This window comes from Ambystoma mexicanum, chromosome 1q, assembly GCF_040938575.1.
Source record: "Ambystoma mexicanum isolate Mex_15411 chromosome 1q, UKY_AmexF1_1, whole genome shotgun sequence".
Lineage (NCBI taxonomy): Eukaryota > Metazoa > Chordata > Amphibia > Caudata > Ambystomatidae > Ambystoma > Ambystoma mexicanum.
In genome coordinates this window covers 346,368,964-346,657,321 of record NC_090922.1, presented here as the reverse complement: position 1 = coordinate 346,657,321, position 288,358 = coordinate 346,368,964, and the positions used below count along the sequence as shown (strand labels likewise).

At 47.0% G+C, this 288,358-nt stretch overlaps 1 protein-coding gene across 2 annotated transcripts; it reads right to left on the bottom strand.

The window, feature by feature from the left end:
• Nucleotides 1-59,416: 59,416 nt before the first annotated feature.
• On the bottom strand, nucleotides 59,417-224,938 carry LOC138527990 (SS18-like protein 2). Of its 2 annotated transcripts, XM_069639409.1 has the most exons (4): nucleotides 224,675-224,884; nucleotides 201,325-201,401; nucleotides 143,643-143,756; nucleotides 59,417-59,552 (listed from the first exon to the last, which is right to left on the bottom strand). In XM_069639409.1, the coding sequence occupies exons 1-3, from the start codon at nucleotides 224,741-224,743 to the stop codon at nucleotides 143,663-143,665; spliced, it is 240 nt and encodes a 79-aa protein (XP_069495510.1). In that variant the 5' UTR covers nucleotides 224,744-224,884; the 3' UTR covers nucleotides 59,417-59,552; nucleotides 143,643-143,662. The 2 variants fall into 2 exon arrangements, with proteins under 2 accessions (XP_069495510.1, XP_069495519.1); XM_069639418.1 differs by lacking the exon at nucleotides 201,325-201,401 and having other exon boundaries at nucleotides 224,675-224,938.
• Between the last annotated feature and the right edge of the window lie 63,420 nt (nucleotides 224,939-288,358).

Genomic DNA, 288,358 nt, shown 5'->3' with positions numbered 1-288,358 from the left:
TTGCGTGTCAAAAAACATTGCTATCACAAATTATTTGTCCATGGTCCTCCCAGTACATGCACAACCGAAGAAAATTAAGAGAGATTATTAGAATGTTTAAAATACCAATTAAAAATAACTGCTTTTTTGTTTGTTTTGGTTTTTCAATTAAAGATGATGTGAACGCTAAGTAAATATGTGTGTGTTTGCCTATTCAGGCGCTTTAAAATGACTTTCAGATAGCGCTATAAAATAGCCTGAATAAATAAATAATTGTGGGCTATGAGGGGCAAGAGCGCGCATTACAATAAATTCGAGTGTGCATCACTATTGGAGCTAGGGCTGGAGGAAAGCATATTTTTGTGTAAAGCGAAAGTCAGGTTAACATTCTGAAAGTTCTGCCATTTTGCCACACAGCAAACTAGTGCATTTACCTCACCCCTAAATCAGCAAAAAGCCAACTGGTCCTTTTTTTTAAACAAACAAATGCTATTTGTAGAAAGACAATGTTTTTCAATAAATCGTTTCGTTTCCACAACAGGTTCACTCGTTTTAGTTCTTCTCCCTGCCCTGACCCCCGCCTTCCAAAGTGGTGTGGCCCCCCTCAAAGGATCCCAGGATGGGGGCCCGAGGCACGAGCCCCGTTTGCCCTCCCATAAAGATGCCACTCGGCTAGCTGCTGACCTCCCGAAGAGAATCTCCCATGTGGCCGGTTGGGTCTCCAAGTTGCGGCGCATCCGGGAGACAGAGCCTCCCCCTCCGCAGGGGGAGAGAGTGGGCATCCCCCACTGTGCCCAATTACAAAGGTTGACGTGGCTGCCTACTGAGCCCCCATGTGAAGGAGGATAGGCCTAAAATGAACAGGACAAAGGACGCATCACTGAGGTGCGCCACTGGCTAAAAAGGAAGGGCCTGGCACTGCTGGGGGGAGAAGGGACTGGGCAGAATCTTGGGACCAACGGTTGATCTTGGAGCACACCCACCCCAGAGTAGGGACAGTGCTTGGGCGGTAGAGCAGAAGACTCCGCTCACAGGTGGGACTGGGGGAGACAGCCAACAAAGGAGTTGAAGGACTACTACTGGAAAAAGTGTGGGGCAGAGTGGTGCAGTTGCAGGAGGCGGGAGGCACCTGATGGAGGTATACAAGTTAACTCATGATGGCCAAACCATCTAAGCACCACAAGGGGGGCTGAAGAGTCTTCACAATGATGCAAGGCCAAGATATCAACCTTCAAAGCACAAGAATCAGCGTTAATGGGGTCCTGACTGACTGAATAGCCATCTCTAAAAGGCACGACATGGGGAGTTGCACTATCTCTTTAATCTGTGCACTGGCAATGGAGCCATTCGCCAATATGGTCAGAGTGAATGACTATTCATGGAGTTAAATTTGGGAAAACCTTGCATAAGGTGGCCCTGTACACTGATGATCTGTTGGTATACCTGCCCAACATGCCTTCCTCACTCCCTGCATTCCTGGGGGAATTAGAAACATTTAGCAAAGTCTCAGGATTCACAATGAACTGCAACAAGTCGAAGGGACTGATTGTGTCGGAGAACCTGTAGGACATTGTGGTGATGTCGGGGGATTCACATGCGAAACCCATAATATATCTTGCGGTGTTGATACCTTCCAACCCCAAGAGAATATACCAAGTAAACTATCCAAAACGAATCAATGAATTATCCTCAGATCTAAAATACTGGTCCCAGTAAGAGATAACATGGGTTGTGTAAGGAAGGCATGGTATCAAGCATAGGCAGACACAAGTGATGACAGTTCAAGGGTGTTCATTAAACTATATAGGTAGGGTGGAAAAACGCCTAATCTAAACCTAAATCTAAGATGGGAGCCAGCTATGACCATCAAATCAAAATAAGGCAGTCCTAGTGGCGTCTTGTCAAATAAAAAAGGGCCTATACTAAGAAAATCCTATTGCCAATCCTTAGGCAAAAATACAAAAGAGTGTGGGATAGGGCTCAGAAGAAATGAAGTGTTCACAAACAATATGTCAGGATGCGGTAGTTGTGGTCCCCCTTACCCACGGGACAAGGCAGGGGACTCTGGAGCACAGCACATGCTCAAGCTTTCCCAGCATGAGACAACAATTTTGTTTTCAGCTATCAGGATCTTCTATGGCCATGTCCCTTGCTCTATAAAGAGTTTCTTGCCTTTGAGGGTCTGATGTGTTCAGAATAACAACAAAGGTTTCTTTCTGCTTGCTCGTTGGGTGTTGCTTTCATCCCAGGGTCCCCATCTTCCGGACGCAGACCCCTCAAACAGTTCCTATCAATATCTGGATCTTCAGAGGTTGTCTATCCTGCGTCTGAGGATCTGATAGTTCAAGTAATCAAACACAAAGTTCTTTCAGATTGCACTTGGGGTGACGATTCTTCACCCTTGGGCCCCCCTCTTCCGTACACAGACCCCTCTCGAATATCACCCTCCCTCCCATCGGGTTCCCTCTGGCTTTCTTTCCTCACTCTTCCGTTTGCTGAGTGCCAAGGGGAACAATCTACTTCCTCTGGTCTTTCTGACCTCCCTTGATCAGGCTCAAGCCTTTCTTTCGGGACCTTCCTGTGCTGGGCTCGGACCCGAATGTCAAGGGGGACAATCCACTTCCCCTAGTCTTTCACAAACACCTTCACATGTTGTACTTCACATGTCTTAATGTCTTTTTAAACAACACACTGTTGGACGCCCCTCCGTCGGGTTCACTCTTCTACCACAGTGCTTTCCTTCATTTTTATTAAGCAGGATATTTTCCCGTCAGTGTTCTACATTGAATTGATACTAGTGGATCATACTCTGCTGGGTTCACTCTAGGCAACACACTGTTCCCCTTTTGAGACTTTAGATTTTGCCCCTTTTTATCGGCATCCCTCCTTCGGGTTCACTCTTGCCAATTTTCCAGTTTCCAGATGTGGGATTCAGTTCCCTTATTCACGATCATTTGCCGGTCAAAGACTTTCGACTGTACAGAGGATTTTACTAGACCGTCATATGACCACTTAGACCATCTTCTTGCCTTTCCCAAGGCCTTCTGGTAATAGTAGTATCAACAATCGGGTAATCACCCAGAGTTTCTCGAGTGAGCACACACATGGTGCCTGGCTCATCTGCAGCTGGCTTTCCCCTTTTACATCAACAGTTCTTTGTACATTCTGCAATCAGCCGTTTGCTATTTTTGTTCAATATAGTTTGGTTTCTTTATCGGTCCTCCCCTCGACTCACCGGCTGTGATGAACCGCTTTGCTTTCTTCGACCAGAATCACACACACGTGATGGCCATTTCCCTTCCCCACAGACATAAAAGATGGAGAGCACAATACAAGCTAGGCAGACCGCACGACGAGAGAGCTAACTAAGCATGGCAGTTCAAGAGGAGAAGAAAGACGGCGCAAATCGAGAGGGTGACAAGGAGAGAAGCAACCTTGCCCTTTCCAAGCCAGGCCTGTGAAACCTCCACGGAAGGAATCGTAAAACCGCGAACAATAGCCAGCATGTGTTGCAGCAGATGTCAACGGTACACAGGACCCTCATGCGCTGTTAACCAAGTTGGAGAGAGATGCTTGCCACCGTGGTACTGTTCATCATAGCCAGTGAGTCGAGGGGAGAGCCGATAAGAAACCAAACTGTGTTGAACAAAAGTAGCAAATGGCTAATTGTAGAAAGTACAAAGAACCTGGGGTGGTACCCACAAAAGCTCCACCGCATCCAACCTGACTACTCTCCACTGTGTTGGCACAGATCCGGCCACAGTGGGACCCCTGGACACTTATTTTATTTTCAAAATTAAATCTTTATTATTTTTCAGTGGTGAAAAGAAGCAGGAGATTCACAGGCTATACAATGAAACACAGTGAACCAATAACTTCTCGGAGATCTCTGCCTCTTTCCCTCTGGCCTACTCGCACCCTCCCTCTGCCTTCTGTCCCCCCCGCTCCCTCTCTAGGTACAGTGTCTTACAAAAGCATTTGTTTGCTGCGTAGCATCAATACTCAAAGCCTGAATAGTGTCAGATATCCAGAAGTCTTTCGGTATTTGTTAAAAAAAGGAAGCCACCCCATCTCTGTATTGCATCTGGATTCATCAAGCAAGTACGTTAGATACTCCATGGAATATACATCCCTTGCCCTCTGAAGCCACTCTCTCTTTGTGGGGATCACAACCCTTTCCCATTGCTGCACAACACAACTCCTGGCAGCTATTAATATGGTATGAGACATATGATTCCAATTTAACTCTTTCTCTGTGTCCTCGCTCACCCCCAGCAATATCAGTAAGGGGGAGAAAGTCATCTGAATTCCATCTAGTTCTCTCACCCCAGAGCACAACCCTAGTCTGGAACTCCTGCATCTTCATACACTTTCACCACATGTGCCAGAAATCCACCCCTTTAAAATTACACTTCAAACCATTTGGGTTTACTCGGGGGTACATCTTTGCTAACTCATTAAGAGGGCAATGCCACCTATGTAAACGTTTTGTTGCCTGCCATCTATACGCCATGGAAACAGTGACCAGAGAAACCTTCTGGCACATGTTAAACCATAGCAGATCTGAGAATTTCCTTAACCAGGTCTCTTCCCTATTTGGTCTATCCTTTGCATGCCACGGAGTCTCAACCAAGAGGAGCTCTCTATAAATACTGGACAGCAGGCCCTTTGTTTCCCCCCTTCGCAGATAGATTTTTTTCAAAGTCTGTCAACTCCTCACGAAGGTTGTAACGAAATACCGAAATATCCCCAATCTGTAGGTGTTCCCCCAAGAGCGCAATGGAAAGAAACTGTCCCCCATCCCACAACTGTCCCCCTTTATCCAGACCAGCCTTAAACCACCTTTGGAAACCCAGCGGTTCATTGATCAGATATTGCAGTGGAGGGGCCCATATGCAACTCAGCGGGGTGGGCTATATGTGAGTCAACGTTTAGGACTCCCCTCCTTCCATGCACTCCAAAGTACTGGAAGTACCGGATGTTCCAGAACTCTTTTAGGGATTCTATTCTGCAGGACCCACAACCATTCCCCCAAGGAAACAGGGTGCCAGAACCGCATTTTCCAGGACCACCCACTGCTTAGACGTGAGGGGGTTGGGAAGGTCTACCATCACGAGAAGCTGCACTGCCCTGTAATACAGATACAGGTTGTGGAGACTCATACCACCTCTGTCTCTAGGGAGGATGAGTGTATGATAGGTTTTGCTAGGATGGACCCCATTCCAGAGGAAGTGCAAAAAAGCCTGCTTAGCCGTTTGGCGAAAGGTATCCGGCACCACTCTGGGCACCAACTGAAACAGGAATAAAAACCTGGGAAGAGTCATCATAATACAGTTGAGCCTAGCCATCCCAAGATAGTTGCATCTTACCCCACCTTTCCAGATCCTGTCTAAGTTTGGCCCAGAGAGGTATATAATTCACATCGAACAACTCGACCACATCCATGGAAATCTGCACTCCCAAGTATCTGAATCCCTCCTTGTCGATCACAAAGGGTAGAGTCTGAAAGTATTCCAACACAGCGCCCTCCACCGATCCTGCTGGGAAGACCACAACCTGGCAAGATTTATCCTAAATACCAAAAGCTGCCATATTCCTGTAAACCCTTCAGGAAGTGCGCAATAGACTCCCTCAGTCCGGCCACATATAACAAGGCATTGTATGCAAACAAGGCCAACTTGTAAGTCTGTCCCTGGATCAAAATACCCTGAATATTCTGGTCCTCTCGTACACTCGGGGCCCATGGTTGCATCACTAGTGCCCCTGTCTAGTACCTCTATAAAGGGGAAAGTAACGCAACTCTATTCCATCAACAAGCACTTTGGCAGAGAGCACAGAATATATCACTCCAATCCAACCCATCTGCACTCCTCCCACGCCCACCTTCCACAGTGCCGCTCTCATAAAAGACCAGCTAACCCAGTCAAATGACTTTTCGGCATCTAGCGAGGGTATCAGTACTCATCCACTCTTAGCATCCAGGGAAGTGAGGAGATCCAGTATCTTTCTAAGATTATCCACCCCTTGCCAATTCCATACAATGCCAACCGGGTGGACCAATTTCAGGAGAACCACCTCAAGCCTCGACGCCAGAACCTGTGTGAAAATCTTGGCATCTATATTCAAGAGGGATATTCGTCTATAATCTATGCATAGGGTCAACACTTTTCCCTCTTTCAGGATTACTGTTATCATGGCCTCAGGGAAGGTGGGAGGCATGTCACCACCTGTTTTAATACTATTGCATTCCTTGACCAAAAGGAGAGCTAGGAGGTCCGTACACAGTTTAAAAAAAGCTGATGTGAAGGCATCTTCCACTGGGGCCTCCACCGTCTTCATATGTTGAATGGCCTTCTTCATCTCGCCCAAGGTGATCTCAGCCTCCAGGGTCTCCACTTCTTTAGATGACAGAGAAGGAAAAGGGATATCCCTCAGGTATCCCTTGGCCTCAGATTCTGAGGGAGTCTCTTCACTACTGTACAGGGCAATACATTCTAAGAATCTCTGGAGAATACCCTCAGGATCCCAAACATCATTTCCCCACTCATCCCTTATCAACTGTACCCTTCTCTCATTCCTGGCAGCTCGAAGACTATGGGCCAGAACAGACCCCACCCTATTTCTCCCCCTAGTAGCTTTGTGTTGTGAAATTTATAGTTCTGCTGACCTCTCCCAGAAGCAAGGAATGCAACTCCGGCTTCTTCTCCCTGACAGATTGCAACGTTGCCTTCACCACTCCCTGATCCCCCTTGAGATTGGACATCAGGTGGACAATGTCTTCCATTGACCTCCTCTCCACCAAGCCTTTCTGGTTTGTTCCTTGCCCCTTAAGCAATAATGAGACCCCTGAAAGTAACCTTCACTGTCCCCCAAATAGGTGGCTTTGAGATCTCTCTCGTGAAGGGGAAAAAAAACAAAGCCCAATGTCCAGTAATATGACAAAGCTGCTGACTCAACTTCCTGATGGCAGTGAGATTGGCCATTTCACAGCAAAGAAAAAGCACAGAGGGCCCTCAGATTCAATATGGTGGTGCAAAATATGGGAGGCCTGGGTCATGTAAAAATGGACCTCAATGATCTCAGGATCCACAGAATCATTTAACGCAATTTGAAACAATTTGTTGATTTTGTGGAGCGAGGGGGACATAGGCCATTCATAACAAGGGGAGTTAAGCAAACCTGAGGCTCAGACGGACAATGGACTAGTATTCACAGGCTGCAACACTTGCTGTGTGTTCAAGCTTTTTTTGAGACACTTTGGCTATTAATGACATTAATGTGTGTGAAATGTATGAGTTTACAAGGCAAACTTGTGGGGGGGATTGTTTGAAACATTCAGTATGTTGATACGCCATCGGTTCAATACACAGTGAAAGCAATACATGCACCCCAACCTGGGAGCCTTGCGCTGAGGACATATACTTGGCTAAGAGATCAGGGTCGAAGTCTGCAGTGCTATCAGTAACGATTGTATTAATGGCTGGGATATCGGCAAATCTTATTTTTTTCTCAACACTTCTTTTTATTGGTTTTTGAATATACAGCCTCCAACGTATCGTCGGATATTAGGGTTACATTTGAAGCTTCATTTCAGTAAACGAGCAAAACAACTGAACCAAAACAACAGACTCGCAGTGATGGGGAGGTCGACTAGAAGACCTTTCAGCAATAGGTACTGACCTTCTGGGTCTCTTTTAATTGTGATCTGGGTCAGTGGTAGGTCATGGCTAAGGAGCATGGCCACCCCTCTCTTTTCTTGGCCCGAGGAGGCGAAGAAGCGTTTTGGGTAGCGGAGGAAAGATATCAGTTTTTCATCGGCCGCTAACAGGTGCGGTCCAGCCTTCGACCAACGGGGCCTACAGCCGGGCCATCGCAACCAACTCTGTTGGAGGCGAACTCGCATCTTGTGTTTCCAGTGTAGCAGGTGGCTTGCCCCCCCCATCGGATGGGGCTTGAGTTTGTTCCAAGTGGCAGGTATGCATTGAGGATCTTGTTTCTGCGGATAGCTAGGGTTGGATTTGTGGGGGGAGCCCGTTTGCTTAGTAACCCAGGGAGGCCCCAGTGCCGGGTGGCCTGGCCCAAACAGGGGCCTCCATGGTGGCTCCCCCTGGAGAGCTCATGAGAGCGGGTGTAAGGTCGACATCAGGCTTTGATCTGTTCAGTGACCCTCCTCATCGGTTGTTGGCCTTCTTGTTCTTGTGGGCTGGCCCACGCATTCTGCGGCGGCTCTCAAATCGGGATCCTGTGTTCAAGGGATCCCGCTTGGAGCCCTCGGAGCCAGGCTCCGCTCCACTGGACTCTTCCCCGCCGGCCTCTGGGTTCATAACATTTTCCGCCTCTCTAGGGGAGATCTGCTGGGGTTTTCCCTCCCAGGTGAAGGTCACGGCTGTGGGAAAGCTCCACCGGTAAGTTATTTTCTTTTCACGGAGGCATTCCGTCATTGGCTTTAGGGCTTTCCGTTTTGCCAATTTCATTGTGGCCAGGTCCTGGTATAGGGATATTGCAGTGTCTCTGAAATGGATTCGGGCTGAGCTCCTGGCTTCCCGCATTATCTCCTCTTTGACTCTGTAGAAATGCACGCGGGCCAGGACGTCCGGGGGAGAGGCAGCGTTTTGCTTTGCCCGGGTTCCAGGGGAGCCTCATCTGGGAGAGTTATAATTAAGCGGAACAGGTCTTTCACGTAGGGACTCAGCTCATCATCAGAGATTGATGCGGGGATTCCCCTCAGGTGGATGTTGTTGCGTCTTGATCTGTTTTCTGCATCCTCCTGTTTGGCTTCAAGGGCGTCACATCTGGCCTCTAGTGCTGCGATCCTGTCCGTCCCTGTCCCAATTTTGAAGTTTTGTACGTAAATGTTGGTTTCTATTTCTTCAGTTCTGGCCTCGATTTCTCCCACTCTTTCGTTTAACTTCATCCGTCCCCCTTTGGTATTCCTTGGTGATTGCTGTGAGGAGGTCCTGTAGGTCGGCTTTCGTGACTGTTTGCGTCATCGGTTCCGGGGCCGCTTCTGAGTGGGAACCAGACGTCGTGCCTTCGCTGCGCTCCCCCTTTTTTGACTTCTCAGCCATCGGTGTTGATAGTAAGGCTGCAATATCTGTCTGTTTCGCGGGCTTGGAGTTCCTGGACACTTGCTGTGCTTGCTCTGTCCCCACCGAACCCAGAGGCTTATTTCAATGTTTCAGGTTGCTTTGTTTGCTCTGTGGGTGCAGATTGCAGGATGGTTTGGCGGCTAGAGTTTGGGGGCCCACTATGTGCCACGGGGGTGCTTATTGTTTAGTGTGTCCCTGAGCCCCTGGCTCCAATGACTCACTTTTTGGGGTGGTTTTCGTAGCCTATATGCTGCGTATTTCGCAGAGCATCGCCTCCTGAAGTGTTAGTCAATCTGCTCTACTTTTGTATGGAAGGGAGCGCTTCGGCAGGGGTAACCCCAGGCCTTTTCTCAGTTGGGCGAGTCCGAATCCCCTGTGTTGTATCTTTCGGGGTGTGGCAGTCCCACTCTCTGCCCTGTTGCTCACCACTCTTTGCAGCAAGTAGTATGGAGGACCTAGGCTGGGCCCAGTTATGGCACCCCAATGGGCTCTTGGTTGGGTCCACTGGCAATCTGTGTTGCCTGCTTTTCGTATCCCGGGAGAGGGGCTTTTAGTTTTGGAATCCCCAGCCATAGGTTGGTTGAATGCCTCCACCCCCTCGCACTGCAGGTGCCGCCTTACCTTCTGCCTGTTTACCGGCACTGAGCTCTGGCTGTTATGAGGGCGGATTATTGGCGAGTCAGTCCCCCCCCATGTGTCACGTGCCGGATTGCTGAGATGGGAGGCGGAGGTACTCCCCGGGTCCGGCTCTGCCGATCATTCTGCTGGGCATGGGGGGGTTCCCCGCTAGAGGAAAGGAGTTGACATCCACCCCGGGAGGGAGATTGAGGTTCCTTATCGCGTTGCCCTCAGGGCTTCCAGCAGTGCTCCGGCAGCCGACAACGCTGGCAGACTCAAACCGTTGGAGCATCTGCCATCTTGCTGCTGGGACCCTTCTGCGTCTCGTCCCACTTCGGATCGAGAAAACTCTGCGTTCCAGGTGCCACCAGGGGTCGGAAAACGGTCAAAGACTGCTGCAGTACTTTAGCTTCAGGACACACCACATATCAATGTTGGAACTTCGGTTTCACCTGGGCATTGTGGTTGTCAGCGTGGCACCAGCTGGGAGCTCTCATTGAGCTGAACCGACTGCCATGGCTCCAAGCCACACCCCTATCGGCAAATCTTAAAGCAGTGGACTCAGGTGAACCTTGACCAGCACCAACTACTTCCAGGCAGGCTGCAATGCCAGGATGGAAACTAGCAACACTGTTCCCCTTAAGGTAACTCTGAGCTAATAGGCTCACCTAGGGTTCCAGACATCATACCTCCTTCAGATGCAGCATCACCCACAGGACGACGCAGGCAATTATCGTCATACAGCTGATCTATGGAGCTCTCCAGGGATTTATCCGAGGGGACGGCTGAAGGACAAACTTCAGTTGTCCCTTCAGATGAGTAGAAAGCTCAGCCAAAGGTCATACCCACACCTGCCATACCTTTATGACTTGAGTCCACTTCGGAAATAAATGTTGGTATTGGGCTCACCAATAACGATGCAGGAAGAAGGAACCACCTGTAGCGCTCACCTGTCTGGGTTATTTCGGGGACGCAGTGAAGAACTTCCGTTGAGTGCCCTCATCACCTCTGACCCAATCACGAATGGGACTTGAAAGGTGCACTGACGGGATTGGGGAGAAGGGAGTGGATAGTAATGTAAAGGTGTCCTCCTGTAGTTTTTTTTTGATGGTGAGTAATTCTAAGGAAAGAGAAGCGGCTCGTTTAGTATCCTGAGTAAGTGCAATCCCACCTCCTGTGTACCACAACCTAGGGCAGTAAGGCTCACCTTGGTGCATAGAGCAGGGCACTACAAGCGATCTTGGTCCGTTCCTTCACTGGCCAACAACTCAGTCCCGCTGTAGTTGGCGTCTATTCTTCACTAGGGTTTGATGTAGTTTGTTTTTGCAAAGTTCAATGTCTCTTGCCTTGCTTTTCCAATGTCTCTTGTCTGACTTCTCTAATGTCTTTTGCCTTGCTCGTGATTTAATCTTCGGCAAAACTATGCCAGTGATTGAAGTGTTATAACGTTCTTTCTTTTTCTTTCTTGCAGGCGACAGTGATGTGAAACAAGCAGCAACACTCAAATGGCAATGCGGTTCTCAGGAGTGTAAGGAAAGTAATCCGGTACCAGAACAGATTTGATTTGTTGTTCTGAAATGTCTGTTTCCTCGAGTGGCCTACTGCTCTTGTTGTTCTTCCTTGCAGGTAATAATGGTATCTGTGGTGATCCAGCCTCCAGATATGTTCTTAGGGAGCTCGGGAACAGGCAGGTGTACCGTTGAATGCAGAATGCTAAACATGTGCTGCCAGATGGACATGGCTTAAATAGCCAGCTCATCCAAGATGGCCCCCGAGTCTTTGGTGATCCCACGTGATCTTGTAGTCTCACGGGATCTTGTGGGAATTGTTTCATGTTGCCATAGTCATGGGGGGTGAACACCTTGGGTGCTCCTCCATCTCTGCCAAGGCTACCCAATTGGATTTGTGTCCCCCTGAGAATGTGTGCGTGCGTGTGTGTGCGTGTGTGTGTGTGGGGCGGGGGGCTGGGGAGAAGGTGTGTTTCTGCGTGTGTATTTGTATGTGAGGTGGGGTTTGGGTGGGGGCACAGGTTAAGGGGGGGATTCAGGAGTGAAACCTCAGAATAACAAAGAGCAGGAATGTGGGGTAGAGGAGGAGTGCATTTAGAATATTAAAGGCTGCATCAAATTGGCCCAAAAACAATCTGTCTTTTATGTGCAGCCTTTAATATTCGAGATTATCACATAGAACCTCATTGCTTTTGGGCAGAGAGGGAAAAGGCTGAGGATCCACAAGACAGCAACCTAAGGCAAAGACCTCAGCATGCAGTGGCCTATTTACAGTATTACGCAGGCATGCACTGCTGGATAACATCCTTTGACTTCTCAGAGCCCACTTAATGGTTGATTGGGTAAATGTACCCAGAGACGGAACATTAGCATGCTGGGTCAAGGGTTTGCCTTTTCAGCCATTTAAGACAACTGCTCTCTAGGTTTTACTTTTCAAGCCATACTTGGAGCCAGCACTTAGCCAACAAGAGTGATGACTATGTACAGCAAAGGCCAGTCTTTTGTTATGGCCATGTAACAACCTTGTTCCAACCTCACTATGGCCTTACTGTACTGCTGGACTATTTTTTATGTTTTTTAACAAATCCATCAAGTAAATAAGTAGAAGGTGAGAAGTTTGATGCAAAGGAAAAAAAAGGTATAAAGCTGCCAGATCCACCCTGCAATGGCAAGGGCAAACAGTATGTCAATAGATTTAAAGAGACATGAACTTACTTATGGTTGTGTTATCAGAGCTCTAACTGTAAGCCAGTGCTCCCTGGAGATTCTTGAAAGTGCCCTGGCAATCTGGGGAATAGTAGGGGCAAAGGTAGGAGAAACACAAGCGGCACAGGATGACAGAATCGGACCTAAACCACAGACTTTGCTTCCCTCCCAACTTGAGGAAGCACTGAGGAAAGAACCTAGCAAAGTCAGCAGCATCAAGTCGTGCACCAATCAAGATCCCGCTTCCAAAACGGAAAAAGAGACAAAAATACTAAAAATACTGAACAAGGATACAGTGGTGCTTACCACACAATCCAGCACCTGCAGGGTGAGCCATGATTACCCTCATGATCGTTCGCCCTCGCTATGGACACACAAGCTACACCAAGCTTCAGGCAAAGCCCACAAGAGAGGAATTGGTGAGGCAAGAAACAAACCAGAAAAGGGCTCTCCAATGCACATTGTCCAGCTATACCAGCAAAACCAGTTGCTTACAATGGTAATGAGGGTAAAGGTTTTTTACACCTGAAATAGATATGCCCCCGCCCCCAGCAATTCTCTCATAAGCGTATCTCGAGCTCGTGGACACCTTGCTCACTGTCTTAGAGAGGCTCAGCTTCACCTCAATGATGAGGCCCAACAAGGCCGAAACACATGTCTGGGGTTGCTGATGGTACTCTTGTTCAGAGGAGATTTGCCTAGCATTTCAGTGCTGGACTGCCCTTGTGCGTGGGACAAGGATTGATATGCAAATGGATATTTGTCCTCTGTAAAGGGTGCAATAAGCTAAAACGTGGTTGTAGACCCACCTGAGCAGAAGAAATTTCATAGAACAGGGTATTTGACCCATGGTCATTAACTCTTGTGTGAGGGTGTGATGGGTCAGAAGAAAGACTCTGACTCATATCTTCCATTTTGACTCAATCCTTATTTAAAGAAAAGATGAAAAGACCTGACTTTCCCTAAGCTGTGGTGGTTCCCTGCCTAACCAAACTAACTAGGGTGCTTGTCAGTAAATCCCAAAAGGAAAGATGTGTCCAGACCAAAACTAACCTATACTGACCCTAACACCATAAGAATAACTAAGGCACAGGAGAATGGAATGACTCCCTTCCCCTGTATATTGGTTTCCGTAACAGTTCACTTTAATAAAGTAGTCAAAGGTACTCCAAGAGATGACTTTTCAGATCATATAGTTCATCAATGGGGGGGGGATGGTTCACTTTTCTCTTATACTTCGTTCTCTTGTGGTTTTATTCCCTTTGTTGGTTACTGTCTCTTGGTTCTCTTATCAAACACACTTGAGACACTCTTGACTCAATGTCCAATCTCTTCCTGGTTTAGGATAACCAATAATGTTCCAATTATCTTAGTCTTATGTGTTTCCAACACCAATCCTTTACTGGCAAAGAACTGATTACTCCTGTAATGATTCTCACACTGCTTCCATACTACTTCTTCACTGGGACGAGTACGAGTATTGACCTAATGATTCTCAGTCTTCATATATACTTGTTCCTTACTGGGATGAGTACGAGTAAACCAGTAATGATTATTGTTCTTCTTATTTACTTGTTCCCCCCCCCCCACTGGGATGAAGGATTCTCTCCTGTCTTATGGTCGGTATGCCTCCTGGGTCCCCCGCCTTTCCAGTCACCTCTTGCTCTTGGGGTTGGCGTCACTGTACCTGGTGTCAGCACAGCACTTTCTTCTCCTTTGGTCAAGTTGGCCTCTCGGCTTCCTTCTCTCCTTCACTATGTATGCCTCGTATTGCAATTCGGTAAGTGGTCTCGGCATCCTTCTCGTACTAGACAATCCACCAACTCTCTGTCACGCCACAACTTCCAACTTCTCTGGCCTCTGTTTCCATCCAGGTTCAGGTCACACAGCAGTTTTTTATGTAGCCTTGGAAACTGTGCGTCCCTCTCTCTATCAGCTTAACACGCAGAGCCGATTTAAAATAAATCCTGGGCTTCTCTCTCTCTTAGGACTCCTGCTGCTTGTTTTATGTGGCCTTGAGACTTCCCTTGCGCAACGTAAAAGTCCTTCATCTTTGTTTCGATTGTACTCCAATGGTTTTCTTCACCTCATTACCATTGGAGTTGTCTTTTTCAGGTTTTCTCACAGATTCTATTTGGCAATAACAATATCGACTTGTTCTGTACGTCTTCTTCTGGTATTTGTGGTTACCACTTGATAGTGAGTAAGTAACTTCGGGAGGTCCTCTATGGAACAGGAATCCTTGTCCACAAGGAGTGGGGGCTGGGGAGGGAGACAGTTTCTCCAGGTGAGATTCCCGCTTGACTCCACCTCTAGGGCAGTGCATCGTGTAGCAGGCTTACCTCCCTAGCCGCACAGGGAAATCGCCATAGGAAACAAAGTTCTAGAGGATCAATTTTGATAGAACTTGGGCCAAAGCTAAATGAGATAAAGATGCTTATTTAGATAAGACCAATCCAAGCTATCAAACGCCTTCTTAGCGTGTAAGATTAGAATAAGGTTTTTCTGTTTTGTGCGATTGTGCCATTCAATTAAATGTATAGTTCATCCGAGGTTATCAAAAGTTGAGCGGCCCACAATAAAGCCTGTTTGATCTAGGTCTATCATGTGGTTGGATAGAATATTGGTAAATATTTCCACATCACTATTAAGGGGAGTGATGGGTCTAGATGAATTACATTCTTGTAGGTCTTCCTCATGTTTCAAAAGAAGAGTTATTCTAGTTTCTGCCCTTGATTCTGATATTTTTCCCTAAAGTATAAAGCAGTGAAAAACTTTAATCAAATTAGGAACCAGGATAGTGCAGAATCCTTTATAAAATGAGTTCGGAAATCCATCTGGCCCTAGGGCCTTATTTCTGGGCAGAGAATGGATAATTGTTTTCTATTTCTTTTTTTTTAATATCACATTTTATTGGTTTTATAACATACAACAACTGGTCCTATTCGGACCAGATCTTAATAACAACAACAATAACGTTAGATGGAATACGAACTAAAATAGATCACATATGCCATATCCTATAACAGGTTTTCTACTGCAATGTCCACATCCTATGGTGTTATGGTATCAGAAGTTCACACCGTGTCTTCCCATCGTTGCCAAATCTTGCACGCTGTTTCGGGGCAACCTATGGCCCTGTATACCCTCTTTTCTATGGCAATGCAAATTTGTACATCCGTAATCCACTGGCCTACTTGCTGTGACTCAGCTGCTCCCCACAGCTGCAATATGTTTCTTTTACTGCTGTTGCAGTCATGAAGCAGAGCTTTTCGTACCTTGACATGTCTATCTCACTGTCTACTCCCAATAGCAGCAATTTGGGGTCTCTGGGAATTGTCTGGTTCAGGACCCATGACAAGATATCACAACATTGTTGCCAATAGTGACTTATATCCGGGCATTCACATAGTATGTGAAAAAAGGTTCCCTTCTCTCCTCGACAGCGTAGACAGTTAGGTTCTGCTATTTTACCCCAGCGGTACAGGGCTACCCTCGGCTAGTAGACTCTATGCAATATCTTTAGTTGCACCAGGAGTAGCCTAGCCGATATGGCGACTTCACAGGGGTACATTAGGATCTCGAACCAATCTTCCGACATGATCTCCCCTACTTCACTCTCCCATTTTGTCTTCAAACGTACCAATTCTGGAGTGGCAAAGGAGGTGCTAACACTGTACATGACTGTGGTAACTTTAGCCTGAATGTGCTCTGTAATTATGTTTCGTTCCAATGGGGTACAATCTGACATGTCAGAGAGGGTAGGGAGATGCTGTTGTAGTGCATGCCGGAGCTGTGCGTAGTGGTACCTTTCTGTTTCCGGGAGGTCAAAGGTTAGATCATCAAAGGGTCTAATAGTTCCTTCTACTATCATATCCTTTACTTTTTCTATGCCATGTCTCACCCACATTGGCCATTTCGGCAATTTGGTCACCTCAGGGAGGTTCCTATTGTTCCATAGCGGTTGTAGTGGTGTGAATGTGTCCCCCCAGCCTATGAAAGCGTGTGACTCTGCCCAGATACGAGGCGTCTGCGATATCATTGATCTGGGTGTCGCAGCATATAGCTCCATGGGAGGTGATGCTTTCACATGTGGTAGTGTAGCTTCAGCGTGTAGTGCATCATTTATCACCGACATCTGGCTGGCCCAGTAGTATGTCTGTTGCCTTGGCAGACCAATGCCTCCTTCCCATATTGACCTCTGCAGTGTTTGAAGAGCTATTCTCGGATGCCCACCACCCCCATAGGAGTTTCCTGAGTATACAGTCTATTTTTGGGAACGTCCTCATAGGTATGTGTAGTGGGGCATTCTGTAATATGTACAGGTAGCAGGGGAGTGCTAAAATTTTAAACAGTGCAGCCCGTCCCAATAGGGTCAAGGGCAGAGACATCCAGTGCTGCACATCCCTTGCGAATCGTTCTGTGATGGGTTGTAAATTATTGAATGTATAGTCATTGAGATCTCTTGTGATCCGGATGCCCAGATATTGAAAATGGTCAGAGGCGACCCTATATGGGCAAGACTCAGGAGTTTCATTGCCTAATTGGTTTAATGCAAATAGCGTGGATTTAGACCAGTTTACCTTTAGGCCGCTAAAGGCTCCATATTTTTCTAACAGCTGGGTCACCACTGGGCATGTCGTCCTGGGGTCTCACAGGTATATCAATAGGTTGTCTGCATACAATGAGACTCTATCCGCCCACCCTGGCCCGTCCGGAATACATTCAAAGGTACATGTGGCCCTCAGCAACTGGGCCAATGGCTCCATGGCCAATGCAAAGAGGAGGACTGATAGGGGGCAACCTTGTCTTGTCCCTTTTCCCAGGGCAAAAGATTGTGACGTCCAGCCATTTACTCTGACTTCGGCCATCAGTGAGTTATACAACAGTTGAACCCTGGATAGGAACCGTTCGCCAAACCCCATCCTACGCATGATCTCCCAGAGTGTCCCCCAGTAAATGGAATTGAACGCCTTCTCGAAGTCTGTTGCAAGTACTCCCAAGGGGACGCTTAAGGTCTGGGTGCGTTCAATGGCTAGGCGTATTCTCCATATTTTCATCCTTGTGGACCTACCAGGCATGAAGCCACATTGGTCTGGGTGAATTAAGGATGTGACCTGCTGTAGGCGTGTTGCTAGCAGTATGGCCAGGATCTTCGCCTCGCTGTTGATGAGGGATATTGGTCTATATGACCTACATTTATCTGGGGATTATCTGCTTTAGGTATTACAGTTATTGTTGCTTTCCTTAGGTCCGCTGGTAAGCTCCCCGAGCTTTGGGCCTGTCGGTACATATTAAGTAGGTGGGGTGCTGGTTCATTACCACCTATTTCTTTCCAGGTTTCTATAGGAAAGCCATTCGGTCCGGGTGTCTTCTAAATCTACCTGCCTCTACTCTCCGCCCTCTGCAACTAATCCAGAACAGGACTGTGAGACTTGTCCTTGGCCTCAAACCCCGGGATTGTATCTCTCCAGCTCTGAAATCTCTCCACTGGCTCCCAGTGGATGCAAGGATTAAATTCAAGACCCTCTGCATTGTCCACAAGGCTTTCTGGGCCCTGGGTCCAAAATACCTTCAGCTATCCCTCCGCAAATACCTCCCCTCTCAAGCTCTTTGCTCCTCTACCTCCAACTCCCTCAGGGTCAGTCGTTTTTCAAAGAAACGAGCTGGGGGTAGATCTCTGTCTTCGGCTGGGGCCTCCCTCTGGAACAGCCTCCCTGCCACTCTAAAACTTGAGGAAAACCATCTCAGGTTCCGTAAGCACCTCAAGACCTTCCTCTTTGCTTCTGCCTCCCCCCCTCTCCCCTGCTGATCAGCTCTGTTGGCACCTTGCACTGTGACACCCTCTGTCTCTGGTCCCAAGTTCCGGCTCATCCTGCCACCGTATCGCACTGCCTCCGAGCCACCCCTTGCACTGGGGTTTGTATATGTACCAATACAGCCCCCCACCCTTTTTTCCCCCTCCTGCACTTATCAGACCCACCTGATCTGCTGCCTCAAACCTAGCACTTGCCACTTGGCTGCACTATCACTTTGTGCTGATTTTTTATTTATTTATTTTTGTTATGATCATTTATCCTGTTTCTCCTTTGCTCTGCACTTTCCACTTTCTCCCTCCCCTCCATGCACTTTTCCCCTCCCCCTCTCCCATGCACTTGCACGTTCTCAATGTCACTGGGCCTAGTAAGATCGTTGTTTCATTCTCCCCTGTTCCCCTCCCTTGCCTTGCCGCACTCTGAAACACCTGTGTATGAGCGCGATATAAATAAAATATCATATAATATCATTGGAGCTGCATCATGGCTGCTATTATCTCCTCTTCCGTGATTTCTATTTCTAGGCTGGCAACTTGTTCGGCGTTTAGGGAGGGAAGGGTGATCTCGTCCAGTATGGAGGCCTGGGGGGGGGGGGGCTTTGGGTGCCTTATATGGCCCTTCATAGTATCTTGCAAACTCTTCTGCGCGTCCGTCAGGCGCGGTTCCGCGTTTTGGGGTGTGATTGCTCTTACTTGGTTGTGCCCCTCATCTCTACGTTCAAGCCACGCAAGCATCTTCCCCGCTTTGTCTCCTGTTTCGTAAATTCTGGTTCTCATTGCCCCATGTGCCTATTTAGCATTATCTAATGCAACAGTTTGTAGCTTTTTATGGGCCAGGACTAAGGCTCTGTTTGTGTCAGGCCAACCTGGACCAGGCGTGTCTCCTCTGCCTGCTTAACGTTTGCCTCTGCCTCCTTTAATGATTTCAGGTGTGCTTTCCTTTGTGCTGCAGTCCAGGGGATGATCTCTCCTCGGATCACAGGTTTGAAGGCTTCCCATAGTGTAATAGCACAGTCTACCGACCCTTCCTTTAACTCAAAATATGTTTTGCTGGCATTTTGTAGACGTTCTATCAGCTCCAGGGGAACCTAGATGGTAACTATTCAGTCTCCATACCGGTGGCGGGAATGGTTTACAAGTCGTGATCATCATGAGTAGGGGGGAGTGATCCGAAATGCCTCCTGGGAGATACTCTGCTTGTGTCGCCGTGTGTATTATTGGTGCTGGTACGAAAAGTAATCTAATCGCAACAGTGATGCATGTACCCCAGAGTGATAGGAGTATTCCTTTTTCCCAGGGTGTAGATCGCACAACACATCTCTGATACCAAATGCTTCCACAAATGTAGCTGGTTTAGTTTGGGTGTTGGGATCCCTACTGCGTAGGTGTGTGCAATCTTATGTATTATCAATAACATCATTGAAGTCTCCCCCCAGGATTAGGATATCTGAAGTGTCATTGACCAGCAAGGGCGTGATGTCATCTATTAGTGTGGCTAGTAGTGTGGGCAGAGCATAGACCGCTATCAGGGAGATTGTTTTATTCCACAGCGTACCTGTGACATATGTGTATCTGCCTCCGGTGTCTTGTGCTACTTTCGTAAGGGTGAAGGGAAGTTTTTTGTGTATTAATATTATTACTCCTCTGGCTCCCATCGTGAAGCCTGCCTGTATTGCTGTGTGATAATTGGAGCATTTGAAAAGCGCATTGGTTGTTCCTGCAAGGTGGGTTTCGGTTAGGAAGGCTATGTCTGGACCATGTCTATTCAGGAACTGTCGTACTAGTCGTCTCTTCAGACTGTTTCCTAGGCCATTCACATTCCAGGTAAGGAGCTTTACGGCTCGAGTCTTAGTGTCTTGCATGGCCATTTGGGCTCTCATGGATGTGGGTGACAGCGGCGCCATCCAGGGTGGAGGCATTGCTTCCATTTGCCTTGTGGCAAGGAGCGATGGTCAGTGTGTGTCTAACACCTGTTTCTCGAGGGCTTCAGTGTTCAGTTTCTACAGCTTTTGAACATATACCCAACTCCCCCCACCCCATACTTCGTCCCCAACTGAAGCATCTGTCGCCCCATCATAACTCAAACAAAAGCTAAACAAGGACTAATCCCTCAACACTCATGCAATAAATTCCTGTCAACTCTACTTCTCCAATCTGTGGTTGGGACAGTGTATACTGACAGGGTCTGTGATTGGGGGGGGCGTACGATGCGACTTGTCACAGGCCGCCAGCCGTCTTATTAGTTAGGTATTTCAGCCTTCGGTTGGTGTGTCCGCGAGGTGAGCTCGCCATGAATATTCTTGTCTGCTTGTCCAGCGCCTGTTCTTATTCATCGCCCACTGGCGGCATTACTTGTTGTGGTGGTTCGTCTGGTGGCCTATTTGGGCGAGGTCTATTCCTTCGGTTTTCTTGCCTTCTCCATGGGCCCCATTCTCCTCCCAGGTTGCGTTCCGCCCAGTTCCATGCCTCCCTTGGATCCGTGAAATGCACTGTCGTACCGTTGTGGTAGATTTTCATCTGTGCCGGGAATAATAGGCCATATTTCACATTCAACGCCTGGAGGCGTTTCTTAAGGGGGTCAAACGATTGTCTCGCTTTTTGTACTTCTTTAGTGAAGTCGGGGAAGAAGGCTATTCTGGAGCCATTGTATGTTATAACACCTTTCGTTCTGGCCATTTGAAGCACTGCATCACAGTCCCTATAATTCAGGATTTTGGCAATCACTGTTCGTGGTGGTGCCCTGGGGATCGGTCTGCCAGTCGGTATTCTATGAGCGTGTTCAACAGAAAAAAAATTTGGTAAGGATTTTGGAGCAAATAGATCAGCGAGCCACTGCTCCAGAAAAAGCTCCATGCTTGCCCCCTCCGTTTTTCCCGGCAGGCCGACGATCCGGATGTTGTTTCTTCTCGATCAAACTTCTCCCTCTTCCAACCGCTCTTCCAATGCTTTGATGCGTTCCGTTACACTGTTCATTTGTTGACTCATACCTCGTAACTCATCCTCTGCCACTGATATGCGAGTCTCAGCCTCTCCTGTGCGGGATGATAGTTTCTGGAGGTCATGCCGTAGCAGGGACACCTCTGTGCTGATGCTGTCCATTTTCACCTCCATAGATGCTCGTGAGCTGGAGATGGCATTCATCACATCCTTACGAGAAATGTTTTCTGCAGAGTCTTGTGGGTCACCAGCTTTATTTTAATCTGCTGGGGGAGTCAGGGCTGGTGTCGTGTATTGCTCGATTGTGCTGTGGGTACCTGCTTTTTTGGTCCTCTCCTTGCCCATTTCGGAAACTGCCTTCTTGCACACCGCAATCTTCTTATGTGTGCCAGTTACTGGAGTAGATTTCACCTCACAGCTGGATCTCACTTTGTCCTATATTGCCCGCCACCCAGGTGGTAGCATCACGGTTCCTTTATGCCATATGTCCGTACTGTAGCATGGTCACCTATTTTTGGTGTTTTGGCCACTCCTGCCGCATATATGTGCTTTTCGCGTGTGGGCTGTTCGCTATTAGGCTGTCTTTGCCACTCTAGTGTTGCTTCGCAGGCATTCAGCACAGTCCACACACTTCTTTATGGACACACTCGGTCACGGGTTGTGGATTTATAGTTATGCGTATCACAGCAGCTCCAGTTATTCACAGTGGTTGGTCTATATCAGTTTCCCGCATGGTAGTATTGCAAGTGTGTGCCTTCTTCCCCCCTCTCTCCACGGTTTTCTCCCGCTGGGAGCACTACATGTGGCCCTAGGGATCTTACTGGGCACCAGGATAGCCTTGCACGTTGCAGTTCGTGGCGTGCTTCGCAACACTGAGATGAGTTGGGGAAGCGCGTAGGCCGTGTCCCTCGGGGGGGGGCTAGATCAGCAGGGTCTGGTCAACAGGGGTCATGCCTGCCTCGCAGGCCTCTCTCAGTATGGGATGCGCCGTCTACTTTCAGCCTCCCCCTCTCCTTACCGCCGTTATGAGTCGTGGGTGTGCAGGGTAGGGCCGCGGATCACCCGCCAGCACAGTGGGGGACCTAGGCGATACAGCGGGCGCTCTACATGGCTCGGAGTGCCCGCAACCGCCCCACAGTCCACCTTTACCAGACTTGCCGGGCGGCACAACGCAGGCTCCGTCAGGGCAGGCCTCCCTTTTGGGGATGTCGTCTTTCACCTCACTCGATGTGTGGTGGCAGGGGGAGCTGGAGGACACTTCTTTTAATGTCTTTGGGAAGTTTATGTCTTCCCATCTGTCCGTGCCCCAGGTGTGTGCGGTCGGATTGCTTCTTCCCAGTGCTATGACGCCGGTTTGGGGCAGGATATGCTGGGGTTGCAGGCACATACCATTTCTGTGCTTTTTTCCCGGCCGTCTCGCCACCCTCCCACCACCGCTTCTTCTACTGAGAGCACAGGCAGGAAGCGCTGTGTGCGCTCCAGTTCAGGGCCCAAACTAGATCAAAAACTTTGGCTTTCCAGGGACGGTGGGACACTGGTGCAAGCGGGTGGGCAGCCCCACACTCACTGGAGAAGTCTTTGCAGATGTCTACTTCACCTCTTTGCTTTGTTTTACTCTCTGTGGCCCGTTAGGCTCCGGCGTCTGACTGTCAGTATCCCAGTTCGTCGAGGGGATGCCGATCGGGCCGTGGAGAGCAGCAGGGGACCACCTCCCCACCCCCAGGCCGCCGCAAGCCGGGTTCCTGTAGTATGCGTGTCGTCCTCGGGGCTCCGTGGGGGCGCGGTTGCCACAGTCAGCCCGCAGTCGGCCGCAGCAGAGTCAACGTCCGCCGCGAGTACTTCCTCACAACACCATGTCTATGAGCGGTGCCGAAGCAGCCCCACACCTCGCCCCAGCGCCTTTAAAGTTCACAATGTACCGCTGCTGTCTGTCCAGATGGGCGGGTTTCTCCACGCCGCTTTCGCATGGAGCCCTTTTGCCAAGTTCTATTCACTGGATGGCTCCTCGCATCAGACGATCCGTCTCCACTCCGCACTCATGTCCGGCGGCCATTTTGCATCACCGCCGAGCGTCGGTGGGCCTGCCGCTTCGTAGCAGATATCTACGGTTTGGTCCCACAATTCTGTGTCAAACCACCGCTGCAGGCGCTGTATGTTGTCACAGGTAGATAGGTTGCTTTATAAGATCATTTTGTCGCACATTTCCGGATGTTTCAACAGGATTATGCTGGCGGCCCTGGGAGCTCCACGGGACTACGTCCTCATTGCTCGCCAGTTGGCTACGCCCCCGTTTTCTATTTCTTGATTTCTGATGGGGTTCCAAATGTTCTTTGTCCATATCAGAAATGTTTGGACTAGACCTTACAATGAAGAGGTTTTTGTGGGCTTTTGCATCTGCCAATTTCTCTTCTAGCAGCTTTGTATAGAAAGCTTCTAGGATTTGCATCTTTTATTCTCTATAATGGATTGTGCCCTTTGGGTCTTTAAGCAACATGTTGATTACGCATCTTTATTTGTCTTAATATTGTCACTAAGGTTTATTAGCTTTCTCTTATTTGGTGTAGGAGAAGTGTTTGGTATGCAATATAGCTTGTCATCCTGGAGAATGTCAGAGGCGGCCATCTAATCTGCAAAACCCATTCAATGCGCACTGTCTTGCGGTGCAGCCTGACGGTCGTTGGTGCTTTTCTCTAGCGTACTCGGTCTGGCAGTCAGCGTGAGTGCGAGGAGAAGACCGGTGTGGCCTGGCCTGACTGTTGGAATGCTCCAGGTGCCGCCTGCAGCTTGACTAAGAACCTCAGTTGTACAGTTTTGCTCTCCTACTGCTATGGTTGGAGCCGGCTCACCAGACACGTGTGTTACATAGTGTGTAGCAAAGTATATAAGCTATGGCTGTGCCCAGCAAGGTGCGCTATAGGCTCCAGGGCTCCTAGCACCCAGGCCCCCAAAGGCTTTGCTTTTGCTGCCACCATCTTGCCATGCGTTTCTGTATTGGAACCAGGATCAGTGACATTAGCGGTGGGATTTGCTCGCCTACGCTCAGTGCACTGTGCTGAACCGTGCTGAGCCGCAAGGGATAGCAGGTGATGTTTAAGTCCTCCCCCATAGCTCTCGCTTTTTATGTTCTTTCCTTATTGTTTATTTTTATATTGCTGTACTGCCTAGATATCGCAGGTGCCCCCAATAAAGTCTGGTAGCTGATAATAGCTATCCATCTCTGGGCTATCACTAGCTCTGATAATAACAATCTGAAGTTCTGATGAGTGTAACCTCAAAATCATCCCAAAAGTGCAGGAATAGGACTAACAAGTATGGGAGATCGAAAGCCTCCAAAGCAGTGCCTGTTATGGTTACGAGAGGGCTTAGCCAGTCTTCCATTAAGTGGGCCCTCAGAAGCCAAGCTGCTTGCACAGAGTCCATTGTTGGGGGCCCAGCTTTAGGTTCAGGACAGTGCCCCCCTCCCCTGCGAGTGCTCTTCAGGACGGAGTAGCTGAAGAGCCTGTGGACATGAATGCTAGGGGCCCCCAGTCTCAGGAGGGCCCCTCAAACGTCTTGCTTCTATCACTCACACCAATTTCAGTCCGATGGGCCTGTTAAACATTCCCTGCCACTTTGGCAGCTCCGATATTACCATCTTCGTCGGCTTCATCATTGGCTTCAAACATAGTTGCCAGGGACTTGAGCAGCACTTACACCATCCCCCATCATGGCTCGCTTAAGGATGCAGTCACATTTGGTGGTTTGGACAAAGGACTTTTGAACACTTATGACCACAGACACGGATCCATCCTCGAAAGCTATTGGCCCAGCTAACGTGGACACTGGGGCACTTCTTGCTCCCAGTCTTCAGCCTCTAGTTCCTTCTGCTCCCTCCGATAGATCTCTCCATTGCCTCCAGAATCGATCTATCGACTGCATGTATAATGAGATGTCTGGGTGCCCAGAGTGGTTCATCGGGACTAGATGAATTTGCAGAAGTAGATATAAAAACTGCACAATCTTCTAGCTTGCCCAGCACGGCCTTCCCCTCGCATATGCCCAGTTTGGCCCATACACCCAGTTTGTCTGACCCAAGAATGAATAGTCCGAATAACCAGACCAGTCCAAAGGCGAGACCTTGGATTAATTTACAAAATGGCTTTGTCCATATTCCTGAAAAAGCGTTGGCGATTACGGAGACTGTAGCAGCCCCCAAGGTGTTAGAGGGCTCAAACCATGGGAGGGCAGGTAGCTTTCTGCCGACACAAGCATCAAACACAGTACATGACCCACTGGAGAATAACCCACAGCAACAATTGGGGATGATTCAGAGCCTATTAGACCAGAATCACTTGTCAGAAGATGCTCCAAGTCTCTTTCCTCAGCTGCATCTTTTCTGCCTGTCTTGACAGTGGATATTCATTTTGCTGATGTTATCTTGGTGCATATTGCCCTTTAGGAAGTAAAACTGGCTGAAATGTTGACTTTGATAGTGACATTAACCCCTGCTGATTAAAGATCAAAATATATGACCAGTCCGTATTGGATTGGACCTTCAGAATTGTGGCAAAGGCACTGAATATCTCACCAAATGGCACAGGTATTATTCCACCACTCCCCCCTGATCCTCGGCAAATGCAAGCTGCATGCAAGACCTCTACTGTAAGACCCGAGGAGCCAGGAATCTAGGGCCTCGAAGTAAGGTTGGGCACTGGCGATTTAATGCACGGTGAATCCTCTTTAAGAAGATCAGGTGATGAAAGGCTGGTTAATGAATCTGGCCTGGTTGCTACTGCTGGCAATGTGGACAGAAGGCCTGCAGGCAGGGTGGTCCCACTTGCCTGAACTGTGGGCACTTGACAGAGGGCTGCGCGGGTGATACTGTGGCACTACTCAATTCTGCAATTCCGGAAGCCCTGCCATTGGGGGCTTTGGCACCATTGGTTGGCGATACAGTGAGTCTGCACATGCATGGCTTGTCTCTGGCAAAAGGGGGAGCACTGAACCCCCAGTCATCAGTTCCAAAGCCTCCCGACGAGAGGGTTCAGGACCTCATTGCCCTTAACCTACCAACAGTGGCCCCCAAAATGTCTTCTGTACAGACTGGTCCGATGATTACTTCAAAGGGAAGCGCACAAGGGTTAAGCAAATTCTGCTATTCCGCTTCTCTGGATCCGCTTGAAGAATGGAGATTGCACAATTTGATTTGAACCTTAATGGTGAAAAACCATGACAAGTGCTGCGATCCTGTCCGTCCCTGTCCCAATTTTGAAGTTTTGTACGTAAATGTTGGTTTCTATTTCTTCAGTTCTGGCCTCGATTTCTCCCACTCTTTCGTTTAACTTCATCCGTCCCCCTTTGGTATTCCTTGGTGATTGCTGTGAGGAGGTCCTGTAGGTCGGCTTTCGTGACTGTTTGCGTCATCGGTTCCGGGGCCGCTTCTGAGTGGGAACCAGACGTCGTGCCTTCGCTGCGCTCCCCCTTTTTTGACTTCTCAGCCATCGGTGTTGATAGTAAGGCTGCAATATCTGTCTGTTTCGCGGGCTTGGAGTTCCTGGACACTTGCTGTGCTTGCTCTGTCCCCACCGAACCCAGAGGCTTATTTCAATGTTTCAGGTTGCTTTGTTTGCTCTGTGGGTGCAGATTGCAGGATGGTTTGGCGGCTAGAGATCGGGGGCCCACTATGTGCCACGGGGGTGCTTATTGTTTAGTGTGTCCCTGAGCCCCTGGCTCCAATGACTCACTTTTTGGGGTGGTTTTGGTAGCCTATATGCTGCGTATTTCGCAGAGCATCGCCTCCTGAAGTGTTAGTCAATCTGCTCTACTTTTGTATGGAAGGGAGCGCTTCGGCAGGGGTAACCCCAGGCCTTTTCTCAGGTGGGCGAGTCCGAATCCGTTGTGTTGTATCTTTCGGGGTGTGGCAGTCCCACTCTCTGCCGTGTTGCTCACCACTCTTTGCAGCAAGAAGTATGGAGGACCTAGGCTGGGCCCAGTTATGGCACCCCAATGTGCTCTTGGTTGGGTCCACTGGGGATCTGTGTTGCCTGCTTTTCATATCCCGGGAGAGGGGCTTTTAGTTCAGGAATCCCCAGCCATAGGTTGGTTGGCTGCCTCCACCCCCTCGCACTGCAGGTGCCGCCTTACCTTCTGCCTGTTTACCGGCACTGAGCTCTGGCTGTTATGAGGGCGGATTATTGGCGAGTCAGTCCCCCCCCCATGTGTCACGTGCCGGATTGCTGAGATGGGGTGCGGAGGTACCCCCCGGGTCCGGCTCTGCCGATCATTCTGCTGGGCATGGGGGGGTTCCCCGCTAGAGGAAAGGAGTTGACATCCACCCCGGGAGGGAGATTGAGGTTCCTTATCGCGTTGCCCTCAGGGCTTCCAGCAGTGCTCCGGCAGCCGACAACGCTGGCAGACTCAACCCGTTGGAGCATCTGCCATCTTGCTGCTGGGACCCTTCTGCGTCCCGTCCCACTTCGGATCGAGAAAACTCTGCGTTCCAGGTGCCACCAGGGGTCGGAAAACGGTCAAAGACTGCTGCAGCACTTTAGCTTCAGGACACACCACATATCAATGTTGGAACTTTGGTTTCACCTGGGCATTGTGGTTGGCAGCGTGGCACCAGCTGGGAGCTCTCATTGAGCTGAACCGACTGCCATGGCTCCAAGCCACACCCCTATCGGCAAATCTTAAAGCAGTGGACTCAGGTGAACCTTGACCAGCACCAACTACTTCCAGTCAGGCTGTAATGCCAGGATGGAAACTAGCACCACTGTTCCCCTTAAGGTAACTCTGAGCTAATAGGCTCACCTAGGGTTCCAGACATCATACCTCCTTCAGATGCAGCATCACCCACAGGACGACGCAGGCAATTATCGTCATACAGCTGATCTATGGAGCTCTCCAGGGATTTATCCGAGGGGACGGCTGAAGGACAAACTTCAGTTGTCCCTTCAGATGAGTAGAAAGCTCAGCCAAAGGTCATACCCACACCTGCCATACCTTTATGACTTGAGTCCACTTCGGAAATAAATGTTGGTATTGGGCTCACCAATAACGATGCAGGAAGAAGGAACCACCTGTAGCGCTCACCTGTCTGGGTTATTTCGGGGACGCAGTGAAGAACTTCCGTTGAGTGCCCTCATCACCTCTGACCCAATCACGAATGGCACTTGAAAGGTGCACTGACGGGATTGGGGAGAAGGGAGTGTATAGTAGTGTAAAGGTGTCCTCCTGTAGTTTTTTTTTGATGGTGAGTAATTCTAAGGAAAGAGAAGCGGCTCGTTTAGTATCCTGAGTAAGTGCAATCCCACCTCCTGTGTACCACAACCTAGGGCGGTAAGGCTCACCTTGGTGCATAGAGCAGGGCACTACAAGCGATCTTGGTCCGTTCCTTCACTGGCCAACAACTCAGTCCCGCTGTAGTTGGCGTCTATTCTTCACTAGGGTTTGATGTAGTTTGTTTTTGCAAAGTTCAATGTCTCTTGCCTTGCTTTTCCAATGTCTCTTGTCTGGCTTCTCTAATGTCTTTTGCCTTGCTCGTGATTTAATCTTTGACAAACCTATGCCAGTGATTGAAGTGTTATAACGTTCTTTCTTTTTCTTTCTTGCAGGCGACAGTGATGTGAAACAAGCAGCAACATTCAAATGGCAATGCGGTTCTCAGGAGTGTAAGGAAAGTAATCCGGTACCAGAACAGATTTGATTTGTTGTTCTGAAATGTCTGTTTCCTCGAGTGGCCTACTGCTCTTGTTGTTCTTCCTTGCAGGTAATAATGGCATTTGTGGGGATCCAGCCTCCAGATATGTTCTTAGGGAGCTCGGGAACAGGCAGGTGTACCGTTGAATGCAGAATGCTAAACATGTGCTGCCAGATGGACATGGCTTAAATAGCCAGCTCATCCAAGATGGCCCCCGAGTCTTTGGTGATCCCACGTGATCTTGTAGTCTCACGGGATCTTGTGGGAATTGTTTCATGTTGCCATAGTCATGGGGGGTGAACACCTTGGGTGCTCCTCCATCTCTGCCAAGGCTACCCAATTGGATTTGTGTCCCCCTGAGAATGTGTGCGTGTGTGGGGCGGGGGGCTGGGGAGAAGGTGTGTTTCTGCGTGTGTATTTGTATGTGAGGTGGGGTTTGGGTGGGGGCACAGGTTAAGGGGGGGATTCAGGAGTGAAACCTCAGAATATCAAAGAGCAGGAATGTGGGGGAGAGGAGGAGTGCATTTAGAATATTAAAGGCTGCATCAAATTGGCCCAAAAACAATCTGTCTTTTATATGCAGCCTTTAATATTCGAGATTATCACATAGAACCTCATTGCTTTTGGACAGAGAGGGAAAAGGCTGAGGATCCACAAGACAGCAACCTAAGGCAAAGACCTCAGCATGCAGTGGCCTATTTACAGTATTACGCAGGCATGCACTGCTGGATAACATCCTTTGACTTCTCAGAGCCCACTTAATGGTTGATTGGGTAAATGTACCCAGAGACGGAACATTAGCATGCTGGGTCAAGGGTTTGCCTTTTCAGCCATTTAAGACAACTGCTCTCTAGGTTTTACTTTTCAAGCCATACTTGGAGCCAGCACTTAGCCAACAAGAGTGATGACTACGTACAGCAAAGGCCAGTCTTTTGTTATGGCCATGTAACAACCTTGTTCCAACCTCACTATGGCCTTACTGTACTGCTGGACTATTTTTTATGTTTTTTAACAAATCCATCAAGTAAATAAGTAGAAGGTGAGAAGTTTGATGCAAAGGAAAAAAAGGTATAAAGCTGCCAGATCCACCCTGAAATTGCAAGGGCAAACAGTATGTCAATAGATTTAAAGAGACATGAACTTACTTATGGTTGTGTTATCAGAGCTCTTACTGTAAGCCAGTGCTCCCTGGAGATTCTTGAAAGTGCCCTGGCAATCTGGGGAATAGTAGGGGCAAAGGTAGGAGAAACACAAGCGGCACAGGATGACAGAATCGGACCTAAACCACAGACTTTGCTTCCCTCCCAACTTGAGGAAGCACTGAGGAAAGAACCTAGCAAAGTCAGCAGCATCAAGTCGTGCACCAATCAAGATCCCGCTTCCAAAATGAAAAAGAGACAAAAATACTAGAAATACTGAACAAGGATACAGTGGTGCTTACCACACAATCCAGCACCTGCAAGGTGAGCCATGATTACCCTCATGATCTTTCGCCCTCGCTATGGACACACAAGCTACACCAAGCTTCAGGCAAAGCCCACAAGAGAGGAATTGGTGAGGCAAGAAACAAACCAGGAAAGGGCTCTCCAATGCACATTGTCCAGCTGTACCAGCAAAAACAGTTGCTTACAATGGTAATGAGGGTAAAGGTTTTTTACACCTGAAATAGATATGCCCCCGCCCCCAGCAATTCTCTCATAAGCGTATCTCAAGCTCGTGGACCCCTTGCTCACTGTTTTAGAGAGGCTCAGCTTCACCTCAATGATGAGGCCCAACAAAGCCGAAACACATGTCTGGGGTTGCTGATGGTACTCTTGTTCAGAGGAGATTTGCCTAGCATTTCAGTGCTGGACTGCCCTTGTGCGTGGGACAAGGATTGATATGCAAATGGATATTTGTCCTCTGTAAAGGGTGCAATAAGCTAAAACGTGGTTGTAGACCCACCTGAGCAGAAGAAATTTCATAGAACAGGGTATTTGACCCATGGTCATTAACTCTTGTGTGAGGGTGTGATGGGTCAGAAGAAAGACTCTGACTCATATCTTCCATTTTGACTCAATCCTTATTTAAAGAAAAGATGAAAAGACCTGACTTTCCCTAAGCTGTGGTGGTTCCCTGCCTAACCAAACTAACTAGGGTGCTTGTCAGTAAATCCCAAAAGGAAAGATGTGTCCAGACCAAAACTAACCTATACTGACCCTAACACCATAAGAATAACTAAGGCACAGGAGAATGGAATGACTCCCTTCCCCTGTATATTGGTTTCCGTAACAGTTCACTTTAATAAAGTAGTCAAAGGTACTCCAAGAGATGACTTTTCAGATCATATAGTTCATCAATGTGGGGGGGGGGTTCACTTTTCTCTTATACTTCGTTCTCTTGTGGTTTTATTCCCTTTGTTGGTTACTGTCTCTTGGTTCTCTTATCAAACACTCTTGACTCAATGTCCAATCTCTTCCTGGTTTAGGATAACCAATAATGTTCCAATTAACTTAGTCTTATGTGTTTCCAACACCAATCCTTTACTGGCAAAGAACTGATTACTCCTGTAATGATTCTCACACTGCTTCCATACTACTTCTTCACTGGGACGAGTACGAGTATTCACCTAATGATTCTCAGTCTTCATATATACTTGTTCCTTACTGGGATGAGTACGAGTAAACCAGTAATGATTATTGTATTTCTTATTTACTTGTTCCCCCCACCCCCACTGGGATGAAGGATTCTCTCCTGTCTTATGGTCGGTATGCCTCCTGGGTCCCCCGCCTTTCCAGTCACCTCTTGCTCTTAGGGTTGGCGTCACTGTACCTGGTGTCAGCACAGCACTTTCTTCTCCTTTGGTCAAGTTGGCCTCTCGGCTTCCTTCTCTCCTTCACTATGTACGCCTCGTATTGCAATTCGGTAAGTGGTCTCGGCATCCTTCTCGTACTAGACAATCCACCAACTCTCTGTCACGCCACCACTTCCAATTTCTCTGGCCTCTGTTTCCATCCAGGTTCAGGTCACACAGCAGTTTTTTATGTAGCCTTGGAAACTGTGCGTCCCTCTCTCTATCAGCTTAACACGCAGAGCCGATTTAAAATAAATCCTGGGCTTCTCTCTCTCTTAGGACTCCTGCTGCTTGTTTTATGTGGCCTTGAGACTTCCCTTGCGCAACGTCAAAGTCCTTCATCTTTGTTTCGATTGTACTCCAATGGTTTTCTTCACCTCATTACCATTGGAGTGGTCTTTTTCAGGTTTTCTCACAGATTCTATTTGGCAATAACAATATCGACTTGTTCTGTACGTCTTCTTCTGGTATTTGTGGTTACCACTTGATAGTGAGTAAGTAACTTCGGGAGGTCCTCTATGGAACAGGAATCCTTGTCCACAAGGAGTGGGGGCTGGGGAGGGAGACGGTTTCTCCAGGTGAGATTCCCGCTTGACTCCACCTCTAGGGCAGTGCATCGTGTAGCAGGCTTACCTCCCTAGCCGCACAGGGAAATCGCCATAGGAAACAAAGTTCTAGAGGATCAATTTTGATAGAACTTGGGCCAAAGCTAAATGAGATAAAGATGCTTATTTAGATAAGACCAATTCAAGCTATCAAACGCCTTCTTAGCGTGTAAGATTAGAATAAGGTTTTTCTGTTTTGTGCGATTGTGCCATTCAATTAAATGTATAGTTCATCCGAGGTTATCAAAAGTTGAGCGGCCCACAATAAAGCCTGTTTGATCTAGGTCTATCATGTGGTTGGATAGAATATTGGTAAATATTTCCACATCACTATTAAGGGGAGTGATGGGTCTAGATGAATTACATTCTTGTAGGTCTTCCTCATGTTTCAAAAGAAGAGTTATTCTAGTTTCTGCCCTTGATTCTGATATTTTTCCCTAAAGTATAAAGCAGTGAAAAACTTTAATCAAATTAGGAACCAGGATAGTGCAGAATCTTTTATAAAATGAGTTCGGAAATCCATCTGGCCCTAGGGCCTTATTTCTGGGCAGAGAATGGATAATTGTTTTCTATTTCTTTTTTTTTAATATCACATTTTATTGGTTTTATAACATACAACAACTGGTCCTATTCGGACCAGATCTTAATAACAACAACAATAACGTTAGATGGAATACCAACTAAAATAGATCACATATGACATATCCTATAACAGGTTTTCTACTGCAATGTCCACATCCTATGGTGTTATGGTATCAGAAGTTCACACCGTGTCTTCCCATCGTTGCCAAATCTTGCACGCTTTTTCGGGGCATCCTCTGGCCCTGTATACCCTCTTTTCTATGGCAATGCAAATTTGTACATCCGTAATCCACTGGCCTACTTGCTGTGACTCAGCTGCTCCCCACAGCTGCAATATGTTTCTTTTACTGCTGTTGCAGTCATGAAGCAGAGCTTTTCGTACCTTGACATGTCTAGCTCACTGTCTACTCCCAATAGCAGCAATTTGGGGTCTCTGGGAATTGTCTGGTTCAGGACCCATGACAAGATATCACAACATTGTTGCCAATAGTGACTTATATCCGGGCATTCACATAGTATGTGAAAAAAGGTTCCCTTCTCTCCTCGACAGCGTAGACAGTTAGGTTCTGCTATTTTACCCCAGCGGTACAGGGCTACCCTCGGCTAGTAGACTCTATGCAATATCTTTAGTTGCACCAGGAGTAGCCTAGCCGATATGGCGACTTCACAGGGGTACATTAGGATCTCGAACCAATCTTCCGACATGATCTCCCCTACTTCACTCTCCCATTTTGTCTTCAAACGTACCAATTCAGGAGTGGCAAAGGAGGTGCTAACACTGTACATGACTGTGGTAACTTTAGCCTGAATGTGCTCTGTAATTATGTTTCGTTCCAATGGGGTACAATCTGACATGTCAGAGAGGGTAGGGAGATGCTGTTGTAGTGCATGCCGGAGCTGTGCGTAGTGGTACCTTTCTGCTTCCGGGAGGTCAAAGGTTAGATCATCAAAGGGTCTAATAGTTCCTTCTACTATCATATCCTTTACTTTTTCTATGCCATGTCTCACCCACATTGGCCATTTCGGCAATTTGGTCACCTCAGGGAGGTTCCTATTGTTCCATAGCGGTTGTAGTGGTGTGAATGTGTCCCCCCAGCCTATGAAAGCGTGTGACTCTGCCCAGATACGAGGCGTCTACGATATCATTGATCTGGGTGTCGCAGCATATAGCTCCATGGGAGGTGATGCTCTCACATGTGGTAGTGTAGCTTCAGCGTGTAGTGCATCATTTATCACCGACATCTGGCTGGCCCAGTAGTATGTCTGTAGCCTTGGCAGACCAATGCCTCCTTCCCATATTGACCTCTGCAGTGTTTGAAGAGCTATTCTCGGATGCCCACCACCCCCATAGGAGTTTCCTGAGTATACAGTCTATTTTTGGGAACGTCCTCATAGGTATGTGTAGTGGGGCATTCTGTAATATGTACAGGTAGCAGGGGAGTGCTAACATTTTAAACAGTGCAGCCCGTCCCAATAGGGTCAAGGGCAGAGACATCCAGTGCTGCACATCCCTTGCGAATCGTTCTGTGATGGGTTGTAAATTATTGAATGTATAGTCATTGAGATCTCTTGTGATCCGGATGCCCAGATATTGAAAATGGCCAGAGGCGACCCTATATGGGCAAGACTCAGGAGTTTCATTGCCTAATTGGTTTAATGCAAATAGCGTGGATTTAGACCAGTTTACCTTTAGGCCGCTAAAGGCTCCATATTTTTCTAACAGCTGGGTCACCACTGGGCATGTCGTCCTGGGGTCTCACAGGTATATCAATAGGTTGTCTGCATACAATGAGACTCTATCCGCCCACCCTGGCCCGTCCGGAATACTTTCCCAGGTACATGTGGCCCTCAGCAACTGGGCCAATGGCTCCATGGCCAATGCAAAGAGGAGGACTGATAGGGGGCAACCTTGTCTTGTCCCTTTTCCCAGGGCAAAAGATTGTGACGTCCAGCCATTTACTCTGACTTCGTCCATCAGTGAGTTATACAACAGTTGAACCCTGGATAGGAACCGTTCGCCAAACCCCATCCTACGCATGATCTCCCAGAGTGTCCCCCAGTAAATGGAATTGAACGCCTTCTCGAAGTCTGTTGCAAGTACTCCCAAGGGGACGCTTAAGGTCTGGGTGCGTTCAATGGCTAGGCGTATTCTCCATATTTTCATCCTTGTGGACCTACCGGGCATGAAGCCACATTCGTCTGGATGAATTAAGGATGTGACCTGCTGTAGGCGTGTTGCTAGCAGTATGGCCAGGATCTTCGCCTCGCTGTTGATGAAGGATATTGGTCTATATGACCTACATTTATCTGGGGATTATCTGCTTTAGGTATTACAGTTATTGTTGCTTTCCTTAGGTCCGCTGGTAAGCTCCCCGAGCTTTGGGCCTGTCGGTACATATTAAGTAGGTGGGGGGCCGGATCATTACCACCTATTTTTTTCCAGGTTTCTATAGGAAAGCCATTCGGTCCGGGTGTCTTCTAAATCTACCTGCCTCTACTCTCCGCCCTCTGCAACTAATCCAGAACAGGACTGTGAGACTTGTCCTTGGCCTCAAACCCCGGGATTGTATCTCTCCAGCTCTGAAATCTCTCCACTGGCTCCCAGTGGATGCAAGGATTAAATTCAAGACCCTCTGCATTGTCCACAAGGCTTTCTGGGCCCTGGGTCCAAAATACCTTCAGCTATCCCTCCGCAAATACCTCCCCTCTCGAGCTCTTTGCTCCTCTACCTCCAACTCCCTCAGGGTCAGTCGTTTTTCAAAGAAACGAGCTGGGGTAGATCTCTGTCTTCGGCTGGGGCCTCCCTCTGGAACAGCCTCCCTGCCACTCTAAAACTTGAGGAAAACCATCTCAGGTTCCGGAAGCACCTCAAGACCTTCCTCTTTGCTTCTGCCTCCCCCCCTCCCCCCTGCTGATCTGCTCTGTTGGCACCTTGCACTGGGACACCCTCTGTCTCTGGTCCCAGGTTCCGGCTCATCCTGCCACCGTATCGCACTGCCTCCGAGCCACCCCTTGCACTGGGGTTTGTATATGTACCAATACAGCCCCCCACCCTTTTTTCCCCCTCCTGCACTTATCAGACCCACCTGATCTGCTGCCTCAAACCTAGCACTTGCCACTTGGCTGCACTATCACTTTGTGCTGATTTTTTATTTATTTATTTTTGTTATGATCATTTATCCTGTTTCTCCTTTGCTCTGCACTTTCCACTTTCTCCCTCCCCTCCATGCACTTTTCCCCTCCCCCTCTTCCATGCACTTGCACGTTCTCAATGTCACTGGGCCTAGTAAGATCGTTGTTTCATTCTCCCCTGTTCCCCTCCCTTGCCTTGCCGCACTCTGAAACACCTGTGTATGAGCGCGATATAAATAAAATATCATATAATATCATTGGAGCTGCATCATGGCTGCTATTATCTCCTCTTCCGTGATTTCTATTTCTAGGCTGGCAACTTGTTCGGCGTTTAGGGAGGGAAGGGTGATCTCGTCCAGTATGGAGGCCTGGGGGGGGGGCTTTGGGTGCCTTGTATGGCCCTTCATAGTATCTTGCAAACTCTTCTGCGCGTCCGTCAGGCGCGGTTCCGCGTTTTGGGGTGTGATTGCTCTTACTTGGTTGTGCCCCTCATCTCTACGTTCAAGCCACGCAAGCATCTTCCCCGCTTTGTCTCCTGTTTCGTAAATTCTGGTTCTCATTGCCCCATGTGCCTATTTAGCATTATCTAATGCAACAGTTTGTAGCTTTTTATGGGCCAGGACTAAGGCTCTGTTTGTGTCAGGCCAACCTGGACCAGGCGTGTCTCCTCTGCCTGCTTAACGTTTGCCTCTGCCTCCTTTAATGATTTCAGGTGTGCTTTCCTTTGTGCTGCAGTCCAGGAGATGATCTCTCCTCGGATCACAGGTTTGAAGGCTTCCCATAGTGTAATAGCACAGTCTACCGACCCTTCCTTTAACTCAAAATATGTTTTGCTGGCATTTTATAGACGTTCTATCAGCTCCAGGGGAACCTAGATGGTAACTATTCAGTCTCCATACCGGTGGCGGGAATGGTTTACAAGTCGTGATCATCATGAGTAAGGGGGAGTGATCCGAAATGCCTCCTGGGAGATACTCTGCTTGTGTCGCCGTGTGTATTATTGGTGCTGGTACAAAAAGTAATCTAATCGCAACAGTGATGCATGTACCCCAGAGTGATAGGAGTATTCCTTTTTCCCAGGGTGTAGATCGCACAACACATCTCTGATACCAAATGCTTCCACGAATGTAGCTGGTTTAGTTTGGGTGTTGGGATCCCTACTGCGTAGGTGTGTGCAATCTTATGTATTATCAATAACATCATTGAAGTCTCCCCCCAGGATTAGGATATCTGAAGTGTCATTGACCAGCAAGGGCGTGATGTCATCTATTAGTGTGGCTAGTAGTGTGGGCAGAGCATAGACCGCTATCAGGGAGATTGTTTTATTCCACAGCGTACCTGTGACATATGTGAATCTGCCTCCGGTGTCTTGTGCTACTTTCGTAAGGGTGAAGGGAAGTTTTTTGTGTATTAATATTATTACTCCTCTGGCTCCCATCGTGAAGCCTGCCTGTATTGCTGTGTGATAATTGGAGCTTTTGAAAAGCGCATTGGTTGTTCCTGCAAGGTGGGTTTCGGTTAGGAAGGCTATGTCTGGACCATGTCTATTCAGGAACTGTCGTACTAGTCGTCTCTTCAGACTGTTTCCTAGGCCATTCACATTCCAGGTAAGGAGCTTTACGGCTCGAGTCTTAGTGTCTTGCATGGCCATTTGGGCTCTCATGGATGTGGGTGACAGCGGCGCCATCCAGGGTGGAGGCATTGCTTCCATTTGCCTTGTGGCAAGGAGCGATGGTCAGTGTGTGTCTAACACCTGTTTCTCGAGGGCTTCAGTGTTCAGTTTCTACAGCTTTTGAACATATACCCAACTCCCCCCACCCCATACTTCGTCCCCAACTGAAGCATCTGTCGCCCCATCATAACTCAAACAAAAGCTAAACAAGGACTAATCCCTCAACACTCATGCAATAAATTCCTGTCAACTCTACTTCTCCAATCTGTGGTTGGGACAGTGTATACTGACAGGGTCTGTGATTGGGGGGGGCGTACGAAGCGACTTGTCACAGGCCGCCAGCCGTCTTATTAGTTAGGTATTTCAGCCTTCGGTTTGTGTGTCCGCGAGGTGAGCTCGCCATGAATATTCTTGTCTGCTTGTCCAGCGCCTGTTCTTATTCATCGCCCACTGGCGGCATTACTTGTTGTGGTGGTTTGTCTGGTGGCCTATTTGGGCGAGGTCTATTTCTTTGGTTTTCTTGCCTTCTCCATGGGCCCCATTCTCCTCCCAGGTTACGTTCCGCCCAGTTCCATGCCTCCCTTGGATCCGTGAAATGCACTGTCGTACCGTTGTGGTAGATTTTCATCTGTGCCGGGAATAATAGGCCATATTTCACATTCAACGCCTGGAGGCGTTTAAGGGGGTCAAACGATTATCTCGCTTTTTGTACTTCTTTAGTGAAGTCGGGGAAGAAGGCTATTCTGGAGCCATTGTATGTTATAACACCTTTCGTTCTGGCCATTTGAAGCACTGCATCACAGTCCCTATAATTCAGGATTTTGGCAATCACTGTTCGTGGTGGTGCCCTGGGGATCGGTCTGCCTGTCGGTATTCTATGAGCGCGTTCAACAGAAAAAAAATTTGATAAGGATTTTGGAGCAAATAGATCAGCGAGCCACTGCTCCAGAAAAAGCTCCATGCTTGCCCCCTCCGTTTTTCCCGGCAGGCCGACAATCCGGATGTTGTTTCTTCTCGATCAACCTTCTCCCTCTTCCAACCGCTCTTCCAATGCTTTGATGCGTTCCGTTACACTGTTCATTTGTTGACTCATACCTCGTAACTCATCCTCTGCCACTGATATGCGAGTCTCAGCCTCTCCTGTGCGGGATGATAGTTTCTGGAGGTCATGCCGTAGCAGGGACACCTCTGTGCTGATGCTGTCCATTTTCACCTCCATTGATGCTCGTGAGCTGGAGATGGCATTCATCACATCCTTACGAGAAATGTTTTCTGCAGAGTCTTGTGGGTCACCAGCTTTATTTTGATCTGCTGGGGGAGTCAGGGCTGGTGTCGTGTATTGCTCGATTGTGCTGTGGGTACCTGCTTTTTTGGTCCTCTCCTTGCCCATTTCGGAAACTGCCTTCTTGCACACCGCAATCTTCTTATGTGTGCCAGTTACTGGAGTAGATTTCACCTCACAGCTGGATCTCACTTTGTCCTATATTGCCCGCCACCCAGGTGGTAGCATCATGGTTCCTTTATGCCATATGTCCGTACTGTAGCATGGTCACCTATTTTTGGTGTTTTGGCCACTCCTGCCGCATATATGTGCTTTTCGCGTGTGGGCTGTTCGCTATTAGGCTGTCTTTGCCACTCTAGTGTTGCTTCGCAGGCATTCAGCTCAGTCCACACACTTCTTTATGGACACACTGGGTCACGGGTTGTGGATTTATAGTTATGCGTATCACAGCAGCTCCAGTTATTCACAGTGGTTGGTCTATATCAGTTTTCCGCATGGTAGTATTGCAAGTGTGTGCCTTCTTCCCCCCCTCTCTCCACGGTTTTCTCCCACTGGGAGCACTACATGTGGCCCTAGGGATCTTACTGGGCACCAGGATAGCCTTGCACGTTGCAGTTCGTGGCGTGCTTCGCAACACTGAGATGAGTTGGGGAAGCGCGTAGGCCGTGTTCCTCGGGGGGGCTAGATCAGCAGGGTCTGGTCAACAGGGGTCATGCCTGCCTCGCGGGCCTCTCTCAGTATGGGATGCGCCGTCTACTTTCCGCCTCTCCCTCTCCTTACCGCCGTTATGAGTCCTGGGCGTGCAGGGTAGGGCCGCGGATCACCCGCCAGCACAGTGGGGGACCTAGGCGATACAGCGGGCGCTCTACATGGCTCGGAGTGCCCGCAACCGCTCCACAGTCCACCTTTACCAGACTTGCCGGGCGGCACAACGCAGGCTCCGTCAGGGCAGGCCTCCCTTTTGGGGATGTCGTCTTTCACCTCACTCGATGTGTGGTGGCAGGGGGAGCTGGAGGACACTTCTTTTAATGTCTTTGGGAAGTTTATGTCTTCCCATCTGTCCGTGCCCCAGGTGTGTGCGGTCGGATTGCTTCTTCCCAGTGCTATGACGCCGGTTTGGGGCAGGATATGCTGGGGTTGCAGGCACATACCATTTCTGTGCTTTTTTCCCGGCCGTCTCGCCACCCTCCCAGCACTGCTTCTTCTACTGAGAGCACAGGCAGGAAGCGCTGTGTGCGCTCCAGTTCAGGGCCCAAACTAGATCAAAAACGTTGGCTTTCCAGGGACGGTGGGACACTGGTGCAAGCGGGTGGGCAGGCCCACACTCACTGGAGATGTCTTCGCAGATGTCTACTTCACCTCTTTGCTTTGTTTTACTCTCTGTGGCCCGTTAGGCTCCGGCGTCTGACTGTCAGTATCCCAGTTCGTCGAGGGGATGCCGATCGGGCCGTGGAGAGCAGCAGGGGACCACCTCCCCACCACCAGGCCGCCGCAAGCCGGGTTCCTGTAGTATGCGTGTCGTCCTCGGGGCTCCATGGGGGCGCGGTTGCCACAGTCAGCCTGCAGTCGGCCGCAGCAGAGTCAACGTCCGCTGCGAGTACTTCCTCACAACACCATGTCTATGAGCTGTGCCGAAGCAGCCCCACACCTCGCCCCAGCGCCTTTAAAGTTCACAATGTACCGCTGCTGTCTGTCCAGACGGGCGGGTTTCTCCACGCCGCTTTCGCATGGAGCCCTTTTGCCAAGTTCTATTCACTGGATGGCTCCTCGCATCAGACGATCCGTCTCCACTCCGCACTCATGTCCGGCGGCCATTTTGCATCACCGCCGAGCGTCGGTGGGCCTGCCGCTTCGTAGCAGATATCTACAGTTTGGTCCCACAATTCTGTGTCAAACCACCGCTGCAGGCGCTGTATGTTGTCACAGGTAGATAGGTTGCTTTATAAGATCTTTTTGTCGCACATTTCCGGATGTTTCAACAGGATTATGCTGGCGGCCCTGGGAGCTCTACGGGACTACGTCCTCATTGCTCGCCAGTTGGCTACGCCCCCGTTTTCTATTTCTTGATTTCTGATGGTGGTGGGGTTCCAAATGTTCTTTGTCCATATCAGAAATGTTTGGACTAGACCTTACAATGAAGAGGTTTTTGTGGGCTTTTGCATCTGCCAATTTCTCTTCTAGCAGCTTTGTATAGAAAGCTTCTAGGATTTGCATCTTTTATTCTCTATAATGGATTGTGCCCTTTGGGTCTTTAAGCAACATGTTGATTACGCATCTTTATTTGTCTTAATATTGTCACTAAGGTTTATTAGCTTTCTCTTATTTGGTGTAGGAGAAGTGTTTGGTATGCAATATAGCTTGTCATCCTGGAGAATGTCAGAGGCGGCCATCTAATCTGCAAAACCCATTCAATGCGCACTGTCTTGCGGTGCAGCCTGACGGTCGTTGGTGCTTTTCTCTAGCGTACTCGGTCTGGCAGTCAGCGTGAGTGCGAGGAGAAGACCGGTGTGGCCTGGCCTGACTGTTGGAATGCTCCAGGTGCCGCCTGCAGCTTGACTAAGAACCTCAGTTGTACAGTTTTGCTCTCCTACTGCTATGGTTGGAGCCGGCTTACCAGACACGTGTGTTACATAGTGTGTAGCAAAGTATATAAGCTATGGCGGTGCCCAGCAAGGTGCGCTATAGGCTCCAGGGCTCCTAGCACCCAGGCCCCCAAAGGCTTTGCTTTTGCTGCCACCATCTTGCCATGCGTTTCTGTATTGGAACCAGGATCAGTGACATTAGCGGTGGGATTTGCTCGCCTACGCTCAGTGCACTGTGCTGAACCGTGCTGAGCCGCAAGGGATAGCAGGTGATGTTTAAGTCCTCCCCCATAGCTCTCGCTTTTTATGTTCTTGCCTTATTGTTTATTTTTATATTGCTGTACCGCCTAGATATCGCAGGTGCCCCCAATAAAGTCTGGTAGCTGATAATAGCTATCCATCTCTGGGCTATCACTAGCTCTGATAATAACAATCTGAAGTTCTGATGAGTGTAACCTCAAAATCATCCCAAAAGTGCAGGAATAGGACTAACAAGTATGGGAGATCGAAAGCCTCCAAAGCAGTGCCTGTTATGGTTACGAGAGGGCTTAGCCAGTCTTCCATTAAGTGGGCCCTCAGAAGCCAAGCTGCTTGCACAGAGTCCATTGTTGGGGGCCCAGCTTTAGGTTCAGGACAGTGCCCCCCTCCCCTGCGAGTGCTCTTCAGGACGGAGTAGCTGAAGAGCCTGTGGACATGAATGCTAGGGGCCCCCAGTCTCAGGAGGGCCCCTCAAACGTCTTGCTTCTATCACTCACACCAATTTCAGTCCGAGGGGCCTGTTAAACATTCCCTGCCACTTTGGCAGCTCCGATATTACCATCTTCGTCGGCTTCATCATTGGCTTCAAACATAGTTGCCAGGGACTTGAGCAGCACTTACACCATCCCCCATCATGGCTCGCTTAAGGATGCAGTCACATTTGGTGGTTTGGACAAAGGACTTTTGAACACTTATGACCACAGACACGGATCCATCCTCGAAAGCTATTGGCCCAGCTAACGTGGACACTGGGGCACTTCTTGCTCCCAGTCTTCAGCCTCTAGTTCCTTCTGCTCCCTCCGATAGATCTCTCCATTGCCTCCAGAATCGATCTATCGACTGCATGTATAATGAGATGTCTGGGTGCCCAGAGTGGTTCATCGGGACTAGATGAATTTGCAGAAGTAGATATAAAAACTGCACAATCTTCTAGCTTGCCCAGCACGGCCTTCCCCTCGCATATGCCCAGTTTGGCCCATACATCCAGTTTGTCTGACCCAAGAATGAATAGTCCGAATAACCAGACCAGTCCAAAGGCGAGACCTTGGATTAATTTACAAAATGGCTTTGTCCATATTCCTGAAAAAGCGTTGGCGATTACGGAGACTGTAGCAGCCCCCAAGGTGTTAGAGGGCTCAAACCATGGGAGGGCAGGTAGCTTTCTGCCGACACAAGCATCAAACACAGTACATGACCCACTGGAGAATAACCCACAGCAACAATTGGGGATGATTCAGAGCCTATTAGACCAGAATCACTTGTCAGAAGATGCTCCAAGTCTCTTTCCTCAGCTGCATCTTTTCTGCCTGTCTTGACAGTGGATATTCATTTTGCTGATGTTATCTTGGTGCATATTGCCCTTTAGGAAGTAAAACTGGCTGAAATGTTGACTTTGATAGTGACATTAACCCCTGCTGATTAAAGATCAAAATATATGACCAGTCCGTATTGGATTGCACCTTCAGAATTGTGGCAAAGGCACTGAATATCTCACCAAATGGCACAGGTATTATTCCACCACTCCCCCCTGATCCTCGGCAAATGTAAGCTGCATGCAAGACCTCTACTGTAAGACCCGAGGAGCAAGGAATCTAGGGCCTCGAAGTAAGGTTGGGCACTGGCGATTTAATGCACGGTGAATCCTCTTTAAGAAGATCAGGTGATCAAAGGCTGGTTAATGAATCTGGCCTGGTTGCTACTGCTGGCAATGTGGACAGAAGGCCTGCAGGCAGGGTGGTCCCACTTGCCTGAACTGTGGGCACTTGACAGAGGGCTGCGCGGGTGATACTGTGGCACTACTCAATTCTGCAATTCCGGAAGCCCTGCCATTGGGGGCTTTGGCACCATTGGTTGGCGATACAGTGAGTCTGCACATGCACGGCTTGTCTCTGGCAAAAGGGGGAGCACTGAACCCCCAGTCATCAGTTCCAAAGCCTCCCGACGAGAGGGTTCAGGACCTCATTGCCCTTAAACTACCAACAGTGGCCCCCAAAATGTCTTCTGTACAGACTGGTCCGATGATTACTTCAAAGGAAGCGCACAAGGGTTAAGCAAATTCTGCTATTCCGCTTCTCTGGATCCGCTTGAAGAATGGAGATTGCACAATTTGATTTGAACCTTAATGGTGAAAAACCATGACAAGAACTCTTATAATCACACTCTAATCAGTGCAATGCACTCAATTTGGGGGGTGTCTGACATTTCCTTTAAGGTTTTTTCTTCTGTGCATGTTCTGATTGCATGTTTTGTGGGGGGTGCTGCGTGTGATTTGGATTCAATAGCCCTTATTTAAGTCTGTGTTTAATACAATGTAGGGAGGCACTACTGGATAGTGGTACTAAGGTGTTTTTGGATGTTAGGGCCAGGCAGTGCCATCAGCACGATGCCTGGTTTGACAACTTGATCGGTATAAACCAGTCCGCTTTCAGGTGGATAAATAGTATGACAATTCCCTCTCTAACCCCGTTGATTACCGATCTGCTACCAGCCTTGTTAGATCCATTTCTTCAATCCCATAGAAATATTATGAGTCTCTCCAAACGAGCTTCTGATTCAATTCTTAGTTGCATAAACCATGCTCCTTCTACCCAGCGGTAACCCCGGGCGAGCTGCCTGCTCTCAATCGGAGTATCCTATTGTGGAATATTGCTGACTTAAATGATAAATTGCTAGATGATGACTGGTTAACTTTCATCTGACAATATGATATTGTCTGCCTTCAGGAAACTTGGCTGCTGGTGCCCCCAATATTACCTGCCTACATTTGGTTCTCAATACTGGCTAAGAAAAGTGTTTTGTTCACTCAAGGGGGGCTTTGCCCACATGGTTTTGCATAGTCATTTTTTTTTTTACTTTTATTTTTATAGGGAGTTACATCAGAGCAGAACCGCAGCACAGACACCACATTAGTACATCAGATACAATTGTAATACACATTTGCATATTTCACAATAGACAACAGGTTAGGGTGATGTTGGAGGTGTAGTATCATCGTCTGATAGCATATTACATAGATAGTGTCGGAATGGGGTCCAAATGCCTTTAGGTCAACAGGTTGGCGATACGGTTAATACAAATTGTTACTCACATTCATTCACCATCGAGAGGTCCTTAAGGAAGTCTTCGCTACTGAGTACACCAACATACTTCCAGCATTTTAAGATACAATGTTTTGCAATAACACGTGCAATATTAAACAATTGCCTGGTGGTCTACGCCACCTTACCAATGTCCCAAACAGGTATTTCAACAAAGAGGGGGATGCAGGAATTGTTGTGATTTCCTCAAGGATTTCTGCAACCTCACCCCAAAATTCCGCCACTGGGTGGCATGCCAGTACATGTGGTATGCATCCGTATTCAGTGAATTACATATTGGGCATTTTCCCGTGCAGCCGCCCACAAATTTGGCCAACTTCACTGGGGTATAATGGAGTTAGTTGAGTATCTTAAATTGAATCAGTCACAGTCCTGAGTTCATAGATACAGTTCTAGTGAGCTGACAACATCAAAGCCATAGACTCATTTAATTCAACGCCCAAGTCCCGTTCCCAGACCTCCTTAATGGTGTTACATGAACCCGAATGCGACTGAACCAGGGTATACAACATCGAGACCCCTTTCTTTCGTCCTCCGGCTGTTGTCATGGCTCTTATACATTCGTGGGTAGGGAGCTCCAGAGGGAATATTGGCCATTTAGAAATAAATGCGGCCTTCAGTCGGTGGAATTGAAAACGTTTAAGTTGCCCATCTCCCACCATTTCGCTAAAGTCCCCCTGTTCACAGTATGTACCCCACGGGAACATATCACGCATTTTTAATTGTTTATTCGGGTCCCACGACATCTGTAGGGCCTTGTCATACGTGGGTGCAATGTTGGGGAAGTTCCATAGCGGGATTTCCGGGTCATATGGGGTCGTCAATCCACTACTCTTGTATATTTTGGACCATGCATGTGTAGTGGTGCTTACATGGTCAAATTCACAAGAGTCTTTATGTTTAGGACCAAAGATGACCGATCGTACATCGACGGGGGAAGCAGCATATTTCTCTAGATGGATATGTGTGGCTGTGTCGTTGGGGTCAAAGCAATGTTTAGCGAATTGTGCCTGGGACACCAAGTAATATAATTCAAAGAAGGGAGCTGAAATGCCGCCTTTCGAGAATGGTTCCACCAGTTAGGTCCATTTCAGTCTGGCAGTCTTTCCACCCCATACAAATTAGGTGGCAAGTGTCTGAAGTTTTGCAAAAAAGGTTTTTCCAGGCCAAACTGGAATGTTACCAAAACAGTGCAATAGTTTGGGGAGGACTACCATTTTAAGAAGGGCTACTCGGCCATATTGGGAAATAGGGAGCTTAGACCACAGTTGTAGTTTAGTGGTCAGATTCTGCAACAGTTCCCCATGGATTTATGTGTATAGCATATGCTCATCTCCGGATATCACTATTCCCAGGTAGCGGACATGTGCAGGGGACCATTTGAACCCGCTTATAACAGATAGATTTCCGGTACTGGGGGTTAATGGGAACAGTTCAGATTTCGGAACATTCATCTTATACCCAGAATATTCAGAGAATACATGGATGTCAGCCATGATAGGTTCTAAATTTTCTTTCGGGTTACGGAAATTTAACAGGGTGTAACCGGCGTAGAGAGATATTATCTGCAGGGGTCCCGTCATCCTGAGCCCTCTATGCGCATGGTTCTTCCGCACGAATTCGGCAATGGGTTCTATAGTAAGTGCAAACAGAATAGGAGAAAAGGGACATCCCTGTCGGGTACCCTTACCCAGTATAGATGACATGCTGCTTTTAGAGAGAACTCTCGCTCCAGGGTTCGTATAAAGCAAACGGACACACTTAAGAAAGTATTGGCCCAGACCAAACCGCTCCAGCGCCAAGAATAGGTACGACCAGGAGACCGAATCGAAAGCCTTTTTGGCATCTATCGCCGCAATGGCCGCATTTGCCTTCGGGTCAATTTGCGCCATCACACCAAAAAGCAGTCGTAAATTTAAAGCCGTGGACCGAATAGGGATGAAGCCAGCTTGGTCAGGGTGGACCAAGATGGACATGTACGGTAAAAGTCTGGTCGCAAGTATTTTGGCAAACGTTTTTGAGTCCGTATTGATCAGGGAGAGGGGCCTATATGAGGCCATGTCTTGTGCGGGGAGTCGGGGCTTAAGGCGAACAGTAATAACCGCCTTGTGCATAGATTCATGGAGTGTGCTCCGATACATTGCTCCCTCCCAAACCCTCAGCTGCACAGGGGCCAGTTTGTCACGGAACTCCTTGTATAGCTCGGCCCCCAGGCCATCCGAGCCAGGAGCTCTGCCGGACGTTAATGATTTTATCGCAGTGATTTCCTCAAGCGTGATGGGTATATCTGGTGCACTACATGTGTCAGGGGTTAGGGTTGGGAGGTGAAGCTCATGCAAATAATTAGTTATCTCCTCCTTGGATTTAATATTGTGGTTGGAATATAGGGATTTATAAAAGTCGGAAAATGTGGCGTTGATATCTTGCTCCCGGTTCACTATCATCCCATGTGCCGTCTGGATGCTGGCAATGGGGCTATGGCAACTCTCTGCTTTAAGCATACTAGCCAAGAACTTAACAGCTTCATTGCTTTCCCTGTATCTGCAGCACCAGGCTGGGGCGGTCATATACAGGATTTCTCTGTCCGCAAGTTTGTTGAACTTGTGCAATGTTACATGGATATTGGAAAGGGTCTCCTTACTGTGTGTAGTGCTATATTCAATTCCAGGCATATCTAACTTTGCTTCCGCTATACTCCGTTCCCTCCTGACAGTTTTCAGCAGTCCAGTGGACTTTGCCATAATGACACGCCGCACCCACACCTTGAATGTCTCCCATAGGGTGGTGGGATTGTTTACCGACCCCTCATTTAATTAAAAAAACTATTTCAATGAGGAGTGATTCACATACATGGGGATCCCCAAGTATGGTGGGGGCATCCTCCAGCGTTTGGCACGTGGCGCAGTGTCTCGCAGGGTGAGGGATATTGGGGAGTGGTCTGAAAGGGTGCAGGGATGAATCTCACGGCTGGACGTTGCATCTGAGAGGGACAAGCTAATAAGCCAGTAGTCTGTACGCGACTCTTGAGTAAAGTACAGACGAGTAGTAGTAAGTAAACCACTTTTCTTGCGGGTGTAATTCACGCCATATGTCGATTATGGAAGTTTGTTGCATTATCTGTCTTAGGGCAAATGCGGCCTTTGTGGGCACCCGGGGACAACCGAAGAGCAGTCCAAGGGCACATCCAGGATTGTGTTGAAATCCCCCCCCCCCACACCACTAGCGCATCATCGGATGTGACCAGCATGTCCAGTATTGTGCTTTAAAATTCTGGATAATCAATATTGGGTCCGTAGGTATTGACTATCACTATTTGTCGACCCGCCACTTCCCCCCCAGACCAACACATATCTGCCTTGGGTGTCTATTTTACTGTCAAGGTATCGGAAACCCACTTCTGGGTGAATCAATGTGAGCCCTCCTTTAGACTAGGCAGAGTATTTCGTATAGTACCCAAGAGGTCCCCAACGTGAGTGAAAGCTAGTGCTGACATTTCTGATTGCATGCGTCTCCTGTAAAAGAAGGATCTGAGGACTATGCCTAGTCACATAAGCTGCAATTTTCCTGGCTTTGACTGGGTTGTGGAGCACCCAGATATTCCAAGAGAGTAACTTAATCATCAACCCCCTGTCAACCTGCGTCACGATTGTCTTTTATCTTAGTTCTGCTCCCTGTGCACCGATGCGTGCCCGCCCAGTAGGCGGTGTCCGCTGCAACACAACTCTCTGATTTTCAACTTTTAACATCCCCAAAAAATCTTGGCTTAGTGCCAACTGTAACATACCCCACCCCCACCCGCACCATCAACCCCAACATGATGATAAAACCATCTCATTAACTTGTGGAACTTTCCGGAGGTGCGTGCGTTGCGGCCCACAACCATCACAACCGAGCAAGGCTCATCCAGCTGAACAAATATAGGTAGGTGCCACCCAGACACCCACATTCCTTACTGCAAACGTTAAAAGGATATTGTGTTACATTCAATCAGTCGTCAGGGCCTCTCCTGTCAATGACTGACTGTAGGAGATCATTTTGATCTGGGCATCTTCCTTGTGGCGGAAGTGGAATCGTGGCTTCTATATAATCCATGACCGCCGTTGGATGTTCAAAAAAATGTGCACGGCCTCCATGCTGTATCCGTAATTTCGCCGGAAATATCAGTGCATACGCAACCTGCCTCAATTAGAGTTGTTTCTTGACTGGGTCATATGATCTCCTTTGCGCCTGTACTCCTACCGCAAAGTCTGGGTATATGTGTATATTGTCGCCTTCATGGCAGAGAAATCCCATCTCCCTCACCAAACAAGAGAGCTGCAACTATCTCTGTAGTTTAGTAGTTTAATGAAAATGGTGTGAGGGAGCCCCTGGTTTGGGCACCGGGGTCCGTGTACAATGGGCTCTCTCTACCAAAAAGTGTTCCGAAAAGGCGTTGTCACCTAACAAGGTCTTTAGCAGTATCTCCACATGGGACTCCATGGGCCCTTTACAGAAGGATTCCGCTACGCGGATATTGTTGCAGCGTGACCTGGATTCAAAGTCGTCACATTTGCCACATAGTTTGGTAATTTCGCCCTTCAAGAGTGTAATATCACAAGTATTTTGGCCAATCGAGTCCTTGTTGGTGCTGATCCTACTCTCCGCCTTTGCGACCCTTGACTGACATGAAACCGTTTTGTACAGTAGTAAGGAGTTGGTCGTATCTGGTGTTTATCGGTTGATGTCATGGTGGGGACCGCCACAGGCGGCAGCACCTTGACCGGGGTCTGGGTGCTTGTGAAGGAATCCATCGGGCCAGTTTCTTCTTCTTGGCGCCGGCTCCTCTTGTCATCGCCCAGAGAGGAGTTATAGGAGATGCGTTATATGCAGCTAGCGGCCGCCCGAGTGGCCGATATTGTCTGGCAAACATAGTAGGGCTCGGCAGTCCCAGATGGCATGCACCCCTGTAAGGCGGGAGTCTGTGCGTGATCCCGATATAGCTTCGGATAGACTGAAGAGATCTGTATGTTGGGGCACACCGAAGGAGTTTTTGTGTACGTGGCTACACCCTCCACAGGGTCAGTACCTGCGCGTATTCAGTTAGGGGTATTGGGTCAGTGTTTGCTAATCAGCATCGAAAATCGGGGGCTGCGGTGCATTTCACGTGTCCAGGCAACTTCTCGTGCAGGTGTGTACACAGGTCTCAATTGTTCATGGTTTCACTGATTGCACTGTTCTTCATGCAGTTCATAGTATAGAGGGGCTACCAGCCCCTAAGCACCGCTTATTTCTCGCGGGAAAGCAATGCAGTTGGGCGCTGGCGTCTGACACTCGGGCAAGATCTGTCTCCCCCCCCACTTCCCCGTGCTGTGTATCTTAGAGGGGTGTTCTTGGTTCACAGTAGGCCTGGGGTGCATAAGTTGTGTGAAGCTAATACCTTGGGTAATGTCTCAGGTGCCTCATTAGTATAAACAGTAGTATGGTGGCAATCGGAGAGGAGGCACTCGGATAACACTGGCAACAATTGTCACCAAAGAACACTGCAAGGCTGAGCAGGCCCTACACCCAGGGGCAGAGGCCACACGCATAGCAGCCCGTCCTCCGATGAGCACCTCCATGGCTCCAACACACCATATCCACTCGTCCAACACCTTCACATCAAAACCGCACTGTCAGCAGACACATGCGAGGCCAGGGCCATGAAGCAGCCACCATAAGTCAGTACGTGGTGCAGGTCGTGCTTTGCAGAGAGGGGTTGCCAGCTCACTGTATGAAAGGATCCAGGTGATCTTGTACTGATCCGGACAGGCACCAGGTCAGTTGTATCTGGCTCACACCTAGCTCAGAATGCACAGCGCAAGGTTTTACATGACAAAAAAAAAATGACAGTTCAGGGGGCCGTGGGTAAATGGCACTAGTACATCAACTTGCGCATGTCTCCAAGACCGTGAGATATTAGAATAACTAAATGGGTTGTGGTCTCTCACGTAGCCAAAAATGAGAAGAATGCAGGGTATGTTGTTCTGCTTCAGCAAGCAGCCGTTTGTGTGTTATTTCAATTGTGACTTGAGTGTACGTTATGGCCACATTATTGGTAGATAGCAACCGCTTTTCTGTCTAGGCATAGTTATGTGGGTAAACGTCTTGATGCAAGAAGGATTAAATGTTGTGAGCAGTTCGAATTAGGTAGCGTTCTCCCACATAGTTCAGGCAAACAAGGATATGCAATTATAAGATCTATGCCCTCTGTGGAGGTGTCAGCCCAATCGGCTGTTTAATATCAGGTGATACGAATGCACTGTGTTCCCCTATGTATCTTCAGTGGGGATCTAGTAGGCCCCTTATAGTATCACGTGCAAATTGTCCACCGGTTCAATCACTCATCAGAGTGCCACCGTGCGGGCCCGCTGCACCTTCCGAGGTACAGTTCCGCCGCAATACAGACATCCGTGTGAGAGTGCAACTAAATAATGCACAATACAGCCAACAGTTGCCACAGCCTCCGCAACCGTAGGGCCCCTGGGTTGCGGCAATCTAAAGTACCTTATACGGATGTGCCACGGTCAGGGAAAGCAGCTTCGTGCTACGCGATCCATCGAAGGGATGATTGAGCATGCAGCTTCTTTGGGAGGAGCCTCTTCGTTAACCGACGGGCGGATGTCACATCACGGTACGCAGGTTCACCGAGCGTATCCCAGTGTTGGATGTTGTCTCGCTGAGTCAGGTAACCCGCTCCACACCAGGTGAAGGCGGGTTGTCCTCTCGCCCAGCCCCAGCGTGACCGCAGCTAGATCGCCTACGTAGTATAAAATAATCAAGGCCCTCTCAAACAATCAATTGGCTCCAGCACAGCAGCCTCATGCAAAGCAGGAAAGCATGCGCGGCTCCTCCAGGCGTTCACACAGTCTCCGCCCACTTGATGGCCCTTATGCGTTTTACAGCTGGCGGGGTCGAATCATCTCAGCATGGTGCTCCCACCCAGCGCCACGTCTCCGCACTCGCTGAAAACGGCAGATCGAATGCTTGCCCAAGGATTAACCGTTTTCACTCAGGATTTTCACCAGTGGTGCATCCAGACAAATGAGGTCAGATGCACGTTGTGTGGGTACCTCGGGTGGCTCTCAAACAGGATTCATTTTGAAACAGGATCTTCATCAGAGAGGAGCTCATGCTCCAGGTGGCCATCTTGTGTGCGCGCCCGCATAGTCATCTTTTGATAGTGTGAAGCTCACAATTGTCCAGGATTTTTTCATGGCTTTTTCACTTAAAGATTTAGATTTGAGGGTAATACATATTTACCTCCCGCCAAAAATAAGCTCAGCGATGGATAGAGACTTCTTAGACTCTCTTGAACAAGACTTACTGCTAAACTCCAGGGAGCACGTTATTATAGGCGATTTTAACACCAAATTAGGGGGCTCACCAAAGTCAGATGAGGACAGTGGCATCCTGGAGAAAGTATGCGAGACCCTGAGCTGCTTACTTTCTATTCTCAAACCTGATGATCGGGGACGTGCCTTGCAATCTATTTGCAGGGAACACACCCTTATTGAATTAAAGGGAAGGTTTGCGGGTGACCACCTTTCGGGACCCACGTTTGTCAGGGGAGGATGTGCTTCAACCATTGATTACTGTATTGCGGATTGCCATGTGTTTTCTTGGGTAGCTAGTTTTAGGATATTAAATAGGGTACAAAGTGGGCACCTGCCAATTACCAGGCTGATACAGTATGCACACCTTAAATTCTGCCCCTAATCCTCCAGCATCGGGAAATACTACAAGGCGACTGAGACGGCTTAATATGGTAGAATTCAGCAATACTATCCATTCTGTCCTGGCCAGTAGTATTAGAGATCTTATTGGAGCCAAAGTGCCCCATGGTGCTGGAGGAGTACATATGCATGATAAATTCATTAATACTATACACCGTATGCACAGTCTTTTTAACCATCAAACAAGCCTGAACAAAAATAGAGTTAAAGATGCAGAACGGTACGACAGAGTGTAGGTTGATGAAGAGTAAAATCTATACCCTAAATAGGGAAATGACAAAGCAAACATTTTTTGAGTGACTTCAAAAGGGATTACAGGAAATCATTAAAAAAAAAGAAGAAACTAGAACATACCATAAAACAGTGGGATCAATTAGAGCTGGCAGTCAAGACGAATAATATCAAACAGTTCTGGAAGCCGTTGGGCTTTCAAGGACTCCTGTGGAATTGGGACGGAGCTTATACATTTTCTTGCATGCCGACATGGCATCCTCGAGAACGAGTTCTGTTTGGAGCCTGAAAGTAGTAAAGTACAGCGCTTGGGAGATTGCCCTGATCATGGCATCTCTACCCTCGGGTAAAGCAGCAGGACCTGATGGAATCCACTCTGATGTCATTAAGGGCTTTGCAGATTGGTGGGCCCAAACTGCTTTTCAATGCAGTAAGTTCTTCTGGGGTTCTTCCCTGTTCTTGGTCCCAGAGCATTGTAGTCCCCGTATTCAACAAGGGGGACCATGGTGATCCTAACTGTTATAGACCCATCTCACTGCTGGACATCCCGGGCAAGTTATTCACCAAGTGCCTACTATCTAGGGTTGAAGATTGGGCGGATTCCACTGTGATAAATACTGCTTGGTCAGAGTTGAGAAGCTATAGGTGGCCTTGATCGGTTTGAAAAAAGGCTTTGACTCGATCCCGAGACAAAGGCTATGGAGAATGCTAGCCGCTTTATACATTTGGGTTGGACTGCTGAACCTACTGCTACTTTGATATAGGGACAAACCCAGTGCGTGTTTCTTCTGAAGGCCAGTTGTTGAAAACATTCCAAACCAACAAGGGTGTGAAGCAGGGATGCGCCCTGGCCCCAATGTTATTTATTCTCTACCAGTCCAATTTTAATCTAGAAAACGTGGGAACCAGGCTTATTCCCCCCCTCCCCCCCTCTTTGGACTGTGCCACTTTTGGTTCTCTCTTGTATGTGGAAGACACTGCGCTAATCGATCTAACTCCCAGTGGGTTGCAGCAGTCTTCTTTACGCTAAAGAATATTTCTCTTCTCATGGCCTAAAACTGAATAAATCGAAGACCAAAGGTTTGGTCTTCGGTAAGGGTAGAAATTGCCCAATTTGGGCCCTCAACGGTGAAAGATCGAGTTAGTCAAATCATACTGCTACCTCGGATTGCTTTTCACCAAGAACGGGAAATGGTCAGGGTATGTCACAGCTATTGCTGAGATAGCTGCAGCAAGGCTGGACGGCCTGCTCAGATTTTACTATATGTGGTGGCCATATGCTAGACAAATGATTGGGGGTGTTCAAAGCTCACACTTTGATGACCTATGGGAGTGAGATTTGGGGCTATGCTGATTGCACAACTCGAGAAATGATTCAGATTAGAATCTTTAAGAAATGAGTGGGTCTCCCTCACAGCGCCACAAACAGTGCCCTGCATTTAGAACTTAAGATCTCGACAATAAAGATCCAGGCACAAATTAGATTTGTTGGTTATTTTCTAAAAGTTTGTATGTGTAAACCAATCAATCCTAACCTAAAGAAGGTGGTTGGGGAAATCGGGGGATCCCCAGCCATATTACAATACCAATGGTACGAGAGGTGTTAATTACTGACAAAGTGAAATATTCAATACATGGAATGCCCTTTTTCGTACCTATTGCCCAATATTGGGACTACAGTGAGGCAGAAAACAACACAGTGGGACCAAGATAGGATTTTAAGGATAGCACACACTCTATCCTAATTTGTACTTTTCACTGCCCCTCAAGATCCCACACATCAGGGTGGTGAAATATGGTTCATTAGATCTGGGGCTTGTAGGAGGTTGGTACTTATGACTAGGCTGAATCTCTTACCTTTGAAAGATAGGACGTGGTAGGATATAAACGCTACGTCTAGGAATTGCCATTGTAACAGGGGCAGGGTGGAAGACCTGGGTCATTTCTTACTTCATTGTCCGTGTTATTTAGATCTTCACAAACTCTTATTTTAAGGCTAAGAACATTAGATTTTATTGTGATGCAATTTGTCTGATAATGGCCTGTAATGATGAAGAATTTGTGTACCATCTATATAATTATGTTTTCAGAGCGCTCATTAGGAGGCTTCTATTTTACATAGAGTATAATTTATTCTGTTATTTCAATTTCTTGCTTTCAGTATATTTATTGTTTGTTATTAATGGAGAAATCTGATTTTATTAAAATACTTAACTGATATGGCTTGGGCTTCTAGAAACACATCTAGCGGATCAATCTTGTTTCTAGTCTCAGTGCTCTTAATGATTTTAAATGTTTCTTTTTAAGTTCTTTTACTTGGTTCTCACTTTCTAAGTTGCTGCATATTCTTTCTTTTACCTTCCAAAAGGTAAGGCCCACTGTTCTTCCAATCAATTCTCTAATAACAGCTTTACTTGCATGCCAATCAATCCCCAGAACTATGGATCCCAGAAAAGTTTAGCAAAAGTAGTTGGTGAGTACCTCATCAATGTGTTGCTTAATAGTTAGGTCCCTCAAAGATAAGTGATTTAATTGCCATTGTGAGCACTTCGGTGATGGAGGGGACAATTCTAGAAGTGCTAGAGCTACCGGTGTATGAAACAGATTTCTCTTCAATCTCTATTGCGGACCTTTTCTGCACTAGAGAGGATGATGTCAGAAACATATGTAACCTCGAATAACTTGTGAGCTGCAGAGCTGTGTGTATAGTCCTTTCCTCCCAGATGACAGAACCACCATGCTTCTAGACCTAGCTCCCTCAATTATTTTGCTATTAGTGTAAAAGATCTATGGTTTGCTGATGTGACCAGCAAGGGTTAGTCCATGCGTGGTTACAAAACACAATTAAAATCTCCCCCAATGATCAACTCTCCCTCTGCGAAGGAGCTTATTACCAGAATGAGTTGCAGGAAATATTTATCTTCATTTAGTTTGGACCATATAGATTATCTGAGTCACTAAGAATTCAGATAATAACCCCTAAATACCTAAATATCATCCCGCTGGGTCCATTAAAGCGACTTTTAATTTGATCATGTTCCGCAGGAATTTGAAAAGGCAACCCCTTTCGTTTTACTACCTGACTTGGAAAAATACTTGTGAAAGTAGAATTTCATTAGCAACAGATCTTCACTCTGCGATAGTGTTTCCTGAAGGAATCCAATTTCCCATTTCAAGTCCATCATTCTCAGAAGAAACGTCTGCCATTGTTTGGGTGAATTCCATTGTATGGGCAAATTAAAACCTATGGGTGAATTAAGACCTTGGACAATCTTAATCCCAACTCGTACCTCGGCTATCAAGCCAATGATCTAACCCTTCTCCAAGGGGAATTTCTGGTTGGACCAGAGATTTGTGTCAGCTAGTGATTGCAATGACCTCAAACTTTCAGTTAGGAGTAGAGTCCCTGGATTGACTCAGATTTCTAAGGCAAGCTTAGCTATTTAGGCCCCTTCCCTCGGTTCCTCAGGCAGTTGGGTCTAACCCTCTGTTAGTTCATCCTTCTTGTATGTTGCACTCCATTTTCTGGTATTAGGGTATCTTCTGCCGACATTAGGTAGCTGCTTCTTCCTCTTTCGCTATGCTATATTTCTTGCCTTGGATTTCAAATAGAATCCTACAGGGGAACTCCTGCTTGTAAGTGATCTTTATATCCTTATGCTATGCTGCGCCTATATTCAAACATTTCCTTTTTAAACCAGAGGGATTTGTGCCAAGTCTTGATATATTGTTAGTTTCACATCCCTGGAGAGGATTTCCTTCTGTATTCTGGACAATTATTACTTGTTCTTTTTCATGGACATTAATTAACCCTTGTCAAAAGACATCTGGAAGCATTTTATTTTCTGTTGAAAAGATGCACATACTCTGTGTGTTCGGTCTAATATTAGGTTGGCGCTCTCGGGTTCCTGCAAAAAAAATCTTGATCAGCCACATGCATTGGAATTCCACTGATTCTAATATTAAAGTGGCAAGCACGAATGTGTGCATTTTCCTGTCTTTCCAAAAGATGTCCAGTTGCCGTTGTATGCCATCCATTCTTTCCGAAAAGGACTGCTTGCTCATGTACTTGCTTGCATAAAGTGATTTCTACTTCCTCTAAATGATTCTCTGCTTTGTGTTCAATCCCGATGTGGACGCTACTTATTTTCCTGCACTGCCTTGAACTTCCTGCTAAGAGTTGAAGATCAGCGTTAGTTGCTCCGGTGTCTGATGCTTCCTGTTAATTTTGTAGCAAAGTTAGTGAGTGAACCTGAGCACACTTTTTCTGAGTGCCGTCTGTCCTTGCGTTTTCAAGATAGTTTTGATATACGCTAAGCCTGCACCCTTCATTTTTAGTAGATACTGCGGCCATGTGTATTTTGCAGAATGTGATTTTTCGCCATTTTACTTTTATCACCAGGGGTCTGATATAGAAGTTTTACCACACCTTTGATTTATTACCAATGAGTAAACTGGACAATTGTATTCTTTAAGTGAATAAACCAAACCTGTTCTTACTATTGTGGTGCAGTAAGAACTGAGATTAAATTCCCCGGTATAAGTAAACCAGTAGATTTATAGTAGCAATCTGCACTTCGGTGACTTCCCACCCCAAACCACTGAGAAATGTTTAAATCTTTTCCCTTTGTGTTAGATCCGCACTATTCATGTGCCTTCATAACATGCTTCTCCGAAGGGTATTCCGGACAGTTGTTCTTAACAGTTCGACTCCCACAGCAGCTGGTTTTGTGCTCTGTCCAGAAGCTTGATTTGTCAATTGTGTTGAGATATTTCAACATGGGCAGTTTATGGGATGCTTTTTATAGCACCAGAGAGGCATCTGGGGACATTGAGTGGTAGAACTATGGGGCAGGGTGGGTTTCGCTTAATCGTTAAATATGGAGTTTCTGTAAATACATGTATGTTGATAGGTAACCACATTATGCCTTGTTGTTTCTTCCCTCCTACCTCCTTTACTGGTGGTTTGATATGGGAATGAACAGTGCTGTGCTGTTTTGCCTAGTTCTGGGGTGGCTGGAAGAATTGCTGCATGGGTGTTTGGGTATGCTGCAGGATGTTTAAAGGATATTTACTTTAACACTGCCATGTGCCACAAATTAAATATCAACATCCATGCTTTTGGGTTGGGGTGCAGAAAGGTTGTGTGGGGCATCATGCAAGAGTGATGCTGCAAATAAAATAAGTTTATTTTGCACGCTGCCTTTTGAGGGGTGCACACATACTATGCCCGAGTGGTGTAAGGTTTCAAATAATTTGTCTCAGACTAGCACTAGCAACGTGCTAGTCTTGGAAGCAAGACGACGTGGAGCAACACAGGTTTGATTCCTGGGTCCGCACTTAGAAACCTCTGGGTATTAAGCGCATTATAAATTACAATTGACTGGTGCAGTTTAGGCATGTGACATGCAGACTTGTGGGCCTATTGTGTTATGTTTTGGTATGCATCACAAACAAAATATTATTACACATGCTCTTTGGGGGGGCATGCGTGGTAACATGCATTAGTGACATGGCAGATGAAGGTTTATTCCACATGCTTTCTCTAGAGGCAAATTGGTGGTTTGGGACGTTTGTGTGTTCTTTGATTTGCTTTGTAACCCTGACATGGTTTTCAAATTGCACACTTGAAAACCCAACTTAGTTACATGATGTGTCTTTAGAGGGGGTATGACTAGAACTGGCATTGAGGATTCCCTTGCGCTAGCTTACAAGTGCTTCTGTGTTTTTTATGAATTTTTTTATGTGCATTAAAATAACTCTACTCATTCGATTTGATTATTAAATGGTACAAGCATGAATCACAGTGAAGAGCAATACACAGAAGAAATAGTCCGATATACCGGTTTGCTTTATTTTATAGTTTAATGAGCAGGCCTAGCATGAGAGCAGCAGAGCACTGTACAGGCTGTGTGGGTGGCTAGCATTTGGGCTAGCATCTTTTAACAGTAGCGCGCTACTGTGAGTTGCAGTCTTTGCGTCCATTGGGATTAGTCCTTGGTGGGGCGTTCTTGAAAAGGCCACGTTTTGAGAGATTTGCAAAATTGGAGAATTGTAGCATTCAATAGATTCAGAAACACCTCGTGGTCTGATGTAAACCAGATTTAGATCAAAGCATTAATTACGAAATAACCCCTGGCATGGCTACTCATCACCTTCTATGGTGCGGCTTGTCATATCAAAGTGGGCACTGGGAGTTAAGTAAAACTTCAGCCTTCATGGAATAAATTCCGCAGCCTTTCTCACAGAGTTAGGAAAGCAGGTAAGGGCTTCTTAAACTGGAAGGAGATAAATTGTGTGTTGCAACATCTTCAACTGAGAAAAAAGTACAGCACTTGGACAGTTTGCATTACCGCTTTAATGTACATTCCAATAGCAAATCTAGGCCATTGATGTGCCTTTCAATTGTATACCTTCCGATGTAGATGTTTGATTGAATAATACAGCTTACGTTCGCGGAAACTGCTTTGGGATTAAAAGATGTGTTGCTATTTAGGCGTGTAATCGACCCAACCTACATAAAAATAAAAAAGTACAATAATGAACACAGGAAACCTCAGTGTGAGAAAGAAAACATTTTAATGTCATTTAAAAATATCTGGCAGCAATGTTTCCCAAGCAACTTTAAGGATGCTTCGAGGCAAAGTATTTTCATGTGAGCTCTGTTCTTAGACATCCAGAGAGAATTTCAAGAATCTGCAAGAGAAGACAAACAATTTATAAATCAGGGCAACCACCCACTTCCAAGACCTATAAAGTCAACGATTTTGTTATAGTACAGGCAATGGTAAAATGTGCTGTGGTCGCTGGTTTTCTTTTATAACCATTTAACTTTAATGTTGCCATAAAAAAGAAAGCACAACAAATGAAATACAAATGACAATACACACTTAATAGATTTTCAAATCACAAATCAAGGGCCACATAGGACGAGAAGTTGAATTAGGACAATAGGAGTAAAGGGCATATTTACGAGAAGGAAAGAATTACAATGTTACTTAAAGGTGCATTGGCTAGGTGCTCGAATTGGAGATTGTCATTCCCAACAAAGCTGCCGTGCATCTCGGTTGTATTACTTCTCCCACGATTGCGATTGTCGTGTCTAACACTCGGTTCCAGAATGGGGCTACTTCAGGGCATTCCCATGCCAAGTGTATGAAGCTCGCTGATAGAGTTCCACATCTCTTGCATTCGGCCTGGGTGTCGGGATGGTGTTTATTAGCTTTTTCAGGTGTATAATAGGTTTGATGGAGGAAATTAAAATGGATAAGTTTGAGCCGGGAGTTAAGTGCAATTTTCTGGGTCTGATTCAGAAATGTAGCCCCAATCAACCTCTGATATACTTGCATTTAGCGCTTGTTCCCATCTTGTTTTCACTCCAATGTTGACGGGGGGTGTTCCGGTGGTCAGTGCTTTGTAAATTTGCGACACTATCCTGCCTTCCCCCTGTGCTTGAATGACATCATGCAGTAACTGCCAGGTCGGTGGCTGGCTCGGGAAACCAGGCAGGTGGGTCTGCATAGTGTATCGAGTTCGGAAGTAGAGGAACACGTCCAGTGCTGTGTTGCCCCCTTTCTGTTTGGCTTGGTCAGGGGTCAGGAAGCCCTTCTCTGTGAATAGGTCTCCTAGGGATTGTATGTGTAGCTTGTCGACCCACTGGTGAAACACTTTCTCTGATGTTAGGGGGATTCCAGGAATAAACTTGACCGGCAAGAGGGGAGAGTACCTTATCTGCACCCCCAGTTTATTTGCTAGCGACTTCCAGACCTTGTATGTTGTGAGCATCACGTTCATTGTGCGGTTGGTAACGGGAAGTTGGCTGAAAACCACAGCAGTCAGGAAGTTGGGAGTTGCCAAGGCCCTCTCGACCTGTACATGAGGGCGAATCGTTTGCGTTGCATACCAGTGGCTGAGGTACTGTGCTTGAGCTGCCCAGAAATATTTTTCCATGTCGGGGAGGGCTAGACCACCGTTGGACACTGGAAGCGTCAGTATTGTGTACGCCACTCTGGCTGGTCTGCCAGCCCAGAGTAGATCCAGAACCAAGCTTTTCAGCCTTTTCAAGAAGGATTGTGGTAGTAGCAGCGGGATATTGTTGAAGAGATACAGTAATTTTGGCAACATTACCATTTTGACTAAGGAGGTTCTGCCCCAGAGTGTCAGTGGGAGCGTCTTCCAGCGCGTGACCTTGTCCTGTAGGGACTTAAACACCTCCTCATAGTTTTCCCGGAATACCTCTTGTGGGTCCAGTGAGAGCTGGATTCCAAGATAGCGGACCCCAGAGGTTCTCCACTTGAGTCCGAAGCCGTCGGCGAATTGTTTCGTGTCTCGGGTCAATGGGAAGACGACTGATTTTGAGCGATTGGTTTTCAATCCGGAGGCTGCCCCGAATCTGATGACTTCCCGCATGACCGGGTTCAGATTGACTTCTGGGTCCCTTATGAATAGTGCCACGTCGCCGGCGTATAAGGATACGATGAGTTTGTGTGGGCCGATGGTGAGTCCCATGTGTTGGCGTAGTTCCCGCAGGTTGGAGGCCAGTGGCTCCATTACTAGAGCGATTATTAGTGCTGACAGGGGGCATCCTTGTCTCGTACCACGCTGCAGGTTTATTGATGCTGATTTTGCCTTGCCCACTATGATATTAGCTTGTGGATTGGTGTACAGGAGAGAGACAAGTTAGATAAAACGGGCCCCCAGCCCCATTCTGGTGAGAACCATGAACATGAACGGCCACTCCACTGAGTCAAATGCTTTTTCTGCATCAAGCAGGACCGCGATTGCCTGGTCTGTAGGGTCTAAAGCCTCGATGATTCCAAACATTCTCCGGATGCCGAAGGTCGTATTGCGGCCAGGTATGAAACCTGCCTGGTCTGCTAGCACCAGGGCAGGCATCAGGGGCATCAATCTATTCGCCAGGATCTTAGCAAGAATTTTATTGTCCAGATTGAGCAGGGAGATCGGGCGATACGAGGCGCATTCGTCTGGTGGTTTTCCTGATTTGTGTAAAAGAATGACATTGGCCTCGCGAGAGGAGTGAGGGAGGGTCCCAAGTTCTAGAGCTTCGTCGTACACCGCTGCCAGCAACGGAGCCAGAGGTTCTGCAAAGGCCTTATAAAATTCTCCCGTTAGGCCGTCAGGGCCTGGTGCTTTGGAGGGTGGTAGGGTCTTTATGGCTGCTTTAATCTCTTCCTGTGAGATTAGTTCGTTCAGAGGTTCATGCAGTTGATGTTTGACCCAGTAGAGTTCTGTGTCTTCCAAATATTCCAGGGAGAGGTGCGAGTCTTTCGGTAGCTTGGCACTGTAAAGATCTTGGTAGAATAGACTGAATTCCTCCGCTATCTTTTCGTCAGTGTGGACCTCTTCCCCCTTGCCTAGTTCTGATCCTTTCGATTAGGGACTGTTTATTGTCGGCTTTAATTAGATTTGCCAGCAAGGCTCCTGGTTTCTGGCCCTCGCCGTATGGGCGGATTTGGCTGGTACGGTGTACAAATTTAACACCACGTTCCGCTACGTCGTTGAATTTCTGCAATTCCGTCTTCAACGCCGCTGCAGATTCTGGGTTGTCTTTGTTCGCGTTCTGAGTTTTGAGCTGTTTTAATTTTATTTTCACTGTTTGCAAGCTCGCCCCTAATGAGCTTGAGAATGCCATTTTCTTTGGCGAGGCAGACTCCTCTGATAAAACATTTAAAGGATTCCCAAATTATGCTTGCAGAGGGGACCGAACCCAGGTTGGCTTCTAAGAACACGTCAATCTCCTCTCTTAATTCGGAGGCAAAGACTTTGTCCCGCAGTGATCCCTGTTTGAAGCGCCAACGTTGTAGCGGCGGAGTGAGGTTAGCTGGCTTGAGCTGAAGGAAGATTGGCGAGTGGTCCGAGAGTGTTCTCAGATGGATGTGGCACCGGCCACACGCCAGGGGGCCGTTTGTTGAGGTAAAAAAGTAGTCGATTCGGGAGCTTGTGTTATGGACTGTAGAATGAAAGGTGTACTCGCGCCTTTCCCCATTGGAGACTCTCCAAGTGTCCTGTAAATCAAACGCTTTGCAGACTTATTTTATGTGGAGACCAGCTTTGGAGGTTGGTTGTTGTACGGCCGATGATCTCTCTCTCGTAGGGTCCATAACCGTGTTCATGTCGCCGCCCCAGACAACCGTAGCCGGGCCGAGCCGGAGAGCTGCGTCAACACTCAGCCGAAGTTGTCAGGGCCATCCACATTCGGAGCATATGAATTGACAAAAGTCACTTTCTGACCTGCGACGATGCCACTCACCAGTAATGCTCTGCCTTCCTCGTCTTTAGCTGTGTGCAGTAGCCGGAAACTGGGACGCCCGTGTATGAGGATCGCGACTCCTCTCGAGTACGTGGAGTAGGATGAAAAGTATCTGTGGCAGCCCCAGCTTTTGGCCCACTGGTGGTCTCTCCCCGGAGTAAAGTGCGTCTCTTGAATTAGGGCCACGTCTACATCGTGACGTCTGAGATAGTGCAGAATTTTTCTGGATTTAGCCGGGGTGTTACCGCCTCTTATATTCCATGTTAAAACATTGAACGGGGCAACTTTGCTTTTATTTCGGACCACATTTCTGATTCAGCGGGCGGCCGTGGTCTGGATGAACCAGAGCTGCTGACTGGGTCTGTATGTGGGGGATGGGAGTCTCGATGCGATGTGTATGGTGGCGAGTAGGGAGCAGGCGGCGAGCGGGACATTCGGGATCTGGTGGCGTTGAACTTTCCCATTAACTTTGTAATATTCAAACTTCGGGCAATCCCAAACAGGCCCAAGACGTAACACTCCCGAGGGTGGGCAACCCTGAACATGCTCACCGGGAGGTTCCGACTTTCCCAACCCCAAACCAAAAAGGCCCTTGGAGTCGCCATGCCGAGACGTGAGGTCCACCCCTCGTCGGACAGACTCAACTCAGGCTAACAGTAACTTAACCGTAGCTGTGCTGGGGGCACCTGGGGTCTCCCAAGTGTCCCAGCCCCGACTTGTGCTGCTGTAAATGATCTGGCTCACTCCGTGCTGCTGTGCCAGGGTCTTGTGTCCAGCCATGTTAAACCGTTTAAGGAGGGTTCCTGGGGATTCTGTCTCTTTGCGGTCTGGGGCGAGCCTGATTCTGATCCGGGAGACCAAGACGGTCCAAGAACAAATTTGCTTCATCTGGGGTTTGGAAAAATTGGACCTTTCCCTCGTGTTGGACTCTTCGTGCTGGATAAAGTATGGAATACGGCAGTTGGTTGTTGCGGAGTCTCTGTTTGACGCTAGCAAAAGTTTCCTTTGTGACTGTACTGCAGGGGAGAAATCAGGATAAAAATGGATTGTGTCTCAGTCGTGGCTCAGTTCGCCTTTTTCTCTGGCGAGGCGGAGCAAGGAGTCGCGGTCTCTGTAGTTCAGCAGTCTCGCTATTATGGGCCTAGGGGGAGCTCCTGGAGCAGGTCTTGTCGCAGGAATCCTGTGGGCTCTCTCGATTATGAATAGGTGGGATAGGGCCTCACGGCCGAATAGAGTGGTGCATAAGGCTTCTACGAAGTCTTCCATTTTCTCCTGCGTTTGATGTTCTCTCACACCGACTATCCGTAGATTATTCCTCCTCGACCGACCTTCGAGGTCCTCGCACTTGGCGACGGTTAGTTTCATTTGCGATTCCAGCTGCGAAACTCTATTAGTTAGAGTAGCCGAACTGTCATCGAGATTTGACACCCTCTGCTCCATCTCGTTTAGGCGTTTGGCCTGGGAGTCCATACGGTGCTGCATGAGATCAACTTTGGACGCGAGACCGTCCATTTTGTTACTCAGGCTGCCAATGCCTGCTTTTAAGTCAAGAAGGATTTCTTTGATTTCAAAGGGGTTCTCAGCCACTTCGTCCTGGTGAGAGCGTTCGGACGATGAAGCTTGGTCTTCTGGGTGGTGAGGGGCTCTGGGGGTCGGGCCACTCTCAAAGTTTGGCTTCCTCTGAGATTTATCGTTTTTCCCCATCGTGGCTGTGAGAATTGAAGCGTCGAAAATGGGTTGCAGGTGGTCTAGTTGTGCTTCAAACCCCCTCGGGACCCACCCCCGGACTGGGGTGGCCGCGGCCGGTTGTATAGGGTGCTTGATCCGAAACGCGGGGCGGGGGCGGTTTTCGTCGTGCGCCGTGCTCCCCACTGTTAGCGCAGCCCCCTTGGTGGGTTTCAGTGGAAGACCGGCGTAGGAAGGATGTTACCCGCTATGTGAGCTTCTTAGTGGCAGGGGTTGACTGTTGAGGAGCTTCGTTGGCACGTGTCAAAGATGTATACAGAGGGTTTCTGCCAGCTATTACTAATTCAGGAGGTGAAGTGTTAGTCAATTCCTTGTGCCCCTGTTTTGTAGTACAGGGCCGGGTGTTGGTCTGCGGCAGGGAGGATGCTCTTCCCAATGTGGCGGGGTTCAGGACGTCCAAGTGGACGGGGCCCCCTGGTGCTCCGCGTGTGCGGCTACTGCACCAGTCCTGGCCTAGCGGGTTGCAGGAGTGAGTGGTTTGCCGGGGGGCGCTGTGCTGCTCACTTGCTCCTGCCACTGCGGGTAAGGCCGCCGCCGAGTCCCGAAGGCAGAGGGGGGGGGGTGGGAGGGAGGGAGAACCAACACCGCCTGGGGAACAGCGCCGTCTCCCCACCACTCCTTACCTCCCGGCACCCCCGGAACGACCCCTTCGGATGCCTTCAGGGGAGCCTCCCGCTCACCTGCTGCGTTGCTGCAGCTCCGCGATCGCTCGCCGCCTCCGAGTGGGTGTGGGGATTCTTGCTGGGCCGCTGGCTGTCGTCCGGGGTCTGTCGCTCCACGGCCCTCGGCTAGGAAGCCGGATGCCGGAGCCGCAGGAGCAGATTCAGGGAGTGGGGGAGGCCTTGGCTTCTTACGGCCATCTCCTCCACTCTGGCGATGGCTCCAGGCGGGGGGAGGGAGGTGGTCAGGATCTCCCGCCGGCCCTCTGCTGTTCGGCGAGCACTCCCCAGACCGCTGCCGTCTCTTTGCCAGGATACTGGGTCCCCGTCTCGTGGGTGGCACGGGGGGCGTGTCGGGCTCCGCAGTGATGGAGCCCAGCTCTTGATGCGCAGGGCTGAGTGGCCGACACCGCGAGTCTCGGCAGCCGGGCCTCCCGGGCTGAATCTCGGGCTGGGAGCTCCGATTTTACACAAAACTACGGGATGGCATAGCTTGGGACATCAGCAGTTCATGCACAGGCAGACTGGGGCACAGTAACGCCAGGATCTGCAGGATTTTCCAGGATTGATGCAGGGCTACGAGGGAGCGCTGACCTAAGCGGCCATCTTGGATGGCCCTTTAGCGCCCTCTCTGAATACCTTTGTTATTAAAGTGTGCAATGAACTTTCTATGGAACTAAAATAGCGAAAACAAAAAGGTAATGGTGTTTGGTCGCAAACATAGCAAGAAAATAAAAGTAAGGATTTTAAACGATGACCATATTTTAGAGCAGGTGTGTTTTTACGATAATTTAGGGGTTAGGTTTGCAGAAGATCTATCATGGTCTGGTCATTGCACTAAGGCTGGGACGACCTTAGAAAAGTACAGTAGTGAAATACGCCGTTTTTTCAGTACACATGGGAGAGGGCCAATTTCCCCCGCATTAAAACTGTATAAAGCCGAGGGGTGGGCATGAACACTAGATGGAGAGGCGTTGTGGGGTCATTGCACGTGCACTGAAATCAAGGTGGTCGATAACCAGTTCCTGAGGTCTTTACTCATGTTACCAAAAGGGAGCCCCAATGGCCTGTTTGTGCTTGGAATGCAATCTTAGGTCCTTGTGTGAAGTAGCAGTTAGCAAGCCAGTTAGCAAGCCACTGCTATTTTGGACCAGATTGTGGTGTATGCCTGAACGGCAAACGATTATTAATTTACGGAATGTGCCTGGGTCGAGTTCACTCCCATGGCTCAAACACATCCATATAGGGCTAGCGGATTTGTCAACGTCAACCTTTTGGTCCAGTTTAGAGGGGCTACCAGTTGGCTCAGAAAATGCACTTTATTTATTGTTAAAGCAGACCGATGACCTTGAGTCCTATCTAGACTGTGCGACCGTTGTGTATGCACAAGCTTTGTTTTTCCAACTCCGCACTAACACTTTTAAGGTGGCTACCTTTACTGAAAAATGGACCAGTTCCCTAGATATGCAATGTAAAGTTTGTGGTAACCCAGAGGAAACGCTAAAACATTTCTTACTTATCTGAAGTGGTTACAAGGGTCTAAGGAGGCACTATTTGGCCCCCTCTTTAGACTAGAGTATTGTGCATATGGAAGAGGCCTTAGTATATTGTAAAAGTACCACCGGCGTGAATGAAGTTTATTATGTTGCAAAATGTCTCTCTAAGGCCTGGCTAAGAAGAGCGAAATTGGCATATTAAGGGCGTGTAGCTAATTTTTGACGGCTTGTTTTTATCCATCCACTGATATTAATATTCTATTTTTATTTTCATGTTTTATCTTTGAATCAAAGGTATGTAGTGATGATTGGTATCCGTTATTCAAGAATTGTATTTTAAGATGCTATATATGTATTGATGCCTTTATGGTACTTACTGCCGAATAAAGCTTGTTTGAACACAATCATTTTGAAGCAAGGGGATTATTTTCTCATATGGGCATCCCGTTAATTCATTTTGGGGTTTATGCTAGTTATGTAGATTTTTAAAGAAAGTCACTTTGTATTATCAACAAAAATCCTATTCCTGTAATACAGTCTAAAAACCGGATGGCAGTTAGCGACTTCAGCACACAGTTTGGCTTTCAGAAGAAGCACACGGGTTTTTCTAGCAGCCCAGCTAGCAGTGCACAGACAATTCTAGGGCGTATTAGACAATGGGCCTCATTACAAGTATGGCAGAGCGGGGATAAAATTAGTGGTAACGGAATTACCGCCAATGTACCCACTCCGCCATACTACGAGTATGGCCCTGCAGTGGAGAATTTACCTCCAGCATCGTGCTGGAGAGGAATCCTCTCATAAGAAAAATAGGCAACATTGGCAGAATTACTGCTACAGTAATTCTGTCAAAAAAGCCCCGTAGAGAGATGTGGACTCAAAAATAGTGATTTATACAGCCACTTGTAATAAGTGGCAGGAAAGGTAATTCAGTTTGGCAGTATTCTGGCGGATTTACTGCCAGAATACCACCCAACTCGTAACGAGGCCCAATATTTCTAAAATAAGATCTGGGTCAATGCTAAGTTTGTGTAGTTGAAACTGGGACAGTTTTACAATTTGGCTTGGTCTTCCTTTGCACTTTAGAGCTTACTCACCACTTCTCTGAACATAGACCGCTCACTGTTGAGGCTCTCTGTTTTTAACTTCAAACCCTGTGGCAATAATGTTCTACAATCAAAATTGATGTACACTTTATAAGGAATGTGCTTTATAGAAAGCCCTTGGTGAAAGTCACCTTGCATACATCTTACATTTACTATTGAAAAATAAAACAAGCCCATACTTTTTAGGGAATAGTGGGTCTCTGGCAGATTTTGGTAGAATACTTATCATTGGCTCCAGAAAGGTTTCTTCAACCCTACCTGGGTTGATTGATTATACAGTCAAGTGATCTGGGATCCTGACTGGTATGTCAGCTTTGCTCTGATGTCAATTGGGGTGCATGGCATCCAAACAAGAGGATATTTACCTGAGAAAAGACGTTTGATAGCGGTAGTAATTTCATTTGGGATTATGCGGTTATACATATTGGGAGAAGGTGTAACAGAGTGACATAATTAGTATCATTCAATTACCTTATTTCACTTTCTACTGAATTAATGTTCTGGAGTGTAGAGTACATTTTTATGAAGCTGAGAAAACATTTGTTGATCATCACCTTACATTTAAAATAGCACCATTAAGTAAAAATACAGTTGCAAGAAGCCATAGGTCAATAATTATTACTGAACAATCGATTGAGACTGGACTAAAGTGCATAGTTTAAAGTGCAAGTGTGAACAAACTAGTAATTCATGTCCGGACACAAATATAGAAAGCAACATATATAAAAGGAAGTGGCATCATCACTTTTAACCATTTCAAAACAGCAGATACAATCGGAGGTAAAAAGAGGGACAGCTGCAAAAAAAAGAGTTCAGAGTTTAGTAAACTAGTATAACTGCTACAAGTAAGCCAACCCCCCGTTGGAAAGTATGCATTGTTAAATAAAATGCAAATATACAAGTTGATAATATCAACCTTTTACTGAAGGCGGAATTCGGTCTATACAGCATTGTACAATGTGCAAACATACAAGTTGGCCATTCTGACTTCAATATTTACCAAACGGTAAACTATGCAAGCCAGGTTCCATCTTCTGGTTAAACTAGTATAATCTGCTAACACCCAACATATTGCCAGTTCTCCGCCTGTCCCAAAGGTAAAAATCTACATGCAACAAATCTGCCTTAGGCTCCTTGCATCTAGGGTAGCTGTAACAGAGATAGGGACAAAGAGAAGCCAATTGAAGGGGTGTATAATAATAATAATATGAAATGGGGAGTGTATAATAATTTACCTGGGAGATAATCTTGAGGACACACCTCAGGCGATCCACCCCATCTCTTACTACAATTACCTGAAAAAGCATCTTTACTGCGAGAATCATGGGTATGGATCCAAGTGATATTTAAAGTCTACAGTATAAGGATATCTGGCTTTTCTGAAGAACAAAATTCTCAAATCCATATCTGGAATTAGGATGTGTGTGCAAAGGTTGCACGCATTTCACAAAAATCACTAATCTGCAATATTTGTAGAGGCTGGATTGGGGAAGACCAAATTCCTCTTCGCTTCTCGCATGTTTTTAAAGTCTTTCCTACAAATAGCTGCCACATCTGCATGAAGGTCAATTAAGACCAAGAACTATCCATTTCACCATCGAATACCATAGGTAGTCCATTATTTATCGAGCGTAGATTAGTACACTGATAATACGAAGCTTCTTTCTAATTTCAACCTATTACGGAGTATGTCGACATATGGTCATCAGACCAACTTTTTTAAAAAATGCGGTATCCAAATGAGATGTCACTTCTCATGTGGAGCCACAGGGGTAATTGTTAAGCAAATTAAAGAACAACCATATACAAGTAATCCGGCCAGCCCAGGAATCTGCCTGAAATCTGATGTAATCGGCAAGCTATTCGCCTCCTTTTTACAGCTGAAGATATCAAAATGGGCTGAAGACGCTCGTATTCTCGATTGTAGACAAACAGGCTTCACTAAAGGTGTAGTGGTGGAAGTGAACCTAATGATTCTAAATCTGTTAAAGTTTGAAGCCATTAAAGGAGGCAAAAATCTGTTTCTTGCTTTTACTGACCTGTGTCAGGTGTTTGACAGCGTGAACAGAGCTATTCTGTGGAAGAAACTTGTGGAATGGAAATGCCCGGCAGAGCTTCTGCAGCCAATTACAGCTTAGTACTCCGATACGTCCATAAGAATCAGGTTAAATACAGAAGGTGATCTTACTGAAAGAATACCAACAGAAAAAGGAGTAAAGCAAGGACTGCCCTCTCACTGCTCTACTCTTTAAACTATACATGGCAGACCTACCAACAGCCTTCAAAAATTGTAACTCTTTTCCACCAAAACTAAATGGTCAGTAGCTAACCTGGGCACTTTATGCGGATGACCTGGTGTTGTTGGATACCACGCAAATAGGTCTTCAGCGTCTCTTGAATCATCTGGCCTTGTACTTGGAAAACAATGATCTTCAGTTAAACGCAAGAAAGTAAAAAAATCATGGCCTTTGGCACTAACCTTGGGAGAAGAAGGAACAACTTCAAATGGTTTGCGCTTAGAAAAAAAAATCGAGTCCATTCGATACCTAGGGATAATGTTCAATAAAACCAGAACACAAAATTGGACTCTTGATTTAAAAACAGAATGAAAGTCTTGACGCTTCAAGGCATGAAATTACATGCCTATTACGGGAAATTCACCATGAAACCGGTTATAATGTTGCTAGCCACAATGACGTTCGGGAGCAAAGCAGGTTTAAATATCAGCCGAACAGCGTGGGACGCACTAGAAGAACAAGTTACTTCTTACCTTGTAACGTTCTTTCGACGGGATGTTCCTCCGACGTATTCCTCATCTTAGATATCTCCTTCCAGCTCTGCTGGCCTCGGAAAATTTTTTCTCTAGATGGCGCTGCGCGTCGACGTCCTTCGAGTCGATGTCCCTCGACAGCCGCCGTATCGACGTTCGACGTCATCCTGCCTATAAAGGCCGCGCGCAGCGTCCGTTGCTCAGTTCCGTTTTGTAGCCCACAGTATTACTGTCTGGACCAGACTAATCACCCTGAAGGAGCGTAAACTGTAACAACAAGGGAAGTAGAACTGCGGGGATGGATGGGAGGGTCGATGAGGAATACATCGGAGGAACATCCCGTCGAAAGAACGTTACAAGGTAAGAAGTAACTTGTTCTTCGAAGGGATTGTGTCCTCCGACGTATTCCTCATCTTAGATAGGCTCCCATAGCAGTATTCTATATTCGGAGGAGGGAGTACTGACTTCACGCTGTCTTCTATTGATGAATAGAATGCAGTACAGCTCTTCCAAACCTAGTCTCTTGACTGGAGGAGGAATCCAGATTGTAAAAACGTGTAAAGGTATGGACAGACGACCATGTAGCGGCCGCACATAGGTCTTTAACCGGCACGCCTCTTTTGAGGGCCGATGAAGCTGCAATACCTCTGGTCGAATGAGCCCTAAGGTTTTGAGGGGGCTCTTTCCCTGCCAGTTTATAACATTCCAGAATGGCTAGAATGATCCATCTGGAAATGGTATGCTTAGTTATTGGTAACCCCAGCTTGTGACCTGTGTAACCTACAAACAGCTGGTCTGCCTGTCTTATCCTGGCTAGTCTACTAATGTAAAAACTTAAAGCCCTCCTAGGGTCTAGTCTGTGTAACCTCTCTTCCACTTTCCCCGGGTGAGGAGGAGGATAGAAAGATGGTAGGGTAATCTTCTGAGTGATATGGAATTCAGAAACCACCTTTGGGAGGAAATTAGGCTTCACTTGCAGGACAACTTTGTCTTTGTGAAAGATTGTATGAGGGGGTTTACAAGAAAGAGCTTGTAATTCGCTCACCCTTCTAGCAGATGTAAGTGCTATTAATAAAACAGTTTTAAGGGTAAGGAATCTTAACGAACAAGAATGGAGAGGTTCGAAAGGTGTGCCCATCAGGAAAGTTAGTACTAAGTTTAAATCCCATAGGGGAACTTGGAATGGTCTTGGGGGATAAACATTGGTTAACCCCTTTAGAAACTGTATTACCAAGGGTAATCTGAAATAGGATGGTTCTTCCGCAGTACGCTTAAAGATGGATAGCGCTGCAAGATAGCCCTTAATGGTGCCAACTTGAAGGCCTGAATTTGCCAAATATAGTAGGAAGGACAAAACCATTGGTGTACCACATGAAAATGGGTCGATATTCTGTTCTCTACACCAGCTGCAAAATCTGTTCCAACGGCAGCGGTATAAAGACTTTGTTGCTGGCCTCCTTGCCGAAAGCAACACCTCCATAACATCATCAGGGAGGTCCCAATCCTTGTACCTCAGCCATTCAGAAGCCAAGCGTGAAGGTTGAGGGTTTTGATGTCTGGATGGAGAACCTGACCTCCCTTCTGTGAGAGAAGGTTCTCTCTGAGTGGAAGTCGAATTGGAGGGCAGATGGACAAGTCTAGAAGGTCCGGGTACCACGTTCTCCTGGCCCAATCCGGGGCAATTAGGATCATGGTTCGCCGGAATCTTCTCAACCTCCTGATCATTTGAGGAATGACAGGGACCGGTGGGAACGCGTACAGAAGCGGAAACTCCCAGTCCACTACGTCTCCCAGAGCTCCTCTCCGAGGAAATTGTCTTGAGCAGAACAGGTCGCATTTCCTGTTTAGGCTGGTGGCGAACAGATCTACCTGAGGGGTTCCCCAAAGGGCGAAGATCTCTTGAAGGACTTCCTGAGCTAGCTCCCACTCGTGGGAGACTGTGTTCTGCCTGCTCAGAGCGTCCGCTGTCAAGTTCTTCTCTCCGGCTAGGTGAACTGCCGATAGAGAGATTCCTTCTTGGATTGCCCAAAACCAGAGCTGCATCGCCTCTCTGCACAGGGGTAGTGATCCTACGCCTCCTCTTTTGTTGAGGTAATGCATGGCCACCGTGTTGTCCGTCATTATCAGGACGTTCTTCCCTTGTACAGCTGGCAGGAAAGCCTTCAACGCAAGTCTGATGGCTCTCAGCTGTAACAGGTTGATGTGTAGTCTGGACTCCGATGGAGACCAACGACCGCTGATGGTCAAGTCGTTGGCATGGGCTCCCCACCCCGTGAGTGAGGCATCCGTGACTACTGTTCTCTCCGGCCAGGGTTGCCAAAACTGTTCTCCTTTCAGAATGTTCTCCTGACAGGCCCACCACTGAAGGTCTCGAGCCACCCTGCCGGGAACCTGAAGAAGATCTGTCATTCTCCCTGAGAATTGTGACCACTGAGTCCTCAGTGCCCACTGGAGGGATCTCATTCTCAGGCGAGCCTCTGGCACAAGGAAAATGCAGGATGCCATGAGGCCTAGCAACCTCAAAAAGTCGAAGGCTGGGAGACGTTGGGCATGCTGGAACTTGGTAGCCATCTGTAGAATATCTTGAGCCCTCACCTCTGGTGGCGAGGCTTTTCCCAGGGAAGTATCCAGGATTGCTCCTATGAACTGGAGTCTCTGCGATGGTATCATTTGTGACTTCTTTAAATTGAGGGAGAAGCCCAGTCTGTGAAGGAAGTGGCACACGTGATTTAGCTGGATCTGAGCTTGCTCCGGAGAAACAGCCCTGATCAGCCAATCGTCCAGGTAGGGGTAGACGTGAATCCCTTCCCTCCTTAGACTTGCAGCCACTACCGACATTAACTTGGTGAAGACCCTCGGGGCGGAGGTCAGCCCAAATGGCAGCACTCGAAATTGATAGTGAGAGTTGCCAATTGCGAACCTCAGGTATTTCCTGTGTTTGAGATGGATAGGCACATGGAAATAAGCGTCCTGAAGTTCCAGAGATACCAACCAGTCCTGGAACTGAAGGGCCTGGAGGATCTGAGAAAGAGTGACCATCTTGAATTTGTCTTTTCTGAGGAATTTGTTCAATTCTCGCAAGTCCAAGATGGGTCTCAGTCCTCCGTCTTTCTTCAGAATGAGAAAGTAAGGGGAGTACCAGCCCTTGTTCCTCTCCGCTACAGGTACCGGTTCTATGGCACCTTTCTCTAGCAGGTCCAAAATTTCCTGCAAGAGGAGCGGATCTGGAGCTTTCTGAGAGCTGATCCCCGGTGGATGACTCTGAGGTATACGTAGGAAAGGCAGGCAGTAACCTTGGGCGACTGTTTCCAATGCCCAAGCATCTGACGTGATAGCCTGCCATACTGTCAGATGTTGAGTCAACCTGCCTCCTACAGGTGTCCTGTGAGGGGAGTCCTCAGAGTGGTTTTGGGGCGGCTGATGCAGATGCCGATGGTAAAGAGGCACCTGCTGTTGCTGCGGCTTTAGAATATCTACCCCGTCCACCTCGGGTAGTTCTTCTTTGACCCCTTTGAGCCGGTCGTCCTCTACCTCTTCCGAATGCGGAGTAGAAGCGAAAGGACTTGCCCCTCGCAGAGGTTCCTGTGGGACGAAAAGGAGTCTGACGGATTGCAGCTCCTAGGGATTTTGCTGCAGCTTTTGAAGTTTGCAGTTTCTCTAAACTGTCATCCGCCTTTTTCCCGAACAAAGAAGAGCCATCGAATGGCATGTTCAAGAGCCTGGCTTGCACATCTGGGGCAAAACCCGACCTTCTCAACCAAGCGAATCTCCTGGTTGATGTACTTGCCGCCATTGCTCTGCTGATACTGTCAGCCGAATCAATGCCCGTCTGGAGGGATTCGCACATAGCGTCTTTACCGTCCTGTATAATATTCAGGAACGCATCCCTTTCTTCTCCCTCCGGGATGCAGTCAGCCGCTGTAGAAGCACACTCCCAAAGTGTATGGCTGAACCTAGCAAGGGTGCAAGTAGCATTAACAGACTTTAACGCCATGCTACATGCTGAAAAGACTTTATTTGCCATAGCATCATATTTTTTATCGTCCCTGTCCTGTGGGACTGTAGGATAAGCCGTCTTGACATCGGTAGAGGATGCTGCTTGTACCACCAGACTTTCTGGGGATGGGTGTTTAGACAAAAACTCTGGGTCTGTGGAAGATACCCTGTACTTTGTAGACAGTTTTTTATTTACTGCTGGTATTACATCTGGGGTTTCCCAGTTTGTCATGGTCTTTCTCTGAAGAGCTTTATGAAAGGGCACCACAGGATCCTCTTGTGGGCCTTTGTCAAGAATATCCGTGAGGTCATCTTGTTGGAAAGATTGTGAAGGTGCAGACCACCCCATGAACTCTGTAATCCTGGCCATTAAGGCTCTGTAGGGGGTTTCAGCATGCTCCCCCGGGTCTGGTTTAGCAAACTCCACCTCAGGGGAAGTGTCTAACCCACTTGCCTCATGTAAGGAATCATGAAGATCCTTTAACCTGCGTTCTTCAGAGGAAAATTCCTCTCTAACTGGGGTTACAGGTCCCTGTAACTCAAATGTGTCTTGTTCAGACAAATCACCCTCTTCTAAAATTGAGGATATAGTTCTCAATTGTTCTGAAATCATAAAGGGAGTAAATCCCATTTCCAAGGCAGAGGGTGCCGAACTTGTCATTATTGGCCTCGAAAGCGTCGATGTCGTCGACGCCGAAGGCTTCGAGCGTGGCGTCGAAAACAGAGGTGGAGGCCTCGAGGACTTCGACAGAATTGGAATTCTACTCGACAATATCGAAGCCATCGACGTCGAGGGCCTGGGGATAGTCACTGGATGTGTGGTAACCGTGACTTTTCTTGGCGTCGACGCCGGTGTCGAGTCGACAGACCCGTGTGTCGAAGGTCCCCTCGACAACGGCGTCGAAGACATCGACCTCGACGTCGACGGGACCCTCGACGTCGACGGGACCTTCGTCGACGGCGTCGACGGAACCTTCGAGGAAGGTTTGGAGGTCATAGTCCTGCTCGAGGGTTCGAAACGCGCTCGAGAGGTTTCTTTCGCCGGGTACTGCGACTCGCGGCGTTTTTGACCTTCGGGTCTTTCGACCAGAGCATCGCTCTCGGCAGTCTTCGAGGGGGTCGAGGCCGCTTTCTCGAAGACGCTCATCATATTCTTTCGGAATTCCTCCCATTCAGCCCGGGAACTATGTTTCGTGGGGCAAGGGATTCTTTTTGGCGAAACAGAGGAAGACGAAGACAGAGAAGGGGATCTTCGACGTCTCCTCTTCGAGTGCTTCGATCTCGAGGAGTGATGAGACCCACTCCGAGACCTGGAGCGCGAATGGTGACGAGGAGACGAATGTCTCGACTTCGTCGACGAAGAAGAAGCTTTAAAAGTCTTACCTTTCTCCAGCTTCCCCCTACGCTCCTTCAGGGCCTTAGCTGTCATGGACATACAGTCCTCGCATTCCGAACAATGGTGTTCAGCTCCCAAGCACCACAGACAAATTCTGTGAGGATCGGTCAACGACATCTTTTTCCCACAATCTCGACATTTTTTGAAGCCGGATCGAGGAGTTGTCGGTTCCGACGAGGAAGCCATCGAGTACGGATCGAATAACTCGAGGTAAATAGGATTAATCTGACTAAGAACTGAGCAACGGTATTCCGAGGCACCGAGTAAGCGCGGAAAAACGGAACTGAGCAACGGACGCTGCGCGCGGCCTTTATAGGCAGGATGACGTTGAACGTCGATACGGCGGCTGTCGAGGGACATCGACTCGAAGGACGTCGACGCGCAGCGCCCTCTAGAGAAAAAAATTTCCGAGGCCAGCAGAGGTGGAAGGAGATATCTAAGATGAGGAATACGTCGGAGGACACAATCCCTTCGAAGGACAATTTTGGGGTTTGTGTGCCAATTGAAGCGGTTCGCTATGAACCTGGGCTACAGTCCATGTTCGCAACTGTTCTGTGGAGATCAATTTCAATGAGGAAAATGGTATCGACACCAGCCCCCACGTACAAAATCTTCACTGCTGCAGTTGGAATTCCATCTTATGCCTTGTTTAAGAGTGGAGCTCGAAGATACTGTCTCTTGACTAATGACAACATAGAATTGGAAACATTACTAAACAACCCTTGTTCTGTTAAGACAAAACTGTCATATAGTGACTGTATCGAAATTCTAAATAAAAGAGCGCACTATATTACTTCACCAAACCTGGGGTGCGAGGCCAGAGGGGTGAACATGACAGCAAAATAACTGGAAAGGTTTCCTAGCAGGTATCATTGTGGCCAATTCCTTCGTCTGCGTCTAAATCTTTATCCAATGAAAGAGAGGCTATTTATGAGACATCACCCTGAGACTCAAAACAAGCAACAATCGATTGTGGAAACGCTGTCGAGTCAGTTAAACATCTAGTCATTGAATGTCCAATGCTGAGATGCCAGTGTAGTCCGTTTTTGAAGAAATTTGCACTGCAAAATGCTGATCTGGAAATGAGGTGGATAGTAATTCTGTCTGGTAAAAAGGTTACGTTTGTCTGTGTGATAATAGACTATATTGACAAGATTCTGCTAAAGTAGAGCAATTTGTTAAATTCTGAGGTAAAGGACATGAAGTCTGGCAGAGATGCATAAAAAGTGATGGTAGCTGTAAATTGAAGTTTGAAATAAACTAAGAATTTTACAGTAACAGTAGCCGAATCTGCTTTCGATCCACTGGATACGCAGGTAAAGAATTGTTGACTCTGTAGCCTCCAATCCCATAGCATGGCTCAAATTAGGGGAGAAAAATTATGTGGCAAGAGTTGCATAATTGGTCAAAATTATCAGTAAATGGGGATCGGTAGGGGGAGTAGTGCAAGATGGCTGCCTAGATGAGAAGCTCTGCCATCGGCGCACATATAATTGGAATAGCAGCTCAAGCTTTGGTGCCCAGTGTAGCAAAATAATTGGTGAAACAAAGCAGAATACAGGGGCACCCAAAGAGCTGTCCACGAGTCAGCAGCGTCCCCCGGGGTGACTGCGTTGTCGATGAGGCCCAGCAGCTGGGGAAGAGGCACCCAGGCACACATGATGTTCTTAAGTCAGAGGCCTGCCCAGGTGGCGCTCTGCAGAGGGGGCTAGTGTGGCAGACTACTGTCGTAAGGAACAGACCAGGCCACCCACGAAGAGGTAGCGAAGGCCCACTGGTGAAGGAGTGGTGGATGCACCACAGAGGCGCTGGTGCAGCAACAGTCGGTAGAGGTGACCCTCGGTGAGTGTGCAGAGGTCTGAGCATACAGGTGATAGCCACCGCTGAGAAGACCTGCATGAGGTGGATCACCGGGCGCGGTGCCATTGACTGCTGAAAGGAGAGGAGCAGCTCGGGTCATGCTGTGGAACACAAATTTGTAGAGGCCCCTGTCCCACAGGCGGCAACCGTGATCGGTGGCACCCCAAGCCGGATAGACAAGACATTCTCTGTTGAGACCGGGGGTGGGAGGGACTGGGCAGTATGCAATAGGACATCCAGCCATTAGGGAGAGACTGGTTAAGGTAGAGGATCGGGCAGAGACTCTGGAAAACAACAAGCTCTCTGCCCAAGTGTTGGAATTAAGACTTGATGAGAGAATCTAGGAGTTTGCAAATAGAGATCGTGAGGCCAGAAGCAAGCTCGATGTCGTCTAAAACAGAGAGCAACAGAATAATTTATTAATCTGGGGGATCCCGCATAAGGACAGTGAGTCCCCCAAGGCCTGGAGATCTGGCTGGAGAAAATGCAGAAGCTCTTAGGGTCCAAAGCACATGCAAGAAATATGCTTCGACAGGGTGCATAGGGGAGCTGGCTCAGAAGCGGGCCCATGCTCGGTGGTGGCCAAATTTCACTATTATAGCGACAAAGGATATCCTTCAGAAGGCGCAGGAAGTCAACACAAAAGATTGGGAAGGGGCCTCCATTAAGATATACCAAGACCTTTCCGCATACACCCTTGACCAGTGGAGGCCCCTGAATGTGTGGCTCCAGGCGGAAGAAGTACGCTATTGCTCGAGGTTCCCCTTTGCCCTCGGCTTTGAATACAAGGTGGAGAAATACAAGAGAAAGCAGGGGGAAGAGGCAAAGCAATTGCTTCAGGATTTGCAGGGGGAAGGTGCATCCATCTCAAGACCAAGAGGGGCAGCGTCAGTTGAGAGAAAGAATCAGGAGTGCTTTCACCCAAACCAGAGGACGCAAAAAGGATACTGGCCCAAGAATATATAAGAAAACCACTGGTTCCTATTTGAAAATTATCAGAGGATGTCTGTGCATTATGAAAGAGCTTGAACATGCTACAGGGCTGCTGACAATGGGTGTTAATAAATTGACATGCGCCGATTGCCAACAGGGTGTCTGTAAAGACTGGAGGGGCGTATCTGTACTGCTGCTCTCTATGTGGTAGAGAAGAAGCACAGAGCACCCCAGCCAAGATTCTCTATTTGGTAACGTTGGACGAGGATTAAGCTCTCAGGAGGTGATGCAGGCTGGTTCTTAAGTACAGTGTAGTCCCCAAGCACCCACAAAGGAATGTCCATACACTATGTCAGCGATAACACATCTCTTTATATAAATAAGGTTCAAGTTATATACACACACAATAACACACTTTGTGCTCAGACAATTCTATAATGATAAATGTACGATTTCTATGTGGTACCACAATTACTCTTTGCATCAACTACTGACAGTTTCAAATGGCATACAAATCAATAGCAAAAGGTATCAATCATAGACTTGGGAGGAAAACAAATGGTTAAACAATTGGCAGAATACTGGGCCCCTACCACCAGGCACAGTTTTGTGTGTAGATCCCCCCCCCACCCCCACCTGGGCAACTGTAAATAATATTATAAACAAATCTAGTCCATCTATTGTTCAGCACAGTCTTATTTCCTTCTATAAATGTTCTACTACCCCGATGTACCTGGTTTAGTATTGTTCGACGTTGGGTCGTCGACAGATCCTTCTTGAGTTAACTCCCTTTAAGGCAGGAGCCACGGATCGTCGAGATCCCTCGAAGAAAAGAGTGCACAATGGCGTCGAGGCAGCAGCTTCGGTCCTGGCGGTGCTGGTCGATGATCGGTCGTGGACGTCCTGTGAAGATGAGGCGTGCAGTGCATCTCGACGATGATAGTTTGTTGCCGCAAAGAGCAAATGAAGAACGTAGGCCCAGCAAGGGTGTTGGGTCGTCACCGTCTTTGTGGACTTCGGGTGGCGGGAAAGCACCCGGCAGATTCTCCTCGATTCGTCAGCGACCTTGACTTTCTCCGGCCGGATAAAGTGGTCGACAGTGAGGAGCAAAGGAGTCCTTGATTCAAAGTGTTCTTAGGAAATGGAGCATTGCTGCTCCGGTCGTCGGTGACACAGCATCAAACTGTCCCCGCTTCTGGGCAACACGGCTTCAAAGTGCCTCCAGTGGTTACCCCGATCCTCCGAACCCTAGTCGACAATGTACTTCGATGGCCTCGGGGTCCGGGTGCTGCGCTTCTAGATTCTTCAGCGGTCCCAGTCTCCGGTCAGAAGCCTTTCGAGGACTGACTTCCAGGGAGCCTTGGCAAAGGTTAGCTGGTGCATGATGGTCCCTCGCAGCTCGGGAAGAGGTCTCCTAGCCAGGTCCTCTCTTGGATCAGTTTCTTGAAGGCCCAGCAGCTTTCAGACTGCATCAAAGGAACAGCAGTTAACCTTCTTCCGGCTTGGCTTCGAGATCAAGCATCAAGTTTCGACATCAGCTTCTGAACAATTTCCAACAGTGAGATGTCCCCAGATATACTGTTTGGTCTCTCATTTACTCTGCTGGTCACACTCAGGCAACCAATCAATCATTCAGAAGGGCATTCAGGCAGGCAGGCAGGCAGGCAGGCAGCCAGCCAGCCAGCCAGCCAATCAGGCTCACAGTGCATTCAAGCCATTCTTCTCCATCCAGACGCTCACAGCCAGGAATGTGGATTGGGACAAGTAACCAGCCATTCAGCACTCCACACTACATTCATGCCAGTTTCAGGCAGGGCTGTCTCTGTCTGTGTGACATACCAGAAACCAGACACCCATAACATGAAATGCATATTGGTCACATACTCCATTCCCATTCACCCAGGTCCCACCAAAAGGGTGTACCCACAACATACAGTCATTGGGAAGGCTCCAGCCAGTCTGGCCTGGACATCCCCACAGTACCATATATGGAACTTCCACCCAACAGCCAGTCAGGGGAAGGAACAGAGTCAGGGCTTCCCAGGCATTTGGGAAAACAAGGTAACAGACAATAGAAAGCAAGAGGCCACATGGGCCATCTTGTCTTCCATCAGGAATCAACTGATTCCAATGGCAGGGCCAGGGTATCCCAAAATGGAGGATACTCAGAACACCTGTCAAATTTAGCATGGAGCTGCCACCAGCCCATACCCTGCTCTGTGGGCCACACACACAGGTGCCCAAAAACATACACTAGGCGTACAGGGTTGTACCCCCACCCCTGGGTGCCATAAGGGTATCCAAAGGGTCTGTACACCACAACCAAAAAGAGGAAGAGCTGCACTGCTAGGAGTCCCATATATACTCCTGTGCAGAAAATAACACAGAACACATGATAAAAGGACTACAGGACAAGGACAGGGAGGCCCTGTTCCTCCAATGCATTTCCAGCATCACAGTGTCATTGTCGACCTACTAGCCTAGGCTATCCTAGGTGTCTCAATATGGTTAGGTTTGCTGGGTTGATGTTTATTCGGGTATGAGATTTGAGAGAAACAGAGCGGAAGGGTTGGAGGGCAAGGGGCGGCTCACACGTGTCTTTACATGCACTAGTAACTATAATCCCTGTGCTTGTGTAGAGGGGCTACCTGGAGGTCACATTCATATAGAAAATGGTTGAGATCAACGTGTCGACTCTTAATGCTAAAGGCCTGAATTCCCTGTGTAAGAGGTCCCTGCTATGCAAATGTTTCATATGTCTGGTGTGTTGGTTCTTTTGCTTCAGGAGACCCACTATAGGCGGGGTGAGGAGCAAAGGTTGAAAAGTAAGAGTGGGGCATGTGTTCTCGGCCTCACACAAGAAGTCCAAAAAAGGAGGGATGGGTGTATCGCTCACGCAGCATTACTGCATGACGGATGTGCAGGTGAAAAGAGGATTTAAGGGGCAGATTCATGGCGCTAAAGGGAAAGGTTGATTGGGCAAATGATTACCCTGGCAATGCTATATGCCCCTAATGAAAAGCAGGTGAGGTTTGCTAGAAAGGTGTTTGAAGTAGTGGAGCAGTGGGGAGCAGCCCAAACACTATTGGGTGGGGACTTCAACATGACTGCGGACCCTGTAGTGGATTGGTGGTCTATGAGAGGGGGCATGAGCAAAGACTCTACGGCGGAGAACAAAGCATTTGCACGTCTACTGAAGGATTATTGGGCATGAGACAAATGTATGGGGTGTATTGCAGCGCTCTATTCCAAACCCGGAGCGAGGGTAGTGGTTAATTGGGAAGAGTCCAAAAGATACCCCCTGCAAAGGGGCACGAGGCAGGGCTGTGCCCCCTCGCCCCTCCTTTATGCACTGATTATGGAACCTTGGGTGGCAGAGGTCCGGAGAGATAACAAATTACTTACCCCTGGTAATGTTATTTCAACTGGATGTTCCACCCACAAATTCCTCATATTTGATATATGCGGAGGTCTGCTTGCAGCTTTGGAAACGTTTTTCATAGTATCGGGCACCACATGTCGTTGAGTCATGGCCCTTGACAGCCTCCATCCTGTCCTTGCCCGTGACGTTGATTTAAGTAGCTTGCACCGTGTCCATTGCCTCAGATCTAGTTTTTTCCTCCCTATGCTCAGCAGTCTTAAAGGAATGACCCAGATGTTGAGAGGAAGGTGTATCAATGCAGACATTCTCTGCAAGATATAGAGGAAGGATGGGAGGGCGATGAGGAAAACGTGGGAGAAAAATCCAGTCGAAAGAACATTACCAAGGGTAAGTAATTTATTCTTCAAATTGATTGTGTCCTTCCACGTTTTCCTCATCTTTGATAGACTCCCATAGCAGTATGTAGAAGGGGGTGGGAACAGAGAATGCATTGCTGATTAATATTGTCAAATCTTGACTCTTGACTGAACATAGAATCCAGGCAATAGTATTTGCTTAAAGTTTCCAAAGAGGGCCAAGTTGCTGCGCTACAAAAGGTCTTGTACGGGCACCCCTCTCTTCAACAATCAGGTAGACCTTTGCCAGCAAATATATAGCATTCCGAAATGCATAAAATTATCCAGCGAGAGATGGTTTGTTTGGTGACAGTTTGACCCAATTTGTGACCCGAATAGCCCACAAAGAGCTAGTCATCTTGCCCGATTTTGGACACTCTGGAAATACAGACGCTCAAGGCCTTCTTAGGGTCTAAGTGATGTAATCTTTCTTTCTCAGAGGGATGAGGAGGTGGATAAAAAGCAGGCAACACAATCTTGAGCTAAATGGAACCCAGATACCACCTACGGTAAGAAAGAAGGACGTACCTTCAAAACAACCTTATCCTTAAAAAAGGTATTAAAGAGCGGTTTGGTATAAAGAACGTGAAGCTAACTCACTCTGCGGGGTGATGTAATCACTGTCGGAAAAATTGTCTTAAGGGTGAACATTCTGAGTGGACTAGAATGGAAGGGTTCAAAAGGCGCCCCAGTACAATAAATGGAACTGGGGGAAAGATGTTCGTTAATCCCTTTAAGATCTGAACTACTATATGGACTTTGAAATAGAATCCTCATACACCGCCAAATAACGCTAGACTGTGGAAACCTGAAGCCCCTGATGGGCCGGATATAGCAAAAATGATAATACAGTAGAGGTTTTGCATGTAAAAGGATCAATACTCTTACCTCTGAACCAGTTGCAAAATGTATTTCAAGAGCAGTGGTACAGTGATTTTGTTGCTGGCCTTCTGGACGAAAGCAACACCTCCATTACATCTTCCGGAAGGCCCCAATCTTTGTATCTTATCCCCTCAGATACCAGGCGTGAAGGTTCAGAGTACTGATTTCTGGATGAAGGAGACCCTCCCTTTTGTAGGATTAAGTCCTCTCTTTGGGGAAGACGAATTAGAGGATAGATGGCCATCTCCAGAAGTTCCGGGTACCATGTTCTCCTCGCCCAATCCATAGCAATCAGGATAATGGATTTCCTGAACGTCCTCAACCTGCTGATGCGACATGTGGAATGACTGGGACTGGTAGAAACGCATACAGAAGTGGAAATTCCCAGTCCATCACAAATGTGTCTGCTAAAGCTCCTGTCTGAGGAAACTCCCTGGAGCAGAATAGGTCGCACTTCCTGTTGACAGCGGATGTAAACAGATCCTCCTGAGGGGTTCCCCAAAGGGCGGATATCTCTAGAAGGACTTCCTGATCCAACTTCCACTCATGGTAGACAGTGCTCCGCCTGCTCAGAGCATCCTCTGCTATATTTTCTTCTCTGGTGACTTGTAGGTAGAGAGATTCCTTCTCTTAGTGTCCAAAACCAGAGCTGCATTGCTTCTCTTTGTTAGTGACCCTAGACACCCTATCTTGTTGTCAGAGTGTGTAAAAGTTCCGTCCCCCTGAGACTCCTCACCTGGTACTTCAGCAGGGTTTGATGACTTTGGTCTCCTTCTTCTTTCTGTCTGGGAACTCCCTCTTTCGTCGTTTGACTGGTTAGTCCTTCTTCCCTTCTTCCGTTCGAAGAGATAGGGACGGTCTCCCCCCGAGGCCACCTTGCCCGCCGATGGATCTGGCAGTCAGGTGAACCCAGGGGAGTCTGCTCCTCAAACAGGGAAAAAGCCTGTTAAGGCAGAAAAAACCCTGTGTGTCAATTGATGGTATTGGCAAATCCGATGTGAAGACTGGAGACTGGAGACTGGAGATTGGAGATAGGAGACTGGAGATAGGAGACTGGAGAGGCTGGCGTTGTCCTGTATCGGCTGAAACTGTAAGTTAGCAGAAGGTCTGATTTCCCCGGAAAGGGGTTTGTTCCAAGCGAAGCTCTGGGAGAGAATGGGGTTCGCCCTATCACTGGAAGCGAGGAACTGTTCCAGACGGGAGGCTTTAAAGAGGAAGGATTGCCACAATAGAACTCTGGAGGAAGGTAAGAGAGGAGTGAACGATGAAAGAGGAAGAGATCGTGAGAGAGAGAGAGAGAGAGTGCGAGCGCGAGAGAGAGAGAGAAAAGAGAGAGTGCGAGTGCGAGAGAGAGAGGGAGAGCGAGAGAGAAAGAGAGAGAGAGAGAAAAGAGAGAGAGTGAGAGAGCGAGCGGGAGCGAGAGAGAAAGCGAGCGGGAGAGAGAGAGAGAGCGAGCGGGAGAGAGAGAGAAAGCGAGCGGGAGAGAGAGAGAAAGCGAGCGGGAGAGAGAGAAAGAGTGAAAGACACGAACGTAGTAAGGAGTCGCGGACACAGAACACACCGCAACCGGGTGACAGGGAATACGAGCATAAGAAATACTCAGTCGGAGCGGTCAGGATAGCAAAGGACCAGAGGGAGCAAGAGAAATAATGCACCCTGGACAGGGCACTGCTGTGCGGGCGAAAGTCAAGAGACTAACGAAAGCGAGTTGCAACGCGAGTTGCAGGGGGCGTGGTCTCTTGTTATACCTGCCGGTCCAAGACGACTAGCGCGTCAAGCGGACCGGCACAGAGGCTCGATACCGCCTCCATCTTGCCCAGAGTTTCCACGGCCGCGGTGTGACAGTATGCCCTCTCTTCATCGACTCTCCCCCAGGTTTCCCCGGATGTAGGCGATGGAACTGTCTTAGAAGTCGTGGGGCGTGGATGTGACTTCTAGGCTCCCAGGACTGTTCAGCGACAGAATATCCCTTCCATTGAACCAGATATTGTATAGTTCCATGCCTGTAGCGTGAATCCACCAGCCTCTCCACCTCATATTCTTCCGGTTCAGGATCTTGGAGTATAGAAAAGGGTACACGACGGCCCCTGGGATCTGGGAGATAAGCCTTCAAGAGAGAGGTATGAAAAACAGGGTGTATCCTTTTCAGACTGGATGGCAGACGTAGTCGAAAGGCCACTGGGTTCACTTGAGATAAAATGGGAAAAGGGCCTATAAAGCGGGCTGAGAATTTACCAGGATGAACCCAACGTGGGAGATATTTGGTAGATAACCAGACCTTAGTTCCCACCTCCCATTCGGGGTTTGGAGATCTCTTCTTATCAGCATACTTCTTGTATCGAGTTCTACTTGCCTCCAGCTTCTGAGTCGCTTCCTTCTGGATGGATCGAAGATCAAACAGGCGCTGGTCTACCGAAGGGACTGAAGTTGGAGGAACCCCAAAGAGAGGTATATGCCTCGGATGATAACCGTAGGTGAAGTAGAAGGGGCTGCAGCCCGTTGCCGAATGTTTGGTGTTGTTGTAGGTGAATTCTGCTAATGTTAGAAAAGATTTCCACTTCTCTTGTTCCTGATGACAAAAACAACGGAGATATTGTTCGAGGGTGGAATTGAGGCGTTCTGTTTGTCCGTTGCTTTGGGGATGATAACCAGAGGATAAGGCTCTCCTTATACCCAAAGTGCTACATAAGGCTGACCAGAATCGGGATGTGAATTGGGAACCCCTATCGGAAACTATGGTCCGAGGTAGACCATGCAACCTGACTATTTCACTCAGGAACACTTCGGCGGTTTCGGATGCAGAAGGCAAACCAGGCAAGGGAGAGAAGTGAGCCATCTTGCTCAATGTATCCACCGTAACCATAATTGCGGTGGATCCCATAGAGAGAGGGAGAACCACGATGAAATCAGTGGAAATGTGTTCCCAGGGTTGTGATGGTAGAGGTTCTTGCTGGAGCAACCCCATGGGTCGATGAGTAATGGGTTTATTAGCCGCACATATCGGGCATGCCTTCACATAAGTTCTGACGTCCTGATCCATAGTTGGCCACCAGAAGTATCTGGATATCAGATGGAGTGTTGCCTCTTGGCCCTTATGTCCAGCCGAGGGAAGGTCATGGCACCAGAACAAGGCTTGCGTCTGGAGTTTCTCAGATGGTAAATACAGTGATCCTTGATGAAAGAATAGCTTCCCTCTCCTTTCCATGAGGGTCATGTGGTCGGGAGAGACTTCAGAGGGTCTGGTCGAGCACTCTACTTCTTGTAGGAAGGAGTTGATCATTCCTAGGATTCTCTTACCCGAGAGTATCTCACCCAGGCCCTGTTCTTCCTTGGGCTCCAGACTGCGGGACAGAGCGTCAGCTAGGGTGTTCTCCTTTCCTGGAAGGTAGGTTATTTCAAAGTCGAACTGGGAAAAAAAATACGCCCAGCGGGCGTGGCGAGAATTGCGGCATTCCATCTGTTGTAATACCTTCAGATTCCGGTGGTCTGTGCGAACCAGGAATGGATGAGCCGCCCCCTGCAGTAAATGCCTCCACTCAATGCATGCCTGACGAATCGCTAGTAATTCTCGTTCCAACACGGAGTAGTTCCGCTCACTAGGTGTAAGAGTTCTGGAATAGTATGCTACCGGATGTTCTGCTCCATCTTTGCCTGATTGTAGGAGAGCCGCTCCTATGGCACCTCCTGAAGCATCCGTCTCTACCACAAAAGGAAGAGACTGATTTGGTTGCACTAGGATAGGAGCGGTGGTGAAAGTCCTCTTAAGTAAAAGAAAAGCCTGATCCGCCTCCTTATCCCATTCGAACTTCTGACCCTTCTTAAGCAAACGGGTGATTGGTAGAACGATATCCGAGAAGCTAGGAATAAATCTTCTGTAAAAGTTAGATAATCCCAGAAATCTCTGTATATCCTTGGGATTCTTGGGAGTAGGCCATAGAAGAACTGCTGTAACCTTCTCCGAATCCATCTGTACCCCCTCCTTAGAAAGAATGAATCCTAAATATGATACTGAGGAGGCTTCAAAAACACATTTCTCGGGTTTAACCAGTAGTTGGTGTTCACTCAACCTTTGAAGGACTTGCGTGACGTGTCTTCGATGTTCAGAGAGGGAGGAAGAGAAGATCAAAATGTCATCTAAATAGACCACCACTGAGATGTATAGCATATCTGAGAAGATTTTATCTACAAAACGTTGGAACACGGCAGGAGCATTCACAAGTCCGAAGGGCATTACCCTATACTCAAAATGTCCCAAGGGAGTTCTAAAAGCCGTTTTCCACTCGTCTCCCTCCTTTATTCTCAACAAATGATAGGCTCCTCGCAGGTCTAACTTTGTAAAGATTGAGGCTCCTTCCACTGCTTCCAGTACCTCCTTAATGAGGGGCATAGGGTACCTGTCTCTGATGGTGAGGCTGTTAAGCCCACGGTAGTCTATACACGGTCTTAATTCCGTAGTCCCCTTCTTGGGAATGAAGAACATTGAGGCTCCGGCCGGAGAACGGGATTCTTGTATTAAGCCGTTTTGCAGATTGGCATCCAAGTACTCCTTCAAGGCTCTTCTTTCCGGGAGAGACATAGGGTACATACGACCAAAAGGTACCGATGCCTCGGGTTTTAGCTCGATACCGCAGTCCTCGGCGCGGTGTGGGGGTAGAGTACGAGGTAGCCTATCTTCGAAGATTTCAGCATACTCCTGATAATGCGGTGGAATCGTTTGGATAACTGTGGTGGATGTCGAGAGTGTGATCCCCTTCTACAGGCAAAGGGCAGGCCTTCCGGCGTAGGGGTATACCTTGTTCTTTAGCCCACTGGATATCAATAAAGTTTCCGGCCGCACCACAGTCCAGCATTGCTAGGACTTCTACAGAAGGAGAGGATTCAAATGTAAGGTGCACAGAAAACACCATAAGGCTGTTATTGTCCGCAGAAGGATTCTGGTGGGTGGAATTGCAGGGATTCTTCGACTCTGCCCGGTTCTTTTCCCTGCTCAAGACCGGGGAGGCGCGTTTCCCGGACGTCTCGGGGGTACTTCTGGACAATTCCGGAGCAAATGTTTCGAGGATCCGCAGTACATGCAAAGACCTAGGTCTCTGCGTCTCTTGCGTTCGTCGGGGGTCAACGGGCCTCGGGTTGTTCCTATTTGCATAGGCTCCTCCTGTTGTGGTCGGTTAGGAGAACCTGCAGTGGGAATCCCTCCTGGAGGATGGTGTTTGAATCTCCTTCTTTCTGACCTTCGTTCCTGCAATCTGTACTCCAATTGCAGGGATAAAGTAACTAACTCTTGAAAGGAGGTGGGACGCGCCCTCCTGGCTAGCTCGTCCTTGAGCTCATCCTGTAAGCCTCGGCGAAATAGAGTCTGCTGGGCCGTATCTGGCCATCCAGAGTCTGTGGCCAATCTGGTAAAAGTAGAAGCATAAGTCTGTACATCATGATAGCCTTGACGGAGATCTAGAAGGGTTTCATAAGAAGAATATTGGACCTCTGGTCTCTCAAATCTGGTACGCAGCAGTTGAGTAAACTGAGAGTAATCCGCTAAGGCTGGATCTGCGAGGGCTATCAGTGGAGTTGCCCAAGCCAGTGCGTTACCAGCAAGGTTGGAAACAAGAAATCCTACCTTAGTTCTATCTAATTCATATGCCCTTGGTCGAAACGTGAAATAAACCATACAGGCGTTCAGGAATTCCTTTAGGAGTTTCGGATTGCCGTCATACTTCCCAAAAGAAAAAGCCAGGGGAGGTAAGTCGCCTCGGGATTCTTCTCGTGTTCCTACTTGTTGGCGTAGGTTAGTGTTCTCGGTTCGGAGATTCAGAACCTCGGCTTGAAGGCCCTGAATTGCTGTCACCATCTCTTGGTATTGTTCCAGTGAGGCCATGCCGGTAGTTAGGCGTTGCAATCTGTCAGAGTGTGTAAAAGTTCCGTCCCCCTGAGACTCCTCACCTGGTACTTCAGCAGGGTTTGATGACTTTGGTCTCCTTCTTCTTTCTGTCTGGGAACTCCCTCTTTCGTCGTTTGACTGGTTAGTCCTTCTTCCCTTCTTCCGTTCGAAGAGATAGGGACGGTCTCCCCCCGAGGCCACCTTGCCCGCCGATGGATCTGGCAGTCAGGTGAACCCAGGGGAGTCCGCTCCTCAAACAGGGAAAAAGCCTGTTAAGGCAGAAAAAACCCTGTGTGTCAATTGATGGTATTGGCAAATCCGATGTGAAGACTGGAGATTGGAGATAGGAGACTGGAGATAGGAGACTGGAGATAGGAGACTGGAGAGGCTGGCGTTGTCCTGTATCGGCTGAAACTGTAAGTTAGCAGAAGGTCTGATTTCCCCGGAAAGGGGTTTGTTCCAAGCGAAGCTCTGGGAGAGAATGGGGTTCGCCCTATCACTGGAAGCGAGGAACTGTTCCAGACGGGAGGCTTTAAAGAGGAAGGATTGCCACAATAGAACTCTGGAGGAAGGTAAGAGAGGAGTGAACGATGAAAGAGGAAGAGATCGTGAGAGAGAGAGAGAGAGTGCGAGCGCGAGAGAGAGAGAGAAAAGAGAGTGCGAGTGCGAGAGGGAGAGGGAGAGCGAGAGAGAAAGAGAGAGAGAGAAAAGAGAGAGAGTGAGAGAGCGAGCGGGAGCGAGAGAGAAAGCGAGCGGGAGCGAGAGAGAAAGCGAGCGGGAGAGAGACAGAGAGCGAGCGGGAGAGAGAGAGAAAGCGAGCGGGAGAGAGAGAGAAAGCGAGCGGGAGAGAGAGAGAAAGCGAGCGGGAGAGAGAGAAAGAGTGAAAGACACGAACGTAGTAAGGAGTCGCGGACACAGAACACACCGCAACCGGGTGACAGGGAATACGAGCATAAGAAATACTCAGTCGGAGCGGTCAGGATAGCAAAGGACCAGAGGGAGCAAGAGAAATAATGCACCCTGGACAGGGCACTGCTGCGCGGGCGAAAGTCAAGAGACTAACGAAAGCGAGTTGCAACGCGAGTTGCAGGGGGCGTGGTCTCTTGTTATACCTGCCGGTCCAAGACGACTAGCGCGTCAAGCGGACCGGCACAGAGGCTCGATACCGCCTCCATCTTGCCCAGAGTTTCCACGGCCGCGGTGTGACACTTGTTGAGGTAGTACATGGCCACTGTATTGTCCGTCATTATCACAACAGTCTTCACCCGCACAGAAGGCAGAAAAGCCATCAGCGCTACTCTTAGCTCTAAAAGGTTCGCGTGAAGTTTGGACTCAGACGGAGACCAATGACTGCTGATTGAAAGGTCGTTCCTGTGGGGAGGCATCTGTCACAATTGTCATCTCCGGCCATGGTTGCCAAAAAGATTCTCCTTTCATCACGTTCTCCCAACAGGCCCACCTGTGCGACCTTGTTCGGGACCTGAAGGTGGTCAGTCATTCTGCTGGATAATTGTGACCACTGGGATCTGAGGGCCCACTGAAGGGACCTCATTCTCAAACAGGCTTATGGCACCAGGAAAATGCAGGATGACATGAGGCCGAGCTACCTTAGAAAGTCGAAGCCCGGAAGAGACTGGGCACTGTGAAGGTGAGGTCCCCCAGAGGACGAATCCAGGACCACTCCAATAAACTGAAGCTTCTGAGTGGTGTCAAGTGGGACTTCTTGAAATTCAGGGAGAAGCCCAGTCTGTTGAGGAAGTGGCAAGTATGACTGAAATGATCCAAAGACTGTTCAGGAGAACAAGCTCTGATCAGCCAATCGTCCAGGTAGAGGTAGATTCGAATCCCATCCCTCCTTAGACGTGCTGCCACCATCGCCATGAGCTTGGCAAAGACTCTCAGGCAGAGGTGAGCCTGAATGTCAGGAGCCGAAGCGGATAGGGAGAACCGCCAACTGCGAACCTCGGGTACTCTGTGTTTGTTATTAATTCTAACATGCAAGTAAGCATCCTGAAGATCCAATGACACCAACCCATCCTAAAGTCGAAGGGCCTGAAGGATTTGCAAAATGGTTACCATCTTGAAATTGTCCTTCCTGAGGAACTTGTTCAAGCGCAAGCTCAAGATGCGTTGCAGTCCTCTATCCTTCTTGGGGATTGGAAAATAGAGAGAGATCCAACCTCGATTCCTCTCCGCTGCAGGTACCGACTATCACACCTTTCTCCAACTGGGTGAAGATCTCCTGTAGGAAAATCCTCCTACAGATCTGGATCGCTCGAGGCATGGCCCCCTGGAGGACAATCTGGGGATAGACTGGGGGGGGGTCTTAAGAAGAGGAGACAGTGTTTTCCAAGATGGCCGCGATGCTGTGAACACCGTGGCCACTGAGCTCCCGGTCCCGAGGCCCTGCAATCACACATCTGGGCCGTTGTAGCCCTCCCCAGGCGTCAGAAATCGAAGGCGGGAGGCCCCGCGCTGATAAGGAAGCAGGGACTGATTACTTTCACCCGAGAAGCAGGAGGTGGGGATCGTCGGTCCCGAGGTACTGCGAGTGGGGCCTGCCTTACCTGCAGGGCGCCGGTCTGTAATCACCCTCGGCAGCCAACGAACGACAGCGGAGGTGGGTTCTCCGCCGCTGGGAAAACTCTTCGAGGATCTGTGACGAGGCGCAAGCCGGGTCCCCCATAGCTTCCTTCCTCCACCTTTTCGGGACTGCAGTCGGTGCTGGCCAGCTCGCAGCGCTGCCCACCCCAGCAGCGAGAGAGAGGAGCAGTCAGTGAGGATTGGAGCCGGTGCTGGCCAGCTCACAGCGCCAACCACACCTGCAGCAGGGACAGAGAAGCAGCCTGCGCTGGAGGGAGTGCCCGTGGGGGCCTCGGCCATCTGAGGTGTGTGGCTAGGCCGAGGAGGATTGCGGAGCTCAGTGGGGGAGCAGAGGACACTACACTGCATCCCCAGGCAACCTCTGTAAGGTATGACCTCCCCGAAGTGCCCGGCATTGGGTATTGCGCCCAGCCCCCCCCGGCCCCCCTGACTACCCTCTCTTGGGGCTGGTTCTCTTGGGAACCCGAACAGAGTCACAAGAGCAATTTAGAAGTGGATGAGGAGGCGCATAGGAGAGATGGTGACCCCCCCCCCTCTCTTCCGTGCCTGCCCTGGTTCTGCAAGGGAGATTCCACTCACCTCCCTCTTTGGTCACCTCACGGCACCACATATCGTCTTGGCCCTGCAGCATTCGGATCGGACAACCACTGCGCCAGGGCCCAGCTTTACCCTCTCCCGGGCGTTCTGGGAGGCCCCATCTACAGCTGAGAAGCCAGTCTGCTCTTGGGGAGTGTAGTGGCGTTCAGAGGATCCTCCAGCATCCACGAGGCGACTCCCATATCGGTGCTCATCCATACTCGCCCAGTGCTGTGGGCTGCAGCAGAGGTGCCTCCTCTACCGGACGCCGGTTGGGCCCATGGTCTCGCCCTCCCCCCCTTGGGGAGCGCCCATCGCCGGGCGAACCTGGAAACCCAAATACTGACCTCAGCTCCTGAGTCACAGGAACCATGTCCAAGAATAAAGCCAAGGACACGCAATCCCTCCAAAGACCTCTGAGGAGACTGCAGGAGAATGCTTTGATCAAGATATGGACCAAGGACACAGAGGACACCCGCGCAACATCCCCTAATGAGTGGCCCACAGGGGATACCACGGCAGAACAGGAGCCTCCAGAACAACCCGTCACTCGGGCAGCGCTGAAGCTCCTTCTGGCAGACGTAGTTGAAAAGATTACCACGGCTGGCCAAAAAGCAAATGGACGCCCTCAGGGAGGACCTGGCAGAGGGCCTCCAGGAGATCAAACGGGACATCAGCAAGATAGAGGAAAGGGTGGACACAAATGAGAGGGCGATTCAGGATATAGCTGAGGACGCAAGGAAGACTGACTCCCTCCTGGACACGTTGGCGACAGCTACAGATAACCTGGAGCTCCAGGTGGAAGATTTAGAAAACAGGTCTAGGCGTTCGAACATTCGTATTAAGGCCCTTCCGGAGGACACCCAGGACCAAGACCTCCCCCAAACTGTGAAAGGCATCTTTGCGGACCTCCTGGAAGCGCCTGGGACGGAGGACATCACCTTCGAAAGGATACACAGAGTGGGTCCCGAGTGAGCAGAGCCGGGCGCTAGACCCAGAGATGTCTCGTGGCACTGCACAGCTACTCAGTGAAGGAGCAGATCCTCTCAGCAGCACGGAAGGCTGGCCAACTCGCCTATAATGGGGCAGAGATCGCGCTGTATCAGGATCTGGCGCAAGTTACTTTAAACAAACGAAGAATGCGACCGGTACTTTCCCACTTAAGAGCCCAAGGCATTCGCTATAGATGGCTACATCCCTTCGGCCTGGCTTTTGAGTGGAGAGGGAAACCTCAGAAGATACTACCTGTGAACAGGGTCTCGCCTTGCAAGGGGTGGAAGAGGATACTCTGCCATCGTCTACTCTGCCATCGTCTACTCTGCCTCCAACCCAGAGACCCACCCGTAGAGAGTGGGAATAGTCCACGGCCCAGTGCAAGAAGTGGAGGAAAAAATACAACCAATCGCTCCCGAGGGGTCCGACCCCACGGGACAGACAGCAATCGCAGAATTGATGGGGCTTTCACAGGGAGCTAGGTTACGCACAGGACCTGGCTGACTGAGCAGGACAAAAATGCAAGTAGGATACATTGATTGGCAAGGTCAAGTTTATCAGCAACACACGCAAGGGGCTGACGGGGAGGTGGGGGGGAGTAGGGGGTTCCCATCCTGGAATGAGACTGGGAGGTCCCGCATTGGAACAGTTGGGGGGAAATCGATGGGGCGACTCTCGAGGTTCAGATTCGAGAGGGGCTGCGGCCAGTTGTCCCACACTGCCAGGAGGGAGGTGGGTTTGGGAGAGCCAGTGCCCTAGAAGCAAATCTAAGGGGACTACAGTGCATTCAGAAAGGGAAACCCCAAGAGAGGAGGGCGGGATACTAAGCAGCGCGCCTTGGGAGTTTGGTTACTATTACCTGAATCACTATGCCTGGTCAGCGCGTGTTGAGGATCTACGGCCTCAATTCACTGATCAAAGGCAAGAAAGTAGAGCGCTTTATCAGGCGCGAACAGCCAGATATCAGCACCCTCCAAGAGACCCATTTTTTTTAAAAACTTTATTTTTGCATTTTTTCAACTTGTTACATTAACTTTCAAACCCCAATGGGGGTGTGTTCCCCATGCGCCGACAATCCCACCCTCCCCCCGTCCCCCGTCCACCCGCCTGCCACTCTCCAAGAGACCCATATTCGTACAGCGGACCGGGGAAGGGTTAAGATTTGGGGCTACTCCAGGTCATTGCAAGCGACTCAATCTGAAAAGAAAGCAGGGGTCCTACTTGCCCTTAAGAGACGGGCTGGACCTACATATCACCGGGGAGGCGACAGACGACCAGGGGAGGTTTCTGGCGGTATCCCTGGTGGGCAATGAGCATCCGCTCACGGTGGCAATGATATACGCCCCAAATACGGCGCAAGATTCTCCAAAGTTCTTCGGGTAAGGTTGAGAAGTTCGCCAGGTTCCCTATCATTCTTACTGGCGATTTCAGAAAATCAGTAACCTGGCCCTAGTTGATGCATGGCGAGATACGGGGAGAAGCAGGAGGGGGGGTATACCTTTTATTCGCATGGCCACTGGTCCCATTCAAGAATAGATTACATCTGGCTATCAGAGAATCTTCTGGGGAGGGCTCTAGATATCTCTATGGGCGTCAACACTTTCTGACCATGCCCCCCTGACATTATCCCTTAATGGGAAGGGCAGACCCTCGGGTTGTGGAAATGGCGTTACCCCATTTCCCTATTTAAAGATCAAGTATTGGCCCGAGAGGTTGAGGAGGAAATAGAATGCTTCTTCGTCGAGAATTCCGCAGGGGACATCTCACTCCAAGTCCGGTGGGACGCCTTCAAGGCTACTCAGAGGGGCAATAATAGCAATTAAAGGGAGAAGGGATAGGGAACTGAGATTAGAGGAGGCGCGCCTAGAAGATGCACTTAGGGAGATCACTGCTAAAATGGGGAGAAATGAAACCCAGACTACCAAAAGGGAGTATAGGGCAGTGCGGGGCCAGCTGGACCTGATCCAGACTCGAGCTGCCGAACGGAGTTTGTTACACCTCAGGCAGAAATTTTACATTAAAGCCAACAAGGCCGACCGACTGCTCTCGAGAACGCTCAGAAAGGAGCAGAGAGAGACGACCTTAATAAAAATTAAGGTGGGGGGAGGGACCACTAGCACCAACAGCGAGGACATCTTAAGGGAATTTACCCGATTCTACTCTGCCCTGTATGCGTCCGACTCTCCGGCGCAGGCTTCCCAATTAAATGACTTAGATAGGGTTAAGTTACCCTGCAGAACGCAAGAAGAGAGGGAAACATTGGAAAGGGCCATCACAGAAGACAAGGTCAGGGATGCAATTAGAGCCCTGCCTAATCTTAAATCTCCAGGCCCTGACGGCTATGTGGCAGAATTCTATAAACTGCATAAGGGAACACTTGCCCCTATACTAACCATGGTCTTCAATCAAACGGGACGCAACAGCACAATTGCTATCTATGGAAGAGGTGAAAGTGGTCCTCATCCACAAAAAGGGCAGGGATCGAACTGAGTGCACCTCCTACTGTCCCATAGCAAATGTGGACTCTAACATACACGCCAAGATCCTAGCAAAGAGGTTAGACCATCTTGTCCCTAAGATGGTCAACCCAGATAAAATCAGGATTTGTAAGCAGACCAGCGATGTCAGGAGGCCGGCCCACTTAATAGAGAAGGCCCACAAGAGAGGAATTCCTGCTGTCCTGATCGCAATTGACGCAGACAAGGCGTTTGATCGGGTGGAGTGGGGATTCCTCTTTGCAACAATGCTTCGGATGGGATTTGGCCCCAAATTTATAGATAGGATTAGAGCTAACTACAGAAATCCAATCCTCAGGCTGGCGGTGAATGGCCAACTGTCCGACCCGGTGTATGTCGAGCGGGGCACCAAACAGGGGTGCCCACTCTCCCCGATACTGTATGCCCTCCACTTGGGAACCGTTTCTCGAAGCGGTACGATCCAATCAGCTCATAACCGGACTCCCCTTTGCAGGGGAAGCGCACAAAATCGCAGCCTTCGCTGATGACGTGATACCATCCGAGATTAGTCCAAGTACGGCCATAACGTCAGTAGTAGCTGAGCTAGCCCACTTTGGTAGCGTGGAGGGGCTGAAAATAAATGCCTCAAACTGAAACAACTGGGTTGACTATGTCTCAACCCAATAGTCCTGACACCAGTAGTTCGCTCCTTGAAGGACACCTCTCCCTATAGATGGGTAGACCACTCCACCACTTATTTTGGAATAAAACTGACTACAAGGATGGAACAACTGTACCATGTGAACTATCCACCTCTGCTGGAGAAACTAAAGAGCAAGATGATTGACTGGGGCCACCTAGCGGTTTCCTGGCTGGGACGCATCAACACTCTAAAAATGGCAGTACTCCCAAAGCTTCTGTATTGCTTTGCGGCCCTACCGGTACACTTTACCCCAGCTTTCTTCAGGTCTCTGAACAAGATTACTAGCAGGTTTGTGTGGGCCAATAAGCCTCCTAGGATAGCGGCCAAGGTGATGAGAACTCCAAAGGAGGGGGGGGATATGGGGCTACCTGATTTAAGGGTGTACTATAGGGCAGCTCAGCTGAAGATGCTCCAGGATTGGCAAAAAGACGACCTGGGGAAAGGTATGGAGGCCCATGGATAGGGCAGTACTGGGGGATGATCTCGAAGGGGTCTTGTGGAAGCCATAACAAGACAGGCCGATTTGCATGTACTGTAGCGCAATCCTAGCCCTGGTGGCCCGTACCGGGGACGAGGCGGTGCAATAGGCCCGCTTAACGACGCACCCATCCCCCTACACTCCTCTCACTAACCCGCAGTTCACACCGGGATATATCACTTCTGCTTTTCAAGCTTGGCATCGGTGGGGGGGGGGGGATGTAGAACATTACGGGATATGTTCGGGGAGGTCCAGGTAAAGCAGTCCAGGTAAAGTCTGTCTTACACTTTTAGCAGTGTAAGACAGACTTTAATCTGGGCGAAAGTGAAAGGTTCCGTTACTGCCAACTTGGGCATTGGCTTAGCCATCCTACCTTAAAGCAAGCTGAAAGCAGACAGCTGACCCCCCCCCTCCCACCATTTGAAAGGTATCTCAGTAGGGAAATCGGGGGACAAGCACTTGATCACTGCCCTATATAGGCATATGAAGGCAGGAGAGGATCCTCCACTGTGGTCCTACATGAAGCACTGGGAATTAGCTACGGGGGCCGCAATCGAGGATAACGACTGGTGTTGGCTATGGAAGCAGATACCAAAATTAACAAGATCCCTTCAAATAAGGGAGACCTGGCTGAAGCTGCTCACCCAGTGGCACTTGACTCCCTCCAAACTTCACAGAATGTACCCCCGGCGCTTCCCACCCTATGCTGGAGAAAATGTGGAGCAATGGGCACGTGGGAGCATATATGTATATGATGGGAGTGTCCGAAAAACGAGAACTACTGGGCCGGGACCTGGGTCATGCAACCAAGTTCTGGGCCTTGATCAAGGGGGTAACAAAGGTCTTGCGATGCTGGGCCTGGGGGGGTGGGGGGGGGAATCTCTGGCGGCAATCAAGACTAAGGCAGGCCGCAACCTCTACGTAATAATGATGATGGCGGCGGCAATGGTACTAGCTCGCCGATGGAAATCAAAGGAACTGCCACAGGACCATGAATGCGTGGCAAAGATATGGAACTTGTTGGCACTTGAGTGGCTCACATACTCAATTCAGGGGGAGCATCTAAGATTCAAGTCGGACTGGGCATCCCTACTGGCATATCTGGTCGATGGTCCAAGGCAGCGTTGGTGTCCCCAGAGCATGAGACTCTTGGGCATAATAACAGATGCCCCCGGCGAAGCAGACTCTTAGAGGGGCACACCCATTTACATCATTCCATCCTATGAGTTCACAAAGGGGGAGGTGGGCGGGTACTGCCCTACTGAGAAGCGCTGCAGCACTGAACTACTCTCGAACCTTGGGTTGGGGTAGGAGGGTTGAAGGGGGGGGGAGAGTTGGGGTTCTTTGTTCCTAGTTTGTTTTGGTTATGGAAATGCCAATAAAAATTACGTTGAAAAAAAAAAAAAAGAAGGGGAGGTAGTAGCCATGAGCCACTATTTGCAGTGCCCAAGCTTCAGGGGTTATGCCCTGCCAGCTCCCCAAATGTTGCATCAGCCTGCCCCCCACCACAGTCTTGTGAACCAAGGACTCAAAGGGGTTTTGGGGTTGTTGTTGAAGCCAAGGGCAAAGAAGCAGAGGCTGAGACAGGTTTTCCACCCATGTGAACCACAGGGATCTCTTCTTTGGGCCCTCTGTGCAACCTGGCCTCTACCTCTAGCAAGGCCGACCCCAGGAGGTGTGGCCAAGTGTGCCTAAAATGGCCACCTGATTTGGTCGCTATGTGCACGGAGGGGAGATTAAGCAGAGAGGGGGCGTCCCCGGTCCACTGTCGGGTCCGAAATGAGGAGCGGTTTGAGCGGATATGAGGTGGCATCTGCAGCACCAGTCCCGTCCCTCAGGAGCGCAGTGTGTGGCCGATCCAACGTGGGCCTTCAAAATCACATTGTGGTGGCAGCGTATCTCGCAGGCGGGAGCCGAAGCTCGCTACATGGATTCCACAGCCTCAGCACAGTGAACCCCAGCAGTTTATTCGGTGCAGTCGGCAGGCGCAGCGCAAGAGTCTCAGTGCAAGAAGCACATTGGGACAGCACTGGGAGAGACCCGTGCCACGGTGGCCTGCAGGGCAGAGCATGCTTGGAAGAGTGGCCTGGACTGTGCATACTGGAGCCTGCAATAACACCACTACTGCCCAGTGATGCATGGAGAAAAAGTCCAATAGGCAGGAGACAAGACCAATATCTGACAGCAGTAAGTCTTGGCCAGCCTCCCAGTAGAACGGCCCTTGTGGGGAGACAGGGGGGGGGGGGGTGAGGCGAGGACCGCTGAGAAATTGCATGTATGCTGAGCGCATGCAGGAGACCACACAGAGCACTCAGAGAGGAGCGAGCTGGTTAAAGGCACCAGGAAGGAGTGTGGCAAGGCCGGCAGAGGCTGTCTGGTGGAGTGATGTACGCCGAGTTGCTATCCACGACTAAGAGTATACTCACTGTGCAGGGCGAGGCTGGACAAGGCATGCAGGCAGGGCAGCAGCGAACAAGGATCAGTGCACTACATAAAGGATCAGCTTGACTAGAGGGTTAAGGAGGAGGCGAATCAACAGCTGGTGATTGCAGCCCAACAGTGGTGGCACGTAAAGTCTGCCCAGGCCTGAAGGGTGTATACAGAGCGCTGTGCAAGGCCAGACTGTATGTAGGTGAGCAGCGAGCAAGGAAAAGTACACTTCACACAGAGCTGCGTACGTTGGAAGACAGGGAGGAGGCGAGGACAGCAGCTGGTGGTTGTGGCCCAGGAGGGACGAAACATATGGGAGACGAGGAAAGGCAGATGTGGTGCAGATCGGTGTGCCGAGGCCGGACTCTGCACACCTACTGGCAACCCACCCAACAAGTGAGTGCGCAACAGCGCTTGCCTGCAGGCCCAGTCCATGCACAAACAGGAGCCATGGAGATGGTCACACATGGAGTGGCGGAGGGACTTAAGAGACTGTCTAAAAACTTTAACGGAGGAGTTGAAGAATGAGCCGACACAATCTGTCAGCATGGAAATGAAAAACAGCATGGAGGAGCTCAAGTAGTCGGTTGCGGACTTAGTCAAGGACACAAAACAGTTAAACGCAAGAGTTGAGGACACAAACAGCAGTACAGTCGCTGCAGGAAGATGCGCTTCCCGTAGGCGGTGAAAGGCACAGATCTGTGGTGCGTACTAGATTAAGTTCACAGTGTGGGCCCTCCTAGAAGAACTCAGAGCCCAACGAGAGACATTATTATGAAGTTCTACTCATATGGTACTAAGTAAGAGATACTACCAGCCTTCAGGAAGGTAGGAGCAATCTCCTTCCAAGAACAATCCCTAATGATTTTTCAAAACATTGTGGCGCTCACCCTACAAAACCCCCAGGCGTACCGACAGATCACGGAGTGATTGCAGAAGGACGGCATGCGTTACATATGGACTTTACCCTTCTGCCTGGTCTTCACGTGGAATGGCCAAGGAACTAGATGCACCACCCCGGAGGAAGCAGCAGATATACTGGGTCTCCAGATCCAGACTGAGCTAGGGGAGCAGCAGAACCTGGTCGAAGGTTCTGCTGTGCAGAAGGCCACGTGGGCTGGCAAGAACTGAGGCAAAGATGGACGGCGCACCGCAGGAGTCCGGAGGGGGAACCTCCTCAGCATAAGTCAAGTCAACATGGGCACGATAACTCCCTGAGGTGCATGGGAGAAGGGTGTATCGCACAACTGGTGTTTGTGTGTTGAGGGATGAGCAATACCTCAAACCTTTGCCTCAGCGCCAGGGGAAGAAGGAAATTTGGGGTATGGGGGGGGGGGGGTTTCAATGGGAAAGGTTCACATTCACAGAGTTCACTCTCGCATGAGTATGGAAGGTCGGGTTGACACAGGCGAAGTGCCCCAGCAAGCCTTAAAACACGCTATGTGATCGTATTCAGGACCCTGAACTATAATATAAGGGGTCTCAATACCCCACAGAAGAGGGGGAAACTGCTAGATGAGCTTGAGCAGCTCTGCAGGTTGATGTGGCATGTCTCCAAGAGATGCATCTCGTAAGGAAAGACTTGCAGATTGAGGTCAAAGAAGTACCGGCATCAATTTATTTCGACATCAAATACCAAGGGCAAAGGGGTGGGTAGCTTGGTGATCAGGAATGTCCAATTTACCTTAGTGAAGATTACGACAGATAAAGAAGGGAGATATCTGTTTGTAGAAGGATGGTTCAATGAGGCATCAGTATACAACCCAAGCAGTGGCCAAGCGAACTTTGCAGCACGGTCCTACGAGAGTTCGTAGGATTCGCAAGTGGGGATAGGATAGTCGCTGAGGGATCCAAACATGACATTTGACCGAAATTGCGACATGTCCAGAGGTACTTACATTGGCACGACACACCCATCGAAACATTTACTGAAGGTGCTTGAGGAGGCAAGACTAGTGGACGCACGCCAATCCTGGGGTGAGGGATTTTTCATTCTACACCCACGTGCACAAAAATATACTCCAGATCAGATTAGATTACATATTGGTGGGAAGTGGAACTCTGCCGGGGCTTAAGACAGCTACAATAGGCACAATCACTCTTTCGGATCATGCTCCCGTACATATGTCGTGAGATTTCCCCCCCAAGGAACATAGACCTAACTACTGGAGGCTAAACCTGTCACTTTTATACGATCTTGTATGCTGGGAAGAGATTGGTGAGCGCATCGGTTCTATGTCATATTTCTGCAGTTTAAACACTGAATACAAAAACACTTTTTGTTTCGGCTTTAAAATGCCAAAATATGACAAGCCCCCCCACCCCACGACTCTCTCACAAGGTGATCCCTCCCCCACCCCCACCCTCTCCCGCTAGTTGTTTTATTAAACAGGGAGGTTTAACCCCCCCCGAACTTCCCATCCACCACCCCCTTCCCAGCACCACACACTCACAGACACTCCTGCACCAGTCAGCCCCTATGTGCACTCGTATGCAGCAGGGGCATGACAGTTCGATTTAGAAAGACCACTCTGTGCGGTCATAGAGCGGTCGTCAAATCTACTTTTTTGGTTCATTCTTTAGAAAAATGTTTGTTGACCCAATACCAGAGCATCGAGCATTACTTCACAGTGAATGCCCAGGGGATGCTGAGCAAGAGGGCACGTGGAATGCTTTCAAAAACTACACAAGAGGGGTTATAATATTGCAAGGGGTGGGGCTACTTTTTTCAAAAACATTTTTTCGAAATACAATTATGTCGAAAACATTTTGCCAAATTATTTTTACTAGCTCAGCTGAAGGAATTTGGGGGCGCAGTACTGAGCCTGCGGTTCTCGAAAAGTTTATAGGAAGCTTCAGATGAACTGAGGTCAGATTAATATAATGGAGGGGGAACAGGCTATACGCCCTGATGAAAGTAAGGAGCGTTACTACGAGCACGGACACAGGACTGTCAGGCTGTTGGTGTGGAAGCTCAAGGCGAGAGCAAATACAGGGCCATTGTAGTTGTACAAGCATCCCCAGGTAGATGGGCTAAATCAAACTAGAGAAACAGGAAGACTTTGATCAATTTTATAGAGACCTATATTCCACCGACTTCCCCCAGCAGACAGATAAGCACCTTTTGGAGGCGTGTGAAATGCCAAAGGGGTCGGAGGCTCAAAGAAAAGCGTTAGGGGAGGATTATAACGAAGGAAGAAATATTTAAAAGCCATTGTGTCCCTAAAGATGAACCAAGTCCTGAGGTTGCGTGGGTTCCCCCTGGAATTCTACAAGGTTCATGCAGGCAAGCTTCTGGGCTTGCTTCACGCATTATTCAACACAATCTGGAGGGAGGGGGCCAGTGCTGAGCATGATGGGGGAAGTGAGGATGTCAGTTATACATAAGGAAGGCAAGGACCCTGAACTCTGCTCGTCGTACTGCCCCATCGCAGTATTTAATATAGACAGAAAGCTGTATGCCAAAATCCTAGGACCTGGTAATCCCGGAATTGGTAACAGAGGATCAAATCAATGGCCAATTGTCGCAGGGCTTTCGCCTGTTCAGAGGGACAAGACAGGGCTGTCGCCTCTCGTCTCTTTTTGCGTTTCTGTAGAACCACTAGCCGAGCGTATAAGAGACACAGACATAAGGGGCATTAGCTACAGGAGTCTCTCATAAAATAGCGTACTACACGGATCATATCCTCCTGGCAATCCCAGAGCGGGAGTGCTTGTTACCCCCAACTCTTGCACTACTAGATGAATACCAGGCAGTATCGGGGTTCAAAATCTGGACAAATTTGAGGCCCTGAACAAATTGTGGCTGCCAGAATGTACAGGACCTGCATAACGTCTCTCCCTTCAGATGGGCTGCACAGAGCATTAGGTACCTGGGCATCCAGTTAATGGTGACGTTTGTGGGACTATACAAAGCTAACTACATCGAGTTATTAAAGTCGATCAGGGCGGATGTGAGTAAGTGGAACCCACAGGAACTAACACTGATGGGCAGAATAGCAGCAATAAAAATGAACACCTTGCCAAAGCTTTTGTATCGATTTCAAGTCCTCCCAGTGGTGCTCCCCAAGCAGGTGTTAGGCAGCTCCAGAAAGAACTAGGCAGTTTTGCATGGAGGTGGCGGCTAAAACATTATACAGATCCAGAGGGAAGGGGGCTCTAACCATGCCTCACCTTCCAGGCGGAGTAGCTGAGGGTTTTGCAGGACTGGATAGACCCAGGCTTGAAGAAAGTGTGGAGACAACTGAAGGAGCATGTATATGCGTTGGCTACCCCAGTCAGATCGCCCTCTGCCACTGCCACTCTGAGTGTATGGGAATAAACAGCAAGAGATTGGGGCTGACAAGATTCCCTTGCCCGGCAACCCAGATACACCATAATGTAAACTTTACGCCGGCACACAGGTGCAAGGCCTTCCAGACCTGGAAGACAGGAGAGTGAATTCATATCACATGTGTATGAGGGAGGGGAAATCAGACCACTTGAATCCTGAAAGGACACGTTTGGGGAGGGTTAAAGGGAGCGTTTCTCATACCTACATCTCAGACACTGTATTGCAAAGGGGGAACAAGGAAGGTCCAACAAGGCAATTGACGCCATTTGAAAGGCTTCCATTATCACATGGGGCAGGGGACTCAACAGGACGGATATCTCAGCTATACAGCTGTCTTAACTCTCCGGTTAATGAGGGACTACCATTTTATACTCCAAGATGGCACTAGGATTAAGGCATGGAGATGGACGAGACCCAGTAGTCTGATCTGGAAGGGGGTCTTGACAGCATGAGTGAGCACTCAGTACGCAGAACAAAACTATAAAGATGCTGTTGAGATGGTATATATGCCCGAACAGGGAGGCACACATGGGGAAGGTTGCTATGGGGGTTTGTTGGAGAGGCTGTGGCGCGGCAGGTACATACTTGCATATATGGTGGCACTTCGCAAAGCTACAACCTTACTGGGAGGAACTAGATCTCACCCCGAGGCAGATAACAGACTCCAGAATTGAATGTGTGCCAGAGGTTTGTCTGTTGTGACTGTGGTCATCACATACCGAGCAAAAGGGAAGTAGCTTGACTCCGTCGACAAAGCTACTGAGACCGACGCAGATAGTGGCCAAGAATGCCTTTGCAGCGGCCTTGAAGTCCTCTAGGCCCCCTTCCATTGATGACTGGTTAGGTGGAATGTAGAGGCTTCTCATCTGTTAGAAAGTGACATATGCCCTACTCAAAAGAACCAGCTTTTTTTTTTTTTTTTGTAAGTGTAAAGGATTTTTGCATTCCATTAAGTCAACAAAAAAGGACTGCACCTGCCCCACCGGGACTCAGAACATTGGGGCTACTCAGTCTGGCGTAGGGCACACACATTGTACAACAAACAGAATGGGATGGGGAAACATGAATCTGGAGCGGAAAGTCGGAGAGAAAGTGGTCTGCGTTGGTCGGAGTATCTCACTGCTGGCCATTAGTGGAGGCGGGGCACCCGAAGGACGCAATCTGCGGAAGCCTTTTTGTAGCCATTTGGTCAGCGGAATGCAGAGCGGAAAGTGGGAGAGAGAGTGGTCTGCAGTGGTAAACAGGAGTCGAGTGAGTTGTGGCAAGACGCGCTGCCGCACCAAGTAAGGGTTTCGGTGGGATGGTCGGTTGGTTGATTGGACTTCCTCCTACCCCACCCGCTTCCCTGCCCTCATCTCTTAACTCCTTAGGCTCGAGGCAGTGATTGTGGTGGTTCCAATCCCATCGAGTCACCGGAAAGACTATATTTTGCACAAAGGGAGGTGCTCTGTCTGCATTGCCTTTTTACCTTGAGACTTGCCCCTACCCCATTAACCAGATGAACTCCAAGAAAACTAGATCTGGAAGCCGAAGTACCTTGACTATAATAGGGAAACAGGGGCACGGCCTGCCCCCTATAAAATAGGGCTGTTTTATCCAAAGTGGGCAGGCATCTGGCAGCAGCATCTAAAGCACACAGAAGCAAAATGGTTAAAGCCAGTGGCCCCCTGGTGGGGCCATCTGGGGCGGAATCCAGCAGGTTTCTACAAGAGGTAGAAAGAGAAGAGGGTGGCCCACTCGGAGGATCATGCCCTTGAAGCACTTTATGCCGAGATACCAATGTATAAAGAGCCTGCCGGCTACAACTCGTATTAATGATCACAAGAGCCATATTTCTACCACCTGTACATGTGTTGGTATTCAGCAGGTCAAAAGCCGACACCATGACCTCATATTAGCCGAATCCTCCATCAGTCTCTGGACACTACACCATTACCAAGGAAATGGGTGAAGGTACAACAAGGCAGGTACGGTTATGTGGCACCTTAGATGGATGGGCCACTACCCAAAGGGAAGGGGAAGGAGGGCTGTTTAAAGCAGAGAGTGGCCCATAAAGAACATATCCTTGGCACTAAGGCAAACCCTGGAAATACTGGTAAATCTCAGCATAACACCATTCCCTCTACGACGCCAGCCATATCCAATAAACCGGACAGTGGTAGAAGAGGCCTGGATACGGTCAAAGGAGTGCGCAGTGAGTGAACAAGCCAGGATAGGCAAAACTATCTCTCAAGTGGAGACCTCCATCCAAAAAGGCTGCCCGTGCCAGCTATTGAGCGGACAGTTCTGACTCGCCCTCAAAACCATCATGTGCAGACTCCTCCAATGGCCTATGCCAAAAACTGTGATAACAGTCAACCTTCTTGGCTTCCATTTGTGGAACAGCTACAAGAATGTAAGGAATCATCGGGGCAACACAAAATGCCTGGTAGCCATTCACTGGGTTCGAGGTTTGTGAAAATAGTGGAGAAAGACCCTTTCAGCTCTTTTCTAAAATCGATCATGGCTCTTCCAGCTGTTTGGACTCATTCCTTCGCTATCCAAGCTGACACTCTCCAACATTTCCTCCTTGGAACTGCCACGGATAGGCATTGCTACTAATTGGGTGCTGATAACTACGTCCTTGCCTGAGATCGCAGAAATGATCTGTAAAATGGCTAATTATCTTTCTGCATTGGATTTTGAGGTGGCAATATTCAAACCATACAAAGATCTGGCCAGTGCATATGACCTGAGGCCGAAGGGCCATCAGAGAGGTTTCCAGCCCCACAACCCTAAAAAGGATAAGCCTAGCCATGAAGGCCGCGTGTTGGTCACCTGACTAAATATACCCCCTACTTTGCAATGACTTAAGCCTTCCCTATCTGCCGAGCCCGAGCCAAGTATGATTTCCTGGAACACAGAAGGCCATCGCTTCTTTTTGGTTAACCCGGAGCGGTTCGTAAGGCTGAAGTATGCATATATATTTATGCTTCAGGAGATTTGGCTGACTAGCATGGATGTTTATAGCCTGCTCTTCAGCTTTCCTAAGATCCCGACTGCAGGTTGCCCGATGGGCTTACTTTGTATGGGGGTGAATGCTGGGTATGGATTAAACGCCCTTCCCGGGTGGACAGTCCCAGCCGAATCGCCTTTGTAGGGTTATGTTGCACCCTCCGTTTGACAGACCCCTCACTCTTAATCACACTGTACGATCCCCCAGATGGTAGTTGTACTTCTAAATGAAGTAAATTGGTCAAGGACTGGCTTGCCCAAAACCCTAAGCGCAAAATCATTCTAGCTGGCGATTTTAATACAGATTGCCTGGCCAACGAGAGGGTGAGGGGAGGGAGAGCCTTTAAACACCCAAGGAGGAAAGTGATTGGTGTGAAATGTTTCTGGATTTTGATATGCATGCATTGTTACAGCAGGAGTGAGGGTCCAGACCCACGTGGTCCAATGGTGTGTATTCAAGTAGAATTGATTGCATTTTTATAAATGATGCTCTGCTGCAGTGTAATCCATAGGGAGATGTGTGTCCAAACCATTTAAGTGACTCAGCTGTTCTCTCCATGACGTTCCCTGAAGGTCATAGGACAAAGGAGATACTAATAGTAAACCCGGTGGTTAATGTGCAGGGTAATCATCTATGCTGGACGACCTCCAACATTAGGAAATGTAATCATAAGGGCGCAAAATTCGACAAACCCTGAGCCGAGACGCTGGCCACTATGACTGGCAGTTGGATGGCCTGTTGAGATGGTTTGGTCAGGACACCCCTAGACATATTTTAAGATTTAGACCTATTGATGGGGGGGGGGCTTTATGATATTCAGATTGGGAGAAGGGAGCGAAATAGAGAACTGAGATTGGGAAACGTCACCTCATTAAAAAGTGCTTCATATTGTGGTTGGCCAGCCACCAACATAACTTTGCCAGTGCTAGTTGGAATTATGCAGATTGATCCCAACAAAAAGGCAGAAAAAGGTTTTGGCATATAGTCCACATATTTTGGTGGTCGGCTTCGCCACAAACAAGATTATTGGCATCTCAGAGGAAGCATGGGCATCCCATATAAAGAATATAGGATCTGCGTAAAATTACAGAATTGAAAAGCCTGACCACCACAAGTCTGTTTTCCTTCATTATATGGGATAAATTACTCAACGTAATCGTATTTCTGATGCTTGTATCTGCTTAGATTTACATGCTGTGTGTGTGTGTATATATATATCCCCTCCACCCCCCCCCCGACACCTATACATTTTTATTAACTTTACACCCCGCCCCCACATATACATATGCGAATAAATGGGGGTCAGACTTTTGGTGGTAGGACTTTTCTACTTAGTTAATTTTGTCCTAACCCAGAATATATACTGGGACGATAGTGAGGTCTCCGACACTATCCAAACTCACTGAAAGATACGAGATACAAACAGCTTGAAATCTTCTGCAGCCATAGGGCTTGATGGGGTAAGTAATCTGGTCCCTAAGGACGAGTCCCCCCCTTCCCGGTCCTCCCTCTGGGCAGACTTAATATACCTACTTTTTTCCCACATTTGGAAGACCGTTATAATACCGGGGTGTTGGAGGTAATCAGTTTTGGTGCCGGCCCATAAATCGGGCCTGCAGGAAGTTAAGCGGCTGGGGCATAGATCAGTCACTGCTATACTTCCGCAGGATGTTTTACAGAGATAAGAATCTGTTTATCTCAGAAGAGGAAATTATCGGAAGCCTTTTCTACCGACAAAGGCTTAAAACAGGGCTGCCCATTAGCACCTTTACTATACAACCTTTATGATTCAGATTTTCCAGAGTATTTGTAAATATATGGCAATAATCACCTGCCTATTTATGGTCCAAACCCCCTGCATCGTCTTACTTATGCTGATGATACAGCAATATTCTCCAGCAATATTCTCCAGACCCCCGATTGGCCAACAGCGTTCATTAACCAGACTATAACAATATGCCAATGATAGTGGGCTGGTACTTAACCCGTAGTTTAGTTAGTTCAGTTTGTTTATTTGTATAGCGCGTCCGAACCCTGAGGTAACTGGGCGAATTATCTTAGGAGGAGCAGTGTTACAGAGTATGACATAGGAAGATACAATACAAGTGTTAATGTGAAGGACCGGGTTACAGAATGGTCTGTGACGAGGCATATATTAGATACAAGGATACATGTGGCAGAGTAGCATACCTGATGATACATCTTAAATAAGAGGAAACTTTAAATATAAAGAAATCAGGGCGCAGGATTTGTCTGAGTGCAGTGAACAATCTAAAACCAAGATCCTTATATTTGGAAAGCAAGTCCAAAAGAACAACACCTTTGTCTGGTGGGTGACTTTCGAATTGAGCGGATTGGCATGTACAAATATCTAGGAATTCAGCTATCTAATGACCGGTCTTGCAAGCCTCTATCCAGGAGTATCATATCTAAATCCTGGAAGAAGTAGATGGTATGGAGAAAGATCATCAACAAGATTGGTGGAGGTACAATAGAAGCAACAGTCAGAGTCTATAAGATTGCAATTTTTCCAGCCATCCTATATGCGCTAAAGGTGTATCCTGAAAACACCATTAAATGGCTGATGCCTCCTGAAGGTAAAATACTATGTTTGCTACTTGTTCTACCTTGTGCCACATCGGTCGAGGAGATCAGACTGAAACTTGGGCTACCATCACCAATTGCCTATTGGAAAATGGCAGCATGTAGACTTTGGGCCAATATAACGTTTTCAGAGGAAACGTGCAATCAGCTGTTGAGGGCTGCTATGTCACAACAGACAAGGCGCTCACAAAGTTCTTGGTTCACAGACTGTATGGTTGTGTGACAACCTGACAGAAGTGCCAGACACGGAAAACCCAAAGGAGGATTGGTGGGGACAAAAGACAGAAAATAAAACAGTGCTGGGTCATGAAAACGAAACACACAGGCCCTGATGTTCACGGCTGCGGCCGTACAAGTACAGACTTCATAAAAGCACCGGCTCAGGCAGCCACGGGAAAAGACATGACTCATGTAAATAGTTTACACATCAAAGGCAACACGTTCCCTCTGAAGTCAATGCCGGCTCAGGCAGCCAAGGGAAAAACTTGTTTCCAGTTTAAGGTTGGCAAGTTCCTTTCTAAGTCAAACCGCAGTTATAATGACCGGAACAAAAAACCATACGAGCGTGTGAATAAACAAAAGAGCGCGCCACAGAATACTGTAGAAAACAGCATTACTGTATCACAGAACTTACCGTGTACTTTTACAATGAAAACCAGCGTTCTCCACGAGGCACCAGTGCGGGCTCCATTATGGTGACCAGGATCCTCCAGGGAAGGGGGCGGGGCTTGGAGGGGCTTTTCAAACTTTCGGGCGGGGAAGCATCCTGATTGGGTGGAATTGTCCAAGCCCCTATATAAGGGAGGAGAAAAGGAAAAACTGACGGATTCGTTTCCTTTCTGTTGCAGAGGCCAGCAGGGAGTGAGGAAGCAGCCGAGAGGTTCCAGTGGGCATACGAAGACTGAACTAAGGTTTTTCCCTTATGCTCTTACCAAGCCTGCTGATAAACTTTGGACTCTAAACAGGAGTTCTTACCCAACTTAATTTCTTTTGTTACGATTTTGAAGTCAATAAAGACACATTTTCGTTAACTTAACTCCTGCTCCTAGTGATCCATTACAGGTTGGTAATATTTTTTTCCACTATTGGGGTACTGCAACTTCCAACCAATCTCATCGAGTTCCACCTCTCTGGTCTGGTAAAAAAAAAAAAAAAAAACAACACTATGGAACACGACCAAATCCAGTTTCTATCAAATCTCTCAGGGAAGCCTAAATACGAGAGATACACACCAGGGTGGATTCACAGATGGACCATGTAACTAATCAAGTACCATTAAACCCCCCCCCCCATACATTTTATTGTATAACTGAGACTCAAACTCCTACCTGTACTCAGCAATACGGGGGCTTGGGCCGGGATCCCAAGAGAAGATTGGATTTGTAGAGTACGTAAAAGGGATATCGAAAGGCCAGACATGTCCTCACCAACTGTTGCATACTGGTTAATCTCTACAAAAAAGGTTACATGGAATTCCGGAATTTTTCAGACCAGTTTTTGAGCGCCATATATGGTGCTTTATCACTTGTGATTACGGCGGCAGCTTTCCACATATGGAACCAGATTAAGGATAGATTGATCCAATACTGAAATTACAGTTGCCTGCACTATCCGACAAATGTTCTATGATAGCGATGCTATATGTTTTTATCAAGTTTTGCTCACAGAGGGGAAAACCCTGGTTCTTTTTAAATATTTAATGATTGTTTTTATGTTCTAAGACTATTGTCTGTTTTAACGTATGTGATATTGTGTTGAGATGTGACTATTTTTATATGTGCAAATGTTGTATAACCATAGCCACAAATAAATAAAAAATAAAAAGAAGAAGCTAGGGGTAGAGTGTAATGGACTGTGGATGTGGGGTTGGGAGAGAGAGGATGGGGGATCTGGAAGGGCAGGGAGGAGGGGACACTAGATTATGGTTTAAGGGGCATTGACAGTTAATGAAGTTACTATGATGAGCTGCAATGTTTGTGCCATTTAGAACTTCTTCGTTAAGCAAACGTCTGACATGAGACATGTTGCATTATGTTGGTTATAACCCCAATAAAAAGATTTGAACACGAAAAGAAAAGGCTGACCACTACAGCCGTGGCAAGACCCTTGAGATTCTTGAGGCTGGCGTATCGCTGCTCTAAGCGGTGTGACTGCTGCTGCCGCCTTGGATGCCTGCAACTTTTCTAGTCTCTAATCGACCTTGGAGTCAAAAAGCTGGGAGCCATCAAATGGCATATCCAAGAACCTTGACTGGACGTCCAGTGCAAAACCCGATTTCCTTAACCAAGCAAATCTTCTGGCGGACGTACTCACTGCCATAGCCTGCTAGCCAAGTCTGCAGAGTCTAGACCAGACTGGAGAGATTGGCACATCCTTGCAGTCTTGCACAAGGTTAAGAAACCCCTCTCTCTCTCCTCCTGCTCCTCTGGGATATTGTATTGTACTATATTTATACAGTTCCTTTTACCATTATTATAGCGCTGTTAGTGTGACAGTCCTCAGGGGACCGAAGTCCAGAGTGTTGGATGTTGTGGAGTAAAATTAGGATGCGTGTGTGCATTTGCCACATACGGCTTAGCAGGGCTGGCCAGGCTATGGTAGAGAGAAACCCATGTGGACAGGCATGTCATGTGAGTGGGTGCTGAGAGGAGTCAGAAGATGGCATGAGCGCTATAGACTTGTTACGTGTCCAGGATGCCCGAATTTGTCATAGGTCTGCACTGCATTCTGGTGTCAGAGGTGTTGAGGCATAGTCTGATGCGAGTAGGCAGAGAGTTATGTGAGCAGCATGACCGAAGTTTGTCATAACCCTTGCAGTATTCTGATGTGTGTGGGTATGCAGTCCCCGCAGGCAGTGTTGACCGGAGTGGTGTGTTATAAGTACCTGGTGGAATTCAGCGATGTATTGTTTGTGCGCCCGCTCAGGTAATTGACCATCTCCGTCGATTCGTGCGGCTGCGATAAAAACGTCAGCGACAGTCTATGCTCCAAGTACTTGCAACAAGAAGAGTCTGGGTTGTACATCCAGGTTCCTCTAGGCGGATAATGTGGCGAGTTTACTCAGCTATCCAGCGCTTACAGCACCTATTCAATTATCTTTCCCATGGGCGGCCCATCCTATAGTTCATATGTGTGCCATACATGCGCAATACCTGCCCATCCTCCCACCACCTCCCTTCCAGAGTAAACCTGTGCTGGTCCTCAATTGCCCTCCTCTAGTATTGCACTGGGTACCCCCACCTCACCTAGTGGTGCGGGACATGGCCATGGTACATGCCCTTCCCTGACAATTCACTGCAGTGCTTCCCAAACTGTCCGATTGCGATGATTTTATCACAACCACTTTGAGTGCAATTTGCCTGTTTTACCATATATGCCAGGTGCAGAGATTCATCAAACCTGTGACATTTCATACATGAAGGGCTGTGATTCAGCTAGTGGTGCTTGAGGGAAGCCAGGTCATGAATGTGTAAGCTGGGGTGTGTGGTCCGCAGCCGCCACGAAAGCGGCGGAGTCGCCCAGTGCTGAGAGGTCGGGGTCGCCGTGAATGCAGCCAGCACTGCCTGGTGCTCAGTGTTCGAGTTAGGATTGGGAATTTGACGTTCATAGAGAGGGGCTTCAGGATAATGCAGCAAATAGCCAGGTTTTGAGGACTTTTTTTGAAGGAAATGTTTTCGGTGCAGCGGATGTGCAGAGGTAGAGTGCTTGAGACGGTGGGAGTGAGGATAGAGAAAGCCGAGCTGCCAACTCTGGTGGACTGGTAAGGGGGAATAGCGAGGAGGAGAGCTGAGCCCCAGAAGAGGTTTCTGGGGGCTTGGTAGTGGATGATTCTGTTCTGAAGGAACTGGGGTCCAGTATTATGGAGGGCTCGGTGTGTGTGATGCACATAGCTTTGAAGGTTGTTCTTAGGCTAACAGGGAGCCAGTGCAATATTGCAAGTGCGGGGGTGGTGTGTTCTCTGGGCAAGGAGCAGTCTGGCTGCTGCTTTTTGGATTTGTTGAAGTTTCCGAAGCTGGCGTGCGGGGATGCTGAGATAGAGGGAGTTGATGACACAAATCATTGTAACTAGACGAGGAAATGATATCTCATTAGCAGTCCTGAAGGACTCACTGAAAAACAATTCAGAAGACAAACGACTTCTGGCGGAAATCACCCGACAGACCCTAACCTTACTACAGAAGGAACAAGATGGAAGGGCCAGAACTGATGCAAATCAAATTTTGAATGTGAATCAACCACTGCCATCCCAGCTGATGCAATCGGGAAAGGTCAGACAGGACACAGATTCTCCTTTCGCTTCAAGCGAGAAAGAAAAAGCTACCGTGACTGAGAAACAAACAATGCAGCCGAATATAACTAAAGAGAAAGAAGTGCCAAAATCGTGGACCGTCGAGGTGCAAGGTCTGGAAGAGAGTTCAAAAGAAAAGATAGTCCCACATGTGACGGAATCTGTGAGTGTCGAAGAGTCACACTCGACTGCCATCATAGATCTTACCAATCCACCAGCCCCAAGAACAAAGCAGGTTGAGACGCTGAGAGTGGATCCTGTATCCTCCTCGAGTGATGTGACGGAAGACGATCAAAGCTCACGTCCTAAAATCAAGCCGACGGCAGGCCCTCTATAACCGAAACAAGCCGAGTGGTTTGATATATTTGAAAAGCAGCAAGCTATAAGCAAAACACAGAAATTGGCGAAAAAGCCCAAAACTGATCTGAAACAAGGCAAATGCAAAAAAAATAAAAAAAATAATACATCTCAATGCCAAAAAAAGAAAAATGCCCTAAATTCGGCTAACTTTCAGAAATATCAAAGCACTGAATGTGACATTCAATAATCCTGCAAATGATGAAGTGCAAAAGGCGCCATCTGAAACAAAAAGGAAGGCCAGATCACGAAGAATGAATGAAATAAGCAGAAAGGTGATTAGTATAAATCATAGTGAGGAGAAGGAGGACGTGATGAATGAGGATGATGAGTTATTGAACTTGTCGACATATAGCACAGAGGAAAACGAGGGCGAAGAAGAGACCAAGTATGGCCAAAGTGGGGTCAGACAAATGTGACATGCATCTTGAGCCCAAAGCATCCGAAGATGAAAGGACCCCATCACCTTCAACGGGCTTCCTAAGCCCCAAAGAGCAGTTTCATCCGGTGAAGCGGGTCATAACATGGTTGCCGACACCTGAAAAAATTGCCAAAAATAACACAGGTGATGTGAGAAAGGAGGTCAAGAAAAAAGTCTTCCAAAGCATCGAAGAGAACGTAAGCAAAGTATTCAAAATCACTCTGCAGGTCAGGGTGCAATTGACACCGAACTTTTACAGACAAGCAACACAGAGCTTCGAGAACTGAAAAATGACAATATTCGCAAAGCATTGCTGTCTAATAAAGAAAGCGATTCACGAGTGCGAGATCAAAACAATTCTCATATAGCTGATCCAAGAAATACCAAGGTAAACCAGTGTCCAAAAAAGCAACCCAATGTGACTCCAGCTTATGGGATTTTGTTCAAACGAATGGAGCACAAGAGAGGAGATCAGCCCATAAACAGAAACCTAATACTACAGCGGTTTCAATTTATACCTGTACTAAGATCAATAAAAAGCGCAGAATTAGAGCGGGTGTACATTTTGGAAGACTCAAATTGTAAAAGTGCCCTGCTACATATGAAAGATCGGAAAATCACTGAATCAGTGATGATGTGCGAGAGACAGCGGATAGAGGCTGGCTTCCAAGTTTATGAGGTTGACAACGCCTTAATGAAAAACGAAACAATTGAAGGCCCAAAATCAAGAGTTCCAAATCAAAGTTTAAAATCACCCCTAAAAAATAGTGTCTTGGGAAAGTCTTCAACGAAGGACCAACGAAAGGCAACTGCGGAAAAAAAAAAATCTCCACACAATCATTGATGGGTCCGCCAGAAGACTTAAAATTGAAAAAAATAAAAATCACAGTAGGAAATGCGCGGAGCAGCAAGGCCGTAAGCCCTGAAGCAAAAATATCCGATTCACCAGGTGTTGAACAAAATTGCTAGGCTGGCAAAGGCCATAAATGACACCTCCAAAAGTTAATGCCAAGCCCAATCGAAGAGTATAGTGTGGGCAACCTGGAACACAAGGGGCTTCTCGCATTTAGTAAAACCCTTCCGAAAAGCCCTGACATCGGCGGACAACATTTGTCTGCAGGAGACATGGCTAGATAAAATGCCTTGTGTGGAGGGGTTTGAAGTGGCCTTAAACCCAGCAATCGGGCAACGAAAGTGAAGACCAATGTCTGGGCAGCTAATTTTGGTAAAGAGAAAAAGTGGGTTTAGCATAAAAACATCATACAACATTTTGCCACACATCCAATATGCGAGTCTAGAAGCCAAAGAAATGCCAAATGGAAGAAAAAATTCAGTCCATCTTATAAATGTATACTGGAACACCTCACTAGTGGAGTACCTAAAGTTTGAAAATAACTTTTCGATACTATTGATAGCATTATGATTGAAAACGCCAATTCACAAATTGTCTTATGTGGCGATTTTAATAAGAACTTGTTGGGACCATCTAGTCTAAAAAAAGGGCCCTAAAGAGAAGGAGACCAGAAAAAGTATACTATGGTTAGAAGAAATGACCTCCCGAAACTTGCTTATGTTGAATGGCACCACAATAGGCGACATCCCTCCTAATGTAACCTGGGAAAGAGGAGATCAAAAATCCATATTAGATCATTTTTTGTATTCGAAAGAATATCACGAGAAATGAAAGCCCTATGTGTAACCAAATCTCCACAAAGTGACCATAATGTGGTAACATGGAATGGCAGCAGAGAACCATCAGACCTTAGACCAATGGAAGACGCAGATATCGTTAGAACCAGGTTGCAATCGTCTTCGCCTGAGCTCAAAGGACATACCCGTATTGGCAGAAATTATAAAACCGAATGTGGAGGGCAAAGAGAAAGACCCAACTGAATATCAAGCCCTGTTGGAGGTGTACAGAATAAAAAAGCACTCTCGTAACAAACTGACATTCCAAAGACACAATTTCGATCCTCAAGTTGCACGTAAAAAAAGAGACTTGCGCATTGATATAAGAAGAATCTCTAAAAGTGAGGCTTGACCAGAAATCTGAGATAAGAAAAGTGAAAAACAATTATAACAACTGCATCAAAGCTCATCATGGGCTCCTAGACCAAAGAGATGCAGAAGCAATAGTAGTGGCGCTGAATAAGAACAATCCAAGAAGCTTCTGGTCGATAGTGAACGAGTTGGAGAATCCACAAAAAGCTATGTTAGCAAATATGGTGACCGAAGACCATTGGATAAATCATTTTGGCCATCTATTTTAAAAAAAGAAGAAAACTACCTGCCCAAGCCTGAGAGTAAGCCAGCCATGGGATCTAGTCTTTGAACATGAAGAGATCCTGAATACCATACAAAAGATCAGCTCCTCAAGAGCAGCTGGCCCTGATGGGCTCTCGAATGCCAACCTCAAAAATAACATCGAGGAATGGACAGACTTTTGCATGATACTTTTCCAAAACATAACAAAAGAGGGCCGTATTCCAACAACATGGAAATTGGGCATTATTGTTCCACTTTATAAAAAGGGCGACCCAACAAATCCAGCTAACTACCGGCCCACAGCCCTCTTGGATGTGATAGGGAAAGTCTTTCCAAGTCTGCTCCTAAAACAACTGTTGAGCTGGATAAAGTTAAATAAGATCTGCGACAGAAAGGCGTAGGATGCAGTCTAAACCTGCTGAAAATAGATGCCATTAAATCCGGTAACAAAATCTATCTGGCATTTATAGATTTAGCTAATGCCTTTGATGTGGTCGATCGCGAAACTCTATGGTTGAAACTAGAATCGAGAGGCTGTCCCCACAGCCTCATTCAGGCCATTAAAGAACCCTATTCTGAGACCCAAATACAGATTCGATTAGACAGCGAGGGTCACTTAACCAAACCCATCAAAACAGAACGAGGGGTGAAGCAAGGATGCCCACAGGGAGCGACACTCTTCAATTTCTATATCTCTGAGGTCGGTTCCACATTTGACGATGTAGTGTCATTCCCGCCAAAACTAAATGGGAAACACATCGGCTGGATCCTTTACGCCGATGACATGGTCCTTCTAGACTTATCACCCATTGGTCTCTAAAGAAAGCTAAACGCTCTATAGTTGTTTATCGAGTGTCTAGGTCTCGAGATCAATGTAGCGAAATCAGAGATACTCGTTCTCAAAAACAGGAAATGTGGTCAGCCAAAGACAAAGAAGCTAAGATGGACATTGGGGATCGAAGCCCTAAACAAAGTAACATGCACGCTATACCTGGGGACACTAATAATTCAAGCATAAATGATAACCCAATGATGAAGAAGATTGCAAGCAATTGCAAACAGCTAACAACTCAAGGCATGATACTTCATGAAAAATATGGAAAATTCTCCTATGTCCCTGTAATAAAGTTTTACAAGACCAAAGTAACCCCCATTCTGATTTTTGGAGCAGAAAGCATGTTTGGGTGTTCATCTGAGATATGGGCCAGGTGCGAAAGCAAGTTCTGGAAACACATTCTGCAACTACCAGTGAGTTTCCCTACCGTTTGTGCTCTATGTGAGGTGGGTTTAACCTCACTAAACGCTAGAATAATATGGAACAAACTGTCCCTATATAAAAAGGCTCTAGAGGAAGCAGAACTAGCGCCCTTTGAAGTCCTAAGGGAGCCAAAAAGAAATCAAGAACGCAAGACGGCTTTAATTATGTGGAGACAGCAATGTAAAGGCATCTTGATACAACTGCTGCAAGTGGACTGGATCGAGACTGTGGAAAAAAGATTGAGTTGACCATGTGTTTGTGCTTCGCCGTTGGAAGCCAAAAGTGTCAATACAATTCCCAAATATATGGTAATTTGGCCATGTAAACGCTTGAGAAAGCTGTACCTGAAATTCAGACTTGACCGATTTGAAACAAAGGAAATCTTGAAACAAAGAAGAATGATCCTTTCTGAAAATACGAACTGCAGATTTTGCAATCATAATGAGGAAAATCTAAAACATCTTGTCCTCTCTTGCCCGCACCTAAGAATTTTGAGAACATTCTACTTAGGGAAAGCGATGGTCAAATGCACGACCTATGGTAGTGAGGACTGGTGGTGCCAAATGCATAACAGTGATAACCATAGCACTCATGAGATACTTAGAAAAGTTACAAATCAAGCTGGAATCAGAGGAATTCAAAAATAACATTGAGTAAAGTCCCACTTAGATTGACGGAGTGCTGTCTCAGAATAAGCTAATAGCTTGCATGTACGACATACATTTTTGCTTCTTTTGTTTTCTTCTCCTCACTTGGCTTTTTAATTTGATTAACGATAATGTGAAGATTTTATGTAAGTATTAACTTTTGTAGTAAGTGATGTAAGTATTTCAAAAGTTTAAACTAAATGAAATAAAATAAAAAAAATAGAACAAAAAAAAAAAAAGAGGGAGTTGGCGTAGTCTAGGCAGGAGATGATGATGGCCAGTACTGCAGAGACTCTTTTGGGATAGGAGAGGTAGGGAAAGATTTGTTTTAGGATGCATAAGTGGAGGTGGAAGGTTCTGGATACAGAGCTGATGTGTTTGGAGAGAGATATGTCTGCATACATGGTGCCTCCAAAATTATTAACCGAGGGGGAAGACGGTAGGTGGGGCTCCCAGGGCAGTCGGCCACAGTAAAGGTTGGGGTACCATAGCAGTTTTGCCGCATATTAGGATTTCAGATTTGCCCGGGTTAAGGATAAGGTGGTTGGTTGTCATCCATAGGTCGATATCCGAGGCAAGTGGCGAGGTCAGGCAGTGGGGAGGCTGGAGTCTTGGGATTTAGAAAATGATCTGGGTGTCATCTGTTTAGTTGTAGCAGGTAAGGTTGTGTGAGCAGAACAAAGATGGCAGTGGGCTTAGGTAGAGGTTGAAGAGGGGTGAAAGGGAGTCTCCGTATGGAACCCCTTTTGTGGCAGGGAGCGGTGCAGGACAAAGGATGCAGGAGAATGATTTGCGAGTGTTTGGAAATAAAAAGGAGGTGATCCAATTAAGGGCAGTGTCTTTGGCGTCTTAGGTGAGGAGACTGTTCACGAGTATTGAGTGGGCAGTTCTTTTTAGGTCGCCTCAAATAGAGACCGGTGAGGATTCCATTCCACAGAGCGGTCGGAACACCGATTGGGCTCGAGCGAAGCTGTACGGCCAAAGCCATCACGTCCCACAAGGTATGTGTATACTTGGCCAAGGCACAAGTCACATTTATGGCCTTGAGGGCCATGTTTCCTGCAGAAAATACCCTCTTCCCTAAGGCATCAAACCTTTCATCATCTCTATCCGGGCGGGATAGTAGGATAAGCCGCAGTCTTAGAAGTTCATGTAGCTGCTTGGACCACCGGGATCTCAGGAGTGGGGTGATTTGATAGGAAATCTGGGTCTATTGAGATAACCATGTATTTTCTGGTCAGATTTCTGTTGATTGCAGGTGTGGTTTCCGGTTTCACCTCACCCTAGTGCGTTGTGGTACATATATCTCTGAAACTGTGCGTCATAGGCCCTCGATTGTGGTTTTGAACCTTTGTGTTTTGTTTGGTTTCTCGCATTGTTGTGCTTAAAATGAGCTTTGTCCGGTCCTTCTACGACCACAAAGATATTTCTCTAATTTCAGGCAAACGTCTCATGTGTGAAGGGGCTTACATCCCGGGAAAGCAGTGGTATCCCAAATGTCATGTAGCCAGTAATTTCCAGAGGGTCCTCATAAGTAACTATGCAAAACTTGGTGCAGATTGGTGGAACAGTGTGGAATTGCCTAAGGAACATACTAACAGATGTTCTGCTTTAGATAGATTCCTAGGATATTTAACCTGGTATTGGATAATTAAAGTTAATCCTTAGATCTTTTGTAGTCACTTTCCATCATCACTGCTGTTCAAAAAATGTGTGTTTGGATACTAAGTCTGCATTATCCCTTTCAGAATTGGGAAGTAAATCTGAAAGTAGACACACTGGCTGCACCTGAGGCAAAGGGGGTATCTAGCAGTACATCAGTACCAAACAATGACAACGCCAGTAGAACTTGTCTTTACATACTGAAAAGGTGTTATGTCTGTGGAGCAGAGCATGCCAATTCTGTGTACTATTTTGTAAAATGGGATGGAAACAGAGGTAGTACACATAGGTGTGGCATGTTTGGTGTTGAGACATAAGGCAGTTGATCTGCTCAGCTAAATATTGGTAACCAAAGTGGAACGAACTATTGGCAATTTGCTGGTTTCTAAGCACTTCCAGTTTCAAGTGGTTTACCAGGATAATATGTGAAGTAGGGAAGCAAACACATTTCCCACTAGCCCGGGTGGAATGTTCAGCGGGCCACCACTTTACCAAATCAAGACATTGCTCAGTTCTCTGGGATTCTCCACATTTTGATAGTGTTTATAGCAACAACAAAAAAACTCAGATTTTAGCAGCTAAGGGATCAAAGGTATTCCAAGAGATTGATTTGCCTCAATTACTTTATTTGGCCAAGTGGGGAAATAGTAAGAGTCATTTGCACACACAAAAACCCACAACATTTTGAGGAGATAGTTCGGGTTAACCATGGCCGAATCAGATCCAACAGTTCTCAGTTAAATAGATTCATGCAACAGATGCATCATGCTACCTTGCGGGCATTGGAAGCTAGAGGGTTATGTAGCAAATATCATATGAATGTACTCTACACACCCAAGAATGATAAATGGAAACCAATCATAACCACTAGAAGTTATTCTGGGCAGCAGTCCGTTCCATTAACATTTAGCCAGACTTTGCCATCACGAAAGAGGAGATCAACGATATATAAATCCATATTGGGCCTATCCCAATAGAGAGAGGTCAGATCAAAACTGCTAAGCTGCATCTCCGGTTTGAGGATTCAAGCAGCCCTTGGCCGAGCCCAGAAAGAAAGCAACTTCAAACATGTTTCCAAATGTGGGTCCCTTGCTAGCTGTGCTAAGTGAGGCACATGTCGAAGGTAATCTGTGTTCCCATGCAGAAGGGTCAGGACCATCCCTGTACACTGGCAGAGCATACAGGGTGGGTTTGTAATCAAGCCTTGAGAGACCCACACAGCTTCTCCATTGCATAAGACTCAATTTCATCCATTACCAGACATCCACACGCTTCCAGAGCTCAACCTTTGACCTTGTTCAGTACCTGAAAGTAGCAGGGAAAGAATTATATTTTTTAGAGTTTCTAATGGCAATGTAGAATTTCAGATTCAAATGAAAATTAGTGAATGAGAAGCATATTTCTGGAGCAGCCTACGGTTTCCCTCACTTAAGGCACTCTTTGAAGTGGACTAACGTCCTCACTCCAATCAGAGAGCTACTCCCATTTGCAATGCAACAGAAAGCAGCACTTTATGCTTTGTCAGTCTTCTGAACAGCAGCCAAGATGAAGCAGATTGTCTATTCATTAGGCCTGTGAGAGCAAGCTCTCTGAAAAATGTGCCGTTTTGACTACTGGAAATTTCTGGTAGGAAATTGAAGGTTTTGTGGCAGCACTCAAACATTTTCTTGGAAAACCTTTTCTTAAATTCCTAGTGAGGCTTTTCAGCTTCACTTGATGCCTTTTTATTTTTGGCTCATTTTGGTAGCACATTAGCTCCACCAATAGAAGCACCAAAATTAATGCTATTGATGTGAAGACAGGAGGGTTAGCATTTTGGCAGTAGATATAGATCCTGGATGTTTGGTGCCTTGGCCTGTAGCTCAGATAGCAGCAATTTAGTGGTCGGGCACTTTGTATTCTTCGTATTGGTGTATGCTTTTTAGGGTCAGGCAGTGGGCATGCACTCTAGCTGGCTCCACTGCCAACCATAAGTGAGCACACCAAAACCTTGGCAACAGTGATCAACCATCACCAGCATGGTCATCCTAAAACATTGCCAACCATTAGCTGACCAGCTTCCTGGTCTCTTTACCTGGGACTTGCAAGAAGGCCAGTGTGACTGAAGCTGTCCCCTTTCTCAAAGGCCAAACTATGGCTTTGAAAATGATTTTGCAATTTAGTGTGTCGTTTCATAGCTTATCAAAGTTAATAAAGGCTTAGACACTTTAAATGTATTGTATCATTAAGCAATGGTCTCAATCAATGACTATACAAACATTACAAAGACAATCACTAGGTTTGCTGCTCAGCATCCATGACCAAGTAAAGTATGGGATCTTGGTAGACCCAGCCAATAAGTGGAAAATAGGAACAGTACATTGAGTAATTCTAGGTAGGCGCTACTTTGCAGTAGTAATACCACCAACTCTGTCACTCACCCAGCAGTAATCTTTAACGACGGGCATCCCTAAATGACTATTGGGAGCCTTTGATAACCATGGGCTCTTAATAGATGCACTCATTGGATACAACACACTAGAAACTTTCTTTCAGTGATAAAGGCGGACATTACCGATATCCAGCACGGACGTGATCCATACAATAAAGAAGCTAACAACAGCAATCTGAGACTGGCACACCCTCTGCATGCTCAGGAATTGTTGGGCATCACACATACAACAATTCCACCTCTGGGTTCGGACATCCAGCTGAGAAGAACACTTAGGCATTTAACACCTTATAAGATCAGAACTTTCAAGAAATCAACAAGAACCAGAAAAGAAGCATATCTAGCAAACCTAATCTCATTAGTCTGATGAGTCAACCCCCACCAAATCTTCTTAGGTAACATGGTCTCACAAAGTAGATATCCATTTGCAAGGGCCCTGAAAATGTCTTAGAATATTGCCAACCTGGTGAACAAACTTGAGGCTATGGACTCGCAGACTTAGTACTGTGGAACTCCATCAGGAGATTTAACAGCTAGAGCCGATTTCTAAAGCTGGCTATACAACTTCCAATAAATCTGCATTGGAGTGACCTTAAGGAACCCGTAGCAGGGCGGTTATTAACACAAATAACGAAAAAGACACCATGAAGACAGCTGAAATATCTGTTGACTCATCCTATATGTTAATTGTGAAAACATGAATAAACTTGCTATTTCTTAATCTAAAGATCCAATAATTACACACATATTTGACTTCTATAGTTACCGCCCTCAGGAACTATTGTGACAATTCAAGAAAGGTAGTTGTTGCAGGCAATCTAAATGCACAATTTGATTCCTTTCCTTTGATATGCCAAATGCAGTCGAAAGAAGAGGTCTGGGGAATTTTGCCTTTGCAGTTGCGCAGAGATGCCTGCTAGAACAGGTGACCTATAAGCCCATGCGGAGATTTTTAACTCACTGGGCTTGCTGGCTTGTAACAGAATGCTCCTCTCAGTCTCAACTATAGCTTCGTGAATATCTTGGTTAAATGACCCTGCTGGCAGAAGCTACAGCATTTTCAGGTAGTCCTACAGTTTGAAATAATCGCAATCCTTTGATATTATCTGTAGGTGAATGATTTTTCAAATAAGGGTACAGCCACTGCAACAGCTCCAAATCAAAAAAGAGTGATGGTCAAAAATAAACCAGGATAAATAAATCATAATGCTGTATTATGAACTCTTACCCAACTCGGGAATCATGTTCAAGCAAGGCAAAATGAGTTTGACGAGTTCCCAGAAAGTACCCTTCTCACTGCCAATGTGGAACCATTTGTGACAAGGGAGCTATGATGATCAAAAAATAAATTCTCCCAATGTAAAACTGGTTTGATGAAGAATGTAGCTATCAGAAAGCAGCACTTTTGAGGTTAATTAAGCATCCAGTCGATGGAGGGGGTCTAGACATTTGAAAAGTCTTTAGCAGCTAGTATAAACAATAAGAAATAGAAAAACCAGAGGAGCAGGCCCTGAACTGGACAGATGATATTGTATTGTAGTTGTCATTTATATAGCGCCTTTTCCCATTTGTTCGGCCTCAACACACTTTAAGGCAGGAACGGCCTTGGGAACCAAAGTCAATATTAGGAACTAGGTGGGCTGGCTATGCTCCAGTAAAGGAGGTCAGGCATGTGGACGGGTGCTGAGGGAGGTCACGACAGAGTGATAGTCCAAGAGACTCGATGTGTGCTCAGATAGACTGAAAGTTGTCATAGGCAGTCGATGTATTCTAATGGCAGAGGTGTTGAGGCAAGTTTGGTATAAGGGTGAAATGGTTATGGTGCCTAGCTAGACCAGATTTGTTGTAGTCGTAGCTGCATTCTAAAGTGTGGGATGGATATCCGTGCCTGGGGCAGATCTCCACCGATGTGGTGCATTTATACATACCTTAAGCTCTGATGGATTTGATCTTGCTGTGTGATCCAGTTATCTGTGTGAAAAGAGAAGGTACCGTCCTATGCTCTTCTAGGCACTGTGGACCGGCTACCCTCAAAGTCTAAGCGCTCTAGACCGGCTAAATTAGTACATCTTATATTGTATTGTAATTGGTTATTTATAACGCGCTTAATAGCCAGAGGTTTTTAAGCGCGGACCCAGGGATCGAACCTGTGTTCCGTGTCGCCTTGCTTCCAAGGCGAGCACATTACCCCTGATCTATCCTCCTGAGATAGCTGTGACAGACAAGCTACCATGCTATCTAGGAATCGTGGGAATCTCTAAACGCAATGGACAGGCTACCCTTCTAGTCGTGCTATATATCTTCTAAGTTCTATAATGGGCTACCTTCAAAGCATCTTCAAAGTGCAATATCAAAGATACTTGCATATATCTTTGTGTTACGATGGCTAGCTTATAGACCTTTTAAGAGCAATGGATAGGCTATAGTCACATTTGAGTTCAATGGACAGGCTAACATTATAAAGTGCAACACAGGTGCCCACTCCCAAGTTAATCTAAGTGCAGCACCCGGCCCACCCTCACAACCATCTAACCTTCCCAGTTCTTCTGAGTGCAATGTATGTGCTAACTTCCCAGTTTTTTCTGGAGCAGTAGATGTGCTAGTCTTCAAAGTCTTCACACACAAAACAACTTCTAACCTACCCAATTTCATCTAGTTCCATACACAACTTACACTTCAGTTTCTTCTAAGCCTACCTACACAATTTCATTCTGCAAGAAATGCTTGTGCTAGCATTCACATTTCTTCACATGCCATACATCTGTAGTCTACACAATTTAATTCTAAGCACAACACATGTTAATCTACCCAATATCGTCTACCCCCGAATCCACCTGAGTGCAACATCTTCCCTGCCCCAAAATACATCTAACTGCAATACATTTCCTACCCCCAGAAATCCATCAGTGTGATGCCAGTCCTACTCCCTAAATGAATATGGCCTCATTCCTACAGCTAAATGCGACACGTTTCCTGTCCCCGAAATATAGCTAAGAGCAAAACATGTCCTGCTCCCAAATAAGCTTAATGTAATACATGTGCTATTCCCAGAAATCCATCTAAGTGCAACGCCCTTCCTACTCCTTAAATCAATCTGAGAGCAATACCTTTCCTGCCCCCAAAATACAGCCAAGATTGCATAAAGTAGTACAAAGAATCAAAAAGAATACTGACATTGCGTAAATAATGGTTAATTACAGGATTATGGAGTAAACATCCGTGCGAAGACACGTGAAGACTGATTGTTTAGTCAGTTCAGATGTGTCTATTTGGAGGAATTTGCAGAAGGCCTACATCGTGTCCAATCAGAACGTATTGTGAAGAGCCATAATTACCTTTTGGTCTTCACAACGAAAAAGGTGAAGTTGTCCAACTGCTCAGAAGTTACAAAAAACTACAGATGTTTGGGTTCTGTTCTTGTCCTGGCGCTTTAACTATATAAATTGGACCTCCAATTTACCTGGAAGGGAGCAGTAAGTGTTCCCATTTTCAAAAAGGGAGATCAAAGGATTGCCATCAACTATCGTCCTAGCTCTCCTCTTAGACTTGTGAGCGGATTCCAAGATGGCGATTGGTGGCAGGTAGTCGTGAGTGCGCAGGCTCCGTCTCTGGGCCGCCCCAGCAGTACGGCAGGCACAGCATCCAGGATCTAAACAAGCTGCACATGCCCAACCGCGGTTTCTTGCAACAGTCCACAACAAGCGGGGGTCTGGTGGTGTGCACCCATATAATTCCGGGAACATGCGGGCCACTGACAGTGCAGTGCTAATGTTAGATGCGCAGCATTGATGGAGATTGGGCCGTGACAGCTTCTTTGCAGCGTGATAATAGGAGAGCCGCTGGGGCCTCTACACGGACCAGCCCTGTGGAAATGCAGTCCCCTGTTGCTGGGGACTAGAGGGGTAGTAATCAGCTGTGTCCCCCGCCCGGTGGATGAAAGCATCGGCTGACCAGGGCTGTGGATCCCAGGTGGTGCTGACTAGGTGGCCAGCAAAGGCATCACCAGGCAGCGTCCAGTATGCTGCACAATGAGCCGCTCCGGTGGAGGGAGCACAGGATCTCCCTCGTCCTACATATGTCTCTGGGGACATGTCATTAGAGGCCTGCACCCCCAGGTGGCGACTACCCCATGCGCCATCCACACTGTTGCAGCCCAGCTTCAGCAGAGAGGGAGCCCAGGTGGGATGCATCTGGTGAGCAGCCAGTGGGCCTTGATACTCTAGGCCCCTTGAGAGCAGAAGGGGCCAGAAGGCCCTGGCCCACCGACCACCCTTTCAACATTTGCAAACGCATGCATGCCTCGAGACCGAGCACTCTCACGGAGAAGGGGGCAGCGGCCCATACAGCGACTAAGAGGGAGGCAGCTGGCTTGTGAATCGGGCCCCAAGTGTCCCAATCAGCACCAAGGCGAGAGGCTGAGCAGGGACTAATCCCCCTGTAATCCCAGCAGCGGAAGACTCCCATGAGTGCCTCGGGCAACATAGCTCAATGCCAGGGAGCAGGAGTCGGTGTACACCCGGCAAACGACACCCACCGGCCAGCCACAAGAGGGCACCATCTGACAGTGTTGGTCCAGGGATTCTGGGGCCACCCCCCACCCCAACCAGCCACAGGTCATGTGGGAAGACACCCACTCACACAGCAGCACCAACACCATGGTCATAAGGCAGACCTCAAAGCATGTTTCAACAACTTCCAAAACAAGCTTGCATCATCCTTCTAAACTCAATTCTCGATGCTCATGGCAGAAGTAAAGCAGGAAATCCAGGATTTGAATTAAGGCGTTGTGTCACTAGAAGAGCAACAGACAACGGAGAGAGTGCTACAGAAGATGGTGGAGGAGAATAGAAAAACCAAAGAAATCCTAGAGGACCTGGTCCGGATTTCCCATAACTTCAAACTACAGTGCGAGGACCTGGAAAACAGATCCTGGAAATCTAACATCCACATACAGAGCCTCCCAGAAGAAGTTGCAGACAAAGACCTCAAAGACACTGTACAAAAGATTTTTGCAGCCTCGATCTTCACCTTGAGAGGGCAGAAGCCCTCTCTATCACCCAACGACAACCTTGCTTGGGAGATTGCCATCTCGAGGAACTTTCACCATCCAGCCTGGTGAGAGCCTGCGCAGCACCCCTGCGCCCAGCATATATCCTTTTGCATATGGTTTATTCCTCCGTTGCCTGGCGCCTACACTAGGTACCTAAGCCATGCTTGCTGCTCGTGTGTGTGCCAGCATCGTTGACACCTAGATTTGAATTTCGTACGCCTTTTAAAAATGACCATCTATTTTGCCACTTCACACCCAGGAACTGTCTTCATCGCTTATTGGACGCCAGACCACCTATCTGCAGTCTGACCTCACCGGAGCCGGAAGCCGGTCTGTAGTGAGACAAGGCCTATGTGTATAAGGCTCTGTCAGAGACTGTCCGAGAAAGACCCAGGAACCTTGCCCTTTCCACTAACCAGTTTGCCCACTGGAACACCCTGGACCCTAGTACCGCACCACCATCTCTAGAATGAGTATCTGCTGTGGTAAGCGCTTTACCATACCCCTGCCCAGGGCTTATAGCCTCCGGCCAGCTGCAGTATACACACTATCCGTGCACCTCTACTTTCACATCTAACTAACATTTCGTCCCGCTTCGCTATAGGCAAGCAACTCTTCCCTATACAGCCCAAGCTATCTCAACCTGCAACGGCATACAACGCTTTAATGCCACCTACCTAAAGCTCTGCATATTACATGGCACAAAACTTCAGTGCCTAAACTCTCACGCCTGGCATCACATGCTACTCCATACCTACCTGCCATCTAACAACCTCGTACGCACCAACCCTATATGCCAGCATCAGCAGAAGGCACCCACCTACATGCCCAAACAAACCATTATGTGAACCTTGCCTGTATGGTCTGCTCGCATCTGTGCTAGTGTTAGCCCTCCCTCTTGTACTCAGCAACTGCCTTATATGCCGTACATGTTCCGCATTTGCTCTGCTTTTAGCCTAGGTCTTGTATTGAGCCACTTTTTGCATTTAGCCTACCTTTTTTTGCATTAGCATATGATCTGCATTTGGTATACGCTGTGCATTCAGCCAAGGTCTTGTACCGAGCCATTTTCTGCATTTAGCCTACCTTTTTTTGCATTTAGCATATGTTCTGCATTTAACACACGCATTGCATTCAGCCTCGGTTCTGTACCAAGCATGTCTTGCAGAAGTTAATGCCTTGCAGTACGTCCTCAACCTACGCGCATACCAGTACTGCAGTCAGCCTATGCCTTCGACAATTCCATACCCTCTTAAGGTTACGCTAGCATTGCACGGGAGTCAACTTGCCAGAACCCAGTCATTCTTCAGCATTTAGTATGCATCATGAGTATACTACTAAGCTTGACTAACTACACCTACACCATTATGGAAGCACCTACTGACAGCAACACCACATCCACCCTGTGTAAACACTTACAACCCAATGCTGCATCCCTGCAACAGAGACACTCCTAACTTACCTATGCCCAACAGACTTCCGCCATCACACAATGTCATGCCCACCAACTTCCTTCCACAGTTGGACCAAACAGTTGCCAAAACGAACACTTTGAACCTACTCCCTCCTAATCATCCCCTTACACCTGCCCAATGGATCAAACTATATGCTTCTAGACCTACACCTAACCAACCCTGCCCTACAAAAACCATAAACTCCAGACTTGGCTACAGACTCCCTAGAGCCAACTACTTGTTTTCCAAAAACACCAAGAACAACCAACCCTTCTAAAGCCACCTCCTCTCTCCCTAATCCAGTACCTTCAACTGACAAGACTGTCTCTCCCTGTAACAATGGCCCGACAACTAATTCAGTGCTAAAGTCCATAACATGCTTCAAAGGGGGGACTCATCAATGCCAGATCGCTCACTGCCCATGCACTCGCCATCTGCAACTTCATTACTTCTAACGACCTAGACTTCCTGGCCATCACAGAGACTTAGCGCCAGCCCTTCCGGTCCTCTACTCTCTTTGGTCATTCCCGACAAATACACTATCATTAGGCAGGACAGGACAGCCACTAAAGGTGGAGGTGTCGCCTTTATTGCTAAAAACAACACTAGGACTAAGACCTAGCCCTAGCCTGTCATTTCCTTCTGGAGAACTACTCACTATCAAGTTACCTATGTCGCCTACGCAAACTATAACCATTCACCTTATGTATAGACCTCCAGGTCTCTTATCATCCTTCGAGGAAGATATAACCCTACTCCTAACAGCTAACATAAAGCCAGGTTCACAAGGGATGTTTCTAGGAGACCTCAACGTAGGTCTTCACGACCCCAAAGACACTAACGCACTAACAATTGTTAATAGCCTCTCAGAACTAGGCTTCACACAATGCATCTCCTAACCCACACACGAGAAAGGCAGACTTCTAGATTGGATCACTGACATCAACTGCAATATCAACATCCTATCTAACATGTGCCTGGTGCGACCATCACACTATTCTCTACTCACTAGAGGAGGCCAACTGCGCTATTACTGTCAAGCCCATGCCACCCCCCCAAACTTTCAAGAAACACGCACAATATAACTGCAGAGAAATTACTCCCATTCCTCCTGCCTCTCTCTAATCTGGCAACTCGAATATCGACCCAACTTCTTTAGTGGATTCATACAATACTACCATTCTAAATGCCATCGACATGAGAGCTCCATTAAAAATGCGGAAAGCCAAACCACGTTCACATTTGAACACTTGGTTTACCCCACACCTTGGAACCCTGCGTAAGTCTGAAAGAGCCGCATAACCAACCTGGAAAAATCTCCCTTCAAACATCCAACAAGGAGAATTTCGTAACAGCTGCGTCCAACTACAAAACAGCAATTCTTCTAGCCAAAAGCGATTCCTACAACGATCGTATATTTCCAAAACTAAATCTAACACTACAGAATTATTCAGCATCCTCAGAGAGCTTGAAACACCTTGGGTCCCGTCCATAACCTGCACTAAAGATTTTACCTGGTGCACAAATATTCACTCAGCACTCTGAAAAGAATCAAGCTTCTACAAAGCAAAATAGAGAAAAAGAAGAAGGCCAGACTAGCCATAAATACTGCCCCTTTGTTAACTCAAACCCCCTCACCTGAAAAACAGGATCTGTTCAAGTTCACACCCCTGGCTACCAACGATGTCGAGAATATTATCATGAGTCTGAAAGCATCTAGATGTCTAGGTGATGTCTGCCCACCGTCTATTATCAAGGAATCAGCAAAAGAGCTTGCACCCTTCATCACAACCCTAATCAATGCCTCCTTTGCAACTAACACAGTACATGGAATCTGAAGGATGCCTGGGTCATGCCACTTCTAAAGAAACCCTCCCTTGACCCTAATACGCCAAAATATTACAGAGCTATTACAACTGTGTCCTTTCTCCGGAAAATACTGCATAGGGCAGCCTATCAACAGATGCAGCTTCATCTGGAAAGAAATCTTCTAGGACTCGCCAATCAGGCTTTCCGACCGATACATGGCACGGAGACAGCCCTGCTAGACGTAGTAACACAAATGGAGACCATTAAAGACAAAGGCAATCTAGCAGACCTTCTGTTACTAGAAGTATCAGCGGCCTTTAATCTGGTAGATCACAAAGTACTTTGTAAACACCTTTCCTCTGCAGCACACTTCTCTGATGAAGCCACCACCTGGATTCAGTCCTTTTTAAACAACCGAACTACCAGAGTTTTCTCACCCTCTGCATCCACCACCCCAGCCCCTGTCACTTGCGGAGTCCCTCAAGATTCATGTACTTCACCCCCACTATACAACATCTTCACAAAGCCCCTCCATGACAACTTAGACTACTTGGGTGTCTCCTACACAAACTACACAACAACACCCAAATCCGTATTCCCATGTCCGGTGACTACAACACAAACTAAGCGCCTAAATGAAGTTTACCAAATCATCCAAGCTTGGATGGCCAATCATGGTCTTTGTCTCAATGACAACAAGACAGAGCTACTCCTGGTAGGTACTCAAGCTAGAATCAACAGACTCGACAAACAATTAAATGCCTTCAATATTGATGGTTACACTATCATGGTCTCAAAAGATGTAAAAACTTTAGGTGTCCCTCTGACAAGACAAATCAACGCGACTGCCTCTACTACTGCATATACGTGCAAGCTAATCAACGCCTGCAGACCATTTCTGACCACAGGTACTGCATCACCCTAGCCACAGCCCTATCCCTATCTAAGATAGACTATTGTAATGTTCTCTAACTCGGCACTAACCAACATAACCTAAAAAAGCTTCAAATCTTCCAAACGAACGCACTCAGAGCTGCAACCAACTACCCTAGATCTCACCACATCACTGAACTAAGGCGTAGTGTTCACTGGTTATCTGTCCCGCAAAGAGTGGGACTCAAAACCCTTTGTCTCACATTCAAATGTCTACACAATTTGGCACCCAAGTACCTATGTGAAAAATGTACACGGAAATCCTCAGACCGGCCTACTAGATCTTCTTACACCGACTCCCTGATCATTCCCAGGTTTAAGCTCCAAAAAGGCAGGTGGCAATAGTTTCCCAGTCTTTGCAGCCAAAATGGGGAACTCACTACCAGCAACCCTCAGAGCCGAACTTTCCTACCACATATTTAGAAATAAGGTAAAAACCTGGCTCAAGTCGATGGATCATCCTTTCTGATTAACCTAATCTTCCATTACACCTGTTAAATTGTAACATATTCTCTCCATGTATATACTTGCTCCGTTATCCACTGTAAATGTCCTACTGTATAACGTGTAAACTAAGAAATGCGCCCAGATGCCTACAGGCTAGGTGCGCTATATAAATAAAATACAATTCAATTCTAGGGGATGGAAAGACAGAGAAGATGCACATTGACACGGCGCATAGGACTGGCCCCAAAAGGCTGGAACTGGGGGCACGACCCAGAGACATAGTGGCAGCGATAGGAACGAATCCTATGGGAGGCCAGGCAGGCTGAACCTATCGACTTTAATGGGGCTGAAATCCAACTATATCAGGACCTGGCTCAATCAGAAGTGCAGGGAGATGGGGCCGGTGGTGATGACGCTTGCGACCAAACAGGTCAGATATAAATGGACCTTCCCTTTCAGTCTCTTCTTTACTTGGGACGAGCATCAGCACAGAATCACTACCTGCGAGGAAGGTATGCTCCTTAGTGAAGAGGACACTGGGCCTAAAGTAGGTAGGGGCGAGGACGCCCCGTTGAGGTGGAAATCGTGGGAATGGACACAGGTGACAAGAGCGCGATGAAGAAATCGCTGCCCGGGCTCTGGCCCCAAGGACAAACGCCCTACGGAAGGTCTGCAGTTCACATTGACATGATGGAGCGCATAATGAGCAAACGGAGGACATTCACAACACAGAGAGCCAAAACGACGGGTCATCCGGACTCGGAGGAACGCCCCACCGGAACTCACTTGGAATCATGCTAGGGGTTTTAGCATACCCCGCTAGATGTCCCTGCAATCAATGGCGAGCCAAATCTGAGGGCAGTAGGCTCGAAGACTTGCTAGGAACTTTTGCTTGTGCCAGGGAGTTGGGGGCAGAGAGGTGAAGGTTGGAGGGAGGGGAGGGGGTGTCTGGAGTTTGGGGGTAGGCACTGGAAGCAGGTGTAACAGAACCTAGGGAACCTGGTGTGGGGTGCAGCACTAGCAAGTGGAATAGGTGCGCAAATTCAAATGCTTAACATCAGGGAATTCAACTCCCCAATCAAACGGCCAAAAGTCGATAGGTTCCTCTAAAGAGCAAAGCCCGATATTGTATGATATGATAGGGTATTTATAACGCTCTTTCTACCCAGAGGTTTCTAAGTACGGACCCGGGGATCAAACCTGTTTTGCTCTGTGTCGTCTTGCTTCCAAGGCGAGCACATTGCCCCTGAGCTATCCTCCCGAGACGTGTAGCCTACCAAGAGACCCACATTAGGAAGCAAGATCAGCACAGATCCAAAAGGAGACTCTACCTGCATATATAAAAAAAGACCTGGGGAAAGTGGTCAGGGTACTCATCTTGATTCACTCGGACCCCGCTATTCAGGTTATAGACTCACGGGCAGACAAACAGGGGAGGTACCTGTTCCTTACATTGCAAATGGGGGTAACTATGCCCACAATAGCCACCATCTCTGCTCCAAAGTCAGGACAAGATGGCTTCCTTAGGGCAACCCTTGCAGACTTAGAAGCATTTGGAAAAGATTCTGTTAATGGGGGACTTTAGCTTAGCTTGGGACCGGGGGAGGGACAAAAGCACCAGTAACTACCAAGGGCAGCCCCCTCCTTTGAAGCTCCCAGTGCTAGAATGAATCATCCAGCCCTGAAAAACTCCTGAACGTCAATCAAAGGGACGGAGAAAGGCTATACTTTCTATTCACAGGTGCATAAGTAATTTTCCCCGCATAGATTACATCTGTTCCTCGGTCTCTCTGCTGGGTAGCATTAAGGAGATGGACATTGGTACCATTCTTCTGTCTGACCATGCCCCCTTAATCACACTTGGCTTGCCATCTGAGACGAGAGGCCTGTGGAACTGGTAGTTTCCTCAAGGGCATATGGCCAACAACGTACTGCGGGAAGAAATGGAAACCAAAATTGCGGATTTATTTTGCGATTGACACTTCTTCGGATGTAACAGAGCAATGCTTGTGGGACACCTTCAAGGCGACCCTCTGGAGAGAGATGATAGCAATGCGAGCATTGATGGCGAAATAAGCTCTAGGAGGTAATGCGCAGGATGGAAACCGACCATGGGATAAGGGACCTCCCGCTCAACAAATCCCCAAGCCTGGATGGTTATCAATCCATATTTTACAAGACCTTCCAGATACAGCTGCTAGTTAAACTACTCAATACCTTTGGCAACCAATGCCTCCTAACCCCCACAATGAAGGAAGCCAAATTAGTCCTTTTCCCGAAACGAGCCACGGATCCTTCTCTTCGTGGGTCTTATAGACCCATCGCCTTGATTAACAGACGCTAAGCTCTACACAAAACTCTTGGCAAGCAGGCTGGAAGTAGTGCTCCCAACAAGAATACACCCGGACCAGTCAGGGTTTATTAAGTGGCAGCAAACATTCGACAACATACAGAGGGTGTGCCATCTAATTGATAAAACATCGGTGAAGAACATGCCAGCATTCTCCTTCTTTGGCTTGACACAGAAAAAGTGTTTGATCGAGTTGAGTGGTCCTTTTTGTTCTGTACCATGTACATTATGGGGTTTTAGTCTTCATTCCTGGAAAATATTGGTGCCAATTACAGTAACCCAACAGTTAGGCTTCTAATCAGCGGTCAGCTCTCCCGGACAATTTTGATTAGAAGAGGTACCAAACAGGGTTGCCACTTATCCCCCCCTCCTGTACGCACTACACTCATGGAGCCATTCCTCTGCAAAACCAGATCCCTGGGTACAATCAAGGGAATCCCTTTTGGGCGGTGGGTGGTCTCACAAAGTGATGGCTTTTGCAGACAATATGCTCCTCTCACTCACAGAGCCTGAGCGTTCCCTTCCAATAGTAGTATGAAAAATTGAAGCATTTGGGGTGGTCACAGGACTTAAGGTCTACACCTCTAAATCAGAAATCCTTAATTTGTCACTCGAGGTGAATCCATGGCACCGGCTAAACAAGCTACCTCTTATTCCGATGGGCACCGTGGGGTATAAAGCTATTGGGGGTGACCATCACCAGAACACTTAAGGGGCTATATGGGACAAACTACCAACCCCTTTTGGAATCCATCAAAACACAATTACGCAAGTTGGAATATCTGTCTATTTCATGGCTTGGGAGAATCCACACTATGAAGATAGTGGTCCAACCTAGAATTCTGCACTGCTTCCAAGTCCTGCCAACCTCCATTCCCCAACAGTTCTTCTGGGCGCTAAATACAATGCACTCTGTGGTTGTGTGGAGTAACAAAACCCTGTGGGTCACACTAAAAACATTGATGGGGCCTACACACAAGTGAGTGTTGGGACTGGCAAGCTGTTCTTACTACTACAAAGTGGCCCAATTGAGGATTATAAAAAATTGGTTCATAGGGAATTCAGAGGAAATGTGGGTGCGCATGGACAAGGCAGTTTCAGGTACCCACCCCCCCACCCACCCCTGGGAGATGTCCTATGGCTAAGCAAAGGGGACAGACCACAAAACGTGCATAAGAGCACCAACACAAGATTGCTGGGAGGCATGTGGGAAAAAGCAGTGCAGTCACATGGCATCACCTCCTTGCCCTCCCCCTTTACACCACTATTCCACAACTCCCAATTCACCCCTCGGCATCCCGAAGATCACCTGGGCCATACAGACAAGGGAAATGTGGTATAAGGTCATGACCCAGTGGCACCACTCTCCTGCGAAATCAGCGCAAATACATCCCAAGGCAGTTGGCGGGAATGAGGCCGGCGGGGTGACTGAGCCCACATTTGGTGGAGTTGCCCTGCGCTGTCAGAGTTCTGCAGGACCATGAATGACAATATGATGAAAATATTTGGCAACAAGAACAAGAGAAGTATTGAAGAATGTCGGTTGGGTCTCGGAGGCCTGTAATTGTAAGTCCAGGTGGAAATTCTACTTAATTCTAAACTTGGCAGCAATGCTTTTTATAGCGCAAAACTGGAGAGCTAAAGAACCCCCATGGGAACAAGACCCGATAGCGAAAGTTGGAACTTTGTGGCACTACAGCGCATAACCTTTTCACTACAAGGGGAGACCAAGTATCCTGGGAAGCAATTGAAATCCTCACACTCAAGAACCCAGCCTGTATCCCTGCATCCTAAATGTTTGGAGTGTTGTAAAGTTTTAATGTTACTAGATCTGAAAATGCCAATAAACGTATGTTAAAAAAAGACTTGCTATCAAACATCTATGGGAAAATTCTCCTGCAAATGAAGCATGGGAGCTAAGAGAACGAGATCTGTGTGCAGTAATAGGCAGAATTTCTTAAGGGTGAGTAGTCTGTGGATCAGGATTTTATGATGCATTTCATTTTGTCAAAATTTGCTACACACAAGAAAATGAACTGGCCTTCGTTGACTTAACAGCTTTCGACACAATATATCAACTAGGAAAGCTGTTTGAAAAGCTCTGTCCCAGTGACTTGTCCATGTTTTACAAAGAAAGTGAGGCATGAGTGTGTCTGATCACCCCCTTTGCTTTTCTCCATATACATCAAGGATATTGCTTCTACAGTATTGAAACTTGATGATGGCGCTCCAATGTAAGCCGAGATTGTCCCATCGCATCCTACAACCCGGCAGACACCAGGCAATACAGTTGGGTTCATTGCATTTCAACCGACTCCAAGTCAGTGGCTAAGCCCCTCGCCCCCAGGGTTCCATGATCTCCCATCTATACATGGAACCCTTGGGAAGCCCCCTAAAACACCCTAATATATCTATCCATTAGTACGTCCATGACATTCCGTCGTATCTCAAGATCAGTGCTCCCAGGAAATAGCTCGTCTGGGGAGCCTGGCCACAACAGGGCTACAAATCTCAACACTCTGCAAAATCAAATACTTGCTTAGTCATAAACAGGGTAGCCGAGAATATCACCGCCAGATTTTTTACTACCGGGCCTGGAATTGGAAGACTTCCCAAAGAGGAAGGCCAAAAGGCAGACACCCAAAGTGACCGATTAGCAGAAGTGCCCACCACCAACTCTTTTGTCTTGTCTCCGTTGAGCTTTAGCCAATTCTAGTTCATCCAAACCCCCACTGCCACCAGGCACTGACACAGGCACAACAACATCTCCACCTGGTCAAGATCTAAACGAACCAGGATTTGTGTGTCGTCGGCATATGAGTAGCACCTGAGGCGGTAGGAGCGGATGAGACCCAGAAGAGGCGGGATGTAAATATTAAAGAGTATTGGGGACAAGGCGGCCCCTGAGGAACACCACAGGAAAGTGAGGAGGAAGAAGAAGAAAACGAAGATAGAGAGATTATTTGGCCCCGATCAGCCAGGTAGGATAAAGGCCAGGCCAGGACTGTGCCCCCAGGTCAGCTGAAACTAGCCGGGACTGCAAGGTGGGATGTTCGACTGTGTCGAAGGCCGCAGACAGATCTACTTATATCAAGGCACCAACAGCACTTTTGTCAACCAGTCTGGTTATATCATCCATTACCGAGACCAAGACACTCAGTGTTTCGGCCAGGCCGGAAGCCTGACTGAAAGGAGTCAAAGAATCCAGAAGATTCCAGAAAACAGGACAGAAGAGGGGACTCCAGTGCTTCCAACAACTTCATGAAAAAGGTTAAAAGAGAGATAAGCCGAAAACTAGAGGGAAGTGAGGGGTCAAGAGATCGCTTCTTTAGCAGTGCAATGACGGTAGCTTGCTTTAACTCGGTAGGGATGAGCCCCAACTGACAAGAGACATTAACCGCTTGACAGATCCAAGGCAAAATGTCTGATGAAATATCTTTCAGGACCATTAAAGGGACAAGATCCGAGGGGGACACAAATTTAAGAAGCGCAAAATGCCTTACTAATAGCCTCTACAGAAAAAATGGGAAACTGCACCCAAGTAGGGTGGGGCTCAAATGTCGCCCCAAAAGGGGGTTGTTAGGACAGTTTTTCTGAAGCCCCACTAAGGGCTTAGTAAAACCATTCAAATGAGACAGTACAAGACTTCACTCTTAGTACAAGGCTGTACCACCCGAGTTCCGGCTAGCGTAGACAGAGCAGCCAGGCTTATTTTAGGAGGGAGAGAGGGCTGTAAAATAATTCCCAAAAAAATAGTATTATACATATGGTCCTACAAAACAGCATGCATTGTAAAAATAAAGGGTTTATATTATATACAAGCAGACCAAGGGATTCTTGGGCAAGCAAGTACTATCATAAAGCATATAAACACATTATAAAAACACAACACTATGCTTTAAATATACTTTAATTTAATTTATTAATAATGTGTGACAGTTTATATTTAAACTTTACACATAGTGATAAATTAAGTAAACATACAAAGCATACAAAAGAAAACTAAAGATAGTATACGACCAAGCAGAACTAAAACTTAAACTAAAGCTAAAACCTAGTCTAGGAACAGTCTCAAAATATATATTACTTGTCTAACTAAAAAAACAAATTTAAGTTACAGTTACAATTAAACTCAACTCAAGCATATTATACTTATTGTTCAACTCATTAGTCATTAATAAATTAATAATAAAATGTTACCTACAAAGTACCAAAATCACCAAACCTATAATAAAGTTGGTATCATAATTTCAGAAAAATTCATAAATATATACTCAGAATTCTTTCGATTACCAGCCATACTCTAAAAGTGGCGATCTGCAACTGCCGACTTTGAGTGTTCATAAGGCGTAGCCAAAATGCAGAATCCCCTATGGTTACCGTGTCATAGACAAAGTTGCTATAACTTACTAAGTATCCATCATGTTTACACATTTGGTTAGTACATGGTTAGCAGTTTCTTTGCATCCAATATCCTTACATAGTCTGCAATATCTCTCTGTGGGAGGTAAACCATTGTGTTTACTTTTGTTAGATACCAGTGGTAAATTATCAACCCTCAGTAAAAGTAAGAATCGCCTAAGTCTACTTGATGGACAGAGGGTTAGATACGGCTGCATTTGCTTAAAGGAATAGAGCATGTAATGAATGAATTTGTATTTCGGAAGCTTATCCAGATGTGCATAATTCTCCAGTCAGTCCCACAGGGCAATTTTTTTTAGATAGAGCCATTTTTTGAGGATCCGCAAACTTCTCTCCACTCTTAGTCCAGTATATAGTCCTCAAAAAGGTTTCTGTCTCCTTTTTTAGGTGGCATTTGGTGGCTTCCTTTGAGATTTCGGTGGCCAATTCTTTCAGTAGCCGATTATCTGGTTGATAGTAATCCTTAGATATAGTTCAGCTCTCCTTTTCAGGACGACGGAACCTAAAGATGAAAACCCCCACTTCCAATCTTAACAATGCCATTGGTGATTTAAATATACAGATCAAAGTATTTGAAGGTGGGGTAAAACCATAGATTACTTTCTGATTACTTTCACTAATACAAGGGTAGTAGACACTGTCAGTTATGCAGCGACACTCAACAAGGAAATCACAGTCAACCAACTTGTAAATATACTTAGTGGAACACAGATTCAAGGAACAGAATATACACGTGTACTACCTTTGTGATAACACAGTATTAGTAGGTGAGCAAGACCTTTTTGGTGTAATCTACAGTCCCAGTTGCTTTTCAGCTCAGTGGAACACAGTCTAAGATAAGCAAGAACTCTATACAATAACTATGGATGCTTCAGGCAACCCAAGGTCAGCTACACCTAAAGGAAAACTTTTCAGGAATGGTACACTGCTATTCTAGGCAAGTAAAACCTAATGTTGTAACATACCATTCCAGCGCTTTCTAAGATCAGTGTAACATAGATTGAGATAAGCAATAACTCTTGACATGTTTTAGGATGGCACACAGCTAACACAGGGCAAGTAAAACCTATATGCTTTTTAAATGGGCCATCAGCAACTTGAAGATAAGTAGAACCTAAGGCAGACTTAATCTGGACAGGCTAACGGCAAGCCAGGGGAAGCAAGACCCAATTGGAGACACTCAGTTAGTTGATGATCCAGGGACTTCAAAGAAGACACCCTAGGAGGATTCCGCAGTGGGCCTGGGTAAACTGGATGAATGGCCTCCCAATCACAGAAAACACCCCAAAGCTATACAGAAATCACAAAGGCTTAAGGTAGGTAAAATACCCCAGCCAACACAGTACCTCAGTACAGAAGAAGAGTTGCAGCAGGAAGACTTCATGATCTGCAGCCAAAAACACTGTCAATGGATTCCTTTGTCAAGAAGATGGAAGACAGGACTTTAGAAGGACTTTTGCAGCAGGGATCACAGGAGGAGGCTGCAGGCAAGAGTTTCCTCGCAGCTGGTTGTGGATCTATGATTTAGCGCCTTATTCAGGAGCACAGAAGAAGACAGAATATCGCTGGTCGGCTTCTCGTTGTTTGCAAGGTCCACCACTCTAATTAGGGGACTTTTTGGACTTTATTCACGTCTCTGGAGGTCCAGCAGGATGCCCTCAAATTTTCAGCAAGATTCGGAAGACTGCACCGCACAACCGCTCGAGATCCCAGGGTACTGCAGGCCTGCAAGGTCACAGCGCGATGTGGGATGGCACAAAATGCGGGTCTTCTTGAGTCTAGTGGGTCTCACCACACTCTCGGTTGTCGTTTTCGGAGTCCCCAGGTTCAATTGGAAGGAAGGGCTACAGCTGGCTCTGGTTACACAGCAGGGTCTGCAGTCACTGGAAATCGTCTCAGCTGCGTTTTTTTCACCTTCCTCTTCGGTTTTGGATCCAGTGGTCGACTACCTCTTCAGCTTCCAGGATCAGACTTTTATGCAGGAACCCAGCTAAACAGCCTTGCAGAATTCAAACTTGACTGACTGCCAATTTGGGGGTGGGGGGCTGGCAGTCAACCAGCCTCCCAGTTTGAAATGGATTCTCGCAGTCAGGCTGGAAGACAAACGGATGCAGAGTTTTGGACTCCTCCCTCGCTTCCTGCTTTCACAGACACTCTGGAGCCTAGTTAAAAAGGACTTTCCCACCCTGGATCTCAGGGGAAAGAACAAGAAACGTAAAAATGGCGGAAAAAAGAAGACAGGGGCCATTTTGGTAAAATGAGCACCCATGGGTGCCTATACCAGGGCTGTGGAAACAGCCCGAGATAAAGGTCCACCGAATTAATAAAAAGGTTCACTGCCACCAGCCATTAAAGGCAAGTTTGTCCTTGTAACATAAATGTTATATTTAAAATGAGAAAGGGGATACTCAGCATCTCCCCAGCACTCCACATAAGGTGTGGGGGGGTTGCTGGTCTCACCTAATAACATGTAAATGGGATCCAAAGATCCTTTCTACCCTTGGGAACTGTAGTTCTCACAAGGTTAGCCAGCGAAAGTTAAAAGGGGAGCCCCTAGGACAACCCAGCAACAAGACACTTATTGCCAAAAAGTTGTCCAAGAGGATAACTTTTAAAAGACACCATGGAGAGTCTTAAAAATGATACCCATAAAAATAGTAAAGGACTATGTGTGGAAAAATACTCCCGCTCACTGGGGTATAGGGCAAAATATCCTACCAGTCCAGCAAAATGTTCTGGGGTTGACACTGTTCAGGAAGATTTATCATTGATATGAAAATCTTACCTAACTGGGGTTGGCTGAACATTGGAATGAAAAGCCTCAATTTTAGAGGTAAACAAATCAGCTAATGCATCACAAAATTCCTGAGTTGGAATCACCGGATTGTCCAAAACAGATGCTGATGAAAGCGATTTTACGACAGCAAAAAGTTCCCTAGGTTGGTTGAGCGCTTGATAATTCTTTGGAGTAAGAAATACTTTTTTTGTTTCCCCGATTAGGATATAATAGTCTCTAGTGCACTGCCTTCCCATAAGCACTGCGCCATCTTTGCTCCGCTTGTCTCAGACCAAGTCAGGAAGTCTTAAACTCGACAGAGAACTCTGTCCCGACAGTGGAATGAAATACCACCGCCATCCTCCACTTCAGAAAAAACACAATGCTATTTGAACAATAACTGACAGATTAATAAAAATACCACACTCACTACTGTATAAAACACCAAGTCCGCTGCTGGGATCCTCCCATTTAAATGCTCTGCTGCTGTAGAGCAACACAATTGCAATTGTGTTTTCTACAATTCATTTTCAAATCACTCTTACCAAGTAACCAAGTAAATCTAATCATGAGAATTCTCTTGCTTGTGCATTCCATATCTTTATGTCCAGCTCATAACTTTGCTCATAACTTTGCTTCCATCTTGGAATCTTTCCAGCACCTATTCAGGTGTTTGCAGTGCCCCGTGGTCACTAGAAAGAAACCTTTCTCCACCAAATAGTGGGTTTCACAGTTGCTCTGCTTCTTTTTTGGCAAGTTTGGCAACTTCTTTTCTCCCTCAAAGCGAATTTTGCACATTTATTTGTATACACTTTGGCGGTCTGGCTTGCATGCCACCCTGCAGATTTCGATTCTGGGAACCTTACAACAAAAGGCTGTTCTGGATCCCTTCTGGATTTTAGATGCCCATCGAACATGTATGAGAACTTTGCACAAGAGGCTTTCTGGTATTCATTGGAGGTTTGTTACGGAATTAGTTTGTGGATGAGATCTGCAACACCCCTAGGGTAGTAATATTGTGGGATGGAGAGCCTCCAAGAGTCCACTCATTCCACCCACTCGGCAACACATCGGGTAGTTACCGGATCGTCCCAATCTTCTGGGGCTTACTCTCATCATCAAAAGTGATGAGGAGTGCCTACAACTCATCACAACAACCCCCAAAAAAACAACCTCTGTGAAGATATGCAATAACAAGTACCAAGTAACATTTATGCTGCATTCTTTTCTTGCTTTACAGATCAAAAGTAACAGTCTACGTGCAAAATGAAAGCTTACCAAACCAAGACGTTTCTGCATTAGCTCTCCGAGACACTTTTTGTCTGTGTACTTGGACTGGAATCTGCTATTGTGGCCAAATAAACAAGGTTTCTGTGTAAAATCTGCTGGTACCTAGAACAGTAAAAAAAAAAAAAATTAAAAAAATATATATATATATCACAATCCAAATAAGAGCATTTTGTACTGTTACCATAAGGGACGATGGACAGAATAAGGTAAATAAGAAGGAATCTTGTTATGAAATAAGTTGTTCATTTTAATCACGCAATCCTCCACATTTCCTTCAGGACCCTGGTGACAAGCATAGTGCCTCGACATTCAATTCCACACCCATGAAGGTGATCTTTCTTGGAGATAGCCACTCTTTGCATTTTCACTCGGTATCTGCCCTGAAAACCAGGTGCGCGAGAGTGGAGGTATTGGAAATATAGCAGTAAGCAGAGGACCAGAGAACAAATCACAACACATCCTCAGCAGCATAGGCTTTAAACATTTGGTGTAGGTCTACAAAAAGAACAACGCACTCTGCAGTCAGCAGGAAGGCATGGGGAATCTGACGGCGATTACCACATGCAACTAACCAGCATATTGTTAACCAAAAACATTATTCGACAATCTCTTCAAAGTAAAACTGGTGCAGCATTAGCGTTGTGATGGAATGAAGCCTGGCTTCAAACCCCAATTTACCAAACTCAGCAGGAGTGCTTGAACATTCTTGCAATTGAAGCACACTTCCATTAGTGACCCAACAAAGCCACAACAAAGAATTTCTTTCCCCTTTCTTGCCTTTTAATTGCAGGTTGACTTTAAATGCAGTCATGCACATTCTTTTAGCTCCATTACAGTGCAACCCACTCATCCTACATCTTACTACCCGACGCTACACACCAACCTGCAAACTCATACATAGTGGCCCGGTTGATCAAAGATTCACCACCCTCCACATTGACAATCATCCCACCACAGAATAACCACTGCAGAAAAAAGAAAACATACTCCGAGCACAACTAGTTAGTAAGCGCAGTTCAGAGCACCACCACCCCCTAGGGCTCCCCTAAAGAACACAAATCCCACATGCTCTAAATCAACTCGCCCAGAATTTCACTAGCATGCAGAGAACGATCTGTATGCACCAACACTTCAGGTTTCACATCTTGCTTCTTCCTTGCTTTCCCACCAAAGCCCCATCTCATCTTGCATGATCTTAGCATTAAGAGGTAGACAAAATGGCAGAAATCCCCACTGCACAAGACCGAGTTATATTACCAATTAAGACACAACATTCCTTAGCCAAGGCTTGTAAAGATAGCAGGGGCCTGCAGGCAGAATTTAAGAATCTACTGGTAATTAGGAGCTTGATATCGAGTGAACCTAATCAGGGTGGGGGTAAAGATAGGTGCAATCTGCTGGAAAAAAAACATAGAAGGGCTCCTGTGGTCACAATCACTTACATTAGGACCAGAGGAGGGGTACCGTAATTTAACCTGCCCCCTCAAGACCTGGTCCTTGCTCAAAGCAAACAAGCCAACCCTCAATCAGAAGGCTGTTAGGGAGGATACTCGTAATAGGGGAAAGAGTACTTGGGTGGCAATTTTCCATTCTCAGTAGAAATGGATAAGGTGTCTGTTTTTCACTCCGATATTTTGAGGGGTTGATCTGGGAAAATGACCTTGATGTTGATTCCATTTCTCTTATTTGTGCGGCCACTGTCGTTTTTTTTTTAAATTAATTTTTATTGTTTTTTTCAAGATTATAACACAAACAGTTGACCCCACCTCAGATCCCCCTTCCCAACCTTCACCTGAATGCATATGAATACAGAGTGCCATCAACTGAGAAAGAGAAAACAATACAAGAATACATTCTTCCAGCAGCTACGTTTTGCTCAACATTTCAGGCAATGACCAGCAGGTGTAATCTGTGGAGATAGTGTTGAATGTTGAAGTCTTTATCTAAAAATGTAAGAACAATGTTCCAGCCTTCTGAGAATAGTCCCCCTGTAAAGAATACACCATCCATTCAAGTGATAAAAAGTTCCACACCTTTGCAGACCAACCAGCTAATTGAGGTGGTTCTTTTCATTTCGAGTTCTGGCCAATTACAGGCAGTGCTGTTAATTGCAATATCACAAAGGCTTTTTGGACTGCTTTCGGTCGATGCCTAAAATCATCATCAATCAGAAGTAACAAGAAGGTGCGCAAGGTAAAAGGAGTTTGAACAGAAAAGATTTCATAAATGCACATCTCCCCAATATTGGACTAAACCCCGGGCAACTCCACCATACATGTACCCATTTCCCAACTTGCCCGCAATCCCTCCAACACTGGTCAGATTTAGTAGGTTTCATTAACACTAGTTGAGCTGGAGTATAATACCACTGCACCATAAGTTTGATCCAAAATTATTTTATCTGCATTGATCTAGTAAGTTTGGGGATCGTACGCCAAAGTTTCTCCCAGTCCTGATCAGTGATTGGTTCACCTAATGTAGTTTGCCAATGTGTTTTATAACATACTTTTGATTTGGGTGAACCTTCCCCCAGTATTCTATATAGATTAGATATTAAAGCCTTATGGCCAGGATTAGATGACACATAGTATTCAATTGGTGTCAATGTTCCGGTAGCTGCCGCCGCTTTTATCAGGGGTGCTATGATCCAGTGTCACACCTGGAAGTATTGGAACCTAGATTGTTCCTGAAGTCCCAATTCTTGTTTAAATTGCATGAATGGTTTCGTCATGTCACCCGTGAACATGTCTCGCAACTTCACACAACCAACCTTTTTTCCATTCCAGAAATGTGTTCGGTTCCAACCCGGGGGTAAATTGTGGGTTAAAGAAGAGAGGGGTGAGTGGTTATGGATAAGTTGTTATTGCATGTTTTTTTAATTGCCTCATCCCAGATTTTTTCTACTGTGTGCATAATTTCACTCAAATGTAGGTTCGCTGGGCGATCCGCTCTAGGCAACCATACAATCTCATTTAAACAGGGGCCACCCAGGGCCCTTTCCATTTGGGCCCACCTTTTCTCGGCTGTGTTCAGGGACCATTCTCTTATGACTAATTTGTGCCGCCCAAAAATATATCTGAAATTTTGAAAACCCCATTCCACCCATATCCACGGGTAACATCAAAGTGTTGAGAGCGATTCGGGGGGGGTCTTGTTTTGCTACACGAAGGTTGAAATGGATTTATGTATTTTGCGGAAGAAGGATAAAGGGAGTTTAATGGGCAATGCTTGAAATAAATAAAGTACCGTGGGGAGAGTTACCATTTTCACTGAATTTATACGGCCCAACCATGATGTAGTAAGCAGATCCCACTTTTTTAATTGTGATTCTATATCCCTTAACAGAGGGGGATAATTTGCTGTGTATAATCCTGCCACGGTAGGAGTGATGATAACACCCAATAAAGTAATATACTCTTGTACCCATCCGGGCTGTGTCTGTGACTGCAAAAAAAGCAACGTCACTGGGTGGTAAAGCCAAACTCAGAATCTGATTTCTGTATATTAATTTTCAACTTGCCAAATTCCATCAATTCTTGTATGGATTCGGGTATTGTTTTATACAGATATGGCAATAAGCAGCACATCATCGGCGTAAGCCAGAATTTTATGTTGGGTACCGGCAAACTTAACTCCTTCAATACTCTCCATTTGTCGGATTCTAGCTAGTAACTGTTCCAGATGAAGCACGTATAAAATTGGAGAAAGGGGGCACCCTTGTTTCGTACCACGCTGAAACATGATAGGAGGAGACAAATGACCCATTTATTAATAATCTTGCAGAACATTTTTGATAGTTTGCTCTAACGCATCTTACGTAATTGGGACAAAATCAAAATTTTCTCAAGTGTTAAAAAGAGAAAAGACCATTCCACACGATCAAAAGTTTTTTCAGCATCTATAGAAATGAAAACTGCAGGGATCTGTTTCTCTACCTTCTGCAGTATACGATATACTCTGTGTATATTGTCGTGCGTTTGGCTAGATTTAATAAAGCCTGTCTGGTCATTGTGTATTAATGATGGTAAGATGTCTACTATACGGTTGGCCAGTATTTTAGTCCAAAAAAAAAAAAAAAAGTGTTCAGATTTATTAGTGCGATGGGGCGATAAGATCCGCAATTTGTTAAGCCTTTGCTTGGTTTTGGAAATAATACAATTTTAGCTTCTTCCATGGAGGACGATGTTTGCCCTGTGTGTAAAAAAGAATTAAACAACTTGGTAAGAACGGGAGACAAAATGCTGCTAATGTGGGTAATTCATAGAATTCAGCGCACATGTGGCGCACGCGGCTGGCGCACAGTGTGCGCGTGTGAATTTCTGTGCCAGCCGCGTGCTCTAAAATCCATTTCCGCGCACAGCGTATTCATGGATTTTAGCTTCCAAAACCAGCTGTGGCGCAGCGACCCTGCAGCAGCGCCAGTTACGCCCTCAACCCCACCCCGTGCGCCATGCACAGCGCAGAAATCCCGTACATGGCACACAGGCCCCCCAACCATGAAAGCGCCTGTAATACTCCCCGCGCACCCCTCCGAATACATGTACCCCGCTGCACGGGGAGTGTCACACGTGTATAACAGGGGTGCGTGGGAAGTTTCACATGCAAAATGCCCTGTGCGAGTGGGGTACGTGTATTCCTGGGGTGCGCAGGAAGTTTCACACGCGATTGGAGAGGGGAACGTGTATTTTGGGGGTTCGCGGGAAGTTTCACACGCGATTGGCCCTGTGCGAGTGGGGTACGTGTATAACTGGGGTTCATGTGAAGTTTCACACGTGACATGCCCTGTGTGAGTGGGGTACGTGTATTCCTGGGGTGCGCGGGAAGTTTCACACGCGATTGGAGAGGGGAACGTGTATTTTGGGGGTTTGCGGGAAGTTTCACACGCGATTGGCCCTGTGCGAGTGGGGTACGTGTATTCGCGATTTTCGGGGGTGCGCGGGGAATCCTACACGTGAATTGGCAGTGTGGGTCCTTCCAGGTGTTCCCTCTACACCCTCCACGGCCCCTGCCCTCCACGGCCCCTGCAGGCAGCCCACACCACAGGGGACTACCCTGCACCCCTGGTCATGTCCCGCAGGCAGCCCATCCACCATGGGCATGCCCCCCAGCCAAGCCACATGTCACCTTGCACTAGTGATCACCAACTCATGTCCCCCAGCAGTCAGGGGCACCTGCCAGCAGGCCCCCCCTCTCATGTCCCACACATGTCCCCCAGCACCCCCATCCCCCAGAAGTCAGGGGCACCTGCCAGCAGGCCCCCACTCATGTCCCACACACGTCCCCCAGCACCCACGTCATGACGATCCTCAATCATGGGCCTCATGGCCACCCACATCACACCCCACGCCACCCCAGCCCAAAGACCCAACCAAGTATTGCATCCACCCACAGAGAAATGACCATTACATGATACAACCCGAATGGCAAGTATGTACATGAACACATGTCCGTCACACACACACACACAATGGGTGCAAGTGAATGTGAAAACCCATATCATGACATGCATGAAACCAATGAGAGAATAGCACACATCAAAGTATGAAAGAAAAATATATTGAACACAACATGAATGTAATGAAAGAAAAACACTCAATAATGGGAATAAGAAATAAAATGCAGCATGTCCAGAAAAAAATAAAAAATATAAATTCAGAATCCAAAGAAATCCAAATGAAAATGAAAAGTCTCAGTCCAACCAAGCAAATCCAAGGGAAAAAAATAAATGAAATCCATTGCGCCATGGTGAAATTAAAATAAAAACGAGAAACATCCACTGTTCAACTATATACAACTCACCAATCCAGGGTCCATGAGCCCAACAAATGGAATGAAACCTACAAAAAACACTACCTAATAAAGAACTATATACAAAAATGTGGTGCATTGTCCAAGCGGCCCAAAATAAACAAAAACAGAAAGGAAACCTAACATTACCCAACTATTTACAATGGCATCGGGCTAGTCCGACGGCTCACTTTTTGATGTCCCGGGCCAGGGCATCATCAAACTCCTGCCCAATGTCCTGGTGGCGGTCCTCTTCCATGGCCCCGAGGGTTCACAGGGACGACATGTTCACCTCCCAACTCCCTGCGAATTGCCTCGAGGCACTCGGCCCGCCTCAAGGCCCTCCGCATGGAGTTCTCTGCCCTGACCATTGTGAGCCGTGCCTCTTGAGCCCGCTGCCACTCCGCATCTATGGCGTGGCCCAACCGCTGCCACACGGAAGACACTTGAAATCCGGGGTCCTCCTGCCCTATGGCCGATGCCTGCCCCTCCGGTGTTGAAGGCCCCGAGCCATCATTGCTCCCACCATGTTGCTGCTGCTGTGCCTGTGCCTGCGCCCTGGCTCTTGCTGCCTGCACGTCCTCCTCCGGCTGGGCTGCAGTTGTGGTGGCCACCCCTGCTGGACGTCCGACTCCCGACTGTGGCAGGGATGTGTCCTCCACCAGCCTGGTCGCTGGCTCAGGGGCAGCTCCACAGGGTACCCAGGTGATACATGGGTGGGAAGATGGCATGGAGGACGACTGGCGCGTAGGGGGTTCAGGTGAGGAGGAGGGGGGGGGTCGCAAGAAGGTCCAGCACACGGAGGAATCCAGCACCGGTGACCCGTCCCAGTAGGTCAACGTGGTCAAAGAGGCATGCGAGACGACGTGCAGTCTTTCCATGAAAAGACTGCAGGTCACCTCACATGCCCCGTTGACGCAACGCTATCCCAGCCAGGACAGGCTCAACACGGTCCCGGATAGCCACGTCGCAGGGAGAGGAAGGACAGTTTTTGTGCGCTCATCCCCTCCCTGAAAACAGGTCTGGACATAGGCATCCCTGCTGGTGCCAGATGAGGATCAGGGACAGGATTACACACAGGCACCTCCGTGGCTGCCTCTGCTGCCTCCTGTCCCTGCCCCTGCACTGCACCACTAGCAACAGTGGAATCCCCACCTCCAGACCCGGTGTGTGTCCCTTCCGCGGCCTCCTCCACCAAACCCCCCCACCAACCTGGATGACTCTGTGCCATCTTCCTCCGTTGGACCCTGTGGGGTCTCAGCTGCCCCTTCTGCTGCCGAGGAGTCCACCTCCGACCTCTGCCTTTTGGACCTACCCTCGGCAGCTGCGGCGGGACGCGGCACCAGACTCCTCACTCCCGACGAGATGACAATCTGGGAGGGGAGCCGGGCCTTGCGTCTCCGTCTGATGGTGCAATCCCTGCCGCTGTGCTCCACAGCACCCTCTCCACCCTCATCAGTTGACGCTGCAGACAGGGAGAGATTAAAACACAGACATCAGGGCACTGTACAATGGACTGATACACACATGACAGTTGCACATGAGTGGCAGTGTCAAACTTCAGACATGGCATCACACTCCACGACACACATGTCATTTCAACTCACACACATGAGCATTTCCACAGCAATATTGCACCAGGCAGCAACATCCATACACATACAACAACCTGAGCAGCCGAAGGTGAGCCTGACATCACATGAAACACAGGGAGTGCACTAGACATGCACACACGCCACCACACTTACATGCATGTCTACATCTCCTCCAACTGTCGCAGTGATGCGATCACCATACATGTCACATCTGGCATTCAGCCTTCTACAAATCAGTGTCACGTGCATTCATGTTGCATCACAGTTGCACACTTGTCAAATACACGCACATGCACATGTACACAGTGCTGATACATGCAGCAGGAACCACAATCCATGTGTGACACCACAACCATGCCAACGTACATACACAGAAATTCAAACATGTGTGCTCCCACACATGTATTTGCACAGCATGCTTACCAACACATACACCATCAATGTTTTTCACACCTAAGAGGACTCACATGTGGCAGCCTCACGCCCCTGTTCATACACATCCCTACATGGCCCTACGAAAACACATGTGCAACCTGCACACTACTGGCACACCACCACACGCACAGCGTCCAATCAGTATGCATGTACACTTACCGCTCGACTCCAGATGGGTCTGCCTCTCAAGGACCTGGACGTGGAGCGCTGGGCATATGTGTTCCAGGACCCTCATCTGGTGGTCGGACAGGTGGCCCCAGCGCCCCTTGGCATGCGCTGCCTTCTAGAGGCGCCGGGCCTTGTTGAGGGTCCTGGACCTGAAGTCCTCCCAGCGCTTCTTGACATGTTGTAAGTCGCGGACTGCCACCCCCTCCGCGTTGATGGCAGTCACGATGTCTATCCAGATCCTCGTCCGTCCTTCATTGTCGGCACGCGAACTTCCACAGAGGGCATCATACTGCCCTAGGACTTGTTCCACCAGGACACCAACTTCCCTGGCACTGAAGCTGGTGGCCCTCTGCCTCTCTGGCTGGGGGTTGCCAGATGGTGTTGTGCTTGACATGGCAACCCCAGAGGCAGGAGTGGGTGGGCAACTGGGTCCTGGGGCTGGGCTGTGGAGCGATGGTATCCCAGTCAGGAGTCTTCGGTTCCAGCAGGGGTGGTCACAGCAACTGCACCCCTGAGTGACATGCACGGAGCAAATAGCAGGGCACGTGGGCGCAGGCAGTCAGGCAGCAGCAGATGGCAGGTGGGAGCGTGCTCGGGGCTCTGGGGGGGCAGTAATTCGGCCTTCTGGGCCGGAGCGTGGTCTTCCGTGTGTTGTTGCGTCGCCAGCTTGATACAGAGTGATTTGGCACGTGAAAATCTTGCAGGTCAGCGTGTAATTCGAGGAAATGCCCTTTGCGTGTAAGCGCATCAACACACGTACGTGGTTTCATTGGACCAAAGGCCCTTAGCGCGTAAGCGCATCTGTGACGTGACTCACACGGGCGTTTCCCTCGTGACGTGGGCATAGTGGTTCAGCGCACGTGAAAAAACTGCATGTCCGCATGTGGATGCGTGTAATCCGAGGAAAGGGCCTACGTGCGTAAGTGACGTGATGCGTGCAGGCGTTTCCATCAACACGGGTGCATGTACACGTCCAAAAACTGCACGTCCGAGTGTCAGCTCGTGTAATTGGAGGAAAGGGCCTTAGCGCATACAAGCGTAAGTGACGCTGTACATGTGGGCCGATTTAAAAGGTACGTGTAGGACCCCATTCCCTTGTACGTGCTTTTCGTGGAGAGCGAGTGGGTGAATTCTGTACTTCTGGTCAATTCACACGCGATTACTTCACAGCGTTTCAAGTTCGTACTCCCTGTTACCTTCGACAGCGTTCTTTATATTTTTTTGGGCCCGTTTCCTCAAACAGCGTTCACTTCTTCTTTTGTCCCGTCTCCTCAGTTCTTCTTTTGGCAGGGGTGTTGCCTACGCGCGAACACGCGTTTTTTTCACTTTCTTTTTCCAGGCAGACGGTGAGTCACGCACGCATTTACCAACTGTGCTTGCCCAGTGTGTCGCGTACCCCTTCAGAGGTCATTGTAGGCTGCGTGTAACGCTTGTTTTTGTGTTTCTGGGTGCCACAGCGTAGTGCGGGTTCATTTTTCCGTGCACGTGGTCTACAAGGGGTTGCGTGCACGTTAATTTTTGGGGTGTCTGTGCGTTGCGTGACCCGTCATCTTCCCCCAGGGGTCACAGACAGCCTTGCTAGAGCACTAGGGTACAAATTCCATCTAGAACCCTACCCCTTTCACCCCCAATTGCCCAGGACAATGGTTTACTGCAACTCCCATACGCACAACAACATCAGTGCCATGGTTGGGAGGCGACCTAGCGGTAAGGGAGGCAAAGGTGGCCGACCTCCAAAAGGTGGGCGTGGTAGGGGACATAGCCAGGATTTGCAGGGTGCCCCTAGACCCCCATGTGTGGAGGACCAATCAGGGACACCCATGCACACCCCCCCCCATGGTTGAGGGAAATGTGGCCGACACCATCCCAGCTCAGCCCTTGTTGGACCAGCCCATTGTGGCACTTGAGCCGGCTCAGGATGACTCCCAGGCTGACTTCCAGGTCAGCAAGTCTAAGCCACGTGTGTCGATGCAAGTTGGTGTCACCAGGCCACGTGGATCTGGAGCAGCAATGTCATCTGCTGCCCCAAGTGGGCAGGGTGGGGAGGCTGCAGGGGCAGCTGCCGCTCTATCCACCCCAGCTCTGAGTCTCCCAGCCGGGACAGTGTCGGTCCTGGTCCATCAAACTGACGTTGCCCCTGCCAACATTACACTTCAGCCAATGCCTGCACCAAGACCTATGGTCATTGTGCCTTCGCACACTCTCAGTACCCAGTCCACCTGGGCTTCTGCCCCTACTGACCAGAACGGCACAAGGCACAGGCTCTGCTCCATCTTTGAAGAAGAGGAAGAAGGGTGCTCTGGCACTACAGGCTGAGACCCCAGACACGGCTATACAGTCTGGCACGTCAAGGAAGCCTAGCTTTAATGACCCTAAACTTGATGCACTTGTGAGCTATGTGTCGGCACATAGCCGCAAAATGTTGGTGACTGCAGGGTGCAAGACCATCGCGGACCGCATAAGTGCCCGTGGATTTGTGAGGCGCACAGCTGATGATTGCTACAAGCGGTGGAATGACCTGAAACGCAGAGCAAAGAACAAGCTGGCCTCAATCATGCCGCTACTCTGGTGACTGGCGGTGGGTCTCCACAAGAGGACAACGAAGTCACTGAACATGAGTCTGTTGCTGGGACCTTCGTCACAGAGGAACAGATCCAAGGTGTGGGAGATCTACCTGATTATGACGCATTATCCTGTGAGTGCGTGTGCGTGTGTGTGTGTGTGTGGGGGCCATGCGTATGTTGTTTGGGTGACGGGTTCTGATTGAGTGCCAGGTGAGGGTGTGTCTGAGTGTTATGGGTCACCCATTTGCTTCCTCCCATACATTCACGTGCCTTGGATTTGGGTAGGACTGTATCCCTTCTGCCCACAGTTGCCAATTAGGCCCACATTAGTGCACTTTACCTTGAACTGTCATCTTGCAACTACATTGTTCAGATTTTGTAAGTGTTCATTCAGGCTGATTATTTCCACTCTCCCATTTTTGCTACGCATTATTCTGCCCTATTGCAACATATGTGATATGCTTCAGTCATTGTTTACAGCCCACACTGGGCCACTATTTTTACCTGGTTATGTTAATGATTACACCATTCAGGCCGATGGAGTATTGGGCTGCAGACATTTTTTATTAGGGCCTTTTTCCATGTGGAAGATGACAGATGTTTCCTGTAATGTTAAAGTGACCAACCGTTAATCAGCCCATAATGACTGTTATTGGACACTGGATGTGTTTCAGTGTTTGGCACATGCATATTTTGCAACACTATTCAGCATCAATCTTCGATCATGTCAATGTGACATGGATGTGTGACAGTACTCATTCACTGACATATTGCTGTAGTTTTGTAATTTACCGTGGCTATGCTACATGACATCTGTGTGGTGGCATGTATGTCTATTGGACATGCCACTCACAGCCTGATGTGTGATGCCAGTGCTACCCAACATGCTGCAAATGTGTTGCTTTTCCATCTTGCTCTCCCCAGTGTCTGCCTTTTTGACTCCACTTCCAACTCTGACAGTGCATGCATGGCAGCGTTATAGTCATGTGGGACATGTGTAAATCATGTACTGGATCTCTGGCTTGTCATGGCCTATGTGTGCGCTATGGTGTTCATGCCCGTTTCCATTTGTTGTCTTTCATGTTTTTGCAGGTGATGACGCACTTGGTGCTGTTGAGGTTGAGGAGATGGTGCAGACCCGGGAGGAATCTCAAGCACCAGTGGGGGACATGGTGTGGTGGTGGGTGAAAACCCAATGTTACTGCAGACCATACTGTCCAGGGGTGTCTCTGGGTGCACCTCCCCAGACCTCTATTCAGGTGCAGAGTTGGATGATGAGACTTATGTGCCGTCGCAGGTAAGTGTTTCTGGCAGGGATTCCTTTCTGTCCAACCCACCTGGACCAGGGGTAGAACCCTCTATGGGGATGTCAGTGTTGGTAGGTCCGCCTTTGGCGGTGCCAGTCGACGCGGTGGCTGTGCGCCACCAGGCAATACTGTATGGGAAATCTCCATGTACGGTATGGCAACCCAACAGGCAGCATCAGTAGAAATGATGGCTCAGGCAATGGGGAGGGTGGCCACTTCCATTATCCCCCTGAAAGGCAGATGGAGCAACAACAGCAGGAAACAGACTCCATTTGCCAATCACACAGGGAAGACATGTTTGCGTCCAACAGGGACCGACGGGCGGCACTGGAGACTCTGCGCGAATCCATATCAATAGAGTCACAGGGCAACAGGGAAGCCCTGAGGGTGGAACTCCATAACCTTAGGCAGAGTCTGCTTGAACTTGAGGCTTCCCGAAATGTTAGGGCAGAACAGCAGCTGGAGCAGCTCACACGTTCAGTCTCAGCGGAGCTGCATGCAACACGTGAGGAGATCCGGGCATCACGCAAGGCCATGCGTGCAAAAATGCAGGCAACCCGTGATGGGCTGCATGGGGATCTCCGCACTTTAATCCTCCAGAATCAGACCTTCTAGACCCGCATGCTTGCTGCCATGGAGGACCATACCAGGGCTTTGCGTGGGCTGCCTCCCATAGTGCCACCGCCTCCTGATGCAGCAGCAGAGGATGAGCAGAGCGACAGTAGTTCTCCCACAATGGCATAGCCGTTCAGGCCATGAGCCCAAGGAGATTTTTTTTTTCTGCAACATCCACGCAGGTGGGTGTTGGTGTGCATCCTGTCCTCGAACCTCCTGGATGGCCTCCCCCACCCCCCTGTCTCCCACATGGCCATTTTTTATTTTTTTACAGTGTGTTGCCTTGTGTGGCTCCCGTAGGCATCCACTGTATTCCGGCTGGGCACATGCAGGCTTGTCCTGAGTTTGGGTTAGATGCTTGGGTTCGTGAGACACACACCCCTCCTGCTTCCCGTTTCCATGGGCTTGCAAAGGGTGTGACCAAGTGACAGTGAATTACACAGGGACGTTGGGCTCCCATGAGCTGTGTGGGCGGTCTGTAGTCAACACTGTGTAGACATCCCTAGTGGATACTGTTGTTGTATTGTACACTGCATGGTGTATCGATATGTGCTTGTGCATCCATGTCTTCCTCCTAATCTGCAGGTTCCTTCCTCATGTCTTCACAAGGCCGTCTACTTTTCAGATGCAGTTCACGTTGTATGCAGTACACTGAGACATTTACGTGGCAGAAACACTCTACAGTTGGAAGGGGTCGATGTGCTGGCGTATTCAGGTTGTAAGACTACCACTACTTGAACTTAGTACTGTCATGTTTTTGTATTTTTTCATGGTGTGTTGCAGCATTGTGTTGGTGGTAAGTATTTGGTAATGTGTGCTGTTAGTTATACATTACTGGGAGCATATTGTGTTTGGGCAGTTTCCATTAGGGACAGTGTACTTTTTGACACTTGTGTCAGGTCTTGTGCATTGCTTTGTTTGCTTTCACATTGCATGACATGCCATGGTGTGTTTGGTGGTGGAGCTGGGGAGGGGTTGGGTGACATGGCACTGTTCTCATGTTGTATTTAGCAAGGGGGTAATGAATTTAGCAGCATAGATGTATGTCTTTTGATGACGCAGCATTGGTGGCGTTTGGGTAGGTAGGGATGCACACAATGTAACACTTCCAGGTGACCAATCTCAGGCTGGTATGGTTGTGACAGTTGAGTGTCCCTTATGTCATCATCATTGACTGTCAGCTGGTATGTGCCAGGGCTGTGTGCACTCCACAGGGGTGTGATTTTATGTGAAGTAATTAGCCACCAGCTGCGTATGGGCTGCCTCACCACGTGCCCTTTCCCCTCCCATGCGCAGCAGGCGTGCATGTGGTTGGGGATGTGGGGGCACCACCATGTCCACCAGCAGGCCCCAACATGTTGCAACGTTGTGCAGGACACATGCTGCCACTATGATCCTGCACACTACTGGGGGAGCATATAACAGCTGCCCATCAGAGCGGTCAAGGGAGCAAAACCGTGACTTGAGCACTCCGAATGTGCGCTCCACTATGCCCCGGGTTGCAATATGGGCTGTGTTGTATCTTACCTCGGGTCGGTTGGTGGGGTTCCGAATTGGCGTCATGTGGGTGCTCAGAGGGTAGGCACTGTCCCCTGGGGAGGTGGTGATGGGTATCATTAGTGGGGTTGTGACATTACTCAGTATCTGACATGCATGCATGTGCATTGGCATTTATACTCACCAAGCAGCCATGTATCGCCATGCCGCCCAGCTTCTAGGTCCCGGTTTAGGGTTGACATTCTATAAATGAAACTGTCGTGGGTGGACACTGGATAGTTGGCATATACTGAGGTGACGATTCCCTTGGCATCACATACTACCTGCATGTTGATGGAATGCCAGTGCTTGCGGTTTCTATAGATGTGCTCAGATGCCCTGGGGGGACATAGAGCCACAAGGGTGCAATCAATGGCACCTAGCACTTTGGGGAATTGTGCCACCCCATAGAAATCCTGGACGACAGCCTGCCTTTCTGCAGGTGTTCTGGCAGGTATATGTGCCTGCGGACTGATGGGCGTGCAGTCATGATGGCCAACACCTGGTGTAGGCGGCATGGCTGCTTGGCCTGTGACACCCCCTCCCTCCCACTATAGCACTTATCCGCTGAAATGATCCAGTGGCCAAGAAGTGCAGTACATTGAGGCCCTTCTCCAGGGGGCTTGGGAGCACAGGGTGGGTGATGTGAGGTCATCCTCCCACTCACTCACCAGGTCGAGTATTATGTGAGGTGGAAACCTGTACCTCCCATACACCTGGTCATCAGGCATCCCAAAAAGGCTGGTTCTGGGTGTAAAAATTCTGGGCCTGACTATCCTCCTCCTCCTTCTGCGGTGTCCCACGACCACTGCTGCTAAGAACGATATATTCATCTTGGCGTCTGAGCTTGTTTGTTGTTTGCGCGCACTTTTATGCTGCGTGGGTCCACGTAAACCTGCTTCCTGCTGGCGTACGTGTTTCCCGATTAGCGCGTCTTTCTTTGGCGCACACTGTTAGGGAGAATTCTCTGTTTAGGCTGAATTTCCCTACCTAGTGAGTCCCCCAGCAGCTTTGCTGGATTTCTGGGGTTTAATTTTTTTTCTCCTGCCAAGAGTGAGACTCTTTTACCCTCACTCTTGGACATGTTGAAGTGTGTTTTCTTGGTTAAACCTTGTGTTGAATGGGCTATGGGGTCTTTTACTCCATAGGGCCTCATGTATTTTTGTGATGTGGGTCACACAGCACCCTCTGTGCCGTGACCCAGGGGTGTCCTAGGGACTCCCCAACATAGACTCCATACCCTGGGACTGACTACTGTCTCCCAGGGCATGTAAAGTCACCAAAGACTTTGCTAGTCTTGAATCCTGAACAGAACCAGTACAAACCATCATATTGTGGACGTACTGGCTGGGGCAATTCGATTGCCCCAGGGTCTGTTAGTCGAGGGGGCACGTCTCCGTCCCCCCTGATCGAGTTTTGGCTGGTGGCAGTGGAAACTACTTTTTATATTCGACCGCGAATATTTCCCTATGGGATTTCCCATTGTTTTAGGCTAACACATTTAATTATTTATTTACGGTAGCCTTAAACATACCGCCGGTTTATATATTTATTTTTATAACTCCGGTTGGGACTTTTTGCCAAAACTTGATTCTAAAATGGCGTTGGTGTTCGCCTCTGTAACTCTGACCCAAAGTGGAGCCCTTTGTTCCACTTTTGGCGGGCTTCTCCACAGAAGCCCTCCAAAGTGGTGCCACTCTGTCTGGGGTACTTAGGAGGGGTGGAGGGGGATTTAGGCACCCTGGACTGAGTTACCTTGGTAACTCAAGTCGCACTCCGTCCTGATTGGCCCAAGTGGTGAGCCGCCCGGCTCACCACTTAGCATGTTTGAGTGACAGCTAGGCTGGGTGAATGGGGGTTTGCTGCATAAAAGCAGGGCTTTGGGGACTGGGACTTCAGAAGTCGCCACAGGACCAAGAATCCGACGAGGGAAGAGCTGAGCCGACCTGCTTCGACGACACCACCCGGTGGAGCCCTGCTGAACCGTCTCACCACTTTTTTTCCCGACGACCGAGGAGAACTCTTAACGGAGTGGCTCCTTCCCTTGACTGGTGGGGACAACCAGTTTTCGCCTTCTTTCCGTTCTTTGAGGTATCTCGTGGCCGCCTTGCCTGTGCCAAGCACCCCGGCAACCGGAATACCACACTTTACCCCCATACCGCGAAAGTCGGCACCAACCCTTTAACCGGAGGACTCCGCGGCTGGTTTCTTCCCGGGCAGTGCAACGACCCTCTTCTTCTGCTCTTCAGCGAGAACTTCTTCTCCCCTGACCGACGTCGAGCCCTGCTGCCACTGCCTGGAACAACCGCCACCGCTGGAGGATCCTTTCCGCTTAAGGTACTGTGTTCTGCCTGGCTTCCCTTGCTACCGACTGTACGGGGTAGATTTAGTCCCCGGCTTTCGAACCTGGGAGTGCCTGGGACACTTTGGCTAAACTTTCTGAGCCACTCTAACCTCTTTTTGACTCTTTGCAAGACTTTGAATCTCTAACTAACAGTGTGATCTTGGGCACATTTTCGCTCCGGCTACTCTAAGAGTGGGCCCTGCCTAGTGACTTTTGCTCACCTGTGACTTTATTCTTCTGTAAGCCTATTGCAAGTGCTCTGGACCTTAGAGTGGTGTGTCTAACCCATTTCTACTTTTTCTCTCCCTTTCTTGGAAACTACTAGAGTGTCATCTAACGTTAAGCACTCACCTCTGTTTTAATTAAGTGGTGTTTTACCTAGAGTTGTCTAGATAGGAGAAAGGATTGAATCTACTTTCATTATAACTGTGTTGAAGTACTTTTACTATATTTTTGCTAGAGTGTTTTTAACTTATGTGTATTTTAAATAAATAACTATATACTTTTGAAACCAAGCTCTGGTCAGTGTTTGCTTGTGCTATTGTGTTTTGGTACATATTGTGTATACTTTACATACTGCCTAACTCTTCTTGAGAGAAGTCTGACTGCTCAGCCACAGCTACCAGGTAAATCTGGGTGGTACAGACTGCTACCAAAGGGGTTTACTGCTCTACCTGTAGTCTTAAATCTTTTGCAGTGTTCCCCAAGGGAACTGCACAGGTTTCTGCCTAACACTGGTGTACAGCGGTGGGATTTGTATTGAGTATACATTTTATTGTGCTTTAGATACCTTAGTGCAACTAACCACAAAGCTTAGCACTGAAAAAGTAAAACCTCTAACATGTCAGTTATAGAAAGCTATAGTCAAGAGTCCCTTGCAGCCAAAACTGCTGATTGTTTAAGAGTACTCTGTAAACATAAGGATCTCCTGACTAAGGGCAAGAAAATGGAGCTGATTGAAAGATTGTTAGCTAACCAAAGTCTGGGTGATGGTTCAGAGGAACCTACCACTCCAGCAACTGTAGATGACAGTGTTGAAGTTAACATGGAGCAAAATGTTGATGATTCTGAGGAAGAGTCAGAAGAGGAGGGTGAGGCTGTTGTAACTGTCCCCCCTAGGCCTCTGCCTGCTCTACCTGCTGTGCCTACTGGACCTTTACCAGGTCCCACATTTAGTCCTCAGTACTTTGAACTAGAGAAAATGAAGCTAGAATTGGAGTATAAGAAACTTAATGCTCAAACTGACAAAGAACTAAGGCTAAGGGAAATGGAGCTCAAGTATGACTTAGAAATGAAGAAATTATCTGTTGAGAATGTTTCTCTCTCTGGCTCCTCTAGAAGTTCCAGTCCTAAAAGACCCCGGATGCCTAAAGAATTGGTTGGTATGTATGAGCCTAAGTTGGATGTGTTGGATTGGTTGTCTCTGTTTGAATATAATCATGGGCTCCAGAACATCACAGGAAATGACTTACTCACCTGGTTGTTCTCTAGGCTTCCCCCTGTTGCAACTGATGTGGTAATGGAGATGGGGGAGGAGGATAGGAAGGACTATGAATGTGTGAAACTAGCTTTGATAGCTAGGTTTGGGAAGACCCCTTCCCAGTATCTTAAGAGGTTTAGGAGCCTCAAAAAGCATGATGGTACCCCTTGGGCTACCTGGGTGAGTGAATGTTTGAAAAACTTAGAGGGATGGATTAAGGGTTACAAGGTGAACACTTATGAAGGTATGAAGAATTTGTTTATGTTGGAGACTATTTATGATGCCTGCTCTCCTGAGCTCAGACAACACTTGGCTGATTCCAAGGAATTAGATTCCCGGAAACTAGCTAAGGCTGCTGACTTGTGGGTTGCCAACAGGGCCACTCACAAGGATTCTGGGGTAACTCAGAAGAAGGATGGGGAGAAACAGCCTAAAAAAGACTCCAAAGAGAATTCTAATAATTCCTATCCCAAAGAGGGCCCCAAACCACAAAATAACCAGGGTAAGCCACATGGGAAACCTAGTCAGGCTACTGTACCTTCTGGCCACAAGCCAGAAGGAGGTCAGAACAAGCCACCCTTCCAGAGAGCATTTGGACAATGCTATGTCTGTCAGGGTACTGACCATATCAAAGGAGATCCCAAGTGCAAGGGTAAACCTGCAGGGATCAGCACAGTCTCCTTAGCCTTCACTCCTGAGGATGAAGTACAGATGGCTAGTGCCCACTTTGAACTCTTTGCTGAAGAACCCTTGGGTCTTCAAGCAACTGTAAACTTAGAGCCTATGGGTCTGGTTAGTCCCCAGAATAGGGTTGTGTATAACTCCCTACCTGTTAACTCTAAGGTGTATTATGTGGACAGTGTTCTTGTCAATGGCCAGGATACTCCTGCCAGGAGAGACACTGGGGCCAGCAGAACAGTAGTGGATGAAAGCTTCTTTCAACCTGAGGATGTGGCCAAAGCACCCAAAGGTCCCACTAAGATGTCTGGAGGCCCTGTCCAAATGGTTCCTATCCTACCAGCCCTCATTCAGTGTAACAACATGACAGTGAGGATCCCTGTCAGTGTTCAGACTGAGGTACCTGGGAAGGTCCTGTTAGGGAATGACCTAAGAACTCTAGGAGTAGTGTCACATACCCCCAGGCCTCCCAGTATGGAGAAGCAGAACTTAACCAAATTGGCTAGACAGGCTACCTTGAAGGACCCTTCTAAGCCTGTGGGACCCTCTACTGAGAACCCCACTACAAGCCCTGGTGTTAGTAAGTTGACCTCTAACCCAGGCACATTTCAGGATAGTATGCTAGGAACATGGGCGCCCCAACCAAGCTCCATCATTGTTCCCCTAGTCTCAGAGTCTCTGACTCCCCCTGCTTCTGAGGAAGAGGTGGATAGACCAACTAGGCCCCTATCTGGACCTGAGAGAACTGGTAATTCTCAGTGCTGGTGGAAAACCAGAAAAGAAAAGTCTAAGGCCAAAAACCTTCAGACTGTTGGACCTTCTACTGAAGACCCCAACTCAAATCCTAATATTAGGGGGGAAACTCCTAAAATAGGTAAGGGTAGATCTAAGAGGAAGGGGAAGCAGGTACATTGCCTAACCCCAACCCCTCCAACCAAGAGGCCTAAGACCCAACCTGCTCCCACAAGAGAGGTGGTGAGGAACCTTGGAGGCCCCTCTAGATCTAAGGGAATCCTTTATAAGGACCCCTTGAAAAAGCCTAACATAGGTTCAGAAGTTGTACCAACTTCTGAGGGACTGGTCAACCAGATCCCCTATAACAAAAAGACTGATGTTCCTCAAAGGGTCTGTAGGTCCGTTAGCTTGCAAAAGAAAACCTTTGAGTTCTCCATTGAACATAGGTCAAGGTGTCACCATCAAAATGCTGATGGACTCTCTAGGATGTATATCATCGACTAGAGGTATGAGGTTCATCCAGGAGTGGATTAAATCCTCCTGTCCCTTAGTCTGGGGGGGGCGAGTGTTAGGGAGAATTCTCTGTTTAGGCTGAATTTCCCTACCTAGTGAGTCCCCCAGCAGCTTTGCTGGATTTCTGGGGTTTAATTTTTTTCTCCTGCCAAGAGTGAGACTCTTTTACCCTCACTCTTGGACATGTTGAAGTGTGTTTTCTTGGTTAAACCTTGTGTTGAATGGGCTATGGGGTCTTTTACTCCATAGGGCCTCATGTATTTTTGTGATGTGGGTCACACAGCACCCTCTGTGCCGTGACCCAGGGGTGTCCTAGGGACTCCCCAACATAGACTCCATACCCTGGGACTGACTACTGTCTCCCAGGGCATGTAAAGTCACCAAAGACTTTGCTAGTCTTGAATCCTGAACAGAACCAGTACAAACCATCATATTGTGGACGTACTGGCTGGGGCAATTCGATTGCCCCAGGGTCTGTTAGTCGAGGGGGCACGTCTCCGTCCCCCCTGATCGAGTTTTGGCTGGTGGCAGTGGAAACTACTTTTTATATTCGACCGCGAATATTTCCCTATGGGATTTCCCATTGTTTTAGGCTAACACATTTAATTATTTATTTACGGTAGCCTTAAACATACCGCCGGTTTATATATTTATTTTTATAACTCCGGTTGGGACTTTTTGCCAAAACTTGATTCTAAAATGGCGTTGGTGTTCGCCTCTGTAACTCTGACCCAAAGTGGAGCCCTTTGTTCCACTTTTGGCGGGCTTCTCCACAGAAGCCCTCCAAAGTGGTGCCACTCTGTCTGGGGTACTTAGGAGGGGTGGAGGGGGATTTAGGCACCCTGGACTGAGTTACCTTGGTAACTCAAGTCGCACTCCGTCCTGATTGGCCCAAGTGGTGAGCCGCCCGGCTCACCACTTAGCATGTTTGAGTGACAGCTAGGCTGGGTGAATGGGGGTTTGCTGCATAAAAGCAGGGCTTTGGGGACTGGGACTTCAGAAGTCGCCACAGGACCAAGAATCCGACGAGGGAAGAGCTGAGCCGACCTGCTTCGACGACACCACCCGGTGGAGCCCTGCTGAACCGTCTCACCACTTTTTTCCCGACGACCGAGGAGAACTCTTAACGGAGTGGCTCCTTCCCTTGACTGGTGGGGACAACCAGTTTTCGCCTTCTTTCCGTTCTTTGAGGTATCTCGTGGCCGCCTTGCCTGTGCCAAGCACCCCGGCAACCGGAATACCACACTTTACCCCCATACCGCGAAAGTCGGCACCAACCCTTTAACCGGAGGACTCCGCGGCTGGTTTCTTCCCGGGCAGTGCAACGACCCTCTTCTTCTGCTCTTCAGCGAGAACTTCTTCTCCCCTGACCGACGTCGAGCCCTGCTGCCACTGCCTGGAACAACCGCCACCGCTGGAGGATCCTTTCCGCTTAAGGTACTGTGTTCTGCCTGGCTTCCCTTGCTACCGACTGTACGGGGTAGATTTAGTCCCCGGCTTTCGAACCTGGGAGTGCCTGGGACACTTTGGCTAAACTTTCTGAGCCACTCTAACCTCTTTTTGACTCTTTGCAAGACTTTGAATCTCTAACTAACAGTGTGATCTTGGGCACATTTTCGCTCCGGCTACTCTAAGAGTGGGCCCTGCCTAGTGACTTTTGCTCACCTGTGACTTTATTCTTCTGTAAGCCTATTGCAAGTGCTCTGGACCTTAGAGTGGTGTGTCTAACCCATTTCTACTTTTTCTCTCCCTTTCTTGGAAACTACTAGAGTGTCATCTAACGTTAAGCACTCACCTCTGTTTTAATTAAGTGGTGTTTTACCTAGAGTTGTCTAGATAGGAGAAAGGATTGAATCTACTTTCATTATAACTGTGTTGAAGTACTTTTACTATATTTTTGCTAGAGTGTTTTTAACTTATGTGTATTTTAAATAAATAACTATATACTTTTGAAACCAAGCTCTGGTCAGTGTTTGCTTGTGCTATTGTGTTTTGGTACATATTGTGTATACTTTACATACTGCCTAACTCTTCTTGAGAGAAGTCTGACTGCTCAGCCACAGCTACCAGGTAAATCTGGGTGGTACAGACTGCTACCAAAGGGGTTTACTGCTCTACCTGTAGTCTTAAATCTTTTGCAGTGTTCCCCAAGGGAACTGCACAGGTTTCTGCCTAACACACACATTAGCCCCGTTCGATTCCATGAATACGTGTTGTAGACGCGCGTATGGGCGTTCCGCGCATTTGCCTCCTGTACTTCCCCCATGATGCCCACATTTTCACCTGTTGTTCCCCATTCCGCGTGTTACGCCCCCTGTTCCGCCTACTTTTGTTGTGTGCGCTTAGCGCACGCTGTTTGGAGACGTGTGCGCCAGCGTGCGCCACGCAGAATTTTAGCGCACATCCAGGGATTTACACGCGCAGACCGGGTGACCTATTCAGTGGAAGTTCACGAATGACCCGAAGCACCTCATCGGAGAGTTTAGGGAGATCTATTAATTTTAAATACTCAGTTTGTCTGGAGGTGTCTGGCATATCAGATTTATATAGGTTAGAGTAGAATACTTGGAATTGCGCTAAAAGTCCCCAGATGGCAACTTTATTTATTGAATGATCCGAGAGGCTATTTTTTGACAGAATTTAGCTGCCAATCGACGCTCCACGGAATACTCTCTGCAATTCCGGGCCTGTATTTGTTACCATTTTTTTTCCATTACTTGTTTGTGATAACTAACTAGTTCTATTTCAAGGGCCATTTGGCGTTTGTCTTTTGGCCTCGGCTGCTATTAGAATTCCCCTCATTGGGGACGCCTTGGAAACGTCCCATATTGTACTAATTGGAATCTCCCCGCACATATTAGAGTCTAAATATTCAGTGATGTGTGTCGCTATGTCATGTCTAACTACCGGGTCTTGCATGAGCGGCAGCAGAAATTTCCAGGACCAGAGCTGCGATTTCACGAGTGGGATATCCAATGTTCCGTAATTGGCACATGGTCTGAAAGGGTGATTGGTTGAGTGGTAATTTGTGTTATATGTCCCAGCATTGGGGCAAAGGCCCAGATATAATCAATCCGGGAGAAAGATCTGTTAACATGTGAATAATAAGAGTAGCCTTTTTCCTCCTCCTCAGCGAGAGCCAAACGTTCACTAGCGATAGACTTGAACATTTCTAGTACTCTACGTGAAGGAGCAAGTGGGGCATATTGTCCAAGCCTGCTTCTGTCCCGAACAGGGTCCGATATTAAATTGAAATCCTCCAGGATTAACAATTCACCTTCCATGAATACCTCCAGTAAAGCCAACGCCCATTTAAAAAAAAAAACTCCTAGCCAGAGTTAGGAGCATATAGAATGTCTAGATGTTCTGAGGATGGCGAATACGTATCTGCCCGCCTTGTGTTTGTGTGCAGAGCACTTGAAGGCCAGAGCCTTCCTTAACTGCGATTAGAACACCCGCAGTTTTGTTCATTGCACACGCTTGGATTATGGTGGGGGAAAAGATGGAGACGCAGTTTATTCCTATCTAAATGGGATATATGGGTTTCTTGAACTGCCACCAAGTCCGGTTGGTGCTGCCTCAAGAAAAACTCCACCTTCCTACGTTTTTGGGGCTTATTTAGGCCCCTAACATTCCATGATAAGCACTTGAATTATACATTGCATGTGAGATGTAGCTGAGCACTGCGGAAGATTAACACATTGCCGTTGATGCCAATCAAAACTTGACATTAGTTTACATTACAGGTAAGGATCTTTCCCATTATAACCCCCTAACTCCAACTTTCCCTCTATAATCCCCAAAAGAAGTCCCCTGCTGTGAGCATGGTTCTCAACGATACCCAGGGCAACAAACCCCAGCCGTGGGTCTACTGTATTCCCAGGGCAATGTGCGGGGGAACCTAACACCCCCATCTGTTACGTGAACAGATAAGATCGAAGATGTTCTGTTCCGTATCTTCCTCCTAGTTTACCGATTATACCATAATCGTTGCTGTTTCTACTGGCTATTCATTTAAGGATTATTACTTGGATGGTTTCGGAGTTGGTCCCATGAGGAGAGTCTTCCAGTCCTCTTGTGGATTCGCTTTTTGTCTATTCCCATTACGTGAAGACAACAACCATTCCCAGGACTTGGGTTGTTGAATTTGACGGACGGCCAGGGATGTAGATGGGTCTTCCGGATGTTGTTCTTCAATCTGTAACAAAGCCATGCCAGCCTCCCGACTGGTGATCCGATGTTGCCTGCCGTCAAACGAAAAAAAAGCAGTCCAAAAGGAAAAGTCCATTTATATTTGATCCCACGTGTTTGTAACGTTTTAACCACAGAGTGCATTTCACGCCTTTTCTGAAGAGTGGTCTGTGAGAGATCTTTGTAGAGGTGTATCTCTGACCCATTATATATGATTGAAGATCGCTCCCAGGCCTGTTTTACGATCTGCTCCTTCTGTGTATATGAACAACACGCTGCCAGGACAACACGCGGGTGCGCTCCTGGATCATTTCTTTTTGGACCAGTTCTGTGTAGGCGATCCAACAGAGTTATAGGAGCTTCTGCATCTGAGATCAAGTCTGCAAAGATGTGGAGTACAACGTCTCTGAAACCGATTCCGGTAGATTTCTTATCCGGATATTGTAACTTCTGGATCTATTCTGTAAGTCAGCGCATTGAAGTTCAAGTTTGTGCGTCACCCTAGCAAGCTCCTCTAATGCGATTTCAGATTGTCTGCACTCCTGGGTCAACTCCTGGATTGCTTGTTCATGGTTATCAATCCGCTCGCCTAGTGTGGCTAAGTCTTTGCCAAAATCCGATAGAGGTTGCCTGATTTCCGTTGTAATTTATGTGAACTGTGATTAAAATGACAGAAAATTTGTCTTGGAGCTGTTGAAAGCTTGTGGCAAAGTCTTCTTTGGATGCTGCCATAATTGACTCAGGGGAACAAACCACTTTGTTAGGAGGAAGAAGCCCAACTTCAGCTGTTGGATCTGTAGCGCGGCGCAGCGTCTCCTAGAGCTTTCCGAGCGGATTTGGTTTAATTTGGCTATATGACACACTGCAAGTGGATTGTTTCTTCTTTCCCCTCGGCGTAAGATGTTTCTATTGCACAAAAGAATGCACGTACCAATAGAGAGTGCCGTAACATGTCCTTAAATAGAAAAGGATTAGATATGGAAGCTAGTTTCAGAACCATGCCTTCTCCCCAGATCCGCAAACAGATGAGACTGCGCTGTAGCCCGAATTCAACTTGCGTGCCGGGGAGTGTAAAGACCGGAGGGGGTGGGGGGGAGGTGTCTGTACTCCTGCTCTCTATATGCCAGAGGAGAGGCACAGAGGACCCCACCCAAGATTCTCTATTTGGTAAAACGTGGGCAAGCAATCACGGCCTAGCTCTTAGGAGGTGATGCTGGCTGGTTCTTAAGCACAGTGCAGTCTCCAAGCACCCACAAAGGAATGTCCACACACTATATTAGTTAAAACACATAATTAAGGTTCAGGATTATATGCACAATCACAATAACTCACTTTTTGCTCAGTTAATCTACAAAGGCAAATATATACACAGTTCTACCTGGTACCACAATTACTTTGATTCCTTTAAAGCACATTAACTAGACATAGTTTAAATGCCACACAAATCAATAAATCCAGTGCACCAACAATAGACTTAGGAGAAAAAATGTTGGTTAGAACAGTTAGTAGCTAAAGTACTGTTATGCCTAAGTCAAAGTTCTGCATGAGGATTCCCCCCCCCCCACCTGAGCAACCTGTAAATAAAGATATATCGTGCCCAGTCCAAATCTTGTTCACAGGAGTCTTATTTTCTTCCAAATAGTTCTACCACCCCAATGTACCTTACTAGCAGAGTTCGACGTCGGGTCGTCGACTGATCCTTCTTGACCGGCTCCCTTTAAAGCATGAGCCACGGATCGTCAAGATCCCACGAGGAAAAAGGGTGAACACGGTCATTGTGGCAGCAGCTACGGTTCTTGCGGTGCTCGTTGACTATCCGTCAAAACCTTCCTGCAAGATGAAGCGTTGTCATGGCCATCCAGTCTAAGGTGCGCCTGCCCATCCAACCCCAGGTAGGAGGTCCATTGGGGGTATCCAAAATCCCCTATGGGATATGCTCTGGAACCAAGGGGGTCTTGTCCTGGTGCCTCTGGGGGTGACTGGCTCATGAGAAAAGCCAAACCATGCGGAATGCCGAGCCTATCAGCCTACCGGGCCTATTATGCATGTGCATCTTGCATGGGGCGTGGCAGGGTGTGTCCAGCAGCATCTCATGTTAGGAAGGGCAGGGCGTGGGCATGGCTATAGCCCAGGGTATTTAAGCCCCACCTCTACCCTAGCCCGTGCTTTGCGTTACTTTGCAACGTGACGCTCACCGGGATCCTGCCTGCAGACATCATCCCTTCTACCATAGAAGTTAAGAAGCCAGCAATCACGTACCTTGAGACGCTCAGTTATCCTCGCCGAAAAGAGCGGAGAAACCCAGAACCTTGCCTGCAATTACTCACCCGCAAATCCATTACCTTGTCGCGACCGCTACGCTGAGAAAGAAAAGAAGAGCAAGGTTAGCTTAGCATCTTTGAAGGCACGCGCAATACCTAGTTCGCTCACATCGGACGCTAGACTTAGCTGTAGCTCGTGTACTCTGCATATCGCTGAGTTGACATCTGTATACGGCGACCCATTTCCACTCATTGTAGTCGCCTCAGCACATTGCGTTGCAGCTCCGGAACCGCATCAGCCCCCGAAAGGAGGAAAGACACAAAGTGAGCACAGGGATAAACATCTCCATCAACCAACAACCCTGAAAACGGATACTAAGGACATTAACAAAGCACAAAATACTCACCAGAGCACAAATACTTACCGGACTGCTACCAAAAAGGGGAAAAAAGTCACCATTAAGGACTACGCCGCAGCTGGCCTGGGCCAGTCGTCACCAGTGAAGTAACTGGTTCACGGAAGATTAGCGCCCCTGCGAGAACAGCAGGACAGAGAGCCCATCCTTGCAAAACAGGTGAGCACTCAGCTTGCACATCCACAAGGGGCCCGAACGGAAGGGAACGGGAGGGGAGGGGGGTTTAAGATCGCCCTAGAACTGTCAAAACTCAACCCCCTTTCCTGTCTACATAGGAACAGACCCAGGGAGGTTGTTCTGGACTATCCAAGTCAGGGAACCAGAGGGAGGTGGTCCAAAGCTCAGAAGCAAGGGTCCAGCAGCAGCAGACACCCCTGCAGAGATCAGGTGAGCGTACAGAACGCGAAGCCTACTACGAACCTCTGCCCAAGCGTTATGGAAACTTCGGACACAGATCCGTTCGCCCAGTTGCTGGGCAAGTTACGAGCTGAAGTGCACACCACCCGACAAGAGATCAACTCCCTAAGAAGAGAGTTAATCGTGAACAGGGAACGCACTGATGATCTGGCTAGACAAGTGCTTCAGGCACAAGCCGGCCAAGCCACACTCCCCGGAACGACGCCATCTGCTGTGACCTCACAACCTGCACCTGTTCAAGTGGTCCTTCCTGGGGCCGTTTCAATAGCGCCGCCCGAACGTTACAGGCGATCCCAACAAATTTGCCATATTCATGAACCAATGCCGCTTGCACTTTCTGTGCAGACCCAGAGCCTTCCCCAACGATCAGTCAAGGGTAGCGTTTGTACTCTTACCTTGGTGGCAGTGCAGCTGATTGGCCCATACCATTGGTAAATCGAGACGTCCCACTGCTTCGGGAGATTCCAACGTGAACTAGAGAAGCTGTTTGCTCATCACACCCAAGGGCAGCCCCTAGACAGTGAACTGCTATCCCTTCGTCAGGGAAACCAGGACCTTCTAATGTATATAGCCACCTTCAACAGATTAGTAGCCGAGACCGATTGGCCTGAAAACAAAAGAACAACCCTGTTTTACAGAGGCTTGCGAGGAGAGTTAAAATACATGTTGGCTCAAGTAGTGAATCCACCAGAGGGGTGTACAGAGTACATCAATTTGGCAGTGCAGTTGGACCACAGTTTACAGGATAGGAAGGTGGATCGGGCACAATCTGAGGGGTGACCAGTTTACGTACGGCCTCGGGAAACGCCCACAAACAGTCTGATCATCCTGACCCCATGCAAAAAAAGGGGGGGAGGGTTGCGAAGTCCACTCACCAAAACAGAAAGAGAAAAGAGAGAGCAGCAACAACTATGTCTGTATTGCGGCAAAGCGGGTAATTTCCTCCGTAAATGCCTGGTGAAACCACCTAAAAAGTCCGTAGGAGCCACGGAGAGAGAGGAAGCAGAACCTGAGTCAGAAAACCCCAGCGCCCGGTAAGAGTAGAGGTCCGCTTATCGAGCAGTGAGAAGGAACCATTACAGACCGCGCACCTGGTCATTCCAGTAATCCTGATCAGCCACAAACAACCATCTAAGCTGCATGTCGTAGAGGGCTACATAGAAAGTGGGGCTGTTGGCAATTATATTGGTCAAGACCTGGCTAGGAAAATAGGCCTCCCCCTCCGTCAGAAGCAGATCTCGGAAAATGTCACGGCAGTAGATGGCTCCCAGTTATCCTCAGGACCGGTAACGCATTACACCGAAAAGGTCACACTTCTATGTCAGGATGGCCATCGGGAAGACATTACCTTTGACCTCATCTGGGCCTCTCGGTTCCAGATGATCTTAGGAATGCCCTGGCTGGAGACCAACAACCCTAGAATAGACTGGCGTACAAGAGTTCTGGCCTTCTCCAAGGATTGAGCCGACACCTGCTACCATGGAATGGTTGGAGTGCATGGAATGGTGGGAGTGCATGGAACTAATGGAGTGTGCTAGATCTCAACATAAACCACCTTATCACATCTCCACGCTTCCTCTCTTCTCTACACCACCACTCAACTAGAACACCGCGATACTATGACACGATTCGGTATAGCTGTTCTCATACCATCACTTGCCTCATACTCCCCATCACCCTATCTAAACACAGCTGGTTACACACACCCCCCAGCCTAGGAGTTCTCCTCAGGCCTAACGCAGCCAGACGGATAACAACCTGCCAGAACAAACACATAAGGCCTCATTACGACCCAGGCAGTAAGGGGATACCGGTAAGGGCACTGGTGCCGGTAATCCCTTACCGCCCTATTCAGAGGTCCCTTTGCAGGTCCTCCCTTAACGCCTGGTTTTACCAGGCGTTAAGGACAGGACCCGCAAAGGGACTTTGGAGCTAATAACGGTACCGCAATTAGCGGTACCATTATTAGCACCTTCCCCATTCCCATTTAGCACTATGGGGGCTCAAATGGGAATGGGGAAGGGCCATGGTGAATGGGGAATTACCGCCCCCGCCAACCTTGTAATGGGACGGTAATTGCTCCATTCACCATGGCAGAATCGGTAAGGTTTTGGAGGCAACCATGGCGCAAATAGTGCCATGGTTACCGCCTGGGCCATAATGAGGCCCATTCTCTTGATATCCTAACCATCATACCTACCACTAAGAAGCAGCTATCACACAAATGCAACACCGCTGCACACATATCCGGTGCTCACACGCACCTTATGGACTCCCCCCCTCTCTCTACTGACTTGAACTTCGGTTCCAGAGGGCGTTCAACCTACCAGCGCCTTGAGATCATACCAATAGTACATAAGGCGCTATATAAATGCAAAAATAACATAGCATGTGGGATCCCTCACTGGAGAACAACGTAGAGTAAAACAGAAAAAAAGGGTCCGTGGTAGGTTTAACTGGGTCATTGCCCCCTGAATACATGGACTACCTGGATGTCTTCCAGAAGGAGCAGGCAACACGCTACCCCCACACAGGACATACGACTGCCAAATAGACCTGCTACCTGGAGCTCAAGTCCCCTGCAGCCGGATCTAAGCCCTGACCGAGCAAGAAAATCTCCACTTGCGGACATACCTTGACCAATACCTGGCTAATGGCTTTATTCGTCCATCCAAATCACCCGCATCCTCACCCCTCTTCTTCGTGCCAAAGAAGGAGGGGGATCTGAGGGGGAGAATCTAAGAACGTGCATCGACTATCACTCGCTTAACCAGATAACAGTAAAAAAATGATACCCATTACCACTCATCCCGGAGCTCCTAGGTCAAGTCAAGGATGCGCAGATTTATACGAAATTGGACCGGAGGGGAGCCTACCACCTAGTCAGAGTAAAAAAAAAGGAGACGAATGGAAGACCGCTTTTCACACAAAGTATGGTCTCTTCGAATACCTGGTCATGCCCTTTGGGCTTTGTAATGCCCCTGCAGCATTCCAGTTCTTCATGAACGACGTACTCCGGGAACTGTTGGACTTTGCGCCCTGGTGTATATCGATGACATCTTGATATACTCGGCCACCGAAAAAGATCATGTTACTCATGTCCGCGCCTTTTTGGAAAAACTTCGACAACACAAATTGTACAGCAAACTGGAAAAAAAAATGTCCACGTAAAAGGAGGTGTCATTCCTAGGCTTTATCCTCTCACCACAAGGAATCCAAATGGATACCCGCAAAGTAGAAGCTATCTTGATCTGGCCATCACCAACACCCATAAAGGGAGTAGAGCATGCTTGGCTTCGCTAACTTCTACCGTCGCTTCACTCCAGGATTCTCCCATATCGTTCATCCCATAACCTGCTGGTTGAGCAAAAACAAGCACTTTAAAGTGGTCCACGGAAGCGGAAAAAGCCTTTCGAAAATTAAAAAGGGAATTCACCACAGCACCAATATTATAGCACCCTCGGCCAGACCTTCCATATGTGGTGGAAACTGATGCTTCCAGTATCGCAATGAGAGCAGTACTATCACAACGGAACGCAGACACAGGACAATTGCACCCAGTGGCGTTCTGGTCACAGAAGTTCACCCCGCCGGAACAGAATTACGCAGTCACTGATAAAGAACTGTTGGCAGTCAAGGCCTGGAGACACTACCTCCTGGGAGCCTGGCACACAGTCACCGTAATAACAGATCACCGCAATCTACAGTACCTAAAAACTGCCAAAGCACAATCTTCTCGACAACTGAGGTGGGCACTCTTCTTCGCCGAATACTATTTTGTAATCACCTACAGACCCAGGGTGCGAAACGGCAAGGCTGACGCATTATCTCGTATGGGTGAGGGAGAAGCCCCGTATGCTACACAGGATCCAGTGGCTATCATTCCGAGATTTTAGGTGCACTTACAACACCCTCAACTTTAGAAAATCTGAAAACCGAACTGAAAGGCTGTGTGAGCAAGGAGATGCAACAAGAATGGATAACAAAAGGGAAGGATCACACCTCTTCTGATGGACTGCTATACTACCGGCAGCGCCTTTACATCCCAGATAAGGATCTGCAAACCCAGATAATCACCAGCTACCATGATTCCTTGGTGAAAGGACATCCTGGCATAGCCAAAACCTTAGCCAAAATAAAAAGAGGCTATTGGTTGCCAAGACATCATCCAGTTTATCTCCACCTGTGCGCAAAATAAATCTCAGAGACAAAGACCCGCAGGTTTGTTACATCCGCTAGCGGTAGCTCCCGCACCTTGGCATATCCTATCATTAGACTTCATCACAGACCTTCCCCCCTGTAATGGATACAATACAATCCTAGTGATAGTGGATCTGTTCTCGAAGATGGGTCATTTTATCCCACTGAAAGGTCTCCCGACTGCCGCCACCCTAGCCAAGGTATTCCTGGAACAAATCGTCCGATTACATGGATTTCCATCAGCTCTAGTGTCAGACAGAGGGAGTCAATGTGCCTCCAAATTCTGGAAAAGAAGTTGCGAGCTCGCCAAAATTGATCTGCGCCTATCCACAAGTCATCATCCTCAAACCGACGGGCAAACTCAACGAAGTAAAGGGACACTAGAGCAATACCTGCTATGCATATTACATCAAGCCGAAGACACCTGGAAGGACGTGCTGTGGCTAGCCGAATATGCCTGTAACAACTCCATTCACACCAGCAATGGGCAGAGTCATTCTACGTAGTATATAGTCGACACCCACGCACATTGTTTTTGACCCACAGGAGGCATTAGAAATGCCAGCAGTAGTGACTCTACATGCCACCATCACTCAGGTCCTTAAAGAAGCCATTGAACACCTGCAGAAAGCGAAAGACTGAAAAGAAATTTGCAGCCCAACATCAAAAGTAGGCACCCACATACAAGGTTGGAGACGCGGTATGGTTAGCACCCAAATACGTCCCTGTAAAAGGACCTCGAACACTATGTCCTAGGTACCTACGCCCATACACCATCAAGGCTGTAATCAACCCCGTAGCCATGAAGGTAAACTTGCCGTCCACTACGAGAATCCAACCAGTGTTCGACGTCTCCCTTCTGAAACCAGTCCACACTTTTACACGGGTCAGCACACCACCTAAACCAGTCATCATAAACGACAAGCCAGAATTTGAGGTCAAAGACATTCTTGATTCCAAAGTCATCCGATCAAAGTTGTTCTACCTTGTGGACGTAAAGGCGTACAGGCCTCAAGACAGGACCTGGTAGCACAGCGATCCCATCGATGCTCCACGGTTAATTAAGCGGTTCCATCGCAACCACCCAACCAAACCGGTACCAGGGAAAGAACGACCCTTGAGAGGGGCCTTGAGGGGGGAGTGCTGTTATGGCCACCCAGTCTAAGGTGCACCTGCCCATCAAACCCCAGGAAGAAAGTGCATTGGGGGTATCCAAAATCCCCTATGGGATATGCTCTGGAACCAAGTGGGCCTTGTCCTGGCGTCTCTGTGGCACCAGGCTCATGAGAAAAGCTAAACCATGCAGAACGCTGAGTCTATCAGCCTACGGGCCCATTATGCACATGCATCGTGCATGGGGCGTGGCAGGGTGTGCCTAGCAGCATCTTGAGTTAGGAAGGGCAGGGCATGCCCAGACAGACTGCTTGTGGGCGTGGCTACAGACCAGGGTAATTAAGCCCCGCCTCTGCCCTAGCCCGTGCTTCGGGTTACTTTGCCTTGCAACGTGACTCTCACCACAATCCTTCCTGCAGACATCATCCAGTCTACCATAGAAGTCAAGAAGCCAGCAATCACGTACCTTGAGACACTCGGTTATCTTCGCCGAAAAGAGCGGAGAAACCCGGAAACCTGCAAGCCTGCAATTACTCACCCACAAATCCATCACCTTGTTGCGACCGCTACACTGAGAAAGAAAAGAAGAGAAAGGTTAGCTTAGCATCTTGAAGGCACGCACAATGCCTAGTTCGCTCACATCGGACGCTTCACTTATCTGTAGATCGTGCCAAGTTGACATGTGCATACGGCGACCCATTTCCACTCATTGTAGTCGCCTTAGCACATCGCGTTGCAGCTCCGGAACCGCATCAGCACCTAAAAAGGAGGAAAGAGACAAAGTGAGCACGGGGACAAACATCTCCATCAAGGAACAACCCTGAAAACAGATACGAAGGACATTAACAAAGCACAAGATACTCACCGGAGCACAAATACTTACCAGACTGCTACCAAAGGGGATAAAGTCACCATTAAGGACTACGCTGCAGCTGGCCTGGGCCAGTCCTCACCAGGAACCAGTGAAGTAACTAGTTCACTGAAGATTAGCGCCCCTGCGAGAACAGCAGGACGGAGAGCCCATCCTTGCAAAACAACAGGTGAACTCAGCTTGCACAAGGAGCACAAACTGAAGGGAACAGGAGGGGGGGGTTTAGGATCGCCCTAGAACTGTCAAAACTCAACCTCCTTTCCTATCTACATAGGAACAGACCCAGGGAGGTTGTTCTGGACTATCCAAGTCAGGGAACCGGAGGGTGGTGGTCCAACGCTCAGAAGCAAGCGTCCAGCAGCAGCAGACGCCCCCGCAGAGATCAGGTGAGCCTAACAGGCGTGTGTTGCACCTCAACGACAAATATTCTTTGCTGCAAAGTGTTACTGAAGAACTTTGGCCCAGCAAGGGCGTCGAGTCGTCCAGCGTCTCTGCGGTCTTCGGGTGGCGGGAAATCCACTGGCAGATTCTCCTCGGTTGTCGACAGTCTTGACTTTCTCCGGCAGGACGAAAGCGGACGACGATGATGAACAAGGGAGTCCTTTCGTAGGTCTGTCTGCCAGGGAGCTTTTGGCAAAGATCAGCTGGTGCACGATGGTCCCTCGTAGCTCGGGAAGAGGTCTCCTAGCCAGGTCCTCTCTTGGATCAGTTCCTTGATGGCACAGCAGCTTTCAGATTAGCGAAGGACAGCAGCAGCAGTTGTTCTTCCAGTGGGCTTCAAAGTTAAGCATCAGTTTCCACTTGAGCTTCTGAACGATTTCTAGCAGTGAGAGGCACCCAGATATACTGTCTCCCATTAACTCTGCTGGGTTACACTCAGGCAACCAATCACTCAGAAGGGCATTCAGGCAGTCAGGCAGCCAATCACGTGCACAGTGCATTCAGGCCATTCTTCTCCATCCAGACACTCGCAACACAGAATGTGGATTCGGTCAAGCACTCTTCCATTCAGCACTACACACTGCATTCATACCAGTCAGGCAGGGCTGTCTCAGTCATTGTTCAAACACCAGATACTAGACAGCCATAACACAGAATGCGTATTTGTCACACACTCCATTCACCCAGGTCCTACACCACGGGCATACCCACAACATAGTCATTGGGAAGGCTCCAGCCAGTCTGGCCTGGACTTCCCCCACAACACCATATATGGAACTTCCACCCAACAGCCAGTCAGGGGGAAGGGACAGAGTCAGGGCTTTTCGGGACTTTGGGAAAAGTAAGGTAACAGGCGATAGAAAGCAAGAGGCTGCAGGGGCTATCTTGTTTCCTATCAGGAATCCACTGATTCCAATGACGGGGCCTGGGCCTCCCAAAATGGAGGATGTGCATGGCACCTGTCAATTCAGCAGGGAGCTGCAACCAGCCCGTACCCTGCTCTGTGGGCCACACACAGGTGCCCAAAAAACATACACTAGGAGTACAGGGTCGTACTCCCACCCATGGGTGCCCCAAGGGTATCCCAATGGTCTGCTCACCAAACTAAATACAGGAAGAGCTGCACCGCCAGGAGTCCAACATGAACTCCTGCGTGGAAAACAAGACAGAACACATGATAAAGCAATACAGGACAAGGATTCAGAGGCCCTGTCCCTCTGATGCATTTCCAACATCACAGTCGCACCCCCTCCCCCAAAAATGAGGTTAGGGCGTCTAATCTCCCAAACAATTGACTCTCTCATCTAGACGGTCAACATACCTTCTGGAAAAGCCATCTGCATTATTATGACTCTTCCCTGGTCTATGCTCTATGGTGAAGTCTAGCCCTTGCAGGCTAATGGACCACCTGAGCAGTTTCGGGTTCTCACCCTTCCTCTGCATAAGCCACTTCAGGGGCTTATGATCCGTTTGGACCTTGAAGGTACCTTAAGCTCCAAACTATACAGAAACATTCCTTTTCAACAGTAGCCCATCTGAGTTCTCCCTGGAGTTGTCTATTGATGAATATGATCAGATGTTCCCTCCCTTTGTCATCTAACTGGGACAAGACAGCTCCAATTCCGGTGTTGCAGGCATCCGTCTGGATGATAAAGGGCTTGCTGTAATCAGGCGCACAGAACACAGGTGCCCTACACAGAATTTCTTTCAAGCCAACAAAGGCCCTCTGACAGTCTTCTGTCCAATTAACCTTCCTTGGTTGTTTGGGCGAAGTCAGCAAGGTCAGGGGGGTAGCTATGGTTCCAAAGTCCGCCATGAAGTTGCTATAACACCCAGTGAGGCCTAAAAAGGCTCTCACCTGGGTTTGAGTAGTGGGAGTCTCCAGTCATGTATAACATGTACCTTACAGGTGGGGGAGGTTGGATTTGACCCCCACCTACCTCATGACCAAGATACATGACTTTCCCCTGAGCCATCTGGCACTTGGTGGCCTTGATAGTGAGGTTAGCCCTTTTCAAGGCCTGCAACACTTTATCCAAGTGAGTCAAATGTTCCTCCCATGTGGAACTATAGACGGCGATGTCTAAGTAGGCCACACAAAAGGCCTCCAGCCCACTGAGTGCATGATTGATTAAACGTGGGAAAGTGGCAAGTGCAATTTTCAACCCAAAAGGCATGACTCTAAACTGGTAAGAGTCCCTTAGGTGTCGGAAATGCCAGCTTTTCCTTGGCATGGTCCGTCAGAGCTATTTGCAAATAGCCTGAGGTAAGGTCGAAGGTGCTCACAAATTTGGCAGCACCTATGGTGTCCACAAGCTCATCAATCCTGGGCAATGGGTGCGCGTCAGTTTTGGTGACGCATTTACTCCTCTGTAGTCCACACAGAACCCCCAATCCTTGGTACCGGCCTGGAAACTTGCCTTGAGGACAAGGACCACTGGACTGGACCAGGGACTGGTTGAGGGTTCAATAACACAGATCCAACATCTTGGCGACCTCAGCCTGGATGTGGTTCTTAACTTTAATCTGACATACGGTAGCACATGCTTTTGACAGGCACACTGTCACCAGTGTCAATTTCATTCCTACACAACGGTGTAAGGCCTGGGGTCAGTGAGAACAGAGGCACATACTGCCGGAGCAAAGCCCTGCAGGCCCTCTGCTGCTCTGTATTCAGATCAGGAGAGAGAGAGATGCACTCCCTCAGCCACCCTGAGGGTTGCTATGCAGCAAATCAGGAAGGGGCTTACTCTCATCCTCTTCTTGCTCTGAAGTCAGCATGAGACTTCGGCTTGCCTATGGAAAGGCTTGAGCCTGTTAAAATGGAATACCTGAGGGGCTACCATGTCAACCAGATAATTGACTTTGCCCATCTTGGAGATTATCCTGAAGGGTCCAGTCCACTTATCTGCCAAAGCTTGAGGCTTGGTAGGCTCCATCACAAGGATCTCATGTCCTGAGTCCAATCCATTTGCAAGGCTTGAAGGTCATGCCATTATTTGTTCAGTTCCTGGCTGGCCTCGAGATTTGCTGTCGCCTGACCCATCATGTGTGTCATCCTCCGTCTAAGGCCTAACACATAGTCCCCAATTTGCTTGGCGGGACCTATAGGGGTGGCTTCCAAACCTTCTCTGATCAAGGCAAGGGGCCCCCTCACTGGATGGCCAAAGAGTAACTCAAAGGGGCTGAAACCAACACCCTCTTGGGGTACCTCTATGTAAGCAAACAGCAGGCATGGCAGGAGGAGATCCCATTTCCTCCTTAGGGGCTCTTCCAAAGAGCCTAGCATGCTCTTGAGAGTTTTATTAAATCTCTCGACCAGACCATTGGTCTGGCGATGGTAAGAGGTGGAGAACTTGTTGCTAACCCCGCACTCTTTCCACATGTTTTTCATTTAACTCGACATGAAGTTGGATCCTCTGTCAGAGACAACCTCCTTAGGGAATCCAACACAGGTAAAAATGCCTAGGAGAGCCCTGGCAACCACCTTGGCAGTAATAGTCTGAAGGGGTATAGCCTCAGGGTACCTGCTGGCATAATCAACCAAGACCAGGATGAACCAATGTCCACCTGAAGTGGGAGGGTCAAGGCGACAAATGAGGTTGATGCCCACCCTCTCAAATGGTGTCCCAACCACTGCAGTGGGGCAATGACGCAGCCTCCAGTCTTGCCAGACAACTGACAAGTTGGGCAGGTCTTGCAGTGGGACTCCACTTCTACTCCCAATCGGGGCAAGTAGAAATGGGCAGAGAGCCTTTGCTTTGTCTTCTTGGTCCCAAGATGACCAGCCAAGGGCACCTCATGCGCCAGCTGCAGTAGGAAGGGCCTGTAAACCTGGGGTACCACCAACCTCTTGAGGGAACCAGGTTCAGGCTTAGTAGGCTCACTAACCAGGAGCTCACCCTCCCAATAAATCCGGAATGTCCTAGGCACCTCTCCCTGGGCCAGGGACAGGGCTCGTTTCCTCAGACCCTGGAGAGAGTGGCACTCTCTCTGTCCTCAACAGAAGTCCGCCCGGGAGGGTCCCCCTACAGCCAAACAGGCATTGAAGGTTGGGTGGTCCTCCAGGTGGAGCACCTCTCCCGCAGGAGGGTCTTTGCCTCGTCTCCCTCAGGAGTTGAGTTTGGGTTTACCATTGGATCCAGCCCGCCCGGAGCCTGAATCCCAATGGGTGCTGCAGGAGCAGCAGGAAGAGAAGGGCATCCCTTTCGCAGAGGTGTCCTTCTTGCTCTTTCTTCTTCATGCCTTGGGTTTCCCCAGTCGGCGAGGGAACCAGACTCGCAGCCGGACCTGGTGTGACCTGTGATCAGGTGACCGCCACAGCAACCATCGGTAGACCATCCGAGATCATCCCAATTTCTACCAAATCATTTCCAAACAAAATGTTAGCAGGCACGTTGTCCTGAACCACGACAGGAAGCTTTGCTGTCTCGTCTCCAATCGTAATGTTGACTAAGGCTATAAGCGATAATTTGGGAGGCTCACCAGCTAACATCGTAGTTCTCAGAGGAGCACCTCACCTACATAGTCTTCTGGCTTGAGCAGGGTCCTGTCCACCACTGTCATGCTTGCCCCAGTGTCTCTCAAACTAGTAGAAGGCTGTCCATTCAAGAGGACACTTCTCAAAAACCTATGGGTGTTCTGTGGGATTGTTACCAGTACTTCTGCGTAGTGGTCTCAGGCGCCAAGGGACACCACGGAAATCTCTACAGGAGCACCAAATGTGATCCCTGTAGAGGAGGGGAGGACAGTGGCCTCCACCTCAGGCATGGGGAAGGGTAGGTCAGGCTGACAGCCTGGACTCAAGTGCCTTACCTTTACACTTGGGGTCACCCTTCTTGTGATCCAGAACCCCACAGTCCCAGCAAGTGCCAGGAATGCGGGGTACGGTACTGGGGACACTGGGAGCCTGCTTTGCAGCAGGTGGACCACTACTCTTACTCCCACCCACATAGGACGTATCCCCACTAGATTTTTGGGTTTTAGGAAAGGAATGTTTGGGTTTACTCGACTGATTGCTTCTGGGACTCTTCAGCCTTCCGAGAGGTCCCCTTTTCTATGTCCTTCCCATTGGAGTCCTTGGGTGACACCCGGTGGGAGACCCACGTTTCAGCCAGCCTGGCTCCACTCTAGCTTTCTTTAGCTGGATTCATTGACATTCAGTGTCGTCTTTGAGTTCAAGATCCCTATTCTTGAGTACCACTTGCTGTGCCAACTCCTCTTAAGTTCAGCTTCTATTTCCAATTTTCGGTATTCAAAGGCCAATTTCATCCTTAATAACTCAAGTTCCAAGGCATTGCCTGAAAAAACATTGCTGGCGGTCGAACAGAGGCCGCAGGAATGGTAGCATTCTCATAATTAGATTCAACAACACCCGCAGGGTAGGGCCCTCATTGGTTCCACCCCCCCACCCCACCCCTTCAAGAGCTTCACAATCAGTCTGGTAGTCCACCAGGGCAGCTATCAGCTCAGTCCTAGACTTATCCTCCAAGTCTAACTCCCTGGCTTCACAAGCAATCTGGAGAGCCTCTAAGCTCATCCGAGTCAATTTACCATTTGCAATAGACTCCATTGCTTGTAAAGTAGTCATCTTATACACAACTAAACCTCAATTTAACAAAGTGTAGGTATTTTGTAAGTGGCAAGGTTACACACGGATTCTTAAAACCATAAGCATCCCACCGCTGCCACCAGTGTAAAGACCGGAGGGGGTGTCTGTACTCCTCCTCTCTATATATGGCAGAGGAGAGGCACAGAGGACCCCAGCCAGGGTTCTGTATTTGGTCAAATGTGGGCGAGCAATCAAGGCCTAGCTCTCAGAAGGTGATGCGGGATAACCAGCTTGTTACACTTTATAAAATTGTGATATGCCGCTAATGGGTGAGAATTAGTGCTGGTCCAACTAATGCTCCTTGTGGGACTCAAGTTCAGGTCTACAAAGTGCCTATTGCAGCGGCGCCACAATTTACTCTCCCCCTTGGTGTTACTTTGTTAATGGCCTCTGTCCCACTTTTGGTTCCTATCTGTACTGCAACGGGGCAAAGTGGAGCTATTAAGTTATTTCCAACGGTACCTGCGGTGCAGTTCAGAGACTTTGTCCGAGCGCTACCCGGACCACCTGTTTCGTGTCGCTTTAAGTGGAGTGTTCATGCAGCAGCTGTCTTGCAACCGGCGGGGGAAAGGTGCAATGTAATATTTTAACTGCAAGGCTGCTGATCCCTGTGATATATGCTGCAAAATTTCAACACTCCTTAGGGGTCTGGACCTGCTTGCACTGCACCCTCCTCTGGTCCCGGCTCGCAACGCCTCAGCTGCTCCACCTTCAATCCATCTCGTCATGCTTCAGCTGAGTGAAACGCTGATCCCTGCCTTTCAGCACAGCAGCCCAGAACTGAGCCCTGCCGAATACCAGTATCAAGAGGGGGGTGGGAATTGAGTGAAATCAAGCCCACAACAAATCAACCCCCGGCCAGCACGGGGGACAGGGCCACTCCACATTTCAGAGAGGAAGAGACGGAAAGCTCCACACACACACACACACACACACACACACACACACACACACACCTACGTCTTCAGGACGTGTTGGCCGTATTGGATCAACTTTTAAAATAAAAAATTAAGTTTAATATACTATGGGCACTTGTGAAGATTGAAGTTCTCTTGTGAAGAGGTGGACCCCCAAAGCAACCAAGTGTAAAATTAGTGGAATCCCAAAGAAAACGTTTTTCTATTCAGATGCCTCTTTGGAAAACTCGAGCAACATACAAATGGGGATGACTTGGACAAGTTGGGGAGGAAGCATAGCTCAGGGGCAACGCATTTGTCATGGAAGCAAGACAATGCAGCACAACAGGTGTGAATCCTGATCCGTGCTTAGAATCCACTATTTGGTGTTAAGCACATTATAAAAGAACAATTATAATGAATACAATTATGAATGGAGAATAACTTTGCACATTGAACTTAAAAACCTGACCAGTCTTATAAGGGGTGCGCTAGTAGCTGAACGCAGAGGGCATATTTAGAGAAATTGTACCGACTTTTGCCCTATTGGAAGGATTGCTCAGTTCAATGAGGCCACCAATCCTCTCCATCCCCGTAGTGCCAGGGATTTAACATTATGGAGCATGGGGTTCTGCACAAATAAGTGTTCGGGCTGATGAAGGTTGGTTCACCATTTTGTTTCCAGCTCTTGTTAACTGCCAATCAATAATATGCCCGGACTGCCAGACCTCTGACGCTCCCACTCAAGAGAACAATCTTCTGGCCACACCCCCACCCCATAATGCTACTAAGTGACAGCTGCCATTCGAAAAGTTCTTTTTCCATATACCATAAAAGGTTGAATCATGTAATATGCTCGTGAGGATGAAACAGTGGGTTTTGTGCAGGTGGTAGAGGAAGGACTAAGAACCCGAACCACCTTGAAGTTAATTTTGCTTTCTCAGTCATCCTTTCTCCCTCCTTTCCAAACTAGTTGCACATCAGATTAAAAACAGATTTATACCCTGGAAGGAGGCAGTCTGCATTTTCCAACCAGATACAAGCAAAAAAAAGGTGGTTGTCAGGATGAACCCCTTCTTGTGGAGGCATCCAAAAGAACAATGCTTTCAAAAAAGCATGGAGGAGAAGCCCAAGTAGATACCAGGCACATTTCCAAGACAACAGTTCCCTATAAGGCCAACAATGCTGTCTTTAACATGCACAAGGATACCATGCAGCTGGTAGGAAGGAGAACCAGAGCAAACAAAACATTTAGCTAAGGTTACCGTATCCTCTTTCTTACCAGGGTCAAGATAACCATGAGTGACAAAAAATGATCTACAGTTCTAAATGGTTTAGCTCTTTCAAGAAAAAATGTCAATGCCCTGGAAACATTCAGGTTCGGCAGCATCTCCTCGGCCAAGGAAGCATACAGTCTAAGATGGAACACTGGAAAGATGCTCGAGATAAAGATGAAAGAGGTGACTGATACAATATATGGCAACTAATCTATTCGTTTGTTGCACACGAAAAGCACTCTTCCAAGACAGTAGGTCTAACTCACAGAAAGCCAAAGCCTTGAAGGGTGTGCGCATCAACACGCCTACAACTAGAAAATCCCAGTGTGCAGGCTCGTACATGGAAGGTTGAGGTTGAAGAAAGCTGTTTAAGTAGTGCTTAATTGAATCATTATTTTATGGACACAAATCCTCCGGAGAGTTTAGTTATGCAGTAAGAACCAAAAAATAACACTTCTAGGAATCAAAGAGAATCCATGTGCCGGCCAAATATATTGTGAAGGACATGACATTGTCCAAAGTTGCTAGGAGAAGATCAATATTGTCAAGCGGCCAATTGCAGAAGCAAAGCCACTACTTTTTCACTGCCGAGTGCACTCCTTCCTCGTTAAAGTCATGAGACTATGTTTGCATTCAAAATAATCAGGTAGGCTGAAGTTAATTTATTAGGTACCAAGCTCTCAGGTTCAGCAATAGTAAGGTGGGGTGGAGAGTGCATCCCATCAGCTGAGAAAGGACTTCTACCTCCCAAGTGAACCTGCCTTTCACAGAACTGGAGAAGATTTGAATACCAAACCGGACATGGCCAGTTTGGGAGAATCCTAGAGGGGTAAACATCAACCTTAACTTATGAAGAGTACTGTGGCGGGTCAGAAGAAGGACTCAGACTCTTGGGGGACATTTTTAATGATGCATTTATTAAAGAAGCAAAGACAGATCGACTAAGCCTCTCTAGAAGTCCCTTTTGTGAAAACAGGCAGGAGGTTCGGAATCTACCGAGTCATTTGGTAGATTAATCACCCAGTTACACTTTGACATAATTCTATTTCGTAAATACTTTTGTAACAATTCTCTTATTTTTCTTTTCTTAAAAACATTATAAAAAACATGTGCTTAATATTCAACTTTCATTCAACAATGGGGTAATTTAATCTTGGTTTTACTTTTCTTTTATAACACAACCATCATTTGGTTATGTCAGAAGAGATAGGGAACATAAAATGCTTTGGATCCCTAACTGGTCGACATCGGCCCTTCGTGTGTGTACTGCACCCTCTGAAGTGCTGTCACTCAATTCAATTATTAGGTCATCTTCAGGACACAGCAGTACAATCAGGGAACTCAATTTCATTCCCCCGTGGTAGAGCTTCTGATCTGTTGTCCACTCTATAGTGTTTGGGACAGTTGAGAACTCATTTTGACTGTGCTTGGCATCAGGTCTTTGTAATCACGTGTTCGCAAAGTCGCTGCTGTTTGTTAGCGTACCGCATTATCACTGCCTATCACTGTTCCAAAGGGAGGCCCCAGCCGAAGACAGATCAAGCCCCAGCTTGGTTCTTTGAAAGCAACTGACCCTGAGGGAGTAAGTAGAGGAGCGAAGGGCTCGAGAGGGGAGATATTTATGGGGGGATAGTTGAAGGTGTTTTGACCCCTGGCCCCAGAAAGCCTTGTGGACAAGGCAGAGGGTTTTAAATTTAATTCTTGCGTCCACTTCAGAGCTGGAGAGATATGATCCCAGGGCTTGAGGCCAAGGACCAGTCTCGCAGTCCTGTTCTGGATCAGTTGTAAAGGGTGGAGAGTGGAGCCAGGTAGATTTAGAACGAGGCTGTTGCAGTAGTCCAACCTAGAGAAAACCAGAGCTTAGGAGACAGTGAGCTTCTGAGGGAAAGTGAGGAAAGGCAGAGTATCTCTGAGGAGGTGCAGTAAGAAGTTTCTCTTTTTAGAGATGTCAGAGATGTGTGCGGAGAAGAAAAGTGAGGAGTCAAAGATGACCCTGAGGTTCTTAGCCTCGCAGGTAGTGGTAGGAGGAGGGCCAAGGGAGGCCAGCCAGAGAGTGAGGGGAAAGGATGGTGAAGGTGTACCAATGAGGAGGGATCTCAGTCTTGTTGGCATTTAGACAAAGATAGTTGGCGGCACACCAATTTTGAATGGCGATTAGGCAATCGGAGCTGAGGGAAGGAGAGGAGGTGGCTGAAGGAAGCCTGAAAAAGGAGTTAAGAGTCATCAGCATAGCACTGGAAATTTTAACAGAAAATGGAAATGCAGTAAGCGAGAGATGCAAGGTATTGGTTGAAAATCCAGGGCAAGAGGTTAGATCCCTGTGGAACACTGCAGGTAGAGAGGGAGATGGAAGAAGATAGGAAGGACCCATGTTTGACCTGGGAGGGTTAATCAGAGAGGAAAGTGGTCAGCCAGGACGGAGCCTGATCAGTGATACCCAGGTTGTCACAGAGATGGTTGAGCAGAGTGGTATGGTTGACCGTGTTGAAAGCAGAGGAAAGATCAAGTAGGATGAGGACAGAGGGAATGTTAGAGTCAACATTAGAGACCTAAGTTACTAGGGGAATCCAGACGTAGACCACTTGCTCACTATTCTTGGAGAGGCACAGCTCCTCCCTACTGATGAGGTCCAACCAGACCGAAACACGTGTCTGGGGATGCTGTTGGTACTCTTGTTCAGAGGAGAATTGCCTAGCATTTCGGTGCTGGACTGCCCCAGGGCAGGACAAAGACTGATAGGTTTGGGATATTTCTTCTCTGTGAAAGATAGTGAGCTAAAGACTCTGGGTAAGTCCCTCGTACCCAGGACTAATGTCTGGCAGAGGGACTCCCAGGACCCCCCTTGTCAATTTTCAACCACACAGAAGACACTAAGTGCAACATCAAAAGGAACAGGATAATGACATACCTGCGCTGTAAAAAGGCAGACATAGCACTCTTACAGGAAATGCACCTTACTCCGGAGAAACAATCTGTCCTTGCTAAAAGATGGAATGGCACCACCTTGGGCTTGCCTTACTCAGAGTAGGCTAGAGGGGTGCTGATATGGATAGCATCAACGGAACCCTTCTGAGTGCTTAAAACGGTCACAGACAGGGAAGGAAGGATGGCGATAGTGCATGGTTTTCTCGAGAAAAAGGAATTGTGCATTTTTAATACCTATGCATCTAATCATGACACTGCAGCCTACTTTCGCTCGCTATACCCCCGAATGGGCCCTTACAGAAATTGCACATTAGTTTGGGAGGGGGGGGGGGAGTGGAAGACTTCAATTATACATTGGACCCGTCTCTTGACAGATCCAATAACAAACGCATGCACCTAACCCCCACTGCTTTGAAGTACCGATCCACCAGGCTAGACTTTCTTCACAGGCAAAGAAACCTTAGGCACATTTGTTACTCCCGATTACTGTTGAACCACGCGCCACTACTGGTCACATGGCAAGGTTTCTCTCCCAGAGCACGAATCCCAACATGGAGGCTCAGGAGCGAAGCCCTGAAAGATGCAGCGTTCCGTGAGCACCTAACGGTAAACATCAGACTACTTCGAACACAACACAGGCAGTGTAGCATCAGCTGGTACTCTATAGGAGGCCTTCAAGGTTGGCAATCGCCAAAGCGGGCAGCATACAAGCCATGATAGAGGGATATTTAACCAAAGCGGAAACCACACTTGAGGAATTGGACCAATTGGTTGCAGCACGAATGCCTGAAACATTGGGATAGGCTGGGTGCATTGAATTATACAAAGTATGTAGAAAAGCAGCATGCAGAGGGGGATAAGCCACGTCGGCTGCTAGCATGGTTGTACAAGAGCGAATCTAAGCGGGAAATGATACGGTCAACAAACGGGGCGGGACGGGGCAGTGCGCATGACACAGGAAGGGATAAAGCAGTGGTGCTATGAATATTACAAAGACCTGTATGCCGACACTGAAGACAGGGAGCCCTCAGAGATAGACGAGGCCCTGGCACAGAAAGAACTCCCAAGGCTGGACCCGAAGGCTGTGGGAAGGCTCGAAGCTCCAGAATTCTAGAAGCAAGAATTAGAAGCCACCATCAGATGTTTACTGACCGGCAAGACACCGGGAAAGACGGGTTGCTGCTATAAGGAGTACAGGGCGGAACATGGGCGGCCACTACCAACAAGGAGGCATTTGAGGCAGGAGAACTACCAACGTTGTTAAGGAAGTCCATAATTATACCGTTGCTTAAGCCAAATAAGCCAGACACTGACAGTGGATCATATAGGCCACTGTCACTGTTAAACCAGGACGGGAAAATTCTCACCACCCTACTAGCCAATAGGCTTAAGACAGTAATAGCCAAGCTCATACAACCAGACCAAACGTGATACGTACCGAATAGGAACATCACATGGAACCTGTGCAGATTACACCACATAGACTACACCAAGGACCACACTGATCAGTATGCAGTGGCCTCACTGGACGCAATCAAGGTGTTTGACTTGGTTAGGTGGCCATGGTTGCTAGCTACAGTCATAGATTTGGCATAGGACCTGCACACTTTAGGTGGGTTTGGTTGCTGTACAGCAGGCTGATAGCTAGAGACAAGACAGGCAGCCAGATCTCAGAACAGTGGGTTTTGCAGAAGGGCACGAGGCAAGGATGCCCATGGTCCCCCATGCTGTTTATACTGGCCCTGGAGTCCATGGCGGTATACCTCCGGAAAGAGTACAAAGGGGCAGGCATAAAAACACATGGTAGATGGAACTTGATCTCTTTATATGTCGGTGACATGCTCCTATATTTGCAACACCCAGAGACTAACCAGCAATATATATTAGAACAATTAGAGCAATTTACCGAACTCTCTGTCATAACCGTTAGCAAACAAATATCGTGCCTGTTCCGATTGGCAGGATATAAAGGGAAACCAGTGGGCACGCTGCCAGTACTCCCGGTGAAGTGGGAAATAGACACTTTAAATATCTGGGAATCGATATTTACCACGATCCCAAGACCGAACACATACAAAATACAGAGAAGGTGGTTGACAGGGTGGAGAAGTCTATGGACTTTTGGGCTAGGGTGCCCCTCTCCCTGATGGGAAGGGCAGCATTACTGAAGATGGTGGTTCTCACTAGGCTTCTGCATTACTTCACCAATGTCCGTACAACATCCGTAGAAACTTTTTTACTAAGCTAGACACAGTAGGTCAGGGGTTTCTATGGCGTAACACCAGATGCAGAATGGCACTCATGAAATTACAGAAACCGTGTGACCAGAGGGGTATCAGAATGCCCAACTTCAAGGCATACTTTGCTGCAAGCTAATTGCAATTTGTCACGGGGAGGCAGTCGGACGAACCTACTCAGGACACTCCCCTACTACAACCAGCATGCACCCCATTTTTCTTGAAAGAGGTAGTGTGGATACATGCATCATACCTTCTAAACCCCTGCTTTTGCTAACCGTGTGCAAGTCCATAAGGCATGTCGCACACTAGGGCAGGCGATGCCCTACTCTCCCCAGATCCCACTTGTGGCACTGAGAACAGATGCCCCGCAAGCCAGGTTAAATGTGCGGAAGTATTGGGAGTCCCAGAGGGTTGTGACCACAGGGGATGTACGACGGGAAGGGCAGCCAATAGATTGACACACTCATTACAGAAACAGTATTGCACAGGGTCCAACACATAGTTTATGCCTCGCTCCTCAAAGCGCCGAGACAGAAACGGTCAGGAGTAGAGGGAGCGCTCACACAAAACGAGGCAATAGAAACACTGTACGATACTTCACAGGGTGGCCACACAGTATCGAGATTTTATGAGCTATTGATAACACAACAGGGAGATGGGTTGGCTCTGACACGCTGAAGTTGGGAAGAGGACTTCCGAGAATCAATTGCGGATAAGGCTTGAGAGAGGGTGCGGGGATACCATGAAGTGTCCAGGAACGCCAGGCTACAGCTAATACAACTATATGTGGCCCACAGGGCGTACCTGACCCCTCCAAAATTGCAGAATTTAATACGGCAAATGAACAACATTGTCTGAAATGTGGTCCGAGCAACGCGGATATGGTGCACATGTTCTGGGCCTGCAGTAAGATCCAACAGTATTCGGAGGAGATAGCGCACATGTAAGCCAGGATTGATATAACACCGGACATACGGTCCCCCAGAGCGTGTCTGATGGGTATTTTCTCATGCCCAAACAAGGAGAAATATGTGAGCAAACTAAAAGGACTTGGTGTACGTTCTGGCAAAACGCAGAATAGCAATGGGGTGGAAGGCACACAACGACCTGCAGGCACGGCTGTGGTGGAAAGATCTCGAGAAATGGTTGCTTGCGGAGATCTCAGTATGGCAAGAGGCAGCCCGAGAGAGCCAGGGTAAGGAAAACACTGATATTGACTTATGGAGGTCGCTGCTCCAAGAACTGTTTGCCTCTACACTTGAGGGATCCCCAACCGGAAAGGAGGCACGTTCACCCCAGGAGAACAGGGCAAATGGGCATGAACACTCTGGAAGGTCTGATTAGCACATGGCAACACAAGTACTGCAGGAACAGGTAGGCTGGCTGGCAGGGGGGGGGAGTTGGGGGGAGGGTGGAAAAAAGGTTGTAGACTTCAATGATTGGTCAATATTGCGCATACACACATGCAAGTTATACAAAATGTTAATAAAAACATTATTTTTAAACAAAAATCAAAAAACACCTTTCACAATATAAGACCAACCTTCATAAAACAACCCATCGATCATCTGAGAGGAGATGTGTGTGCAAGATAATACTGTGACATTGGAAGGCCAGGACATGGCTTTTGCATTTACTACTCTAGCGAGAAGATCCGAGTGAGAATTGCAATCTTAAGTGGGAAGAATGTATGGAGACGTATTGTACCTCAGTTCCATGGTTTGGGATGACAACATGATTACTATTATCAATAGGGGACCCTGCTCCAACTTTCCAGCCCCACATGCTTTCCATGATGTGTTTTCCTGTCGGTCATCCTGCTCTATAGCCACCGTTTTTTTTCCTCTGTCCAAGTCTTACGCCCCTTCCAGCGGTTTTGGGGATGTTGTAATAAATGGTCTTAGAAACGAAAAGCCCTAGTTTATTAATGCAATATTACAAAGGTACTGTGGCACAATCACGCTAAATCAATCAATAACTCTTAATGAATCACCAAATACCAATTTGGTTAAAGCAATTCTGGATACTCAGGTTTAATATAAAAAAAAATAAAAAAACAACATTGCCACTTTAAGTATTGCTACAGCAGTGAATTTCTCCAAATTAGAACAGTGGCTGAAACAAAAAAACTGTCTAAAAATGTCTCAGCCAACACGTGTTTCTTCTACCTCTGGGGTCTTTCACAAGGCTGATTGTAATAGAAAGAATACGCTTTTTTCTTTGTTTTTTTTAGAGAGGGAACAAAGTATATGACATGAACTGCATAGTGTTACAACAGGTGCGTGCATTCAAACATTCAAAACTATACAATGGTGTGTAATACTAAAAATAATTTCAGACACATTCAAATGATCCCAATATCAGAAAAGGACTAGAAAATCGGATATAAAAAGGGGAAAAAAAGAAAACATGCGAAAAGAAACAAAGTAATGCTGGTTTTCCAATAACTAGCTGTCGCAAATGTACTCGGCAATCTTCATAAGCCCTTCTTAGATCTCTCTTACCAAACAAAGGTATTATGCTTCTTATATTTCAATTAGTTATTGTGTAGTACTGATTCAGAATTGTTGTCCCGTCCAGTTGGCTTCTTAGTGCAAGCTTATTTTATAGTAAAGGGGGTGAATGAGTTTATCAATTAGCATACATGCTTGTAAATGTCAGTAAATCGTATTGCGTTGTACAAATTACAGATTCTTAATTTACCTTTCATACAGTATTGTTTGTTTCTTAGAATATACTTCATTGATGTATAATCTGAAAGTTTTAACGCGCCATGCTTATATCTGAAAAGAGGGACCAATGGTGATATTGAGGTCCTGGAGTGAAATGATTGCTTTCTTCTAGGCACATGAGCCTGTAGAACTGGTGGGTGTCCCTTACCATAGTCTTGAGTGGCGTGTTCACTCTTGGCTTGTCATTCTATCTGTCAGTTCTGGATGCACGTAGATGTGACAAATTTAACGAGCATGTGATTGCTGGGCATCAGTCTAAGATGATATTTTTATGATCAGGCAGGTTACCCTTCAACATTTAAAACATTTTATGCAATATCTTAACAACGATTTTGGTGTCGAATTTAGCTGTACAATGGATAAAGCTACAATAGACTTCTTAGACATAAGTATGTATATGCAGAGCACGATGGGCTACAATCTCACACCTTTAGGAAAGCTACAGAGGTTAACTCTTCCCTTCATGCAACCAGTTGCCACTGCAGGACCTTCATTGACAATATCCCAATGGGAGAGGTTGTTAGAGCAGAAAGGAATTGTAGTAATGTAATTGGCTTCATGCAGGAATGCAGATTTACTGAATAGAAGATTTGAGGATAGGGGGGTATAGCCAAATCAATGCTTGCTCTGACAATAAAACCGTGAGATATATTTAAGCAATAAGCCCCGAGCTGCGGGTCCATTACCGAGTCAGGTAATGCCCCAGGGCCCATAGTTACAGGCCCGAGCAAGACCTGGGTACTAATCGCATTTTTTCTTTCTGTTCCCAAACGCTAAAGCGTTTGGGAACAGAAAAAAAAATGAATGATTTTTTTTACATGGGCGCCGGGGGAAGGGAAAACAGAGTCAGTTTTCCCTTTCCATGGCGAGCATCAGGAAGGGACGCGCTGGGGACAGAGTCCCCATGCGTCCGCTCTCGAATAAACAAGGTAAGTGGTGTTGGGAGGGCGGCGAGGGAGTTATTGGGGTGTGGCGAAAACACTCACCCGAATCCCCGCTGGGGGAGGATAGCAACTCCCAGTCCTGCGGTGCTCGGAACAGAGATTACCCTGTTCTGAGCCTCCTCATCGGCTCAGCGGCTGTCACAGCCCCCCTGCACCTCCTGCCGGGGACGTGTAGAAAGCAAAAGCTTCGAGGGATTCTCAGCGAGGGCCAATCAGAATGTTTGTTACATTCTAGTTGACCCTCGCCGGATACAGCTCAGACAGTTATAGACTGCTGTTAGGTAACATTTTCATAAAAAGGATAAATCTTCCTGACCTGTGTCAACCCCAGAACTGTTTGCTTCGACTAGGTAACTATTTTACCTTGTCCCTAAGTGAAGGGGAATCTTTTTCACCTCTCACAGTCTTTTACTCTTTTATGGGTGACCTTTTTATGTCTCTCCATAGTGTATGGTTGAATTTATAGTTTACTACAACGTTTGTGCTTAGGCTGGGTTGCCCCTACGGGCTCCCGTGTTAATTTCTCTTTGAAATACTTGGGTGAACTACAGTTCCCAAGTAGTAAAGAGGGATTTTGATCCCCCTTTACATTTTATTTAGTGAGCCAGCACACCCCACCTTATGTGGAGTGCTGGAGGATACAATGTATCCCCTTTCTTACTTACCTGGTAACATTGTGTTACCATTGCGAGTTTTACATGAATGGCTGTCGACAGTGGTTTTACCTTTATGACTTTTAGTAATTATTACTGGCAGGCTGTTAATTCAGCCTCGGTAATGCACAGAAGGGCCACCATTTTTCCATAATGGTGGTCCTTTTTTCATAATTTCTTGTATGCTTGCTGTTTCTGAGGCCTTCCCCTGCCATTCTAGGCAGGAACAACCCCAGTGGCTGTTTTGTCTTTGCCAGTAATCCTCTAGATTCCCCACCCAGGCTCCAGTGTGTCTGGAAAGGCAGGCAGCGAGGGAGGATTCCAAAACTCTGCAGCCCTTTGTCTTCCACCTTGACTGAAAGGCAACAACTCCAGTGGGGGGGGCTGGCTGCCCTGATGGGACAGCCAGAGCGCCCCTTGCTGTAAAAAACAGGGGAAGAGAATGCAGAGGTTGTGCTATAGTTCCTGATAAAAACTCTGAACCTGGAAGCTGCTGGACAAGTGGACCACTAGATTTGAAACCAAAGAGGAAGATGAACGAAGGCTGTAGTGATTTCCAGCGACTGGAGAGCCTGCTGTGTAACCAGAGCCTGCTGTAACCCTTGCTTGGGCAAGCAAGTTAATGCCACGGCCTCCGCAACAGTGTACACTTGCAAGTTAATTTATGCTTGCAAACCTTACTCATCTCCTAAGAGCTTTAATCTTGTTGAAACTTGATTACTGCACTGCCCTCTATGCAGGAGCTAGCAAACGTATCACTAACAAACTCCAAATATTACAAAACAATGCTCTCAGAACAGCACTAAGCATTCCAAGGAGAGAACATATTTTCGAGGCCAGAAGAAAAAACAAATGGTTTGTAATTCGTTTCTATCACCTATAAATGTCTAAATAATGCTGCCCCACAGTACCTACGAGATAAAATTATCAGAAGATCCTCATCACGCCCCACAAAGACTGCCAACTCCTGCTGCATTGTAGTTCTCAGATTAGATTCAACCTGAAAAGGGCAGGTGGGAACAGCTTCCCTGTTCAGGCCGCCCAATATTAGAACTCCCTCCCTCTGCACCTGCAAATTGACCAGACCTTCCTACGTTTCAGGAAAAACACTAAAAACTGGCTCGTTATGAACAACATCTAATGCCACCCTGTCGTCCACAATTCTAAGGACATACTAGTCCTGACTTCTGTACTGTACTTTATGTTACCTGCTATAGTTATTATGCTTGTAACCTTTCCCACACCGGTCTTGACTTTGGTATCTGTTATTTTATGTTCGCAACCTATGCCATACCGGCCCTGACTTTCTGTATTATACCCGTTTCCTGCTTGCTTAATTTGTTACTTTTCATATTGTTATATTATGCTCGCAACTTATTGGTTTATATAACTGTAACCGTCAACATTTTATGCAGTGCGCCCAGATACCTACGGGTTCGGTGCGCTTTACAAATCAAAAAACAAACAAACATCCCGACTGCAGCTTTAGGGCTTCAGCAGTGCACCATAAACATCCTGGATTTCTCTGAAAAAAATTGCTCCTTTGAATCACGGAGCAATGAGGGCTAACCCCCACCCACAAGGAGGGTGCCTGGGGCACTAGCCCGCTTAACCCTCCGATAACAACATCTCCGACTTATGGTCCTTGATCTTCCCTCTGGCACAATTTATGAGCAGGCTTAGATATCATGCATTTATTCGAGACGCTGCTTTGCAAGTATAGAGCACATTCATAGACTTCAAGACAATGTCAACAGAACCTTCAGCATCTATACACTGAGGAGGATGGGTGATGTCTTCTTAAGTTACTTGTCCATTTTGTGCCTGCCTTCATGCAGCAGCAATCTGTACCAAATTAATATCTCCCAGTTCTATCTTTAGATCACCTATTCGTGTCGTACCTGTGAATTGGGCGAAACATGGTGTCGACAGTTTGATATGTGGTATTGAAGGCATAGCTGTCATCGAGTTAAGACCTTTGACCCCACTGTCACAATGAACATGAGGCTATGTGATGCCAGACAGATTATATTGTAAAAAAACGCCTATATTTTGTACACATCTGGTTCTGATTATTTGAGCAAAATAAAAAAGGCATAGGGGCTGTCTTTCTCGTATAAACATTGCAAACAATGACAAAATACAATGAGGCTTTCCTGTACATTTACAACCTCCCAAGCACTTTATTGAAGTTGTGATTGAGTTGTAATTATGATGAATTGTACTAGTTAAATAAAAGTGATGTTTTGCACAAAGACGGTATGAGTGGCTTTTTATAAAAGATTGTGGGATCATTTGCCAAACCATCTATTCCACATGATCTGGACATGCCCGAAAGCCGAAGTGTACTGGAGAGAGATAATCAATCATATCAAAGAAATCACGGGCCTCTCCATCCCGTGGGATCCCGGAGTCATTCTCCTGGGCGACACAGGTGGGGGTGAATTCCCAGTCTCAGGACACATCCCCAGGCTGTGTACGCATCTACTTCTAGCAGCAAAAATAGCAATGGCCCGGGTGTGGAGGGATAAAGAAGGCCCCTCAATGGCCCTTTGGTGGGCGAAATGTTGGGACATAGCGGTCGCCGAAAAAATCACGGCGATCCGTACGGGCTTCCTAAATAGAACCTTAAACATATGGGATCCGTTTTTGGACTATGCAGTTAAAATCCCAGCCCTCACCAGGAGGCCACCGCTGACCAGATGGCTCCAGGGCAGCCCGCTCTACTAAACCACAACCCTAAGCCATAGACCCCCCCCTTTATGCCGCAACCAGCATATCCCACCTGGCATCCAAGGACAAGATGGACCATGGACAATGATGCTTCTCCCAGCATTTTGGCCCCGCACACCGGTCTCCCCGACAGTCACGGCTACTTTAACAGATTATTGAATGCTACACTATAACTGCTGTTATGTTCAATGTAATGCTCTTTAAAAATGCCAATAAAATGTTATGAAAAAAAAAAGGAGATTAGGACTAATGTACACAATATTTGCAGGGGTTTTACTGTGTGCTTTATTGATTGATGATACATGCCCAGTACGGTAGGGTTGACACTCCTGGAATACCCTATTTCTGTGGAGGTGTTAATGATGGATAAAGGTCTGTATGAGCCACATTTTGTTGGATTTTGACAAGACTGGGATCTCCGCTCCTGCCATAGATGAGTGAAGGTTACCAGTGGTCCGTGCTTCCTTGATCACTTCAGCCAGTCTTGGGCCCAAGACTGCAAACGTCTTTTAATATCACATAATCATTGTCCAAAGCCAAGTGCTATTTAGGCAATGCAGTAAATTGCACAGGTTGGCCCCATTTTTCCAAAATGGCCTCGTGGTTGGGGGAGGCAGGTTGGATATAACCTCCATCTCCTCACAACCTCCCTCAAGCCAAAATGCTCTGTTATGCCCCACTATTTTACAAAGTCACCAGCCACCACTGAAGCCTAGGTTGCTTAGCCTTAAGAGGACATGCAAAAGTACAGCCTGGTCTCTCAAACCTTTCATTTCTTGGCTGCCACATTCCTGCACACACACAATGGACTACCCTTGCCACCCCATTGTTTTTTTAAAACATATATATTTTATTGTTCAATAAATAGTTAATTATAAACTTTGATCAGTTAAAAGAAATCGTTAATAACACATCATCATATATACAAATACTAGTTAATACTTTTTATCAACACTTAGATAAAATCAAATCATTATTAAAATCCCCATAGAAAAATACACCCACTTTCCAAACCGAAAAGCGCACCCCAATTAAGAAATATCATATGTAGCAGCATACACATATACGAAGCAAACACCCCCCGCCCCACACAGTAGCACTACTTTGTAGAACCTATTCCAATATTCTCTCAGTGCCAGAATATTTAAAAATGTCCTTCCAAATCATAAAGGCAGCCGCGGATATGACAATGGATTCCGCCCCATATAGCGTAGACCAAAATTGATCTCTCCTGATATTTTATATCTTGGTAACAAAAGCGGCATCTCTTTTTATACATCGATTTTTAAGGGCAGGGCATGCGGTTAGGTGGTGACTCACCTGACCCAATGGCAAAACCACCATCGCATATAGTGTACCGGGAATAATAGCTGTGTGATATATTTCTAATAGACCTTGTGTATTAAACCCCCATTATGGATAATATATGGTTTTGCAGTCAGCCATTTCTTCCAAATTTTATTTAGTACGTATTCACCACAGTATGACGAAGGGGGATTTATAGTAATCGGGAATCCCAAATATATGTACTCATTCAAATTTTCCAGGGACTGATCCTTTAATTTCCATACCACTGTGCTCTTCTTAGAAGCCTTTTTTCCCCTCCATACGCATTGTTTTGGTTTTGCTTATGTTGATCACCATCTCATTTTTTTCGGCATAGGTCGCCATTGCTTTCAGGGACCACTGCAGTCCGATCTTAGTTTGGTCAAATAAGATAATGTCATCAGCATAGGCGAGCAAAGGAAGGGGAATGGCAATAATTTTAGGTGGAAAATTAAATATTTTCGTAAGCTCTTGATTCATGTCTGCAGTATCAAATTATAGAGTAAAGGGGCCAATCCACACCAGTTTCATGCCCCTATTTGTATGACACTATTTAGTATATACCCTCCCCCCCCCCCAAGGTATTTAGGTGGACTTTAATAGAAGTGTGGGTGCACAGTTGTTGTATAAAGTACAACAGTGCCTTATCAATGCCCATAGCATTCCGCTTTTTCCAAAGAATTATACGTGAAAACAAATCAAAAGCCTTACTAAAGTCAATATAAAAGCAATAAAGATATGGCCTAAGTTTGTCATTTGTTTGTGCAATGAGGTACTGGTATAGATATGTTGGTTATAGTGTCGTACCCTTTTCCGGAATACCGCCTGAAGGGGACTCAATAGGTTATTTCCATTCACTCACCCCATTGTCAAAAATCACTTTACGGTGTCCAAATATCTGTCAGCGTTTCCCCATCTTGCGTTTGAGTGCTTATTCCCTAGTAGTGTCATCTACTTGTCCTGGCCCAAGCTACTTTTCGTCTCTAGAGGCGGCAGAAGAAGTGAAATGGTTTTTTGCAGCCTTGGCCTTAGTGCTCAAATTCCACTTTTGTTTTGCTTCTAGTTAATAGTATTTCCTGGAAGGTTTTCACATAAAACGTGCTGCATTGTGGATTTTGCAACTGTCTTGGGAATTAATCTCATAATGTACCAATGCCCATTTCCTGGTCAAACGCATCAAGACAGCAACCAACCTGCAACTACCCAAGTTCACGGAAGCCAGGATCTTCCTGATAACACCTGGGCAGGCTTACACCCTTACTAGTGGAACTGAATCAACAGAACCCACAGTGTCAAACATTTCTTTCCATTTTGGTTCACTCGATCTCCCTCTGTGTTCCGCAAAGCCTCTTTGCCTCTCTTATTCATCCTCTAGTCATCTACCCCACACGATTCAATCCTTCAGCCTCCCCTGCTAATTTGATGATACCCAGATTAACCTCAAACTCCAGGACTCTCCAGAGTCAGTTATTGGCAATCTCACCAGATGTCTACTTGAGATCGATTGCTGGATGACCCTAAACCATCTGAATTTGAGTGCAGACAAGACCGACATTTTGCCTACAACTACTCTCTGTCCCATCCCTTCCTGGTATCTGCTAAGCTGGGGACCACTTCCTAAAGGACATCCCAGATTCCATCTCTCTTTAGCAGCTCAAATGAAAGTGGTCGCAAAATCTTTTGCCCTTGTAAAGCTCTGCGTCATATTTTCCCTTTCTTGGCCTTCAAGTTCCAGTCTCCATTGCACTTTTACTCCCCCGGACAGGCTATACCGGCTTTCAAACGTCAGGGTGGCTAAAACCTCTGCAGCCAGACCTTTTCTCCATTTGACCCCTGGGATCTCCAGCCCAAGAGGTGCTTAGCTGGTTATCAGTTGGCAGCTGCTTCTCGATTAACCCTTTCACTGCAGACCCTAGTCCCCATGGGCCCAAAGAGACATTTTGGCCACAGTCCTTGAGAGCTGGTGGGGCACGCAGATCATCCCTTCTGCCAATGATGCACATATACCTCCTAGTGATAGTCAAAGAGTTACGGCCCTATTGCTGCTCACTACTGTAGGGCATCTGACCCATCTTTTACTATTCAAACTGTGCAGTTACCAACCAAGATACCCTCTACCTGAAAAGCTTAACTTGGATGGAAATACTCAAACTACCAAACTCTGGAACTGTCTTCCATTTAGTGCCTGCAACTGTTAAAACCACTCTGCTTTCTTTAAAGCCTGTAAAACCTGGCAGTTCCCCTTCAGCGACACTGAAGGACAACATTGGCCAATGAATGGCCCCTACCACTTGCGCACATCACAGACCTAGCCAGCCTACATATATACAATTTCCCAATTGGGATGCCAGGAAACATGCATAACACGTAATCATAACCTAGGTATAACTACACTTGCACGTCCTTGATGCAGAACAATGGAGCACATCTCTGAAAGTCACGCACATGATCCAACATACAGGACACACTAAAGACACAGACTTCCAGCCACGTCCCTGTACTCCGGCCTATAATCCTCTGGACGAAGGCGCCAGCACTACTAGGCTACACCAGAGGTAGATGTGCACAGTCAAATTACAAACAGTATCTGACAGACAACAGATTGGAGCAAAAAAGAAACTTAAAGAAAAGCAAACAAACATTCACCTAAACAAACAACTACTTACTGGGCGCATTGGACAGCTCGCCCCTTATTCTGATATTCAGCAATGCATCGTATCAGCTGATCATTCTCTTCTAGCAACTGAAAAAAGAAAATAAGATACTGTGGTTACATCACAATATACAGAATTGACACTAAAGCAGAATACGCATTGTTCCGAAAAAAGATCAATTACTTTGAGAACGGAGAAGAGGCTACTAGCGTACAGATTGAAATTAGCAGCAAGTGGGAGGACTAATGCGGCAGTGAGGGATAGCACTGACAATCTGTTGCTAAGAAACAAAGACATTAACAGTAGATCCAAAAAATTCTATGAACACTTACATGAATCAGATTCAAGCGTCTATGGTCCCTTTTTTTGGCCGGATTCAAGTTCCAGGGTTGCCAGAGGACCTTGCAGCATCGCTGGAGGATACAATCACTGTGGAACACATCCAGGGTGCAATCCTGGGTCTACGAACAAACAAATCGCCTGGAATAGATGGTCTCCCTGCGGAATTCTATTGGGTATTGCCAGAAAGTGCGCTCGTATTACTAACCGATGTGTACTCTTACTTCATTTGAGAAAGGATTGCTGCCTTCTACCATGAGACATGTACTAGTGACCGTTTTGCTGAAAAAGGATAAATCTCCAACGAGATGCGAAAGCTACAGGCCAATCAGTCTAATAAATACAGATTGCAAGCTGCTAGCCAATTTATAAGTGAAAAGATTGCAAAAGGTTGTACATGAGCTGATACATGAGAGAAATCAAGTTGGCTTTGTCAATAGAAGATCTGTGGTGGACAATATGCGGGAATTACTCTTGACCATCGAGGAAGGTAGCAAATTAAATACTCCAGTGGCAGTAATCTCACTCGACACAGAGAAACCCTTTGATGGGATTGAATGGTTCTTCTACCTGTTTGAAAATTTGAGGAGGATGGATTTGGGCCTAACTTTCTAGGTTGGGTAGGTCTTCTGTATGTGAGTCCAATTGCGAGTGTACTCACAAATTGACTAGTCTCTGAGGCATTCGAGTTGAGAAGAGGGACGAGCCAAGGTTGTCCGCTTTCTCCGTTATTGTTCATTCTTGCAATGGAACCTCTGACAATGATGCTCAGGGCAAATTAAAATATAGCCGGAATTGGAAACATTGGATGCTCCGGAAAACTCTGGCTGTACGTGGATGACCCATTGGTGGTTCTGAGGGAACCTGAACCGAGTATGCCCTACCTGATGGAAGACATCTGGATATTCTCTGTGGTCTCTGGATACAAGGTCAACTGGAGTAAATCAGAGGTCCTGCCAGTCTCCAGGCAGTGCATGTGTCATATGCTTGATAACAGTTTACATGGGTGTGCAGAAAAGATAACAAATCCTTGAAATGTGGATCAGCCCTGAGATAAAGACAATGAAATTGATCTTTGGCAATTGCCTTTTGTCAAAGCTGAGGGCAGATATTGATCGGTGGTCAGGTGGTCACTTCTAAGGCTTTCTTTATGGGGCAAAGTAAATTTCATTAAGATGAACATGGCACTAAGAGTCAATTATGTTCTGTCCACGCTCCCACTGAAAACATCCAAATTGATCTTTAAGGAACTTGATGGTCTAATGCAAAGATTTCTATGGGATGGCAAGCAACCTAGGATTGCCTTGAGAAAGATGCAATTACCTCTAAAACAGGGGGGTATGAACTTGCCAAATTTTTTATAGTACCACCTAGCATTTTCAATGAGGAATTTGACTTGCATGTTGGAGACTGAAACGAACAGTTGGGCCGAGTTAGAATCCAAACATGTATTCTAGCTGGAACTCCGGGCATTATTATCGACAACATCAAAGGGGTGCCGACAACTAAGCCCACTTACTACCTTTTACGTGAATGCTAGAAATCGTTATCCAAATGCCTGGAGTGTGACCCTTTTATCAACCCAGATGCATCAGACTGGCTGAATCCATCCAGAACCAGACAGGGGAAGGTTGCTATTCTGGGCTTCCTGGTAAGCAAGAGGAATCCGATATATCAAAGAGCTCCTGGAGAACGGATCAGGATCTCGTTCACTCAACTAAAGAGGAATTTTAGATTGCTGGATTGCAGCTATGCGGAATACAGACTATTGCAAGGCTTAATATCTGCAAAATTTGAAGTTGGGCCTCAAGATTGTGGACAAAATACAGCCTGGCTTACATTGGAACTGTGTGCCCAAGCAAATCCTCCAGCTGTCACTGTGTATAACATCCTTGCATCAAAAAGGAAGGGTGATGAACTTGCAGCCATCTGGGCCGATGAACTGAATGAGGAGGTTAGTGCCGAGTGTTGGCAGAGATGTTGCAACAATGTCCAGTTCTCGAGCATGCACTGGGGGCTAAGAGCTAAGCAAAGCAAGCTGCTGTTTAGATCATACTGGTCGCCAGAAAGAATGTTTAAAAGAGGACTCGCAGATAGCGACAGGTGTTGGAAGTGCAACCAATTGGTGAGCACTCTTGAGTCACCTACTGTGGTTTTGTGTGAATACTAGAACTTTCTGGGAAGAAGTTTGTGAGCAGATGGGTCTGGTACTCCAATGTTTGATCCTGAGAATGGCCACGCTTCCGATTCTCAGGGATTGCCCCCCCCCCGAGACACCTATCATGATCAAAGAAAATGTGGGTATCAAGAGGATGTATGCTTGCAAAAAGAATTATCGTGTGTGCATGGAAATCCCCTAACAGCTTCAACATTGATGATTGGGTGGAAAAAGTGCTTACTGTCTGTGTCAATGTAGGAAAAAGCAATTTTAAAGTATAAAGATGAGTGACAAATTAAATGACCTTTGGGGTCTGTTCTTGGACACTTATCGTTAATTGTCACTTTAATCATTTACTGCATGAGTTATGTACAGTTTATATGATGCCCCATTGTACCAACTGTATAATCTGGTTGCATTGCTGTTTCACATATGTACCCTGTTGGATGGCTATTTGACAGCGGGGCATTATTAGAGTACGTTTTTAGGGTTGAAAATGATTTTTTTTTCATTTTCTTTCTTTTTGCTTACATTTCGCAAACACTGCTGTACAGGTATTGTTGTTCTATTAAGTTTGATAGATTCTATGGTACATTTGTTTTGATAGTACATATGCATGTAAAAACAGTACAATCTATGATGGTGATAAAATAAAACATTTAAAGCTAAAAAAATAAATAAATAAGGAATTGCCACTAGTTCGCGGATTGCCCATCTGGAATAAGATGTCGGAATACCCACTGTTATAAATAACATCAATAAATCTACATTTTTATTTGATACAATTATTCATTATCAGCAGTGTCTGCTACGACTTTAAAGCCAATCAAGCTCGAGTTTACCTCCACCTTAGCTGCTGGCACAAGTCAAAGTGCAGGCATCAGACCAGTGGCATCATTTAGGGGTCGCCAGAGGTCGCACACACAAAAAAAAAAATACCCAAAAACAAAATGTTTTTTTTTTGTTGGTAATTCAAGCTTCTGGGCTGTGCCAAGCACCATGTGGCTCTTTACTTCTGGAGTGGTTGGCTTTCTTGTTCAGGCCCCTTAAAAAAGAAGAAAAATAACAACAGGAGTGCCACACGTCTAACACTTTCAGCACTGACCCTAAATAAGAAAGAATAGGAATACCAAATAAAGGGTCTTTCTGGAATTATATACAATAATTGCTAGACTCATTAAAGGTTTATTTCAGGCACACTTCAGGGGTGTGAGACACTGATTTAGTCTGTTCTTCAACGCCTCAACTCAGCCTTTCATCCTTCTGAGGTCGATAAATGAGTATCAACACAGGTTAAGTGATATTGGGTGTATATTTTTTCTATATAAAGCGCTTAAGCATAAGTGCTATATTAGAACACATCATTATCATTTGGTTATGGGCGTCTGCTTGCATTCACAGTAATTTGGTAATATGGGCCTATACAGACAGATCTTAACAATACATATAGCAATCCATTTTTGTATGAAATGTACATCACATTATAGTGATATCTAACCATATTTTTCGTAGTGTACAATGCTATGTGATGCCACTTTTTTTATTATGGTTTTTTCAATCCTTTAAAAAAAGAAAAGCAACGACCAAGAAACGTGATACACACAGCAAGAAAATACATATTTTACATCCAGATCCATAGATGAATCACATCTTTCGTCGGCAGGGCGCACTTCTAAACGTCCCCCTCAATTAGAGGGTACGCTTTGTGTCCAAACAATCTTTTATGACGCAAAGAAAGGAGACCAAGGCATATAACACAGATCTATTTGACCCGTCAAACATGGCTCTCCACCAATCTTCCCGAGAAACAAGCTGAAATCTCTCTGTTACTGGGCCAAAGATGATGTTTCTTTCTTGTTCTAGCCCAGAGCACGTCATTGTCAGATGCTTGAGATTTTCATTTATGGTTTTGCAGAGTCGACACATTAGATCGGAATCATTTGACTGGGACCAAAAGCATAGTCACTCCTTAGTAGGCGGTACATTGAGCCTAAACTGTAAGTATATGGTTCTAGACCACTGATCCGGGAAACAGGCCAAGTATTCTGGGAGACGGCCGTAAGCTCTCGCCTCTTCAGGAGCTTCTTTCATTGTTCGTGATTCCGATCTTAGTTTACAAGTGTTGATCCAATCTGTTCTCCACAGCTTCAATTTCGCAGAGTCAGGATTTTCTAGCAAGGTTTGTGTCGTGATGTTGTATGTGTCGAGAACCTCACGACACCACTCATTCCATTGATACAAGATTGTTTGGGATTTTTTTCGGAATCTGGATTGTGAAGTATTGCAATTTGTGAAGGCGGATTCATTTGTATAGTTTTCCTGAAAAAACTTAAAAGATTCCAGGCAACTCTTGCTTGAATAGAGATGTGCCCAAGTTCGTATCTTACACATGCTGTGCAAGTCCCCTTTGGGAAGTGTAGGACTTTGGACCAAAAGATGTTTTCAAGCGAGTTCCACACCTCATGCCCACAGCCAAATGCATTTTCTCTGCCATATATCAGGGATGGAACCACCTTTTGTTGGAAAAAGGTTACCGTAGGTTTTAGGGAGAATTTACCAAATTTTTTGTTGATCAGCAACGCCTGGCATGCCAACTGCCGGCATTTGCTCTTCGCTGTCTCTACCTATGGTGCGTCATTTCTACTGGCACGGATTCTCATCCCCAGATAGGTGGTGTTCTTCACAATCCTGATTAGGTTATTTGTCCAGGTACCAGTTGAATTTCTTCTTGTTTCCTTTGGAGCCCTGCAGTTTTTCAAAAACAAGAATTTCACATTTCCCCTTGTTGATATTGAGACCATTCTCCGTTAGATACGTTTCCACAATGCTCAGTTTACGTTGGAGTCATATTGGTGTTAAGTCCAACAGAATAATGTCATCTGCATAAACCAGGTAGGCAATGTGAGTACCATGCATTTTCGGTGGAAACGTAGTCAGTCCTTTGAAAATGTCTTTGATATCTGATATGAACAGATTGAAAATGCTCGCTGCTAGGGGACAACCTTGTTTAACACCTGTAAGTGTGTCAATTGGGGCCGATAGATTACCCTTAAGGTCTAGTCTGACCCTGATAGAGGTGTTTGTGTGGAGTTCACGAATGGCGGCCAACAGGCTAGGTGGACAGTTCCACTCGCTCAGTTTCCCCCATAATAGGTCTCTATTTATACTGTCAAAAGCCTGAGATAGATCAATTAGTGCCAAATAGATCTTAGAATTTGACCGGTGGGCTTCCATCTTCAGTAAGTTTAACAGTAGGAGGTTAAAGCAGCATCCCACACCCTTGATAAATCATGTCTGTCTCGGGTCCACACGATTACATTTAATAGACCATTTCAGGAGTTGTTGTTGGAGAAGGGAGGCATACACTTTCCCCAACACGTCAAGCAGGGCGATGGGTCTATAATTCTTGGGGTTTCTACGGTCTTCTTTTTTTAAAAATCGGTATGATCACTGCCGTTTTCCATGATTTAGGGGTCTTACAACACTTGATAATTCTATTGAACAAAATCTCGCAAAAGACTGACCATTCTTCCGGGTGACGCTTGATAGAAAAGTTTGAGAGCCCGTCCGGTCCTGGTGCTCTAGAATCATGCACGTTCTTAATGATTCGTAAGATATCTTCGTAGTCAAAGGTGAGTTCCCAGTGTGTTCGCTTTGGGGATTCCCATTCTTTGATATCTTGGTCTTTGCGAAAGAGATCAGAGTAGAAGAAAATCCACTCTGTCTCTAGGACCAAGTTTGCCTGCAAAGCGTCTTGTGGAGCAAGGTTATCATTTATGAGTCTCCAATAATCGGCTGGATTAGTGCTTGCCATTTTCTGCAGCATAAGCTCTGCATCATTTTGTAACATGATGGCCTTGTGAGATTTTAGCCAGTTCTTGTAGGCTTGTTTGAGTTTTCGTGATTGCTCGCTGGCATTTGTAGGGAGGGATTTTCGCATATTTCTCAGTTGCCAACGCAGAAGTCTTTTTCTTTGTGAAATCTCAAGATCAAATTTGTATTTGCATATAAATTCAGTGTTCCTTGGATTTTTCTTCTGTTCTAGGTATTGAGTCAAAAGGTGGTTGTATTCCAAAGCTCCTGAAGTCTGGTAATCCGCCGAGATGAGAGATTCCTCGACAGTGTCGAGGTATAGACGGATGCGACCAGCACCCGTTCTGACTGCATAAGCCTAGCGCTCCTGATTTGATCAAATATGTGTGGAGAATAGTAGAGTCACCATATCGTGATCACTATGAGGCATCTCTGTAACTACAAGACCATTGGTTCTCATATGAATGTTTCCAGATACCAAGATGCAAGTGTTGAGCTTAGGTCTCCTCTTCTCCATGTCGGGGCCGCCGGGATATCCCCTGGTGTTTGACCATTGAGCATCGTTAGCTCTTGTAAGTCCATTTCCACGCACCACTGCGTTGTCAGTTGTTCTTCAAGTTTGTTGACTCGCTTCTTGCTGCCAATTAGGTTTAAGTGACTGATGCAGTCAATGTTGAGATCGCCACAAATGATCAAGTCGTTTGAGTTGCCCATTTCCATGAGGTAATCGATAACAGTTGTTACTTCATCAATGAAGAATTTTGCGCCAGCTGCCCCATGGTTCCAATAGAGGTTGACAATGTAAAGTTTGCAGTCTTGAACTTGTGTTGCCCCTGCAGAACTAACCGTTACCACCTGAATGAAGGGAGAGATGTTAACGCAGTTCGTAATCCTGAAACCTGAGGCTATCCTAGCTGCCACCAAAAGACCGGCCATTGGTCTACCCTTGGTTTGTTTAATGGCTGGGTTATGAGCTATTTCAAACCCCTCCAATATTGTGTTGTCACACAGCCATGTCTCCTGTAAACAGATAAGATTTAGATCGGTGGTCCATGCAGTGTTGAACAAGTGACTAAAGCCCCTGGTGTTCCAGGATCCCAATTTGCAGTTCGTGGATGGTTTATAGGCCTGGCATTAATTCGACTGTTGTGTGTTTAACGTTCCAGCAACCCAAGACCAGTCATTTTCTTTCGCTGCCTTAGGCACACATTCTTTGTCAGAGGCCACATTAAGCGTGGTGCGATCCACTCCTTGAATTGTTATCTTTATAGAGTCATTCCGTGATGTCTCAGGCAGTGGTTTTAGATCAGCACTAACAGGGCATGGTGAAGTTGCAATGATTGTCGGTGTCGCAATTTCAGTCAACACCGACCTGTGCAGATGTTTACTTTCTCCATTATCCGCTCTGTCAGGCACATTTTCCATTGTTCTAACTGCACAACGTGTCGGTGCTAAAGAGATGTCGAATCCCAGCGACATTAGCACCGGACCTGCTTGAAGTAGCACGTCAGCTACGAGTTTCGACTGTAGGTGTAGTATGACCGCATCATTTTTGGTGTCATCAAAGAATTCTACAATTTTTAGATCTCCAGATTCAATGGCTCTTAAGCTCGGTACAAGATGGTATAGCCACAGCACATTGTGACGATTCAAAATTAGGTCATCTGCAGAGTCTATGCGTTTGAGGAGCACTTGATGGCACGCTATGTCATTTCTTGAATGACTTTCCTTCTTTAGATCACTATGGGATCTAAGGGTATTCCTTGAGTTATCTTTAGCGGTAGATCTTGTTTGAATGCGCCCGCCAGTTCTGGGCTCTGAGTACACCTCAGATTTAGAGCCCTTTTTGTGCTCATTTGTTGTTTCAGGCCAGTCTGGCGGCAGCTTACTGCAAGTATCCGGTTGTGTGTGAGCAACAGTTGATTTAGTCTGACAGGCCAGTTTGTTTGATAATGCTAATATCTTGCAGCGTTTTTCATCCAGTGTCATAAACATCTTCTTCTGAATGTCCGGGCCGTTTGATACAGCTGTTGTCGGCTGCGGGACTTCACACAGTCTTACAACTCTGTTGAGGTAGGATTCTGTCTTGCATGTTTTCTCGACGCTGAGATTTCGGGGCAGGAGAACCAATGTCTTCCGGTTGTGAGAGCACTGGCACTGAGGACGTTTGTGGCGAGCTTAAGTTATTGTTGGAGATTGGAGCAGTAGCATTGCCAGAGGCCGAGTCGCCTTTATTGGAGAGATCCGCCGATAACGCGGCGTCCTCGGCCACCCTCAACTCCTCCATCACATCATTTTCATAGACTGACATGTTCAGTAAGTCTTCAGATATGTCACATGAGTTGGATTTAGATCCAATAGCTTGATCCAATACAATGACTACTTCGTTTGTTTGTTCTTTTGTTTCGCCACTTTTTCTTTCCTAAAGGTCTTACTCACTGTTACATTTACAGTTTTGATGTTTCTCAAAAACTTCCTTGAGTCTTTACCTCGGTTTGTTTTTTTCAAGGATAAGTTTTTCGATTTTTTTAGCACCAGTGCCTCTAGATTTGTTTGCAGTCAAGCCAGTTTTTGAGGCATTCTTAAAAGGTCTTGAATATGTCGAAGACTTCTGAAGACTCTGCATTCACTTCTTTGTTGGCTGAGTCAGGCACCGCATCTGTCAAGACCACGAATTGGCTCGGGTCAGAAGAGGATGCTATTTGTGGATCTAGAAGGGCCAAATTCCCTATGGATTGACTCGCCACGAGGATATTGTGGAATTGTGTAGACTTTTTGTTTCCATTCCCAACCATAGGTTGGAAATCCACCGATTTTTGGGCTCTCGTTTCGCAGGCAGAATTGGCGTGCATCATAGATAGAGGTACTGGAGTACAACCAGCTGATGTTATTTCACCTTTGTCCGGCGAGATTTCATTGTGTTTGTCCGCATCTATAGAAATACATTCCTTGGTTCTTGCTGTCGGATTTAAAGATTTGCTTAAATCTATGGCGGCCAGCGGCGAAGCACATGTGGCAGCGGGCAGGCATTTCAGATTGCCGAGTGGTAGTGTGTCGGGGTAACGCAGGTCGTCAGCTCCTCTTTCACTCAGTGCACCCGTTCGGGGGCTGAGCTCAATCTTTTGTTGGAAGAGATTGAGTGCTTGTTTTGCCACTTCAGCCAGAAGTTTCTTATCTAAGTTGGCGTTTTTATTAAGTCCATTAGTGACGTCATCGCCAAATCAGCCTTGGTGTTTGTTCTCACCACTGCATCCATGTGTTGCCTATGTGTGTTTTCAGTAGCCAAGAGCTTAGAGTTCATGGCGGAAACTACAGCTGTCAGATCTTTTAGATTCTCATTTAAATGCTCGTACATTTTGAGAAAGGGCGCAATAGACAGCGTCATTGAAGATATGATAATGAACTGAAGGTCTTTTATGTTTGGAGCTTGGCCCATAGTAACATTAGCCGCGGCTTCGTGCCCTGTTTGGCGTTTTCTGCCAGGAATGAAGCGTCTAATTTTCGCAAAAGGACGCTCCATTATAGACAAGTCGGAAGATGATAGATCAGACGAGGAGTCAGTACGCTCATAGTCAAGAGTGACGCCCGCCCCGTCCAAGCACGACTCATTTACTGAGCAATTTTGCAGTGGTTTGGGGGCTCCCATTTTGGGGATCTTGTTCTGTGAGCATTGGACGCTTGGGGAGATGCTCGAATCAGCACGCCTTCTTTTCACCAAGCCACATTGATGAGGGGTCTGCAATTTACTAGGAGGGCCTGTGACGAGTGGTTTTAAAGTAGCAGGTAGTTCAAAAGCTTCCTCCATTAGTTCTAATGTTCCAATTTGTGTTTCATTTCTTGTTGATTTATTACATCTGCCTTTGATAATCTGTTTAAGATCTGTTAGTAGTTTATTAACAACGTCCAAGGAGTTTCTGCGATTGTTGTCATGTGTCTTTTCCACTTTCTTTGACGCACTCAAGACAGCTCTCGCAGTGAGGGGATGACTAAATGCGTCCGAACAGGATTCTTGCCCTGGCTCCACAGCATTCAGGGGCGTGGAAAGAGTGCTTTTATAAGCCACGTCAACATGAGGCACTTCGAATGGAATCATAGGTGATAACACCAGTTTTTCATGCGCACTGTAGAATCTGGATCGGGGGGACCCGCTAGTTGTTTCTTCAGTTTCGTCCGTGCCGGTAGTGACGGGGATAATTGAGCCTGAGTTTAGTGCACGTACACTAGAGTCGCAATGGGTTTGCACAGGCATCGATCCGTCTGCAGCTCTTGGGTCTCTTAATTTGATTGGAGTTGGAAACAGACTAGGACCTATCGTCTCGGTCAAGTCTGTGTTCCCAGAACCTCCAGTGAGCTTCTTATTGTTGTCATTGTCCTTGTTGTGGTCATTATCATTAGAGAAGGGAGCAGTGTCGATGATGGACTCAGTACGGCATTCAGACGAAATCGTTTAGGCAAACGAGATGAGTGCGGAAGAACATGTGGTTCCCAACGCCGATTTTACCGGCCCAGTTTCTTGACCCCGGCCCCCCGCCAACATGTCTGCTTCGTAAGATAAACAGGGTGCGGTCGACACAAATAGTTTAGAGCACACATAGGTACTTACTTGGGCGACGTTGTTTATTGCCGGCTTTAGTGCCGGCTGTGTCGAGGACTCCCGACGCCGTCACTGTAGCAGCCGGGACCGAGGCAGACTCGCGCGGGTCTTCGATGACCGCCCGTCAAGGAAATTCAGTAGATTCAGCTGTGAGCCATGAGCTTTCAGACTCTGGGCATGGCGAGTCAGGTCCCTGTATAACTTGAGCGCAGGTTTTCATTGCCGCGCTAGGAACTTTCCCTTTCGTTTTCGCGGCGACTCGCATCACACGGTCTGCAGCGGCAGCAGACCGCGGGGAGCTGGGGAGAGAGAGTGAGGAGTCCAGGATTCCACGGACTTCCTCGGACTCCTCAGACTCTGCCAGACTCCGCGCCCGCTCCGCGGGGAAGATCAGTTTTTAAAGCGAGGCACTCCAGCAGCAGGTCACTCCCCCAACAGGTAAACACAGAAGAGTTATTGGCAACCGCAACTCCTCAGACTCTGCCAGACTCCGCGCCCGCTCCGCGGGGAAGATCAGTTTTTAAAGCGAGGCACTCCAGCAGCAGGTCACTCCCCCAACAGGTAAACACAGAAGAGTTATTGGCAACCGCAACTCCTCAGACTCTGCCAGACTCCGCGCCTTCTGTTTTGTCAATGGGTGAAAGATCGTGTTCAATCGCTTCAAGCAATATCACTTCGGGGTGGGCTCAAATTACATCACTTCCTGTGATGTCATCAGGGCCTAAGGGTCGTGTGATGTTACTTCAGCTACCCCTGGCATTTTGGTGAAATTACATCACTGCATCAGACCCTTTCATTAAATCATTTGAAGCAACGCCCAAAGCCTTCCCCACTCACAAACGGATTAGTCAATTTAAGCACATGGCCAAGAAATGCCCCTCCCACCAGGCCTAACTAACACGGTCTGAAACACTTGTGTACAAGCGCGATCAAAATAAAATATCAATGTGTATGTTATGTCCCTAAATAATACTCTATTTACAATTATGCTCCGAAAATCACACGAGTAAAAAAAAAAAAAAAAAAAAAATGAAAATACTAACAAAAAAAAGACCTTGCATAATAAACCAAATCTGGACTACACACATTGTCACAGAAACAAGTTGAGCAGGGGCAAGGCAGCACAAAGTGAGACCACAGCGAACCCCAGTTTTTTTTTTTTGCAACTCTAATCTTCATTTCCCACAACAACACTGTGAATGCCCAATTTTCTTTTCTCACTTGTCTATTTATTGGGCAACTGATGAGAGAGAGCAAGATGCGATAACAGCTCCCATTCTCTGCACAGTGGCCCCATCTTCTTATGTGCACAGTATGTTTTCATACCAAAGAGGATAAGTCAGGCGCACACGGTTGAACTTGCATAACTATCGGGATCTGCATTGTGTGGGCTCATTTAGAGCTGCGAAAGAATTCGTTATTTTGGTCCCCCTTGAAGGTCTATAGGCGCGTGCTGCCCTTGTGTGCACTTTTTCAAAACCCATATGGTTACATCCAGGGGCAATCTATGCTGCAATCCGATTAGAAGCCCCAGTCTTTAGTGTAAAACTTCCAATAAAAAGGACATTAACAGCAAAGATCATTCTGTAGTGTAACGAGTATGAATTATTCAAGAAAATAGCCCCGATGAACAAAATACAGATGCATGCTGACTAACTGAATGATTCTTTTTTTAAAAAAATATTTTTATTGGTTTATACAAACCTTTAAAAAGAAGACAAATACAGCACATAGGATTCTTTTACTTGTTTATTCTTTAGCAGATTTAAAAATATTTCATTGCATGCGTCACCTCATTTCTTCCGTTTGGTAATATTAACGTTGCTGACATGGATTTCAAAACTACTGTGCGTTGCCAGTAAGGTAGTTAATCTAAGAAGAAGTTAGACAAGTAAGTTAGCACCGTTATTCTTTGTTTTCTTATTTTTCGCTTAAATAGGTCGGGAGAAAAAACGTTGAAAATAGAACCAAAAATATATTGGTAGCCTTTTTACATTACCAGCAATTTACATTATCTCTAGAACGATGTACAGGGAATTTACCATGACATACCATATGTGAGGGCCTAAAGCCAGGCCCCACCCAAACTCCTCACTAGCACAGCTGTAATCTTTCTAACACCTCATGTAACCCAAACCTATACATTACCCGTTAAAACAGTGCCATTGGCTAGTGATGATCGACTTTTGGCGAGTACAAAATTGTGTGCATGTGGCAAAATTGAGGTGTCGAGGGACTCTATGGCTAGCTAGTAGCTTGCAACTTTAATTTTTAAGAAGGGACATTACGTTTGCAGCGCAAAAATCTAAAAACCCAAGAAATTCACCAGTTACAGAAGGAGGACACGGAAAAGGCATGTTCTTACTGTGAAGTTTATTTAAAGTAAAATAAGGCCTAGCTTTCACTATAACTATGTGGTGTTCCCTGCCTATCTTTCTAACTAAGGTGCTCGTCAGTCAGGTTGAGCGGCCAAAAATAAATCCGTCCTCTGTCCCAATCTAAGCTATCTGACCCTACCACTAATATAACTAACTAGGGTCAGGAGAAGGACTTTCTTCTCCTGGTGCTCATGTTTTGTCACAGGTTTCTTCTCATTGCTCTTAGGCCGTTCAGTAGACCGTATGCAAATAGTTTGTCATCCACTGAATGACGTTTTGCCGTTCTTTTAAAGGGACTTGTCTTCCCTGGTACATATTCTTCCTCGTCAGCTTAAGGCTATTTAAGTTCCTTTTCTTCCTATTGTAGGGTTCCAGAGTCTCTGTTAAGACTCTTCTCTCTTTTATAGTAGTTCAAGTTCCAATTACAATTCCCCCATTCGCAGGGAGCAGTTTCATAAGTTTGGGTTTCCTGGCTTCACGGGTTTGTTCTCCCCAAATGTCTATTTCTTGTACTCTCTTTCATATCTTCCAGATATGGGTGGGCCTCCCCTTTTTCTCAAAGTGAGAAGCCTCCAATTGTATTTCTTCCACACTCTACGGTTTTTGTATCTCTTTATCTCATGCAAACAGTTATATTTTCCCTTAGTTATTTCCACTAGTTTTTCCATGAGTGCTGCGACAAGTTTCGCTTAATTTACGAGTGCCTTTTGGCTTTGCAGTATTCTAATTCCCCGTATTATCTTCTGAGTTCCGGGGCAATGTCGGCGGTACCTGCAGGCCCTTGGATTTGCTTTCCTTCTCGCAGCCACTCTCTGTAGCTTGCTCTCCAGGCCGTCTCCTACCTGGATGTGCCAATCTCATCTTTGGGACGTTGCGGGGGATTGTGACTAGGAGCTGCTTACACCCCTGGATGGTCTTGGTGCTGTTATATGGGCAGACTGCCCACAACTCCGATTCCATGGTCACGCCACCAGCGCCTTTTCTCTTTCGCCTTGCTTGGCTTTCATCCACTCTCGCACATCGGTTGCTCAGCGTTTGTAGTTCCACGCTGGATAGGCTCAGTTGCACGTAGGCTCTGCGGCCTCTCATAGCCCCTCCTTCTTCCACTCCGTTAGGAACAGGGATCTTTCCCTGCATCTGTCGGTGTCTTCAATTTCTCTCAGCCTCCACTCTCTCACTGGTTAGTCTTGCAACCCTTTTCAGCCTCTTTGCTCCTGTCAATTGGAGACTTACATTTAAAAGGGATATCTTCCATTTCTTGTTGTTCATGATATAACTTCACGCTATCTTCATGAGTTTGATAACAGTATATTGTATAAATCCATATAAGCCATCACTTGGAGGCCATCAGGGAGCTCCTCAAGGGAAAGGGAATCCTTGGCCCCAAAGGGGTTGCAGGGCGGGAGGGGGAAAGAGTCTCTTCAAGTGAGGTCCCACTTGCCTCGACCCCTAGGGAGGATGTTGTGAAGCGGACTCACCCGACTAGCCTGACAGGAGGGTGGGAGGATGGGCTGCCCTTTGGGCAGAAGGGACGAATTCCCTCAATTCATCACAGCAGCCATAGCGCTCGCCCCTGTACTGCACGTTATGGAACTCACTGGCTCCCTGCATTAGACACAGCAAAGTCTACATGGCTTTCTGGAAGGCACTCAAAACCTGGCTCTTCACCTTGAAACCCGAATCGTAGAAGAACCTATGTGCATGACAGAATTGAATCATTGCCCTTTTATGCAGGTACACCAAACGCTCCGAGGCCTGGAGATATCCATCTCCAATAATTTGGACCGATTGTGCTAGACTCGTAACCCAAGCACTAAAAGCACCTATGAGCTTGATCAATGCCATGCAATTTGCACTACGCCATCAGTCCAAGAACTGTGCATGCTTGCAAAATCCTACTCATCTGGAAACTCATGAGCAGAACTAGATACCGGGTGCCGTTCTAGTACATATTTAGCTATTCATACCTATCTGGGAATGCATTTAGCAGAACTACCTACCAGAGGGATCTTTCTAGCACTACTACAACCCAAGATCTAATAGCATTTGTGAACTTGATAATTGCCCAGCAAATATTCACTACGCTACCAGTCCAGGAAATGCCTTGCTTGCCAATCCTACACATCTGGAAATCCATGAGTAGAACTATATGCTGAGGGCCATCTAGCACTTACTCTTTGCTAAAGCCAACTATCTGGGAATTTAGCAGAACTACCCATCAGGGAATCTATTTAGCAGAACTACCAATCAAGGACATCTCTAGTACCCACACAATAGCAGCATGAGTTGGGACAGATCTGCCTGTCACCACCCATCAGTCTTCGCCAAAGCAATTTGACCCAACAAGACTCTGGCAGGACTTTAGCCTAAAAGCATGAGACAAAAAAAGGGAGATACCAACCCGAAGAGAGGCACTGGAAGCTCAACAGGGAACAGGGTCCCCCTGGAAAGCACACAGACACACAAACACACCACTGTTTTCATTCTTTCCTCTGCACCAACAAACAATAGATTGCAACTATACCTCTCGATTAATTTGGCCTAGCTGCGCACATAATCTCATTCACAAACTCTAGCGCGACACTAGAATGCAGATACCCATGCCCATTGCACTTGATGCACACATTCTACTGATCTCACACAACCAAATGCACCACACCTAGCACTAGGTATGAAGCTACACACCACTTATTCCACACTGGCTGCACACACACAGAGCGCACTGAAGCATCTTCTACTAAATTACTCTCGCCCCTGACCTGGACTGCGGTCAGCATTCAACCTCAATCGTAAAAGGCGCTATACAAATGCCTAATAACATAACACTGCGCAGATTAATACCCAGTACATCAAAGATGACATCATAAAATGGCATCATTGATTTGTACTCAATTGATCTTTGATTGGCTGATCAAAACGTTTAGCAAAGGTGTCTATCCGACACTGTTCATAATCGATTTTATCCCTTCTAAATACGTAATCCGATCTCGCCTTCAAACCTTTCTAGATTTTCGGAACACGCCTTTTCTATTCATCTCCTTCAGGTGATACAAATAGTTGTTATTTCAATAATTCAATCTCCTTAATGAATTTGACCAACATTTTTATCATAATAAATGAACAAACACGTGTTGGTGCGATCGGCCCATTCTTTAATTAGCAGTGGGTCAATATCGTCATATGGGAGAATTGTTAATATTCTCTTCAAAGTACATCTGTAATGTAAATTCCCACCATTTGCTATTTTCTCTTTTTTTTGTTTTTCCAAATTGTCCGTCCTTTGTTGGACTGCCATGCCTGCAGACACTATAGATGATTGCTGCATTTCAGAAGCACGATGAATGCCTTAAAACAGAATTTGCGCTGCTGTTCACCTCAGACTCCAACTCCTCTGCCATGTTGCTACCGACTAATAAACTGTGACTCTGGTAATCCAAATATCACTTTACCACTGGCAATCATAAAAGTAAGAGCAAGCAGAAACAAAGACTCTCTCAAACTGAAGCACTTGCACAAAATCTTTTTGGAGTGAGTAAAAATCAACGCCTCGATTGCAGGAAATGGGCCAGATCAAGACGGAGCAGCGCTCCGACAAGACAGGTCTTGCCAGAGTGCTGCCCTGTCCCCATACCTAGGGGCTTGCCTATGACACTCACGGATCTGCTCTGAAGCTGTGTTAATTGTACAGACGTGCAACCGGTGCTTCAACGAGAAGGCGGCTTTCAGAAGAGACTGCAGCGCTGCTGCCGAGTCTACTGAAAGTGGTCTGCTCATTGGAGTGCGGGTTGCTTGTGTGTGTGATAACTCGGCTTCAAATCAGTATACTCCCAGCGAGATCTTCCCTGAAGCCGAGTTGTCACCTGCACAAGCACTCAACATTTCAACAAGCAGACACTTGCAGTAGACACTGCAGGGGAAACGGAATACAGAAACAGATGAATCCTAACATACTTGTTGCAGCTGTCCAAACAAGTATATATGCCCAGCAATGTACAGAATTATTTTTCTGAGGGCGAGTAGTGTGACTAATCAAAACTTCACAGCCCAACTTCCATTATTCGCTCAAAGGGTTTCTTACTGACTCACTGCAAAGACAAGCTTCCAATTTAAAATTGTGGATGTTATGTTCCTCTATTAAGAGATATTGTATTGCGTGACCTAGCCTGGGGACACACCCCTTGGCCCCGCCGCCACCTCCCCTCGGCCCTATCCCTCAAAGAATGAGAGTTCCCACAGTAAAGTCTTTCAGTGTTCTCGCTCTCTTGCCTTAAGAAAAAGGTACTCCACATTTAAAGTCACAAGTAAAGTTACTACGTACCTTGAAGCAGCGAGGCGGCAAACCATTACATATGAAAAAGCACAACACTGCGCCGTTATGGTTGCCCAGTCTACAATGAAGCTGGTGCCTCCAGGCGTGTACTGAGCTATTCCACATTTGAAATTAAAACAAAAAGAACCTGTATGGTACCATCCCCATTTACGCGCACAGGCGGGCACAAAAGAAATCCTGAGCACAAATTCCTTAAAGTGCAGAGTGCAGAGTTTGAAATTGATGGGAGCTGGGAGTTATTTAGCGCCTGCTTGTAACCTAGAAGAGCTGGTTAACTTGACACCAACAGCTACCAGGAGCTACTTTTGGCTCCCCAGGCCAACTTATGTTGAACAAACTCACCTTTGTGAATTTAAATCTGCGTGTTTGGGGAAATCTATAAATAAGTAGAAGAACACCTCTATACAACTTTTAAAGCATAAAAGGTATCAGAAATAATGGACAAAGTTATACGTTTGCATCTTATGTGGCAGCTAGATTTGCAGAAAACTATGCACTAGGTCCTCGTTCACCAGTGGTAGCTCTTAATCACTGGTTAAAGCTGGATACCCAGAAGCTGCTTTTGGCGCTGCTTATGCAATCTTACTTTCATTCTCTGCAGTGCATAGTAGGTGTGGGGACCCGAGCACAGACCACCGCCCCCCCCCCCACACAGAGAACAGAAGAACTGGCAGACGCGGAGCAGACCCAGAGGGATATGGACGTGCCGCGGCACTCCTGGAGAGAGGCCATAGGCCTCCAGAGGCAGACAAACACATCCTGGGAGCCCTCCAACTAGCAAGTGCAGCGGGGATGAACCCCTATAAGACAGTCAAAGAGGCTCTGGCGACCCAGTGGCTCACCCCCGGCAGGATGATGACAATGACATGAGAGAAACAGTGTGGCGAATACAGAAGAGCAAGGATGTAATGAAAGAGCAAAGTGAGTCAATGAAGGAGACCTTGTAACACAGCTGCCCCACAAAGATACCATGACCGGCTCCAGGTATAGCCAAGCCATTGAAGTTACCCAGAAAGGCACAAACCACGTTTATACCCGTGACAGAAGAAGGTGAAATCTAGTAAGGGTGACCTTGTACAAGAAGAGAAATCTGGAAAGCCGTGCATCCATAGGAGTGGGAGATACCAACGAACTGGGGGAAACCAGCCGACGGTGCTGATCTGACAAGACCAGGAGGACACTCGGGAAGCGAGGCAGTTGAAGAGAGTCATGATGAGCCCCACATGCTCTGCGAGTGAACACCACAAAAACAAGGACTCTAGATTCCCAGGGCTCAGAGGAAGTATCGGGGCGTGAGCATCCCCAATCCCCACGCAGCAACCAGCGAGAACCGACCCCAACGAGAAAAAGAAGAAATACAACCAATGGAGTAGGCCAAAGCTGTTCTAACAATAGGAGGTATGTGGGGACCTGATCTTGGACCCCTGAGTCTCGCGAGATCACACATGCAGAGAACGGAAGAACTGGCAACGTGGAGCAGACCCAGAGGGCTATGGAAGTGGCCCGGCGCTCCTCCTGGAGTGAGGCTCGAGTCCTCTAAAAGCAGACAACCACATCCGGGTTGTACAGGTACCCAGTGGGCGTAATGCCAATGCTGCCATCCAGAGCCTTGTGGGAGCTTGTGTAAATATGTTATAAACAGTGCAGCAGAGATCGAATGATCTGTGCAGTAACTCCCACTGCCCCCAGCTGTCCAGAAGACATTGGGGGTCATTACGACCCAGGCGGTAATTACGCCAACTTTACCACCATGGTGTAAACTACGTTTGTAAACTACGTTTACACCATGGTGGATGGCGGATTTACCGCCCCATTCCAAGGTGAGTGGGGCGGTAAATCCCCATTTTCCCTTCCCCATTCCCATTCCCATTTTTGCCCCATAGGGCATAATGGGAGTGGGGAAGGCGCTAATCACGCCACCATAAATTACGGTGGCGTAATTAGCATCATGGCGGGTTAGCGCCATGGATTTTAACGGCTGCTAAAAGCAGCCGTTAAAATTGGAATCAGGCGTTAAGGGTTAACGCCTGGGTCGTAATGAGGCCCATTGACTGTGAACACAGCCACCCCTCTGCATTGTTATATGCTGTTAATAAAGCACCCTTTGTTCATCCAGGTGTCCTGTGATCATTAGGCCACCACAATAGGATTTATCGGTTACAAAAAAAAAAAAAAAAAAAAAAAAAAAAAAAATCACGATAGGTAATGCATTCTGCAAAATAGTGGTAGAGTATAAACTCCTGAATTTAACATCACGCCACACGTTCCATCCCTCTCCGAGACTACTTCACGCAAAATCCAATCCGATAAATAAATGGCTTACTACTAATGATGCAACCTTTGCTTTGTGAAACACCACAATAGAACCTCGTCACATGAGAAATTAGTTTAAAACATAAAAAGAACTAGTTGTTCTAAGGTCACCATTTTAAGAGGACCAGAAAGCTCACTGCACATTACCAATATACAAATATAGTCCACGTCTTAAATTGCCAAATAAGATATAAATTAGTTATATGCGACACCAACGTACCCTGGGGTCATGCTCACTCTTCATGGGTGGGGTGGGCTGGGCTGGCAAGCTTGCCCTTAAGCAGATGTTAGATCGGGCGCAGTGGTGGCCTCGGAACACCCCACATGCCGCACTTCCTTGTTTTCACCCAACCACCGCAGAGATATGGCCTGGAAGGTAACTTCACCAGCCTGCCCTGTCCGACTCTGGGGCGGCCTGCCAATGTTGAGTAGGGTGCAGCTTCCTCCTGGGCCACCACACTGATCCGGCCCGGGTGCATCCAGGATCAAACAGCTGCCTCTTAGGCTGCGCTATCTGGTCCTCGGCCACCCCAAACCCCCCCCCCCGCCAATCAATGTGGCTCGTGTTGTGCACCCATATCTTCACTTGGGCCACCATCCCTTTGCTGCCAATGGCTTGAATCACTTCAGGCATACACAGTCTAGCTTCAGGAGTGGCCAAGATGCCCATCAGCATGTCTTCCCGAGTCAACCTGCTCATGCAGTCAAGTTCTGCTTTCTTCCGGGGTTGTCCCTCAAGTTTGGGACTTCACTGGGCCGGATGCATTTGCAGCCCAAGATGCGTCATGCGCTGGGCAACTCCTGGCACACACGGTCCAGCTTAAAGTGCTCTCCATACCCGGGGGTTGGGGGGAGGGCGGCCCTGTCTGGTACTTTGGAACCTTGTTGGCTTGCTCTCTCTCTCTCTCTCCTCCACAGAGTTCTAATACAATTATTTATTGGAACTCAGAGCTCTCCTCCCAGACAACCATACCTTTTGTTTTCTCTTCCAGAATGCTCCATCTGGTCCATTGTCCTGGGACAGGGGAGACCTGTCCATTGTGCTTTCCCCTTCAACGTTCTAAGTGTCCCCTATATTAAGGAAGCCTTGGTTTCACCCACAACAATAGTTAAATCATAGCATAAAGCACACATAGACGCTTCATTAAGTAATGTTTCCACCCCTGGTGTCCATGTCTTGTTTTATAGGTTTACCCTCTAAGGAGCATGTAACCCCCCCCACCTGTCCAGCCTTAATTGGGCCAAGGGTTACCATCTCCCTCAACATCTCAGTCTACAACATTCCATAGTTAGCAGACCACAGGTCAAAGTGGGCAGGAATTAAAGGGTTCCACATTCCTCTACATTTTGGGAAAATATGCATCAGTTCCTTTACTTTTTCCCACTGGGAGCACCGTTCCTGGGTGGTAGAGGAAGGGCACTTCTGGTTTGTTCTCCCTTCCCTCCCCCCACAGTGGGGATTTGAACCTGGCATTTGCAGGAAATGTGTGTGTGTCACATCTGACGGAGATATCTTGCAGGTGCTAGTTTGCCTTTGTTTATTTACATTGATTGCTTGGGACATAACGCCCATTCCAGAGCCCCCAAATAGACCTACAACACAATGATCAGCCTTTATCTTCTGGTAAGTTGCGGCTGGGGGTCGAAGTTTTCATTTTGACTGTGTGAGAAGAGTTTGGAGCATTGAGGAAGACATCAGGGTAGACAGACCTCTGGAGAAATTAGCAGGTATGCTGGCCCCTGCATCAACCAATGCCTGGCAAAGGCCTTCTTTGCCTCAATGAGCAAAAGTCCCAACATACCAATGAGCACAGCACCCGAGCAGTTTTGAGGCATCCTTCATCCAGTGAGCCAATATTCTAAAGTAGGTGACATGGGTGACTGTCACCCTCAAAATGCAAGCAGCCTTTCCTCTGAACCAGAACTCCTTGTCCCCCATAACGGTTAGCAGGTAGTTAGCTCATGGTAACATGTGGAGTTTCTTTGACAGCACCTCTCCCTCATCTGCCTACGCACACTCACAGATGCTAGCTTTTATTCCTCGTGAGGTAAAATGTATTTGAGACGGAAAGCGAGACAGGTGGATTTGTGAGCTAGAGAAATGGGACCTGTCTGCAAATGGCCTGGGCTGCATGTTGTTTTGCCTTGCAAGGCTTATATCACCTTTGCACCAACTAAACGACTAACTGCTGAAATATGCTAGCATGTTACATTACACACACAACCCCCGCCCCTCAAGCGGTGGCCTAATCATTAGCACATCAACACTGATCCAGACACAACTAAGATCTCCTCCTCAGCCCTATCGCACCCACATCAACACCTAACAAGGCAAAAACGCTGTAGTCCATCTTCCCTGTAGATAACATACTCCAAAGTGTTGCTACCAAACCAACAGAAAGCAGATTGGCACACAGGAACTGGGTACTTCTGACCTGCACTAATCAACGCCACAGGTTTCATGTCTGCCTCTCCCACCATATCCCTTTTTTTACAGAGCCACTCACAGTGAAGCTGACAATAGTGTCAGAAGAGCAATTCCATTCGTGAAATTGCAGCAGGCACAGCTGTGGGTGCAGGTAATGGGGGTTGCTATAGTCCACTACTGCAGCTATTCCCTTAATAGGTGCAAGAATGGTGCTTTAATAACGAGGAATTTTCTTTCACTGTCGGTTTGTTTCCGTCATTATAGTACAGTTGTAAACGAAAGTGTCAGGAGTGGAGGAATGGCAGGGCGGAGGTGTGTGTTTGTATATGCGGGAGGGATAGGAAGGTATGGGGAGCGGGCATGGCAGATGGGAATATAGCTCCACTTCTTTTGTGTACACTAAAACTTATACCAAACCCTGCAGACCACAGAAACAGCTATAATGACAGGCTACGAGCACGTAAACTTCGGTTCCGTCTCTGCCAAGCTGACTGCACTCCGCAGTATTCTAAGCTACACAACACAGCAGTGGCTGTATTCAACCAAGCCCGCTCCAGCACACACAGTATTTCGAACTTTATTATTATGCAGTTGCAACATTCAAAAGGAGCGTGATAAAAAACAAATAATTATATCTTTACTTACAAACCAGGTTAAAAAAAAAACGTAAATTAGCAGCTCCACTGCTGTCTATTTCGGCAGTCCACAGCTCGCTTCAGAAGTGTTGGATACTGCCATGAAGTAGCATTTGCCCAGGACGTATTCTGAACTTGCACAATGTCATATTTTAATACATGCAGCTTACGATATGGTTACTTGAACGTGTTTGCGGAGTTTGTACACATTGGTTTTGACTCGACTCCCCTCCCCTGCCCGGTGTTCTGTAATATTTGGTATCCCATGGCAGGAGATACCGGATCGATATGGGATACCACATATTACATAACACCGTGACTGGTGGGGCTTGGAAGGATAAATTATGAAAGAACGCGAGGAATTAATCACTTGCCCTCTGAATGGTCTCCTGGTTGATCACAGCCTTTCGCCGGTATTTCTCAGGAACAAAAGTAACCGACATGCCGAACTGCAGACACCAAGTTGAAGAAAGTAGCCCAATAGCACTCACAAGGTTCACGATCGCCACTAACACTACTTTATGTTGCACCGCTGCTGTAGCAGCGACTGGATCCCATTTGAGAAATGGACCCTAACAACCCGACTTTACCTCCTCATCACATGACTTACAGCACGTTACGTGCTCCGTAAAACACATCTAGTTCTATTAGAACTCTGTTTATATATGTCTTAAACTCAGTGCTTTAAGTGGGCCGGGCCGGGCCGGGCCGAAGCGGGGCTCCCCGGCCCCACCACGCCATGGCAGGACGCATTATCCCGCCGCGGCCGCGGCCGCAGCCCCAGCCGCGACGGGAGATGCGCCCGCCACTTTAACGTCAGGCGAGCTGACATAAGTGCAAGCCAGGCACAGCGTTCCTGTGACTGGCAGGCACTTCCATCCTCACTGTAACTTCCTCTGATGACTCCCTCATCTGAGGGGCCATCATAGGAAGTTAGAGTCCCTTTGTTTGTCCTCGCCAGGTCAATGACCCTCAGCAAACCCGCGGGCTCCGTGATCTAATATGTAGATTAGATCACGGAGCCCGCGGGTTCGCAGAGGGTGAAAGGCGCCTTGGGCTCTGTGATCTCTGCTCAGAGCAGCGATCACTGAGCCCGAGGTGCCCGTCTTCTTTGGCAAATCTTTATAAAAGATGCCTTCAACTGTGTACGTTTAAGCCATCTTTTATAAACGTAGACATATTTCTATGTTTACAACAGACTGCTTGAATCGTACACAATTCAAGGCATCTTTTATAAAGCTTTGTCGACGGACAAAGCCACCTTGGGTTTTGTCCGTCCTCAACGCTTTATAAAAGATGCCTACTTTCAAGCCATCTTTTATAAACATAGACATCTGTTACAAATGTCTATGTTTATAAAAGGCAGCTTGAAAAGTACACAACCCATAGTAAGGTAAGCACACAAGTGTGAGTAACTTACTATGGTTTGTGCACTTTGAAGCCACCTTTTATAAACATAGAAATTGTCACATCGGATTATCCTTCATTAACAGACTCCTTTTGATGATATCCATTCCATTAGGACAGAATACTTTTCATTGTTACTGAACCCACAGGGTTGTTAACCCAATTACCATCGGGATAATTTTTCCACATACATAGCTCTCAACCATTTATGTCGCAAAAGCGGGTGAAAACACCCGATTTTACTTTTGGCGGGTGAGAGGCCCATTGAAATGAATGGGCGTGCATGAGGTTTGGCGGGTGAGTCCGCTGTGTACAAGGCGGGTGACACCCGCCAAAAGCGTGTGAGTTTGGAGCTATGCACATACCCAGGACCATTGCCTTGACAAAGACCCAAGGAGTTGAAACACGTGTCGGCTTACTTTCCTACCAGTGAAATAAATGCCAAAACGTGTTATAGATAACAGACTCATTGTGGATTTATATTGGAATAACTCGGCCCATCAAAATACATGAGATTTGCGCGTTGAATGTTCCTTCATTCTGTTACTTACTTCCTGATGTTTGGTACTCACTAGGGGGTACCACACGAAGATTTCCAACGCAGCATCTCTGATCATTTATATAATAACAGCAGTTATACTTTTGTGGCAGTACTAACTAGCGCAACGACCCCTAGGCCATACATATAGCTAAATGCATATACATTTCTCTATTTTGGGGCCTAAGATGCGTTTTCTCTTCCCATGGGATACACAGAGGAGTTATCACCTCATTGCCTTCTAACACTAGTTGCTCCACATCAGCCACTAGCTGGCATAGAAAGGTTTAGAGCTCTTCCGTGGGAATTTAGTGTTTAAGCTCCCTGCTGACTGGCTGTTTCGTGATAATCTAACCATATCTTTGATTTTATATGATGGGTTATTTATATTGCGCTTAACACCCAGAGGTTTCTAAGCGCGGACCCGAGGTCGAATCAACGGTGCTCCGTGTCGTCTTGCTTCCAAGGCGAGCACGTTGCCCCTGAGCTATCCTCCCAAGACATTTGTCCCCCTTGTAATCTATGCACTCCACGTGTGCCACAGACTATTTTCACTCTAAGCAGGAGGGCGGGGGCAACCATCATGCTGAAATGACGCCCAACAGATCTTTAACCCCGCCTGTAGGGAGCTAATGGTCTGTACATATGCCTCTGTCCGCTTTGGCCTTCAGCTTACGTTTACTTCAGCTCCAACTACCACAGCTCCTTCATTCTGTTACTTACTTCCTTATATGCATTTAGCGCTGCTTAATATTACTCACGGTGTGTGTGGTGCTCATTTATCAACCTCAAAAGGATGAAAGGCTGAGTTTGGCCCTGCTGGGAGGCTCTGCACAAATGTCAAAGCAAGGCTCTACTCGCTGTGCTAACTGACTGGCTAAACTAGTTCTTGGTCTATAGCTGTTACAAGACTGCTGACTGGCAACATGGGGTAGTTGCTGTGGGCCCCCCTCGCCCCTTTAATTTGAAAAGGTTGAAAGGCCCTGGCACTGTCCCTGGCTCTCGGGAAGCGTAGCCTCGAGCCACGCATAATCTCTGATGGGTAGCCTACTGCAAATTATATTTATGCATTTTAAATTGCACTGATATGGGTACGGGAGGCTGAGTGGTAAGAGAGTTAGGTAAAGACCTTGACTGGGGTTCGAAGTAGTTAATTTAGACTGTGGTTGTTGCAGGTGGCCAAGGTAGAAGGGTTCTGTGGCTAATGAAGCAGGCTGTAAAATAGGGTTTTGTTTTTGTGGGTGAACACTCCCATTGACTCCTATGGATGGGCAAACGGATTGGCGGGTGAGTGAACTGACTGTGGCATTCGGGAGGTACTAGCCTAGGCCATGTTTTAACTTTGCATTTTGGGACTTGTAGTAATTGGTTTCAATTGGGAAAATCCACAACTATAAGTCCCAGAATGCAAAGTTAAAACCAGGACTGGACGAGTGCCTCCCAATTAGAATGATTAATATAGAAATGGAAGTTCATTAAGTGCAGTTACTGCAATGTCGTGGCTGGCTGTGGACATGTTCTGGTGCTGCTCTGCTGGACGAGAAATAGCATATTGCTGAAGTCCGATTCAGGGACCACTGTGTGTTCTACTCAGCTCATTGCACGCTAATCAGGAAGGGGTTGGAGTGTTAAAAAAAAACATCTAAGCGCTCAAAGTGCACTAAGATGCATTTACAGCAGTTGGCGCAGGGCAGTTGGGTCGTCCCAGTGAAGAAAGTGGCACGTCGGGCTGTGGAACACAGTATCTTTATTGGACTGAAAGAAGTTGTGTTGTTTTATGTTTCTGATACCCTCAGCTATAACCTGGGGTATAAGCGCGGCTATCTCTCGCATCGAGAAAAATAAAAGATGACAGCTGTTTCATTTATAAACAGACTAAACACCTGGATACTCAAGGCGCGCCTGCAGATATACCTATTTATTTTGGATTACAGGGCACCCCCCTTCTCCATCAACTATTTTAAAAAGTACTAGACGGAATAACCCCAAACCATAAAAAGGATCAAGAGTCAACGCTTCGTGGCCAACTTTTTTCAAACCAGTTCAAAATCCATCCAGCGATTTTGGCTGTGTGGTCGAGCAAAAATGTTCCTTTTTTTTGTCTAATGAAAACTGAATGAGGATAGGCTGAAAGTGTTTTTTTCTTCTTCTGAGAATATATATATTTTTTTGTCAAATTTTTTTATTGAACTATTGTTTGAACATTAATTCATCAGGCATCATAACAGATGGTAATACAGTCAATCTCAAAATTATATCAAATCAAGACAAACTATTGTCTATTATAATTCATCATTTGCTAGGAGATCAACTTAAAAATTTCACCGCAGGTACAACAACTAATAAATTCCAATTCAACATCAACATTTCATTTTAATAACTTTATAATTCAGCGCATCTATGAAGGTATTGCTTGGGGATAGAATAGATAATTGAATCGTTAATAATTATCCATAGTGATGGACAAAGGGAAAAGAAAAAAAAAAGAAAAAAAAAAAGGAGAAAATCTCACCAAGGTTTCAACCAGTTTTACACCACGTCTCGCTGGGGGTCAGCTTTTCCATTATCCAAAGTTCATCTAAAAGGAACTTCCTTTGTTCTAAAAGCGTGTCATGGTTGACAGAGATATTTAATCATTCTTGGCTGAAAGAACATATGCTCTTTTTCTCCAATGTGATCTAGGAATGGGCCCCAAATGTTCGTGAACTTAGAAGTCTGCCCCTCTATTGCAGCCGTTAACTTATCCATGCCCAAGAGTTCCCACACTTTAACCCACCAGAGTGTTATATGCGGACCGTCTATTTCCTTCAAAAAGCGGGCCCGGGTAAAACGGGCCGCCATGAGCAATTGGGTGATCAGGCGGGCAGTAGGGCCAGAGCGGGGGTAGGATCCGTCCTCTGGGGAGTCCCCCAACAGCATCACTAATGGGTCCATGGGGAGAAAGATTCCGCTTATGTCCTTAATTTTGGACCTAATCTCTAGCCAATAAGTTTGAATGATCGGACAGTGCCACCATAGATGTCCCAGATCCCCCTTCGCGCCGCAGCCATGCCAGCATGTATCCGGGTATTCAGAGTTTATCACATGTAATCTCTGGGGTGAGAAATACCAGCGATAACAGATTTTAAGTGCACATTCCTTCACTGAAGTTCATTTAGAGGACTTCTGTGCCCTATCCCAAATTCTCTGCCAAGATTCTGGGGATATTTCAATACCCAGTTCTCTCTCCCAAGCTGTCATATATGTTAGTCTCTCCTCCTCCGGGACCCGTTCTAGAAGGCGATAGCAGGTTGATACTCTCTGTGAGCGTTGACCCTCCGCCGCTGTTAGTTCCAGGCTTAACAGTGGTCTGGTGGCAGCTTTTTTGATAGTCGGGTTGGTGACCCAGTGCCGTAATTGGATATATTGTAACCTCTCGGTCTCAGGAAGGTTAAACATTTCTCTGCACTGGACGAATGTCAATGGGACTTGATCGTTATATAGTTTGTGCAATCACAGAGGACCCTTGCTCGACCAGTGCTGATAAGAGTTAGCCTGGAGCCCCGGTGTAAACGCCAGATTTTGTGTGATTGGGGAGAGGGGTCCCAGCCCTGGGGGGATTCCACTTAATTTATAATGTCTATCCCAACATTGAAGCGTTGCTTTCGTGGTTGGAAGGAGAGGTTTCCGAGAGGTTCGCATTTCCTGTGGAAGGAAGGGAAGATGAGCGAGAGGGGCGTCTGAACACAGTTGCTCGATATCCTGCCACTTAGGGGGACCAGGGGGGGTTGGTCCAGCTCAAGATAGGGGCAATTTGGGTTGCTCGGTAGTATCTAAGTATGGAAGGGAGTCCAAGACCACCCATCTGTTTGCTTTGAGTGAGCATCTTGCGCTGGATCCTGGGCTTTTTCCGTTGCCAAATGAAACAACCTAGTTCGGTCTGCAGGTTTGTGAAGTCACGCTCTGGGATGAGCAGTGGAAGTGCCTGTAGTGTGTAAAGGAGTTTCGGAAGCAAGGTCATCTTGACTGCGGTTATGCGTCCTAACAATGATATCTCCTGAAGGGCCCATTTCTGCAAGGAATCTTTAGCTTCTTTTAGCAAGGGGGAATGTTAGCCTTGTATAGGCCTGCATAGGTTGATGTCAGGTGCACCCCCAGGTAGGTGATTTTAGAGCTTTCCCACCTGAGGGAGTAGGTGCTGTGGAGGGCGTCTAACCCTTGTTGAGTTTCAGATAAATTCAGGCCTATCGATTTAGCCATATTTATCCTAAATCCCGAGATTACCGCAAATTGATCAAGGAGCTCCATAAGCGGGGGGACTGAGATTTGGGCATCTCTTAGGAAATAGAGCACATCATCTGCATAGAGTGCGACTTTGTGGCATTGATCTTCCACCTCGAAGCCCTGAATATCGGCACGAGAACGGATGTGTTGTGCAAGAGGTTCTATAGCCAGTGCAAATACTAGAGGCGATAGAGAACACCCTTGACGGGTACCCCTATTGAGGAGTATCTGAGGTGTCCACCGGGAGTTGATTCGTACTCGGGTAGAGGGGATCCTGAAATTTGATAAAATCAATTTAATAAAATGAGGGCCAAACCCAAATTCTTCCAGGACCGACTGCAGGTATTCCCATGACATGCTATCAAATGCTCTATTGGCATCTAGGGACAGCAGGGATAACGGGCCCGGGATTGATGGGGACAAAGCTATCAAATCAATTGCTCTACGGATGTTGTCATGGGCAGAACGACCTTGAATAAAACCGGTTTGGTCCCTGTCTATTAGTGGGGCAAGATCTCTTGCAGTTGCCGTGCTATAATCTTGCTATATATCTTGGCATCCGTATTGAGCAAGGCTATGGGTCGGTAGGATGAGCATTCCGCAGAGTCCTTGCCTGGCTTCAGAATTAAATTTGTGCTAGACTCTACCATGGATTGTGTAACCGTTCCGGTTTCCCAACATTCATTAAAAAGCCTTGTGAGATGTGGCGTGAGTTCCTTACAAAAGGTTTTTATAGAACTTGTTTGTGAAGCCATCTGGGCCCGGAGCCTTGCCAATAGGGAGTGATTTTATGGCTGATTCTACTTCTTCAGAGGAAATTGGGTCTTCTAGGGATTTCTGAAGGGTGTGGGGGAGTTGTGGTTGCTGCATTGAGGAATCTCTTGGTGGATTGCAAATCTCCTCTATGAGGGGCTGCTTGTTCCCTGAAGAATTCCTCAATAATGAGGCATTTCCCCTCCTCGGATGTGGTGTTCTTACCCTGTTTATCCCTTAAGTGGTCAATCCTGTTCTGTCATGTCCGTTTCCCTAGTTTAGCCGCTAATAGTTTGTTGGCCTTGTTACCCCTGGTATAGAAGAATTGTTTGGTGCGCATCATGCAATATGCTGCCCTCCCCATGTGGTGAGCTTCGAGGGCTTTTTTTGCCATGCGTAAGCCTCGTAGTGCACGCCGTGAGGGCTTCCTTTTATGTATGTGCTCCAACCTATGGACTTCCCCCTCTAGCTGTTCCTGGAGCAATCTTCTAGCTTTCCTATGTTGCGCTGCTTGGTCAATAAACTGCCCCCTAATTACCGCCTTACTTGCATCCCAAACCGTGCCCCAACACACATCCTCAGTGTCATTCTCATTAAAGTAGAGGTCTAAGGATTCTTGAATGTGGGCACAAGTCACTGGATCCTCCAAGAGGAAGTCGTTAAGCTTCCAGGTGGGAGTTGAGTGAGGGCTAGCTTGTGGGGAAGCTATGGTAAGTAGAACTGGGGCATGGTCTGCGAGTGCCTCCGAGAGGATCTCTGTATCCTCAACCTCATGGATGAGTGAGTCCGCTATAAAGAACATGTCCAATCTGGAGAATCCCCCATGAACAGCGGAAAAGTAAGTATAGTCCCTTTCCTCCTGATGGTAATACCTCCAAGCTTCAATCAGGGAATGTTCTTTAAGCAGGGAGGTCAAGGCTCTAAAGTTGTTCCTGTCGTTCAGCGTGGGAGGGAGGGTCTTGTCAACTAGGGGGTTAACCACTGCATTGAAATCACCGCCCATGATTACTTCTCCCTCAGCACGGTCAAATAGAGCTTTCGACAGTTTCATAAAAAACAGTTCTTGATTGGCATTGAGGCCATATATGGAAACCAGTGTGATTTTACGACCATCCAACATGGCGTTGACCAGCAAGAACCTCCCCTCTTCATCTCGCACCGCCCCCATGGTTTTAAAGGAAGTCCCCCTGCGCACTAGAATAGAAATCCCTCATTTCTTTAGGCCACTTGAGGCAAAGAATTTAGTGGGATAGAGCTTGTCGTTAAGGCGGAATTAATCTACAGGCCGTAAGTGGGTCTCCTGAAGAAATAAGAATGTTGCATCTAATGATCCCAATCTGTGCAGGAGTGCTTTTTGTTTCAGGGGGGAGTTCAGCCCCTGCACGTTAAGGGAAATACATCTGTAACTCGGGGTTGCCATATTGTAGTTGCATGGGTTTTCATTTCCCTTTCCTTCCCCCGCCAGAACTAGGCATTAGGCATCTGGTCAGGGAGCTCAATGCAGTGTAATTGTTAAGAAATCTGTGGTGAGAGGGGAGATAATACCAAATAAAGCATTTCAGGTTGAACTCAAACAGAAAATAAAAGCAAAAGCATATGAAACAAGATAACCAATTTGTTTCAGTCTTGGAATGTACCAATCCCATCCCCAGAGTTAACTTTAACCAAATGTAAAGTAGGTCAAGGCGCCATCCACTCGGGCGCCCAAGCTGATTAACACGTGGAAATTCCAGTGGTTCTTTATATGTTTGTTCAGGGCGTTGGGTTGCGTTCAGAGTGTCCAGTTGTTTCATGGTCGCACGCTCGAGGTTGGAAGCGGAGAGCTCTTGTGTGAGTTCCCCAAGAGAGAGGAGGACGGTCACAGGGATCAAGGAGCCTCAGTTAAGCACATGGTATGTATTTTAACCAGGAAGAGATCTGGCTGCGATGAAGTGCCCTAGTATAATCCCACCCTCCCGGAGCGGGATTCTGAGTTCATTGCGGTAGAGTCAGGCGTCGGCCCAGTCTTTCTGTTCATTCGATTCCAGGATAGGCACTTTCTCCGGAGTGGGGGGGGCTTTTTCTATTTCTGATCCTTGGGAAGAATTCACTGCGGGTTGGTGTCGCCGCCAAGTTTTCCCCCGTCCAGCCCTCGGCAAAGAGTGTGGGGTAGATCCTTCCGCGTTCTGAACTCGTGGGTTCGGTGTTCCGTTGTTAGGATCCTCCGACATCAGGGATCTCGCTTCCTCTTCAGAAGTAATTATATAGTGCCGGTTTCGAAAGTCAAAGATCAGTTTGCAGGGGAACCCCCAACGATAACTGACCTTTTGGGTTCTCAGCCAAGAGGTTACTTTCTGTAGGCGCCGCCGGCATGCTAGAGTGTAGAGAGCCAGGTCCTGAAAGAGCTGAATCTTCGTGTATTGGAATTGTATCAAGTCCGAGTTCCTGGCAGCCGCCATAATTGCTTCTTTTTGGCGGAAGAAATGAACTCGGGGGAGCACGTCTGGTACCAAGTTCTTCTTGATCTGGACAGATGAGTATACGCGGTGGGTTCTATCTAAATGTAGTTCTTCGTTTGGCGGGAGGTCCAGGAGGGATTTGAATAGAGTCTTTACATAGTCGGCTAGACCATGATCAGGAATCTGTCGAGGAACTCCTTGGAGGCGTACATTGTTCCGTCTCGACCTATTTTCCAGATCAGCCTGCTTAGCCCATATATCCTCTAACTGTTCCTCGATAATCTTCACCCTTTCTGTTAGGGCTTTGGTGTTATGGGCTTGTTCGCATGCTGAGTTTTCCAAGTCACTGACCCTGTATTCAATCCCTCCTAGATGGGAAGTCAGGTCTGCAAGGGATTGGGCTAGCGATTCTTTGGAAGTTTTGATCTCTTCCTTAATTTCTTGAGTAATGTCTTGTTTGAGAGATCTGAACATGTGCTCTAGATCCTCCCTGGACATTGCCATGGTTTGGGGCACGATTGAAGAGGGGGCCGGGTGGATCTCGGCCGTTACCAAGCGTGTAGAAGGGGGACTCACAGGCTGTGGGGCCAAGAAGGCTTGTATGCCTTGTCCCTTCTTTTTTATGGCTGTTTTGGGCATCCCCCAGAGTGATGTGAGAGCTTCCAAGCCCTTTCCAACCCGATTTAGACGTGTGAGCGTGGGCCCCCTGGTGAGTGCGAGCCGACTATGGCGTTTTAATGTAGCATCCGTTGGTAGGGTAAAGGATTTTATTCCCTGATTGCAGATCTGTGGCGTGGGGGGTGGTGGTTGGGAGGATTACGAAGTCTCTCAGGCACGAGATAGATCAACCCCCATACACCAACCAGCAGTATTGTGGCTCCTAATCACTTTATAGGGCAAGGGCATTAGGCATGTTTCCATGGGGTCCCCACCCCGCTTCAACAGAGGTAAGAAAAGAAGAGGGCCGAGATGCAAGGTCAGATCACATCCAGCTTACCAGCTCTAGCATTCCCACCAGTTGCCACTGTCACTCACAGCCATCAAGTGGACAGCTGTGGACGGTCATTACTGTGCCCCTCTCCTCCCCGTGACAGCCCCAAAAAGGGGAGACCTTCTACTTCCCACTGGCCTCCCCCCCGGTGTCAAGGACCAGGCCGTCCCGCAGCTATGTATGCTGCCCTTCCTTTAAACTATTCAGAGTTCCATGTGGCCCCCCAGGAGCGAAGCCGGGCCGCAAGTCCAGCAGGAGCAGGCTCTCAGCCGCGGGTGCTCCTCCGCTCCTCCTCTCAGCCCATCTCCCTCTCGGGCCGAGTTACCTTTGAGCACTGCCCCGAGTGACTCTCCAGGGGCAGCGCCGCGTTGCACCACCGCCCTGGGGTTCGTCCCTCCACCGAGTCCAGGGCTCACGCTGTCTGCCGCTCCGAACGATCCTCCAGAGCTGCGGGTCCAGGGCGGGTCGGAGACTCCCTCTGCCCCAACTCAGCCGAGGCCCCAGAACTCCGGGCCAGCGATCTTTTCTGACCCAGCAGGAGGACCGCTTCATCCACGGCCAGACGCTGCGCTGCCCCTCCCCCACCACCGAGCCTATCGCCAGGGGGCCTTCCCAGACCTCCCAGACGGCTGCGTATTTTAGGGCAAATTTGTGAGGCCCTCGGCGGGAGGAGAGGGGAACACCAGGCGAGGGAGGGGTTTGCCCCAGCGGACCAGCGGGAGAGACTCCACAGGTCTCCCACTCAGGGCTCGGGTCGGGTGGCGCATGCTGCCATTTTCTTCCCAGAGGGTGCGACAGCAGTAGACCCGGGGCTGAGCAGTAGACCCGGGATGCAGCTCGGGTCCAAATTGTAGCTCCCTCCTCAGAAACTCCTAACGAATCTTTGCCAAGCGGAGTTGGGCGGAAATTCGGCATTTTCATGTAAAAACTCGCGTTGCTTGGGCCCCTCAGAGCGGAGCTCATGGAAAGCACAGCCGCATGGTGTGCAGTCAAGCCATGCCCCCCAACTTTTTTATTTTTTAAAGAATCCCAAATAGTCCGTAGGGGTGTAGGAGTGTAGAGGTGTTGGGTGTGGCGGGTGGGGGTCAGAGGTGGCGCATACATACACAATTGTCTACAAACTTTCAGCCAAATCCGTCTCACGAGTCAAAAGTTATTAGCAATTCATTTTTTCAATTTCCTATGTAACTCTGTCTCACCTTAACTATAGGGCGTTGCCCTATCATCTATAGGGCAGCGCATTGTAGTTATGGTTAAGTTGCTCAACCCATAGGAAGAGCACTTTTTGGGCGGCTTATAACTTTACCCCCCTGTACGAATCCTTACCAAACTTTGCAAACAAACTATATGTCCCTGCCTGAATCTTTCTGGCACGTTTGGTGAGGTTTCGTCAAGGGGGCGCAAAGTTATAGGGGGAGTCCCAACATTTCTGTTCTTTCCATAGACGCAATGGAAATAAAATGTTGCTCACGTCTACAGCGCAAACCGCTGGATGGATTTTAACCAAATTTGCAGCAGGGGTGACGGCTTGGTCACGAAAGCGTGCTTTTGTAAATTTGGTGTAAATCCATCCAGTAGTTTTCTTTAAAACGGGCGAAAAGTAGGTAAACAAAAATGTGTGATATCTGGGTTCAGTCCGCAGACTCACTTCCATGTTCGCTCCGTGGACGGGTATCCGATTGGCTGAGCGGCCGTGGTGATATCCGCAGACATCTGACGCGCCTGTTGATTGGTTGGTGAAAACCGCGAGGTGCGTCATATTTTTCTGAAACGCTTGACATGTTGTATTCCCGAACAGCCGTGGCTGTCAGTGGATAGCGAGGTGGGGAAGGAGGCTGGGAAACACATTTTGGGTCATTTGGTGTTGGAAAGAAGGGCTGGGAAGGATGGGGGAGTAAAAAAAAGATATATGGGGCTATTTGTTTAGGTGGAAGAAGAGCGTACGGTGCGCGGCAGTCTGCGGACACCAAAGTAGTCTGTCGACAGACTCTTGGGCAGGCAGTTTATTTGGTTACTGCAAGAGGGCTTCGTCAGGGATGGAGAGTGGAATCTAGATGATATGGGAATATTTGAATAGGTGAAAAATAGGCCATGCACCTGAGAACCTAGGCAGTGGAACAACCACCTCAGCATAATACGGCCATGCACCCAAGAATCTGGCCACAACCATTGTAATAATAAGTCTTTGGGGGGCAGTTTGAGAAACACATTTAGGGTTATTTGGTGACTACAAGAGGGCTTGGTTAGAGTAGGGGAGTGGAATATAGATGATATGGGGATATTGGCATAGGTGAAAAATAGGGTTGGCGGTCTGTTTCGATGTCTGAAGATGTAATTTGAATTGGGAAGTTAAGAGCAAGTTGTAGTGTGGTGTGGTGGTTGTGGCCAATAGCCAGATTCTTGGGTGCATGACTGTATTATGCTGTGGTGATTGTGGCCAGTGCCTAGATTCTTGGGTGCATATAAGAATCTGGCCACTGGCCACAACCACTGTAATAATATGTGTATAGAAATGGAATCCGGCCATTGGAAACAACCATTATAACAATATGTGTATAGTAATTATACATAGTGTGTGGGCAGCATATAGTATTTGTAACATTGCGATTGCTGTACCATTGGCGGTACAGGTTGACTTTGTTGTACATGGTAATGCAGGAGAAATCTTTGCTTCTTTTTGTGTGAAAAAAACATAGCATAAAATGTTAGGTAGGATAGTTCACAAAGTTGCATTGCATAAAATCTCACATATTCATGTACTTTTTTAGACCCTCATAATTATTACATTCTAAGTACTATGTTTGAAACAACATTGCTGTGCATTTTGCACAGTTGCTGGTTTTGTTTGCATAATCATTGGGAAAAGAAATTCATACAGGATAAACAAACCCTGCTACATTTATTTGACGTTACGTGTCACAGTATGTTTGTTTGAAGTGTGCAGTACTTAAAGGAATGTTTAAGGTGCACAAGTAAGTGTATTTGTTGTTAGAAGCAGTGTTGCAGTAGGAAGAATCTTAATGCTGTATTTGCAATGAAGTGGAATGAAGGGTATGTTTCAAGTAGTTAGATTCCTGTTGGTGTATTGTAAGTGTTTTGCTTTTCGAAAGTGCTGGTGGACTCTTTTTTTAAAAGGAATTTTTGGAGTACTTAGCTATCTGTTGGCGTATTGAAACTGTTGATAGTTTTACAGTTTTGAAGGGTATGTTTTGAAGCAGTTTGATTCTTGTTGGTGTATACTAGCTATTTTGCTATTCAAAACTAGTATTGGAGCACTATGGCTGCAGTTAGATACCAGGTGGAGTATTCTAACTGTTGATAGTTCTATAGGTCAGTGACTAAACTTTGTAGACCCTCACAATCAATACATTCTAAGTACTATTGTTAAAACAACATTACTGTGTGTTTTGCACAGTTGTTGTTTCTGTTTGCATAGTCATTGGGGATAAAATCTATATAGCATTACCAAAAAGTTACTATATTTATATCTGTTGGTGTATTGAAACTGTTTTCCATTTCAAAAACAGCATTGCAGCACTATGGATGTAGTTAGATACCAGTTGGCGTATTCTAACTGTTGATAGTTCTACAGTTCTGAAGGGTATTTTTGGAAGCGGTTAGATACCTGTTGGTGTATTCTAACTATTTTGCTATTGAAAAGTAGCATTGGAGTAGTATGGATGCAGTTAGATACCAGGTGGCACATTCTAACTGTTGATAGTTCTACAGGTCAGTGACTAAACTTTTTAGACCCTCACAATCAGTAAATTCTACGTACTATGGTTGAAACAACATAACTGTGTGTTTAGCGCAGTTGTTGTTTCTGTTTGCATAATCATTGTGTCATTGGAGAAAAAAACTATACAGCATTAAAAAAATTGAAGACTTTCTGTGAATTTAACTTTCACAGTATGTTTGTTTGAATTATTGTGCAGTACTTAAGGGAAGGTCAAAGCGCACTAACTCTTGAAAGTTCACAGGTCAGTGACTAAATTTAGGTTTAAGGAATATTAAGTAGTCATTTGTTAGATTTGCTTGTAATCTCTGTTTTAGAGTAATGGAAGTGTTGTTGCATTCAAACCAACCACATCTTTTTTCAATGTATGCAGTATAGTGACCTGCAGTGGTTGTGGCACCAGTGTGGTATATTATGCCTACTGTGAAGGTGTGAAGGTTTTCTTGCCAAGAGATACTTGCCCATGTGTGAAGCTAGGTAGCTTGCAGTTGTTTTTGGTACCATCTGCGTTGTACCTTAAAAGCATTAGTATTACGTATTGGCTATGTGAGTTTATGTGTAAGGTGGAACAATTGTCTGAATTGCAAACAGTGCATAATATGGCATGATTTGCATTTTGCACCAGCTGATGAAATGGAATGGATTCATAATTTGGTATCGATACATACACAAATCATTCATTAGGGATAGGCTCTTGTGCAGCATGGTTGCAGAGAGTGCATGTATGTTTCCATGTTTATGAAATCCTGAAGATTTCATTTACAGGAATGTTTTTGCTTTCCAGTACTTGCAATAAGTACATTAGACATTCTTGTGGATCTTCCTGTGTGTTTATGGTGAATTTTACCATTCCTGTACAGTAGTCCGCCTATTCCTCAGACACTGTAAATGTTGTCAGGATTATTTGTGGCATTTCTATGAAGGATGAGCATTTGTAAACACAACTGGTCTGAGTTGTTAATATAAATGTTTTCAACAATTAGTGGCAATTGATTGAGCATTTGCATAGCAATTTACACCCGTTGTGTTGGAAAATTTAAATGGACCAGAGAGTTCTGTTCCTGTGCTATTTGCTGGACCTCCACTTGTTTTTTTAGAAGAAATATTTATCTTTTTTTCTACTGATGGATGTACGCTTGCGTTTGCACTATATAGTTTGGTGGTTGTACTACTTGATGAAGTAGCAGTTGGTTTTAGTTTCTTTGGTGGTATTGTTGGGCGAGCTCTTTTAAGTTCTGTTTGCATTAATTTTCTTTTAAAAAGTATAACTTTTTCAGGAACAGGGTACATATCGAGATGGGGTGTGTAGAATGCACATTGGGCCTCATCACGACCTCGGCGGTAACCCTTAAATCCGGCGGTAGCGCTATTACCGCCGGATTTAAGGGTCCGCCGAATCAGGGCCTCGGCGGATTTCAACCCAGCTCCGAGCTGGTGTGAAATCCGGCGAGAATTCGCGCTCATACGCCAGCAGTATGAGCGCGAAATTTCCCCATTGAGCCCAATGGGGAATGGGGCATTCCCGAATGGGCTCAATGGGGAATGGGGACTTCCAAGGCCACCCAACTCGTGATCCCGCGCTATTAGCGCCGGGGGCTATGGCGGTCGCGCTAATAGCCCCTGCGCTAATACTGCCGGCGTTACCGCCAAGGTCGTGGTGAGGCCCATTGTCTGTTGTACCAAGGCATAAATTAGTTTTCAAAAATTGATTAGCAGAGTTTGCTAATTAAAAGGTTTTTGATTAGCAAACTGATCCATTTGATTAGCAAGTACTAAAATTGTTAATGCCACCAGACGTTATTTATACCCAAGACACGAAACGAGCAACAATAGAGCAGTTTGTTTTGCGTACCGCTGAAATAAGACATTAGTGAGAAGCGTCAGGCCCTGCAAATTCTTTAAACTTCCGCTAGCACTGCAGGTCGGGTAACTTAGTTTACCTTTTCAACCTAAGAGAAATGTACTCAACCCATAGCAACAGAGGACAACAAATTTAAAATGCGATTTCTGTAAAATGGTGCATGTCACTACAAACCCACTTTATTTTTGGCACACTGCCGCCACCCAGAGGCAAGCCATGTACAGTGAAAATTGTATTTGACATTTACTGCAAAGTGTAGATGCTTAAATCAGTTTCAAACGACTCTTGCAAATGCTACTCGGCCTTTATAAAATCTAATTGCTATGCGAGTGGGCAAAAAGACTTTGCGAGACATAGATGTGTTTCTGTAAAATGTAAAAGGTTAGCTCCATGAATGGACACAAATGAATAGATATCATAAAACGGCTATGAAAACCGTTTGGCCAGCTGTTTCCTGCATGTGGTAATATATAACACAATCATAATCACAAAGCAAAACGAGCTCTGCAGGCTAACTACAGTGTTTGGTATTGCATTAGATCTGTAGATGTACAGACTGGATGGAACTATTGATCAATACTTTGCATAAGCATCTAGTACACTTTGTGTATTCATTATGCAAGAGGAAAAAAGAGACTAAGCATAGTGGATTGCGTAGTAGACATGGAACTGGGCAAACTATTTTGAATGTTATAGTTTGTGGTCATCTCACTTTCAGGGTACCTGGTATAAAGCAACAGGGGGAAAATAATGTAGAATTTCATGGCGTATGGGTTTGCTAACGGGTTGAGCACTACAAGTTGTAGACAACCTGCAGGCTACAGAACTAGGTTTACCATCAAAAGCATTTGATCATGTGATCATGTACATTTTCAAAAGTGTTCACTCATCAATGACGTATCTTCCCCATAAAAAGAATTATAGTTACCACTATAAAATTTAGATACAATAACCTAAACTTTACTGTAAAGCATGGAGCTGATGCAGTGTTTTACAGTATCAACACTGTAATTATGCATTATGTAACAACTTAAATTTTAGGAATGATATTGCATGACTGTCTTGTAAAAAAATATAAAGTTGCCACATACTGGTCTTAGCCAGACAGCATATAGAAAGCTTAATGAAAGTATAATCCCGTTTACTTCTGGTTTGCAATTATTTGAAAAACAAAACAATTCTTGTCTAGCACGCCCACACGTGCTTTTGGCACGAGTGGAGGAAATGATTACTGCTGTACTTTCTCTCCATTAGCACTTAAAGTGAACAGAGAAAAGAGAGCACCAAGGTCAAACGAGGAATGCAGGGCGAGCTATGCTTTCCTTGAAGAGAGCAACCTAACTAGCTAACTTTGCTACACAAGTGTCCATTTGAGTAGCAAACCTACAGAATTGCATATCAAATTGCAATGCGACACTGCTTATTTTATGCATTGTTACTCTAAGTAGTCTGTTGTACTCTAGGATGCAAGGAATGTCAGCCTTGAATTTGCTTGCATCAAAATTGACTAGAAATAGTCCTTCGAGTGTACATAGACGTGAAAGTGCTAAATAACTCATACCTTCTTTAAAGACTGTGCTGCCAATGTCAATCAATGCCTGATCTAGGGTTAGACCTTGTGATTTGTGAATAGTGACTGCGTATGAAAGAGACAGAGAGAATTGCTCTCTGCGTACATGCATGTCTTTGAAAAGAAGGAATCGTGCTGTTGAGCATCCTATCCTTTTAACTTCTGAAAGTTTGTCAAAGTGGATGTTTACAAACTGAATGTTGTCATGTGGATACATCTGGAAGCCAACAACCGTACCAATTGCTCCATTGACTAAACCTTGCCTCATGTCAAGGTTACATTTCAGAATTACTCTGCAGTTTAAACACAACATTAACATTTTCTCCAAACTAGCTGTGTTGGAGATATATTTTTCTAAGCTATTTATTTGTGCTGTTGCTTGTTGACACATAGAGAGTGTCATGCTGCGCACTTTCCAGTTTGTCTGTGGAGCTAATATGCACTCTTGGTTGTATTTCTTTTTTTAACATTGTCTCATTGAATTGTGTACAGCTTGCTAGAGTTGGCATTAAGGACATACATTTTAAATTGTTTATGCTAATTGTTCATGACATCAGGAGCAGATGTGTCATGCCCATATAGCTCATGTATGAGTCTACTATTTAAGATAGATTGTGCATCTTTAGAAAGAAGACCAGTCCTAATGCTTTCTACATTTTTTGCAAAGGTGAGGTCTGCAGACTGACTCATGTTTTAAGTTAATCTCTGTATTGGAAATTTTCCCAGAGATTTACATTTCCTATGCTGCCAAGTGTGTTGCGGCACGCTTTGTGTCCTAAGGTTTTAAAAATAGGTACACCTTTCACTCGTGTTATTTGTAGGAGATATCCAAAAACAATAACCTGTTTTCCTCCAAAGAGTTCTTCATTGTTCCGTTTTAAGGACTTCTTGTAATCTAAGGTGAATTAAAGCCAAAATTAGGTTGGAGATCCTGCTTACCTCATCTATTAGGAACATTTTCATTTGTTTCAGAATTCTGCGTACTTCAGTAGCAGCTTCTGTTGATTGTTTATAGTACTCTAATTTGGTGTTCAACTGGAAGGACCAGTAGTTGGTGTAAAGTGACACCTCCTATGTTGTAGGCAGCTAACCCTGTGGGGGCTGTTACAACAGCTGAAAGGTTGTTGTTTGTTAATTTGTGTAGGAATTTGCTGATGATTTTTATTAAGAATGTTTTTCCAGAACCAGCTTCACCACTTACATAGAGGACGAGATGTGTATAATTTTGACAGCTACAAGTTTTACTTTCATGCTTCAAACCATGTTAAATTTCTTTGGTCACTTCGAGGAAAATGCTAAATTGCTCACTATTTAGTTACGATTTCAGCAATGACAAGTTTTCTTCTGATTGCTCATATTGATAGATGATGTTCTCTAATTCAGTCATGGCTAATTCTGCTTTATTTACTATGAGTTGCTCTCCAAGTGGTTCTTGGCTTCCTGCAACAGAAGGTTGACTGCCCTCAGGACTGTCTTCATTTAGTTGTTCCTGAACGTCTTCCTCTTGTTGGCGTTCATTGTCTAACATGTTTTTGTATTGCTTGAAATTGACATTTGTTATACTGCTTTCATTTGCATTGAATGCAGCTTCAAATGAGTCATGGTTGCCTAATAATCTTCTTCTTTTCTCCATTGTTTAAAAAGTTGCAGTAGGGCCATGTGGTAAAGTTCTCTATGTTGAGGAGTTTTAAATGATAACTTCATATGATTAATTAGGCAAGGTTTGGTAAATTGGACGAGGCTCCTTTCACAAGCTGAGACCACATATTTTCCAACATTTTCATCTGGTTTAAACTTATTCTTGTAGGATACATTTTGGGCTATGTGGTACAGGCACATGTTTTCCAAAGCAGTACTTCTGTTTGGGTAGTATGTGTGTAATTAATTGTTTTTCAAAATGTCCTGGCTGTTGGGATCATTTCTGGCTATTGTTTCTATGTCTTGGTACTATTTCACACTCTTTTTCTGGATGTAGCTGGACCAAAGCTTAGCCAGACTATGGGCCTCATTACGAGTCCGGTGGTAACCAACCGGGAAAACCAGCAGGTTACCGCCAGACTCGTATTACCATTCCGCCGCCGTGATTCCTGGAATTACCGGGGCATTAGGACCCCGGTGACCCAGGAATTCCGGAGGCAGAATTCTGTAAGTCCCCATTCCCATGGAGTCCCATGGGACTCCATGGGAATGGAGAAGTGGAAACACCGGCACCATGTTGTAATGGTGCCGGTGTTTCCATGTCCGCCTGCAGGCGGGTGGTGTTAAACCCACCAGGTCAGACCTGGTGGGAGTGACACCTCCCGCATGCAGAACTCGAGATCAGCCGGTCTGGAAAGAACGGTGGTGGCGGATTTACCACCACTGTTCTTTCCGGGCCGGCTGACTCGTAATGAGGCCCTATGTGTTCAGATTTTCCATATTAGGCTGTGCCTGTTAAACGGTCTGCAGCTTTGTACCATCCACATTCTCTATGGGAGAGAATTTTAATGCCAAAGCTGTACAATGTTTGTGACAGTGTTTTCCAGATGATATGTCATCCCAGAGGTGTTTTAGCTCCGTTTTCTCAGCTTTGGTTGGGTAGGCTGTGACTTATCTTGCAACAGCAGTGGAATTGTCTGAAATATATTGTATATCTATGTTTGTATTCCACAAGAGGGCAATGACTGCATTGTAATCATTGATGTACTTTGAAGCTTTGTTTCTTTTAATGCTGTATGTGTTTTTAGGTTATTTGCCTTTCACGAAGTGTCTAACAGAAGCCATGAGGCTGTTTACTTGTCCTTTTGCTGAAACTAGTCTAGGAAAACCAAAGTGGCATTTGGTGTAGTATTTACCTTTGTTTTTATATCTGCGTCGGCAATATTTGCCACACCTTTCTTTGGGAGCGTAAAATATGTGTATGTAGCTCACCATGTGTGGTTTCTGAAGGGATGTCGCAGGTTATGTATTTGTGAATAAACTGCAAAACAGAGGCATCACTGTTATGACCAAATTTAGGAGCATCTTTTATCCACAAAAGCATGTGGATGTGTGGTGCTCCTCTGGATTGATATTATTTTCTACAAAAGAAGTGTTCCACTTCTCCGAGGGGAGGAATATTTTTATTACAGATGAAGTGCAGCATGGCATTAAAGCGGTGGTGAAAGTATTTTGGGCTAATATGGACATAGTGGGAAATTAGGTGGAATAAGCCATCACTATGTGAGGTCAAGTCATAGCGACTGGACTTTGTAATTGTATTTGTACTGGTATTTGTAGATTGATGTATAGAATTATGATGATTTGTGTATGCGTTTTAAATGTTATTTGAAATGTTTTTGATATGATTCAGCAGGTGGTTAGACTTGCGCTGTGATGTATTAATAAAATTGATATATGTTTTATATAAAAAACATAATTTTGTGTTCAAGTGCTATCTCCTTGTATTTGTGTAGAGGTTGATGGCAAGAGTCCTTGGTTATGAGTAGGGGTGCATATGTATGTTACTTACAGATAGTGACCTTGCTTTTGTTTGATGACAGATATTATATTCCCATTTAGTAGGAAGGTCTGACACTGTACAGTGGGAAAGCCCTTGTGAGAATACTGAAAGTATCTTGATACATTTACAGGGTCAAGAGAGCAGAGTTCTCTTGGTGTTTTTATGTCTATCCCTTCTTTGTTTTGGTTTGATATGCGTTTGAAGTCGTGCAAGTCATCCCATGCATATTCTGCACAACTTAAAGTCACAAACCGGATCCAAGATGGCGGCCGATGAGAGGAGACGTGCGTAGAGGTCTCTCCCGCCGGGCCGCTGACAATAAGCACCACATTTAGGCATTGCTGGCGTTGTCCTGGATCAGAAGGCATTTGCGTGCACTTTGATCAGCGACGTGGAGAGAGCTCTCAGGGACAGAGCTGCAGAGCCTGCAGGCCTCTTGGGCACAGTGCAGCGATCCGCCACTGGAAGACGTCAGAGCGGGTGGAGGACCCCTTGATTCGGCACGGAGACACCACCGGCTGGGGAGGTGAGAGGCGCGGCCTGGCGGCCTGAGGAGGCTGCGGACCCTGAGCGGCTGGGATCGGCGGAGGCCGTCGAGGAGGTGGAGAGAGGCACGGCCGCGCTGGCAGCGGTGTTGACTGGCTCGGGGCGGCGTAATATAGGACTTCCCCGCGAGAACTAAGATCAGACCCCAGGCTGCCCGGGCGAGGAGAGTGGCGGCGTGGTCTCACAGGACTGCATTGCTGCGCCGACGACGGTGAGCTCATTGGGCCCAACGACAAGGCTAACTGATTCTTCCCAGATCCCCTGCAACTTCCCCAGCTGAGCAACTCCTATACAGCAGCCCAAGCTCCTTTCTGTATGGAAATTGAGGGAGGTTATGCACAACACCACAGAGCTCGGGTAGCTCGGAATTCATTCCGTATTACACGCTATATGTGGGCCAAGGAAACTATTGGAACACTGCTTTTGTGCCAGCATTCCAATTGACTCACTGCCTGCCACTACAAGAATCAATCATTTAAAGCATATTGAGACCACGCCCTCTGGAAAATCTCTCTAAGGGGCCCCCGGAGCGGAGCTGTTGCAGGACTTCGGGGCTCGGCACAGGCCAGTCCGCAATCCTCGCTGGTGAGCACACATAAGGGGTCTCCTGCTTCAGCAGTCGTCGGCGGGGGGGACAGAATCTGACCCCCGGAGTGTGGTGCAAGTACGGAGGGGGGTCTTGGACTGATCTGGCACCCCAGATGAGGAGTCCAGCAGTGGTTACTGGGCACGAAAACACATAACCTGCGGAATGAGCAACTACGCTACAACGACTTGGCAGTGGAGGATCCTGCATTGTGGGACTCATCCGGGGGTCCTGGAACTGGTGTTGGGGGTCGACATCGGCGGCGCTCTTGAAGACAGCACAGGGGCAGAGAATAAGCGGCTCCGCTTGTAAGGGTCGCCGGGGGTGCCGTGGTGGAGGGGGCTGCCTGACTGTCTCGGGCTGGTGGAAGAGCCGCTTGGATTGGAGAGAAGGGCTCCCAGTGTCGAGAGGGCTTCTGGAGCGAGGGGGCGGCGCCGGGGGGCCCTGAGAAGCATCAGGAACCGGGCTCTCTGGTGGAGGGGAGTGAGGCTCTCCAGAGGTGGAGAGCGAGTCTGAATAAGAGGGGATTTTGATACCCCGGAGCTGAATGTCAAAGAGTAAAGGAAAGGGGGGCCCTTCGGGGTCGCTCTCCGCCTCCTCTAAGCAAGACCTGAGCCTGGTCCAGATGTGGTCGGTGGACACTGCAGGCTCCCAGCGTGGGACGGCACAGGTGGAGACCCCGGAGGCTCAGGGCCAGACAGTCTCGCAGGCACAGCAAGTATCGAGAGCGGACATGCAGGTCTGGTTCAAAGACCTGCAGGATTCCTTCATGTCCACGGTGCAGGAACAATTCGCGAGTATGAAGGAGGACATGAAGATAGCAGTTCAGGAGCTCCGGCAAGATGTGGCAAAACTTGAAGAGAGGACGGACACCCTGGAAAGGATTGTGCAGAATGCGGAGGAAGAACTCCAGCAGTGTAGTGTCACGCAGGAGCAATTGGTTCGCCTGACACATAACCTGGAGTTACAATGTGAGGACTTAGAGAATCGGTCCTGGAGGGCGAACATCCGCATAAAGAATATGTTGAGTCGGTGGAGGAGAAGGACCTGAAGAGAGCGGTGCAGGAGGTGTTTCGCGACATTCTGGACGAGGAGGAAGCAGAGACAATTAAGATTGACAGAGTACATCGAGTGGGTCCAAGGAGAACGGGGGAACCGGGGGAATGCCCAAGAGACGTGCTGGTGGCGATGTCCTCATATCCACAAAAAGAGGAAATTCTCCAAAAAGCCAGGCGCATGGATCACATAAAAATGAATGGGGTGGAGGTCCAGCTATTTCAGGACCTATCATTAGTGACCCTGCAGAAGAGGAGGGTGATGGCTCCAGTGACCAGGGAGTTGATAAACAGGAAGATCAGATACAAATGGACCTTTCCGTTTGGACTGCTTTTCACTTGGGATGGTAGGCCAAGAAGGGTAACATCATGTGATGAGGGCCTGCAGATGTTGGGCTTGCAGGAGGACGAGGGAAGCGACAAACGGCAGCCACAAAGGGAGTCTCCCAGTAGGCGGCTCTCGGGATGGAAGGAGATCCAGCACAGAAAGAAGCACTAAGAGTGACATTGAGGTTGACTGAGGTCATTTTGGGGCTAGCGCTGGGGCGCCCGGCCTTGGAGGTTGGCATCTCACTACCCCCAGGGGAAACTGATAGGACTGAACGTGGCATTGGATAATTGGACGGCGACCCGGCGAGAGTCGGTGAGTTGGAGTTCCTCGCGTGAATTGGGAACAGTATGCAGGGTTTAGGATTCCCCGGGGTGTTCTACCTGAGTTTTCTGAGGGGAAGGTGCGACGGACGGAACGTCCTAGCAACCATAGGTTCCTGGGTCCTCCTCGGGTTATTGTTGGAGTGTTGGGGGAAATTGGGGAGAGGGTGGGGGAGTTGGGGGAAGGGGGGAGACCGGTGAGGGCACGAAGCCAGCAAAGGGTGGTTTGCATTGGAGGAGGGCACCCTACATGGGGATGTTGAAAATACTGACTTATAATGTACGGGGCCTTAATGCCCCAGTGAAGAGAAGGAAAGTGGAGGACTTCTTAAGAAGGGACAGGGGAGATATCCTACTCATGCAGGAAACACACATTAGGGCACGGGACAAGGCAAAGATTCGCCTCCCAGGGTATAAGAGGATAATACAATCTAACGCAGCGGACAAGAAAGCAGGGGTCCTGGTAGCCTTCCATGATGGGCTGCAGCTACACATTCGTAATATATTGCACGACAAAATGGGGCACTTTGTGTTTGTCAACGTAGTAATGGAGGGAGTGGCGCTTACTTTGGCCTCCGTATACGCCCCGAACACATGGCAAGATGGCTTTTTAAGAGACACCCTGGAGCAATTGGAGGTTTTTGCTGAGGGGAAGATCGTTATAGGGGGGATCTGAACATGGTTTGGGACCCTGCGGTGGATCGGAGTTCAGGATTCCGGCATGGCCCGGGGGCAGCGTCGAGTCGGCTGCGCCTGGTAGTGAAGCAACTGGCGATTTGCGATGTGTGGAGGGCTTTGAAGGGTCAGCAAAGTGTGTTTACCTGCCACTCGCATGTGTATAATACTTGGTCGCGGATAGACTTTTTTTGGGTGGCTGGGGGGCTGCTGGGATGCGTGCGGGATGTCGAGGTGGGACCAATTTCTCTATCGGACCATGCACCGGTATGGATGGCTTTACATACCCCAGATAGGAAGCTGGGACTCTGGCGCTGGAGGCTACCATATGGTTTCCTTCAGGACCCGATGGTGGGAAATTTGGTCAGGGAAAAGGTAGAGGAGGTCTGGACCCTTAATGACACAGGGGATGTAAGCCTAGGCATAAAGTGGGAGGCCTTTAAGGCTGTAATCAGGGGGCAGTTGATAGCCTTGAAGGTGTCCAAAGATAGGCAGCGATACGCAAGGGAGAAGGAGTTAGAACTGAAGATTGCGGATCTTAGGGGGGAACTTGCTCGCGCTCCCTCATTACGAGTGAAAAGGGCCCTGCAACATGTGGAGGGTCAGCTAGATGTACTGCGCACTAAAAAAGCGGGGGGAGGCCTTCTTCATTTTCACCATCATTATTACATGAAGATGAATAAGGCCGATCGGTTATTGGCCAGGCAGTTAAAAGCGAAGCAAGAGGAGCGTTCGATTAAAGGGTTAAAAACCGCACGGGGAGAGTTGGTTACCACCACGCGGGGCATGGGAGAGATTTTTAGAGTATTATCGGAAGTTATACTCATCGGATAGCCCTAATGGGGAAGCCCAGCGCGTATATCTAGAGGGGATAAGTTTGCCCCGGTTGTCAGGGGAAGATAGAGAAGCCCTGGAGGGGGACATTAGCGAAGGGGATGTCAGACGGGCGATAAAAGACTTGCATGCTCACAAGGCTCCGGGTCCGGATGGGTTCACGGCGGCATTTTATAAAAAGTACTCGGATATTCTAGCCCCACTACTGGCAAAGCTATTCAACTCCTTCAGGGAGGTGGGCACTGTGAATCAATCGATGAACGAGGCCAAAGTCTTGGTTTTTCACAAGGATGGGAAGGACCCAGAGCTCCCGGGCTCATATAGGCCTATTGCTTTAATCAATTTGGACTCCAAAATTTATGCGAGGGTCCTAGCGGCAAGGCTGACTCCGGTGCTCCCTAAATTGATCAATAAGGATCAATCAGGTTTTATCCAAGGCCGGAAAACACAAGATAACATTCGGAGAATCGTTCACTTGATAGAAAAGATTGGGATCAAGCAAGTGCCCGCAGTCCTTCTGGCTCTAGATGCCGAAAAGGCATTTGACCGGGTTAAATGGTCGATGCTCTTTAGGACTATGGAGGGCATGGGATTTGGTGAGCAATTTTTGACAATGGTCAAAGCCAACTATAATACCCCCTCGATAAGGATTGCGCTGAATGGGGAAATCACGGACGGGGTGGGACTACAGAGAGGGACGAAGCAGAGATGTCTGCTTTCGCCACTCTTGTATGCAGTATTTTTGGAGCCGTTATTAATCAGGATCAGAGAGCAGCATATGATTGCTGGGTTGGATATGGCGGGCATTCAGCATAAGGTGATGGCATATGCGGATGACATGCTGGTGCTTCTCATGGCTCCATCTCGTTCTCTTCCGGCACTCTGTCGGGATCTCCAGAAGTTTGGGGCAGTATCTGGGTTGAAGATAAACAGGAGCAAGTCGGAGGTCCTGGTGTTAGCTGGGGATAGGGCGGAGATAACGCAGGTGGCGACATGCCTTAATCTGAAAATAGCGGAAGGAGGGATCAAATACTTGGGTATTAATCTTACAGGGAAGCTGGAATCCTTGTTCGGGGCGAACTACACGGTCCTTCTAGATAAGGTCAAAAGAGAGTTGGAGCGCTGGAATCCTTTGACGATCTCTTGGTGGGGTTGTATGGTCTTGATAAAGATGTCTGTACTGCCAAAATTGTTTTATTTCTTTCAGGCTCTCCTGGTCCCAGTCCCTAAATCATTCTTTCAAACCCTTGGGAAGTTGGTTCACTCCTTCGTCTGGAGGAGGAAGCCGCCCAAGGTTGCTAGGGAGGTGCTGATGGCCCAATTTCAAGAACGGGGCCTAGCGTTCCCGCACTTTCTCAGATATTACCAAGCGGCACAATTATGGGTCATTTGGGAATGGATGGGGGGAGATGGGCACACAATTAGGGCGGAGCAGGATAGAGCTGTTGCGCCGCTCCCAGCTGAGTGATCTCTTATGGAAAGGGGTTAACACCAGACATCCTAACCTGCACATAAGTAAAGTGATGGGAACCACCCTAGGAGCGTGGGATGAACAATGGGGGAAAGGTGTACTGACGAGTATAACCCGGAACTGTTTACCCCGATGTTCGGGAACCCTGATTTCCCTCCTGGGATGGAAGATGGGGCCTTTGGGAAGTGGGAGCATGCTGGCTGGACTAAGGCGGGGGAAATGTTTTGGGATGGGGAGGTAAAGTCATTCGAGACATGTTCGAGGGACCTGGGCCTACAGGAGTCGGATAGATTTAAATATAACCAACTACGGCATTGGTTAGGATCGCTGATTATAAAACGGGCGGCGGGGAGAGATCTCACTACCTTTGAACAGTACACAGTGTCCAACTCGGGTACTAAATCCTTTGTGTCCACTCTGTATAGATTCATAAATGTGCAAACGGAGGATGTTAAATGGAATTATATGATGAAATGGGAATGTTTGTTGGGGGTACCCATCGCTAGGCAGCAGTGGAAGGAGTTATGGGAGAATATCCCTAAGTTGGCACGCTCCATTCAAGCAAGAGAGATGTGGGCTAAAATTGTTCTGCAGTGGCGTTACACCCCGGAGCGACTACATATGATGTATCCAAAGGTGTCCAAACTGTGCTGGAGGGGTTGTGGGAGGGAAGGAACATGGAAGCATATTTGGTGGGACTGCGAGAGGATACAGGCCTTTTGGGAGAGGGTGAAAGCCCAGATGCAGAAGATGTTTCCATGTGTGGAGAAGTTGGGTTTACAGGTGTGGCTGTGTGGTCTGAGGGATCACATTGCCGCAAGGTATTCCAAGGCGCAATGGAGATGCTTCATGGGGTTGGTAATTGTGGCCTGGGTGGCAATAGCCCAGCACTGGAAGCAATGTGACCCTCCCCGGGACCGTTACGTGGCTGCAGAGGATATGGTCATTAGTGGTGATGGAAAAACTGTCTCATGACTTGCAAGGGTCCCCGAGAACGTTCATGAAAGGGTGGGGGGCAGTTCTGGACTATTTGCAATCGGACTACATGGTGCAATGGTGCCCTCACAGGATCAGGATTTTGGACCTCTTCCAAGCGTAATGTTCTCTACAGGTTTCAGTGGCTACTCACTGGAGAGGGATGGGGGGGGGGGGTTAGGGGTGGAAAGTTCTTTTGTTGGTTTGGTTTTTATGAAACTAATAAAAATACATTGAAAAAAAAAGTCACAAACCATGTAGGTGGGCCAAGGTTCCTTAGCATATACTGTACATCAGCGTGACGTCGGAACCAGTATTCCTTTGTACCGTGTGTGTTTGCCAAGAGATTTGTGCTACTTGACTGCAAAACTTCAACTTTGTCTTTTATCTTTTGAAGTAGTTGGGTAGCAGACATGTTTAAAAAATTGGAGCCTGTTTTCAATATGAGTAACATAGAGTTGCTAGTTCACTTTCAAACAGGAGGTGGAATATGTATTCAACATTTTGTCTGAATCTGGGGACTTCAGAATTCATAAAGAGCTGTATTTTGATGATGTTATTTCTGTGGATCTTTCATCTGATCTTCCCCCTTTTCCTGTAGGAAAGAGTAGAGGAAAGAGCCGTTCTTCTACACTTTTCTCCCGTATGCTGATTGGAGAACCTTTGGCTTGACGCATTTGATATGTTTCTAATGTATCGTCTATGGTGTATTTGGAGTGTAGTGGGTGAATTGTATACTGGTCTAAAATATTGGATGCCGTAATACGATCTACAAGTTCAAATTGACCAGTTGGTGAGGAATACTGAATTATTTGGGTGGTTTCCCTTGAATTCTGTTCAATGTTTTCTAGCTTTTATATCTTTGTAGTAGTCATTGTTTTCTTTTAGATATTGTAGGGCTTTTCCAACTTTGTTTAAGTCTTCAAGTTGTTGCCAAATATGTCTGTCTTTTGTTGGTACACCATTAACTAGAATAATCAAAGGATAATCTATTGGCCATTGCACTCCTAGAGTTTCTACTTTTTCATTAAGATCTAATGGCAAATAAACTACTTTGCCACACATGCCTTTTAGTAATTCAGAAGGAGGCAATTTTGCTGTTTTGGGTTGAAGGTGTATTATAGCTTGAAATGGGTGAACTGTCTGGATTATAATGCTCTCATACAAATGAAACTGCACGTGAGGTTTGGGAAGTGGGAATATTTCCAAGTTATTAGTGACAGCCTGTGAAGGCATTTGGTTATTATCAAGCTTTGTTTTGCAGTATGTGCAAAGTATTGAGGAGTCAGTTATTTTGTATTTGTTTTCTGTTATAAGGTATAGAGCTAATTGGAACCATTGGGATTCCTCATTGTCTTCTATTTTGTAAGCCATATCTACAGTTTTTGTGGTCTTTTTATAAAAAGATCTGCAACAACACCCACATACTTGGTTTGGTACTTCAGCAGATTTGCCTTTAAACTTTGCTATGTGTGTATTAGAAGATTGGCATTTGGATGGTTTTCGCTAATGTTCTCTAAAGTTACTGAATTTTCTAAGTCATCTTGACTTCCAAAATATTTACTTTGGATGTGGTCTATTAGTTGAAGGAGTTCTTTGGCTGTCCCATGTAGGAGAATGTTATTAAAATGTTGCAGTTGTAAAGCTTGACTTTTTGCATAGTAGAGTCTCTAGAGAATATTATGTATAGTGGAATGGTGTGTTGCTAACATTTTGATGTGGTGGAAGGTGCTTTTGAGAGCAGGTCCCAAAATGCAGGCTAATGAATGTCCTTGTAGTCCAGTGTACACTGGACAGGAGTCCTTGGTTTGTAAAGTTTGTATTCTAATTGTGTCTTTTACTTTCACATAGTGATTGAGGAATTGGTGTAAATATTTGAAGGATTGTTTCCATATGTTACACATTGAGCTGCATGGCCATTTGCAGACTGGAGGGATTGTTTGTTGGGGATGTTTTTTCAATAAAGGCTTCTTGTGCCAAGATGGTTTTTTGAAGCATTTCATATCCTCGGCCACTACTATGTATGGCAATTGTGTTTTTCTGTTCTTGTTTATAAGCCTCTTCATTGCTATATAGTTCTGTGCTGCTTATTTTGTTAGTGGTTTCATTCTGGTTAAAATTAAAATAAACAATTTTCTTTTGAGGAGAATTGCACTGTCAATGAGAGCTTCCAGGATTAGTCTTCTGGAGTAATTTTGAAGGGTTGAGTGTGACTTTTCCGCTGTTTTTATAGGATTGTGAAGTACTCTACGGTGGAATTTTTTTTGTAAAAATTACTTTTTTGGACTGCTTATCTGTGGCTATGTTAACATTGGTAGATATGGTGGTAGGGTTATTAGCAGTTTTAGCCTTCTTTATACATTTGTTTTTATTTTTACTTTTTAAAACAGGGGCCCTCGTTTTATTTGTGCTAGCTGGTTCAGTTTTGTTGACTAACTGTATTAGCAGTTTTGTTTGAATATTTGGTATAAATTCTGCTAGAGTGTCACGACTGCTGGCAGCTGGCGAGTCTGGCGGAGGTGGAAACTCCGACGCCGTTTCCTCGAAACGCTATCCCGTGGTCTAGTATTTTTCCAACATGGCCGCCCGTCGAGTATTTCACCATTCGTTACTCTGCGGCTCAGCGCGTTGCAACTGTGCTTTCCCGTGTTGCATGCGCTCCTTTCTGTGAATCCTTCTGCGGTCTTAGTCCGCCTTCATTTCCCTTTCCCCCGCTTCCTAATTTCCTTCCTTGCTACCAGTCTACCCGTTTTACCTTGCCTCTTCTTCCTGGTTCCCTGCCTCTCCACCTTCTTCTACGTTCTGCTTGTTTGTGGCAGTTGTGGTTGCATCCTCACACCCGTCTTTGGAGTGCTCCTCCGGAGATTTTCTGCTTCAGTAAACGCAAGTTACCTCTCATCGGATCAGCCTATCGACAGTCCTCTTTGGTGCATCGTGATTTTTTTTATTGCCCTAGTGGCTTTTTCCCCTGAAACATATCTGGCTGTCGCAGAGAGGAGTCATTGTGAATTTCTCTATATAGAGTCACAGTGGCTTCCTTTCGAGGCAGTATCTGCTCACAAAGAAGAAGACTCCAGTGCGACACCCCCAAAGAAAGAAGCTGAACTATTCTACCTCATCAGGTGAGGAGGAGGAAGGGACTCTGGGGGTGCGCAATAATTCTAGCAGTGAGGAGGACATAGCAGATTCCGTGGTCAGTCCAGTTAAAAAGTTTGATAGTCTTGACAGATTGCAACGCCAGAGTGAAGACATGGCCACGCCACAGCAATTACAAGAGCTGGTGGCAGCGGTCCAGAACCTCCAGGTTGAGGTCCAGATACTCAAGATCAATAATGCGGCTCTCCAGCAGAGAGTAGCCGCTAGAGAACAACAGTCTACGGATCTACCCCCTTTGCCCCTGGTGTCAGGGAAGTTTGATGGCTCAGAAAGGAAGGTAAATGAATTTCTAGAAGCCTGCAATATACATTTCACATTCAGACAAAATGCCTTTTCTAGGGACCATGCTAAGGTGGGTTTTATGATAACGCATTTAACCGGGAACGCCTTGGCATGGGCAACCCCTTTGGTTTCCCAGTCCGATCCAGTCCTACAAGATTACGCTGCTTTTAAAGACCTCATGAAACAGACCTTTCTTCGGACGGAATGTGCCCACATCGCCAGTGAGGACTTACTGGATGTTCGCCAAGGGAACTCCGACCTACTCACCTACATATCCACCTTCAAGAAATTGGCTACTGAGGCTGGTTGGCAAGAACAAGCCCAGTACACGCTTTTCCGCAGGGGATTGCGGGAAGAGCTTAAAGACAAACTTGCCAGGATTCCTCGTCCTGACTCCTTCTCGGATCTACTAGCGGCGGTTCTACGGATTGATTTCCGTTTAACCGAACGGAAGAACGAAAGAAAGAAGAGTCGTAGCTCTACCTCATTTCCGGACACTCACACTCCTGCCTCCTCACCTGCTACCCGGAATGCCCCAGATGAACCCATGCAAATCGGTACCACCCAACCTCCTTTGACCGCAGAAGAGAAGAAAAGCAGACGAGATGAGAATCTCTGTTTGTATTGCGGTTCGGCAAATCATCTATTGAGGGATTGCCCAGATGTACCTCCCAGAAGGTCGGGAAACGAATACCCTCGGTAGTTGGTGGGACAAACTACCGAGGGACTCTCCCTTGTTCCTACACCACACTTTCGGCAACCTCTGCAAAACATCAGAAGACCTGCGACTGATGGTAATAGGAATCAAACTTCGTTTCAGAGATAAGGAGGTCGACACTCAGGCGTTATTGGATTGCGGAGCCGCAGGTAACTTTCTGGACACCCTGTGGGCAGATAAGGTGGGTCTACTCAGAATTGCCAAGAAAGAAGATCAGAAGGTTGAAGGGGTGGACGGTACTCCCTTATGTTCTGGACTCATAACTCACACCACCGAGATGGTACAAGTCTCTATACAGCAACACAAGGAGCAGATACTGTTTGACATTATCCGTGCTGCTCATTTCCCCGTCATCTTGGGAATCGGTTGGCTTCGGAAGCACAACCCCACGGTGGATTGGACTAACAACCTAATGAGCTTTCACTCCAAGTACTGTCAAAGGGAGTGTTTACCGGAACCATTACATGAAACCGTTAAGACGGTAGGCGCTACGGAGAAGAGTTCCATTCATTGTGTTCCAGGTTGTTTTTCTGAATACTCGGAAGTATTTCAGGAACAGGTACCCATTGCACTTCCTCCGCATAGACCTAAGGACTGTAGTATTGACCTGGTCCCTCAGGCCTTGGTTCCTTTCGGACGGATGCATCCCCTATCTTTGTCAGAAAAGGCTGTACTCAGGCGTTACCTATATGACAATCTAGCTAATGGACTAATCCGCTCTTCTAAATCACCTGCAGGAGCCTCGTTTTTTATCCCCAAACGAGACAGCAAGGAGTTGAGGCCGTGCATCGACTACAGAGGACTTAATAAAGTGACCATCAAGGACCGCTATCCAATGCCCATCATCTCCGAAATTTTGGAAGCTATCCAAGGCTCAGTAGTCTTCACCAAGCTCGATCTACGGAATGCCTACCATCTACTTCGGATCAGAGCGGGAGACGAATGGAAGACAGCTTTTCGCACACCCTATAGCCTGTATGAATATCGGGTGATGCCGTTTGACCTAGTTAATGCACCCTCAATCTTCCAAAGGTTCATGGACCGTTTGTTTTCGGATCTATTGGGACAAAACACAGTGGTCTACTTGGATGATATCCTAGTGTATTCCCGCAATCAGGAAGACCATATCCCCCAAGTTAAAGAGGTTTTACACAGATCACAACACCACCACCTTTTGGCAAAGCCAGAGAAATGTACCTTTGCCCAGTCCTCCTTGTCCTATCTGGGATTTATTCTATCTGAGCAAGGAATCACCATGGATCCCAAAAAGGTCGAAGCCATGCTAGACTGGCCGTCACCCACCTCCATCAAAGAAATCCAACATTTCTTGGGACTTGCAAATTTCTATAGGAAGTTTATTCCAGAGTTCTCACAACGTACTCTTCCCATTACTTCCTTGTTAAAGAAATCTTCCAGACCCTTTATTTGGTCAGTAGAAGCTGAGAACAGCTTTCTCAGCTTGAAACAGAGTTTCTGTTCAGCACCCATTCTTAAGCAGCCAAATCAACTAAGACCCTTTATCCTGGAGACCGATGCTTCAGCAGCAGCCGTAGGTGCCGTTCTTCTTCAATCTAACCAAGGCCGGGAACATCCTGTGGCTTACTATTCAAAGACTTTGACCCCAAGTCAACAGAACTATTCTGTCATTGAACGGGAACTCCTTGCCATGAAACTGGCTGGCCTTGAGTGGAGACATCTACTCCAAGGGAGTCTTCATCCCTTCCAAATACGTACTGATCATAAGAATCTACAAATCCTCAAACAACAAGAATATTACAACACCAGACAAGCCAGATGGGCTCACTTCTTTGCTCAATTCGATTTTTCCATAACCTACATACCTGGTACCCAGAACCAGATTGCGGATGCATTGTCCCGCCGAGACGACACTAACACGACCTACAGGAAGGAGATGATCTTCCCACACACCCGAATTATCACCTTGGTGTCCTCTTTTATGCAGGAAGTGAGAGAAGCCTCTCTGAATGGGTCAACACTGGATACTAGTAGACTGCCAGTCAGCTGTAAAGATGGTCTATGCTTTGTCAAAGGAAGACTCTTCATGCCCACACAAAGACTCCGCCAACAGGTTCTTCGATGGTGTCATGACTCTAAAACCGCCGGACATCGAGGGATACGAGGAACGCTGGAATTGCTTAAACGTTCTTTCCATTGGCCAAACATGAAGACTGATACACAGACCTACGTACAATCGTGTTTATTCTGTCAGCAGAACAAGCATTCCACCCAAAGACCATTGGGATTGTTGCTGTCATGGCCACTGCTTCCAAGGAGTCAGGAGAAGCCCAACGCCCTTAGAAGCAGGCTCATAACATTCATTGCAGACACCAGCAAGTCCCTTTAGGGACCTTTTGGGCCTTGTCCTGGCACCGGTGGTGCCAGGCTCATTGTGGAGACTGGTCCCGGCACAAGAAGCGCCGGGCTCATAGCAAATTCAGAAGTGCTTGGGTGGACCTACCTGCAGCAGACCATGCTGCTTCCTTACCAACAGGATGAAATCTTCATCCTCCTCTGGCAGGAACTACTTTTCTTCTGGGTGGGGCTGGAACCACTCCCTAGGACTGGAACTCTTCTGGAAACTGGAACTCTTTTTCTTACCTGGGCGAGGCTGTGGAAGAAGACGCCTAAGCACTCCTGTGCACTATTTAAACCACACCCGATTGGTGCCACGTGCTTCGCGTTATTCTGCATCAGCAGCAGGACGCTCACCGTGTCAGCTCCAGGGAATCTTCCATTCCAGCTTCTGTGAACGCGAAATCTCCGGATTTACCTGATGAGGATCCATTCTTCAGTCTTCAGCAGCATCTGCACAACAACAAAAACACAGATTAGAAGAGTCAAGGTCAGCGCTTCAACTTACCCGATCCACCGGAGCATTTAAGGTATTCGCCGCACCCTTTCTCCGCCATCGAGCCCTGCAAAGACAAAAGAACATTGGTTAGTAACGTTTTGTTTCTGAACGGCTTACCTTTGCGACGTACGCTCCAAAGTCAGCTCGCACCGCACTCCGCTACCTGCAAGGCAAAGAGAGACATTAAGGTGCGTTTAAAGGCCTTGAACAGACTTTCTACTTATGTGCCTTCCTATTCTCCATCATCTTGTTCGCGCCTCGGTACGAACCTGGGCATCATCACCGGCGCCTTCATCATTCTCCATCTGAAAGCAAGAGAGAGACATTAAGGTGCGTTGAAAGGCCCTGCACAGACTTTCTACTTACGTGCCTCCACGAACTTTGGCATTCTTTCGCCATCATTTCTTCTCAGCCAACCCTGCAAGAAAGGGACGTTAAAAGAGGACATTAAGGACTTGATATATGCAAAATCCGCTCGTGCAATTAACGGCGGCATCGCTCTCTACTTACCCTCTGCAATCAAGAGGCTGATCCCAAAACCAGTGAAGTAACTGGACCCAGAGCCCCTGCACAAGACGCAGGATGGAGAGCCCGGCATTCACCTATTTAAGGTGAGCACAGTTAGCAACCGAGTACCACGGGAGGAGAGAGTGTGGGGGTAGAGACTTCATCTAACCTTCCAGCTACTAACACTCCCTGATCTTTTCCACTTGTAGACATCTCACCCTCCAAGTCAAGCTTTCGGTGAGAAGGGGACCAAACCAGGGAGCCAGACGGACCCTACGCCTAACTTTGAAGACGGTTTCACCGCCCAGCCAAGACCCGCGCCTCCGAGGGAACCAGGTGAGCGTTACAGAACGCGAAGCCTTACCGCATATTTCCCACCCAGGCGCAATGGAAACCTCAGCCACAGACCAATTGGCCCAATTGCTTGGGGAGTTGAGGGCAGAAGTACACGCAGCACGCCAGGAAACGAATGCCTTAAGGAGAGAGTTAGTTGTTTCTAAGGAGCGTACTGATGATCTTGCCAGACAGTTGTTACAAGCCCAAGCGGGACAAACTCCCCTGCCCGCCTCGGGAGGGAGCCATGCTCCAACGACTTCCACTAATCCGGTGCAGATTAATCTACCAGGAAATGTACCTTTGGCCCCGCCCGAGCGTTTTTCTGGTGATCCAAGGAGATTCGCTGTCTTCTTCAATCAATGTCGCTTGCACTTTTTGTGTAGACCCGCCGCATTTCCAACGGACCAGGCCAAGGTGGCCTTCGTGCTCTCATATCTTAGTGGCAGTGCCGCAGATTGGTCTATACCTTTAGTGACTCAGGATGACCCTGTTCTTCATAACTTCCAAGACTTTCAAGCTAGTATGGAGAGATTGTTCGCACGACACTCCCAGGGTCAGGCCTTGGATAATGAACTTCTTTCACTACGACAGGGTAATCAAGACCTCTTGACTTACATTGCGTCATTTAACAGACTAGTGGTGGAAACCGGATGGCCGGAAGACAAGAGAATCACGCTTTTCTACAGAGGCCTGCGAGGGGAACTTAAAGACGTTCTGGCCCAGGTGGTAAATCCGCCACAAGACTGTTCTGAATATATCGATCTGGTGGTTCAATTAGATCACAGGCTGCAGAATCGGAAGGCCGATCGTTCCAGATTTGAATCCCGTGTTTTTTCAAGACCACAGAGCTCCGCTAAAGGAAATGATTCCGTGGAACCCATGCAAATTGGGGTCGTGAAAGGACCCCTAACCCAAAAGGAACGAGAAAGGAGAAGACAATTGCAATTATGCCTCTATTGTGGAAATTCTGGACACTTTCTTCGAGATTGCCCTGTGAAACCAAAGAAAAAGATGGTAGGAGCATCCGATAAAGGTGCCGAAGGTTCTGAGTCGGAAAACGACCTCGCCCGACAAGTGTAGAGGTCTGCTTGCCGAGCGTTAAAACCAGTTCTTTGACCTCGCATTTCGTCATGCCTATGGTCCTCGTGAGTCCATAGCAGCCCAATCGTATGCATGCCATAAAAGCATACATTGATAGTGGCGCGATCGGCAATTACGTGGACTGTGAAATGGCCGCCAGGATGAATCTATCTCTTTGTCCTAAGGCGGTGAGAGACGTCATTACCACAGTGGACGGTACGGAAATAGCTTCCGGACCAGTAACTCACACACCTTGGAAGTGATGTTGGTAGGCCAAGATGGACATCAAGAGAAGATCGTGTTTGACGTGATCAAGGCTCCGCGATTTCAAGTTATTCTGGGAATCCCTTGGTTGGAGAAGCACAATCCTCAAATCGACTGGCGAGCAAAGACAATTCGGTTTCCAGAATGCGCTCCCACCTGTTATCTTCAGCCTCCCACCAAGCTGGCAGCAATCTCCTCTGAGACTCCACAACTGCCTTCTGAATACCGGGATTATCATGATGTCTTTCGGAAAGATCAAGCTAACACCCTGCCTCCTCACAGGTCATACGACTGTCAGATAGACCTGATTCCGGGATCCATTCCTCCGTGCAGTCGAATTTATGCCCTTACCGAACCAGAAAATCTTCACCTAAGACAATATTTGGACCAATATCTGGCTAATGGATTTATCCGTCCTTCAAAGTCCCCAGCCTCCTCAGCTCTGTTCTTCGTTCCAAAAAAAGAGGGAGACCTGAGAACATGTATGGATTACCGTGCCCTGAATCAGATAACAATCAAGAACAGATATCCGTTACCATTGATCCCAGAACTACTTGACCAAGTTAAAAGTGGCTATATTTATACTAAGTTGGACCTCAGAGGAGCTTACCATTTGGTACGAATAAAAGAGGGCGATGAATGGAAAACGGCCTTTCGTACTAAGTATGGATTATTCGAGTATCAAGTAATGCCCTTTGGATTATGCAATGCACCGGCCGCTTTTCAGTACTTTATGAATGACGTCCTCAGAGAACTCAATGATGTGTGTGTAGTTGTCTATATTGACGATATTCTGGTTTACTCGGCCTCAGAGGCTGATCATCGAAAACACGTCACAGCGGTACTGGAGAGGCTCCGTCAACACCGACTTTTTGCTAAGCTGGAGAAATGCGTTTTTCACGTTACTGAGGTCGAATTTTTGGGATTCATTTTGTCACCTAACGGAGTTCACATGGACTCAAGAAAAGTGGACGCTATTCTTAAGTGGCCCTCGCCAACCTCAGTAAAAGGAGTCCAAAGCATGTTGGGCTTCGCCAACTTTTATCGTAGGTTTATTCCAGACTTCTCTCGAATAGTTCAACCTATTACAGCCCTTCTCAGAAAAAACAAACATTTCGAATGGTCTACAGAAGCCGAACAAGCCTTTCAAGAACTGAAAACTAAATTCATCTCAGCTCCGGTTTTAAAACATCCCCGGCCGGAACTTCCCTATATTGTTGAGACCGATGCCTCCAGTCTCGCGATGGGAGCAGTGCTTTCGCAGAGGGACCCAGAAACAAACCAGTTGCACCCTGTGGCCTTTTGGTCCCGTAAATTTTCGGCTCCCGAAATCAACTATACCATTACCGATAAAGAACTTTTAGCTATTAAGTCCGCCTTTAAGGCCTGGCGGCACTATCTCCTGGGAGCCCGACACACAGTCACCGTCATTACAGATCATCGCAATTTACAATACTTAAAATCAGGCAAAGCTCAATCCTCTAGACAACTCCGCTGGGCACTATTTTTCGCCGAGTTCAACTTTGTAATTACTTACCGACCAGGCAACAAGAATGGAAAAGCGGATGCCCTCTCCCGAGTGGGAGTAGATGAACTCACGACTAGTCCTGAACCCGTACCAATAATTCCGGAACAAAGAATCCTGGGTTTAATTAACACACAATCCCTTGAAGATATTGAAGCGAAAGTTAAAAAACTTGTGACTCCAGCAGAAATAAAAGACTGGAAACTCAAGGGGAAAGACTTTACAATGGAAAAAGACTTGCCATACTTTCAAGGTAGATTATATCTGCCATGTACGGATTTACAATCACAGGTCATTTCATGTTACCATGACTCCTTAATGGAAGGGCATCCCGGCATTGCTAAAACGTCTGAAAAAGTAAAAAGACATTTCTGGTGGCCCTCTTGGAGGAAGGACATTAAAGATTTTGTAATCTCCTGTGGGGTGTGCGCTCAGAACAAAAGCCAGAAGGAGAAACCATCAGGCCTCTTACATCCAATAGACATTCCTCCTCACCCGTGGCATACTCTCTCCATGGATTTCATCACGGATTTACCACCATGCTCCGGATATAATACGATCTTAGTAGTTGTGGACCTATTTTCTAAAATGGCTCATTTTATTCCATTAAAGGGGTTACCCACAGCTTCAATTCTAGCCCGGGAATTCCTCGAGAACCTTGTTCGGTTGCACGGCTTTCCTTCACTTCTAATCTCGGATAGAGGAAGTCAGTTTATTTCCCACTTCTGGCGGAGTTGCTGTCGTTTAGCCCAAATTGACGTAAGGCTTTCAACCAGCCATCATCCCCAGACCGACGGGCAGACCGAGAGGACCAACCAAACTCTGGAACAATATCTACGCTGCATGTTGCAGCAAGCAGAAGGCACTTGGAAAGAAATCCTCTGGATTGCGGAGTACGCTTATAATAATTCAGTCCATTCTGGAACTGGAAAAACCCCTTTTTTCCTCTTGTATGGAATCCATCCCCGCACCTCAAATCTTGATCCACCTCAGACTCTTGGAACACCTGCTGTAGATCACCTGCACTCTACAATCACTCAAGCCTTTAAGGAAGCCACTTCTCACCTTCAGCAAGCCAAGGAACATTACAAGAAGGGTGCAGACCAACATCGAAAGGAAGCTCCCCAATATCAAGTGGGAGATCAAGTCTGGCTGTCCACCAAACATTTACCCTTAAAAGGACCACGTACTTTCAATCCGCGATACCTGGGACCCCACCCGATCACCGCCATAATAAATCCAGTGGCAGTAAAATTGGGCTTACCTACTCATATGAAAGTTCATCCCGTCTTCCACGTCTCCTTGCTAAAACCCATGCAACCTGGAACCCGTTTGCCAAAATCTCCAGACCCTATCCTAGTGGATGGAGAACTGGAGTTCGAAATTCAGAACATCCTAGACTCCAAGATTTCCAAATCAAAACTATATTATCTGATTGACTGGAAAGGTTATGGACCCCAGGAACGATCTTGGGAACCATCGGAACATGTGCATGCACCCCGTCTGGTCAAGAAGTTTCACCGAACTTTTCCCGACAAACCAAGACCCCCGGAGAAGACGAACTTGGGAGGGGCCTTGAGGGGGGGTGCTGTCATGACCACTGCTTCCAAGGAGTCAGGAGAAGCCCAACGCCCTTGGAAGCAGGCTCATAACATTCATTGCAGACGCCAGCAAGTCCCTTTAGGGACCTTTTGGGCCTTGTCCTGGCACCGGTGGTGCCAGGCTCATTGTGGAGACTGGTCCCGGCACAAGAAGCGCCGGGCTCATAGCAAATTCAGAAGTGCTTGGGTGGACCAACCTGCAGCAGACCATGCTGCTTCCTTACCAACAGGATGAAGTCTTCATCCTCCTCTGGCAGGAACTACTTTTCTTCTGGGTGGGGCTGGAACCACTCCCTAGGACTGGAACTCTTCTGGAAACTGGAACTCTTTTTCTTACCTGGGCGAGGCTGTGGAAGAAGACGCCTAAGCACTCCTGTGCACTATTTAAACCACACCCGATTGGTGCCACGTGCTTCGCGTTATTCTGCATCAGCAGCAGGACGCTCACCGTGTCAGCTCCAGGAAATCTTCCATTCCAGCTCCTGTGAACGCGAAATCTCCGGATTTACCTGATGAGGATCCATTCTTCAGTCTTCAGCAGCATCTGCACAACAACAAAAACACAGATTAGAAGAGTCAAGGTCAGCGCTTCAACTTACCCGATCCACCGGAGCGGTTAAGGTATTCGCCGCACCCTTTCTCCGCCATCGAGCCCTGCAAAGACAAAAGAACATTGGTTAGTAACGTTTTGTTTCTGAACGGCTTACCTTTGCGACGTACGCTCCAAAGTCAGCTCGCACCGCACTCCGCTACCTGCAAGGCAAAGAGAGACATTAAGGTGCGTTTAAAGGCCTTGAACAGACTTTCTACTTACGTGCCTTCCTATTCTCCATCATCTTGTTCGCGCCTCTGTACGAACCTGGGCATCATCACCGGCGCCTTCATCATTCTCCATCTGAAAGCAAGAGAGAGACATTAAGGTGCGTTGAAAGGCCCTGCACAGACTTTCTACTTACGTGCCTCCACGAACTTTGGCATTCTTTCGCCATCATTTCTTCTCAGCCAACCCTGCAAGAAAGGGACGTTAAAAGAGGACATTAAGGACTTGTTATATGCAAAATCCGCTTGTGAAATTAACGGCGGCATCGCTCTCTACTTACCCTCTGCAATCAAGAGGCTGATCCCAAAACCAGTGAAGTAACTGGACCCAGAGCCCCTGCACAGGACGCAGGATGGAGAGCTCGGCATTCACCTATTTAAGGTGAGCACAGTTAGCAACCGAGTACCACGGGAGGAGAGAGTGTGGGGGTAGAGACTTCATCTAACCTTCCAGCTACTAACACCCCCTGATCTTTTCCACTTGTAGACATCTCACCCTCCAAGTCAAGCTTTCGGTGAGAAGGGGACCAAACCAGGGAGCCAGACGGACCCTACGCCTAACTTTGAAGACGGTTTCACCGCCCAGCCAAGACCCGCGCCTCCGAGGGAACCAGGTGAGCGTTACAATTACACCAAGATCTGATCCCTATGGGTCCCTGGAAGTCCATCTCTACTGACTTCATCGTTGAACTGCCTAGTTCCCAGGGTTGTACATGCATTATGGTCACTGTGGACTCTTATTCCAAACTAGCTCATTTCTATCCGCTGTCCAAGTTACCAGCAGCCTCCGTCATGGCGGAAGTCTTTCTCAAAGATATTTTTTTCGGCTACACGGCTTGCCCCAGAAGATCGTGTCGGATCGAGGTACCCAATACACCTCCCGATTCTGGGAGGCCTTGTGTAAACTTTTGGGCATGGAGAGAGCCCTTTCATCAGGATTTCATCCCCAAACAAACGGCCAGACCGAAAGGCTCAACGGAACATTGGAACAGTATCTGAGATGCTTTGTCAATCAACAACAAGACAACTGGGTAGCCCTACTTCCTACCGCTGAGTTTGCGTACAATAATGCGGTACATTCCGCTACGGGTCTCAGCCCCTTTTATTGTACGTATGGTTTCCATCCTCGATCCATCATACCTACCATCTGGAAAGAGACCGACATCCCGTCTTTGGAGACTACACTCAAACGGTATAAGAAGCAATCAGATAAACATCAGAGTCAAGTGCCTACTTGGGATACAGGCACAAAGGTTATGCTGTCCACAAGGTCTTGCCCCGTTGTGTTCGCCCTTCCAAACTATCTCCCAGGTACATCGGACCATTTGAAATAGAGTCCAGAGTCAATCCTGTTGCCTACCGATTAAAGTTGCCAAAGACCCTCAGACGGATCCATCCGGTATTACATTCCTCTCTCTTACGCTCTTTTGTACCTGATACTAGGAAGCAAATTTCGCCCAAGTTAATGATCCAGCCCACTTCTGCCTTGGATGAATACGAAGTCTCACAAATCCGTGACTCTAGATACCATCGAGGGCGCCTTGAGTATCTCATACACTGGAAAGGCTATCCCTCCTCAGAGGATACTTGGGAACCAGAGACTCAGGTCCATGCCCCCCGACTTCTACTCCAGTTTCACAGACTTCTGGCGGAGGTGGAAACTCCGACGCCATTAGACTGTTCCGCCACATTTCCTCGAAACGCTATCCCATGGTCTAGTCTTTTTCCAACATGGCCGCCCGTCTTTTATTTCACCATTCGTTACTCGGCGGCTCAGCGTGTTGCAACTGTGCTTTCCCGTGTTGCGTGCGCTCCTTTTTGTGAATCCTTCTGCGGTCTTAGTCCGCCTTCATTTCCCTTTCCCCCGCTTCCTAATTTCCTTCCTTGCTACCAGTCTACCCGTTTTACCTTGCCTCTTCTTCCTGGTTCTCTGCCTCTCCACCTTCTTCTACGTTCTGCTCGTTTGTGGCTGTTGTGTTTGCATCCTCACACCCGTCTTTGGAGTGCTCCTCCAGAGATTTTCTGCTTCAGTAACGGCAAGTTACCTCTCATCGGATCAGCCTATCGACAGTCCTCTTCGGTGCATCGTGTTTATTTTTTTATGCCCTAGTGGCTTTTTCCCCTGAAACATATCTGGCTGTCGCGCAGAGGAGTCATTGTGAATTTCTATATATAGAATCACAGTGGCTTCCTTTCGAGGCAGACCATATCTGCTCACAAAGAAGAAGACTCCAGCGCGACACCCCCGAAGAAAGAAGCTGAACTATTCTACCTCATCAGGTGAGGAGGAGGAAGGGACTCTGGGGGTGCACAGTAATTCTAGCAGTGAGGAGGACATAGCAGATTCCGTGGTCAATCCAGTTAAAAAGTCTCATAGTCTTGACATAGTGGTGGATGAGTATTTTGCATGCTTTTATTTTTATCTGCTCAATTTCTTCTTTGTTTTCTACAGAGTTGCTTTTTAGTAGGCATTCTGTTCTGTCTGTTGGAGAAAAAAAGGAAATTGTGGGTTTGAAAGTTGTGGAATATATTTGTGTGCATTGTGAATGAGTGTGTGAATATGAGGGCAGACATAAATAGAGGGCTGTGTAATTGTGCAGTGGGCTGCTAGTTCTGGTTGGGAAGGCTGTAAGAGTAGCTGTGTGTAGATGTGTCAAGGGCTTGGGTTAGTCCATAAGAGAGTGCTAGTGTGCATGAATAAGTTAGGACATTACAATGATTTCACGATAATAGTGGGTGTTATGATAATGGTGTTCAGATGAGAATACAAAGAGTGTACCTGCTGAGGTGCAATCAATAATAGTGAAGTAAATGTTGGTTTGAAAGGAATTTTGTAGGCTACTATGCGGCTACACTGTACTGTATGAATAACAGAAAAAATACTACTACACTAGTACACTGACTTTGTACGATGTGAAGAGTAGTTTTCTTCAGGTTGTTGTCTACCAGGAGGTTGTTCTTCACTGCAATTGGGAAAGAAGAGAAGTAGTGTGCATGGTAATGGTGAAGTACTTTTAGTACAAGAAGGCATTCTTTTGGACTGTAGGAGGAGTTTTTGGGAAGAAGAGTTAGTAACATTGGACCTCATTACGAGTATGGTGGTAACCCTGCCGTTGCTGCAGATGGGTTGCCACCAGATTCCTAATAATTGTTCAGCAGCTAGCTTCCCAGTGGCACCAGGGCATTACAGGTCCTGTTGGCCTGGAAAATGAGGTGCTGGAAAATGTTAGTCACAATTTCTGTGGAGTTGCGAAGGACTGTATGGGAATGAGGACACGGGTGCACCGGCGGCATTGCTAATGGGGCCGGTGGTCCTGTCATAAGTATGTCCCACGGGCTGGAGCAATAAAGTGTGAAATTTCTATACAATTAAAAATGGAAAATGTTGAGCGTTTAAAAGCTGTCCTTTTTGGTAGGCTGGACATGAAAGGTAAAAAAATGTTTTGTGAATTTATAGCAGTACTGTGTGTAACTTTAAAAAAAAAAGAAATGGATATGGAAAATATTTGTAGAACACTTTTAAGTGGCACTTGAGTGAAGGTTTGTTATGTTGTCAGTACATGCATACTTGTGAATTGGATATATTGTAATGTGTGCGTGCTTATGAAAGGATGGTTCTTTTGCTTGTATTGTGGGTGTTGTGGATGCACTATTTGCATTAGAAAAAGGTGCACTGCAAATCCCAGAATGCAGAGAAAAACCCAGAAGCCAATACGCATGTACAGATTAGAAAGTAGAATGTTAGAAAGTATGCATGTGTGGGAAAGTTAATGAAATTGCACACATTGAGTGTTATTGCAATATGTTGGAGAAATCGTTTCTATTTTCATTTATTTATTAAAAATTACACACAGCACTGTTGTAAATGTATATATGCATGTATTTGTTATACTTGCAACGGTGCTGAAATAAGTATTTTTAAACGCATTGCATTTTGCCATTTTTCATTCCATGCATATGCCATGCTTTAGTAACATACATGCAGTTTTTGTTTTGAGTTTGCATTGTGGGAGTTTTAGTGTAAGTTTGTTAGTGGGAGAAGTGTTGTTAAAAGATACAAAATTAAAGAAGAAAATAACACATTGTACATTATAATGGGTCATATGGGCAAGTATGGATGTACTGGTAATATATTGAACTTTCACACAGGATCTGGCACTTAAACATGCGGTAGAAATGTTTTAAAAGTGGTCTTCTTTTCTTTCACAAAAAAGACACAGATGGTGCTGTTGAAATTGTAAATATGTATTTTTAAACGGTTATGAAAATGCTAATTAAAAGAAAACTTTGCAACCACACAGCATTGTAAGTAACTGCCACTTGATGTCAGGAGGTGGAACAAACAAGAGTTTGATTATTAAGTCGATTAATGCAGGGTAAGTGGCAGGAATCCTGCTTACATGCATTTCTAAAAGAGTTGAAATGTAATTTGCAAAATATATGCATACCTGTACTTTGTGTTGATAGATGTAGATGTGGTTGAATCTGCAAATAGAAATCTTGGAGATTTGTATAGTAGTTTTTGATGCAGGTGCTTGGGAGTAACAGGAGACATGTACTCTGAGTGTTCAGCAGTACATCCGAAGTGTTGAACTGAGTTAGATGTAGAGTTTTCGGATGTGATTGGCGGATGGGTGTGTGACTATGTGACAATAGCCAATGAGGGAGTGCTGGAAATATTTAAGTGGAAAGGGAGGAAGGGCTGTCCTTTATTAAGGTGTCTGCGGTTACCGCGGTAGTCCGTGGACAGGGCGTGTCACATCCAGGTCTTTTAAGGATGTCTGGCATGGAAAGGGGATTGTTGGGATTAGCCAATGAGGTCTTCTGGTTGTGCTTTATAGGAAGAAGAGAGACTAACCGTACTTTTCATTGCTGTGTGTAGGGAAGATGTCAGTGGTTGTGCAGATGAGAAGGATTACTATGTGAATGGTGGGAGATTCTTTCATGGTGAATTTAAAAAGGTACACAGAAATGTGTGGCATTTCTGTTAACCTTGGTTTGGAGGGAGTGGAGGCTTTTTGTTGTGGTGTGCCTGGGTTAAACTGGAAGACTTTATTTGCACATTGCAAACATATGTCTCTTTTCCAATGTCCAGATGTGATTGTGGTGCATTGTAGAGGACATAGGTTGGGGTACATCAGTGCAATAAGTTTGCAGATTGCAGTGAAGGATGTGCTGAAGACGGCATGTGCCACATCCGGGTCTTTTGCGGATGCCAGGCATGGAAATGGGACTGTGCAGCCCAGGGGATTGGCCAATAAGGTTTCCTGGGGGTGGTATGCAAGGATAGAGTTTGGCAGAAGGTGCGTTTGCTGAGAGGAGTGCAAATGGCTATTGCTATGTCTTTCAGGAGGCAGAGTGTGTGGATTTCGGGGGACTCGTGGATCCATTGGTCGAAGGTGTATGCAGAGCAGTGTGCAGTGGCTGAGAATCTTGGATTTCATTGTGTTCATGTGCAATGGTATGGAGTGCGCGGCATGACGTGGGTGGACTTGCTCCCATTTTGTGTCAATTTGGTCACACTCCAACATCCGGACATTATAATTGTTCATTGTGGAGGGAACCATTTAGGGCATGTAACTGGAATTTTACTACAATTTGCAATGAAGGAGACATTTGTCAAAATGAAGGAAATGTTCCTGAATTCTCGATTAATTATTTCCTGCATTGCCCAGAGACAGATGTGGATGCGCTCCAGTTAAGCAGTGTTGGCATGACGTCTTTCGATAATTAAAATATTAAATTTGACATTGCCAATATTTTCTGCAGAGATGGAGTACTTCTTACTGATCAGGATCACAATCAGGGAGAGCTGGATTATATTTTGTACTTTGCCCTGAAGTGTTAATTAGAACATCATTTTCACACACAACAACACTTCGTGGGGTCCACTATTTAGTGTGGACATTTTTTATCATTTCTTTTTGCCATTTAATTTGTGGCCTCACTGGTTATTTCTTCTGGGGTAGCCCTCATAGCATGTATGGGCTTTAGTCCTTAAGTGTGGGATGGTGAGGTCTTCTGTCCGTCTAGGGATAGGGTTTAGGGCTGGTAGGGATCATGTCCCTAATGTTAATATGAATTAGCTGTTGACCACTTACTGCTTGGTGATGATTGTAACTTGTCAGTGTCTCAGAGGACATTGGGACCACATTTCTAGGAGGAACTATTTCCATGGGTCACAGGACCATTATTCTTTTATTGACCTTCACAGGAAGTGTGTGGTTGTCGTGATCTAGTAGCGATGTCGCGATCCAATAGCGAATACACTACTGAACTACTTCTTTATCCAAAGACAGGAGTATCGACAGTAGACGATGACAAAATAAACCTTCCCCCCAAGATCACAGCTTGCAGGACTAAAGACACCTGACAGGCTGAGCTTTTGGGTGAAAAGTCAGGAGCAGCCACAGAGCTAAGGAAAGAAACACAAAAATACAGATAGCGTAAATACCAGTGTCAACCAGTGTCTCCCAGCCGCACCACCCTCAGTTACCCCACTCTTACCGGCAGTGATGGAGAAAGGGGCAGAGAACCTACTGAATTCCAGAAGTGAAGGATGCAGCAAATGGTTGAGTGTTCCACAGTTCCCAGAAAATCCAAAAGTCTCAACTAGCTAACCCGGGCGGCACTAGGGTGTGACTAACTAGCCAGAGTTCAAATCCCAAGTTACAGGAGAGCGTCCCAGATGAAAATCCCAAAAGAGCGTTCTTAGGAGAAAGAATCCTCAGCAGAGCGTCCAACAGCATGGTGATGTGAAATCCAAAAGATGACCAAGTAACAAAACAGCAGAGCGTCCCAGTGTTACTTGGAAGAACCGTTGTTTAGGAGAAGTTGAAGCGTTTCCCAAAATGAATACCAGCAGGAAAAGAAAAAAAAGGTAACTTAGGACAAAAGTGTACGTGCAACTTAAGAAAACAGGAATCTCTGAACACCACAGGCAGTATTCCTAGCATGGAATGGGTTGCAACATATCACAGAGCCCAATGGAGTTTGGTGGAGAACAAGTTCGAGGAGGCAATAGCAATCCGATTGGGGAATAGACAAAAACACAATCCATTGAGAGCGCCGAGTTCCGATAACCAGGTAAGCAGCAGAAGGGGAGGGAATCAAGCGTCAGGAGTCAGAAAAAGGTAATCCACAAAGCGTAGTCAAAAGAACAATAAGCAGGATTCGGATGACAGGATAACAGAATAACCAGAATGCGACTTAACGGCCTGAAAAGCACTTTTTAAGGAGCACATGAGCATTGTCCCAGGGCTGCATATAACGATGCAGAGGGACGCCGACGTTGCCGGCAAATCACGTGACCTCTCTTTTTCCTGGAATGCTGGGAGACATAGTTTATTCTGTGATGTTGTTGTGCAAGGCGCCAGGGTAATTTCCAAGTCTTCCTATTAGTCATATGCAAGACGGCACGGGGCATGACAGTACCCCTCCGCAAAGAGCGCCCACACTGGGGTCTCCGGGAGCGGAGTAGCCAAAACTGACACAAAAGGCGAAGAGTGTGCAAATGAGAGGCAGGTTCTCAAGGTCTTTCCTCCGGGCCGTATCCCTTCCAGTCCACCAGGTAGAACCTCCTGCCCCGGCGAAGACAGGTATCCAAAACAGCCTGAACTTCGTATTCCTCTTCACCCTGTACAAGAATAGGAGCAGGGGCGATGGGAAGGCGAGTCCCAGGAGTACAAGGATGGAGCAGGGACACATGGAATACAGGATGTCCTCTCCAACGCGCCGGTATATCCAACCGCATAGCCACTGGATTGAGGCAACGCGTGATTTTATAAGGGCCCACAAAACAGAGCAACAATTTGCGGTTACCATGTATGGAAAGGTGTTTTGTAGCGAGCCACAAACTACTGTCGCCAGGGCGATAAGAGGGAGCCGGAGAGCGGTGTCTATCGGCTTGAACTTAAGCCTGTGATTGGGCTGTGAACACGTGATGAGAGATTGATTTACAAACTGAGACTAGAGAGCCCCGTATATCTTGAGCTGCAGGAACCCTTTCCAGAGGGGGCAATACAGGTGGAAGAGAGCGAGGGTGTTGACCGTATAGTGCATAAAACGGTGAACAACCTATAGAAGGATGCCTTGAATTGTTATAGGCAAATTCGGCTGCCCCAAGTACCGAAAGTCAGTTTGCCTGGTGTTGCAAGCATAGACAACAGAGGTATTGTTCTAAAGTAGCGTTGGTGTGCTCCGTTTGTTCGTCTGTCTGAGGATGATATGCTGAAGAAAGACGGGCATCAACACACAGCGACCGCGTCAAGGCCTGCCAACAACGAGAGGTGAATTGTGAGCCACGATCAGAGATCATCACCGTAGGGAGTCTAAAGAACCATACCTCATGATCAAAAAATAAGGCTGCCAGACGAGTGGCAGAAGGAATGCCCTGACAGGGGATGAAGCGTGGCATTTTAGTGAAGACATCAACAACAACCAGGATCGTAGACATGTTATTGATTACTGGTAACTCAACGATGAAGTCAAGAGTTACGGTGTGCCATGGGTACGGAGGAAGGGGCATTCTCATTAGAAGACCAACTAGCTTACCAAATGTTTTTTTGCATTGCACACAAACCGCACACTGGGAAATATACTGGTTGACATTGTTTTTCATACCTGGCCACCAACACCAGCGATGCAATAGTTCATATGTTTTTGACTGACCTGGGTGTGCAGCTAATCGTGCATCATGAGACCATTTTAAGGCCATATTTCTGGTATGAATGTCAGGCAGATACAGTTTATCTTTCACATAGGGAAGACCCGAAACAAGCCTGACCGCTAGACTTTCAAGAGAAGGAACATGATCCTTGGCCCATTTCTTTAGACAGTCCAGTAATGAAGGGGAAACGGAACAGACACACACCACTGACCCCGTAGGTAGGATAGGTGGCTTTGCTTTTGGTGTATCCAGATTAACCCCAATGTGAGACAGCGCATCAGCTTTACCATGTAATGGGCCGATATGTGACAGTGAAATTGAACAAAGTGAAAAATAAATGCCAACGAATCTGTCGGCATTAGTGCACTTGGCATGTGATAACGCATGTAGGTTGCGATGGTCCGTATAGACAACAACCGGGTGCTGGGCACCTAGAAGATGATGCCTCCATTCTCTGAAAGCGGCTCAGATTGCCAACAATTCCCTTTGCATGATGGTATAATTACATTCGGCTGATGACAAAGACCGGGAATAATAAGCCACTGGATTAATTGTCGCGTGGCAGGACATACCTGCGAAAGGATGTCCCCCACCGCAATGGCAGATGCATCGGCTTCCACTATAAAAGGAAGAGTAGGATTGGGATGTTGCAGGACTGGGGCAGACGTGAAAGCCAGCTTTAAGGTCTGAAAAGCAGTTTGGGTCAGCTGATCCCAGCAGAAAGGGACAGAGGGGCTAGTGAGACGAGTAATGGGGACCACAATTTCAGAAAATTAGATGAACCGTCTATAGAAGTTTGAAAATCCAAGGAAAGATTGCAATGCCTATACTAAAGTCGGAACAGGCCAATCCAATACTGCCTGCACTTTGGAATAGCACATGTGTACCCCCTCAGTGGATATATACGAAAACCAAGACATTCTACTGAAGGAGCATGAAAAACACACTTTTCTAGTTTAGCGAAAAGTGAGTGTTCCCGAAGACGTTGTAGGACAGAGAGCACATGTTGCACATGATGTGGAAGGGTGTCAGAAAATATCAAGATATCGTTTAGATAGATGACGACATATTAATCCAACATATCCTGAAAGATATCATTGACAAAGTGTTGGAAGGTAGCCGGCGCGTTGCATAGCCCAAAAGGCATTACGTAATATTCATAAAGACCAAACGTGGTCTTAAACGCGGTTTTCCATTCGTCACCGTGCCTATCCCATACCAGATTGTATGCCCCTCTTAGATCAAGTTTTGTAAAGATAGTAAAGGAAGAAACCCTATCCAACAATTCTGAAATAAGAGGCTATTGGTTTTTAATCGTGACTTTATTAAGGGCTCTATAATCCACACATGGGCGTATGTCCCCCTCCTTTTTTGGCACGAAAAATATAGGAGAGGCAGCGGGAGACCGAGAAGGCCAAATGTGACCTAAACGTAGAGCCTTGTCCACGTATTCACACAAATGTTCCTCCTCTTTTTGGGTCAAGGAGTAAATACGCCCATGTGGAACGATTGCGCCAGGCACCAAGTCAATAGGGCAATCATAACTGCGATGAGGAGGGAGCTTTTCCGACAGCCCTTTATCAAACACATCAGCATAGTCAGCGTATTCGGAAGGCAATGCAGAAGTAGAGACCTGAAGTGTGGCACTAACCGAAGGGGCATTGACCACTAAGGCAAGACAAGGAGAAAAGTCTGATTTAGCACAAGTTTGCAGACAGTGTCTGGTGCAATATTCCGAAGAGAAGCGGACGGTCTGCTTCACCCAATCGATGACGGGATTATGTAATTGCAACCATCATAGCCCAAGAATCACCCCAAACTGTCGGGTGGTAATCAGGTCAAAAGTAATCCATTCCGAATGTCCCTCCTCCGTGGACATCAGAACAGAATCTGTATTCTCGGTCACCTGTCCGGAGACCAAACAGGATCCGTCCACAGCACGTACCTCCTCTGGTGAGGACTTTTGGAAGGACTATGCAGAGCGCGAGGCCCGGCGTCCGGAGATTCCCATGGAAGCGGAGCCCCTTGATTCACTCGGTAAGCACGATTACATTGCGAAGCACAGGAATGCAATTAGGTTCCGATTCCGACGCCGCTTTCCATCTTGCAGCACACCATGGTGTAGATTTTAGATTTCTTGCAATTGCAATGATCAATAAAATCACCCAGTCAGCACCCTACCGGGACGCTTTTAAGAAGCACGCTTTTTGATCCTCGCAAATGCTTACAAAACCATACAACCAGCACTGTACACGAGTGCGGCACACTAGTGCAGAGCCAGACCCCTAACCAACCATACTAAGCAGTGCGATCAGCGCACAAATATTGCTCAGCCAAGTCTGTCTCTTTTTATAACATATGCATAAGGTAATATTCAGGAGTGTCTTCATTACACGCACATAGGTACGCTTGAACAGCTGAATTGGTGCCAATTATACCACCAGGCATAGAGCATATGAAAAATGTATTGCTACCAAGAACAAATTGGTGGGGCAAGAATACATCTATGTGATTAAGCTCGCGCTCAAGACTTAAAATGGGAAGAACTACCACAGCCACCCCCATTTTTTACAATTTTCCCATGACACAACCCATTATTGTATCTTCCAGGGAAATCCAGATGAATCCTTCCAGCCAAACAAGATCATCCATGGCACCCAGCCTCTAACAAGTAGAGCTGCGCAGAAGGTAATGATGACAACCATGTGTAAAATTAAGGAGCCTCTTTGGCGAGTAATCCAAGACTTCTATACTTACCAGTTTTTAAACAAAAATGGAAAATAGATGTATGATCAACTAAAATATATATTTATGCATTAAAAATAACTATGACCTCACAAATATAAAACCATGTTCGGTTTTCTCCCCTTAGGCAGATGGGATGACGGCTTCCCCGATCTCACTATCATCCTTATCCTACTGAGACAGGCCTAACCAAACGGTCCTAAAGAAGATGATAAATGACTATCATCGAAACCGGTCGACCCACTTTTCTCACCTGGGATATCCCCATAAACCAGTTGGGATACCACTAAAAAAGTGAATGTTACCTGTGGAGGAAGGACCCTCCTAAAATTCTGCTGCTCTGTGGACTGCACCACCTCAACTAGAATGGAATAAAGTGACACCTATCCAAAAAACTAGACCATCAAAAAGATACCGGACACCTTATCTGGATCGATTGAAATAACCAGGAGGAGCCCACAACAACGAATTTGAAGTTTTAACCCTTTTTAACCAGTAAGTGATCTATGACCTGGGGACCACACACTTCCTTTGAAGGTCAATAAAAGAACAATGGTCCCGTGACCCATGGAAATGGTTCCTCCTAGAAATGTGGTCCCAATGTCCTCTGAGACACTGACAAGCTACGATCATCACCAAGCAGTAGGTGGTCAACAGCCAATTCATATTAACATTAGGGACAGGATCCCTACCAGCCCTAGACCCTATCCCTAGACGGACAGAAGACCTCACCATCCCACACTTAAGAACTGAAGCCCGTACATGCTATGAGGGCTACCCCAGAAGAAATAATCACTGAGGCCACAAATTAAATGGCAAAAAAAGAATGATAAAAATGTCCACACTAAATAGTGTACATCTTACTGATGCCGGTAATCAGCTTTTTCTGGAAAATATTCAAAATGCTTTGAAGCACTTTTTGTAAATATAGAAAGCATTTTCCAGTAGGTGAAAAACAAATGGATGGAAGCATGGCAAAAACACAATAGCTACTGTTTTTCAAGTTGAAAGAAAAAGTTTAGTTCAGTAGAATGTTGTTTAGTTTAATTTAAAACTTGGAAAAATGTTTCAAAAACAAAAAATACAAAAAAAAGGCTATTTTCAGAGCCACCACTTTCCCATGCAAAAGAGTTACATGTTTTTGATGCTGCCACCACACCTACATTTTAGATTTTTAGATGTCTGCGGACTTCCGTGCTGTCCGCAGACTTCACAGGCTGCGTAGGGGCATGTAATGTTTATTGGTACTTCTATTTTTGAAGCGGGGCTTCTGAATTTCGTACTTGCTCAGTGGCTACCTTGCATTTTACTCTATTGTCCTCTTGGTTTTGACCTTGCCTGTTTCTATGGAATTGCTGTGCCTCATCCTCGGATTCTTCGCCCTTGCTTGCTAATTGACCCAGGCCATTTTGTTTTCGACCATTCTTTGTCTATGCTTTGTCTTCGTTCTTGTTAGCCCCCTCTTTGACCTGGATTGTTGTAAGGATTCTCTTTGCTTTGGATTACTGCTTCATTGCTACTTTGGAGCTTTGGACTTTGAACCAGTGCACGGACTAGAGACTTCTTGTGTGCACTTTCATTTGGACTTTGAGGGTGTCCTCGTGCCGTCGGGAATAGGGGCCTCCCTCTTGGATCTTTAAAGGCATCCTTGTGCCTTCGGGCACAGTTTTGTTCATTCATCACTTCATCTACAGCAAGTCTTCGCTTTCGAACACTCAAGGGACGTTGACTACTAAAAGGATACTAAGAAGTGTATTGTCCTGTGTTTATCTGCATCTGTATTTAGCAGCCTATAGACTTCCTGTGCTAGGTTTTCCTAAAGTATTCTGTCATATTTCAGGGAATTCCAATTTACTGGTTGGATAACGTATAACTGCACCACGCTTCTTCCTGGAATCCCCACCTTGTATTTCAGGTTAGCAGTTGTACCTTTAGTGTTGCAGAGCTATTGCCTGTTACATTTGTAGGTCCTAATTGTTCATTTTCTTTGCAACCAGCTGTCTCCGGTGGGCATCCAACCAATCTTTCGGTCAATTGACTCCTCAGGCAGTCTCTTTGTACTCCTGAGAGATACATTGGCAGGAATAACTTGTCTTCTTCACAAAGCGTTCAACTGCTGGTGTTGTCTACTCACTCCAGACTTCGGGGGTGAATTCTGACAAACTGCCAGCTGCTTATCAGTGTGTACGCAAGGTACTGAGGTAATACTCTTAGGTGTACAGTTCAGCTTTGTGCTTGGTGCATTCTATTATGGTGTGCAACCTATGAAAACAATGTACATGTCTTTGCCCGTTGCAGGATACAACAACGTAAGGTAACCCCTGTGCTTTTGGGCAGTGTTAATGCTGTCCAAAGTCTGCGAACAGTCACACTGTCCGCGGACTCTGTGGTTATCACTTTAGGGGCAGGGGGGTCAGTATCATGTAAGGGACATGTAGAAAATTAAGGGTATCCTGGTAAAAACCCATGAAATTCAGTGAAAAAACATTGTGAAAGGGCGTTATGGTCAAGTTGCACTAATAAAAACCTCGCAAATTCAGTGAATACATGTTGTCAAAGGGATGTTATGGTTAATTTGCACTAATAAGCTATGAAATTCAGTGAAAAAACATTGTTAAAGGGACGTTATGTTTACAAGTAAAACTGAAAACCCCCAGAAATTCGCCAGTTATGGTAAGGTAAGCAACCATAACTCGCACCACCACTGTGCACTGCTAAGACTAACACCCAGAACATCAAAGATGACATGACAATTTTCATTGATGATGTCACTCATGACCTCAGAAATCTGGGCCACTTGGTTTTGTTCACTGACTGTAGAAATGTTTAAATGGAAAAGGTGCAATATATGCTGACAGCGTTAACTTTCTCGAATATTGTAGAAGTATTTGGGTATGGGTTTGGTGTCAGCCAGCTCAAGGTGCACAGATTTGAGCCAATAAGCAGGCCATACACACACAATTCATGTGAGTACTTGATAATGAACTATAATGTTATTGTGATTTTGTATTGCTGTTGTTTCTGTTTCTGTACTGTAGTTTTCCGGTATGTGCCTCTAATTTGTATGTATTGTATTGTATGTATTGTGGGTCTTTGTATGTATTGTTTGTAGTAATGCACATAGTAGCATCTGGACCAACACATAGTAGCGTCTGGACCAACATGCTCTTTTCCAGTTCCCCGACGCTGATTGGTCGGGGTACTGGAAAGAGAGGAGGGACCCTGTGCAGAGCTGTTCGTGGAGAATCTGATCCTGAAGGTGCTGGGGATAAAGGGTCTATCTAATTTCTTCGCAGTGGAAAGAGCACACAGAGTGCCGGACAGGCCGCCCCCCGGGAGCTCCGCCGAAGATAATGGTGGCCAAGATTATGAACTTTTGTGAGCGGGATGCCATCCTGCAGGAGGCCCGAAAAGCGGGCTTCTACGAAATTGGAAGCACAAACCTTTGTATCTTCCCAGACTTCACGTTGGAAGTGCAGCGACAAAGGAGGAATTATGATGCCGTGAGATGACGACTTCAGGAACTAAATCTGAAGTACATGATGTTTTTTCCGGCAAAGTTGAAAGTGATCTCAGATGGGAAGTCGTGGTTCTTTACCTCCCCGAAAGAAGTGTAAGACTGGCTGGACTATGTGCCACATGCGGGGCATTCACAACACCGGGAGGAGACGATGGAAACATGCCCCAAGGTGAAGGACTAAGAGGGAAGTACTGCAAAGTCGCTGATGTGGAGATATCAACAGAGAGATCACCCAGGGGAGGACATGGGAATCGGAATAGGGATTTGATGCTCTGAGCAGGCAGAAGCGGGGACCAGATGTAGCTTCCCCCCAGAAACTTGACATAGTTGACTACCACCCACGTGAGAGGATGGGGAGGTGGGGAGAGTTAGTCAAGGTGTCCACGCAGTGGGAATGGGGGGTCGGCACCATTGGAAGTGCCAGCCAGAGGTTTTGGGATAAAAGTTAGAGGAGTGTGGTTCGTGAAGGGTGCATGGGGAGGGCAGGAAGGATCAAGGGAGAGGGGGGTGTTGAGGGAGGGAGGGCAGAGTGGGGGGGATTTAGGGTTGGAAACATGAAGTTGGGGTTGGGTGTGTACGGGGACAGGGACGAGTAGGAGAGGAGGGGGTCTGAGACGGCAGCATCAAGGCACAAGAGAAAATCAGGCTTGGGTTGGGACATAGGAACTGACGATAGCAGAGAGAGGGGGATTGAGAAAGAAGAATCCACGAGGGATAAGAAGGTGATGGGGAAAACAGATTGATAATTATATGGGTAGGATGGGGGGCTTAAAAATTGGGACATGGAATGTCTGGGGGCTGGTGACATAACAGAAAAGACGGAGGGTGGGAAAGTTTGTGAAGAGGCAAGGGATACAGGTTGCCTTTCTACAGGAAACGCACATGGGCAAGGATGAGCTAGGGAGACTGGGGAAACTATGGGGAGGACAGGTGGCTGGAACGACTTACTCAACCCAAGCAAGGGAAGTTCTCATCTCAGTGGCTAGGGGGATACCGCTGAAAGTGGAAGCGGTGCCGAAGGGTGGGTGTTTCGGAAGGTAGAACAATTTCCCTGGTTACCTCATATGCACCGAATACAGATGATAGGGAATATTTCCTCTCTCAGTACTACGCATCATGGGGGCATATAGTGGTGAACTGATGGTGTGGAGAGGGGACTTCAATTGTCACTTAGATGAGTGCCTGGATGGGAGTGGGAGTAGGGGGGACCCTAAGAAATGCACAACAGAGCCACTCCATATGATAATGAAGGAATTGGACCTGGTGGAAGTGTGGAGAGAAAAGCACAGCGAGGAAAGATGATACTCCTATTACTCTGGGGTGCATGGTTCATATTCCCATCTGGATTCCCTCCTAACAGGGAGGGAACACTGCCAGTAGTTCGAGGAACCAGAGTACCTGGGCCGCACTCTCTCGGACCATAACACCAAAGTGGCAACATTGCTTGGGAATGGTGAGAGGACCCCCGGCAATTATGGCGACTACATAAAGAGTCACTAGGGGATGGGGCGTTTATTGGTGAACTCTCGGAGGGGATTACAATTTATGTTGTGTTATATGAGGGCTCGGTGGAGTCAAGGGAGTCGCTGTGGAAGACCTTCAAGGCGACGATAAGTGTGTGTCCATGACAGTGGGTATACGTAGACAGCTCCGTGACACGCTGCGACGGACGGAGGCCCAAGTGGCGGATCTATATAGGGAGTAAGACAGTAAGCAAAACTGCTGTATTGTTTCTCATTTCATGTCTTGGGTACACAATATTAGTAAAACATTGCTAATCAAATGGGTCAGTTTGCTAATCAAAACCATTTTAATTAGCAAACACTGCTAAACAATTTTTGAAAACAAATGTATGCCTTGACATAGGACGTATGTAATCCCAGAGAGGCTACAGGCAATGAACAAAGAGGTGTTGGATGAATGTCCCAGATGTGGAGCAGGCCGGCCCAGATTCTGGCATATGATATGGGAGTGTGATGTAGTGGCAGGGTACTGGGATGAGGTGATCGAAGGGATAAATAAGCTGCTGGGGAGCAAATTGGAGCGGGACCCGAGAGTATGTATTTGGGGTAAACTCCCAGGAGGGAAAAACCAAAGCGTGGAACAGGATGGGCCGGTTTTTAGTAATATTGGCCAAACATTGAGTTGCTATTGCATGGAAACGCCCACAAGACCTGGCAATAAACATGTGGTGGGTGGATGTCCATAGGTGGAGTATGGCGGAACTGGTGATCTTTCAGAAGGCGGAGATTGGGATGGAAGGCAAGGGAATGACGATACACTGGTCACAACTGCTGGTTGACCTTTCAAAGGCCAATGACCTACGGCCGCCATGAAGTGTGGCTAGCTAAGTGAGGGAGCTGGGGGGAGACAGGGGAACAAGGGAGATGCGATCCAAGGGAGCTGCCACGGAATTACTCGGCCTCAAGGACACTACGAATTCCGAAGGATTGGTTGCCGTCGGATATGTAAAGGGTGGAAAGACATGGATGACATGACTGTAATTTACGAATGTGGGAGGGAGGGAGGTTGTGGGTTGTGATGGCGGTTTTTGTTCGAAAATATTAATTAAAAAGTGTTAATTAAAAAGGTTTTCACTGAATTTGATAGGTTTTTATTAGTGCAACTTAACCATAAAGTCCCTTTTACAACGTTTTTTCAATGAATATATACGCCCCGCGGTAGCGGCCATGTATTTATGGTTAAGTTGCTAAACCCATAGGAAGAGCACTTTTTTGGACGGCTTATAACTTCGCTCGCCCTGGACAAATCCTCTCCAAACTTTGCAAAAAAAAGTATATGGCCTGCTATAAATTTGGTGAAGTTTGGTGAGGTTTCGTCAAGGGGCGGCAAAGTTTAATTGAATTTCATAGGTTTTTATTAGTGCAACTTAACCATAATGTCCCTTTAACTATATAAATACAAAAGAAATCCAGAACATCGCCTCCAACCACAAGCGATGCAGCCTCTAGCTCTGACATAGATTCTACTGCTAGTGAGATTGACAACAAGCCCAAAAAAACTAATTTTTTAGACGAAATGAGAATGTTGGGATTAGACGGGCGCAACCACACCAAAAAGGCTTCAGGAAGAGGCAAGGGAAAAGCATGAGGACGTGGAGGCAAAGGAAAACTCAGAGGCAGAGGAATAAACAGCTCAGAGACGGATGGGAACACAAGAACTCGCTCTGGCAAGAAGAACACAGAATGAGCAACACGAACACAGATAATAGCATTATTAATTTGCCTAGACATCAATTGTCCGAGGAACAAATTAAAGTACTTAAACATGGATTTCATTTTTGTCCAACGGCCAGCTATGATTATGCCGAAACGAGAGTAGACTTTTACAAATACATGTGGAAGATAAGACTTAAGACAGTTTTCATCATGAACCCACCCAAACAAAAATCTGGCAAGCGACCGCAAGGTAAAACAACAGTACCCATTGAAGATCTTGAAGGGTTACTAGATTTGCACAATTGGAACTAATGGCACAAACCAATGAAAATGAAAACGAAGTAACATTGGAAATGCTTGACATTGACACAGACTGGTCAATCAGTTGCAATCTGAAATCTAAATCCAAATGTAAGCCTATGTTTCAACCGGGGGGCACTTAGAGACATTTCAGGATTTGGTAATTCATGACCTCAAAAAAGCTAGGTCGAAGAAACACGTAAAATCAAATTTATCACTCAAAGAAAAACAGACCATGAATTACAAAATATAAAGGATATTGTAATTAAAGCCTCCGATAAGGGGACCAATATAGTAATTCAGAACAAAGACGACTATATGAAAGAAGTTTATCGACAATTACAAGATTCCAGTTGCTACGAAGAATTGGCCATTAATCCATCTGAACAAATCACAAATCAAGTAAAGGGTTTACTTGACAAATGGCTGGACCTAGATATTCTCACCGAGGATGACTGCAATTTCCTATTTAACAAATAACCCACAATACCTATTATTTACTTCCTGCCAAAGGTGCACAAAAATCCTTCACATCCACCTGGTAGACCCATTGTCACGTTAAATGGCGCAGCTTTGGAAAACATGTCCAAGTATATTGATCAGACCCTCCTGCCCTTGGTATTTACCTTTCCATCGTACATACGGGCCACAAAGGATTTCCTCAGCAAAATCAATGGAATCACATGGTAGGAGGGTTATATGTTTGCAACACTAGATGTAGTGTCATTATACACATCAATCAGACACTGCGATGGAAAAATCTGGTGCAAACATTTCCTGGACAGCAGATCACTGAACTATGGCCAGATGATTATGGAAATGATAGACTTATGTTTAACCAATAATGTCTTTTAATTCAATAATAAATTCTATAATCAGCTAAGGGTCACGGCCATGGGAACTAGCTTTGCTACATCCTACGCAAATCTGACAATGGGTTGGTGGGAAAAAACAACAGTATGGACTGAAATCAACAGCAAATACACCGACCAGGTGGTTCTTTGGCTAAGATTTATTGATGATCTTTTTATCCTATTGAACGGAAATGATAAAGACTGGTTTGACTTTGTGTAAACTTTAAATATTAACAACCTGAACTTACACTTTACAGAAACACATAGTTGGAAGTCAATCATCTTCCTTGATGTGGTAGTAAAAGTAAATCAACATGAAATAATTACTGAACTTCCTCGGAAACCGACTAGCTCCAACATGCCGCTATTAGCAAGCAGTAACCATCCTACTGCTTTGAAGTGGAGTATCCCATATGGCGAGTTTGTTAGAATTTGACGAAACTGTTCAAATTTGGACTGCTTCGATAAAGAATTTAGAGTAACTGCAACAAACTTTAAGAAACAAAGATATCCAAAAGCCATATTGGAAAGAGCGTATCTAAAGGCTCGAAATTTGAATCGTACGGAACTACTTTCAACAAATCAAGCTTTGGAAGAAACTGATAAAGAAAACGTTTTTTGGCTCATCTTAACGTATGGCACACATTCCGGTGCCATACGTAAGATACTCCAGCGACATTGGAATGTGTTACGTTCGGATGAAGTTCTGGCATCACACCTAGGAGAAAGGATCAACATCACGTATAGAAAGTCTTGTTCCACTAAAGATCTACTTGTGAGTAGCTATATGCCACCTGTAACTAAAACACCAAACACTGGTACATGGCTAACCGGAAACGGAAATGGTTTCTTTAAGTGTTCTAAGCGTAAAGCCTGCTAATATGCCATGAACAGTACCACCTACATATATCCAGTATTGGGCCATACTGTGGATTTAAAGGCAAGAATTACATGCAACACGGAATTTGTAGTATATGCTCTCATGTGCTTGTGCAAGTTATGGTACATTGGAAGCACTATTGGAAAGTTAAAATTGAGAATTCTCCAGCACATGAGAGCAATCAAGAATTTCGATGTTGCATATCCAATGGCAGTACACTTTAAAGAAGTGCATGGAGGCAAAATTGAAAGTTTTAGATTCTTCTGTGTACATCATGTGAAAGAAAACCCCTGAGGGGGTAACTGAGAATTAGTACTTCGACAAATGGAAACAAGATTTATTCTAGATTTTGAAACCAAAAAGTCAAAGGGACACAATTTGGACGAAGAATTGTACACGTTTTTAGGAACTTCAAATTGACATACAAGTCTGAAGCAGGCGTGGCTGTTTCTAATATCTTTTTCTCCCAACAGGTCTCTATCTGCGTCAATTTATAGTATGGTTAAGAATTATCAAAAGAAAGGGAAAAAATTGTGTTCCATCGTCAAATAGCAAATTGATGTTGATGAAATTGTCCGAATTTTTGTTTACAGTTTGGTTGTAGCTTCACTTTAGAATTTTACAAAAATGGCAGGTGCCATATTTTGTTTTTAATGGTGAATGGGTGGTAAAGCACAGTCTCGTGTTTGTTTCTTATTTGGAACTTTTTAGTGTTGCTAAATAAGAGTCATGACATATATCCATGCGGTTGAGAAATGCAATACTGGTGATAGCTGGGATCTTGAGTACAAATATAAGATTATTGTCGAAAATGTTAAGGCAAGCTTAGTCTATTTTATATGATACTTACTAAATATAGGTACCAATGACACAGAGCATCCCATCTTAACACCAACCTTCATGGCAGTGATAATGATTATTCATGATGTATTGTACGATACATAATTTAAAAGAAGGCACTAAGCACTTTTACATTTAGAAAAGAACAAATATTGGCGGCTATCTTTTTTATTTTCATGCACTTAGCACTTTATAATTGCAAGCAGAAAAGGAATTGCTGCTATGTTTTTGCCAACTAATTAAGCACCTTCTTTTTTTTTCATGACATTTTATTGAGTTTACAAGATAGTATATTTCATACAACAATACAATACTTATCAGCTTAACCATAAAATAGTGTCTTTATAGGCTTTTGTGGGTTGGGGGTAAGAGGGATGGTGGGTTGATTCCTGACTGTGGCAGTTGGGTGGCTTGGTCCCGGGTGATTGTCCGATTCAGTTCTGGCGTGTTTGGTGGTTGATCAGGGGTCAGTAGAGGGGGCTACATTGGAGCCACCTTGTAAGCGGGGGCCTCCTGGTGATGGTTGGGTATTTGGCCGCATAGTCCAAGAATGGGTCCCATATATTCAGAGTTCTATTTAGGGAGTCTGAGCATATTGCTGTGATTTTTTCTGATACTGCTATCTCCCAGCATTTGGCCCACCATAGGGCAATCGAGGGGCCATTTTTGTCTTTCCATAGTCGGGCCATTGCAATTTTCGCAGCTAGTAGTAGGTGGTTGCATAGGCGGGAGATGGGACCTGACATCGGGAATGCTCCGTCACTGGTTTCGCCCAGAAGGACAATTCCTGGGTCCAAAGGGATTGAGAGGCCAGAGATTTCTTTGATGTGTTTCAGCACTTCCTTCTAGTATACCTCTGCCTTTGGGCAGGCCCACACTAAGTGAAAAAGAGATCCGGGGGCTTGGCAGCCACGCCAGCATGTGTCGGGAATATCCGGGTTGGCCTTATGGATTTGGGTGGGGGTGATATAGTATCTATAACACAGTTTATAACCTCCTTCCTTATTCGTGACGCATTGTGAGCTTTTGTGTAATCTGGCCCATATTTTCTCCCAGTCTTCTACTGCTATTTCCCGGCCAATGTCCTTTTCCCATTCTGTCATGTATCTTTCTTTCTTTGCCGGGTCAGATCTGTCTAGGAGCCGGTATATAGTGGATATTCTGCCTTTGCTGGTCAGAGATGATAAAGTGAGTTCCAATGCTGTTGGTTCTCTCGAGCATTTGTCTCGAGTTCTCCTGTGTGACATCCAGTGCCTGATTTGAGAGTAACGGAATCTCTCCCGTTCACCCACTCCGAATTTTATTTTGCACCTCTCGAAGGTGATGAGAGAGCCTTCTTCCAGAAAGTCGCCAGTTTTTGCCAGACCCCCTGCTATGCAGGCATGGAATTCCCGTGGAGGGTTTCCTCGTGTGAATTCCGGGTTGTTCCAGATGGGGGACATGGGACCCAGGGTGCCTCGAATTCCCCATTATTAAGCACCTTCTTACGCATTATGCACTTTATTAAGGAAACAGCGATTGTTGCTGTTATGGTACTGATGCACTAAGCACTTTACAATTTTAATGAAAACTAGAACAGTATTGCTCACCTTCTTTAAATGCATTAGCATTCTATGATCACAATGGCGGAAAAAATTGCTGCCTTGGTTTTATTTACGAGCAAAGCACTTCTCAAGTGTTATATGTTTTCATTGGATCCACAATAATTATTGTGGTCATGGCTCTGATGTATTTTAGTAACACATAAGAAATTGTCCCTTTTTGTAAATTGTATTTTCTACACAGGAAAATAGCCTCTGAAAATGGCTAATCATACTTTCCAGTGAGAAAACATGCCATAATTAAGCTTACACAAGCGTACCACTATTGGTTCAGAAACAGGCTTAAAATGGCTGCCATGGTATTCGTGTGTAAAATAACAAACAGAATGAATTGAATGTGGAGAAAAGAGGAAATAGACATAGGACAATTGTGGAGTGGAAACCATACAAACCATAGAAACCATAAAGACTAAAAATGTGAAAGAGTATATTTATCACCTTGGTGTTTGAAACATTTGTATGTGAACAAGCAGCGAGCAC

Coding starts and splice junctions, on each gene's coding strand:
- LOC138527990 (XM_069639409.1), bottom strand. CDS start 224,743: ATGTCGGTTACTTTTGTTCCTGAGAAATACCGGCGAAAGGCTGTGATC. Junction 201,402..224,674: donor ACCAGGAGACCATTCAGAGG/GCAAGTGATTAA, acceptor TTCTTTTTTCAG/TTGCTAGAAGAGAATGATCA. Junction 143,757..201,324: donor CGAGCTGTCCAATGCGCCCA/GTAAGTAGTTGT, acceptor TTACTGTTCTAG/GTACCAGCAGATTTTACACA.